Raw genomic sequence first — 284,487 nt, 5'->3', positions numbered from 1 at the left:
ATTTTGGGGAAAAAAACAATATTTCACCATCTTACATAAACTGTGTATAGTAGGAGTATACTGAGCTTTTCAATGGTTTAACCTTGCCTAATGTCATGATCCGGAGTTTGTGACTCCGTGTTTATGTTTTAGTAGTTATTATTATTCTGGGTTTTGTTTTCATGTTCCTATGTGTTCCCCAGTCTGCGTGAAGTTTTTGTGTTGTGTCATTGCGTGTATGTGTTTCCTGTTTTATTTTGAAGGTCTGCGTCTTATGTGAGTGTTTTCAGTTTGCCTCCCTAGTTAACCACTCCCAGCTGTGTCCCCCACCTGTGTGTGATCTCCCTGTGCTCTCTGAGTGTTTTTAAGTCTTGTCTTCTTAGTCGTTGCTGGTTCGTCTGTGTTGTTTCCCCTCGGTCTCCCTGCGTCTCTCCGTATGTATTTCCCCGGACCTCCCTGCATCTTCATTTCTGGTTTGTTTTGTTAGTTTTACCCAGTTTAGGTTTCCGGTTTTATGTTCACCCACCATTGCTGTTTGTACCCACTCCTGTAAATAAATACTCACCTGCACCAGAGCTGCCACCTTTTGGGTCCTTTCTACAACTCCACATGTCTGCCACACCGGACGTGACACCTAAATTCCAGATATTTTACTGCTTTCCTGTACACTCATATTTGTACGGTGATTGTGAAATTTTAAAATACATAAACAATTAAGTTGGACTTGGCTCTATCATTATAAGGCCACATAAGCCTGCAAACGTTGATTATATTGATTTTTTCTTGTAAGTTGGTAAGGGACAACAGTGCTAATCACATTTACATAGCAATATAAAAGCACAGTTGAATAACAGAATATCCAACATGCACATCAACATACTGAATATTAAATAGAGATGTAAAAAGGCAGGATTAATCCACTTCAGACTGCAGCCCATGCCCTGAAAAATAAAGGAAAATGTTTGTTTTTCTGTAAAGTTACCATGAAGCTGTTGATAACCGAAAAGTTTATATTTTCCACAATTTACAATATCATTTTCATTTTCTTACACAGTAAAAATGGCATTTTGTTTAATTTACTGATAATTTCTGTTTATTTAAGTCATAAAGTAAATTAGTGAATCAGTGAAGCCAACAGTGTCACTGCTCATGCCGACAGACTTCATCATGGAGATGAAAGCTTTAATTATTCTCCCACCAAAACTGATAATTTTGTTTAGATGTTTTGGAGGAATGATGTGCTCACTTCCTGAAGTGAAGCTTGTTTTGGTGTCAGCAGACTGTGCAGATTGAACACTCAGCACAACCTCAGTAAACAGCTGCTCTGAGTTTTCAGTGCTATCCTTGTGGCCCTGATCATCTGTTTTCAAAGTTTCTGCCAATGGCTCTGGAAGTATGGTACCCATGTTGTCCAAAACAGTCTCCTCCGACACGTCAATGTTGGCATTCTGGGCGATCATTTGAAAGTGTTTCGACGCAGTTTCAATGATCTCTATAATGGCCTCTGGCAGAAGAGTCTTAGTGGCTATGTCGGGGTTTCCTGATTTAATGGAACGCCACTGTTCGGCTGTCATGTTTTCAAAAAAAGATTTGATGACAGGACAAACACGAGCTGCTGTCAGTTCCTTAATGTTCTCTGTATTTAGGAATTCTTTTTCAATTTATAATATTTGTATATTAGGCTGGGTTAAATGATTATTTGTTAGGTTTTGAGTTGAACGTGTCTTAAATGGACTTTCACGTTGAAAGCGTGAAAAATGTAAGTTCCAAGTTTGCTATTTCAAACACAGTTCCTGTCCTATTTATGGGTTTTGGGGCTGTAAGTTTTTTTTAGCCTGGAGTTCGCCTCATACTTCTTTCAGAAGCCAATTTTGGATGTTCTGTGAGCATACACAAATGCACTTCATGTTTAATTTCTTAGCTATGCGGCTAAATAATTTGTGAATGGTTATTTGAATGTAAGCTTTACGTACCGGATCTTCTAGTGCAAAAGGGTCCGGCTTTGAATGGGAAGATGCAACTGGGATGCTGTTGTCTGTGGTTCTGTTGTTGTCTGTGTGCCAAGTATTGCAAGCATTACGCTCAGACCGTGTCTCTCAGCCTGGGTTTATAACCACCATCTCATGAGTGCCAAGAAAACTTTGGTCTTTCTTTTTATGTATGTTCTTCTGAAAAGATCAGGTAGAGTTTCAGATGCCATGCCCTGAGAAGCATATTTGTTGAGCATGTCTGTGAGCACCTGGGTATCATTAACAAGCTGCTCGAGCAATTCACTGCTTTCAACTTTACCCTTTCTCAGAAATTTAGCCCTGGTGTTTTTGGCAATGCGAAGAATTGTTGCTTTTCCAAATTGCTTCACAAAGAATATTTTGATCTTACCCGAGTTGTTTTCTAACGACTGCTTAAAATTTCTCTTGAAATGATGTAGGAGTGATAACTTTGCCACTCTCTGCAGCATTTTCAATCTCTGCCTCAACTGAATGAGTGAGCTGCTTTGCAAGAGCTCACTTTCTTCAGTTGTTTCTGATTGCACCTTGTTATACTGAGGATCCTTAGGTTGATCCAAAATTGGTAAAAACTCTTCAACAGCCTTTTTGATGGCAAATTCCACAGTTTTCAAATTTGCAGTATTTAAGCTATCCTGGGAGCCTATCATGGGTCTTTCATGTCCTTGATCCAGTTGATCTTTTGGACACTTTGACTATCTAAAGTTTTAGTGTCCTCCTCTGAATCAGTGAAGCAACGGGTATCAGTGCTCATGTTGAAAGAATTCATCTTGGAGATGAAAGTTCTAATCATTCTCCCAGCAAAACTGAGCATTTTGTTCTAGTGATGGGAATTCCAGCTCTTTTTAGTGAGCCGAGCCGAACCAGCTCTTTTGGCTCCCAACCGGCTTTTTAGGTTGTTTTCTTGCTTAATTTTAAATCATGCTTTTTATTTGTTTTTGTTTCTAATGTCTCTGTAAAGCCCTTTGAATCACCTTGTTGTTGAATTGTGCTATATAAATAAACTTGCCTTGCCTTCAGTTAATTTATTATCACCAACAATATAAAATTATAGAATTACTAATGTAAAAAAATGTGGTTTTATTTGTATATTTTTATATATAAACATATACAGTGGCCCCTAGAGACAAAGCAGAGAGTGAAAGAGAGCCAAGGACAACAATAAGAGACAACATCATCACATTAGAAAGGCATAGTAATCATCCACAATTATTTTCAGTTCCAGATGATAAAGGATTCAGAAAGTTTATTCATGCAGTCAATCCTATGTATGCAATTCCAAGCAAGAAAACACTCTACCCCAAAATCATCCCTGGCCTATATGACAGAGAATGTGCATATTCTTTTTGTTTTGCACATTTCAATTTATATTTTATTGTATTGTGGTTTGCAGTGTTTTGTGTTGTTTCACTTTAAATTTCTTTAAAAGGAAAAAGTTGAAAATTTAAATAGTTAAAAGTTGAATTGTAAATAGTTGGTTTTTGTATTTTATAATTTATTTATTACATTTTATGTAGTGTGAATAAATAAAAGTATGTTTACGGCGGCCCCTAGAGAAAAAAGCACGTACAAATTCCAAAACACATTGCTAGCATTAACTGAACTTCCAAAACAGAGCTACCTAGATCACTTAAATTACACAATTGAAAGCATATGTGTATGGTTTGTGTATTTATACACAAACACTCATATATATTCAAATAATTAAAAAAAAAAAAAGTTCATTTACCTGTTACTGCCACACACCAAATCTGGTCCTTGGTACTTCCTGGCTTGTGTAGCCACTAGGATCCTAGAGCACTTCCGTTGTGTTTTGCAGGTTTCACGTGCTTTGGAGTTTGTACGTGCTTTGTATCTAGTATACTTTTATTTATTCACTCCACATAAAATCTAATAAATAGATTATAAAATACATAAACCAACTATTTACATTTGAACTTTTAACTATTTACATATACAGTTTTTTGTTTTAAACAAATTTAAAGTGAAACAACACAAAACACTGCAAACCACAACACCGTAATATATAAAGTACGTTTTTTGTCTCTAGGGGCCACAGTAAGTATACTTTTATTTATTCACTCCACATAAAATCTAATAAATAAATTATAAAATACATAAACCAACTATTTACATTTGAACTTTTAACTATTTAAATTTTCACCTTTTTTGTTTTAAACAAATGTAAAGTGAAACAACACAAAACACTGCAAACCACAACACAATAATATATAAAGTACGTGTTTTGGAGTTTGTACGTGCTTCAGAGTTTGTACATGTTTTGGAGTTTGTATGTGCTTTGTCTCTAGGGGCCACCATAAATATACTTTTATTTATTCACTCCACATAAAATCTAATAACTAAATTATATAATACAAACAGCAACTATTTAAATTTTCAGCTTACATACATAGGATTCACTACATGAATAAACTTTCTTTTTTTTTTTCTTTTCTTTTTTTTTTTTTTTGGCCTGTCCCGTTTGGCTCTTTTGCCATCAGAATTGTTGTCTAAAGGCAAAGAAAGATGCCCAACAGATTTACTTTACCAAATTGACCATCCCAGCCTTGCCGTAATGGTCCATTTGATTCACCTTTTATTGTTTATTTTATTTTCACTTACTGAATACGGGACAGACTTGACTGGGGGAAAGAAGGGGAGAAAGAAAGAGGGAAAGAGAAACAGCTGAGAAGAGGGACGGGGGAGAAGGGCAAAAGACAAAAACCAACAGAACGGGCAGAGAAAAAAAAATGCATATATCAATCACCTGGATCACCTGCTGAGAAAGAAAAAAGAAAACAAGCAGAAGAGAACAAGAGTAATAGAATAAACAGCATCACAATGATATATGGGAATATGACAGTAAATACTAAATATTAAACATTATTGTGCAGCACATAAGATCAACAGAACACAGTGTGCTTTGAGGTAGGAGCCAAAAAGGGTGTAGTTTGTGGGTGTGATCACCCGTGTGTACACCTGTGTGCATGGACGCGCTTGTTTTTTTTGTTTTTTTTAAAAGGTTCCTTCATGTAATGATCTGCTAGAGGGTGTGGGGGGGCCACAGCCCCGTCCTCCAGGGCATGAAGCAGGTATGGAGGAGATCAAAACTCCAGACATCCAGAGGCCCCCAGAACACAAGAGACCAAGGAAGACCAACAGAGGGGCAGCCGCGCCACTGTCCCAGAAAGAGCTGAGGAGAGTCCCAGATGAGGGCTCACTCAGCAGCCGCGGAGCAGAAGCCAGGGGGAGTTGCAGTGACGCGCCCGTGAGCTCCGCCGGCAGCCAGCCGTGCCTGAGTGACCGAGCCCCAGGCCGAGAGGCCGGGGGCACCCCACCTCCGAAGTGGCCCGAGCGAGCCCCAGGCTCCAGGCCCCGATAAGCGGCCACCAAGGAGTGAGCCGGTGTGTACCTGGACGCCCATCCCTGGACACAAAGAACCACCAACGCACCGATGTCTGAGGGGGTCCGCCACCGGCAGGGGAAGTGGTGGTAGGGGGAGATAGGCCTCCAAACCTTGGAGGGCCTGAGATGTCCCCAGAGAGGTGGCGCCTGACACCCAACCTGACATATAGACACAGACATACAGGCACACACAGATACAAACATCCATTCCCACCCTCATGCTCTCATATGCACTTACTCCACACTCAACCAACGTGGAGACAGACATAAAGAGACGCTGTACACACGATCACACTCCCCAAGCGTACTCTACAAACCGGGTCTAGGTACCCTTGCCCCTGGAGGGGGGAACTGCACCCAGACCCAGGTGGTGTTACCCATGAATAAACTTTCTGAATCCTTTATCATCCGCAACGGAAAATAGTTGTGGATGATTACTATACCTTTCTAATGTGATGATGTTGTCTCTTGTTGTACTCCCTGGCTCTCTTTCCCTCCCACTCTGTTACTGTGCTACTGCGAGTTTAACTACCGGCCCTCTATGGCGTTATTTTTGTGCCACTATTCTGAGCGCACGTAAAAACAAAATTGAGCGCACGTAAAAAAAATTGCAGGTGCAAGTGTTGCATTTTGAGGAGAAATTGATTTTGAGTGAAGAAAAGCTAAATTTGAGTGAACAAAATTCATTGCTGCGTGCAAAAAATGTATTTCAGTGTTTGCGATTATCCATACACACACACAATAGCAGCCCCTCTCACTCAGTTTTTGCATTTGCGTTGGTATACATATATACCGACAAGACAGTACATCACTGTCACAACAGCGTTTGTTTTAGTTCAAAGGCTTTATGGTTTTTCCTATAATACTTGGTAGTGCAGTCGGCCGATTTTTTTGTCAGTTCAGCCTTATATATTACGTTTAACCCGAGTGACCACCCCGTCAGCTGGTGGGTAACAGGCATCTCCGAAAACGTTAGAGCACTTATGCAAATATGTGATGTCTTGATAAATCGAGCAGATCTTTGAAGTTTACACAGCACCATTCTCGCATGAAAATATCTTAAAAGTTTATTTTGTGACCCAGAAAGAGTAATATTTCAAACTCCGCCACTCTGTGCTCCTCCGCCACTGCCTCGTTTGAGTTTTGGACGAAATGGATTCTGGGATATTGCATTTCGTCATTTCAAATCAAATCAAATCAAATCACTTTTATTGTCACATCACATGTGCAGGTGCATTGGTACAGCACATGTGAGTGAAATTCTTGTGTGCGAGCTTCACAAGCAACAGAGTTGTGCAAATACAATAATGTAAACAAGCAAAATACAAGAATGGCTACATCTGAAACTAATAAATATATGTACAATATATAATAGTATATGCATTTCTGGATGTGTATACTAAATATTTTTCTACGTGTGTGTGTGTGTGTGTACACATATTTTACAAATTAAATAGAGTAAACAATAAATAAAATATATAAAATAAAATATACAGAGTGAGACATGTGCAAAACAGTGGCGTTACTGTACAGTATGGAGTGCATAATGTTAAAGTTCCAGTAGTGAAACTGAGGTGTCTATGAAGTGTTCAGCAGTCTGATGGCCTGATGGAAAAAGCTGTCTCTCAGTCTGCTGGTACGGGACCGGATGCTGCAGAACCTCCTTCCTGATGGAAGTAGTCTGAACAGTTTATGGCTGGGGTGACTGGAGTCCTTGATTGAAGACTCCCCGATTGAAGACGAAAACAGCCAATCAGATTTTTTTGCATCCAAGTCTGTGATTGGCTGGTTTTGTGGCACAAATATAAGGGTGTACAGAAAGAGTTGAGCGCGCACAGGCAGAAATGTTAAGAATAGTGATGGGATTTCTGGCTCTTTTTAGAGAACCGGCTCTTTCGGTTCGGCTCACTAAAAAGAGCCAGCTCTTTCGGCTCCAAACCGGCTCTTCTGGTTGTTTTTTTGCTTTAATTAATTTATTATTAACAATAACATTAAATTATGCACAAAAGGAATTACTAATGTAAAAAAAAAAGTGGTTTTATTTATATATGTTTATATATAAATATATGCGGTGGCCCCTAGAGACAAAACGCGTACAAACTCCAAAACACATTTCTAGCATGAACTGAACTTCCAAAACAGAGCTACCTAGATCACTTAAATTACACAATTGAAAGCATGAAAGCATATGTGTATTGTTTGTGTATTTATACATAAGCATTCATATATAGTCAAATAATTAAAAAAAAAAAAAAAGTTCATTTACCTGTTATTACCACACACCAAATCCGGTTGATGGTACTTGCTGGCTTTTGTAGCCACTAGATAACAAAAGCTCAACACTGCCCCTAGCATCCTGGAGCACTTCTGTTGTCTTTTGTACGTGTTTTGAGTTTTTATGTGCTTCTGAGTTTTTGCATGTTTTGGAGTTTGTACGTGCTTCAGGGTTTGTACGTGTTTTGGAGTTTGTACGTGTTTTGTCTCTAGGGGCCACCGTAAATATACTTTTATTTATTCACTCCACATAATATATAATAAATAAATCATATAATACAAAAATCAACTATTCACATTTCAACTTTTAACTATTTAAATTTTCTGCTTTTTCCTTTTACAAATTTAAAGTGAAACAACACAAAACACTGCAAACCACAACACAATTAAATATAAATTATAATATGAAAACAAAAAGAACATGCATATTCTCTGTCATATGGACCTGCATGAATAAACTTTCTCAATCCTTTATCATCTGCAACTCTGCAAATTACTATACCTTTCTAATGTGATGTTGTTGTCCCTGGCTCTTTCTCTGTCTCTCCCTCCTGCTCTGTTCCTTTGCTACTGAGTGCAACTACCGCCCCCCATCCCAGCATAAAGCACAAGGCTGGCATGCTGAGTGAAGCGGAAAAAAAGTGCGAGCGAGAGAGGGTGAGAGAAAGAAAAAAACAACAACAACAACCCACGGCTCGCGATAAGGAGCCGGCTCTAAGAGCCATTTCGTTCGTGACCGACACATCACTAGATGAGAGCGCAAGCAACACATTGCGAGCAAGTGCAAAAACTGAGCGAGAGGGGCTGCTACTGTGTGTGTGTATGGATAATAGCAAACACTGAAATACATTTTTTGCACGCAGCAATGATTTTTGTTCACTCAAATTTAGCTTTTCTTCGCTCAAAATAAATTTCTCCTCAAAATGCAACACTTGCACCTGCAATTTTTTTTTACGTGCGCTCATAATAGTGGCACAAAAATAACGCCATTCCCCTCCCCCTTCTGCTCAGCGCAAGCACAAGGCTCACATGTGGAGTGAAGCGGGAAAAAGTGCAAGAGAGAGCGAGAGGGTGAGAGAAAGGGAAAAAAAAAAAAACAGCTCCCAAAAACTAGCCGGTGTTCTGGGAATCCATCCTGCCTGAAAAAACATCCTACCCAATGCTTCTGCACAGACGTGGCGCATGCGCACAACACCAAAGCCAAATTAACTTCTTTTTCTCTCACCCATCCGGAATACTTCTTAAGGTTATGGTTAGGGTTAGGTTTAGTCGCAAGTCACCGTCAAATTATAATACGGGTAGTAGGGCTGGGCCATATTATACCGTTCACGGTAATACCGGTATAATGTTAGGCAACGATAGGAAAATGAAATATCGCGATAGGATATGAGTAAAACGCGCATGCGCAGTGGCTTTGTTTTCATACGCACATGGCTGATTGTTGAGTGAAACAAATGAACCAGAATTGGTTTGTAAAAATGGTGCAACTTCAGTGATGTGGAACTGGTTTGGTGTTTGTCCATCAGATACATGACAAAGCACATTTTTTTGCAGAACATGCAAGCGGCCGTCGTTATTGTCGGACTAAGATGCTCTTAAATCTGGGAGTAATCTGGGTCCTAAACTCCGTATGCTTCAGGTCAAACGAACACTGCAGCATCACTGAGAGTTAAAAACTGTCTAAATTCTTTCATCTTTAATAAAACGATCAGCATTGCTGCTTTACCAGGTGTAACTATGAAGTTTAACTTCCAGGCATCCATGAAAACAAAATTTATTACATTTAACGGAGTTAGAAGTTAGCAGGAAGCTAGCGGAAGTTAGCTCGCTAGTTTCGCTAGCATGTTCTGACTAGGGTTGCCAACTCCCTGAAAAATAAATAAGGGACACCTCGTGGCCAGGGCCAGGCGACCCAATTGTCTTCACCCTTCCCAGTGTGGTGAATTTTCTAGCTCTTTTTTTGTGTGTGAAATTATTTTTTTAACCATTTGACTTGAATTTGATTTAAGTAGATGTGTATTCTTTGTGATATGAACACATGTGAAACAAATGATCATTTAGCCATTTATTTTTAGCTCAAAATGACAACATTAACACAGTAAAACAGGTCTCCTTCTTAAACAGAAGCCTGTCATGCTTAACTTTTGAGAATATAAGTAAATCTTTCTTTAAAAGAACTCTGTCCTGCTTAACTTAAAATAATAGAAAACAATAGAAAGAAAAACATTCTTGTAACAGTGCACATTTAGTGCATTTAGTACAATTGGCTTCAGTTGAGGTATTATTTCAGCTTTTCTAATGCTAAACAGCTGCTCCTGTTTGTAAACCCGCTTGTTCCCATGATTACGCATCTTAACTCATCATCATTATTCATCTATGTATTACTTTTATGTATTAGTCATCTATTTGTTGTAATCATCTATTCTTGCAGTTGTTTATTACACAAAATAAATTATATTATCACACTTCTGGCCACATAGCGCTGATATTCACTGCACATGCCCATATTAACTTTTTCCAGCCAGGTGTTTTCCTTTTCCCATTCTTCCCTTTGTCTGAGGGGAACAAACATTGCTGCTCTAATGCTGGGCTTACACCGTGCGGTTTTAGGCCCATTTTGAGCCGATTTTTGAGTGATCGGACCGATTTTGGCCTTCATCGTGCATCGTGTAGTATACGTGGGGTAACGAGAAGTGATTAACACCTCACGACCAGCTCCCGATCATCAATTGCTCGTGAGGGTCTCACCACAGCTGCTCACACTGCTCGCGCGCAAACACGTAAACGTTGGTGTAAAAGATGGAGCAGCACGGCTGTGCAGCGTGTGATCTGGACACAAGCGATGGAGGCACAACTTGTAGAACTTTGGAAAGCTCATCCGAGCCTTTTCGATGTGGCATCACAAAATTATCACGACCACAACAACCGTGAAAATAGTTGGATTTACACTGCTGCTCAATCACAGCTGCCTGATCAATGTTTTTCATTAGCAATTTAGCAAAGTTGATGGTGGTGGTGTGTGTGTCTGTGTGAGTGTAAGACGGAGAGAGAGAGCGCGACAGATTTTCTGTTATAACCTTCATTTTATGGAGGCACAGTGTGAGCACTCAGGTCGCATCAGAGCATCGGGCGGTATAGTGTGAGACCTGCATCGTGACCTACCAACTGCGAGTCAATCGTGCAGTTTGAGCAGGAGCTGAATAACGTGACTGAAAAAAATTGCACAGTGTCTGCCCAGCTTTAGGTTTACTGTCGTCCGAGACTTGCACCGCAGTGTCTGCGTTTGTTTCCCTGTTGGCCATGCTTCTTGTTGTGGTCATTTGTTGTCTTCCGGTATTTTCTCCGTAAGCGACCTTTCCTCGACCAATGAGATGAGTGGTAATCTGAATTGTCATACTCGTAAGTGTGCTGTCAGCTCATTGGTCACAAAGCAGGAGAGGGGCTGGGAATTATGTTTTCAAACAAAGCGTTAATTCCATTAAAAGTTATAGACTACTTTTGATTCTCACTGTATTACGGGACAAAGTGCGTCCCTTATTAGCTCAATACGGGACGTGTACTTTTGTTTCTAAATACGGGACGATTCCGTATTTTAAGGGACGGTTGGCAACCCTAGTTCTGACTGAGAGATTTCTGAAAAAAATCAAACGTACAGCTCTGCTATCACTTCCAACATAAATGAAGACAGGAAACTAAACAGCAGTGACGTTTATAGGGTTACTGAAGTTGGGCTAGCTGGTATTTAACAATGATGTGCTACGCTATGCAAACTTTGAATCACCTTGTTGTTGTTGAATTGTGCTATACAAATTAATTTGCCTTGCCTTGCCTACGTGATCGCTAGCGACACAGCTATGTTAGCATAATATAAACAGTGAAGCTGGAGGACGAACACTAACACTTTTCCACTTAAAAAAGTTAACGTTAAGGTTTCTGATAGTTAGAGACAAATGCAATCGCATGGCAGGATGCTGTAAACGGACCAAACTTCAGTCAGAAGAACAACTGAGATAATCCATCCACAATACGAGGTTAGTCATTAATATACTGCAACAACATGGGAATAGAGCAGCTGCCAGAGAATTCAACATTAATGAATCAATGGTACAGAAGTGGAGGAAGCAAGAAGAATGAGTTTAATAAAGTTTGATTTATCTGACTGCTTTGTTTCGCTTAATGTGCCTTATAATCCCGTGCACCTTATGGTCCGAAAAATACGTACTGCACACTGCAGTTTAATGTTGCAAAGCACCTCTTTTTAACTTCAGTGGATATTATACATGGTTATGCTCAGGATATGTCAGCCCATTTCTACTGGAAATGCCTTTTGGTTAAACTTTCAGCAAGGAATTTGCATTTGCACTGTTACAGTTTTATAAAGCTTTAATGTACATAAAAACCAGCTTCTTGTTTAAGTGAAAATAAATGGAAGGTTGTCTTTTTGCGCTAGTAATGTTGTGGAGTTGTATTTTGTCTCGCATCAATTATATCGTCAGTTATATCGTTATCGCAAATTTTCAAATATATATCGTGATAAATATTTTTGGCCATATCGCCCTGCTCTAACGGGTAGGACGTTTTGTCAGAGTAGGGTATGATGGTTTCTCAGAACACCAGCTCGTGTCACCGGTGCATAAGGTACACGGGATTATAAGGCACATTAAGCAAAACAATGCAGTCAGATAAGTCAAACTTTATTCAACTCATTCTTCTTGCTTCCCCCAGCACAGAGTGCTTGCTAGCGCTGTGCTTACGTGATGAAACAATTGAGGAAAAAACGCCGCGTATATATTGTTTATCATGACTCTGGTTTTACGTGGCCTATCAACACAATTTAAAAACTGTCTTTAAGTGGTCATGTGATTGGCTTACTGTTACACCCCGGCCTAGGCAACCGGGGTGCAACGCAGGAAAATAAAAATAAGGAAAATAAAACCACGAAGGCCCTCCACCAAAATCCCAAAACGAAGGTGTCTCAAACGAAAATATTAACAAACCCATTCACAACTATTTACAACAGACTATTTATTTACAACAAAAACACCAAACTATTTACAACACGGGGGAGATCGCGACCATGACATACTGAAACACAAGGCTTAAATACATAGAAGGAGCAATCAGGGAATGGACCACAGGAGGGAAACACAGCTGGGGCAAATTAGAACTGACGAGACAGGGAAAATGTAAACTGAACACACTAAGATAACACAGACTTTCAAAGTAAAGCAGGAAATACATAACAGTCACGCAAAAACAAAACACTGACACACCGAAACGTAACATTTCCCCCTACCCAAAAATCAAACATGTAACCCCAAGTGAAATGTTTGATCAAAACCGGATGAAGGCTGGTGGAGGCTGGAGCGGTCCCACGGACCCTCCAGCGAAGACGGATGAAGTCTGGAGCGGTCCCACGGACCCTCCAGCGAAGGCAGACGAAGGCTGAAGCGGTGCCTCGGACCCTCCAGCGAAGACAAACGAAGACTGAAGCGGTGCCTCGGACCCTCCAGCAAAGGCAGACGAAGGCCGGAGCGGTGCCTCGGACCCTCCAGCGAAGGCGGACGAAGGCTGAAGCGGTCCCTCCAACGGACCCTCCAGCGAAGACGGACGAAGGCTGATGAAGGCTGGAGCGGTCCCACTGACCCTCCAGCAGACGACGAAGGCTGGAGCGGTCCCTCGGACCCTCCAGCGAAGACAAACGAAGGCTGACGAAGGCTGGAGCGGTCCCACTGACCCTCCAGCAGACGAAGGCCGGAGCGGTCCCTCGGACTCTCCAGCGAAGGCAGATGAAGTGTGGAGCGGTCCCACGGACCCTCCAGCGAAGACAGACGGAGGCTGGAGCGGTCCCTCGGACCCTCCAGCGAAGGCGGACGAAGGCTGGAGCGTTCCCGCGGACCCTCCAGCGAAGACAGACGGAGGCTGGAGCGGTCCCTCGGACCCTCCAGCGAAGGCGGATGAAGGCTGGAGCGTTCCCGCGGACCCTCCAGCGAAGACAGACGGCTGAAGCGGTCCCTCCCTCGGACCCTCCAGCGACGGCGGACGGCTGAAGCGGTCCCCGGGCCCTCCAGCGAAGACAGACGGAGGCTGAAGCGGCCCTCGGACACTCCAGCGATTGGACGAGCCCCCATATGTTACACCCCGGCCTAGGCAACCGGGGTGCAACGCAGGAAAATAAAAATAAGGAAAATAAAACCACGAAGGCCCTCCACCAAAATCCCAAAACGAAGGTGTCTCAAACGAAAATATTAACAAACCCATTCACAACTATTTACAACAGACTATTTATTTACAACAAAAACACCAAACTATTTACAACACGGGGGAGATCGCGACCATGACATACTGAAACACAAGGCTTAAATACATAGAAGGAGCAATCAGGGAATGGACCACAGGAGGGAAACACAGCTGGGGCAAATTAGAACTGACGAGACAGGGAAAATGTAAACTGAACACACTAAGATAACACAGACTTTCAAAGTAAAGCAGGAAATACATAACAGTCACGCAAAAACAAAACACTGACACACCGAAACGTAACACTTACCAAGAATACTTTATTCTTCCTCAGTCAAACAGCAGCACTCATGTGATTGTTTTGCCCCCTTAGCTCCAGGTGTTGTGCTAGACAGTGATCGTGATTATCGTCTGCGGGAGCGCGCAGCTGCTTAAAGCTGTAGCGTCCAGATTACTTACGTAGTCAGCTACTTCCGTGCAACTGCTTACCGCATTTGTTGAAATGCGGTAAGCATTTGTTTGTTGAAAAATAGTAACGGACCGCGTTTCCTTGTTAGTAACTGTAACGGCGTTGTAACAATAGGAATAGTAATTAGTTAGATTAGTCGTTACTGAAAAAAAGTAACACCGTTAGTATCGCCGTTGCTTGTAACGCTGTTATTCCCGTCACTGATAATAACGACAGCCCACTTGCATGTTCTACAAAAAAACTGTGCTTTGGTGGGTATCTGACCGACAAACACCAAACCAGTTCTACATCACTGAAGTTGCACCATTTTTACAAACCAATTCTGGTTCATCTGTTTCACTCAACAATTCACTTTCCCCCCCCCCTTCTCATTTTCCATTGCCACCATGCTTTTTCAGCCATGTGCGTATGAAAGCAAAGGCACTGCGCATGCGCGTTTGACCCATATTTTATCGCGATATTTTATTTTCTTATCGTTGCGTAACATTGTACCAGTATTACCGTGAATGGTATAATATGGCCCAGCTCTAGTACCAAGTCTTATTATTATATATATTTGTCTTATTATTTTCTTATTTGTTGCAATTCAGGTTCTGTGCACACAAGCAGAGGTTTTTGCTTGGGAAGTAACTGTGACCTCGTTTTCAGAGCCTTGTCCAACATTTAATGGTCTTTGTGACCAAAATATGTGTTGTATGCACTTGACCAACAATGGCTTCTGATACCGTCTAGTTGTAGACCCCTCATTATGCACCTAGCACATACCCTTCCCTTGCGCAGGTCATCTGGGTTGCCAAAAAACCTATATCCAAGTTAGCTCACGTTTCTTTTGGCCGTCAATGTACACAGACATAAAAAAATATTGCCATACATGCCCTACCTGTCAGAAAACTTCTCCAGCCCGCAAGTCTGACAGGGCCCTGCTACAGCCACTTTCTGTCATCTCCACCCCGATTTGTTCCCCGGTTCAGATCACAGACAAACAGTATCCTACAGCTGTTTATGTTTTTTAACCCATTTTGCACAGAGAGGCATTTTTTGAAAAATGTATTGATAGCAATGTTGAATATTATTACACAGGGAAAAAAACAACTACAGTAAAATAATTACACTGTGAGGCCTCTGCCTTTCTAAATGGAGGGACTGTAACTGCATGTAAAACCTGAGGATAGTCAGATTAACAGTATTTCGTCTCTATCTGCCATTCGGCAATTCATCTCAGGTAAACAATAACGTGGCGCACAGCGTGACGTGAAAAAAGGCACATACCTTTGACGTTGTGTGACGAACTCTGTATTCCTCGTCCACATATAAAGGCAAAAAAAGGGTTTTAAAAAATCTCTGTTTTCAGTGATTCGAAACGCCTTTTACGTGTGGACGAAACAGCTACGTTTTCAAAAATACTGTGTAGGTGTGGACGTAGCATAAAATAGTTAGTAGTTTATTTTAATACTACCTGTAATTTATTGCAGATTACTTGTATTTGCTTAATTGTTTACTAACTGTTTGAGGTGTGAAATAAACCGCAATGGAGCAAAATATGGGTGTGTGTGTGTAACCGGTGTGATTCTGCGTTGTGTCTGATAAAAAAGGTAAAAGAAAGAAAGACCTCCAAGTAAATAATTTGCCCACTCCAGCTCCTCTCCCACAGGGGAATTGTAGAAAAAGGGGCTGGCATTTATTTTTTACATTAAACATAAAATATGCATTTACACGTAACATATTTGACATAAGATAAAACAAAAACAACAACATGAAATCCGACATACCTGATAAAAAAGGTAAAAGAAAGAAAGACCTCCAAGTAAATAATTTGCCCACTCCAGCTCCTAGACCAAATACAAACAGTGGGGAAGAGGGTTAGCTCAACCCATCACAGCTCCCAAGCTAGCAAGGAGTATATATTCATTTATGGCGCCTAAAACACATTTATGATACACACATACTACACACTTATAACATCTTACAAAAACAGGCTTAATAATGACAATAACTGAACTAACATCGCAATCATAAACATCAGGGTGGCTAAATATGAATTATGTGTGTTTTAAGGTGTTGGAAGAAATGACACCCACCTCTCCCACAGGGGAATTGTAGAAAAAGGGGAGAGGCAAAAGGGGTACACTGTATTTATAGTATTGCACCAAAGAAGAAGAAGAAAAGAATGAGGAGGGGCTCTAACTGATAATGAACACAACTACAGGCTTGGAGGTCCTGAAAGTCAGGTATAAAAGGAGCAGTTTGGGGGTTTAGAACACATTTTGTGTAATTATAACAATGTGATTTATGACCCTGTTACATGTGGTTGGAGGATGTGTTAGTGCGTGCACGCGGGGGGGGGGGGCATTTTTCATGTAAAACAAAGGGGGGCCCAGCAAAAAAAGTTTGGGAACCACTGGTCTAGTAAATGACTTCATTGTGTATGCCAAATTTTTGGTCATGAGTTATTTAAAAATGAATTTGTTCTGTCACACACAAAGAAATTACTTGATCAACAGCTTATAATAATAATAATAATGGATTGGATTTATATAGCGCTTTTCAAGGAACCCAAAGCGCTTTACAATTCCATTATTCATTCACTCTCACATTCACACACTGGTGGAGGCAAGCTACAGTTGTAGCCACAGCTGCCCTGGGGCAGACTGACAGAAGCGAGGCTGCCATATTGCGCCATTGGCCCCTCTGGCCAACACCAGTAGGCGGTAGGGTAAAGTGTCTTGCCCAAGGTTTGTTGATATCCTTGAGTTTGAGGATTGGGCAATCCTTCCCTTAAAAAGATTCTGAACAAAGTATTAAAAATTATTTTTAAAAAGTTTGTGGGGTTTTTTTTTAAGTCTAGTTCCTCAGTATTTACATAGTAATTGTAGCTTGTTGCTATGTAGAAAGACTAGTGGGAACAAAACGGGAAGGTGGAACATGCAGGAAGTTGACGCTTGAATGAGAAAACTGAAAGCAAACAAGCTGAAGTGCAGCCTGCTCGGAATCAGGGAGACAGCAGAGAGATAAACACATCGAGTTAACTGCAGGGTTTGTTTTATAGATGAAGATGAAGCTACTTTTTGTTCTCAGTCTGATGGTTTTCATGCCAACGATGGTTGAACCAGCTCCTACTGAAGAGCGACCCACGTGGCCAAGAACAACAGGTAAACGTACAAAAGAATCTTAAAGGCATTTCTAGTAATTGCAAATACATGACAAAAAAGTGTGAAATTACTCAACATATTTTAGGCTACGTTCACACTGCAGGCGAAAGCGCATCAAATCCGATTTTTTTTTACCCTATGCGACCCATATCCGATCATGGTATGACAGTGTGAACGGGACAAATCCGATATTTTCAAATCCGATCTGGGTCACTTTCGTATGTGGTACTGAATCCAATACATATCCGATGTTTTAGTAAGCGACTACTTATTATGCATCTCAGGTCATCCCCCTGCTGCAATGGTGTAACCCGAATTTGAAAGCTAAGTGGAAATCCATAGAATTCAATACAACCCCAAAATTTCAACTACAAGCTTCAATTGCGGATAAAAAATTGGCAGACCGTTTAGAAGATAAAGGACCATGGATAAGCCACACTTTAAAAATATGGAATAAAGTGACTAAAATATGTGGTAGTGAACGAATACTAAAAGTATTTAGATGGTGTGCTTATGACACAGATTTTAAACCAAATGAAAGTGATAATAGATTTCAGTCCTGGATAGAGAGTGGACTAACAACATTCCATTCCTTCACACATAAAGGGACACTACAGAGTTTCCAGTCTTTACAAATAAGAAATGGCTTAAGACAAGTAGATTTCTTCAGGTTTCTTCAAATGAGGGATTACTTTAACAAACACTACAATATCCCAAACCCAAATATGGTTGAGTTAGAAATTTTTAAGATAGTTAAATTAGCATATGATAGTTCTCTGAGAAAGGCAATCTCCAAACTATATGATGTGCTCCTTCAAGCAAGGAAGGATACTACTCAAAATGTTAAGATTAAATGGGAATTGGAATCGGGGATGGGTATAACAAACGAGAACTGGGAGAGGATTTGTAATTTTCATTGGTACTCAACAAGTTCTTTATCTTGGAGAGACCACTGTTGGAAGAACATTATTAGATTTTTCAAAACCCCTCATCAAACTAAATATAAAAATGGGACAGCAGAATGCTGGAGAAGATGTGGATCAGAAGAGGCACATCATTATCATATCTTTTGGGACTGCCCTAACTTAAAAAATTACTGGCTGGGAATTCATACAACTTTGTGTGAGGTTTTTAAGATAAAATTTGACATCAATTTTGTAAATTTGTACTTGGGCTCGGTTGCTGGCTCGGTCCGGGGAGGGGACACAAAACTCTTACAAGCGCTATTAGCGGCCAGCAAAAAATCAATAACCAGAAAGTGGTTAAATCCAACTCCGCCAACACTTGAGGATTGGTTTAATGTGGTTTTCGAAATATTTAAAATGGAAAAATTGACATTCTTTTTTAAAATTCGAAAAGACAAATTCTACAAAATATGGAATAAATGGATTAGCTTTGTGTCCCCCATCCACCCTGAATTTAGGTAAGACCAGCCCTGAATTGGTGTATCTCCCATGTATCGTACAATGTCAGGTTGACCATCAACTTCATAATATGTACCTAATGTAGCCTTTGTAAATAAGTTAAACATGCTGCATTATGTAACACACTGTCAAGCAAACGAGTTCATTTTATTTTTTTTTTGCTATCAGAATGTAAAACAAAAGGACTAAGAAAAAGATTTTTTTTCTTTTTTTGACTAAATAATGTCAATGCACTTTATTGTAACAAATCCCTTTTTTTTCTTCAATAAAAATATAATTAAAAAAAAAAAAAGCGACTGCTGTTTGAACGGTCATGTCGAGACAGACCGTTGGGAAACGTAAAGTCCGAAGTCTTTATATTAAGGGCCATCAGTCAAACAATACTGTTTACTCTGGGTCTAAACTGAGCGCGTTGTGTGTGACGTCTTCTTTTGCGCTTTAAGCGTTCACACTAGAGCGTGTTTGCTGTCGTATTTTATTTGCAGTGTGAACAAGCAGGCAAAAAAATCGGATTTGATCAAAAAATCAGAATTGAGCATCAAGACCTGCAGTGTGAACGTATCCTTAGATGCTTTGATTACTGCTTTGCGCACTCTTGGCATTCTCTCGATTAGCCTGATGAGGTCGTCACCTGAAATGGTTTTCCAACAGTTTATAAGGAGTTCCCAGAAATGCTGAACACTTGTTGGCCCTTTTGCCTTCACTTTGCGATCCATTTCATCCCAAACCATCTCATTTGGGTTTATGGTAAGGTGACTGTGGAGGCCAGGCCATCTGGCACAGAAATTTAATTGCATTCTACAGACGCAAAGAGTTATAAAAAGAACAAAGAACTAATTTGATTCCAATGTGAGGATGAAACATTACAGATATTCTTCTGTCACCAGAAAGGAAATAAAGGAGCTGGATTTTAGTGTTTTTAAAGGTGTAAACTTTTGCAGAGGATTGGGGTGTGTGCTGTTTAGTTTTTACTAAACCTGCTTTTGGGAGCAAAACCCCGGAAGTCAACATAAAAACACATATAATGAAGGAAGAAGGAAGGAAGGAAAACGTTATAACGGCTTTTTTGTTGTCTTTTTGTCTGCAGGAAGTTCTGAAATAAATCTAGACGGGAGGATGTTCACTTTGTCTCGTAATTATGGAGGAGTAATCTTCTATCACCCCAATTATCATTTCCAAACTCCCTACCCAACCAGAAGCTACAAAGTCGGAGCTCCAAACACCACCACCACCACCACCACCAAATCTCCAAACACCACCACCACCACCACCAAATCTCCAAAGACCACCACCACCAAAGCTACAACCACACAGAGTCCAACCAGAAGTGAGTATGTACATTCAAAGAGGTGGTGTGGACGCAGTCAGCGGTTTATTCTACTGGCATTAGATTTACTGGTTGTACAGAGAAGGATTAAACAGCTACTTTGATCTGAAGCAGGACTGGAAAAGTCCTCTTTTTTGCCCGTTTAACTACACGGTTAATCCCAGAGATATTTGAATATATGAAAAAGAAGTGTCTGTGAAGGTTCTCAGTCATCCAGGTCATTGTAGTCTAAGGAGCTTTGAAAGAAAAGCGTCTGGACTTCTTTAAGGTGCTTGAAGACGTTTCACCTCTCATCCGAGAAGCTTCTTCAGGGTCCTTTTGTCCCTCTTGGGGTGACACTCCCACAGGGCTTAAATCTGGGACTCTCCACCATTTGACCCTAGAACTAAAGAAGCTTCTCAGATGAGAGGGGAAACATCCAGACGCTTTTCTTTCCAAGCTCCTTAGACCATGAAAAAAAAGTTTCAAGAATTCATCTCAGGTTTTCGGCATGATAAAAAATTGCTGCTTGGGGCTTGAATTGCGAGAAATAAATTTGAAAAATTACATGAAATATTTCTGTTAGCTCAGCGAGCTAATTATAACATGAAAAATTTTGTTAATTGACAGAATATTTTTAATGCAAACCCACTGTAATCTTTCCATGTTCTGTGCAATATTTTTGGCTCATGTGCAATTATTTTGGTCCCAGTCTGTTTCAATGTTTCCTACACATACACCATGTATATAGTTCCACTCACATATGTATACATATACACTGTTTTTTATTTTATTTTTATTCTATTTATTTAATTATTTATTTATTTTCCGCCTTCGTTGTATATTGGTTCCTCTTCTTCTTACTTTAGCACCTTTGTGGTTCAGCTACCCAATTTCGCTGTGCAAGAAACTGCACAATGACAATAAAAAGCTCTAAGTCTCTAAGTCTAAGTCTCTAATAATATAGTTAAAATATAATATTTTCATATAATATTTTCATTCATATTTTCATAATAGATGGTGAAAAAACAGGAACTTTCTGTTAATAGTTTTTCTTTTGCTTATTTATGTTGGTGAAGTGTAAATGGCCATAGAGGAGGTCTTTATCAGTAGGAAAAGCTGTAAAACTCATGGAAACACAGTGAAAAGCATGAAATTTACGTCCTCCTCTACACTGTACAGACTGCCAGATTGTAGTCTTTTGCAGGCCAATTCCAGCACCCGGGCCTTATGCTTGACACCCCTTGGTTTAGTCTGTTTGAAGCCAGACAACAAAATTGGCAAAAGTGCTGACTCTGTAAGTGTATAATCTTATAGACTGTAATTCCATTAAACTAATAAAATAAAAATAAAAAACACAAACAAACAGTAGTGTAGCATTACCTTATTATCCAGAAGTCCAGCCTGTGCAGCTGAATGACTGTGTGCACTGCAGATCAATGAAATTGATCCGCTGAAATTGGTACAGTTTATATTCACATTGATCCTGAGCAGGTAAAATATCTTGCAAACCAACTAAAGGAAAGAAAACATTCGTCAAAGCCCGATGCAATCATTTTAAGGAAATGTGTTGTCCAACCTGTTTTTGTTACATCTCTTGCAGGTGTGTCAGTGTGTCTGCGTTACATGACTGACGCTGTGCAGCCAACCTTCCCACTCTTCACTCTCAGTCCAGACACATCCTCTCTGAGTCTGCAGCGTAGCTTTGACACGTTCATGCTGTCCTATTATGATTCCTTCAGTGTGGACCTGCAGCCCATTGTGCACTTATGGCCAGACATTAAGCAGGACATCTGGACCAGTGTCTGCCTCACTGTGGACACCAGTAAGAGTGTGGTCCAGATGTTCAGTGGCGGGTATATGAGCCCCAGGAAGGTGATGCCTTATCAGGTGAGAATGTCGACAAAGTTAGAATCAGCATGTTAAAAACTGTGTGGATGCACAGACAGAAAGACAAATTCACTAAACAGAGCAAAGTAGTGTGCGAGTCCAGGTGTGCAGGAAGCATTCTGGTCAGATTAATGAACCACCTCAGGTATTTATTTATTTGAGTATTTTTAATTGAAATGTCTCTCCAATGAGCGGAACCCAGACACCTTTCAGAGGAAGTTCATTTTCCTCACTTGTATCCATGATTTTCTCACAGCTCGTGGTCACAGGGAAAAATAGATCCACTGGTAAACTTAGAGCTTTACCTTAATATTCAGCCATCTCTTAGTCACATTACAGTCTGTCTCTCAAGAAACAAGACCCTGAGATAGCTGGACTCCACCAGCTGGAACAGTAACTCCTTTCCACCCTTTTTGTGCCTGAGACTTCAACAGAAGACATAATAATGACAACATAGAATCTATTTTTGTTTTGTTTTGTTTATATCTAAGTGAAGAAAACACTCAAATGACTCCTTCATTGTAATCCAGATTTCTGAAAGGCTTTAAAAAGTAGACAATATTATTCTCAAAATCAATTAATCATCTTTAATTTTGATCTTCTCTTTTTTCTGTGTGTTCAGTATGTGTGGTCAGGCGAGCCTGTGATTAGTTTCCCAGGTTTTGATGGTCAGCTGACAGACGTCCAGGTGTGGGACTATCCTCTGCGATATAAAGACATCTTCTACTACATGAGCAGAAGTTATTACGGGTAAGATCTCTATGCTGAACTCACACACCGACCGTTTAATCATAACCACAGTATAAATGACAATATTAAAGATATAAATAAAGTAAAAAATTCATTTAAAACAGGCCTTGTCTTAAATTTGCTTTTTAATGTTTAAGCTTTGTTTTAAAAGCTTGTTAAAAGCGTGTGTTTTGTTGTGGTTTTAGGTCTTACAGCGGCTCTGTCATCTCCTGGTCCTACATCAGATACGATAACAGAGGAAGGGCAGTCTTGGAGGACAACTTTGACATGCGAGCAAAAGTTGAGCAAGAGAGTAGACGGAAGGAAAAGAAGATGAGATTCTTCAGTGTGGAGGAAAACAAGCTGCTGCTTTAATGACAGAAGATGAAACTGTCCTGTGAAGCTGAGATGTCTCTTTTCCCAGTGGCTAAAAACTGGAGGGTGGTCCCCTTCTTCCCCTTCTTCTTTTGTATTAATGTATATATCAGAGTTCACTTCATGCAGCTGTACAGTGTAATCCATTATCTTTTATCTTTTGTTTCATCAGCCTTTTTTGTTTTTGTTTGTTTTTTCGATCATAATCACTTGAAATCGGTGGAAATGTCGGTGGAAGTTTTCACAGAGGTGAAGGCTGAGGTTAATTTTCCCTTTGACTTCTAAAGGACAGTCTTTTTGAAGCTACGGGAGTTGCCATATGAAAAATTAAAATTTAATGCACTGGCAAAAGTCCCGACTGTGAATATTTAATCTCTTATTTTACTTGGAAGTTTTACTTTTAAAATATGAAACACCATAAGAAAAAACAACAATGCAGCTCAAATTTATAAAGGAATTCTGCTGTAGTCAGAGAAACCTGTCAGCAAGACTTACTGGGCTTACCCTGTAAAGGAAATGAAGAAATAATTTACTTTATGACTTAAATATCTATCTATCTATGAATTTTTAAAAAATGCTGTTTTCACTGTGTAAGAAAATGAAAATTATATTGTAAATTGTGAAAAAATTATTATCAAAAATGATTTACACATTACTTAAAATTACTTGCAGTACTTAATTTGCTTGCAGTATAACTATTTCTTTGCTTCCAGTAAAGTTGACTGTCACTCCCTTACTCTAGTGTGCCTAGCTTTAATTATTTCTGGAGCTCTGCATGAAAGTTTGGGCGACAAGTTTAAGGAAGTGAAAGATGAAATTTACAGACACAGCAAGCTGTTAATATGAGATAAAGTTCAACACTGGTTTGAGTAGAGGAAGTAAAAGCTCACATACAGATTTAATAAAAGCTAAAGTAACTTAAGAATTTCCATATAGTATTGGTTCTTGTGTCAGCTTTACCTCTTGTTAAATGATGTGGAAAAGCTGTTGTGGTGAGCAGAGCTACTCAATCTTTTAGTGTTACTTTAGTCTAAATAGACTGGAATCAGCCTTTATGGACTGTATTCATACCGCACAGCAGTCATGACCTCTGAGTTGAACTTGCAGACAGGTTGAGGTGTGTTTGCTGATAGTCCAGGAACCAAACAAAGTCCAAAATGCCCAAAACACAGGAATAATATCAGAGTCCAAACACCAGAAATCACAAGGGATACAAATACAGGACGCACAGAGCGAGGAAACAAAGAGCTGCAACAACAACACGACCCCAACCCAAAGGACAAAACAGGACTGAGAAAATATATACAAGAGATACAAGAAAACACAATCAACATAAGAAAAAGAAGAAGTTTATTTGTGTAGCAGTTTTTAAAGCACACAGTTACAAAGTGAACAAAGTGATTTTGAATAAAATCACATTACAATAAGTGTACTTGTTATACTTCTTCTTTTATAAACATGTGTCTTGTTTCATTTATTTATTTAGTTTTTAATAAACAGTTTAGTTTTTCGTAACATGAACGCTAACATTTCAGATTCAGAATCACAACATCCTATTTAGTTGTTTGTGCACTTCTGCTTAATACCAGCTGATTGCTGGAGGTAACCTTGTGTGCCTTTGCTTTGTTGGTAGCAGTTGAGTGGAGGCATTGGTTCAACATCAGTGACCGCATAAAGGAGTTGGGCACTTTGATACCCGAGTCATCAGACCTGTAGGTCGTACTGGCGCTTTCATTTTCCACTGCTCACATAAAGTTACACTGTTTGAATTTTAAATGCCAGGGGGCCACGCATTAGGCGTATAAATCATGATCTTGTCCTCTGCCTCTGTTGTCCTTCTTATCTTTACTGACATCGCAACAATGACAGAGAGATGCGCTGGAATAAAGGCACCATTCTCAAGGCTTCTGTAGACTACATCAGGAAACTGCAGAAGGATCAGCAGAGTGCCAAGGATGCTGAGATGAGGCAGAAGGAGTTGGAGCAAGCGAACCACTCCTTATTAATGTTACATGTCCGGGTCAGTTGAGTTTTATTTATGTAGAGCTGTTTCACAGGAATGGTCATCTCAAAGTGCGTTTTATTATAAGCTAAAGACATTAGTGAGAGGATCCTGACAATCAAATGAGGCTGTATGAGCAAACACTTGGTGGCAGGGAGGAAGAAAGAACTTCATTTTGACAGCAAGAGATCTCTAACAGAACTATTTAGGTCGTTGGTTTGTTACGTTGATTTGGTGGGTTTGCAGTGATATCATGATATGACTTGATCATCAAGGGTTTGCCAACTGTGGATTTTACAGCCATTAAAAAGAATATCTACTGTGGACATATATGATCTCTTGATTTTCATCAGCTGAAGGCTTTTCAGGGAGCTTTTAGAACAGCCTTATAATAAGTAATTCCAATCAATAGTGCATCCTAGAAGCTTCAGTATGTCTCTGATTTACTTGGCAGAGGAAAGAGGGCATTCTTAGTTTGCTTGTTAAAGAAAATGTTCCTGGTCAAGAATAATCGATTCTTATAGCTGTCAAGGTAATGCCATCCAGACTCTCTCTCTATATATATTAATATTAGTGGTACTATTATACTGCCATAGTGCCTAATTTTTCTATTAATAAGCAAATCTTAACAAGAAATCATAAAGCAATGTTATTGTATCAGCCTATCAGTGACTAAATGGTGCGTCAACCAACGACTGAATACGTATATATCTCAAATGAAAGAACAAAAACTCAAAGTTTAACACTATTGCTTGATGGGAAAACACAGACTGCTGGAACATGTTAGCATTAGCAGGGATCGTGTTAAAGAATGCAAAGCAAGAGAAAGAAGCTGAGGTATGCCAAGTTACTCATGACCTGGACTGCAAATCAGGTGCAAAAGGTTTGATGGACTGATGACTCCAAATTTAGTCATAATCATCATCATCATATGCAGAGGAGGTCAGGAGAGCGCTACAGCAGTGAGTGTCTATAGCTGTCTATAAAACACGGTGGAGGCAGCAAGTTTGCTAGTCTGCAGCATTCAGATCCACCCCAAAGACTGTTCAGTGCTCAGAGAAACTGCACTATATCCAAGAGCTGCATCTGAGCCTCTACAGGCCTCAGACAGCATGTTAAATGTTAACATTCATGACAGTATAATTAGAAAAAGACCAAAGAAGTATGGCTTGTTTGGAGGGGCTGCCAGGAGAAAGCTTCTTCTCTTAAAAGAACACAACAACTCGGCTGCAAATTTGCCCTTGAAGAAGACTTCTGCAGCAACGTCTTTTTAACAGATGAGACCAAAGCGGAGGTTTGGCCATCATGCACAGCAGTACCTTCAGCAAAAATCAAACACAGCATAAACACCTCAATCCAGCTGTCAAGCATGCTGATTTGAGGGTGGTGATTTGAGCTTGTTCTCCAGCCACAAGAGATAGGCACCTTGCAGTCAACAAACTCCTCTGTATGCCAAAGTTTTCTAGAGTCAAATGTCAGGCCATCTGTCTGACAGATAAAGCGTCTCCTAAATCAGGTCATGCAACAGGATAATGACCCCAGGTACAGCAGCAAATCTACAGCATGGAAGCCCAGACCTCAACCTGACAGAAATGCTGTGTATAAAGGTAGGCTTGCAAATGTCAATGAATTGAAGCAGCTGAAGTTATTGCTGCTAACTGCTGGTTCTGTAAACTACTCAATCGCAGAATGATTGCGATGTTGAACTAAAACAAATGTCTGTATCCTAAATTGTGGATATCCTATTGTGGTGCTCTAAACTGTAACACTAAATGTGATTCAGAATGTTTTCTTTTGTATATATTATTTTACATCCAGTGGTTAATATATACCAAAGAGTATATATTTTCATTATGGGCAACAAAATTTGGGACTAAAATCTGGATTTAGATACATGAAAGCTTCTTGTTCATTTTGTGCCACGTACTGTCACATACGCTAAGTCTAATTACACAATGATTGCCTGAGCCTATTCTTGTTAAATGATGAAAAACCCAAAGGCACGTTTCAGCAGTGGATCTGTGTGAAATCAGCAACATGCAAAACGAAATCAAAATGTGGGCTATTGAGTCGAAAAACAAAAATCGCAATTCAATCATCTGAGCAGCTTTACTCATGAAATGATAACAGTTAGCTGAATTTACAGTGGCTTGCAAAAGTATTCGCCCCCCTTGAACTTTTCCACATTTTGTCACATTACAGCCACAAACATGAATCAATTTTATTGAAATTCCACGTGAAAGACCAGCACAAAGTGGTGTACACGTGAGAAGTGGAACGAAAATCATACATGATTCCAAATATTTTTTACAAATAAATAACTGCAAAGTGGGGTGTGCGTAATTATTCAGCCCCCTTTGGTCTGAGTGAAGTCAGTTGCCCATAGACATTGCCTGATGAGTGCTAATGACTAAATAAAGTGCACCTGTGTGTAATCTAATGTCAGTACAAATACAGCAGCTCTGTGACTTGTGTATGGTCACATAACATCCACAACTGACTCCTGGAAGAAGTATGGAGCGAACTCCAGGATAAAAAAAAAAAAAAAAACTTACTATAGCTCCACAAAATTTGGGTTCGGGAGAAAATTCAGGGGGAAGTAGAATGGGAGGGAGAGCCTTCAGTTTTCAGGCCCCTCTTCTGTGGAATCAGCTTCCAGTCAGGAGACAGACACTGTCTCTACTTTTAAGATTAGGCTTAAAACTTTCCTTTTTGCTAAAGCATATAGTCAGGGCTGGTTAAGGTGACCCTGAATCCTGTACATTGCTGGAGAGTATTTCCTTTTTGGTCACCTTTCTCACTCAACATGTGTTAATAGACTTCTCTGCTGAATCACACTTGTTATTAATCTCTGGATCTCGTCCACAGCATGTCTTTCATCCTGTCTTCCTTCTCTCTCCCCATCAGAGGGAGCATTCAAAGAGCTGTGCGACGGACGCCTGATGTCGGAGTTTTGTCACTTCCACAAGTTGTAAAATGTTTTGCAGATCCATTGCAGACCCCCTGCACTAGCCTGTCCCGCCGCCTGCTCACCTGCCTGTTCTTTTGGAGATTTACAGTATGTTTACCCCCTTGGCTTGTGGCGCAATTTCCTAACTCTGTTTTGTCCCTCATCCTCAGGTCACTCCAGTGCGCCACCCATCCTCCTGCATGCATCGGCTCTGTTTCATTCCCTCTCGGTCCTCGCATGTTTACCCGATCGCTGTAAATAGCCCCGTCCTTTGTAAGTATCCCCTATAAGATAGATAAGATAACCTTTATTAGTCCCACACGTGGGAAATTTGTTTTGTCACAGCAGGAAGTGGACAGTGCAAAAGTTATGAGGCAAAAATTAGAATACAATAAGAATAAATACAGTACACAACTGTACAGAATAGAATAAAATAAAATACTATATACAGTAGAATAAAATAAAATAAATATACAATAAGATAAAAATAGAATACAAATACAAATACTATATACAACTGAGTAAAAATACAACGATGACAGAAAGGATTATTGCACTTAGTATTATTTTTCTGGTTTTTTTTTTTTTTTTTTTAAGATAAGTGTCACTGTAAATAAAACAGCATTTACTGCAACCGCCGAGCCTGTGTGTGTTTCTGCTACTGAGTCCAGCCGTTATAGTCAGTCACCTAACATAAAGTAGGGAAACTGTCACGGTTCTGCTGTGTGGCAGGCAGGTTTAGGACTCAAATGCAGGACTCAGACCACAAGAGTTAAACTGAGAGAGGCAGCTTTTATTGAACATCCAAACACGATGAGAAAGAACATATAACCAAAAACTGGAAACTAGAAACTAAGGCCTGAGGGAAAAAAAGAAACAACAGGAAACTAGGAAGCTACTAAACTTGGAACACACTCTGAAATAACTGGGGACACGAGGAGCACGGAGAAATACACACAGCACAAAGGAGTGGTAGAAGTACGATGACGAGCACTGGAGGACACACACTGTAAATACACAGGAACAAGAGGGAATGAGGAATTGACCTCACGAGACAGGGGAAGCGAAACTAGAAATGCTGACATGAAGCAGACTTTCAAAGCTAAACAGGAAACAGCCAACAGACACAGACCTGACACTGAGCCAAAAGGGACACATGAACCAAACCTAAAAACTAGAAATCACAGAACAAAGAACTAGAGCACTAGAAATACAGAGAAAGAAACCTGGACACTAATTGTGATAACAATGAGGAAAATCAAACATCAAATCAGAACACAAGAAGTCATTTACAGCGAAGAAATCCTTAACAAAATAACACAGGGTCACCGACCCAGGACCGTGACAGAAACACAGAGCAGGCGGACACACAATCATGAGGGACGAGGCAAAACTGAACCAAGACAAACTGAAAAAATAAAAATAAATGTAAAGCATAAAAGATCAGGAAGTAACTGAAGACAGGGAAGTACAGAAATACAGACGTGACTCAGAAATCACAGGAGTGCAGGAAAAACAAACTCAGGGGCATAAATATGATTACAAATTCTCAAAGGAAACTGAGAATAAAATCATGAAGAGAAATAAAATAGAACTTGAGCTGAAGTGACACTCTGTGCTACTTTAAAAAGTATTGTCACTTTTTCTTATTTCCACTGTTTTGATTCCCTCTCTAGTCCCTGTTTGATTCTTAGTTGTGGATTAAGCATGAATGTGTGCTGCACTTAGGTTTTCAACAAATCTGACACCTCCAGAATCAAGCAAGGCCATTTCACAAAACACCGAACTGCTCCTTTAAAGCACAATATAGCACCTTAACAGATATCATTCATTACTCTCTCCCCACCACCTCTGTATTGTTATTTTCCATAATAAACACACAAAAACAACCACAACACATAAAAAATGAATAATTAGCTTCAGATTTTAATTTTTTGTCCAAATCTGTGTCTCAAATTTTTACTTAATCTTATTTCTGGTGCATTCACAGCCACATGCAGAGACATCTGAAGTGCACCTTGGCTAATCAGTGTAAATTCACACTGGTGATAAAGCTGAGTGTGGAAGGGTGGAAAAGAAGCACTTTTTGACACTTTACCTTCATTTTTTTATCAATCAAGGTTGCTGTTTGGATAAGATGTGGCAGTTTTCAGCTACGTGCACAACACAAAGTCATGCACAGCCTGAGGGAGCATGGACGTGTCCAAAGTGAGAGAGTGTAAGATTTGTTTCCCATCTTGCTTCATAAACAAAACCACACACTGAAATCAAATCAAACATTTAATTTCAAAACACAATTAATCACTGTCAAGTCTTTTATGACTGGATTATTTTCTACTAATTACCCTACTCCGTCCCTACTCCGTCATCATTAAAACAACTGTTGTCTTTTTTCCTCCTCCACGCTGAAAAATCTCAGCTTCTCTTCCTTCACGCCACGGTCTTGCTCAGCTTCCCCGATTGGCTGTTTTGCCTGCATGTCATAGGAGTCCTCCATGACTGCCCTTCCTCTGTTAGAATAGCTGATGTAGGACCAGGAGATGACAGAGCCGTTGTAAGACCTAAAAACACAAGGCCGATTATAAATAAAAATAATTTTGTTTAAAAATAGATTATGGATGTTAGATATAGGGACAGCTTTTGGTGGCAGTGTAATGCAAACTCATCAGCACACAATTATAATTGCAAAGGACACATTTGGGCAAAATATGGTGGTCCTAAAGAAACAATTCACTCAAAAAACAGTAAAAGATAAATTGTCTGATTCTTATACAGCACATTTCTACTCTGAGCACTAAAAGTAGCACTTTCTCTACATAAGTGCTTTCTATTCAACATTCATACACATTCACTGGATGTATCAGAGAGTATAGTGGAGTTAGTGTCTTGCCCAAAGATATTTGGCACACAGACTGGAGCAGCCAGGGATCAAACTACCTTCCCTTCGATGACCTCCTCTACCTCCTGAGCTGCAGCCACTGAACCAGGTACCAACCAGGCACCACGCTCACATAGATGACTTCAGTTCTGCACTGTTATTTAACTTGATTCCAAAAGAGGGCGCTCCATGCCCAGATAAACTTTTTCGGTGCTTCGGTTGAACATTTCTACTTTGTGCTACATATTTTAACATGAGATGTCATGCAGAGAGATGACAGAAAGATAACTATTGTTCTCATTAACAAATGAAGCAGAATTCTCACACCCATTGTGTAACATTATGATGAGTTTATTTCTTCATGTATTAGACAATTTTTTTTTAACTATTGGGAATAAAACACACTTAAAATCAGTCTTAATGCAGTGATGATGGTCTGTGCTGCAGTGAGGTTTAAGTTAGCTGTACATGTAAAACTGGAACACACACACATAAACACACACACACACACACAGGATCTTACCCATAGTAGCCTTTAGTGATGTAGTAGAAAACTTCTTTATAGTTCAGAGGATAATCCCACACGTGGACGTCTGTCAGCTGACCATCAAAACCCGGGAAGTCAATGACAGGCTCACCTGCCCACACATACTGAACACACACACACAAACGCACACACAGTGAAGGTTTTATTGGCTAACAGGGGTGTTTGCTTGTGTGTTTTTTTTAGGAGGAAATGCTAACTGCTGTAGACCTGAAATATGATTGATCTGTATATTTTGTTACCCATATTTCCATAGTTTGCATTCTGAGTGAAAAAAAAAAGGCTTTTAAGCTTTTAGAAAGGTTACAGCTTCCTCACCGTGTCATCATTTATTAGATGTTATGGATGCAGTAACTTTTCCATTTGCCTCAAGTCTGAAAGATGTTAATAAATAAAAGTGTTTCCTTTTCTATGCTACGTATTTAAACTAAACATGTGGGTGTATGTGGGTGTCTACACACTAATTCTAATAATTCTCACCTGAGTGGGCAGCACCTTCCTGACGCTCATGTACACACCATTGAACAGCTGGACCACACCTTTACTGGTGTCCACAGTGAGGCAGACACTGGTCCAGATGTCCTGTTTAATGTCCGGCCATGAATACACAATGGGTTCCAGGCCCACGCTGTTGTGATCCTGATATGATAGCGTGAATACGTCAGCGCTACCCTGCAGCTTTAGAGTGGATTTCTTTGGACTGACAGTGAAGAGCGGGAAGGTTTGATACATATAGTCAGTCATGTAACGCAGACACACAGACACACCTGTGAAAAGGTGAGTAAAAATGTAGACGTTACTTAACATGATTATTGACTTTACATGCAGTTTAAACAGGTTAAATTGGTTCCTGGAAATGGTCAGGAACAGTGTGTAACAGGCTTTGAGGTATGTTCCCCTTTCTGCAGTTAATAATCTCTATATCTGGGTGCTTAACCCACCACTGTTTCCATTATTTATGTAACAGATTAGCCTTTATGCTCCACCTTACTGATGTCTTCTTTATCTCTTGTCATCGTAGGTTTGCCTTTTAGTGCCATTTGTGTTGCTATGTCTTTTTCTGGACTTCCTTATCAGCTTCAATAAATCTAAATAATAAAGGAACTGACACCTGCACACCTATTTCCATCACCATGGTAACTTGTGCCGCAGACCTAGCTTCTGCTTAAACATTTTATGTTCATGAGATCAACAGGTATGAACTCGTCACCTACTGACCAGTTTCTGGAAAATACGTCACCTTTCCCTCAGACCTATTAAAAAGAGCCTGTAGAGTTTTTGTCTTTTTTGGATGAGTATCATGAAGAAATAGTGACTCTTAGAAGCATCTTTATTGCTTGCCTTTCCCCAGCTGTCCACATACAACTCTTAAATATTTTTATAATTCTTTAAGCTTTAATACAGTGGTATGACCCTAAAATGAGGCACCTATACCTTGTAGAACTTGCTTTTAGTTTGTATTTCAGTCTGTTTAACATCTCTGAGTTTTTCCAACATTATAATTTGAGCATCTTTATGAAATATGGGCCTCTGCAGTCTTCATATGCTGCCAACACCGCCTCTTTCATAGTTAGAATGGTTAACCCTAGATTTACCTTGCGTCCACTTTTGTGTGACCTCTTAGCATGGGGATGTAAAACATAAGGCCTGGGGTCAGATTTGGCCCAGTAAAGAGAGTTAATTGCAAGTAATAAAGGTTTTTAAAAACTATTAAATGACAGGGTTTTTTTTTTCCACAATCTGCCTTAGAAATTTCAATTTGGGATTTTTTTAAAAACATTTTGTTTGTGTTGTTGTTGTTGTTTTACAATTCGAAGACAGTCTGGGCAATCAGCTACCAAAATGTTTTATGCAATTTTACTCATTTGAGTTTTGTTTTTTTTGTTTGTTTTTTTTTACAATTTGAGCCCAAAGAGTTCTGTTAAGATTTCTTAAATTTACCACAACAGAATTTTTGTATATTGTAGAAAAATTACAGGTAAGATTACACTTATTTAAAAATTATGGTAAGATACCTCAGAGATAAATGTGTAGAAAAGATTGAATTCAATAAAATAAAATTGAATTAAAGTGGTGCGGCCCTCTTAAGATCAAAGTTGGTTATATGTGCATTGTAATATGAGTTTGTCATCCCTGGCTTAGTAGGACTCCTGATGTTGCAGTAAGGGAAAGCCAGATTTAAAAAGCTATGTCCAAATTGTTTTGTGTGTATGTAGGTTTTTAAAATTTTTTCATGGATTTCTGAACTACCGAACTTCCTAGCTGGAATCCTGGGATCTCCCAGGATTGGGGACGATATTTTCCAGAGAACTGATTTGTCATCAGGGAGGTCATTCTGTTTATGTTGATCTCTTCTTTCCACAGTCTGCTCTGGGGCAGGTTATCTTCACAGCTTTAGCTCGTCGATAAGAAGTTAACTGTTTTTGTAACCCTGAAAACCTGCTTAGTAAAAAAGGCATCTGCTACCTTTTTAATACACACAAAATTATGTCATGATATTACATCAGGTTTTGATACAGAAATGAACTGTAACAAAGATTGTGTTGCTCTTGGTTTTCTTTTGTTTAAAAACCTTTCTATAAGAGACCAGACCAACGAAGAAACATAAAAGTCAGTGTTTGAATAATGAGTACAAAAAATTGAATGCCCTGCTCACCTGTAGTTGGACTCACTGCAGTTGGGGCTCTGGTTGTAGCTGCGGTGGTCATGGGAGCTCTGTCTTTATGTCTTCTGGTTTGGTAGGGAGTGGGGAAATGATAACTGGGGGGATAGAAGGTTACTCCTCCATTATTAGAAGACAGAGTGAACATCTTCCCATTTAGATTTAGTCCAGCACGTCCTGAAGAAAGAAACAGAAAGCCTGAACTAATATAAAAATGATCCTTTCACTCTTTGTGTGTCTGTCAGTTTTCTGTTATGATACTTATATAATTCTACTCTACCTGAACACATAACGCACTACAAGCCTCATTCATGCAATCAAACACACATTTAAGAAAAAGAATACCTCCTACATCACAAGTTTAGATTTGGTGTGTGTGTGTGTGTGTGTGTGTGTGTGTGTGTGTGTGTGTGTGTGTGTGTGTGTGTGTGTGTGTGTGTACACCTGTTGTTGTTAGCCATGCATCTGGTTGTCCAGGTGGGGCTGGTCCAACACCAATGTCCTCCATCGCTGGTAGAATAATCATCAGGATGGCAACAAGAAGCAGTTTCATCTTCTTCATCCCTGACACTGTAGTGAAGCGTCTGAGCATCTGTGCTGTGTGGATGTGTTTTTCTCTCTGCTCCCTCTCTGAATCTGAGCAGGCTTCACTTCAGCTCATTTAGTTATGTTCCTGTTTGAGATGATATCAGCAGCTTTGAGTCCAACACTCTACTATTGTTGCCACTTCTGACAACAAAAAATGGAGTCAAGCAAGCGTTCCTATTTCCTTCTGTCTTCGCTGTACCGTCAGGTGATTGAGTTCAATTTAAAGATTCCTTGACTGCACATTTGCCTTTATGTTTGCTTTTGTGAACAGACACAACATTGTATCTGCCATGGCCATAAAAAGGAATAAATATAGCATTCACATTACAAAATATCAGGTAACAAACAAAACACTTCTTGCCTTCAGAATCTGTTGTGCAGCTTTCACAGTATGTTTTGAACCTTTGTACTGTGAAGAGTCTCCAATCAGTTTTGCTGTATCTGGCTCAAAGCAAAACTCTTTGCTCTCTCATTTGTTCTCCCACATTGAAAAAGTGCTCTATTGGATTGAGATATGGTGACTGTGGACTGACAACAGTTAAAATCTACTTCCAACTATGTTTCCTCCTATTGTGGCTCTGTAGTAAAATCTCTCTATAACTTCTTCTTTTGAAACAAACTGGACACAAAAAACAAAATGCCACAGCTGCTGCACAAGAAGTTTGATAGATAAGAAGACGCACTTCTGCTTATGGTGATTTTTTAATGTACCTGTTTGATGCATCAATTCAGGTATAAATGACTTTATAGCCTAAATGTAAATACAGATACTGGAGTGTGTTAAACTGTTTTAACTGTTTCCTACCCCACACTTTGAGAGAGCAGCACCAGCCATTACTTACAAATGGTCATGCAAAATCAAACTTAATACAAATACCTGAATCCCAAGCATCTATTAGGATAGTCTTAAATATAACACTAAATGTGATTGAGAACATTTTTGCTTTTGGTTGCATAATTCTACATAGTTGTTTTACATAGTTTTACATGTTGCCCAGAGGAAACCCACACAGGCACGGGGAGAACATGCAAACTTCACACAGAAAGGCCTGGAGACAAGATGCGTTCACAGCGCCTAACAGCTGATGTGATTAAACTTACTTTTAAGCAATGTTCCCTCTAAGCTGCGCGCGTGCCCAATTGCGCACTGCTGGCACGGTCTCTGCGCACACAAAATCTGCGTTGCGCACACACACAAAAAAAAATCTAACCTGAATTGAAATTAAAATAAAAACTTTAACAGTTCTGTTTTGCAGTGTTAGTCAGTAAGTGACTGTCTGCTCCCGTATGGGATTAGAACGATGCCACCTAATCCCATAGTCCAGCCAATGATGCGATTCACATTTGTATATACACAGCTAATCAATGTCGTTGACAGGCTATGACAGCGTCCTTATGTGCCGAGACCGGTGTTTTAGCTAGCAAAGCAGCGTGGCTGATGTGGAGTGAAGCCACGTTAATGACAACGTGTACAACCATTGGATATGTGAGCAGGACAGACGGAACAACTGACGGGGAAAGTGTGGACTTTATACCAGTTTTTAAATTGTGTTGATAGGCCACAGGAGAGAAAAATCCCAAACTCTGCTGCTTCAGGCTGCTGATGCTCCACCCACTGAACGTGAGTTTGACCACAAACACGGCTTAAAGGAAGTTTCGGTGAAGGTAGGAGAGGAATGAGGAGTCCACCTTGCCTCAGATCAACTTTTATTAACTTTTTAAAGTTTTATAAACAGTTAATAAACTCTTTGCTTCATAATTAGCTCCCACAGTTTTTGTAAACACTCACAAGTCCAGTTTATCCTGTGTTCCTGAACATTTCCCAGCATTTTTTTTCGTGTACTTGCCATGCATGAAAATACTTACTTCAAGTTATTCCTCCTAAAGGTGGTTCTAAAAACTACTGAATCGTGCAGTGTGATGGTGCAATAGGTCATGTGTTGTTCATCTGAGGTTGTATTTAACTAATTTTAAAACCTGGATCACTTAATTTTTTATTATGTCCTGACAAATAAAAGCATAGAACTAAAAGAGGGTGTGCTTTCTTTTTACCATGCTGTACTGTTGTTATGTATCCTGGCATCCTTTCACCTGTCTCATTCACTTTCTGTCTAAATGTAATTTAATTGTCATAAACCTGCTTTTGTAGATGTTTGTTGAGGATATTTTCATTTTCGCTTTTGGATATACGTGGATAGGCCTGCAGGCCTGTCTGGCCCACAGACTATATTTTGCCCAAGCGTGACAAAATTACATCAGCAAACATGCAACATGTGTTTACTGATGCACATCTTACATAACAGCACTGCCTTTTACGTAGCTGTACGACAGGACAGGACAACAGGAGGGTTCATTAAAGATGATAAATTATTTTGTTAATACTAAGATAAATAATTATATTGATAATAATAACTGAATAATTGTTTTGTTTTTGCTGACGTGAAGAATAGTGCAGTTGGCCCTTGAAGTTGCTTTTTTTTGTTGGAGAGGATTTGTTTGTTGTTGCAATGTTAAAATAAGTTGTTTAAAAAGCAAATAATTAATTGATATGAAGGCAATATGAGCAGAGTACATACATGCTGAGGGATTGGCTGTGTTAGTTCAGTGAGAGAGTTTTTGTAAAGAAAACAATCTTCACTAGCAGTCAAAAACGAATGTGAACGCTTATGTCTGCATTTTTATTTTGTTAAACACAAACAAAATTATAGCAGAAGTGCTGCCAGAAAGAGGGTACCAATTTGTTTATTTGGTAGTTTAATGAATTCCATTTTTTGTCTTGTTATACAATATTTGAAATTTAAAAAAAAAAAACACTACATTTTTAAAATATTTGTGGGTGTTGTCCTATTTGTTTGTTTGTACTACTTAAACAATAAAGTGGCCCTCCAGATGACGGTGCCAACAGTGGCCCACAGCTCGTTTAAGTTTGAGACTCCTGATCTACATCGTCACTTTACAGACTGGTGGATGAATACACGTTCTGTTCATTTTTTTCTTTGTTAATAAATTCTGACATTTTAGTTACCATATCTTATTGTATCCCTTTATTTGTCACAGTCTTTATCCCAGGCTGCGGAAAAACACATATTATTCTTACAAAGATCAGCTCATTGTTTCCACTGCTTTTCCAACGACTGAACAACCCCGATTCCAAAAAAGTTGGTGAACTGTGTAAAATGTAAATAAAACAGAATTTACGACGATTCATAAACGTGTATTTTACTCACAATAGAACATGGAAAACATGTCAAGTGTTTCAACTGAGTGAATTTAACATTTTAAGAAAAGTATTAGCTCCTTTTGAATTTGAAGGCAGTAATAAGAGGCTGTGCTGTTATGTGAGATTTGCATCAGTAAATAACTGTCCTGATGCAGCACCTTCCCTTAAATCATGTGGATGGGATGTTACGTTGGTCTAAGACCTGCATGTACCTTTCATAGATACTGATGCACCATCTGAGACACTAGATTTTAACCAGTGCTCCTACTATGGTTAGAATTTGGCTGACATCCACCAAGGTCTTCAAGGTCAAGGTTTATTGGTTGAAAATTGACAAAAATCCTTGTAACCAAGTGTGATGTAGATTGTCAACATAATAGAAAATACCATATAAAGGTTTAAAACATGATGTCACATTTGACCTCTGACCTCACATTTACATTTCGCATCTGCCTTTTTTCAAGCAAGTATTGTCAAGAGAAACAGAATGAGCTCCCTAGTTAGTTAGAAATATACAGTCATTTACAAATCAGTACCTATTGTCCATCATCTACTTCTGCATAATGTTTGTGTAATCAGAGTAAACACTTTTCAAGTTACCCTTATGTGATTTTTACTGCACTGCAAAAACAACTTTTTTAGATTTGGGGTTTTACAGTTTTGAGGTTCTTTACATTTAGCAGCAGTTCGAGTCAAACTTTATTAAAACATATCGAGATATTATGCTAATAGTTCATTATTAATGATTCATTAATTGGAGTATACAGAATTTTACATCAATTAATTTTGTGCTTTTCTTTTCTAAAAGACCCCAAACTGCTGAGCAGAAGAGTATTAACTAAATGTGGTATTAAAAAACAATTCCTTGAAAACATCTTAAAATGTCATCTTATATTTTTATAGAAGACAACTGATTGTTTTTATGTCCTTCATGAATTATTTGAATTGTGGTTTAAACCTGATTGTTCTTTTAATTAAACACTGACAGAAATTCTGCTAACAACGAATATTTAACCTTTAGAAAAGGACAGGTAGTTAGATCCTTACCAAAATATCACAGACTGTGATGGTGTTTTTTTTTTTCTTGGCCACTGTCTTAAATGATTTTACGTGACTCTTTTGCATGCTATAAACTGCTCTCCTGTTTACTTCCTGTTTTGTCCCCTCGTTTATCTTTCTGCCTGTATTTGATCTGTGGCCATCGTACAATGTTTTTAATGTCCTACTGTAATCCTAACTATTCCCCCATTTAGCGCATGTTTCTTTTATTTTACTGTGAATTTTATTTTATTGTTTTATTCAAACAGTAATTTCCATATTATCAAAGAGCAGAGCGAGTAAAAGCCCAGTAACACAAAGATACACAACCTCTCCACCATGACAACTTTATTATACAATAAATACAATCAAAGGGACTCTGAAAAGATAAACAAGGTAAGAAAGATTTATGTAATACATGTGAAAAATAACAATAGTCACAATGCTACAGAAACACCTTAACAGAAACATTCACCCAACAAAACCAGCAGCATATTACCTCCTCTTTAATTTTACCTCATACACCAAGTTTCAACATCAGTCATGTTTCATAAATAACCACTAAATCATGTGTTTCTACTACAATGACAAACGACTCCAACAGTTCATTTGTGAAGTAAATAAAATCAGTTAGAAGAAATAACCTCAAATAAAAATGATGAAGATAAAAAGTGGAGTTAAATTTTGATTTTACGAAAATGAAGGTTATAAGGAAGCCGAGAGGGAGTGCAAAGTGCACGATTTTGAATTTTCTTTAGCTTTTAAAATTTTACATTTTTAAAGTTCTGATTAATTTCACCTCCTTGTGCCTTTAAATCATTTAAATAAAACACTCAGAGGTGGAAAATCCTTCTTCAATTAAACTAAAGGCAACTCGTGTCTACATTAAGGCCACAGCTTGTAAATGGCGAACAAATCACAAATGAGGTCTGTTCACAGTTAAAATCATTATAACTGATTGAATTTAACCACTTTTTACATGGTCTGGTTTGGTAGTCTTTTCTAAAATTTCCTATTAGTATTCTGAATGTCTTTTGTCCTCCTCATGCCAACCCATTTAAAAAAAAATGGAGACATTTCAGCTGACTCAAAACACTAAATGTCTGCTGTAGGAACATGGGCAATATGAAAGACAAATATAGTTTTTGGGTCTGAACAGTGAAGTCCTCACAGTTTGTAAGTGCATTGTAATGGCCACCAGGGGCGATACCTGTGGCTGCAAAAAGACTGCTTGTCCTACAGATTCTATGCAAAAACATCCCTCTGCCCTGACCCCACTAAACACTCAGGTCATATTGAATAAAACCGTCAGTCCATTTAGTTCATTATGGTCATTTTAAGAGCCCGGCTATCCTTGTGATTGACAAGACATTATCCAATGAGCTGATTGTTTCAAAACAATCAGCTCATTGGTGATGGTGAAAAAAAGAAAAAAAACTGAACTGAACTCGAGGCTTCACAGCAGTAGTTCATTAACCAACGCGTGACGTCCATCTTATGGTGTCTCTATCAGAGATATAACAGCAGATATAAAATACTCCATCTTTGGTCCCTCCTGCTGAGGATTTAACCACAATCATGTCTCAAATCTCATTCGTCCATATTTACAAGTGCACAGCTGGGTTCACATGACAGCTGCATGAAGCGCTACATTTGCTGTCAAATGTCTTTGTGATGAGGCAGATTTAACAGTTGCAAAGGATCCTACACGCTCCTTCTGGATTCACTGTTCGCTCATAGAAAGTAAAGCAGAACTCCTCGTCACCCCAACATCTGCTACTGTTTCAGGATCTCATTAGAGACCTTCAACCAGACCGGTGCCGCTGACGGCGCAGGACGGCTGGACCGACCACTGCACAGACACAGAAGGATAAAAATATTAACAAGACACAGAAACAATAGGGCTACAAACAGCATTCATCAACGTCTTCAACTTGTAATGAATCGTTTTAGCTAATTACTCTTTCATAATAACTGCATGTGGGTTCAGTTTGGGGCATGGCTGCTTTGACTGACAGGTGTGCCAACACAGATAATACCTGTCTTGTTCTTCTTGTATGTTATTAATCTGTTTCTCAGCACTAATCAGCAAGTCTGTGTGTTGCCCCCTGCACAGTTTATGCAAACCAAGTCACTTTAATCACACTGCTAACCACATGTGGAAGACAGAAAACTCTGGAGCCAAACTTCTCCCATGCTCAGCAGAAGCTGGGGACACCTACCGGCTGTGACACTCCTTTTAAACTCAGGGCCTCGATGATGTCACTGACCGACATGGCTCTGGGTAAATCCTGCTTGTTAGCAAAGACCAGCACGGCCACGCCCTTCAGCTCATCCTCCTGCAACTGCAACAGGACAGTAAAACTAACTTTAACACGAGTCTGATGATGGTCTATTTCAAACTCAGACCTCTGACTGGTACTGTGTGGATTAAAAGCTGAATGAAGCAGTGTCGAAGTACCAAAGTCGTTAAAAGTTAACTAAAACGAAACTAAACTACAAGTAAAAATAAAAACATTCTAGTTAACTAAAGTAAAAGCTAAATTAATGAAAACTGATGAAAAACAAAACTATGGATACGTTTAAATCTTTTTACCAGTGTGTGCAGCTCCTCAGATGCCTCTTTGATCCTCTCCGGGTCGTTGCTGTCGACCACAAATATCAAACCCTGAAGACAAACAGACAATATTTAAAAGCTACTCACTGCAGCTGCTTCATAAAACACAAACACAGACTCCTGGGTTAAACGCCTGTGTTTACAGCAGCAGTCTCACCTGTGTGTTAACGTAGTAATGTCTCCACAGCGGCCTGATGATCGTCTGACCACCAACATCCCAAACTGTGAAGCTGATGTTCTTATACTCCACAGTCTCCACATTAAACCCTGCACACGCACACACACACGGAAACATGTTTATTATTATTTAACTCTTTTATATTTCTCTCTCATAACAAGATGGAGGTTAAAAATGCTGACCAATAGTTGGGATCGTGGTCACGACCTCGCCCAGCTTCAGTTTGTACAGCAGGGTGGTTTTACCTGCAGCATCCAGACCCACTGCAGAAACACAAACAGACACACACAAGTGTTACTGTTGAAAATACAACACATATTCAGCTGTCAAATATGAGTTTGGAGGCAAAGGATGCAGACATGTTACTTAAGTAAAGGCAATACATAAAATATCCACTTAGAACAACTTTCATTTGAGAACCCCTAGTTTCTGAGGGGCAGCCAATAAGATAAGATAAGATAAGATAAGATAAGATAAGATAAGATAAGATAAGATAAGATAAGATAAGATAAGATAAGATAACCTTTATTAGTCCCACACTTGGGAAATTTGTTTTGTCACAGCAGGAAGTGGACAGTGCAAAAGTTATGAGGCAAAAATTAGAATACAATAAGAATAAATACAGTACACAACTGTACAGAATAGAATAAAATAATATACTATATACAGTAGAATAAAATAAAATAAATATACAATAAGATAAAAATAGAATACAAATACAAATACTATATACAACTGAGTAAAAATACAACGATGACAGAAAGGATTATTGCACTTAGTATTATTGCATATGTATGGATGTGTGTGCTTGATCAGTTAAAGTCTTTATTATGGAGTCTGACAGCAGTGGGGAGGAAAGACCTGCGAAATCTCTCCGTCCCACACCGTGGGTGCCGCAGTCTCCCACTGAAGGAGCTGCTCAGTGCTGTCACAGTCTGCTGCATGGGGTGGGAGATGTTGTCCATCAGGGATGACAGCTTAGCCGCCGTTCTCCTGTCACTCACCACCTCCACTGGGTCCAGAGGGCATCCTAGAACAGAGCTAGAACAGGAAGAAGACGGGGAGGAACTACAACATCTTGCCTCAGACAGAGGATGAACCTGGCTGCACCAAGGCCCAGTATTAAACAAATAAGGATTATTTGGAACTGTCAATCATGCAAAGCTGCTCTAGCAGAGTCTAAGAACAAAAACAAGAACATTCCCTTGTGTATTGTTATGCTACACATCAGTAATATCAATTATATTCTATGGCTGCTGATGCATTAACGTAAAGTAGTATTTTAGTTATATAGCTTGCAGCTGATTACCATCACTTAACATAACAAGTCATATTTTATAAGATGAACACAGGTTCTGTATGTAATCCATCATCAGTTAAGTACCTGTAATACAAATAAAAGTATGTAATACTTATACCTAGCCACACATACTGTAGTACTTATTATTCTTCACATTCCAGTGTATTCAGTGTATTATGTAATATGGCAACAGCAAATAAGGGCAGGCTATGTAAAAATATTCATTTGCAATGCAAACTGTGGGCATCATAGAGTCCCAGAAAGATTTTTTCATTAGAAGAAATTTGAATGAATCAAAGCTGAGGCTCAAGTTTGCAAAAACTGCACAACAGCTTTCTTCTGAAGTTGCTCAGTATAAGAAAAAGTTTCTTTACGTTGTTAATGACATGTTGTTGTTTTTTGTTTGCTTGCGCTTGATTGTCATAGTAATATTTTTTTAATAAGTAAAGAAAAATATAAGTCTGAAACGATTAATTAATAATTAAAAGTCAAATATATTCAAGGTCAACCTTAACTATCTAATAAAGCTTATCCTAAACTGAGATAAGATAAAATGACTTTATAGTCTCCTTTGAGTGAAAATCGTTTGAATCAGTCACCACAAAGAAACCCCTCAAACAGATGCACTATACAGATAATTACAGATGTTATAGATATATACTGTAGGTGATAAAGATAAGAACCATAACTTTTAAACTTATTTGCTCTTTGTAAGTAGAAAACAACCAAAAAGTGAGGAGAAAACTTAACAAAACTGCAGACTTTGCTTGTACGGGACTACAACTACAGCGATATCAGTAAGAACTCGGCATACTGGAAGCTCTGATAATTAAGCTAACAAGTATTAACTCACCCATCAAAATCCTGACGGGATGCTTGGAGAAGAGTCTGGAGAAAATGTGTGAGATGATGACGCCCATGGTTCAGGTAAGCCTCAGGTAGAAAGTGTCTCTCAGGTAGAAAGCGTCTCCGCTGTGCCTCTGTGTGTCTTTGCATGTGTGTGTCGGTGTTTTATAGCGCTGCATTGTGTTGTTTTGCTCTGTGTATGTGTTACCCATGGTGTCATCAAGACTCCTGTCAAATCTGGACACGGTGGAACTAGTAACACCACCGGAAAACACTGGAAAACTCAACTTCCGCTAATCCAGCTTTCAAACTAAGAACGCTTTCGAGCCGTTGGAATTGTTTCGTTTTCTTCTTCTTCTTCTTATCATTATTATTATTTGGAACCAACTAAGCAATAAAATGACTTTTGAAACCTGACTGGAGATCATAACTAACACATACAATCTACTCACATTAAGAAAATAAACACTTGCTTATCAAAAAGTGGTAACTGAGGATCAAGAGCACAATTTTTCATTTCACATATAGTTGCCTTTACAAAACTTTAGAGTTTTAACTTTAGCAAACAAGGTAAAAATGGAAGATGTATTACAGTGTTTTTGTTCCTCTGTTCCCATTTTGTTAAAGAAATGTTTTGCAATTTAATGCGCAGAACAATTAAATTTGTTTTGCATATGAATAAAACAATCTTTAAATTGTTCAATCAGGTTTTGTTGCATTTCCATGACATAATTTAAGTAAAAATGTTGCGGTGCTGTGTAACAGTAATCTTGTTCCTGAGTTTATTGTTCTAACTTCTGATATCTCTGATTCTGTTTTCCAACAATTCCAACGGCTCGAAAGCGCTCTTAAATTGAAAGCTGGATTAGCGGAAGTTGAGTTTTCCAGTGTTTTCCGGTGTTGTTGCTAGTTCCACCGTGTCCAGATTTGACAGCAGTCTTGATGACACCATGGATAACACATACACAGAGCAAAACAACACAATGCAGCGCTATAAAACACCGACACACACATGCAAAGACACAAAGAGGCACAGCGAGCGGAGAGGCTTTCTACCTGAGAGACACTTTCTACCTGAGAGACACTTTCTACCTGAGGCTTACCTGAATCATGGGCGTCATCATCTCACACATTTTCTCCAGGCTCTTCTCCAAGCATCCCGTCAGGATTTTGATGGGTGAGTTAATACTTGTTATGACAACAACATGCAATTTTATTCTTTCTGACACATTGTGATGTAATTTAAACTGACATGAGTCTCGTGTAGTTTAATTATCTAAGCTTTCAGGATTATTGGTTCTTATTGTCTCTGCAGTTTTTGCCATTTTTCGCCTCAGTTTTTGCTTACTTCTTATTTACAAAGTGAAAATAACATTAACAGTAATGATCAGTGGCAGAGAAAAGGACATTAAAGAAACTGATGGACATTATGGACAATGCTGGGCATCCTCTGCACACGGCCATAAACAACCAGAAGAGTCTGTTCAGTGACAGGTTGCTTCTCCCCAAGACAAGAACTAACAGACTTAAAAACTCCTTTGTCCCACACGCCATCAGACTGTTTAACTCCTCTCTGGAGGGGAGAGGGAGGGGAAACAGGAGGACAAAGGAGGGGGGAACAACTAAGCTGTAGTGCCTCTGCACCTCACTGTACAATACCTTGTGCAATACTTTTTGTAAATAGTCAACAGTGCAATAGACTCAATACTTGAAATGTGCAATTCACTTGTATTTTTATTTTTTATTCCTATTTATTCTATTTATCCCCTTTGTATATTTTATTTATATTTGTCTCTGTATTTATATATGTGTGTGTGTGTGTGTGTGTGTGTGTGTGTATATGTCATAATGGCAATATAAGGAGACGGATGCTTCAGTTGACGAAAGGATTCGATTGCAAATTGTCTTTCCCACACTTAGTGCACAAAGTGTGTAATAAAGGTCACTATTTTTGACACCTACTTCGGCTTGGGCTTGCTTTCTTCTCTTCCCTAAATCGAACGAACCATAACAATTCCCCGCCTATCACAAAGTTTTCCCTTATATAGACATCAACTGCTACTCTTAAGAGAAAAACAAGTGTGTATTACATTGTGCATTTTGTGAAAGTGTATCTATCAGAGAAACTGTCCTCAGACGACCCTCCTATTATTACTAAGTGTGTAGGTGAACGTGCGTGTGTGTTACATAAGTGCGTGCATGTGGTTACAGGCCGGCGTACGTGCAGAACTGAACATAGAACTAAGGCAGGGTCCAGCAGGACCCACAGGCTTCTGAGTGGTTACAGAACTGTGAAACAGCTTTAAGCAAATAACATGAATAGTACAGAACAACAATAGACTGATTAAAGTACTGATAATCTGTGTAGATTAATGTTAACATAGATGTGGTTCAAAGATTACTCTGTCAACTGGTTCAACAATGGTAAATGATTAATCAATGATAACTGATTATGAGAATACAAAATAAAATATCTCCTGATCACAATATATATAACAGTTCTGTAACTGTAACTTTGGTCGTTGCTGTGCTTTTTTTGGAAGTCGAATTTCCCAGAGGAACCCACCCGAGGGATTAATAAAGTTCTATCTTATCTTATCTCTCTTATCTTATCTTATCTTTATATTTATAATTCACCTATAGTATGTAAAATATGTGAGAACTTCCTCTGCAGTGTGAAGACATTTTCTTTACATATTCTAAGTGTTATTATTACTAATTACTATTTGTGTGGCCTGAACAAAGAAAGAAAAATCAATCCATTAATTAAATTAAAAAAAAACCCATTAAGAACAAAAAAGCAAGCTAAAAACAAAAAAACTGAGCAATATTAAGATCGTATGTGGTTTTTGTCAACTTTGTTTAGTTGTTCTAAGTGGATATTTTATGTATTGCCCTCACTTAAGTAAAATGTCTGCATCCTTTGCCCCTAAACTCATACTTGACAGCTGAATATGTGTTGTGTTTTCAACAGTAACATGTGTGTGTGTTTGTGTTTCTGCAGTGGGTCTGGATGCTGCAGGTAAAACCACCCTGCTGTACAAACTGAAGCTGGGCGAGGTCGTGACCACGATCCCAACTATTGGTCAGCATTTTTAACCTCCATCTTGTTATGAGAGAGAAATATAAAAGAGTTAAATAATAATAAACATGTTTCCGTGTGTGTGTGCGTGTGCAGGGTTTAATGTGGAGACTGTGGAGTATAAGAACATCAGCTTCACAGTTTGGGATGTTGGTGGTCAGACGATGTCTTGATGACACCATGGGTAACACAGAGCAAAACAACACAATGCAGCGCTATAAAACACCGACACACACATGCAAAGACACACAGAGGCACAGCGGAGACGCTTTCTACCTGAGAGACGCTTTCTACCTGAGGCTTACCTGAACCATGGGCGTCATCATCTCACACATTTTCTCCAGGCTCTTCTCCAAGCATCCCGTCAGGATTTTGATGGGTGAGTTAATACTTGTTAGCTTAATTATCAGAGCTTCCAGTATGCCGAGTTCTTACTGATATCGCTGTAGTTGTAGTCCCGTACAAGCAAAGTCTGCAGTTTTGTTACGTTTTCTCCTCACTTTTTGGTTGTTTTCTACTTACAAAGAGCAAATAAGTTTAAAAGTTATGGTTCTTATCTTTATCACCTACAGTATATATCTATAACATCTGTAATTATCTGTATAGTGCATCTGTTTGAGGGGTTTCTTTGTGGTGACTGATTCAAACGATTTTCACTCAAAGGAGACTATAAAGTCATTTTATCTTATCTCAGTTTAGGATAAGCTTTATTAGATAGTTAAGGTTGACCTTGAATATATTTGACTTTTAATTATTAATTAATCGTTTCAGACTTATATTTTTCTTTACTTATTAAAAAAATATTACTATGACAATCAAGCGCAAGCAAACAAAAAACAACAACATGTCATTAACAACGTAAAGAAACTTTTTCTTATACTGAGCAACTTCAGAAGAAAGCTGTTGTGCAGTTTTTGCAAACTTGAGCCTCAGCTTTGATTCATTCAAATTTCTTCTAATGAAAAAATCTTTCTGGGACTCTATGATGCCCACAGTTTGCATTGCAAATGAATATTTTTACATAGCCTTATTTGCTGTTGCCATATTACATAATACACTGAATACACTGGAATGTGAAGAATAATAAGTACTACAGTATGTGTGGCTAGGTATAAGTATTACATACTTTTATTTGTATTACAGGTACTTAACTGATGATGGATTACATACAGAACCTGTGTTCATCTTATAAAATATGACTTGTTATGTTAAGTGATGGTAATCAGCTGCAAGCTATATAACTAAAATACTACTTTACGTTAATGCATCAGCAGCCATAGAATATAATTGATATTACTGATGTGTAGCATAACAATACACAAGGGAATGTTCTTGTTTTTGTTCTTAGACTCTGCTAGAGCAGCTTTGCATGATTGACAGTTCCAAATAATCCTTATTTGTTTAATACTGGGCCTTGGTGCAGCCAGGTTCATCCTCTGTCTGAGGCAAGATGTTGTAGTTCCTCCCCGTCTTCTTCCTGTTCTAGCTCTGTTCTAGGATGCCCTCTGGACCCAGTGGAGGTGGTGAGTGACAGGAGAACGGCGGCTAAGCTGTCATCCCTGTTGGACAACATCTCCCACCCCATGCAGCAGACTGTGACAGCACTGAGCAGCTCCTTCAGTGGGAGACTGCGGCACCCACGGTGTGGGACGGAGAGATTTCGCAGGTCTTTCCTCCCCACTGCTGTCAGACTCCATAATAAAGACTTTAACTGATCAAGCACACACATCCATACATATGCAATAATACTAAGTGCAATAATCCTTTCTGTCATCGTTGTATTTTTACTCAGTTGTATATAGTATTTGTATTTGTATTCTATTTTTATCTTATTGTATATTTATTTTATTTTATTCTACTGTATATAGTATTTTATTTTATTCTATTCTGTACAGCTGTGTACTGTATTTATTCTTATTGTATTCTAATTTTTGCCTCATAACTTTTGCACTGTCCACTTCCTGCTGTGACAAAACAAATTTCCCAAGTGTGGGACTAATAAAGGTTATCTTATCTTATCTTATCTTATCTTATCTTATCTTATCTTATCTTATCTTATCTTATCTTATCTTATCTTATCTTATCTTATTGGCTGCCCCTCAGAAACTAGGGGTTCTCAAATGAAAGTTGTTCTAAGTGGATATTTTATGTATTGCCTTTACTTAAGTAACATGTCTGCATCCTTTGCCTCCAAACTCATACTTGACAGCTGAATATGTGTTGTGTTTTCAACAGTAACATGTGTGTGTGTTTGTGTTTCTGCAGTGGGTCTGGATGCTGCAGGTAAAACCACCCTGCTGTACAAACTGAAGCTGGGCGAGGTCGGGACCACGATCCCAACTATTGGTCAGCATTTTTAACCTCCATCTTGTTATGAGAGAGAAATATAAAAGAGTTAAATAATAATAAACATGTTTCCGTGTGTGTGTGCGTGTGCAGGGTTTAATGTGGAGACTGTGGAGTATAAGAACATCAGCTTCACAGTTTGGGATGTTGGTGGTCAGACGATCATCAGGCCGCTGTGGAGACATTACTACGTTAACACACAGGTGAGACTGCTGCTGTAAACACAGGCGTTTAACCCAGGAGTCTGTGTTTGTGTTTTATGAAGCAGCTGCAGTGAGGAGCTTTTAAATATTGTCTGTTTGTCTTCAGGGTTTGATATTTGTGGTCGACAGCAACGACCCGGAGAGGATCAAAGAGGCATCTGAGGAGCTGCACACACTGGTAAAAAGATTTAAACGTATCCATAGTTTTGTTTTTCATCAGTTTTCATTAATTTAGCTTTTACTTTAGTTAACTAGAATGTTTTTATTTTTACTTGTAGTTTAGTTTCGTTTTAGTTAACTTTTAACGACTTTGGTACTTCGACACTGCTTCATTCAGCTTTTAATCCACACAGTACCAGTCAGAGGTCTGAGTTTGAAATAGACCATCATCAGACTCGTGTTAAAGTTAGTTTTACTGTCCTGTTGCAGTTGCAGGAGGATGAGCTGAAGGGCGTGGCCGTGCTGGTCTTTGCTAACAAGCAGGATTTACCCAGAGCCATGTCGGTCAGTGACATCATCGAGGCCCTGAGTTTAAAAGGAGTGTCACAGCCGGTAGGTGTCCCCAGCTTCTGCTGAGCATGGGAGAAGTTTGGCTCCAGAGTTTTCTGTCTTCCACATGTGGTTAGCAGTGTGATTAAAGTGACTTGGTTTGTTAGCTGCAGTCATAAACGGTTTCGGCTGTGTTCTGTGTCTTGTTAATATTTTCATCCTTCTGTGTCTGTGCAGTGGTCGGTCCAGCCGTCCTGCGCCGTCAGCGGCACCGGTCTGGTTGAAGGTCTGGACTGGCTCTCTAATGAGATCCTGAAACGGTAGCAGATGTTGGGGTGACGAGGAGTTCTGCTTTACTTTGTTTGTTGAGTCTTCTGTCTTCTATGAACTGAGGTGAGAGGTGAATTCAGAAGCAGCGACTTTGCAACTGTTAAATCAGCCTCATCACAAGGACATTTGACGGGAAATGCTGTCACTCAGAGTTCTAGAAGAGACTCAAAAACAGGAGATAAAAGTCTAAACGGGGCTAATTTCCATGAATTTTTATTAACTTTTCATTTTTTTAATCACTTTTGTTCAAACTTTCTGAGACAACACAAGCTGCTTTAAAACTGCCTCCACAGGACACACCAGAACGGTGTTTTAATTTTTCTCATCTATCAGACTTACTTTACTTACTAATGTAGTACGTAAGTTATCGAAGGTTAGCATTGTCTCAAGTGGACCACGATGAGTTTTATCCTTACCACAAATGACGTTTGAAATGTTTAAACCACATTTTATGAACAGCTGCCAGAAGTTGTGCCTTTGATCGTTAAATTCACTACACGTGCCAAATAACGCCCTAACATGTGTTATGTTGTTTTTACCTGCAAAAAAAACCTCAGTGGTGCTCTTTCTTAGCTAGCTGGCACCATCATCACAATGAAAGTTGTTTAGCAGTCCCTCTGATGCAGCCAGTCATGTGAACCCAGCTGCGCACTCCAAATAGTGATTGTAAATATGGACGAATGAGACCAAAGATATAAAAGAATTGTATATCTACTGTTATATCTCTGATAGACACAGCATAGATGGACATCACCCACTGCTTAATGAAATATTACTGTAAAGCCTCAAGATTTGTTTGTTTTTTGTTTTTTTTCACCATCACCAAATTGTTGTTTTGAAACAATCAGCTCATTGGATAATATCTTGTCAATCACAATGATAGCCTGGCTCTTAAAATGACCATAATTAAGTAAATTAATGACTGTCTTATTGAGTATGACCCGAAACCAGACATCATGAAAGTGTTTAGTGGGGTCAGGGCAGAGGGATGTTTTTGCATAGATTTTTAGGACAATCAGTCTTTTTGCAGCCACAGGTTTCGCCCCCTGGTGGCTTTTACATTTACTTAAAAACTGAGGGCGTCACTGTTCAGTGAAGCCACCATTTTTCATAAGGGTTGGCACGTGGAGGACAAAAGACATTCAAAATGCTGATGGGAAATTTTAGAAAAGACCACCAAACCAAACCATGTAAAACGTGGTTAAATTCACTCAGTTATAATGATTTTAACTGTGAACAGACCTCATTTGTGATTTGTTCCCCATTTACAAGCTATGGCCTTAATGTAGACATGACTTGCCTTTAGTTTAATTGAAGAAGGATTTTCTATCTCTGAGTGTTTTCTTTAAAAAAATTAAAGGCACAAGGAGGTGAAATTAATCAGAAGTTTAGGATTTTTTTTAAAGAAAATTCTAAATCGTGCACTTTATTTGATCAACAGAAGACTCTGATGGTCCCTCTCAGCTTCCTTATAACTTTCATTATTGTAAAAAAAAAAAACAATTAACTGCACTTTTTATCTCAGGTTATTTCTTCTAATTGATTTCATTTATTTCACCAAAGAACTGTTGGAGTCGTTTGTCATTGTAGCAGAAACACATGATTTAGTGGTTATTTATGAAACATGACTGTGATGTTTAAACTTGGTGTATGAGGTAAAATTCTGGGTGAATGTTTCTATTAAGATGTTTCTGTAGCATTGTGGCTATTGTTATTTTTCACATGAATTACGTAAATCTTTCTAAACATGTTTATTTTTCCAGATTCACTTTGTCATTATTGTATAATAAAGTTGTCATGGTGGAGAGGTTGTGTATCTTTGTGTTATTTTAATACACACTGTTGGAATTTCCAGAGGGAGTTCACAATAAAATAAAGTAACATGCACTAAATGTTCACTGCCATGATATAGATAAAGTAAAGTAGGTCGACCTTTGCAAAAGTGTTTCCTTCTCACCTTCACCTACTCCACTATGCCTGAACTCTATTCTTCAACTCTCTTTTGTCTCTGTTTTGCTTTTTTAATGGACACATGGACACATCATTGCTGCACCTTGGGCCCATCTGCCACACATCTCTCCCACTTTCAACTTTCTCATGCAGTACCACAGCTCCTTTCTTGATACCCTATCGTATGTAGTTTCCACAAAGAGAAAGAACTTCTCAAAAACACTCTTAAACAAAGCATCTGTGATGTTCTTTCTTGTGAAACCACAGTGCTGCTCATTGATTGTTGTCTCTTTCCCACAGTCCAGCCTCACATATAACTCACTGTAAGCCTTTTCCTTTGTGTATGCTTGCCTCCCAATTCTACTGTCTATTTTCTTCATCTCCCTGACTAGCCCACATTTTCCTTGCTAAACTCTTTCTTTAATCAGAATCAGAAAGGGTTTTATTGCCAAATGTTGAGCAGGTTTACAACATTAGGAAATTGCTGCGGTGCTTCAGTGCAAACATACTGTCATAAATTACGCTTAAATAGACATGAAAATAAAAATAAGAATAAGAATTAAAAGTAAATACTTTCCTGTCCTCCTTCATTTCACCATCAAGTCTCCTTGTCCTCTTGACTCTGTTCAGTGGATACACCAAACAGCTAGTGCTGTACTTTTCCTAGTGAAATGTCTTCTCTACTACGCAGTGCCTGTCTTAACCCCTTGCTGAACTTTGTGCAACATTCCTCCTTCTTCACCTTCCACCACTTAATCCTTGCCTCTGCCTTCATTTACTTCCTCTTCTTAACATTCTCCCCTAACAACACCTTAGGTCTTCTATCCTTTCCAGATTGCTTCCTCTGTGTAAGATGTAGTCCACCTCTGTGCACCTCTGTTTTCTTGAACCAGTCCGAGTAGTGCACTTGGTGGCTCCACCGTGGCTTGTTCTGCCAGGTAAAGGTAAAAAAATAAAAAAAGATGTTAAAGCTTCACTTTCAGAGATGGAAAAGATGTGATTTGGTGCTGTATAAATAAAACGGAATTGAATTAAACTAAGATTAGATTCAAAATGTAAAGTTTGATAACTAATTTTCCAAAACATGAGGAAAAATATTAAATGATTTCTAAGCTGCTACATGTCACAGCATGTCATGCTTGCATGCAAAGCATAATCTGCATCTCATAACAGCTTTTTGTAGCTCTATCGCGATATTTCTATGGCACTTCCTCTTTACTGATCTCTATTTTTAAGGATGGATTTAAACGACATGCTGCCAAGAGCAGTTGCAGTTCAGCCTCATTTCCTGTGGGAGGTGGTTGAGAGCAGAGATCTGTTCCCTTCAGAGAACAGAGTTTGTTTCTGTTCAGACAAAGCGAAACTAAACGAGAGTCACTGAGAGAGTGAAATGGCGCAGCACAAAAATCTAATGGACAAGGAAAAATTCTGCTGTTCAATCTGCTTGGATTTACTGACGGATCCGGTGACCATTCCCTGTGGACACAGCTACTGCATGAACTGTATTAAAACTCAATGGGATTCGGAGGATACAAAGCAAATCCACAGCTGCCCCCAGTGTAGGCAGACTTTCACACCAAGGCCTTCGCTGGTGAAGAGCACCATGTTAGCAGATTTAGTGGCTGAGCTGAAGAAGATTGGGCTCCAAGCTGCTCCTTCTGATCACAGTTATGCTGAACCTGAAGATGTGGCCTGTGATTTCTGCACTGGAGTAAAACTGAAAGCCATGAAGTCTTGTTTAATCTGTCTGGCGTCTTACTGTGAGAAACACCTCCAGCCACACTATGATTCGCTTACATTCAAGAAACACAAGCTGGTGGAGCCGTCCAAGAAGCTCCAGGACAACATCTGCTCTCGTCATGATGAGGTGATGAAGATTTATTGCCGTACTGATCATCAGAGCATCTGTTATCTCTGCTCAATGGATGAACATAAAGGCCACAACACGATCTCAGCTGCAGCAGAAAGGACTGAGAGGCAGAAGGAGCTCGAGGTGAGTCAAGAAAATATCCAGCAGAGAATCCAGGACAGAGAAAAAGATGTGAAACTCCTTCAACACGAGGTGGAGGCCATCAGTCAGTCTGCTGATAAAGCAGTGGAGGACAGTGAGAAGCTCTTCACTGAGCTGATCTGCCTCATCCAGAAAAGCTGCTCTGATGTGAAGCAGCAGATCAGATCCCAGCAGGAAACTGAAGTGAGTCGAGTCAAAGAGCTTCAGGAGAAGCTGGAGGTGGAGATCACTGAGCTGAAGAGGAAAGACACTGAGCTGAAAGCGCTCTTAAACACAGAGGATCACAACCAATTTCTACAAAATTATCTCTCACTGTCAGCACTCACTGAGTCAACAGAATCATCCAGTATCAATATCCGTCCTCTGGGGTACTTTGAAGTGGTGACAACAGCTGTGTCAGAGGTCAGAGATAGTCTGCAGCACATTCTGAGAGAGAAATGCACAGACATCTCACTGATAGTCACTGAAGTGGATGTTTTACTCTCAGATCCACAAGCAGAGCCAAAGAGGAGAGCTGGATTCTTAAAATTATCACATGAAATCACACTGGATCCAAACACAGCGAACACATGGCTGCTATTATCAGAGAGGAACAGAAAAACGACAGCAATGAATAATCAACAGCCCTATTCTGATCATCCAGACAGATTCACTGATTACTGGCAGGTTCTGAGCACCGATAGACTGACTGGACGTTGTTACTGGGAAGTTGAATGGAGAGGAGGAGTTCATGTAGCAGTTGCATACAAGAATATCAACAGAGCGGGGATGGGGAATGAATGTGGATTTGGAGGAAATGCAAGATCTTGGGCATTGAAATGTTCCCAAAACAGTTATACATTTTGGCACAACAACATCCAAACCCCCATCTCAGGTCCTCAGTCCTCCAGAATAGGAGTGTACCTGGACCACTGTGCAGGTATTCTGTCTTTCTACAGCATCTCTGAAACCATGACCCTCCTCCACAGAGTGCAGACCACATTCACTCAGCCGCTCCATGCTGGACTTCGACTTAATGATTGGTGTGTTTTTGGAGCCTATGCCAAGTTCTGTGAACTCAAACATTTATAGTCTTTCATATTCAAGTGGGTTTAAATCTGGATTCGAAATACATTGATAACAATTCATATTCGTATTGATGCCTTTATATGTTTTTGTCTTCCAGTTTATGATGTTAACTTAATGAAGACATCAGCAGAGCTGCCTCATTACAGATGTTGCTCTCGTTAATTTGTACATGTGTGAAGAAATCTATGATACATTTGCATGTATCTGTAGGGCAAACTGAGTGTTTTTGTTGTTTTCTAAATTGACAAACAAAATATAAAACTTATCATTATTGAATAGATCATTTGTTGTATGTAATGTGTGAAAATAAATGTTTTTCATACATAACAAATAATTTATTTATTTATTTATTTATTTTTTAAAAAGGTGTTTTTGATCATTTTTAATTATGGTGAAAACATACTGCATATGTGGATCATCCCTATGCAAGAAGCTGTTTTAAGTTGATGATGAGGTGACTCATCTAGTGATGCTGTGTGATATTGCAAACTTTGGTATCAGTCCAATACCAAGTAAATACACGGCCGTGATTGCCGATACCAATACAGATACTTTAAACCTATAAAGTAGGTTAAAATCAGTGGATTTTTATCCACTGATCAGTTTGCAAATCATCATCACTTTCCTAAATAAAACACATTTTAATGATCATAAAATGTCTGTGATTTTTACTTTTGTTCATAGGACAAAAGTAAAAATCACAGTAAAAAAAACAAACAGTAAAAACATACCTTCCAGCTTTTCTTGTATTTGTTTCTTTTTAGACGAGGAAAATAAATTTCCTCGTCTTTAAAGCACTTTAGCTATTGTTGGTTTGAATGTGCAACGTGGTGTATATGCCCACAGTTTCAACTTTTTAGTTCAGGTTATTATAGCAATTAAGCAGTACACACTTTGTCAAACAATAAGTCTGACTTAATCAAATCACCTGAATCCTATTATTTACAAAGATACTTCTGTCCTTTATCAATCATTATATGACATTTTAATTAAGAATTAAAAAAAAATCATCTGTCCACTTTCCACTGCTCTTTTATTTTAATTTGCATTTCACATAATTTTATTTTACTGTGCTCCAACCCATTTCAGAGTGTGATATTTTCATTTAACACAGCTACTTTTTTCCAAATTGGAAAAAAGTAGCTTTATTTATATATTAAGCTTTTTTACACTGCAGTATTACATAAAGTATCATTTTCTACAATAATATGTAAATCATGTGACAGAAAACTATCATCATTAAATATCATCACTAGTATAAAACTATTTTTTCATATGAAAATGCAAAACAATTTGCAGATCCACCTTACGTAGAGATAATGGTTTTGTTTTGTTAAAAAGGTATACCAATATAATGACTAAAATTTACTAAATGAGCTTCATGTTTTATTAACTAGGACTTGAATGAAGTTATTGAGCCCATAATTCTTCAGGAAACTGCCAATAAGCCAGCTCATAGACCTGTAGAACAGCTGCCCCCTGCTGGCCATTACACAAATAAAATACAGATTAAATACATTTGGTCTAGCGGTATAGCTCACCGCACCACCACTGTGTCATAGCCGGCACAAACATAAATAAAACTGACAAATCCTTTTAATCTTTGTCTAAATGTTCCTTTCACTCTATGTTTGTCTGAAGCTCGTGCTGCTGGTGAAGTTTTGCTTGAAGTGAAAAACAAGAGCAGACTGAGTCAGGCGGATGGAGTTAGTGCTTTATTATCACCGTAAAGCCTTTTTTAATCATGACATGGGAACATCAATCACTGAAACATATTTACAGCTCAACATCAGCGATCCTGTCGTGTTTACTTCGTCTGTAAAGTGCAGCTCTGTCAACACGAGCCTTTCACTTGGTTACAGCAAAAACAAGAAAGCAACATCTCACCCCCACGTGTCCCAAAAAACTAAAATAAAAATAAAATCATCTTCAGTAACTGTTGATTTCGGCTTTTTAGAAACATCTCCACTACTTTAACCTCCCACAAACGGAGAGGTGTGTCTGTGGCCTCTTTCATCCCTACATGAAGAACATGAAACTTAAAACCCCCCACAAATAATCATCGTGAATCACTCTGGAAATGAAATGCAAGTTAATGAATAAATGTGCGATGAACATAAAAGGCCCCAAACAACGACCCACGTATGCATGCCTGGTAAATATTAAGACATTAGAAGAAACGGACTCAGCAGGCAATGTGAAAGAAGATGGAGTCTGTTTTTTATGACACACAGGTGGTTATTGGTTTTTCAACACTGTATCAGAGGAGCTTAAAGTCTAGTGTTTTTCTTTTATGAACACAGAAAGCCATGTTCTCCTTTCAGTTTGAGGGAACTTGAGGGAAATTTGTGCTTTTCTCCCTTTTATTTATTTATTTATTTATTTATTTTAACAGACCTCCAACTTTGCAAATGTCAGACCAGCAATTCACACCCGGAACAGCCCCGAGAGAGGAGAGAAAAGCATCTTTGGCTCACTGACGTGGCCTTAAATCTTCACGGTTAATTGGTACGAGAGCTCATTAACAAGTGTTACTGTCATGCAAACTCTGCTTTCATTTACATGGGCTCCGACCCTTACAGCACGCTAACACACACATACAAACACTGCATACGAACAGCTTGAAATGCTGGAATACTGGACTGATTATGGCATGATTATGGCTTCACTAATAAATACCCAAGAAAAAAAAAAATCTAAATTCAGAATTTTTCCAAGTCTTTTTTAAATAGAATTTTTTTTTCTGGTTTAAATCAAATTTTCATATTTATGTTCATACTGGTTGTGTTTTTGCTGTAAAATCTGTACAAAAGTACACTCCAATATTTAACACGAGCAAATACGAGGCTCCTGCATGTTAAGATTCAAATGGGCATCCTCCAAAGATGAAGTCTTTTTAGTGCACAAAACAAATTTATTCATGCTGTTGAGGACTGTGGGCACTTCCTCTATCTTAAGCAGATACCTTTAGTAACCAGTACGATGAGTTCATGTGGCCGTGTTAACGTCATCACGAGTCACCATGTAAACTTAGCTCCCAGCTGACTTCCTCACACTCAGCTGATTTTTTTTTTAAGTTAAAATAACTTCTTCATATTTAATGAAGCCATGAAAATTTTTACCTTCGTTCTACAGACCCTTACAGAATCTTACAGACTCTTTAAGTAAACTGAAATTTGTGGCTTCTTTAATTAGTCCAAGACCAAGACTTGAAAATAAAAATAAAGGTGGATTTTTCCTTTAATATTGGCACCTGAAAGTCGATGAAGTGGACCTTAGATCCATCTGGAGCTCAGCTTTGAACCAAAAGGAACAAAAGTTAAGTTGTATTCATGATAAGTAAAACGACAGGTGTAATTTAAGTGGTCTAAATTTTCTCAGCAGGTAACAATCACAACATAGGTCTCTAATGTCAGGGAGTCAAATCCAAAGGTGTCTGAATACAAAAACTAAAAAAGCAAAACAAATCAAACAAAACCCACCATCCTTCAAACTTTCAACCATCAAATATAAGCACAAAGTGAGTGCAGGTAGTTGAACGTATGCTGACTTTTTATCTTTAAAGGCAGTGGTCAAGTCAAACGTACACGTTTTTCTTCTATCCTGTAGTGCCATTTATCAAATAGATCATTTTGGTGTATAATCCGTCATTTCTTGACTATAATGTAACTAATGTGAACTCACTTTGTGGTGCTCAAAGCAGCAATCTTCACTGTCAGCGAGCAAAGACCAAATCATGCAAAGACAAGAAAGTCTGAAAACTTACAGGATGAATTTTTCCCTTTGAACCTTTCATTCAGCTGCTGCTTTCAGGTACTATCAGTAAAAGCTCAAGCACACTTAAGGCCAAATATTTTTCATTTTTGCATTTGGTCTATACCAGGGGTGTCAAACATATAATCTAAGGGGCTGAATCGGCCCACTGGATGGCTTACGAAATTTGAATTTTTAATCGGGAGGTTTTGAGTTCCGCATCTCTAAAGTTAATCTATTATAATTATTATCTATTATCTGCTATTCAAACTTTCTGTTTCCAAAGTGCAGCCAATCAGAAGAAAGCTGGCTTTTGTTAATGGTTTCTGAAAGAGTGAGGCAGGCCCTGTCAGTGGAGGATTAAACCACTGTAGGAGGAATATGCAAGGTAACTAAGTAAGATTAAAGTGATATTTGTGGGAAAAATACACCAAAAAACCCCAAAACAGACCAAAACTGACCATTATTCTCATTAAAGTGTAGCTTTGAATATATCTATAGGTGAGGCATGCCAGAAAAAGAAACCAATAGCTACAGTGAAACGCTTAATCCAGGTCCAGCATAAGAGAAATAAAGATGATTCTGAACCGTGAATCACAACTCAAGTCCAAGATTAAAAACATGGAGCTGCAGTGGACTGTAAGATGTCCCTTTAGTGGGTTGATTTAAACTTTACTTAACAGTTATATTAACATTACTGTCAATTGATTAGCATTAAGGGTCTAACTGTTGTTTACATATGTCTGTTTCCATAAAAAGAAAAATATACTTAACGTTATAAAGAATATACGTTTTCCACCCCTGGTCTAAACAGTGTCTGAACAATCGAGCCACATTTTTCTGCAGCTAAATAACATCTAACAATATTAATAAATTGAACACGGTGTTGGAAAAACAGCTGGTTAGCAGTTACTAAAAATTAATTTTCTATTTATCAATTAATTGACTAATCAGTGAAGACCTACTGTGATGTGCTGAAATGAAGCCAGTGGAAGGAAGGAAGGAAGGAAGGAAGGAAGGAATCCTTAAATGACCTTTTCAAAATAAGACTCAGGCTCTCTTTCTATCTTCTGTTTGTGTTTCAGATCATCAGCTGACCTCTTTCTTTTTTTCTTTTCTTTTTTTTTAAATCAACAACACTGATGGAGAAAGTGGATGAGGTGTCCTGTTGCCCTCTGGGACCTTCATCACGGGTAAAAAAACCATCACTTCCTCTCAAAGTGCACTCATGCAAGAGCCGGTACCGACAGACCCAGGTTCAATATTCTTCTCACATTTTGTTTTACGTCTTCCATATTTTTGTTAGCTCTTCTTATAAAATAAACATAAAAACAGAAACTTAGAGGTTAATCTATATTCATGTCTCTTCTTGAAAGTGGAGCCGGTATAAAAGCAGCATTTTTTTTTCCTTTGTTTGTTTTTGTTTTTTTAAACACAGAATAAAACACGAGTCCTGGATGAGGCGTTTCCTCACCTACTTCCCTCCCTTTTACAGTGAGGGTGCGTTAGATATATCCTCCATTTTAGAGTGACAGGCCTCCATCACAAGCTTCAGAGTCCTGCACAGAGGAAGCACATGTTTTTCAGTTCCAGGCAGTCCGGGCGGGCGGATAGGTGGGCGAGTGGTGTTCCCCTCCTCTGATTCCTGAGCTGTGGTCTCGATTTTACCAGCTGGGACTCGCCTGGGAGGTAAAACATGCATCCTCTGAGTGTCGTTAAGCTTCAGACTCACCCTTCTTCTTCCCCTCCTCTCCAGCGTCACTGTCCTCTGACTGGCTGTTGCTAAGCACTAGGAACTGTCCGTCAGAGCCAGGCGGGTTGGCCGGGCGACTTGATGCAGCGATCAAGCGGCTCTGCTCCTCCAGATCCTGAAAGTCAGTCAAGAGAAGAAGAGTGAACTTTTTCTTGCGCGTGGTGTTGTTTTCAGCATTTGGTGGCAGATGGAGCTTTTAATGGGGCGAGTGTAAGACCTGGACTAAGAATGTGTGGAAAAAGACTTGAAAGACCTTCAAAAAAAGCACAGTGAACTATAAAGATGACATCTGACAACCGCCACAGTACCCTTAATGACAAATTTATGTGGTTTGACGACCAATACAAAAGAACCACTTGAAGGGTAACACCGAGGGGTAAAGAGTTAAAATTGGCTCCATGGATGCAAACTACAAAAGAAAAAAAATGGTGGCTGAGATTTTTGCACAGCAGTGTAAAACATAATGTTTTCATTCATTTAAGTCAGACAAAGCAAAAATGTCTTTAAGTGATGAACCCCAAAGTCCAACAAACTCACAGACTATTCAATTAAAGTGGTGATGATGGGGTCATAGGCCATGTTTACATTGTATTACAGACTAAAAACACCCCCTGGCTGCTCGGCATACTCTGCACATTCGTTATAACACGGGAATAGTGCAAGGTTTGTGTTGAAAGGTAAAAAAAATCACCTTCTCGATCTGTCTTTGCTTGCTCAGTTCCTCCTTCTGTTTCTCTTTGGCCTTATCCTCCTCCTTTTTCTTCTCCACCGCTTTACGGTCCTGCATCACAAGAGCAACAATAAGAAAACAAGCGTAAACATCCACAGCAACACATGAATGACCCCCGGTTACAGTCTTTACCATCTCCGAGTGCAAGGCGATCTGCTTGGCCAGACCGATGCTGTCACAGATCTGAAAAGCATGAAGAAGACAGACGATCAGACAGTAAGAAGGATGTGTTACACCGCCAGCCAAACAGATAAACGGACACACAACCTTCTCTCCATCGTTGTTGGATTCAAAGATGTAGCACATGGCTCGGCTGTCGCTCCGCCCGCTTGCCGACTGCAGAACAAAACCAAACAGCCTCTTGTTGTCCTGATGGGACAAACACTGCACCACAGTGGAGAGAGGGAACTGCAGCGAGACACAGCAGGATGCCAGTTAGCAAAGACAAAAGTGACACAACTCAAATCTTAGAAACAAGACAAAACTGGAGAAACTGCGGTCACCGTACCCTGAGTCGCGTCACTTGTGTCTGAGGATCAATTAGCCTGAAAAATAAAAGACCTATTTTAATATAAGAGGATAATTGCAATTTTTTTCAAGCTGGCATTTTATTTTATCTTTTCTTGAATGTGGTTCCCGTGGCTCATGCTTGCTTTGCAAAAAGAAGTTAGTCACACAACAAACATCGGCTTCATCCAACACGCTCATAATGATCACTGCAGTTCCTACTTGAGGCAGTCGCAGGTGACCAGCAGGTGGGACTCGGTCATCCTGAAGATGTTGTGGATGGCTCTGGCAGCCAGGATCTGCCTCATGGTCTCAGAGATGACATCCACTGACTCGGCAGTCTTCACCTCCATGGAGCCCAGGAAGCGAATGATAAAGAGCTGGTGGAGGATCGAGTCTACGCAGCACAAAAACCAGAAAAAACAAAACATACTTCATGTATGGCTGTGGTTCCACTCGAGTTGTGTAAAAGCTGATTCTTTGGTGGTTTAAATGTACTTTTTTAATAATTAAATCACTTTAAATTATTTTAAACTGGTTGTAATTATGGATAATAATGGAAATAATAAAACCCATTATAATCTAAATAAATACGCAGTTTAAACCTTTTTTCTACATGAGTTATTATCCAGAATCCCAGTTATAACATTAACATGACCTCTGCATAGTCATAAATGTCATTTAGAAGATAAAGACGTACGTAAATAAATAAATAAACATTGATAAAATAGTCGAGACAGACAGACACGAGTACCTTCACTGTCTTCTGCTGTGCTCTCTCCTGACTCCCCAAATGGATTACTTCTCCTGCAGAGAAGCACATAAACACACAAAACAGTCATATTTTCATAGCTTCAGATATATCTGTCTTCACATTATTAGTTTAGTTAGCTTGCTTTTTGTTCTGTCATTGCATGCTTCACAGACCATGTAAACAGTAGATATAGGCAGAGCTGCTTGAACTCTAATGTTCACAAGCACTGTCTGCAGCACATGCAGCACAGAACCTTCAAATCTGAGCAGATGGTGCTGCGCAGTCAGGCGGTATCGCCTCGTTATGATGCCGGCTAGTTTGTGAAACACATGCTGGAAATTTAAACAGTGATTCATCATTTTCCCTGACAGACACGTACCTGCTGGACTGCGGTGCTGTTTTGCTTTGTCCTGAGTTCTCCTCACTGACGGGGGAAATTATGTCAAACTGGATGGGTGTTTCTGGGGCAACCAGTGCATCCAGTGAGAGCACAGAAAGAGCGGGCGATGGCTCGGAGCCCACAGAGCTGATGCTGCTCGCTCGACCCGTTCGCCCCTTACTGGATGGGAGACAAAGAGAGAGAGAGCGAGAGAGGGAGAGAAAGAGGATGATGACAGGGCTCCATAATGAAATCTGGACCACCTGCGGCCCTACTTCAATAAATAATGGAAGCCGACAGCAGGTTGTGAGGGTGTTGGTAATCATTACTCTCACCTAAACCTAATTTTGAAAAAATCGGAACCCCCAAACAGAGAGGACAGGTAGAAATACCCAGTCTAAAACTCAAACTAGTTTGACAACCCACTCACCCACACACACTCCTACCTGGTTGGTCTCATGCTCTCGTGTCTCTGCTGAAAGGACGGTGATGGTGTCACGGCTTCAAGAGCGGATTGGTTCACTCTGGCTGCAAGCTCCTGCCAACAAGAAGTAACTAGGAATTACTGAGATCATCTGGTTTCTAATAGAGAGGTTTTTGCTTCTGTACGTGCCAAGCTGCTGTGATTTATTACTGAAGCCTGCTTGAAGTCTAGAAATTGTGCACTGGCGTACTGTCGCACAATTACAAAAACCTTGTGGGAAGACAGATATTAGATCAGATCTTCATTACCAGTACCTTGTGCCAAATAGTCAAATCAAAGTAGTTTCCTCAGAAAATCTATAATTTCCCATGCAAAGAGTTTAAGGTCTTCTGCACCATCTCACAATATTGATGCTGATATTTTACAACACATACTTCCCTGGCTAGACTACAACTAAAATAGCTGCCAAAGGTATACAACAGTGAACGGTAAGCAACATGAAGGTCGATAGAAGAAGGAAGCAGACACAAACCTCTGCATTTTCACTCAGGTAGATCCTCCTTGAGATGTTGTTGATGGTGGAGATCCACTAGTGGAGAGAGACAACATCAGAAAACAGCAGCAAACTCAAAGGAGGCTTCATAAAGTTAGAGTATTTTACCTCCTCGCATTCCTTCCTGCTCTCCGCCTGCAGCGTCACCACTCTGACATAATAAAGAGAAGAAAATGATTTTTATTTTGACCTAAGAATTACAAAAAAAGGGGCGGGGCGGAGCACATATGAGAAGAGAACTATAAAAAAGGACCTCTCACTTTTTCCCATCAAAGGAAGTGACCTGAAAGCAGAATCGGCGGTCATCACAGTCAACTGCCATGACGGAGGAGTTGTCAAGGTCTGTGACCAGCCCGCCCGCCACCTCTCCCCGGCCCTGTTGCATCAGGTTTCCACCCTGTGTAAAGAAGTACTGTCGCTCCCAGGATGATGACACTAGCCCAGTCTTACTGTGAGACAGCAAAGACACAAAAAGGATTTCACAGTGTTTACAGTCAGGGATCAAACCACCAACCTTCCAATTAGCAGATGACCCCCTCTACCTCCTGAGCTACAGTCACCCCAATAAGAGATGCACAATGTAAAAACTGTTCTGGGTCTGTGGGTGAAACAGGATTAAAGCTCACTAAGAAATAAAACACTGAAGTCGTCCTGTGGCTTACTTCCGGATGTACAGGTAGCCCTGCTTCCTGGTCAGGTTGCGACTCACAGGTGAGTGGGCGGGGTCGGGGTCACATGGTGCATAAAGGGCGTCACAAGCCCTCTCCATCTCCTGGATGGTCTGTTGCATCTGCCCCACCTCCTCCTCCATTTCCCGGCGTACACTATACATACATTCACATGTTCATTGTCACTCATTGCTAAAATCTTCCTGTCTCCACAATTAATTAACAGTTTGGGGATGAAGGAGTTCTTACTTCTGGACACTGGTTCCTATAGTTCCCAGGAACTCTTCCCACTGCTGGGTGAGATTTTCTGACCCCAGCTTAAAGAAACTGATCTGAGGAGAACAAAAACAGGTTGGTCACTTCAGAGCTGACTTCAAATAAATGTGATTTCACACTGTTTTGGTATTAAATCTCCTTTGCAGAAACTCTGTCTCCCCCTTCTGGCAGTAAAGGCAAACCATGTTTGTTCTTGCCCTCATTCACTGGCTGTGGATGACATCAGTTTTCAGAATTCCTAACTGAGTGAAGTTACCTGGAAGTGTGTGTGTGGTCGTCACAATAAGAGCTCACTCCTTAGTGCTTCCTTTGTTACCTCCTTTAGCAAAGGATACACTGAACCATTCTTCGTGAAAGTTAAGGAAACAAAATGAGTACCTATACCACACGTAAAATGCACTTTCTTTTAGTCCATATTTGGGGCATTTTAGTTTAAGACCCACATCAACAACATCCACCATCAGATTAAAAAGTCTGACTCTAAGAGCACCACAATCTTTTCCTTTTCTTTAAATTTTCCTTCATATCCTTCTCTGAGCTCACAGCGTTTTCCATCGAGTTTCTTTCTTGTTATAAACTATTCTTGGATGCTTCCCACGTGTCTTAGACTACTTGACCTTTGTTGCTACAGGTCCTCCCCTATTCAAGCCTGATTACAATGTGTCACCACTAATGCGCATGTGTGTGTGAATATCACCTGACATGAAACTGTGTGCCTGCACTGATAGTGCAAAAACTTCAATGAAATCAAACTTCATTTCTTCACATAAAAGTTCAGCAGTCAGGCTTAAAATGTCTGTCAGAATTGTTTTGCAGGATTACCAAAGAATTTCAAAGCTGTTTCCAAAATTCCCAGAATCAAGCAGGGGGATTAACATTTTGCCAAGTTAAAGATTTGATGTGTATTTCACACTGTTCTGGCTTTTCGTGGGGGAAAAGAATTTCGGACCTGAGTCAGATATGGAATCCAGTTAACGTTTGGTTAAGACCTAATGTTGGATTTTTGAGGTGCACTAGTCCCATCTCTCTCTCATCACCCCCAACTGGTTGCAGCAGATGGCTGCCCCTTCCTGAGCCTGATTTTCCTGAAGTTTATATATGTGAACTGAATTACTCTGCAGTAAAGGCGTGCACACCTGTGCCTGCATGTATCCCAGCAGTGGCTCCAGCAGAGCTGTCTTCTTCTTGTACTGCAGAGTGTTCAGTGAGCAGAAGTAGTGCATCATTGTCTGGTGTTGTTTCTTGCGGGAGGTGTAGACATCCTCCACCACCTCCGCCCGTAACTGCAACACACGAGACTCTTATTTCAGTAAAAAGCCAGATAACATTATCCACTCGCATAATATCATTTGGTCTTGATAATCATCTAGGAAGCTGCTGCTTTGAGGAATGTGAAACTTGATGAGAGACTTTTTAAAACAACCCAACCCCATCTATCATTGCAGCTGCATTTCCACACAGTCATCACTTCCTGTAACTTTAATTAAAAAAATACTACTGAGGAGTTTTTGCTGTTATTTTTTTAAATATAGCAGATTCTGTAAAATTATTTTTATAGAAACCAAAATAGAGACCAAAAATGACAGATTTGCTGGTATGACCAAAAATTACTAATTTAATGAATAAACTTCAGTGATTTGGAAGTTTGAGGGAAAACAGAGGAAGCATTTAGGTCTTTCAGTTCCAAGTTCATACTAATATGTCTTTTTGACAAAGCACAATGAGTGTGCTGAACATGCAAAATATGAAAATTATCCACAGACTCCTGCAGCTGTATTTAAATCATAAAAGCAGCTTCTTCTTATCAGCTCAGCCAACCAATCTAAACAAAGCTGCTAAGCTTCTATCCATCTAACTGTGGATGTTTTTACAGTTAAATAGAAAACTTTCCAGACTATGATTTACCATTTACGGACATGTAAAATAAAACCATTACCACGAAAGTCAATGTATAGTTTGAGGTATGAAGTCATGAATGGTAAACCTAAAAGCTGTTACCTTGTCGTTCTCCCTCCTTTTGGATAAGCGACTGTATCTGTTAATCGCCACGTCATGATCTGCACACAGAGACACAGAAAAGATTTTTAATAGTAAAATATATCTTGCCCTCTTAATAGTTAGAAAACTTGAAACTGCCTGAAATGCACACTAAAAATACCTAAACAAACTAAATTTCACAATTGCAAGTAATTTAGCTTCTATTTCTACCATTTCAATAATTTTTCTTTTATATATGGGCCTAAAATTTAAGATCTAAAGTTAAGTATTTACTAGATCACAAAAGATTTAAATGAAAGCTGAGATGAAAGCACTGTGATATACAGAGTTCAACTTTTTTCCCCTCCAGAGGGCCATGCTGCCAAGATCAAATGGAAACATGGTTAAAGGTTAAATGAAAGTACTAAATGTTAAATGAACATTTATATAAGTCTTGTTAACTGTATGATATGAACTGCTGCATTGCCTGAATTAAACAGCAGTAAAGTCTCACTACAGTGACTGCCCAAGAATTATACTGCCTCTTACGCTAATTTTCAAACACCGCGGGTCAGAAACAGATGGCTTTATATTGCACATGTGTGATTTATCTAGACATAAAGTATATGTAGTATAAAAGTACTGAACCACACCTCTAAATGTTTGAATTCAGGAATTTTCTGTCCAATTTCCACAGATGTATAAAATCAAACTGTCTTTATAAACATTCGTGAAAGAATGGGTCATTCTAAAGAGCTCACTGCATTTGAGCATAGCAGTTTAATAGGAGCCATCTTGGCAACAAGTCAATTTATGAAATTTCTTCCGTCCTAGATATGCTATTATCAGCTGTAAGTGGTATTATTACAAACAGGAAGTGTTTAAACCACAGCAAATTCGTCACAATGTGGCAGACCACATAAAGTTACAGAGCGAGGTCGGCATGTGCTAAAAGGTAGAGCACGTAAAAGTCCCCATCACTCTGCAGAGATCCCAAACGTCTTTGTTATTAATATCAGCACAAAAACTGCCAGAGGCTTCATGGGAAGGGCTTTCATGACTGGAGGTGCAATGCAAGCGTAATGTGTAGGCAATAAAGTGCACTGACTGTAGTTTATGAGGTACAGCTTACCATCACTGGCTATTTGGAAGACTTCTTTAAGAGTAAGGATCTCTGGAGAGACAAAAAAAACTCACATTAGAGAGCAAAGTGCATCTGTTTATGTAGCAAGAGCTGCTGCTTCAGATTAATTCTACTACCATAAATATTAAATATTAATATTGAAAGTAAACAACTAACATAGCAATGCAGAAAATAATTTACATTATGTGTCACTGTTGATGGCAAACTAGTAAACTGAAAATTGTCATTATACATTATTAACGTCTCTAAAACAGTTTCAAAACTGGGTGAAAGAGCTTAAAGTGTTTTCTACCCTTCAGGTCTCGCTCTTTAAACTGAGTGATGGGGAACATCATGGCATCAGCAAGTTGTGTGGACAAGACAGCATGACAGGAGCTGAGCTAGAAAGAGGAAGAGAAGGAGGAAGTTAAAATCCTAACCATGAATCAGATGAACAAACACAAATATAACACAAGTTTTTCTTATTCTTTTTATTTTGCACCAAATTTGCCTGTTTGGGACATCAAAACATGCAAACCTAACTCACTTCATCTATGACTTTTGCAAACTGTTGCAGAGTAGAACTCATCACCTCATCATCACCCCCGAGAGGAAAACGCTGCAAACAACAGCAACAATAAGGAAACATTACACAGCTGAGATTAACACATAGATTTCTGGATGTTATTAAAACCGCTAATATTTTCTATTATGGTAAAGAAAAAATCTGAATAATGCTGATCCAAAGCTGTTTCTAGAAGACAGGAATGGCCAGACTAAATTTCACAGAGGTGTGGTAAAGGCAGATGTGTGTGAAGTAACAAATAAGAGGCTCGTTGTTACAGTATTACGGTTAGGGTGATAAGTATAATGGATGGTATTACAAGGCTGACATTTAGTATTTTATTGCCCTTTTTTAAGGGTCTATTGGTATAACGAAGATAGGCTGTTATAACAGCAAGGCCTGTGGCTTGTGTGATAAGACTGGGAAGCCACACCAAGCAGTGCCAAAACCTGCAGTTCTCCCAATTGACCACTTAAAGCTGGCTCCAAAAATGTTTTTCAGAACAGTGACTTCCAAAAAAGCAGAGCATTCTTAGGGAAATGGGGGTAGCTTAAAAGAAATCTCACAAGTGAAACTATGGCAGAATTAAGAAAACTTTTAGAAAACTCAACTCAACTCAAGAGACGAGATTCTGAGACCGCCCAAGTGGAAGCCTTTCGCCACTTGCCTACAACCTAGAAATTCTGTCCATAAAAATTATGAAAAGAATCAGTGACAAAGGGTAGCCCTGGCAGAGTCCAACGCCCACCAGGAATGAGTCTGACTTATTGCTGGCTATGCGGACCAAGCTCTTGCAACGGTTGTATAAGGATCGAATGGCCTGTAGCAGTGGGCCAGACAGCTTCTGGAGTATTTTGAATTGCATGAATCCTCCTTAATTTCCAAAAATCAGTCAAATAGTGAGGCACCGCTGGGAACTAAAAACAGTCCAAATTCTTTCAACTCCCAAACGATTCTCCAGAGAAGTGACTCCAATTAGGGCTGTGCAATATGACCAAAATCTCATATCCCGAAATAAGAATTCTATCGTCCCGATAACGATATAAATCACAAAAATGTAACATTTTCTGTAAATTCTGTGAATCTCGGGCAGCTCGTCTTGCGGGAAGTGTTTCCAGCTGCGCATCATGTAGCTGGAGTCGAGTGTTTTAACCGATGCATGAAACGATACATTTTTAGACATAAGTTGTAAAGGCCGACGTTTTCTTTGTGAGTATTTATTACACGGCGTGCTGCGGGGAAAAGCCTGTTCTGACGTTTGAGTCTAAGGTTTATTTTTTAGCACCTGGTGGCTCTTTTTTACTTCTCATCCGTAAATAATCTGCTCTTTCACGTGATTCAGTTTATTTTGAAAAGTCTCAACAGGATCTTGAGCTTTATTGTGAAAGGTTTATGTGGAACATAAACAAGCGGACACGCGATGCTGTTACCGTCGTTGTTGCTAACGACAACGCATAAAAACAGGCGCTTGTCCGTCCGTAGTGTGGTTATATTAAATATAAGAGAAAGAGAGAACTTTAAGAAATTAATATAGCCACTACAGTGACCATCAAAACAATGAAAAAATATTGCCTTAAACAGTTTATTTTGTGACACCACGAAATGAAACGATAGACGTTTTTTTATCGTCATCCGATGTATATCGTTATATCGAACAGCCCTAACTCCAATTATTGTCTAATGCTGATTTTTATCCTTACTACCAGTTGTCTTCTATGCTTTGTATGGTGAGTTTGGGTTTTAAAAAGGCGCTCACAAATAAAATGTATTATTATAAAACAGGATTGATGAAGTTTAGCCAAGTTAGAAGTTAATAGTGAGGTATCTCAGCCAAGTCAAACTTCCCCCAAGGGAATGTGTGAAACAATCCATGCACAACACAAAGTTAGTCATTTATATATTGCCGGCTGGCTATGAAAAAATCCTGATCCTAAGCTTAATGTCCACAGAGAGATCTCAGTTGGTTCAAGGGTGATTCATTTGTGAAGCTTTCAGATATTTAGTGTCCAGCACTTCTTTGTAATAATAATAAAAATAATAAAATAATCTAGTGTTTGAGTGTGTACACTTGTGCTGTGGTTGGGACAAATATGGCATTTCCTACCTGTTTGTCATATTCTTTCAGCAGTCTGGAGGTCAGGTGTGTTGCAGCACTCAGCTCATTCTGGAAGACAAATCCACAGCACTAAGAGCTGGACACACACTATCCAAACAGCAGCACATTATTGATTTTGTGTTTTTGTGAGTGAGTGTATGTGTGTGTACCTGTGCATCATAAATCCTCTGCATGGCCTGATACAGTTGTGTGCAGTAGTTGGAGATGGCTGCAGTGTCCTCCTCAAAAACTCCCAGCAGAGACCGTGTCTGCAAACAAAAACCATCAAAAACAAACAAACAAACATCATGCAGCTGATTTAACTACATGATCCGTTTGTGAAACCATACTCAGCTTACTTGCCCCCAGAAAATTTCCTATGCGAGTGCCAAAAACTTCACCCGCATACATTTCTACATTTCTGCAAATCAAACACCTACTGCTGCTCTCAAGGTGTGTCTTAACATCCTGCTGGTCCCTGTCTTTTTCAAGGCATTACTCACTGTGAGAAATAAATCACACTCTCAGGCTGTTTTCCTGAAAGCTGAATGGTTGCAACCTGTTGTGTGATTATCCTGAATGTATTTCACCTTGCTGTAAATCAGATTTTACTGCTGCGGTAACCTGGTTTCTCTCCAGCTCCCACTGTTAAATTACAAATATAACAGAGCTGACGCCTAATGTACACCGAGAGAGTTAATAAGAGACTGGAGTGGATGAAGCATAAATCATTAGTTATATAGACTAAAAGATTTTGCAAAGACTCCAGAGTCATACCAGCTTGAAAAGTTCCCACCCGACCCTGATAGAGTCAGCTGATTTTTTTCTACTCTATAACTTTAACATATCTAATAAGGTCATGCAAAACTTTATCTTCGTATTATGAATATGTCTGAGTTTCAGTCCATCAGAGTACAGGCATTTGTCAAAATTAGTTTCCCTTATTTTAATGCTCTTATAATTTCTTAGAAACATGAGATAGCCACATTACATTTTCAGGGTTGAAAAAACGGTTATGCAAATTCTTTTCGCTCTTGCAAATGATTTTTGTGCTTGAGAGCAGCAAGAATGTCCCTGTGCTTTGAGAGCTGATACCCAGATTATTCTGACAGTTAACGTAAGTAAATCCTGGGTATGTGCAGCTTCAAACCAAGTAAGTTTATACACTTTGACCACACCTCAATCCGTGATGTCACAGCAGGTGTTATTCCTAAAATTTTCAGGAAACAACATCACTGCTCGAGTTGTTTTTCTGTCCATCTGCAGCAGTGCGGTTGAAGCTTTGGGCACGGTGTGACACCAACAGAAATACAACACTGGTGTTTGACCAGATAACCATTACTGGGGAAGAGGGAGGAATGATTAGCTTAGTGGCTACGGAAGTTGCAGGTTAACCGTTAATTTATGTGCAAACCAGCACTAACTCTGACATTTTAGGATCTGGCAGCTTGGCGAAAGCTTCCATCACCTGATCCATAAAGCAGTCAGTTTATGATCCCACTGCATAGCTGAAGTATCCCGCTTGAGAAGCTGTGGTTAGCTGTGCCGTTAGCGATTAGCACCATTCCGATGGATGTTGGCAAACAGTCTACAAAGACAGTTAGCCTAGCTATAGACGTGGCTAGAATTAGCTTTTAGCTGAAGCCCTCGGGGAGTAGAGCTGTTACCTGCGGGCTGTCCTCCAGCGTCTCCTCTATCGGTAGCTTCTCTATCCCGGGCATAGCTGCTGCAGGCGTGTTGATAATCTCTGAGAAACGCAAGACAAACACACAACAAATCGGTCCGACAACTCCCACTCAGGATTTCTGGGCTACACGGATTCACAACACCCCAAAACAGCTCCTCCCGGTTCCACATGCCACGCCCTCTACGGGGTTTTGGATTGGATAGAAGAAAATGAAGCCAATGTGATTGGCTTATTTTTTAAAGGAATATTCGCCATTTTGGCTCTAACCATCAGTTCAGTGATACAGGGATAGCGCGTACACGTTAGAGCCGTAATGGCAACTACTTCGGCGAGTTTCCTGTTGAAATATTTTTTAATCTTATTCAGAAATTTACTGACGCCACATTTTGTACAATATTTTAAAAACGCGTTTTTTACGAATAGTATTTTTGTAACAGATATTTAAATTTTGAAATGTTCAACTTTCCAAAATTATTACCACAAACCATATAAAATGACCATGTTTACAAATATAATTGTTTGTTGAGAAATGATGATGATGATGATGATGATGATAATGATGATGAGCAGAATAATAAATCTTCTTTTAGCTGCTTTTTTTTAGCGGTTGCTACTGTGGATCATCTGCCTCCATCTGATCCTATCCTGGACATCTTCAACCTTCTGCAGGTCCTCCATAACTACATCCATGAATCTTCTCTGTGCTCCTTCTCCTTTCCTCCAGCCTGGCACCTCTGTATTCAACATCCTTTGTCCAATATATCCACTGTCCCTCCGCTGCACATATCAAAACTCTCTTAGCCTTGCATCTCTAACTTTGTTTCCAAAACACTCTGCGTTGTCCCTCTCATACAATACTCATTCCTAAGCATGTCCATCCTGTTCACCCCCAATGAAAATCTTAACACCTGCAGGTCCTCCTCCTGTTTTTTTGTCAGTGCCACCATCTCCAAACCGTACATCATCGCAGGTCTTATTACCTTCAAACCATTCACTTTTGATGCTATCTTTCTGCCACAAATCACCCCAGACACTTGTCTCCACCTACTCCATGCTTGTCTTCTTCACCTCTTATGTGCAGTCTCCGTACTATGGACAGTTGACCCCAGATATTTAGACTTATCCAACTTCACTACTTCTGGTTCTTGTGGCCTCACTGTTAAACCTTTCTCCCTCTCATTCATACTCATGTAGTCTGTCTTGTTTCTGCCGACTTTAATTTTTACACCTCCACTGCTCCAGGCTCTCTTCCAACCTCTCCATACTCTCAGAATGACATCTGCAAACCTCATAGTCCAGGGAGACTCCTACCTACATCTTCTGTTGACCACTGTGATCACCATTGCAAACATCAGTGGCCTCAGAGCTAGACATCACGCTACCTCAGCAGTCATCTGGACCAATCTTTGCACTCTTCATTCTCTTCATAGCTCCTCACCTCCTCACTAATCCTCTGCAATTCCCGATCCACTAACTTTCAGCCAACACGTCCTCTCCTCCCTCTCGTTTTCTTCATTTATCAGGTCCTCAGAGTACTCCTTCCATCCTCTCAACACATTCTCTTCACTTGTAGTACATTTCCATTCTATTCTTGATTAATCCTTTCCAGCTTGATTTCACTTCCTAGCCAATCAATACAAGTTATTTCTCCTTCCTCAGTGTCCAGCCTCAGATTTCACTTACTATAAACCTTTAGAGCAGGGGTGTCACCACTTGTGTCCCACGTCACCTCTATTTGCAGCCCATATATTGAAGTGAAGAAATATAATGCAGTTTGGCCCTTGAAGTAACTTTTTTGTTAGGGAGGATTTGTTTTAGTGTTTTGATTGGCATGTTAAAATAAGTTATTTAGAAAGCAAATAATTATTTAATATAAAGGCAATATGAGCAGAGAGTACAAACATGTTGAGGGATTGGCTGTGTTAGTTCAGTGAGAGAGTTAAACAATTTTAACTAGTAGCCAAAAACTAATTTGTACACTTATGTCTGCATTTTTATTTTGTTATATGCAAACAAAATTATAGCAAAGAGGAAAGAGAGTAGCAATTTGTTTATTTGGTAGTTCAATGAAAGGCTTCAGTTAGTTAAGAGTGAGGAAAAAAAATTTTTGCTCATGTTTGTATTTTTGTCTTGTTATACAATATTTGAAATATAAAACAAACAAACAAAACACTACATTTTTGGAAATATTTGTGGGTATTTTCTTGTTTGTTTCTTTTGTACTAAAGTGGCCCTCCAATGAGATGACAGTGCCAGCATTGGCCCACAGCTCATTTAAGTTTGAGACCCCTGCTTTAGAGGTAGAGGTGCATTTGCTATTTCTCTTTTTGCTGTATAACCAGCCTCCCAGTAGTCCTGCCTACTTTCTTCAGCTCCCTCACTATCCCACTTTCTCCTTATATATATACTGTATGTATGTATACTTATCCATGATATTAATATAAATCTGACCAAAATCATACTATAATACAATACACATAAAACATAAAAATATAGAGATAAAGTAATAATAATGAAAAAAAAACTTTTATTATTAATTAATTAAAATGCTACTATGATAACAGGCAAGCTGAAGTCAGAAGGTTCCACCTTCCTCATCCACATTAGGCAGCATTAGGGGACCACGAGGGAACAAATTCTCCACCAAGCTGTAGAATCCATGTAGCACGCAGCAGCTCAGGCCACTGCGGGACTCCGCAAAGTCCGAGGTCCTGTACCACCAACCAGCCTCCCCATCGTAGCGCTCCACAGAACACGTAGGGTGATAGCCATTATATCCTCCGACCACAAAGAGCTGGTCATTCACAACTTCAATTCCAAAGTGGCTGCGAGGGTGATGCATAAATGGCAGGACGCGCCATCTGTTGGTGATAGTGTTGTAGGCCTCAACAATACGCAGTGGGGTGTACCCATTAATGGTGCCACCAACCTGGGAGTGGGAGAGTGGCATGAGTTCATAGTTTCAGAAGAAAGAAGTACCACTGAATAAAAAAAAACTATGAAATACAACTCTTTCGGACATTTTTTTCCTCACTGCAATGCTGCTAGTGGCCACTAGGAAAAATTTGTTAGTAAGTCTGAATGACTTCTCTGTATTCACGTTCTAACCTTCAGCACTTTAAATGACATAACCCCAGTGACCAGAGTCTAAATGAAGCTCCTGAGAAAGGAACATGAAGTAAAGGAAGAAGAAGACATGCAACAGACAACAAAGCACCAGGATAGTTTTTAGATTTGACAACTACCGTGGGGGGACTGTGGATGATTTATGTCATGCAATCTATGCCCTATAATGCTAAAGTCGGATTCATGGTGGTATGTTTCTTTCAGCTTGTGTAAGTGTTTGGCTATGCACAGTTCATGATTTTATGTATGCAATCTACATTAACTACTAAGCAATGCACTGGGAGCTGTGCCGAGGCTCAGTTTAAGAGAAATAACAATTATTTTAAACTGTGAATCTTGCAAAGTTACTCTAGAGTACAATAAAATTACTGTGGTACACTTACTGCATATATCTGGTTTTTGTAAGCAATAACTCCTAGGCCTCTTCGGCTGCACATCATGGGAGCAATTGTGGTCCACACGTTGGTGTCTGGATTGTAGCATTCAGCTGTAGGGAGGCTATAAGTTTGATAGAAACCCCCACAGATATAAACCTGTAGAAAGGATTAAGAGAAATTAACCTGCGGTAAAAGGAAGCATCTGAAAGGGAAAGTAGCTAATTATCCATGAAGAGCTAGTCAGAGTTTGGTACGCAGGTTCAGGAATAAAGATATATTATCTAATAGTGGAAAACGAAATGGAATATCAACAATTACTGCATTTTTACAGGACATACAGAGAGAGGTTACAAATTCAAGGAAAAATAATTGGAAAACAGTTTAAGGGCGTATGTTATCTCTTTAATAGTGGCTTTGTTTGGGTCCACCTTGGAGAGACGTGTCAAATCAATAGAATGGTGCTCTAAATGAAAGAAAAATCTCTATTCTGATGGGAGTGGTTGCTTCTGGGATGATATTACACCATTCACTGAGCCTGAAAAGTCATTAAATTGTTCCTATAGTCTGGCTTAAAGAAACATGTTGTTAGACTGAACAATGAAGTGAAAACAACATAGTTTGGTCACTGCTTTCAGTCATGTCTCCTTGCACCTACCTTTCCATGCAGAACTGCGGCACTGGCTGCAGCTCGCTTTGCATTCATTCTTGCCACGAAGGTCCACTGGTCAGTCTCAGGCTTGTAGCACTCAACACTGCTCAGGGAAATTTGTCCGTTGAAGCCTCCCATGGCGTAAATGCATCCATTCAGCACAACAACGCTGACATAGCACCGGGCATTGTACATGGGTGTCACAAGTTGCCATGTAGAGCTGCTGAGATCAAGTCTTTGCACAGTTTTCAAGTTAGTTTCACGGTTGCAGCCACCAATTAAGTAGACAAAGCCGTCCAGCGTAACGGCTCCGTGGTGAGCACGATGAATGTCACAGGCCACAGTGGCCCAGCTGTTGGTTCGGTAATCATATGCCTCATAGCTGCATCGTGCAGTGGAGCGATTTTTGCCTCCAGTGACCAATAAGATGGAAGAAGGCAGACGTGGCCGGCTCAGCAAGCTACTGTAAATGAATTGTGGACGTCTGTTGAGACCACGAGCTTGAAACACCTCCACTACTTCATTGATGATGGACATGCATTTAGCATTGTTCTTTATCATGGCATTGTTCATGACGCTGTTTTGGAAGTATTCAGAGGTCATCAAGGTGAGACGTACCTGGATAAATAAAGAATGAGGGGTTAAGGCAAAGGTGTCAGGCTAATTTTTAACTAAGTCACATGTAGCCTAATGTGATCTCATAATGACCTCAATGAAAAAAAGTCACTCCTCTAAAAAAAAATTTCCTTTAAGTGTAAAAAAAAATACAAGTGCGTTGTGGAATCACACTGATTTTCACACAAAATGATCCAATTGCTGACTAAACAGATTGTAATTCAAATTAAACCACTAGTGGGGAGCAATTTAACATATGTGTTGATATGTTTTCAGATATAATATTCTGCTGTTATAACATTTGACATTTCTTTTTAACTGTAACCCCATTTTATGCTGACTTACTTTACAATCATGTGGTACTATCTGGTATTACATGAAGTCACCAGGCCAGTTATGGTGCCTGGACTACATGTTTTATTAAGCTGACTACAGCTACAGTTGATTTGTGGTTAAGTTACCTTGGGCAGCAGCACAGAGATACTTCCTTGTCTTTGGTCAGGCATATGGTCAATCCACAAGAGGATGACTTCAAATGCTCTGTTTTCACATTTCACGTTGAGGTGATCGCTCTCAAGTACAGCGGCTAGCTGCTGCTCAGAGAAATCAAGCAGCTCCTCTGTGGTCCCGATGATTTCTTCAAAGTGATGCAGGATGTAGAAGAAGGCCTTTTTCCTCAGTTCAGGGCAGTAGTAGAAGTTCACCAACTTCCAGATGCCAATGCAGTTCTCCGGAGACAGCTGTTCCTCCAGAAAGAAGCAGCAGGCCTGAATTATCCCCGGGACCAAGAACTGGTCTGCAGCTGCTAAAATGGGCACCACGTTATCCTCTGTCAGAGGAACAGATTTGGTGTAGGCGTAATTGATGATGACGGCCATCATCTCAGATGACACGCCGGGGATGGTGTACATCCACTTCTCCGGAGTGGCCCAGGCTCCAGTGAAGAGAGTGCTGTGGGATTTAGAGGACATCAGGTTTTCAGGAAGTATATTTTATAAAATTAGTTTAGTACTAGATTATGCTTTAGTATTAAAAATAAAGCTTACATTTAAGTAAATAACATTTTCTCCAGCTGAAATATTAATGTACACATTAATGAATTAGTAACTGCAATCTAATATAATGTCTTGATGCATGCATCATGCAAGTAAGAAAATCCCAAAAAAGTTGATTCTGTTCATCTGGACGTAACGTTTTCCATCACTCATCCAAGGGACAAATTCAGTGTAATAATAAAATGTTTATGTTTGTGCAATATGAGAACCTTCACATTAGGTACCTTAAGTATATCTGAACACAAAAACTTTTGTTTCTCTTCTTTACTCAGTGGAATTATCACTTACTTAAATATGTGAAGATATCCTGTAGTCAGAGTAAAAGCAGATTTAGAAATGTGATGGAATTCAAGTGCCCACAGATATATTAATGGTCATTTATTGTTCTGACCAAACTCCATTTCTAGCTGGTTCTTCAATGATACACAGATTTGCAACCCTACCAACAGGAGAAGGTGCAAAAGGTCACGACAGGTCCTGCCAGTTAAAAATGTACCAATCCTGGGAACTATTAGGGTATTGCACTCTGATGCATCTGCACACAATTAACCTCCAGTGAGTGTGTCGCCACTTCCAGGGTGGTTCTTCTTGTAGGTGTGGTTACATCAAAGTGGTGCACAAATAAAAAAGGTGGCTGCACAAAAGACTTTTTACACGTATATGTGACTGTGGGGTTTTTTTGTTTTGTTTTTTGGGGGGTTTTTTAATCTCAAAGGACCCCTAGATATTCACAAATGAAAAACCGAGTTTGTTTGGTTTTAGTTTGTTTTGGGGGTTAAAAGCAAATAAACAGGAAAAAGTGCCCTTTGGCTTTGCATGAGTAAAATTTCAGGTGCTCCTTGATACATATTCAAAAAAAAAAAAATATATATATATATATATATATATATATATATATATATATATATATATATATATATATATATATATATATGTATATATATATATATATACTGGCCACCAGGTGGTGGCTAACCAACCGGACATAGTGGTGGTAGACAAACAGAAGAAGACGGCCGTAGTGATCGATGTAGCGGTTCCGAATGACAGCAATATCAGGAAGAAGGAACACGAGAAGCTGGAGAAATACCAAGGGCTCAGAGAAGAGCTCGAGAGGATGTGGAGGGTGAAGGTAACGGTGGTCCCCGTGGTAATCGGAGCATCTCTGTCCAGAAGAGCGCAGTCCTGGGAACAGCTAAGATACTGCGCAGGACCCTCAAGCTCCCAGGTAGAGGACCCGAGCTTGAAGGATAAACCGCCCGCAGGGGCGTGCTGGGTGTTTTATATATATATATATATATATATATATGCTTTGAATAAATACTTTTTTCTTGATAAAATGGAAATTTAATTTGGTTAAAAAGATATTACAAGGACATTTAACACTTCTATGATCATGCAAATTTTTGTAGAAGTTTTGCTGCAAGACAAAAGTTGTCTCCATCATGGTTTTAAGGTAGACTTTTTGCAGTGCTGACTTCAAGTTTCAACATGCCATACTGTGTAATCTGTTGGACCAGGATTCTTTCCCATACCACATGTTGTAATACCACAACAAATACTCCCATTAATCGTAAGCCTTGAGGAACTTATGTTGTCACACATACCACAGTCGGTATAGTGAAGGTCAAACAACCAAGAAAGGCTGACCAAAACAAATTTCTAAATCAGGGGTCTCAACCTCGTGGCCTGCGGGCCACTTGCGGCCTACGTCACCCCTACTTGTGGTTCGTATATTGATGTGAAGAAATATAATGCAGTTTGGCCCTTGAAGTTACTTTTTTTGTTAGGGAGGATTTGTTTGTTGTTGAGTGCAATGTTAAAATAAGTTCTTTAAAAAGCAAATCATTATTTAATATGAAGGCAATATGAGCAGAGAATAGATACATGTTGAGGGATTGGCTGTGTTAGTTCAGTGAGAGAGTTTTTGTAAAGAAAACAATCTTCACTAGCAGTTAAAAGCTAATGTGAATGCTTATGTCTGCATTTTTATTTTGTTAAACACGAACAAAACTATTGCAGAAGTCCTGCCACATGTCTGGCCAGAAAGAGAGTACCAATTTGTTTATTTGGTAGTTTAATGAAAGACTTTAGTTAATTAAGAGTGAGAGAAAAACATTTCAGTTCACGTTTTTAGGTGTTTTTTTTGTTACACAACATTTCAAATTTAAAAAAACAAACAAAACACTACATTTTTGGAAATATTTGTGGGTTTTTTCTTGTTTGTTTTTTTGCACTACTTTTTGCACTACGGAAGCAGCCATCCAGGGAGGTGACAGTGCCCACAGCTCATTTAAGTTTGAGACCCCTCTTCTAAATAGAAAGAAGGACTTGAAAATTATGACTTAAACTGTATTTTGTATTAGTTTTCACAATCAGAGACATTATGTACCTTTGAATTTGGTTACTCACGGAGTTTCTTGCTGATACTTTGTTCCTGCTGAGATAACCTACTCACCAAAAGTATGAGCTGCAGCTACTGAGGATGATCTTGTGGGCGTCAAACATAACATTGTCCACTACGAGCACCACATCACACAGTTTTCCATCCAGATGGAATTTGTTCAGGGCTGTGCATACCGAGTCGCTCATCTTTTTCTCCATTTCTCTTCTGTGAAAATTTAAGTCTGTGCAAGTTTTTCCCTGTTCTGTCTTCTTCGACATGTCTATTGGTAACCAGGTCAGCTTAGTAAAGTAAATCTATGAAGAGTTTTTTTTTCAGTTGGAAGTGTGAGCCTGTGAGTTTTAGAATGTTACAATATGAGATCACAGAAAATCATCAAAATGTGTTACATCACTAACTAATTTACATCCATTTAAAAAATAATAATTAAAAAAAACCTAGAAGAATGATGAGGACTAACTGAAACAAAACAGTGTACTTTTCAAACTAAACTACATTCCATTTAAAGTAAACAGGAAAACATTTTTAAGGGAAGTAAGGGGAAAAAAACTTCAGAAAAAACATTTTGTTCTAGTGAATTTTTACTGATACTGAGGTGTCTGTGTTGCTAGTTTAATCCTGTCTGCAGTCTCCTACATTTGACACTTTTTGCCTGTCACACAGCCAATCTTTAAAAGTAATACCTATTCTGAACTTTGAAAATCTTTTCACTCACAAATACTGACCTAACTAACAGAAATGTAAAAGAAAAATTATCTATTTTAAGTGTTAGACTAGTGCTGTTACTTCGTTTGGCCACAAGATGAAGCTGTCTCATACAATACAAGATACATATTGAGAGTCCAAGTAAGAACATACACAGCAGGGTACCACTTTTCTCTTTTTTATTTATTTGTTTTTCTTTTCTGGACTTCCTTGTCTTCTCTGCCGTCCATCCTCTTGCCTGTGGTGTCTCAGCTAGGACATAACAGGAGTGTACAGATATACACAGGCAGACAGCCATTGTTCCCCGGATTTGGAATATTTGACTGTGAAGTGCAGACCCGTCTACATACCTCGCGAGTTTACTGTTGTCATGGTAACGGCCGTGTATGTACCACCCGATGCTAATGCTAACTCGGCCATGGAGGAGCTGCACAAGACAATAAGCAATCAGCAGAATTCCCATCCAAACGCAGTGCACTTTATAGCTGGGGACTTCAACCATGCTGATTTAAGGTCAGTATTCCCCAGATTTGAACAGCATATTAAATGTGCAACGAGGGGGAAAAACACATTGGATAAAGCCTGCAGCAACATCCAAAAAGGTTAAAGAGCAACCCCTCTACCAGATCTAGGTTTGTCAGACCACATGTCCATGCTACTGATCCCTGCATGCACTCCCGTTAGGAGAAGAGCCCCCCCAGTCACAAAAACTGTGAAAACCTGGCCAGAAGGTGCATCACATCAGATGCAGGACTGTTTTGAAAACACGGACTGGAGCGTGTTCGAACATCAGGACCTTGAAGAGCACACAACATCAGTGCTCTCATATATTAACTTCTGTGTCAACAGTGTCACTGTGGACAAACGTCTCTGGGTGTATTCCAACCAGAAATCCTGGATGACTAAAGAGGTCCAGGTCCTGCTGAAGCAACGTGACGCTGCTTTTAGATCCGGTGATGGTATGCAGTACAGTGCAGCCAGATCTGAGTTGAAAAGAGGCAATCAGAGAAGCCAAGGCAGCGTACAAGAGAAGGATCGAAGACCACTTCAACACCAACAACTCACGACAGATATGGCAGGGAGTTCAGCACTTAACCAACTACAAACCTTGCAATACCACGTTGACTGAGGGTAACGCTGCGCTTGCGGAGGAGCTGAACCACTTCTTCGCACGCTTTGAGGTGAAGGGACCAGAGGCAGCAGCAGCCCAAGCCTCATAGTGCAGGAATATGAGGTGAGGCGCACACTGAGGGCAGTGAACCCCAGGAAGGCCGCCGGACCAGATGGGGTAACCGCAAGGGTCCTTAAAGAGTGTGCAGACCAGCTGGCTGGGGTCTTCACTAAGATCTTCAACACTTCACTGTCCCAGTCCTGCATCCCGCCGTGCCTAAAGTCAGCCACAATTGTCCCACTGCCAAAGCGTACTAACATTAGCAGCCTCAACGACTACCGACCAGTTGCTCTAACACCTGTTATAATGAAGTGCTTTGAGAAACTGGTCCGACGTCACATCATGTCCTGCTTGCCACCCAACCTCGACCCAGATCAACTGAAGATGCCATTGCTACAACGCTCCACACCACCATCTCTCACCTGGAAGTGCAGGGCCGTTACGCCAGGCTGCTCTTTGTTGACTTTAGCTCTGCTTTCAATACGATACTCCCGGACAGACTAATAGACTTAAAAACTCCTTTGTCCCACACGCCATCAGACTGTTTAACTCCTCTCTGGAGGGGAGAGGGAGGGGAAACAGGAGGACAAAGGAGGGAACAACTAAGCTGTAGTGCCTCTTCACCTCACTGTGCAATACCTTTTGTGCAATACTTTTGTAAATAGTCAACGGTGCAATAGACTCAATACTTGAAATGTGCAATTCACTTGTATTTTTATTTTTATTCCTATTTATTCTATTTATCCCCTTCGTATATTTTATTTATATTGTCTCTGTATTTATATATATGTGTGTGTGTATAACTCTGTAACTTCTGTCGGTGCTGTGCTTTTTTGGAAATCGAATTTCCCAGAGGAACCCACCCGAGGGATTAATAAAGTTCTATCTTATCTTATCTTATCTTATCTTATCTTATCTTATCTTAGTTAAACTGCTGGAAATTGGACTTTCTTCTACCACCTGCCGCTGGATCAGAGACTTCCTCTCAGACTGTGTACAGAGAGTTAGAGTGGGGCCTCATCTTTCCTCAGCCCTCAGCCTTAACACCGGCTCTCCACAAGGCTGTGTACTGAGTCCCCTACTGTACACTCTGTACACACATGACTGTGTTAGTTCCCACCCAGACAGTCATCACGTTTGCAGATGATACCACCGTGGTGGGGCTCATCTCTGGGGGAGATGAGACGGCGTACAGAGCTGAAGTTCAGAGGCTGTCAGATTGGTGTGTAGCTAACAACCTGGACCTCAATACCACCAAGACAAAAGAACTGGTAGTTGATTTCAGAAGGAGGAAGTCTGAGCTGCAGCCTGTCAGCATCAACGGGGAGTGTGTGGAAAGGGTCTCCAGTTTCAAGTTTCTGGGTGTGCACATAGACACAGACCTCCAATGGAGCTCTAACACCTCTGCGGTTTTGAAGAAGGCCCAACCGCGTGTCCACTTTCTGAGAATCCTCAGAAAAATGGACCTGAAGAAGGAGCTGCTGACGTCTTCTACCGCTGCTCCATTGAAAGTGTGCTGACATATTGCATCGGTGTTTGGTTCTCCAGCTGCACCACAGCACACAGAAAGGCACACCAGAGGGTCATCAATATGGCCCAAAAAATCATTGGACATCCTCTTCCCTCCCTGAAGGACCTGTACATCACTCGCTGTCTCAAGAGGGCACGCAGCATCCTACGGGACTGCACACACCCAGGACACGGGGTGTTTAAGCTGCTGCCATCTGGCAGGAGGTTCAGGCTGCTGAGGTCCCGAACAAATAGACTCAAGGACAGCTTTTACAACAGGGCAATAGCCCTGATCAATGCAAATAGCTGACCTGACTGGCTACCTGGGGGGGGGGGTTAACAATGGTAAAAATAGTAATAATAATAATATTTATATTTATAACAAGGTGCAATAATAATTAATGTGCAATAATAACAGTGTGCAATACAAATACACTTATTCTTTTTTATTACTAAGTTATTATACTGTGTTGTGTTGTTTGTGTTGTGTTGTTTGTGTTGTGTTGTGTTGTGATGTGTTGTGATGTGTCGTATCGTGTCGTGTTGTGTTACATGTAGTGCCGACGAAGGACAGTTTTCCAGTTTAATTGTACTACTGTACTATGTATGACTGTGCAATGACAATAAAGAGTTATCTTATCTTATCTTATCTTATCTTATACTTTACAGAATCTTTAAGGTTCACTTATTTTATTTACCCAGACTGTATGAAAGAGGTGTGGCACACACAGTTTTGAAGAAAGATGTGTACATATTTAAGTTGTCACACTGTCATAATAATCACACATCGCTGAACGAATAAAATGGACAGAAAGCAGTGTCAGTTAAATATGATTAGTGCCACTCTTCATATTTAATTCACACTGCTTTTAATTCGCTCCAACCCAAAGATCTCGCCTTCCCCCTGTATTATTTCTGTTTGTACATCCTTGAATCCTCTTTTTACCTCCATTCCACACATTCACCAGAGATTGAGGCAGAGGAGGCAAGACACACGCAGAGAGGAGCTGAGACAGTAGGCATTTAATGACACATCTTTGCTTTAATACATCTTCTTACACTTATCTTTATCAGGGCCACTGGAACCTATCCCAACTACCACACGATGAGAGACAAGGTCACCAGTCTGACGCAGGGCTAACACAGAGCATTGTTCTGTTAGAGCTCAACTACAGCTGTATTTTATAATCTCAGCCAGACAACCATTCACATCTATCGGCAATTTAGAAGTACCAGTTAACCATGTCTTTGTCAGCAATGTCTGCATGTCCAAAGACAATGTCAGAATGTCTTTGGACTGTAGGAGGAAGCTGGAGTACCCGGGCAGAACCCACTCAAACACAGGTTAGAGTTAAGCATGTTCTCTCCATGTTAGGGGGGAAAGCTCACACAGAAAGGCCCCAGCCACATGGTGGAATTGATCTCAAGATCTGTTTGCAATATCAGTTAAATATGAGTTGGTACAGTTTCAGACTGCATTGTTCTGTTAAAGCTCAACTACTGTCGTATTTTATAATCTCCGGTGTAAAACTAACTTTAAACCATGACATTTCTTTTTCATACAAGGCAACTTTGAATGAAATTTACAACTAGCATAAAGTGACAAGATGATGCACCTTTTTCTGTCACATACATAAACCGTTTTGGATTGCACAGTTTATCATTTGCAATGAGTGAAGCAGCTTATGAATACATAGGAATAATTGTTTGTAGAGTCCTCCACCCTCCTTGGGTTGTATTTTCCAGCTGCATGCCACACCTCTTTTGTACACTGAAGTCAATTACACTTCCACAAAGGATACAGCTGTGCATCCTCGGATATACCTGAGTCTGTCTTAGACATGCATTTCAGAATTCGAGATATCCTTCAGTATGTTGTAATAAGATTGATGTCTGGGTTGCAGGCAGAAACATGGTGGACACAGAACACAAAGATGGACAAATGAGGTAAATGAGAACTGCATATTTGGTGGGAGGGACTAAGGCACAAGCAGAAAAGAAAAGGGAAAAGAATTGAGGATGTAAAATCTGATGAAGGGGGAAGTGGGGAAAGTAAGCCTGCAGTGGCATAGTTGGTATTGCTTTCATTATGTGTGCATCATGGCAAGTGTGGTTCTGGAGACCCCTTACTAAAGCAGGAACAACCACACTGGTGGCTCTGAGGTTTTTGACAGGGGTTTATATGCCACAACTATGCAAGATTCAGTCACGAAGCTTAACAGGTGTGCAAATAAAGGCTCATTTTGAAGATGGGTGTGGTTCAACCAGCTGTTAAATGAAGCAAACAGATGTTAAAGGAAGTATATGTAGTGTGCAGGTGGGATTTATATGAGAGTCTCCTCCAATAAATCATATCTTTATCCAGTGTGTAAACAGATAATGTTCTTACCTGCAGAGGGCATTGTTTGAGTCTTTGTGTCTGTGTGTGTGAGTGTCAGGATGCCAAAATGACTTCATGCAGACACCAACTGAAGCAAGAACTACCACAAAGGTTGCTTTGAGTGCTTTGGCAGGTGTTTTTCTGTGGTCATACAGTCAAAAACGATGCAGGTGAGATCAAACTGAACTTTGAGTATAGGTGTGGTCTGAAAACTCATCTGTGATATGGCTGGTATCATCTCATCCCAATCCCATCTCATGGATGGGTTGTCATTTTTTGATTGCGTTTACTTTGTTTTTTGATTGATAGCCACTCCAGACACACATGTGAATTTCTGAAAGAACCAAGAAAAAGTAAGCAAATACCACAACCTTCCACCCTATTCAAGTCATGCATCGCTCCAACATGTAGTTACATTCCTCAGGGCATGCATGCCAGGTTACATAGAAGGTTATGACGCAGAGTTAAACTGGTGTAAGCTATGACCTAGATCTGACGCAGAAATACAATTCACATGGTAGGACATCTTGAGCACCAGCCAAGATGTCCTCACCCCACAAATTATAATTCACACAATGCAAATTTGTCTTTTTAATTATTAATGGATTTCCCAACCTTTTACCCGATCTAAATCTGATTGTAATCTGAACCCCTCAACAACCATCTAAAAATTGGCCTGAAAGTGAAAACTGGCCAAAGAGCTTAACCCCCAAAAGTACAAAGCTCACAACCACATAAGACTAGTTGTAAGTTATGAATACCTGTTTATTTTCCAGTCTTTTACTTAAATCTGAATCCTAAAACCAAGTTTGCAGTCTTGCCAGCCTGTGAATGTATGTCTCAAAATGAGCACTGGCTAAGATGTCCTCAATCCCCAAAGTACTAATCACACAAACACAGATCAGTACTGCAACAACATTTCCCAGCCTTTTCTTCCTAATCCAAGGGTGGAACCTAAAAACACAGGGGGGAATCCCTTTGAATATCACTTCAAGAAGGTGAGTACTGGCCAAACTGTCCCTGTAGGTCCCCCCACAAAGATATGCGTGCGCAGTACACGCATGCACGCGCGCTCACCTCCTCCGTCCTCTCCTCCTCGCTCTCAGAGTTGTTCAGACTTGAGGGAGGAATGGCGGCCCCTCGGAGTTTCTTCATCTCTCTCTGCGGTTTATACCTGCTTTTATATTTCCCATGTGGATCTACGACATCGGGCACCAGAAGAGCGAATCAGGATCGATGCGGGTTTAAGGTAAAGCACAGAATTAAACATTATCCCTGGTGTTCAGCGACTTTTCGTTAAAGCTGTCGCTGCGACGTCTCAAGTGTCCAAAAAGTTCCGTTTTAGGGGACGGTCGTGTTTTTATGTCACTTCTGTAGTATATGCAGTCAGGTTCTTGATGAATAAGCCGCCAGTTTAACACATTCACGTGTGAAGTTAGAGTTATGCTCGCTTTTTATTTAATTTGCTGTGTTTTTAATCTCAGGGTGCGTTACCTTTACCTGTCTGTCTGCGGGGTTCTAGCTGCAGGTCTTTTGCGTAAGGCTGCGAGCCAAACTCCGTTGGAACAAGAATTAATTTATCTTTTTCTCCTTTTATTGGAAATTTGCAGCCCCTCATAAGCAACTTCAGACAAATGTCGGCATATAATAAAATAAAAATGATTTTAGTTGCTTGACACCATTATCCTTTACCTAATCTCCAGTCTGGTTGGAAGCGTAATTCAAAGAGATAGCAAGGGGGGTGTTTAAAAGTTTATAAACAAAAAAACCTTATTGATGATATTTATGTGTTGTGTTTGCCGAGTTGAACGCATATTTTTCTGCTTTTAACCAAAACGCTTTAAACATATTGTCGATATAAGTTTTGTCGCTTTGTGGCAAGTCTTAATATCCTTAATTATTAGTCATCAGTGTTTGGTGTTCCCTTGTCCTGTTCGGCATTTATGTAATGCTACAAAGTGCACATCACTTGGTTAAAACTCTAACCCCAACAGCCAAAGTCGAGGCGATATTTGCAGGCCCTGTAAATTATCGTAGGTCGTAAAGCTGATTTCCTGCCTTTTGTGTAATCTTTTAAAAGCAATTGATGTGGAAAACAGGAATATGTGAGCTGACCCACCGCCTCCAAACGCCTGTCCTGCTTTTGTACTTCACGGCAGCCTTGCTTTTGGCCATGAATGAACCAGTGTTTGGTCTGTGCCAGTTCAGAATAAGTCTCTAGATTCCGTAAAGGCCAGTGTGCATGAATTTCACTGCAATGTGAAAAGAACAAGTCTCAGAGATTTTTCATTTGTGGGAATTTCTATAGTTTCTATCCTCAGCCTTGTTTTCTCCTCCTCTCTGTAATGAATTTAAACATCATAAATGTTAGTTTATTTCAAAGGTCCCAAGGACCTCATGTTTGTGTTGGGTTTTCTTTATTACTGAAAAAGGTAGATTTTTTTGGCCATTAGACTTAAGCTCCTGCAGTTGATAATTCAACATTGAACGTTTGTTGTTTTTGGCCAAGTAAAATTGTATCATGTGCTTAGGCTGCACAATTAAATAATTAAACAACTAAATATAGAAAAATTGATAAAGGCAGGGGAGAGTTGTCAATAGTTATTTCTTTCAAATATTGATTTTTATTTTCTTTCTCTGAATCACACCAACAGGTCAGGGAGCACAGACTAAGCTAAGATTAACTGATGAGTTTCAATCATTGCCAGTTAATCTGTAAACCCATCTCAATTATTCAGTCATTTATTTTAAATTTGGCTCATTAAAGTTGCCAAGAGTGCCAAATGTGACGTCTTCAGGTTTTTTAGTGTTGACTATTATTTACACTGATCATATACTCTGGTTACTGTCATATATGACAAAAAAGATAAGCAACCTCTCACAATGGAGAAATTGAAGTTAGAATATACTTGTCAGTTTATCTTCCATAAAATAATAACTCTATTATGAAGTGTTAAGAAACTGTTTTTTGTTTCCATGTTTTTTTTTAAGTGAAATAAAAGTTTCTCTGGTTGCATGTGTGTCCACTCCGCAGGTTTTAATTTTCCTATGTTGATAGATGAGTCCTACATGCCTTTGATATGCTCACTCTCCTTGTGTGTGTGTGTGTGTGTGTTATCCTGGTTTCCTCTTTGGCTTTGAAGTGTTTTCTACAGGAAGCTTCACACTGTTTACTCTGCTGAAACATTCCTTCCTGCAATATACCCCCCCCCCCTCACTCACCCCCCCTCCCCAGACACACACACACACACACACACACACACACACACACACACACACACACACACAGTCTGCCACCTCCCCCTCTCTTCTTCTGCTTCCTCTCCTTTCACACACACTTCAAAGGCTGCTGGATGGGGGTGTGAGGGCCTGCTATTCTACAGGTGTGAGGTTATTAGAGCTGTGTGTGTGTGTGTGTGTGTGTGTGTGTGTGTGTGTGTGTGTGTGTGCTAGTTTTACGTGTCAGCATCATGCAGGAAAAGGCTCCTGATTCAGGATAGATATTAAGTGTCATTTTAATAACCTCTTGGTTTCAAACACTCCATCTTCTTCCCACAGTCCAGTGACATGGATGATGTAAGGATGCGCTTGTCCAACATTTTCCACTTCCAGTAGAATATTGATACCTTTGTGTTGTGCTAAGTTATTAAGCTATATGAAGAAGAGACTGGGAATCATTCCTTTGTTAGGGACGTGGCTGCTTTGACTGTCGTGTGTCCAGGTACAGGCTGTGAATGCCAGACCTCACCTAGTGTCACTGAGCTGTATATCTACTCTGTGTTCAAGCTGTTGGTGCCTTGTAGAGTATTTTCATCAGACTAATATTCTGGCTTACTTAATGGTACAGAGCATGCAATAAGTCTGAGATTCAGTTTTTGTGAGTAAAATCTTAGTATTTCAGCTAGCTAACCCAATTTGCTAGTGCTAGCTGATCCATTAGGACTGAAGCTTTTTGATCAAATCTGGTAACTTCTGAAAGCAGAAAAGCACCAGAAAAACCCAAACTTTGAGGCGTCAAAACACAGTCTTAAGCCAATGGGTGATGTCACTATAGCTACCTAAATCTTTTATACCCAGTCTCTGGTCCTGAAACATTTGCAGATGGTACTCGTTCTTTTTTTTTTGTTTTTTGTTTTTGTTAGGGTTATCAGACTCAGAATAAGAGTCAGCATACTTTATTAATCCCTAAGGAAATTATGTGGGTTACAGTTGCACCATTATAAATACCAGTAACAGAAACAGACTATTTAACAATACAATATGTTAGAGATTTAAGAAATTTAGGAAATATGAACAATATATATAAAAATCGCTCAATAATAAATATCACGGATTGACAGAGGTGATTATTAATCACTCGGTACAGATATCCCGGAAAATACTCAATACCATTTTCAGTGGTATCAGTTGCTGCTTAAATAGTTGGGGGGTTTTTTGTTTTGTTTTTTTTTTAAGCAGGATGCTGCTGTCCTTTTTTGCTGGTAGACTTTACAGACATTAAACATTACAGATGGGCACGACTTTAAGGCTCCTTATCATTTTATTATTAGCTGCTAGCTGCTAACTTAACAGATGGCTAATGTGGCTGTCAGACTAACGGTTGCATTTACGATGTGTCTTTAATACTTTACGGACCTCCCGAAATTGCTCATGACATTTGTTCTGTGGCGTCAAGATCAACTGCTTCAGCTGCTAGTGAGGGGAGGGGCTGTGTGCCTGCCTATCTGTAGCAATTGTGTGTGATGTTGTGCATTAATACTCCTGCAAATAAGTATCTCATCTGTTTATTAGTATCGATTAATATCAGATTTTTTTGATAAACCTACTCAACATTCCTGCTTTGAAGAGCTACATGTTGGTCAAACTCAGTGAAACCTTTGTAATCCAGATGTTGGCTGCAGTGCCTCTAATGATGCTATGAAGTTTATTTAATTTAATTAGCTAATGTAGCCTGTAAGCTCCAAGCCTCTACATTTATTTTAACGGTCTTTAAATTGCTTGCTCAGATTTCTTCAGCTCCCTCTGGAGCCTTGCAAGACTATTGCAGTTTTTACAAAGATGGTGTAGTATTCATCAAAACAATTAAACAAGCTTTTATGTGTGAAAACAATTGTGTTTGTCTACATGGATAAATAGTAGGGTTTGTTTTTTTAAATTGCAAATGTGTTAAAAGGAGGTTTGATATTAATCCTGAAACTCATGGAGGAAACCTCCTTTTTTCCCTACATCATCCAGAAACCCGGTTACTGCAGAGAAAGCTAGAATGATAGACGATTTAAGTCAACGTAAAATCTCTTTTTGTAGTGAAACACATCTGCTGAAGCCATCACATCTGTCTCAGCGGAGGAAGTAACTCATTCGGCTTCCTCCTCTCTGTATCCCTCTCTGGATTCTTCATCCTCCCGTCTCTCTACCCTGCCATCATTTTTCAAATAAGGTTTCCCCTGTGAAACCATGTCACATATCTAGGGCGTCGGTGTGGTTTTGGCATCAGGGAGCCTCAGAGGACATCATGGCTGGGTAGGCGTCGGATGGGAAACGTGTGTTTTCTGATTTCTGGCGGCTGAAACAGGCAGAAGGTGAAGCGTGAGTGCTGGAGCTCCACCTCTATCATAAAACAGCTCAGGGAAATATTTTTCATCGCTGTCCTCTGAGGCTTTCTGAGGAAAAACTGAGTTTTACAACTTGAACTTTACTTACGTATGCGCTGGAAATGTCCTAAACAGCCCTGAGCAGAAGTACGAGGTAATAAAAGGAAAGCGAGGATGCTTTAAAAACTTATGCAACGAACAGTTTTGATTTATTGAGTTAATATTTTGTTCTTAAACCTTTGGAAAACTTGCCACAGTTCTTCTGTGGATTCACGCTGCCTCAGTGTGATTCCATCTCTTCATGTCTTCATGAGTGAATGATGTTAAGCTCCGGTCTGCATGCCAAAGTCTCCCTGGTACCTCCAGTTGATCTATGTTGCGTTTTTCAGAATGTGAAAGCACTTAGGTAAAGAAAAAAGTGCATGTGTGGATGGTGAGTGCTCCAGTACAGAAGAAAAGTGCTATATAACAACTAGTCCATTTAGGATTCTAAGTATCTGCTATTCTTCTGGGTGAAGATGTTTTTTTTTTAAATAACCATTTCAACACATGTACTGCAAATCTTAATTTTTTTAGACACCTTAACAGAAATATAAATGATCTTCGGTGGATCTTCCTACTTCCATCGTCTAAAGTCTGTCGTGGTTTGACTAATCCTGTGAGAATTGGAGCAGGTAATTGGTCAAATCACTGCAAGCTAATGGAGTCTCTACTTGGGAAGTAGTGTACTTTGAGAAGTGAGAACGTGTTGGGCGTGCAGTTTCTCCTGCTGTGTGGCTACACGTGTGAAAGGGAAACATCAGACAATGTCCCGACCTGATTCCTGTGACATTGTCAGGAGCTCATGTGTAAAAGTGGGCCACAGCTCTTCCTTCAGAGTCAGTTTTGTTGCAAAGAGATGGCCCCCTGACGGTGGTGGTGGTGGAGAATTTGTGTATTTTTATGTCCTTCAAACAAAGAAGAACTTTGTAGTGAAAGGAAGATGTTGGATGTTAAAATCCTAAATGAAATTAAAATGGAGTTTTCTCAGGTAACAAATGAGCGTCACATGACCTCGTTCTATAGATTTGGACCGTCACTCACTACACATGTATAGTGTTGTCTAGGTCGTGTATTTTCAAAGGAAGTCAGGATTTGGCCTGCTCAGAGTCTCTTAAAGGACAAACCGTCACAGCGGGAGTGAAGCAGCTCCTCCTGGGTTAGGAGGAGGAGTCCTGATGAAGAGGGGTGGGAGGGGTTGGGGGACATTGAGGAGCAGTCATGCAGGAGGAGGAAGCCGCAGGTTTTGTTCTTGCGGTGGGAAATCTCTGGTTGGCTGCTCCCGAGCTCACACTCACACAGAGTTTGTATTGTTGGACCTCACTTTTGTTTCCAGCTTTTTCTTTCTGGATTTGGTGCTGAACCGAGATCATACATGATTTCATGTTCCTGTTCAGCAGTTTGTCATGTGACAACAGATGCGTGCGTTCCTGCTCTCCATGTTTAGCCATTAATAAAACATTTTGACTGGACTGCACTCACTGATTGGCAGTTCCAGAGTCGTTGATGATGCACGGTTTAGGTCATTTCTAGTTACATTGTACAGTTATTTCATTTTTAACCTTAATTTATATTTTATTCCTTCCTAGTTAAATTTACCCTTTTAAATTTTTCATATTTATTTCCTATCTTATTCATAGCCTTTTCCTTTTTTGTTTTCTTTAGGTCACGAGCAGTTGTCCAAGCATTTCACTACATATCGTACTGTGTATGACTGTGTACGTGACAAATAAAATTTGAATTTGAATTTGAATTCTAAAGATGATTCACCAAAGTCAGCCTGTTTGCGAAATACTTTGTGTCTCCAATTTTCATCTAGCATGTCTGACCATCTTTATCAACAAGTACATGCTCCTCACTTTCGATGCACCCTCTCCTCTATGTTCTTTCTCCGGATGGATGCACACTTCCTCACTTAATCTATGATCCCACAGGGTTTCCTATCAAACTGCGAGCCTGTTAACTTGAAAAAGGAGCAGGTCTGCTGTTAGTAAATTTTACTAAAAGAAAAACTATAATAGAATGAGAAAATCAGCTAAAAGGTGTAAATTAATGTGGCAACAACCCCATCTTTAGGACACGGGGACAACTGACTGCATTTGTAATTAAGTGCTCTATTGGGCAAGCATTGGGGAGCAACTTGGGTTAACTGTCTTGTCCAAAGATAGTTTGACATACAGACAAGAGAAGTTGGGGATCAAACCACCAACCTTCTGATTAGTAGATGAGCAACTCTACCCCTGAGCTATAGCCATCTTTCCTCAGTCTTAGGCTTTTACTATCTTGTATATTTAATAAGTAGCAGAATATTTTGCTGCCTTTTCATCTTTACTGGTTAACTTATACACTAAATGCGTGAAATGATTCAATTCAGTGCCATGTGGAGGCAACAATCTAGCTGCACTTTTAAGGTGGAACACTTTCATCCATCCTACTCACGCTGACTGAACAGAATCTATGAACAGATCTCAACATAACAGTTTTAACCGTGTTTTTACTGGCTGCCTTGTATTAAATATGCTTTAGTGGGGATTGAAATGTAACTGTACTATGCAAGAATCAGTTTGAGTTATTAAAAAACACTCATAGTGTGTTGGATTGGTGTGTTTTATGCATTGCATGTTGAATATCTGTTCCGTGTCTCAACAGTATCTGGTTCTTTCATCAGTATCACTCTCCCGTGATTTATGAGGATGAAGTTAAACTATTTCTCAGTCCATGCTGAAACTCCCAAAGCCCTAAAAATAAATCCTTTAACTTTTCTTCTGATAGAAGAATAAAATAAAACATGACTCCATTACATCAGAAAGATTTAATCTTTTGCAACACAGTTCATGTGTCCTGACATGATTTTAAAAAACAAAGTTCACCAGGTGATCATAATAATTATAAAGTGCATAATTTTCTCTTGTGTAAAATACCAGTTTACAGGGAAGGATAGAAGGAAAGTACATTATCAGTGTTGATTAAAGGTCTCCGTCCGCCTCAAAAACAGCCTTTTTCCCCTGTGATGATGATCACGATGATGATGCAGCGATTCGTCAGAACTGACAGTCTGCATCTGCTCCAAAACGGTATTTGACACACAGTGAACAAGATCCTACAAGACCAGCACAGACTGAATCCAACTCCGACTCAGGCGCTTTGTTATCAGCGGCCTTGTTGTGCCATATGGAAGTGTTTGGAGGTGTGTGTTTGTCTGTAAAAGGCAGGAAGACATTAAGAGGGCTGAGTTTTTAGCCTCGAGGCTTTTGCATGAACAAGGACCTCATCAGCTTCACACGGTCTCGCTGTTCTTTGTGTGCAATGAAATCCTCAGTGAAGTTTCAATGAAGATAAAAAGGTTCAGGTGGCTTTTTTGAAGTAGTTGCCATAAAGGAGCATTTTCTTTGGTGGGGTAGTCTCTGGAAGTTCGCAGAATTGCTAAAAAGTGGTCGTATTGTGTCTTATCTCATCTGCGTGCAGAAAACAAGTTCTCTAGAAGCAAATACTCAGAGACGGACTCAGGAGGGGAGATGAGTAAAAATATATCAATTATAGCTTAATAATATTGACATGATTAACATGATAGGAGTAATCGAACTCAACTTTTCACTTAAAGAAAAGCAATCAGATGTCCCCGACCACATGTAAGCACACTTCATTTTTATCATAGCAGTCCCAATCATTCCTTGGGATCAATCTAAACAAATATTTATTGATTAGACTGAATGAACTGAAATAACAGCTGGAGCTCTCTGAATGTTGATTGATCGTGCCTAGCAGTTTTGAAAGAAATAAAACAGGGGAACCAGCTCCATCTTCATCCCTCAGGTTCTTTCAGTTGGGCATGAATGTAGGATGGCTGGTTTAAGGTACAGCCTACTGGACCATCACACAAGCAGCTGTGATTACTGTGGCATATTAACATCCAGGCCTGGCAGTGGGCTGGTAGCCTCCGGGTGCTGCTCAGAGCTTTGGAGATCCACATCTGCATGTTGTAGTTACCTGAGGGCAGTGTCAAAGACATGTAGAGGCTTTTCACATTTCCTGTAAGCTACTGCTGTTTATGTTTGTGGTTTTGCTGCTCCCTTAGCATTGACTTAGAAGTTATAATAGACAAAGAACTTTATTTTATTTTATTTTCAGTGAAGTGAAACCAAGTGTTGAAGATAAATACAGCTTTAACAATGTGCTGAAGAGCTTAGTCTCATGTTTTATTTGTATTTATTTATTTTTAATTACCACGAGCCTGGAAAAACTCTCGGCCTCCTCAGCTTTTTATTAGCACTGTCCATGTGTAGCATATCTAATGTGTATATTAGCCTAACCATTAGTTAGCCCATCATTACATGTGAAGTTCAAAGTTACAGTTGTGCTGTATGATTTTTAGAAATACTTCACTTAGTACATGGTAAGTCAGCTTTTTATGGAGACTTCCTGCCTGCAATTCAGCTGAAAGCTTTACGTCTTCTTTTTTCATTGATGGAAGGATGTTAAACTTTATTGTAGCACCTGGAAGAACAGCAACACTGAAAGAGTTTGGACTGTTTTTAACTCTGTGGTGATTGCTTTTGCCCAGTGTTTGTTTGCTTTTGGGAATTCAAGGACCATTTTAATACGGAAATACCCAATGACGGCAGAGTTAGCAAGCAGATAAAGATAAGATAACATAAATGACTCTATGAAGACTGATTGCTAACCAGGTTTTAACCCCCCTTTTGTTGAGCATGTTACACCCTAGTAAAGCATATGGACAAAACTGGAGAGAAGTCTGAACATTAGGACCTGAGCTGCCTGAACTGCAGCTTGATGGACATTTATGAATTCTGGAAGAAGTGGAAAAAATGTTGTCTAAACCCAAGTAGCTGCACATGAGCTTAAATGGAACTGCGTTTTGAAATCTGTGATTTAAATCTGAAAATATCTGAGAAACAAGTGAGCAGCATCATAAGTGATGGTGCCTGACAGACGCTCTGCTCTGCAGGCACTTCAGCTCATCGTGCAGCTCTAATCTTCCTCCCCTGAACGGAACTTTTGTTTATGCTTCAGCCCAGGAGGAGTATGTTGATTAGAGGTCAGCTGGGAGTTTGTCCCCACATCTGGAACTGGTCTGGCTGGCCCAAACAAAACGAAGCAGAGGAGAAGTCTGCTAAGTGAACCTTAAAAGCTGTAATTGAAGAAGTTCCTGTTTAATCAGATCCCTCCTTCTCTTCTTTCCTCCTTCCTTCCTTCCCTTTTTCCTTCCCTGCAGGCTCGGTCATTACTTCTCCCATCATCCTTTACTCCCCCATTCCTCTCCTGAGTCCTTAGATCCTTTCCTCCCTTGTGTGCGCTGATTAATTACTGTTTCAACTAACTGAGCCTGCAATTAGCTGTCTGATTACCACAGGAACTGATTTTGTGTGTGTGTGTGTGAGTGATGTTTGGGGATTCCCAAGGGAAATTCAGTGTTTCTTCAAAAGTTTTTATGTTGTTTAAAGAGTTTTGTTCTTCTTGTCTGAAAAAGTGAATTTTTTTTTTTTTTTTTTTTTTGGACTGGTTTGTTTATGTGTCTGCGGACAGGATGTCAAACAGCTGCTCATCCGGTCATTTATTGTGAGTGATAATGAACTACTTGTATTTTCAGTTGTTTACTGATGTGGATTCATGTCTGCTCGGGCCTCAGGGGATGTGCGTATTTTTGTGTGTGTGGATATTTGCAGGGGAGAAGCATAATGATTATTACTAGTGAGAAACACCTGGCAACAGGAAAAAAAAGCTTTTTGTGTGTGTGTCTGCTGTAAAGTATTAAAGTTTGACTCACAGCGGTGGGCGGTTTAACTGGTGGTGAAGAGGGGTAGAAATAGTTCGTTAATTCTGAATTATCTAAATATGCAAGTTAGTAAAAACTCCAGGTGTTTTTACACAGCTGGGTAACTTTAGGATAGCTTAGAGTTGCCATTAGTTGGAGTGTGAAATGAACAAGACACCTTTTACTAAACGCTGAGATTTAGCCCCTTAGAATCAGGGCTGGGTGGGTAAAGCACTTAATGAATGTATGGTTAAATCTACCTTGTAGTCTCAAGTAAGTTGAGTCTTCAGTAAGACTAGAAAAGTGCTACACAAATACCAGTGAATTTCCAATTCTTGTTTTATAAATTAGGTGCACCCCTTTCCTTTCCGGTGTGCCTTTGTCTCTTGCTGTTTTGTTCACCTTGACCCAAAAAGACTAAAAAAAAGGAGCCTTTATTTGACAGGATCTCAGTAAATGTCACAACATTTTTTTTCTGTAGGTGAACCAGTCGATGCTTTTTACCTTCAGATCAACAGAGGTCTGCTAGCTGTTCAGCTTTGAATGGTACGCAGTCGAGGTGTAGGTTGGATGCCTGCTTTGGCCCTTCGTTGCTCTTCCTGTAGCTAAGCTTGTCGCATGGGCCTCACTTTTCTCTTAGTGCCACTGCAGATTTTCTGCCCTTGCACGATGGCCAATATAGTCAGTCTGGGCCTGACCCCCAATTGGATGGCTTTTACTTATTTGTTAATTATTGAAGACACAATGTTTATACCATGTTAAATGATCAACCTTAAATTTGCTTACCAAAATAACATTTGCTTTGGATTGGAAACAAATAAATTCATAATGGACTGTCAGACAGTGAAGATCAGAGCCAAGTCAAGTGTTTCTGTCCTGTAAGATGCTGGAGTGTTTGAAGAGATACAGGAAATGTTGTAATGCAAAACCCATAACAGAGTAGGAGTGGATCAAAAGTACTGTCTTAATTATAATTTATGTATTAAGACATCACTATTAAATAGACTATTACTTAGAAAAAAATATAAAAAAATTAGAATGACTGAAGTCTGATATCTTGAATAGTCAAGTTAAGTAAACATTGGTGACTTTAAGAAGTGCCAGCAGCGGCGTCACGGCACATTTATTTTTTTGCATTTTAGAATATTACGTTTGTTTATTTGATTAAAAAAACTATTTTTCCCTTTTCTTAGACAACGTGTGATTCTCATGAGTTATTTTATTTAATCATAATAAAACCACTGATGCTTGTCAGTTTGTCCACTGCAGCACAGCAAAATAATAACTGTTGACAAGTGAATTCAGCAACAAACACCGTGCACCGTGCATTGTAAACAAACACCGTAAACAGTGCTTACTGCTACGGTGTGACACGGAAAACTCAACCTGTCAGTCACAGAGGCTGTGGTGACACTGCTGTTAAAACTTGACAAACTTGTAACGTCTAACTGATTCATACCAGAGTGAATTTGAGGAATTTAAATGTGTGTTCGCAATGAGTACTTGACCTGTGATGTAAAATTATTTACTTGTTATTATGCTTTATCTCGTACGTTTTTAGCAAAAATGTAGTTCCATGCAAAACCAGGTTTTTGTGGGTCAGTGCAAGAAACCAGGAAGTCCCTTTTTTTTTTTTCCTCCCTCTGTGCTGTTGGTGGAAAAAACGTCCCCCTTGATTTTTAATTAGCCTTTTAGTTCATGCTGCCAGCGGGACACGTGCACACACTGCAGCATATAAACTTCTAAAGGTCAAAGTTCATACAGCAGAGGCCAACTTAAAGCACAGCGTATGATTAATGCAAACATGATTAGATGAAACGTTGTGTGTGTCTGTGCGGACTATTTTATTTATTTATTTTTATCATTGTTGTGTTGCCTTTAGGTGTTTTGCGATCTGGACAATGAGGGACTTCACAAGTATGTCATTAAAAGTGTGTGTGTCTTTTTGTATGGATGGGTTGTATTTGTGAGGTACAGTGGCTGCTAATAAACAGCACACCGTCAGTAACACTCGCACACACTCAGCTGGGTGTCTCTTTGATTGGTTTCAGGTGTGTGAGACCAGTCTGACACCTCTGTAATAAACCTGAGGGGTGGGTGTGTGTGTGTGTGTGTGTGTGTGTGAGAACATAAAAAAGGGTCAAAGCCGTAAAACTGCTGAAACAGTCGAGGCTGAAACATGCGTAAAGAAAGTCCTCATCTTTGTGTGGGAACATGGAGAATGGGCTTCTGGGTAATTGTAGCTCACAAGGGAGCTGATGTCTCGTCTTATCTTGCTGCTCATCATGTGTTACTGTATCTGCTGTTCTTTGTATTAAATAGACCTCATGGGTGAGGTTGCAAGGATAGCCCAGTCCCGTCTATTAAATGGAGATTTGGTGACCTTTCTCAGGCGCCAGCTTTTATCTTACAAAAATGTAATTATTGCTAAGATTTCCACTGCTGACACCATCTTAAGACCAAGTCATGGCTTTTACATCTGCATGGCTAGAAAGCAAGTAGACTTAATGTCTGTTCACCGTTATTGTCATTTTGTTAAAAAGAAGTGAAACAGCCATGCTAGGTGACTGGTTTGCATAATCTTCTGCTAAAAGTTTAAGCTTTTTCACGCCTGTCACCAGGAGTGGTTACTTTCATATGTCTCATATATCTCTGTTTTCTCCCTCAGGTACCTTCAGGTGCAGATGGAGGCCGCAGGCTGGCCGTTACCTTCAGAGCCGACAGTGAGTTTCTCTTAAACATCGTAAATCTGCACAAAGTGGCTGACTAAATGTAGCAAAAATTGTAGCACACATGGTACATTTCCTCTGGTTTGCACATTGCATTGTCTGCATCAGGTGTACTCTCTTAAATCTTTACCCATTAAAAGCATACTAGGAGTAAGGAAGCATCGAAGCTCTGCTGGTGTCCGTCATATTTCAGGCCTGCTTACAGAACAAAATAATTGTGTGTTCATCAGAAGTTTGCAAGAAGATGATCTGTAAACTATTCTAATGGTCATGAAACCACTTTTATTGATACATACTTAGGTGTCGAAACTTGTCACTATGGGTACAAGAAAGGTCATCAGATGTTGTCTGAAAGGGGGGGGGGGGGGGGGTTGAGGTAGACTCCATGTGTTGCTGTTCAATTATAATCCTTGTTTATCTTACATTGGGTCGTAGCAAGTCCATGTATAAAAGAAGCTGCTTCATCTCTTCACCCCTCAAAGTCAGCTTCTTTCTGATTGGCTTCCCCTTGTAAACATGAGCTTTGAACTTAATGAGCTGAGCTGTGTGAGACTGAGATGGCAAAAAACAGTCCAAAGTGTTAAGACCAGTTAAATTTGCAGACCTCATTACTGGACTCTGGCCATGTTTAACATCAGCCTCTAGAATATATAACAAAAAATAATCTAATCTAGTTCTGATTATGTTTGCTCTACCTAACTTGAATTTCAAGGTATTTATTAGTTAATCCAAATAAAATCACATTATAATATCAAATTTGAAGTGTTACAGACTAGAAGAGAGCTTTCATGCAGGCATTTTATGGAGATCGTTTTGTATTTGACACTTAAAATCCTCCACAGGTGTGACTCGTTCCTCTGAGGGTAAACCTAAAATCTTTCACAAAGATCAATTTGATCATAAAATAGTTTATTTTCTGTCATATTTGATATGAAAATCTGCAAGCCCTCCTTACCCTCGCCCACATCATCTCCTCTGTCCTCCTCCTCCACCTTTTCCACCACCACCCTGCGCCTCCTCTTCTTCTTTTGTTCTTTTCTCTGTAAAAGTCAAGTTCCTGAACCGTGGCCGATCCCTCCCTCCCTTCTTTGTCTGTGACCATGAGCGAGGAAACGCTTTCAGATCCCTCAGAAAGTGTGTGTGTGTTGTCTGCAGTGTTATTGCAACCCCTGCAGCTAACAACTACATGCGGTTTAACTATTTTATGGAGTTTGCTCGTGTTGATTGAGGAGTTTGAAAAAAAAAATTGTTATATTTGTGCGATAGAGAAAAATATTGTCATAAATACAGATTAAATTTAAATAAGAAAACCTGTATTTGGATCTAGGGACTTGATACATGGATGGAGTGGACAACAACTTCAACCTTGGTGGAGATTATTCCGTGTTTCATCTAATAAATGTAAAAAGTCCTCCTTCCTCCTTCTGTAAGGTCCAAGATGTTAGTTAGTTTAAAATTGTGCATGAGGGAAAAGTGCAGCAGCAGCTTTAATTTATTAACTGTTTGTGCCGTAACTGCAGTTCCTGTGTTCAGTGATTCTGAGTTGATTCACAGGTTCAGTTTTTTAAAAATTAGAGTGAGTCTGATTTCTTAAAGATTTCCTCCCCTGTGTTTGGACACAGTCAGGTCAGCTCTTTCCTTGTGTCTCCAGCACTTATGCTACGCTAACATTATGTAGGTTTGTATTTGCTGACATTTATCTGCAGATTAAACCAAATCACCCCGTATTACCCAAAATGTCAAACTGCATTATTAACAGAATGTGATTCTTTTGTCTGAGGGTCGTCTTGGGAGTTTCTTCCATTTCTCTGATTTTCATTTAATCTAGCTTTAACACATATTATGTAAGCAATGACGTGTGGGTCAGAGGTCAGAAGATCATGTGAATTCTGAAGATCAGATGAAATGAAAACACGCTTGGAGCTAAAGTGAAGCGCTCAAGTGTTTTAGCATGACAATCAGAGTGTGTGTGTGTGTGTGTGTGTGTGTGTGTGTGTGTGTGTGTCACACCTCAGTAGTTTGAGGATCAAGGAGAGCCAGAGGCTTCCTCTCTCACACCCTCTCTTTGCTGGAAGTGATGTCATGGGAATTATAAAGCAGGGTGACCTTTGACCTCCAGTAGGTTCCCTAGAAAGGATTGTAGGATCAGCAATACGTTGAGGATAGTTTATTTATTTATTTATTTATTTATTTATGTATTTGGTGATGGGTTTATCATCTTTGCTGCAAACACACCATCCTGCTGTGGGAAATTCTCACCAGTGATCAAAATGTTTTTTTTAATCCACACATTCAAACAAATGCACATTTAAAAACTGTGATGTCCGGGATTTTTAAAAACTCCTGGATATTTTGTCAAATTAAAACCGTACATTTGTAAGCTCTGTCAGATACCTGTCCAGTGTCGTGTTTGGGATATTTTCTGTAGCTCTAACTTACAGACGCACCCATAAACTGCTCACGTCCCAGCCGTCATTAATCGTGAAAACATTTTTGCCACAATATTAGACCTCCTCTTTCAGATGATTTCAAACCTGACATCACACTTCCTTGTGTAACCGAGGCTGACATATGAAGATAGCGAGCTTCATATAGAAGTGAACAGGTGCCTTATACCTGTACAAATCCATGTCTCCTCTGGTCATGATAAGAAAGAAGTGTGACTGCATCGAAGTCCATCCTTCAGCTCCTTCGATAACCTTAGGAAACACTTTCCTGATGAGAGGAAAGATTTAAGGTCTTTGTTGCTGGTTTCAGCACTTACTTAATACACCAGTTTCAGGGGGCCGAAACTGGAGCCTAGTTTTAAAAAGCAAAGCTAGTCAAAACATTTATTTGAGTTTTATTCTCCATGGATGATCTCAACATAGCTATGTCCACGGATTTTGCTCCAGCTGGGATAGGTTCCAGCCCTCCCTAGCTGACAAAAGTGTTCAGAAAATTAACTGAATGGTAACTAATTGTTGGCTTTGGTCTTCGTTTGCTGACAGTATGTCCAGGATTTGAGCATCCAGTCGGAGTGCCTCAAACCGCGTGACATGCTCCAGAGGATTTAACCAAAACTAAAGATTATGCATTTTAGAAATCTGACAGTGCCTCACTGTCATTGAATAATTCTAATTTTTTTACTCAGACTGAAATCTGCTTCAGAAGAACGTCAGCTGAAGCTGATACTTTAAAAACAGTAGGTTCAAGTTGTCATAATTCTACTTTGAAGGATGAAGCATTGAAAGAAGATGAGGATGCACAAATAAATGGAGCAACTGTGATGGTCTCCTTCAGCCTCCTCTTCTTTCTGTGCTTTGTGTGAGCGCCTCCTCCTATGCTTCTTAAATTGGAAAGCGAACAGGAAGAAAAAAGGGGACAGCTAAAGAAAACGTTTGCAGTGAACTTTAGCCCTCTTTTCGTTCTTCTGTCTTTACACTGCTTTGTTTTATAAATGCTGAAACCAAAGATTAGGGAAGGAGGAAGAAGAGTAAAAAGAACTGCAGCCTTCCTCTCCTCCATACATCCTACGGAAGATGGAGGAAGAGGAGCAACCAGCTGTGACCTTCTCCTTTAGCCCTGAACATGACCCTGCTTTGAGGAGGATGAAGAGGCGAGAGCAAGAGGAGCAGTGACTCGTGTCTAACGTTCTCTCATCCGTCTCCATCTTTTATAAGCTCTTCTCTCCCAGCTTCTTCCTCCTCTTCCTCACTTCTGTCAATCGATGGTTAGCAGGAGGAAAGGGGAGCAGTCAGTCGTGTCTGAGTTCACGCCTCTTTTCTTTCTACATCCTAAGTCCATCTTTTTTCCTCCGATCCCTCTCGGTTCATGGCTGGCTGCTCCTCCTCCTCCGCCCCTCCAACTTCGTGTCTCTCAAGATAAAACAAGAGAAATGTTGGAGACGAGAGGAGGTGAATGACAAACAACCCAGAGCGACTGAATTAATGAAGGTGCGGTTAATAAAATATGGATGACAGATCGGACAGCTGTGGAATCTGCTAATAATGCATTTCTTAATTTAACTCAAAGTATCTCCTTAGAGGGTTATCTAAAGATAATGACACACACACACACACAAAAGATGTCAATCATATGACTTTTAAAAAAGTAGAGCTGTTATGTTCAGTCATTCTGGACTCTCATTAAAGTAGCTTTAAACAACTCACAGTTCAAATTAAGCCTTCTTTAACTTAGTTCAAACAAGCTGTTTTAGCTCCGCCCTTTAAGTCTAACTTTCTCCTGATTGGCTGCAGAAACTTTAACCAGGAGGTTTATGGAGCTGTTGAAATGAAAAGACGACATATGGACCTAAGAATAGAAATAAATGTCTGAGTTTAAGCCTGACCATTAAGGAAAGGTCAGTAGCGCAGAGCATCTCCCACCAGAGCTCTGGACCATAAACTTTCTTATATTTTAAATTCAGAATTACATATCCTTCATTTTAGCATGATCTTGGTCTATTGTACCTATAGTTTGTATAGTTTTGTGGTTTTATTTGTTTATTTTCCCATTTTTGAGACATACATTAGTACAGTAATTTTTAATTACTGTACTAATGTATGTCTCAAATTTCAAGTTATTCTCTCAATTTTGTGTTGTTTTCTCAGATGTTTTAGCTGCTAAGTAGAAATTTCAAGATACTTAATTTTAGATTTTAACTTATGGATGGTAACAAGCTGGAAACTATAATAAAAGAATCGGCAGAGTTGACAAAAGTCCATAACCTTCCTGCAAGAATCTGGAATTGAGCCTGAATGGTCCTTAAATGGCTGTGAAGATGTTAACTGCAGTCTTTAATCTTTACTCTGTCCATCAGGCTCAGATTTCTGTTTCAAGAACCATTAAATCTTTTGTTAAAGTGCGGCTCTCTGTGCTGTTGTTAATCTCTTCATATCTCTCTGTTTCTCTCTGCAGACTGCTCATTAAACTACCCACTGGGGAAGCACATGATCCGTGAGGTCACCAACGTCTCCTTCAGTCATCTAGCCTGCGACGATCAGGCCGCCGTGGTTGTCCACTGGTCTGCGAGCCCACTAGGTCTGTTTACCTGTCGGCCTGCCTGTTTGCACGATCATCCGGAGAGACAGTTTTAGAGAGAGAACAGGGAAAGTTGAGGGAAGAGCAAGAAAGTTCAAAGTGCTCAAATCGTAAGATTACCCAGCTCTGTGCGTGTGTGTCCCTTTGATCGGGGCCGGAAAGAGAGGGAAAGAGGATCGCATCTCACACAACAATGCCGCGATTTGACCGTGAAGGAATGTGTGTGCGCACAGTGTAAGGTGAACCTCTGCTGCCTCTCCCTCTCTGTGACAAAACGGCCCGTTGTTTTCTCACACAGAGAGGGAGAGGCAGAAATCTCCCTGAAATTCTCCATGTCATACTCACATGTTGCCAGATTTCCTCTTTGAGATCTGCACAGCTTAAGGTTACTGCTGTAAGACAGCCAAGACTTTACCGACAAACCCAGAATTTATCTGAAACAAGGCTGAAGGCTGTGGCGCACCAGATGAGTAAAATTAGGGAGTTGGGCAGGAAGACTTTTTTCTTTTTTTGGTCACCCGAATTAAGGTCTGTGACTAATTGTTGTTAACTGCAGTGAGAGCTTGTTTTGCATTGCCAGCATTAAGTTGGACTCATTCTAGGTTGAAGTTGGTTCACGGATCCCATTCAGAACTTTCATGGACAGAATTCTTAAAGGGGTGGAGGTTGTCGGATTCGGAGGTCTCAGGATCTTGTGTGAGTCTGTCAGCTTCCTTGAGCCATGACCTCCACCGTGTGCTGAGTCACAAGTCTGAGGCCATAGTTCCTAGCCAGCAAAGAGTGGATTGCCCACTCTGGTTTGGGAACAAGCTGCTTCCCCCGGGTAGGAGTAGTAGGAGTCTTGCGGTCTTGGTCACGAGTGATTGGTGTGGTGTCTGCAGTGATGCTGTACAGGTTTGTTGTGGTGAAGAGAGAACTAAGCATGAAAGCAAAGCTGTCAACTGGTCGATCTACATTCCCACCCCCAGCTGTGGTCACGAGCTGTAGGAAGGGTGGCTGGACTCAGCCTTAGAGACCCTTGGGGTGAGCAGCTCTGTCACTGGGGGCAGGCCATGGACAATCTGGAGAGATTATCGCTCTCTGGCTTGGGGACATCCAGAAGAGCTGGAGGAGGGTCTGGGTATCTCTGCTTAAGCTGCTGCCCAAACGACACAGGATAAGTGGCAAATAACAGATGAATGGATAGCTGGTTAGATATTTCCACTGTGTTTTTCCCAGAGAAGGCAAAGCTTCTACATGTTACGTACCAGGGATAAATAAGACTAGTTGTTGGAGACATTTAGCATCATCACATTAAACTGAGCCTAGTCTTAGCGTTTAAATTCTTGCAGCTGCATTTAATCTTCAAAAATAATGTCAGGGAACATGAGAGAGAGATGCAGTAGAGCATCTACTGCTGATCACTTAAAGCAACTCAACTACAAGCTACTTTTACTTGTACTTTCACTCTTTTTTTTCTATAGATTTTATTCCCTTGCTCACATGCGGAGCCCATATAGAATCACAGATTAACTTTAACTTGTATTTGGGGGGTGGGAGGAAACCGGAGTACCTGTAGGAAATCCTCACAGAAAGGCCCCGGGTGACGCAAGAAACTCTTTCCTGTGAGGCAACATAACCATTCATGCCACAATTCAGACTACTCGATCGACTTACAAAAAATACCGTCCACCACAAACAATAAACTCTTTACATGTGTCCGATCTTATAAAAGAGGTGAAAAGGGGTCTTTTTAGATTTGTATTTGTGATAAACAGATACTCGTGGTTCTTGTTTGATTGCTATTGAGTTTGAATAAAGATTGTCCAAATTTATACTGAAGAGAAGGAGAGAAAGAAAAACAGATCAATTGTGACCTCAGGCTGCTTCTGCTGTTAAAATGCAAAACATCCACGACTCACAAAGAGGGAGCGAGAGAGGTGTTCAGAAATATGCCTCAGGACAGAAAAACCTGTTCTGCTGCATCTCTCTCTCATGTTCCCTGTCTTTCTCCTGGAGAGCTAATATGAAAAACATGTCCGGTCGATGTATAGGTATAATTAAAAGACAGGTGTGCTTTCAAAGAGGAGTGACGGGGGTTTAAGGAGTGGAGGATTGTAGGAGAAGTGAAGAGGACTGAAAATAAGGAGGGTGGAGACGAGAGGAGATGCATGCAAATGAAGGAACAGAGTGGAGGGGGGAGAAAAATGAGAACTGGGGGATAGGCGGAGATATAAGGAGGCACAGGAAAGAAGGAAACAAGGGTAGGTTTGAGGCCTTGTTATCACTGTGTGAATTAGCTCTACACACTATTTGGTTTTTAATTGTAGCTATCTGCCGTGACTGGTTGCTGTTTAGCTGGGATGATTCCCAGCTACACTGACTGGTTACTATCTGTAATGTAAAATAAGCTGTAGAAAAGTACCAGGTATCAAAACCAGTTAGACCTTTCATGGTCTGAAAAGAAGAGTTGAGGAAAGGGCACAAAAAGATTAGCTGAAGGAAGCATCCTGAAAGAGTTGGCAAGACTGTAAAGAAGAAAATTAGGCTATTAGCTGCTATGTGCCCATTCATAATCACTGATTAAGGTATCGTCTTTGCCCTACTGCTTATTAGTGCTACTTTCCTTTCTCTACATCAAATATAATTTTTCATAACTAAATGCAAGATTTTATAGTACTGTTTAGAGTTAATGTTGACACTGCAAATCGCAAGATGTTTAGTGGTCTTTAATCTCCCAGCTCCTTAGTACAAAGTGAGAATACCACAAGTAATAGTCCACTGAGTTCACAGTAAGCAACGATTGACCTGTGGCCTCGATTCAGGCAACACTTGCACCAAAAACAACATGTGTTTCTGGCAGTGAGAATACGTCTGCAGATGACTCATGCTTCGGAGTCTCCTGCTGTGTGTTACGTATCAGAAAGGATAACAGAAGAAAGTCCACAAACTGTATTATCCCCATGATGTCCGGAGTTCATGCACAAAAGTGGCACAACACATCAGATTCCCACCTTTTCAGTCTTTTGCCTTTTTCTGACAGTAAGTTTGTCGATTAGCTGTGACAAGCATGCACTGGCAAGGTATTACGTTAAACCTATTTCTCCTGTGTTTATATCAAGGTATGTTCATGCAACTCTACCATGACCACCTAAAAATCCCACCTCAAATCAAAGGGCTACTAATACAGTAGAACATTTACTTAACTGTGCAATAGAAATGAGTGCAGCAGAGAAAAGGGGAAAGATGGATGAAGAGGAGGGAACAAGGAAAGGCAGAAAGAAGAGTAAGAAGAAGGTAGGAATGAAACTAGATCTGGTTAGGAGTGTAGTGTAGAGAGTGAATAAGGATATGGATGTGTTGGTAAAAGGCAAGGAGAAAAGACTGGTGAGGAAGAGAAAAGATGGATGCAGACGTGGTGAGACTGAACTTGCTGTTGCGTCTCTGCAGGGATTGAACACATTAAAGGCTTCAGAGTTTACCTGGAGGACAAGAATCCAGAAGGGAAACAGTGTCAACACCTCATCCTCAAAGACCCACGACAGCTCAACTTCTCCTACAAGAACACGGTAGGGCCATTTCCACAAAAACACTTTGAACTGCTGGCTTTTCACATTTCCCGCAGTAGCACATCGCTCAAAGGATAAGATGCTTCTTCCAAATGTAAGCATGTTAGAGGCGGCTATCGAGGGTGCTGGAACAGGGGGACAAGGAGCCCTGAAGAAAATGTTGTTTTGAGGGATAAGCATGTTAATCCCTGCACACTTTTTGTAAAATGAAGCAGACATGCATAAACAAGTCAAACACTCCTAATTCTTTCTATTTTCAAAATAGGGATTTGTAATTGACACCATTCTGGGTTTGCTTGGGAGTGGACAGAGAGCCTGGGTCTCAATAAGGCATACCTCTGGATCTGCATCTGCAGTTTCTTGGGTTGTTAATGCATATTAGGCTTAACATCAGCAGTTTGAATCATTGTGCAGACCTCTCAGAATATAGTTATGTGTATTTGTTTTACTTCATTCTTTTGTTTTTTGTTGCTTTTTGGCCCTCGATCGATATGAAATTACTTCAGCTCCCTTGGTGGTTTCAGTCAATCCTTTCCGCTGCAGGCTGGCTGTGTAATAATCTCCTCCTAAGCTGATGGTAATGTGCTGTAAGAGATCAGGAACACAATCTGCAGTCTTCATTCTTCCAAAATATCGTCATTATAGGACACTGACAATAAACTCGCACATGACTGCCTGGACAAAGATAAACACTTGAATCCTTGAAACATCTGTGGCCCTGAAGCCTTGAAATAATTACCACACAGTGTAAGCTGGCTCACTGAGTCACTCTTCTGTTGAGATGTTGTATTTAATAAGTCCACATACATGCTCATTAGAGTCTGCTTTTATCTTTTTTACTGCTTTTAATCAATTCATGCCTGCAGCCCACAGATAAAAAATGTTGGCACAATGACCTCAATTAATGTGCACTGTTCCCGATGAATGGATGAAGCAAACATGTTTGTGCTTTATTAACTCGGAGATTTACCATTGCTGCTAAACTGTATTATTTCGATTTACTTCATTTCCTCTGAAGACTGTCGCTCATCATTTCCTTCTAATTTCACCGTTGAACGTTTGTGTTTGTTAATGTTTTCATGTACAGAAGCTGAGCAGTCAGCCGTTCAGCGGTTTGAACTTTGACACCGACTACATGGTTCGTGTGGTTCCCTTTCCATCTCAGATGAACGAGAGCTTCTTCCCTCCGTCTTTCCTCAAAACTAACTGTGAGTCCTACACGTCTCACAAATGTATGGGACTGAGTTTTTAGCCGATCAGCTGATTCACTGATTGTTTAGAAAAGCCTTTTCAGGCGCCTCTTACATCATCTTACTGTTCCAAATCCCAAAAAGCCACCTCGAGGCACTTTACACTTTAAGGTAAAGACTTAACCAGACTCAGGGAGGGGCAGCCATCTGCCACGACTGGTTAGAGGTGAGCATAGTTTTACGTTTTCTTTGTTATAATATAATTGTCCCATTTAGGCTTCCAAGGCACGATAAAACAGAGTATGATTTAGGGCGTGGCTACCTCAGGATGCACAAGCCTCTACCATGTGAGTGTTTATATATACAGCTGGTATGTAATACATGTGACGACATAAACAAAAACAAGATACAAGATGCTTTGTTTTTATGTTTTCTTTTTCTATTTAAATCAGTTCAATTCAGTTTTATTTATAAAGTTAAAGTATAAAGACTTAATCACAACAACAGTTGCCTTAAGGCGTTTTATATTGAAAGGTGAAGACCCTACAATAATGCAGATAAGCAATCAGATAAGCAAGCACTTTGCAACAGTCGGAAGGAAAAACTCCTTTTTAACAGGAAGAAACCTCCGTCAGAACTGCAGTGACTGGTTGGGGCTGAGGGGAGGGAGACAGGATAAAAAAGGCCAGGAGATTAATAATAACTCGTGATTAAATGCAGAGAGGTGTAAACATGCAGTGAGTGAAAACAGATGTGAAAAGAAACGCTCAGTGGATCATGGGAAGCCCCAGCAGTCTAGACCTATTGCAGCATAACTTAAGGGAGGACTCAAGGTCATCTGATTCAGCTAAAACTGTAAGCTTTATCAAAGAGGAATCTTTTAAGCTTGTGTTAAAAGTAGAGGGGGTGTCTGTCTCCTGAATCCAAACTGGGAGCTGGTTCCACAGAAGAGGGGCCTGGAGAGACTGCCTCCCATTCTACTTTTAAATACTCTAGGAACCACAAGTAAGCCTGCAGTCTGAGACCAAAGTGCTCTAATGGGGTGATATGGTACTATCAGGTCATTAAGATAACATGGGGACTGATTATCAAGGCCTTGTATATGAGAAGAATTTTAAGTTTGATCCTGGATTTAACAGGGAGCCAATGAAGAGACGTGACGTCAGTGTCCTCACCTCTTGAGACACCTAAAAATTACCGTCCTGAAGAAAACAGTGTTTACTTTCATGTGGAGTCAGATGGAAACGTGTTCATTAAATACTGGAAGCAGAATAAAAACAAAAATGCTGCTAGACTGACAGATTTACTGCACTGCTCCGAGATGCATGCACCACCTTGGAAGTGAGTTTAAATGGATCACAAGACAGAACATGCATAAAGCTTAGGAGTTGCTGTGAGGTTGTGTGTTTCACTATGTGCCAAGCCAGACTAGTTTTCCCAAAACATCCCCTTTTTTTAATAAGCTGAGACAAAACTGAGGCTGTACAATGAGAACAATAAAACAAACTTTGTAACCATCTCTCTGTGTGTTTTGTTTTTTTGTTGTTTCCTTACAGCGTGTGAAATGCTCCTCGGATCAGACAACCTGGTCTGCAAACCATGTAAGTTCCTCAGTGTCGTCGTCATAACCAGAGCCACATGTAGGCCGACTTAGTCGGGAGCTGGTTACACTACCAAAGCTGGACCCAGCCCCGCCTCGCTCTTAGATCAGTTTATTGTGAATTCGTTTTTGCACAAACGATTCAAGTTTTTCTGTGTAGGTGAAATGATGAGAAATAGGGGAGGCTACGGTGACCTTAAGCAGATAAAGACAACAATGTGGTCCTACATTTCTGAAATGTTGCTGTATTTTTTGAAAGGTTCTTCTTGTACTTGTTTTATTGCAATATCTAAGAGGTCGTGGGAGTTTAGAGTTCTTATTTCTTGTGTTTGCAGTCTGGACACCAAAGACGCTGAACGTGTCTCAGCTCGGATCGAGCCTTCATGTGGCCTTTGATCAGGCTCCGCCCTCCTTTGGTTTCCATTTCTACTACCTGTACTACAAACTGCGACCGGACGGACCCTCCAAACTGCAGCGCTGCAAACCGGTAAGATCAGCTGTGTTTAATACATTTTGACATCAGTAAAGTTCAGATTTATAAAAGTTTTCTAAAACCCGCCATGTTCGAGCAGGTTTTCGGTGACCTCTAATGAGAAACGTGACAGTTGTTGTAATAAATACTCTAATAAATCTCCGTAAACAGATTCAAATTCAAAGGACTGTGTAGGCGAATGAAAATATACTGGGTAGCAGGAGATGACAGAACCTGAGGAACTGGTATCATATTTAACCCTTTGTAATCACCATTTCCATATCTAGACCAAATAAATTATAGCAATAAGTCTTTCTGCATGCAACCGAACTTAAATATCACGAGATCAGCTGTCCCAGAGCGCTGTTTCCTTTGGTACTCTATCAATCTGACCAGCTGTTAACAACACTTGGAATATACGTTGTCACCGTGAACTACCACGTGGTTTTCAGCAACAGCGGAGAAATGATGTCATTTCCCGAGCAGCTGTAGTATTTATTTATTTTTTTTCTCCAAGGCCTATCGCAGATCCACTGCGGCTGCTGAAAACTGTTTAACTTTGTGCCTTTGCGCATATAAGCTGAACGCGTAGAACTTTGAGTGCACTACTGGAAATAGTTAATTTTGCTGTACATGCTGTGTTTCTTCAAAGTGCATATGCATTTTATTTTTAATACAGTTTATAAAAATGAGTGCATTACAAACATTTATGAACACACTCAAGCTAAATTTCCTGTTTACAGTTTTGAGGGACACACCCATGACAACTGTGTATCTAGAAAAATGTGTAAAAAAATTCACTTTTAGTAATGTATTTGGTTACTATGGACTTATTACATACACGTTATTAAAATTTGGGCTCTATCAATAAACAGTAAGTTGAATTTCTCAAAAAACAAAGGCAGTACAGCATGTAAAAATATGAAGACAAGCTTGGGTGGACTCTTTCTGTGATAGTTAAACTGGAAGAGGTTATATTGGTGCCTATTGAGTACCTGTAGACCACCAGAGATTTTCTCATGAAAGCTCTTAAGTTTTGTTTGGAAAAAAGGGTTTAATCGTTTGAGGGAAAAAGCTGAATTAAACTGTATGGAAAATTACCAAAGAATGTTTTTTCTTCTTTGTTTTGGAAAGCAGATCAGCTTGTGGGTAAAAAGTGAATGCTATTGTTTCCAGAGATGTATTTATTTAGATTACAGAAGAGGGTTTACTGTCCTTTTTTTTTTTTTTTTTTTTTTTTTTTTTTTTTGCCACCACAAAAAGAACTGAAATGCTTTTGTTGGTCGCTGCTGAGACCCTGTAAAGACGTGTTTTTATTGAATTCTTTCCTTTCAATAAATACATTTGTTTGGACTTGCCTGAAAAGAACATTTGAGATTGCTGGCCATTGGAGTCCTATCTGAATCTAATAGACATAGGCATCATTGGACCTTATTTTGCTTCACTTGGTGCTTTACAGTTGAGGGGTTCGCGGTAGAGTGTGTGATGCTCTAAAACATGGGCTCTTGTGGCAGATTCACCCTGAAATAGCAAGTTAGCAGTCTGTTACAAACATGTGATTTCTCTGATTCTCCAAACTATTCTCATAGTTTCTTCTAGTATTTTCTGTGAAAATGTGTGTTGTCCCTCCCCCTTCCCGGCTCTATATAATGGTCATATTTTCACTTCGCCTTCACGTGTGGCCAATGTGGAGCAGCTGTAAACACATTTTATTTGCGATGAATTTGATGTGGAAGCCTATAATTTGCCCCTAAATCTCATCCAACCACATCCAGAGTTTCTACCCGATCATGTCCGGACTGGAAGGTGGCATGAAAAGCTTTTGTTCCAGCCTCGTCCTAACTGCATCCTCCTTGATCTCGCTCCAGCAGCTCTTTTCTTTTGTCTGTCTTCGCAGTATCAACACCATCAGGAGACACACACACACACACACACACACACACACACACACACACACACACACACACGGCACACACACACACACACACACGGCACACACACACACACACACACACACACAAACGGCACGCACACATACACACACAAACGGCACGCACACACACACACACACACACACACACACACACACACAGTAACACAGCAACTCCTAAGCAATTTTGTGAAGAATGAAAAAAGGCACACCTGTCCCGTCACTATATCAGGGTTGATATTAAGGCGGCACCAACTCCCCACTGATACTGAAACCACTGTTTAATACTTGTACAATAAACTGATGAATATACTGTTCCCATGTGCTTTGAAAACATTTTTAAAACTTCTTTGGCCTTCAGTTGTACCTCCTCTCCTCCTGAGCAGGCTTTTGTTTAAGTGTGTGCGTTGTCAGAAGGAGTTTGGGATTTAATCTGGAAGCTAAAATTTAATTGCAGATGTTAGTCTTTATTGAAAACTAAAGTGTCGTGTTTTACCATTTCCAGGATGTGAATCAGCCCAGAACGACATGTATCCTCCAGGACGTCACTCCAGGGACCTACACTATAGAGGTACATGAATGTAGCACAGAGCTGAGCTCCATTTAGAGCATTCACAGCTGGTTAAACTGGTTTCTGCTGGAGCCTAGTCCTCACCGAAGATGATTTATAGACCAAAAATGATCAGTTTTAAACAGTACTCTCTTCTCTTCTCTTCCTCAGTTGAAAGATGACAGCAACACCACCAGGATGCACACTCAGCACCACGTCAGCCAGGGTGAGATGCACACAACCACACAGTACGCTGTATATAAAAGACGGCCACAGACACCTTGACATCCCACCATTTCATCTTTAGTATTGTTGGGTCTTTAGTTTGATTTAAAAATACACCATTAAGTAAATATTCCTACGATGACTGCACTAAAAATAATTGAGCTGAATCCACTGTGAATAGCCCACCTGTGCAACACTGCTGTTCCTGATTTACTGACAGTCTTAATCCATTTTTTTAAAGCCACTGAGGGGCTGTCATAGTCAGACATTAATGACATGTTTTCAGTGAATGCTCTGGTCTGTCCATGACTCTGTATATCATCTTACCACATGCTGAGCACAGGGCATTGTCCACATTGAGGAAATAGACTACAATAAAATACAATGACATGTTGGCAGCCAGAAAGGAGTTTGCCTCTTCACTAATTTGTCAGCTCATTAAGGATCTCTGACTTTTCTGATTTCTTTAACTTATAATAAAAAATTAGCACCACCTAGTGGCTGGAGGTGTAACTACAAACCAAAATTGATTCTACACAACAAAGGGGTCCAAGGTGAATTTTAGGAAAATAAAGTTCAGCATCCTGCTTCCCCCCCAGTTTAAAAAAGTCTGTTGGACATTAGGATGCCTCCCGGTAGCCTCCCTGTAGAAGTTTTCCTGGCACGCTCAACTAAGATAAGACGAAACCCCGACATAGATCCAGAACCCACTGGAGAGATTATGTATCCACTGGATCTAGAAACGAGTCAGGATTACTCCAGGAATCAGTTCTCATTGTGTGCACACAATGAAACATCAACTTCAGTTCAGACCTATTGACTCTGCCCTGCCCAGCCCACTACTATCATTTTTTTGTGGCAAAGAAATACTGAAATAACAGTCTGATCTAATTGCCTCACAAATGGGTATGTTTGTTTCCATCCTCCAGTCCACTCCCCCTGGGCGGGACCTATCCGTGCCATGGCCATCACGGTGCCGCTGGTTGTCATGTCAGCATTTGCAACCCTCTTCACAGTCATGTGTCGCAAGAAGCAGCAAGGTGAGGGGAACCATGATTCATATTTTAAGGGGCTCAGTTTCTTCCCATTTTAACATTGTTAGTAATGATTAGTGATAGTGATCATCTGCTGTGTAAATGACTTTCTTTCCTTTAGACAGCAACTCGCCCCAGATTTACTATCTTGAGAGGTGTACACAGTATAAAGCAATTACCCTTGTAAACCTTTGCATTACAAAAGGGTGAGAATATATAAGTGTTACTTCTTTCCACTCCTTTTCAAGCACTTGTACTAGAAGACAGTATTAGCTGTATTCATGCTCGGAATAAATAATCAGTCAATCAATCAATGTGACTGCACGACATCCCCGTTATCTTAATGTTTTTGTCATTTGTCATTCAAATGCAGTTGCCGAATTTCGGTCACCATACTTTAAATTTATGGCTGCATTTTAAAACAATCCTCTCTTCCCTCCTTTAGAAAACATCTACAGTCAGCTGGATGAGGAGAGCAGCGAGTCGTCCAATCACAGCGCAGCACTGACCACTGAGCGGCCGTGGCCCCGCCCCAAAGTCTTCATCTGCTACTCGAACAGAGACTGTCCCAAACACACCAGTGTCATCCAGAGCTTCGCCTTCTTCCTGCAGGACTTCTGCTGCTGTGAGGTGAGACGATCATGAAGAAGAAACTGAGGACCACTAAAAGACTTGGAGGAAAAAAATATAGAAAACATGAAAAAAATCAATCTGATTATTTTCACTCATGTTCAGGTTGTGTTGGACCTGTGGGAACACCTGGAGATGTGCAAAGAGGGTCAGATGTCATGGCTCAGCAGACAGCTGGATGAAGCAAACTTCATCATCACCGTCTGTTCCAAAGGCCTGCGGTACTCACCTTACCCTCCTGTTTCTATAGAAAAATAAGCAGACAATCACATTTATTAGAATTTAGATTTCATTAGTTTGATTTGTTTTTATTTATTTTTTATGCTTAATTTTTATGAGTGTACAGTATAATTTTAATTAGTCTTTGTTTCTGAAGTCTCATTCTTCTTTTTTAAATTTAGCCAGGGAGACTTCTCCTCCCTGGCTCAGAGTGAATGTTTTCTTCATATTTAATTGTATTTTTTTGTGAATATTACAGTTGAGGCGCTGAAAGTGCCTTCAGCTGCAGTTCCTCAAATGGCCACTAGATGCCTCTAACACTTATCAAAAGTAAACATCAGAATTTGAACTAACAAATAAGTCAGGGGTTCAGTAGTTACTTTATAGTAAAATCTTTTAAAATTGTTGAATTAAAACACAAAATGTGTTGAAGATGCTGATGCATATATGATTTAATTTATGGTAGGCTCACAGGTTTCTAAACCTAATTGACGAGTGTGTCACCCCTCTGTCCCACCTCTTTTTACAGGTGTCATGTTTTCTTCATTGTGTGTTCACTTGTTTCCGTCTTTCCTTTGGTCTCTCTTGTCTTCTTGCCATACCCATGTGCCTTTTCCTCTTCAAGAACATTTCAGGTTTCTAAAATACAAAAAATGTTAAGTAAGGAGTCAACTAAAAATGTACCTTTATTCTTTTCCTTACCATATTTTTTTCAACCCCTTTTGTCATAACTGTTGTTTTTTTGCAGCTATTATGTGGAAAAGAAGAGCCGTCGAGGGAAGACGCCAGTGAGCCGCCGTAGTAATGGCAGCAGCTCTTCGATTACTGCGGTTGGTGGGGACCTGTTCATTGTGGCGGTTGCCATGATTGCTGAGAAGCTGCGGCAGGCGAAGCAAAGCGAAGACAGCGGGGCACAGGAGATGAACCGATACATGGCAGTTTACTTTGACTATTCTACAGAAAGCGACATCCCCACCATGCTGAGTCTGGCTACCAGGTAAAGACGGGAACAATGAATACAAACTTTAATGAAAATGATAAATACTTGCAGCCTGATAAATAATTTCATTTCCTGTTTAGGTTCAAGCTGATGGACCAGCTGCCTCAGCTCTTCAGTCGGTTCCATTCGAGTCATTCCAGTCTGACTGATCGTGAGCAGCAGCCTCTTAACATTTCCCGCAGGAACTATTTCAGAAGCAAGTCCGGGCGCTCGCTCTACGTTTCCATCTGCAACATGCACCAGCACATCAGCCAGAACCCCGACTGGTTCGAAAAGCAGCTTGCTCCTGCTGGAGCATCCTCTACCTCTCCTGACTCTTCCTCCAAACATCCGTCTCTCGCTGCTGTCCAGGCTCCGAGCCTTCCGCCCAAACCTTCCTGCTCCTTGTCATCTCAGGCTGAGCAGAGGTTTGACTCTGGCTTGGTGCTGAATGAGGTGGTGGTGCGAATGCCATCGCTGGAGAGTGGGGAGGGCGTGATGGGGAGGAACGTACTCCAGCTGGCCCATGGTTCCAGCCCTGATCCCAACCTTTGCCCGAGTCCCAGTTCCACCCCTGACCCCTGTCCCAGTCCTGGTGTCTGTCCCAGTCCAGACCTACCACACTCTTCTCTGTTCATGCTAGATCCCAATTCAAGGTAAAGGAAAGTGTGTTACACCTCATTTTTGTTTTCTTTTAATTTCACTGATATAACAGCAGGTAACATATAACTATTATTATTATTATTCTGACTGCAGATGCTTTTTCTGTTACAGATCTGCTTCTGGAATATCTGGACTGTTATCCGAAGACTCTTCCTCCTCCTTGTCCTCCTCTGGTCCTTCCATCCTCCAGGATGGCATTTCCCCTGGTCAGGGACAGGCTGATGAAGGCCGCCCCACTGTTCCAGAGATCCCCCCACCTCGTGATTCAGGCATCTATGATTCATCTGTTCCTTCATCAGAGCTTTCTATTCCCTTAATGGACGGACTGTCACATGACCAGGCAGACTCCTCCTCCCTGGCTGAGAGTGAATCATCTTTCTATGGTTTGAGTAAGGCCTCAACCTCAACAGATGTTTTATAAAATCGAACTTTGCTGTTTGTTCTGTAGAAAAAGCAACATTTTCAATAACATGCATGTGCCAAATTTCCCTGACTTATGTCCTCATGTGACTTTTGCACAAAGGTAAATGATTCTTAAAGACTGAAGGTGATCATGGTGCTCACACTTGGCTATGTGTCTTTCAGGTGATGAAGAGGCACCCGCTGCCACATCGCTCAGCTGCAGCGCTGCCACGGTGTGCAAAGCTGAGCTGCACCACCATCATCACCTCGAGCAAAATGACGCTGTTCTCACACCTGTGGCATCGTTGTAGGGGTATGCCTTCAGCCAATCAAAAGAAGGCTAGCCTGGTGATGTCATCTTGTAAATCAATGTGGCAACTTGGACCAAAAAGTTGCCTTTGTGAAGAAGGCGAAGCTGGAAGAACCGGAGTGGGAAGCAGAAACTGAGTTCTGGAATGCTGATCTGTCATAACTATGTTAATCACTGAGTTCTAGAACACTATTCCATGGTAACTATGGTAGCCACTATGTTGTAAAACACTTGACCATAGTGACCATGGTAACCTTTGAATTCTAGAATGTTGATAAATAGCTATGAAAACTATGGAACCACTGAATTCTATAACAGTATTCTTTTGTAACTGTGGTACCACTGTGTTCTAGAACAGTAATGACTGTGATTGCTATAGTAGCCACTGTGTTCTAGAGCAGTATTTCCTGGTAATTGTGCTAATCACTGATTACGAGAAAACTTTGGTAATTGCAGTTCTTTTTTCTTTTTTTTTTTTGTCCACTGGAGGATTTTTGAAGGACTGGAACTCCAGATGTTGGCAGAGGTGACCGTTTCAAACCAAAGATGGCTTCAGGCCACAGTGTCCTGATTGGCAGACAGAAATGTATGACTTGATGTCAGGTACCAAAACGTGATGCTGTAACAAACCAGCTGTTCCAGTACTGTTTTGATGTGAAAATGCAAGATAAAGCAGAACCTGATCAAAGAGTTTACTTGCTGCCCAGGACTGTCAAAGCAGTTCTTACTTAAAGCTGCTGAATGTATAAACACCTTAAATCACCATCAGTCAGCACTTTTGGACCAAACACTTCTGGGAAACTCCCTCAGAGTAACTGCTCCACAGAAGTGCATACCATCAAGGACACTTTTTTTTCCTTTTTCTGTTTGCATTCACACCTTCGGTAAAAATGCTAGCATGAAGTTTGACCCACCTGGCTGCTGTCATAGCAACAGCTATCACAATTACATAATGGAGAACACGGTGGTTGGAGCTGTATGTTTGTTGTGTGACTTTTTTCATAACAGCGATGGCATTAGAAAGGGGACAGATATAGACTTTCTAGAGGGAAGCACCAATTCTGGGCTTTTCCAGTGACCACAGCTGTTATTGCTGCAGATAACCAAACAAATCTTCCCTATTCTCTGACCAAACATGTTATCAAGTAAACCAAAACAGTTCAGATCTGCTTTGGTTGTGGTGATTCTTGTAACTCAGTTTCAGTCTCTTTGTTTTCTCTCTGTTTTGCTTATCGGTGTATCAAGTCGAGAGGAAAATCTAGTAAAGATTTCACATTTCTTCTGCCACATACAGGCTGGACTTAACAGATGCTTTATTTGTCTACTGTCTTTCATTTTTAGTAATCTCTGGCTTACATAGGTAATGTTTACTATTCCTATTTTATCATGGCGATTGCATTACTGAAAAGGTTCCTCTTGTGCTTTACTTAAGAGTGAAAAAAGGTCCTTTGCCCTTTTAGTTCTTGCATTATGCAAAAATACAAAAAAAGGGGGACTGCTTTGATGTAATATTATTTTGTATTATCATGATTTAAGACCAAATACTGAAAGAACTTATACTATAAGATAAAGAATCAGATGAAGCTTGTTTAAGAGGTGCCTTTTTTATTTAAATGTGCCCACTTGTTTCTTGAAAGACATTTGCATCATAAAGAGAAACCTTCTTCAAAAGCACATCTTGTTTTGAAATACTTCCAACATACTCATGCCTTATATTTGTTGACAAAGATTTATTGTTGGTGTAACAAAGTAACATGACCACTATTATCGGATCATAAAATCGAATATTTTGTTTAAAGAAGTGACATAAATGTTAGTACACCTTGCTAACGTTATGTACAATGATGGAAGACTATCATTTACGTGAACAAAGTATTTTGCTTTTTGAGTTTTTCTTTTTAAAAATTGTTTTCTAGCTCAAGAGAGTGAGTTGCTGCTGAATGCGTGAGTGAGGATTTCTGGTTCATCTGCAGGTTTGAGTTGGCTGGAAGGGACGATGTAACATTTCCTACTTGTAAATATAACTTTTATTTTTCTCTGGAAATGTTTGATATGATTTTGTATAGTTAGACTTTTATTTTAGTAAGCTACTTGTTTTTAGAAATTGTACTGTTTTATAGTACCTTTTATATAGAAAATAAAAAATCCTTATTAAAAAAAGTTATTTCTATTTTCTTTCTTTTCATGACTTTCTGCTGGGGATGATTTGGATATGAGCAAGCTTTTATTGTAGCAAAATATAATTTGGATCAAAATATCCTTTATGGCTGATCGTACTCTGACATGCTTCAAGCTGACTAACAGGTTTTAGTTTCTTGTGGTGAAACAAACACTCTTCCCTGATATAAAGGCCACTGGACAGCTCTATAGTTTGTGAGCTGTGAGGCATCCAGGCTTAAATAAACAGAAGCTACTAAAACTCAGATGTTCTACAAACAGCCTGCTTTTATTTTCAGAATAAAAGCTTAAACCCTGGCATGGTTTAGAGATGATTAACAATTAATTTAAAAAAGATTTGAGAATTCAGTAGGCTACATACTGAAAGCTTGGAGGAAACAAAAGTATCAATTCTATTGCACTAATATCAGTCCGATAACAATACCAACTTTGCTATTGATAATATAAACATTTGGATTATTCTGCCCACCTCTAGTTTGAACTTTTGGATATGTATGAGGTCATAGAGAGCAGATATAATATGGTCATCTTTGGCATAGAAGCTCCACCCACCTGCTGCTCAAACCTCTGTTTTTATGAGTGAGTATCATCCAGTCAGGAGAAAATTGGTGTAAAGGTGGAAGAACTAATACAGCTTGTTTGAGAGGATTTGTGGTGCTGCAACCAAGGAGCAGAGTCTTTTTTTTTTTTTGACTGAATCATGCAAAGCTACTGTAGAATAAAAATAAGCCTGATCTGGAAATGCATAATACTACTTTGCATTACAACAAATGTTAAACTATTTGTTCTTGACAGTCTCTGTTTTTCAATTTTTCCTCAATGCATTCTAAAACACATTTAATATGTTAATGTTAAATGTGAGTAAGATCTTGAGTAATATCTCATTTTATCTTCAAAGTCAACCCATGCTTTTATTTTGAAGGCGAGGTTCGAAGGAAGGCGCTGCTCAGACTCGGCTGTACAGAAAAAGGAAGGATTTATCGCTCTCAGGTTGTTATCCGGCACAAATCTTCGCACTGAAGCTGGACTTTCATTTATTTTAAGAAGAAACTTTTGTTTTCACTCACTGGAAGAGCTAAACTCACTGAAGCAGCTGATCCGACTGCTGTTTTTGTTTAATCAGGGGTTTTTTTGTTGGTTTTTTTTTTTTTTAAAGAGGGTTTGTTTTCGGCTCGTTGGGAGGAGCTGCAGTCCGATGCAGGCAGGTGATGGATGTCAGCGGGGTTCGAGGTGAGGGGAAGCTCCTCTGTGAAGCTTGAGATGTTTTTTCTGAAGTTTTTTGGTAAAGAAAATGTATTAAAAGTTTCGGGGAAAGACATGCAATTCTATGATTAACCCTATCACTGCCGGTGTGTGTTTAATTATAAGGTGTTATTATACATGTGGAAGATTTAAAGTCAAGAGACTCTGAAGAGGCAGTCAGTCTACCAAAGAGAGAAAAAACTGAAAGAAAGAGGTTTTTATTGCTGCTTCATGAGTCACAAGTTTGCATGAGGGTGACTTATAGCTTGTGCAAACACACACACACAACACACACAAGACTCAAAGTCTATCTCTGTGAGGACCCCGAGCTTTACCCCTGAACTTAACCTGCATGGACCTCATTCACCTCATTCAATTCTGAGCCATAAAAGAAAGCTTTCAAGCACCAAAAGACAGGATCTCTGTTTTCCCAAGCTGTAAAACTCAAGCTAGTGCTAGCAAAAAGGAATACACACACACACACACACACACACACACACACACACACACACACACACACACACACACACACACACACTGGCTTCTGTCCTTGAGGCCCTTGCTATGATTTTAACCTGTACCACACAGTACATTTCAGATAAACAGCCTTCTGCAGACAGTTTGACTCTCTGACAGTTTGGTGTGAGCTGATGTTTGTTTGCTGTTTAAGTCACAGTTTTCTGATACTGTTGAATTAGCAGCTGAAGCTCTGGAGTGATGTGATGTTATGCTAGTTCGTGTTAGTTTTGGTTACTTAAATGCAAAATAGCATTTGTTGAAGCTGGTGTTTACCCACGCTGCTCCAGGATGATCTCATAAAGAACTTCCTCGGTCTTCATAAATGTTCAGTGAGGTTGAGATCATGTGATTGCAGGGAAATTCATGTTTGCTGGGACGCCTACTTTGGTTTTTAAGTAGTTCTTCAAGGCTTTGATGTGTGTTTGGGCCTCATTATCCCGCTGCTGTGCGAATCCCACTCCACAAATATCAAACCAGAAGGTGGAGCGAGTCTCTGAAGGATGGAGAGCTGCTTCTCTTCGGATTCAGTGTGGCGGTGTGGATTCATAGTCCTTCTAGAAGCAAGCCTCTCTATTTGGACAGTTATTTTTTTTATAAGTATCAGCTGAACTAACTTCTAATTTAGCTGTTCATTGGGAGCTCAAATCAGAAGTTGCTCTAAAACAAGCTTTTAAAAAAAATCTTCTGCTCACAAAATTATACTTCCATAACCATATTTGGTGCAGGTGTCCTACTCTGTGAGGCAGGCAGTAAACACAGCGTAGAAGTCAGTGTCTGAGTTTTAACATTAGCCGCCCTGTGCCCTCATACAGATGTGTTATATTTGGAATTTGGTGCTTCATAAAGACTTTAAACATTTGAAATGGTAGAAGTATTTACGTCATATATGTAAAGTACAAACATTATATATAAATTAAAATGATTGAGTATGAGGATCGTAGCATAATCACTGAAAAAAAAGTCACTTTATTGCTGCAGTGAGAGATTATTTGAATATCCTGGATGCTACTTCATCCATATAAATACAGGATAATTTATCACCTTTCAGTAACTTCAAAATTATAACTAGCTAAAGGTTTTAGATAAGTTATAGAGTACAAACTAAAATATTAGTGTAGCATAGAAATATTTAAATAAACAAAAAGTACTTGAGATATGTTCCACCACGGTCATTTTCATGCTCTCATCCATTGGGAATTTTAAAATTAAGACAGTATAGCATTGAAAAATTTTACCCACTGGTGATCTCTAACTGGCATTCATCATAGACTGTAGTTTTTCTTCTTCTGCTGTGACTAAAGGTAGTCCCACCTTATCCCTAGCATCCCCTTCTTCACTACATCCATGAGTCTTCTCTTGGTCTTCCTCTTCTTCCTCTGACTGGTAGCTCTGTCTTCAACATTGCTTGAGTAGTATATCCACTATCCCTCCTCAAAACTCATTTCACTCACTCGGTTCACCCTGAGTGGTGCCTCTGATGTTCTCATTTCTAACCTTGTCCAATCTAGTCACTGCCAGTGAAGATCTTAACATGTTCAGCTCGGCGTCCTATCTTTTGGTCATTGTCACTGTGTCCAAACCATACGTCATAGCAGGCCTCACTCACTTGTCTTGTAAACCTTCCCTTTCTTTCTTGCTGCCATCATTCTGTCACAGCTGCTCCACACTGCCTCCACTCTCTTCTACAGCTCTCTTGTGCTCTGTCCATTGCTTTGGATGGTTGATCTCAGGTGTTTATTCCTCACAGCTTCACTGTTACTTCACTGTTTCATCTGCCTCCCACTCACTTGTACACATGTATTATGCTTTATTTCTGCTGAATTTCAGTCCCTTTCTTATTTCCAGAGCAAGCCTCTGTCCAGAGGATACATCAGATACCTTTCTGGAAGTTTCTCTCAGCACTACAGCTGTACTTTCACACTCTTCTTGTAACTCTTAACTACAACTTTCAGCCTCTGTCTTCACTCACTTCCTCTTTTTGATTTCCAAAGTAATCCTACAGACTGTTATCCAGTGCTGTTTTGCTACAGTCTCCCCTGACACCATCTCACAGTCTCCTGTGTCTTTAAATGGCACCTTCTGCATAAGCTGTTGTCCACCTGCCCGCACCTTCCTCCATTCTTTTATGTCACTCGATGTTCCTCCCTCTTCTTGAAGCGGATATTTGCCACAGCCATTTCCATCCTTTTTCAAAATCCACCACCATTTGTGTTTTTCTGCCTTTCTCTATTTGACGCCATACCTAACCTACCTTCTCATCACCTCCTCATCACCTATGGTCCCTTTGCTTTTATGTCAATTGAAGTCTACTTTAATCAACAGTCTTTCTCTGCTGACATCCAGCCTGTGGCTCATATTCACTGACAGCATTCAACATCACCCCTTCTATTTAAAAGGGAGTTTTCCCTTCCCACTGTCGCCAAAGTGCTTGCACATAGGGGGTAATATGATTGTTGGGTTTTTCTCTGTATGTGTTATTGTAGGGTCTACCTTACAATATAAAGTGCCTTGAGGAGACTGTTGTTGTGATTTGGCGCTGTATAAATAAAATTGAATTGAAATGGAACTGAATATTTCAAGCCTCACACTTGTGATCCTGTCTGGCATTCTCTTCACCCCCACAGCACCGTCATATACATTTCCTACAAGATTGCCTCTGCTCCATTCCTCTTCCTATCTACACCATAATAGAACAGCTTAAATCTTCCTTCAGTGCTTCTGACCTTGCTTCCCTTCCACCTAGTCTCCTGTACACACAATATATCCATATATATCAGCCTACTCTCATCTCCACACTCATTCCTTACCTTCTCTCTCACGGTCTCCTATCATGCCTTCCCCCTCTCCTGTTGCTTTGTCTTCAGCCATCAGTACCACAGTTTCCACAAGCTCCTTGTTGGCGAACAGCACCAGAGGCAGTTATTGTTAACCCGACTAATCCAATATGGAAATGCCATTTTTTTATGAGCCACATGTTCAATTTGGCAACGATTTTGGGCCGGATGCCTTTCCTGATGCAACCCTTTCCATTTATCTGAGCTTGGGACCGGCAGTAGGGGTACACAGGCTTGTGGCCCCCTCGTGGTTGGGTTCATCATATACTGTATTTAAAAGATGGATGTAGCTTCCATGATCATTTGTAAATAACAAACATCACACCTGGAAGTCTCGTCCTGCTTAATAAAAAGACACCGAAAGACCTTCCATACACAAGTTTTTAGATGTAACACCTACACACACAAAGTTTTAGTAACAAAGCATGCAGTAAATACAACCTGCATTTCTTCTGTGGGATAGGCAGATCTTTCTTGTATGCAGGAATTCTGCCTTTGGGGCTTCAGCAATATTATGAATCATACGCAAATGTGTTCTGTAGTTACTTGTACGTGTAGTAACTCAAGTTTCTCCACATTTCAGGGGTCCATAAAAGGCTGACTGTCAAATGATTAACTGCTGCTTTGATACTTGTTTTCGCCACATTGGTGATTGTTATGTGATAATAGTCACAGTTCTCCTGTGTGGTTTGAATACCACTAACTTCTACTGCTCGCGTGGAACTTTCAATGATTTCTCCGAAGCTCATAGAGACCGAAAACTTTCTGTCCGTACACAAAGACACATGCAATGCTGCTGCATTTGTATTGCGAAAGCTGAACATTTAGACAATGACTGATTACTCCCATTAAGCTGCTAATTATGCAGCTCATGGGATGTACCTCTGTTGATATAATTTAGAAATAAATTCTGTAGATAGAATTAACATTTAATAATGATACAACGGGCACCTGGGCACCCGTGAGAGCCTTCCCATTCCAGAAGTTGGACTCGCAAATCAAAAGAGATGTTAAAGAGAATGTGTACATGTGGTTTATGTGCGTTTGCAGTTTGCATTTTTTCTTTTTAGTGCTTGAAATTCTGATAATTTTTCATCTTTTCTTTAAAACATTTTTTCCTAGCTTTTCCTTGTAATGGTCTATTTGTTCATTTCTGTATTCATGGTTTCCATACAATAAGATTTTACTTTTAGGTAGGTAAAAGCTAAATTTGGTCAACTTTTTAAAATTCATTTAATCATTTATTTATTTATTTAAGATTGTTTGTACTTTTTCTAAGTAATGAAAAAGGGATGAATGATATGAACTCAGTACAGTCCTATTTGTGCAGTACTTTCAGCTCTGGTTCAGTCCAACAGAGAGAAATTTCTCACTCGTTATATAGAAATATAGAAAAGTTTGGCAGATTGGTGTTGGCGGGTACTTTACAATGAGTTTATCAGCTGTCTAACTAAAACAGGCTGACACTGTGTAATGTATTTTAACCACTTTTGCTATGTCTGAAATGCTTCTCAAGAGTCATAAAACAGATGATGAACTGGGTGTGGGGAGTTAATCTCTGGAGAAATGTGGTTCTGCTGCTTTCAAGGGACAATGCAAGATGTTGTTCAGGTGACATTTTTTGTCTGTCATTTAGACATAATTGTTCCTACCCACACTGCACGCCGCTCTGCTGGTTTCATGAGACGTTTTTGTGCCTGAGCTGTGTGTTGTGATTATAGTGCTGACGGAAGTGGAAGCAGCACAAAGAATGAAAGATTTGGTTTGACATTTGAGATTGATACCACTTCATGGACCTCTCCTAAATAGTCCACTGATTTGCAGATAGTTTCATATCTGCATGTTTATTAATGATGACAACAACAGAACAGAACAATGTAAAACTCCAAAATGACTCCCACAGTTAGTCTCACTACAGCTAGCCTCCCCTTGAGCATAGTGCCCTGTTTTAGTCTGAAAACTGAATGTTTGCTGAGAAAGTGATATTAAAAACAGATGAGTGGATAAAAGATTTACCAGGAGAACAGGCAGGGAAAGACTGGAGGTGCGTGTAGCCAAACACACCTCTGATCTCCTCAGCAGGAGAGTTCAACCACGTCACCTCCCTCTTGGGAAAAAAAATGAGTTTAAAACATTTTAAGGTTTAAGGTTAGATTAAGGGTTATAGTACATGTATTCAAGTCGGCATAATGTCCTCTGAAGTGATGGAAACAGAACTCTGTGTGCAAGTGTGCGTGCGTGTGCATGTGTGTGAGTTCATCCAGGGTGGGATGGTTTGCACTATTGGAAAAAGCCCTGCAACTCCCAGGAATGAATGAGTCACACACATAAAGGCAAACACACACACACACACACACACACACACACACACACACACACACACACACACACACACACACACTTTAGAGCCATGATGAGACAGAAATTGTTTTTTGGTCTATTGATTAAAAAAACAAAACAAATACTGATGCCTGGTAGCGTCTGTAACTTCAGATCCATCCATGTCATTGTTAGAAAATTGTCATAAAACACAATGAAGAAGCAACAGAAAGCTGAGAAAAAGCAGCAATCGCTGAACAATCTGCCACCATACACTGTGTGTAAACACATTTGCATCTTATTGTTTTACAGCTGCTCACTGTTTTCCAATTCAGACCTGTTTCATCCTCTAAAACACCATCCAATCACCATCTAAAACAGTGAATGAGGTTTTAATTTATGATATCAATATTTTGTAGGCTTTGTGGCAGATGCCAGATGGTGGGAATTATTACAGAGTTACACATCAAAGTCTCTGTTAGAGAAGGGGATCACTTCTGAGGTGGGGGAATGATCACTTTTTTTCTGTGAATCAAATCACAATGAACCACCAGCACAAATGGTCTACCATCTAAAGAAAAAAGAGGGGAAAAAACTGCGCGTCCCTCAGCCCGAGTGCGTCATCTGTTGGGAGAAGTTGGCACTGGGTTATGGCATAATGAGACAAAGATGTCATTCCCAGCTAGTCATTGTTCAACACAAAGGGTTACTGGTGAGTGGGATGTATTTAAACCCAAACAAGGATCTTCTCCTAACAGCTTTAGTACTTAAATCTAGACAGCGAGTGAAAATCAAAGTAGAAAAAGCAGGTCAAACCAAGTGCAAAAACATTAATGTCCAAGCAGGCTCATAAACCTGATATTTACGCCACCGGCACCCTCCAAAACTTCCTAATGTGGACATTGTGTGAGACACGGTCAGCATCTGACAAGACAGGATTATATGAGACACCCCGATGAAGTTATTTTTCAATAATAAAGTGGACCTGTTATGCTTTTCTTTAGTTTTTCTTTAGGAGTTTCACAGTGATGGATGTTCATACATACATACATGGCCAAAGTTTCTCATAGTGAGGTCAGCATAACCGAAGTAATTTTTGCGTTTACAAAGTTAGTTTACAGCAGCTTATTTCAGATAAAAGCCTTTTAAGAATGATTATTGTACTGATCTGAGAGTCATACAAAGCTGCTCTTGTTTTATCAAACCAGTCTGTATTTTTTAGTGTGAAACAAGAACTTCTGGAGCAACTTTGTTTGGATGTAACTTCATTTATTGTCATAGTTGTTTATCAGAGAGCCACACAGGCCTTACATAAGCCTCATTCTTAAGGTAGAACTGACTAAAAGTGAGTTCTACCTTAAGTAAGAAACATCCAATCAGAGAACTCCTCAGCAGTTACCGTGCCACTGACAGCAGAGGGAAGGTAGATACTGAAGTCACAGACACAGTTAGGAGCTTCCTGGGGTGAGAGGCCAGGAAACAGAGCAGGACTGCTGTCACTCTCTGTGTCACACAGACAGAAGAGGGAGAGGCTCTAATGATGTAACATGTTTGTCTCTGGCTGTCTGTGTCCTCTCTGTCTGCTCGTTCTTCTGCAGCTTCACCAGCGTTCATAAGCCTTTTGTTCAGATTAGAAATGATGAATGTGCTATTAACAGTAAATAAAAGTGGATGGCTCTGGGAGATGCTGAAGTTGGCCTTTGCTACAATTTCTGTTACTTTGTTGAATCTCTAATTTTTGCACAGTCAGTTGCAGGACTTGCAGAAGCTCAGGTTGGAGGGAAGCTGTCAGGTTATAAGGACAGGAAACACACTTGCAGTTTCACACCAGTTATTTCCACATACCTTATGCCAATATACACCATATTTCACTTTGTCAGTTTAGCGGAGCTGCTTTATAGTTTAGTCTACAAACTAAATGTGACACAAAGAGTTTGTGTGGGTTATATTTGTTACTGTTGCTGAAAGTCTGACTACTTAAACAAATAATCTGCTTACCTTAAAAGTTTGATATCCATAATAAAAACAAATGAAGTACAAATATCCTGTATTTTCTTTAAAAGCAGTGATGTCCGGCCTCATACACATAAATGGAAGCCAAGCTTTGTTAACTCTGATGGAGGCTAAGCCATGCCAGAGCGCCTTCATTCCTTTATCTGTTCAAAATTCATAAGATTTAACGGTCAGTAAAGAATTTAACCGAACTTACACAAAATTATCACCTAAAAGATCTTCACACAAATTTTGCACTGGGTAAAAGGTCGTGGGTGTAGTGACTTTGAGAAACCACCTGGTGGAGCTCTGCCCACTTCATATTTTACACACCTTTGAAGGCTTGCCTCCTTTACTCTTCGTGACAATCTGCATAGTTAAAAAGCCAAACCTTAAAAAAAATTAACTTAATTTTCATCAAGTATGAAGATTAGTTTTCACTTAATCTTCTGTTGCTAACTGTGCAATGAAATAACTCAGCTTTCAATACTGCTCACTTTTTAATTTCTGTATTTTTTAAAAAGTTTTTAAATCCTAGTTAAGTTATTAAAATAAATAAATAAATAAATAAAACAGTAATTGAAAAGCAAATTGAAAATCTTTTTTTCTTCTTTTAGTTATTGTTTGAGGTAACAGCATGCTATCATGTTCCTTTCATCCTTTATTGCTTCTCTCCTCTCCTCATCGGTCTGTCTTCCTTCCTCCTTTTCTTCCTTCAGGTCGAAGCGGCAGAGGAAAACATCCTCCTTCTCTCTCCTCTCTCCTGATGGCTGGACCCTCAGAGGGGTAAGAACAATTCCCACACATGAACTTAGTCATGTTATTCCCTGCGTTACAGTAACTGTGCTGTGACTCCATTATTATATAACACAGGATTTGCCAAAGTCCATAATGAAAAAACAAAACAAATGCAGCAAAAAAACAAAACAAGACAAAAAAAAGCAGCAAGCTGTGTCTCACCTAAGTTATGTGATTTTACCTTTTCTTTATTTGATTTTTATGTTTTGAGGTTTGGAGATAAGGACATTATTTTAAACATCACACAAAAGTCCCGTTTTGAAGCCCCACATTTGCACATTTAGGCTATTTGGTTCAGTTCAGCTTAATTCAGTAATTTGTTATTGTCCCTACTGGGAAACAATACACAAGAACCACAATCCTCTAGTAATAATCACTAAATTAATTTAAAAAAAAAACACAAAAACAAGTCACTTTGCCTTGGGAGACACGACCAGCTTCAGATTCATTGTGTGTGTCTGGGTTTAGCTTTGGACATTTCGCCACATTAAGGTTACTGAGGCATCTGACCCAGATGGCTCCTGGAGGCTTCCTAGATAAGAAGTTTCAAGCATGTCCAACTGGTAGGACACCCACGAGCCATGAGCTCGTGGGTGCCTTATTTTGTCTTCCTAGACAAGGTGGAGGAGGTCTGGGTCTCTCTGCCTAGACTGCTGACTCCTGCATGAGGCAGAAAACGGGTGATTACGTTTTTAATGTTAAAGGAGATCTATTATGGTCATTTCCAGCTTTATATTTTTGCTCTCTGGCTCTACTAGAGTGGCTTTGCATGACTCACAGTTCAAGCTGGTCTGTAGAAGTGTTTGTGTGTTAGTGCCAGCAACATGAATGCCAGGACCCAGGGTTTCCCAGCGGAACACAATGCACTGTTATGCGATGATTAATGTGATTCACTTAAAGCCATCAGGGGTTTATTGGTAATATTGTAGCTGAATTCTCATTAAAAATATGTATGTTGTAATAAACACAAGAACTGTGCAGAATGTGTAACCAGTGAAATTAGAGCTGTTTCACCTTTAATAATTAGGCAAAACATTGCTGATCAGCACAGCTGGAAGCGAATTTCTCTCTGTCAGTTCATCAGTTAATAGTTTTAGCCCCACTCTGCTTGATTTTTTTTTTGTGATTCACACTTTTTAAGTCGTTTACTCTCAATTATATGCTTTAAGAAAAAAATATCTGTGTTGCAAAATGAAGAATTTCCTTTAACATAATTTGAAAAGGCAAGAAAGAAAGAAAATTCATAATTACTTTTTAATTTTTTTGTGTGAAAATAATGTGTGATAGATGTAAGTGATCAGTCTTTGTAAGTGTTTGTCCTGCTGCTGTCACCGTGCTCCTTCAGCTCCTAATTATAGACGTCTTGTTTCCCCCCCAACATCCGTCATTTCCTGTTTGTCCTGTGGGAACCGAGGGGACAGACAAACACACACACACACACACACACACACACACACACACACACACATACATTGTAAAGGGTTCCTGTTCCTGAGGGTCTGTAGATCCACTCAGGAAGGTGGTGAGGCTGAGGAGGCTCAGACTGTGGCTGAGGTGGTGAAGCAGGAGTACGCAGGCGGAGAGAAGCAGCGGGCAAAAGAAGGTCAGAAAAGAGAAGAGGAGGTGCAGAATAAGAGGCTTTTGGATCAAGAACCTGGAGAACTTTAACAGAATTAAAAGAGGTGAAATAAAATGTGACTGTGAAGGAGGTGATTCACAGGAGGTGGGACGAACAAAGGAGAAATTATTTCGAGTGCTGTCCAGCACCAGCATGTAAAGAGGAGAAAAGAAAAGAGGGCGAATGTGACTTTGGGGTTAAAAGAAAGGGACCTGGAGGAAGAGGAGAGGAAGAAAGAGGAGGATAAGGAGCTGCAGAGTTGATTACAAGTGTGTTTGAGGAGCTGATCCTGATGATGGGCTGCTGTTTGTTTGTTTACTATCGGGTGAGTGTGAAGAATCAGAACCGCTTTGATAAAAACCTGCAGTACCGACGTCGTCCTGAAGGGGGACATGTTTCTGGATTTGTTTTTTGTGTGCATGTTTCTATATTTATTAAGTACAAGTTTGAGATATGTTTATTTCACTGGGTTTGTTCCCTTTCTACTTCCAGCACTTTTGGGAAAAACAAAGTGGGGGCTCGCTGTCAGAATGGGTGGAGCTGGACCTGCCCCCCACCTAGTCCAGCTGATAGGAGCTTGTAGTAGACTGTATATAGAAGATGGTGTCAGGTTTTAGGCCTAAAAATTGAAGCCCGTGCAGAAGTGCGTGCATTTCTAATTACCATTCTTTTGAATAACCATCGGGTGGGGCACTGTTGTGGCTGCAAAAAGAATTCTGGTTCTAAACTTCCTTGATCACTAAATGCTTTTTATGATGAGTTTAACATATCTATTTATGTTTCTTATTCGATATGACAAGATGCTCAAGCATGGTGTGCTTTTCTTTGTTATAAACAAGTCAGGTTCACAGTCAGGTCCCCATCACGTGTGGGGGATTTTGTGATTTACAAAGTCAAAGCCCACGTTCACACTGCAGGTCTTAATGTTCAATTCTGATTTTTTTGATCAAATCCGATTTTTTTTGTCTGCTTGTTCACACTACAAATAAAATGTGACAGGAAACGCGCTCTAGTGTGAACCCTCAAAGCGGCCCGCATGCACAAGAGAAGACGTCACACACAACGCGCTCTGTTTAGACACAGACCAAACAATATTGTTTGACTGATGGCTCTTAATATAAAGACTTGTTTCGGACTTTACGTTTCCCAATTTTGCTTTAAGTTGTAAAGTTATTTTGTTATTTAGATATGGCCTAATAATTATCCTTGTTGCTGTTTTAGAGGAGCGGTGCTTCAAAGGATAGTTGCAGATTTCTGTCACAATCTGCAGATTATACAGTACAAATAAAATGTTCACGTTTCTCCAACGTTGTCTTCCCAACAGTTTCACTAATATCTACACTGGATGACCAGGAAGCGTTCGCGATGTCTTCTCGGGCGCTTCTCCGGCGCTATTTGGGGTCTGTCTTGTGTCAGTGACGTAAAAGATGGATTTAATGCGACATGACCGTTCAAAGAGCAGTCACTTTCTAAAACATTAGATATGTGTTGGATTCAGTACCACATACGAAAGTGACCCAGATCAGATCTGTGCTGTTCACACTGTCGTACCATGATCGGATATGGGTCGTTTAGGGTCAAAAAAGTCGGATTTTATGCGCTTTCGCCTGCAGTGTGACGTAGCCTAAGAGGTCAAAAGTGCTTATCTCGAGATGTTACTGGACCTTACAAGCCATTGGTAGACCACGTCCATCTTTGTAGGCCTCTTTCATGACACACATTAAGGCTTCCTGTCCCACTTTTTAAGGAGTCTAACTCCATCTGGAATCATTTTTCCATCACCTGGAAAATCTATGGATTTACTGGACATGCTCTCCTTTCTCCAACAGAAGCAGGAACTCCCAATCAGGATCCACAGAGATTTGAGTTAAGATTGTGTCCATTGTTTAATAGAAAAAGCATCTATTCCATTTAAATCTCATTCAGACTAAACTACTCTCAAAGGAAAGGAAACAAGGGACTTCTTGTTATATTGTTCACCTCTTAACACCACTTAAACTGCTTAGCTTTGAAATTAGAGCACAGTTCCCTCCTCTTGTCTGGTGACCCCCCCATGACTGAGCCTTAACCTGTACAAATGCGGAAAAAAGATATAACACAATATTTTGTTAAGGGTTGAAATGTTTTTGCATGTTATTTTCATTCATTATAATCTGGGTAAATTAAACTCAGAGTTTATCTGATGGGTAACAACTTACTGAAATGTTGATATCTGAGCGGACTTGAGCAGAGAAATTTCTTATTATTATTATTCTTGCTCATTTGCTGTAAGTTTTTCCTCTCAGGATACTTACAGGTTACTATTCGACTCTGTGTTGAGTTAGAGGTTAGCCAGAGAAGTTCTTCAGACACTATTTAATGATGAAAAATGCTAAAATCTCCTCTCCAGATTGATCGAAATAAGACAAAAACAATTTGAACAATTAAACTGAACAGATTTTTTTTTCCTGCTTGCTTTTTTTGTATTAAAATATTTTAATTTATAGTAATTTATTGAAAAATAAGTCACAAATGATTGCAAGCTGCAACCAGAACAGTGAGCTAAAAAGTTGCGGTTGGGATCCATCACAAAAACTCGACTTTCACATTTCTGAATGTAATCTGATTTAATAAAAATATAAACAAATTTGAAGCGTACTTCTTAAAATCAACACCTGCTCTCTCTCGCTGATGTTTTTTATTCTGTTTGTGTTTTGCAGAAGAAGAGGAAACAGGCCAACAGAGATGCCGACTCCCTCAGTCTCTGCAGTCTGGAAATCAATGTGAGTTCAGCTCCTCTTCAAGCGTGTGTCAAACTCTACTCTTGTTTAAATAATAATGATGTGTTTGTGAAAAGCTCTGCCTTCCTCATTGTGTGGGCAGCGTTTTCACACATTTAAAATATGACCTAAAAAACCTAAAAAAAAAACCCTTAAGCTAACAAAATGATGATGTCCTACCACTCAGGAAGTGTTCGGCTGTATTTGTCTCCATTATCCTCTTATGCAGAACACAAAGGAGGCGGTACATGTGACCTTCTAATCAGGAAGCTGTTGCATGGCCTGTACATGAGAGACCTAACTTTCGTCATTTGATTTAAAATGCCAACTGATTTCAGTTTCTAAATTGAGGACAGAAAACTTAACACAAGGCATTTTAATGGTTTTATCCACAGAATCAGATAAAAAAATGTCCATATTTTCCTACAATTGTCAGATTTTTCTCTGATGTTAAACTGATTTCTTTGCTTTTATGCCGTCATGCACTTGTGCACAATCAAAAACGGAGACATTGTTCTTCCTTAAGGGTTGAACCTTAATTAAAACAAGACTATCTGTAGTGAAACTGTGACAAGTGTGACACAGACCAGAAACTGGGAATGTTTGCATTCAAAGTATAAGCTGTGCCTTTTGAAATATGTTGACTGCAGAGATGACCTTTTTTGAGTTTCACTGCCACTTGGCCTGGAGTTGCTCGTGTTTGTAGAAAAACATCAGCATCTTCCATGAAAACTATATACCAGCAGCAATCTGCTAGCGACTGAAGTATTCACAAGAAAGTTTTTGATGCAGCACCATCTTTGTAGCTGATTTCAGTGGCTGCCAGAAACCACTAGCCACCGGTTGGTGAGTAGTTTTTGGCAGTCACTGAAATCAGCCGCAGTCTCTGAGACAAAGAGTACCTCATACATTTAATCTCACATTCTACCAGAGTAGCTTGGCTTGTTTACGGTTTGAAAATAATCCTCATTTATCTTATTTGGGCTCAATTCATTAACTGTCTGCAACAGTGACAGTTTAGCTCCTCCTCTTTACACTAACTTTCTTCTTATTGGTCACTCCTTGCAAACTGATTACTTAATTAAAATAGAACGTTTAATGCCTCTGTAAAATTATAGGAGTTCTATGACATGCATCCCTATATAAGAGAATAAAAGAATACAGCTGGAAATCTGTATCTGTAAATATTATACCACAAAACCTTCAGTATACACTGTGGGAAAGTAATTATATCTATAAAAAAGTAATATTGAATTAAGTTTCTTAAAAGTATTTGACCAAATCACAACAGCAGTCACCTCAAGGCCCTTAAGATTGTGAGTTAGAGACCCAACAATTATATAGAGAAAACTCAAACAATCAAATGACCACCGTTGAGCACGCACTTGGCGACAGTGGGAAGGAAAAACTCCCTTTTAATAGGACGAAACCTCAGGCTTTCTGCCACAACGAGTTAGAGATGATATGGTGATACAGTGTTTATTCCAGAGATCACAGAAAAACAGAAATTAAAAGTATTTTCCTGCTTTTAACAGATATTTTTCTCATCAGAAATTTGATTGCACGTATAAACTCTGAAAAGAAAAATGTTCCTCTTAGAGCATCCCCTCTGTCCAATTCAGGTTTGCTGGGGGGCTGATAGGTAACCTAAAAACTAAATTCATTTAGAGAGGAGAAGACAAATTAACGGCCCCCGGCCCTTATGTTGGGCCCCTCCTCCTGTATTTTTAGCCTTCTGCCAGGAGCCTGTTCCTTCCTGGGCGTTTCCTCCTCTGCTCGGTCTAACACAGGATGTCCAGCCTGTTCAGCACACTCCAGCGGCTCCAGGGGGACAAACAGACCCAAACACACCATCAGTCTTACTTTGTTCAAACCGGCGCTGGCAGATACTGAAGCTGGAATGAATTACACTCTATTGTTTCTGTGCTGTCGCTCAGTGAATCACACACACTTGTATTGTTTTCTTACTCAAACTCCAGGACCCAGAGACCACTTTATCTGATTTAAAAGACACGTGTAAGGACCACCGGGAAACGTGCTTTACATCAATAATTTAACCCTCCTGAGCAACTGTCTGTTTTCAGAGTGGAGATCAGTAAAGATTCATTCACTGGGAATTATTATATTTTATCAGTTCATCTGTTTAGGAAACATTTACTGCAGATTAATAACTTTATAACATCTATTTATTTTAGGACAGTTTTCAAATATTTTTACCTGAATTGATTGGCACAGCCCACATACTCACAAATGCATTTAAAACTTTTAAGATTTAATAAAATGTGACTACTTCTGACTACATAATTACAAAATAAAATAAAAACAATATGCAGACCTTTTTTTTAAATACAAAAGGTAAGTGCTGTGAAAAATTCACAAAAAGTAAAAAAAATTTTTTTAAAAACCCCAAACAGGATTAAAAGCACTGAAGTGTAATCGATGTAAACAGACATTAAAGTAAAGATTTATTCCTTTATTAATAATTAATGTGGCACTATATTTTGATTAACAATAATAATATTAATAATAATAATAATGATAAATAACAATTTAACCATGACTAATCAGATTTTCCCTCTCAGAGACATTGAATATCTTTGTTCAAACCTAAAACATTCAACTGGAATTATTTGCTATAGCCATTAATTTTATTTTATTTGTGAAAAATGCTGCTCTAGATGTAAATTAGTTGTTAAAGGGGTGATGCTGTCATTTATAATTATAATACATTTACTGTGGAAGTTTCTGTTTGGCATTGGATGTTTGTTTGTTTTTACTTGTTAATTAAAACAGGCATTCACTATTGAGCAGTTACTGATGTGGTTTAGTAACCGTGGATTAAAGATGTGAGTAGCATTCTCTTCCACCAGTGGGCAGTACAATTACCTTCTCTAATTAAATGGGTTGCCAACTGCCAGTAAAACAGAAGAAGACAAAGAAAACAAATACATAATAGTCATGCTGTGAGACGACGCAGTGCGTAATAGCAATAGATAAATGTTTGAAAAGAAAAAGTAGGGTCCTGGAGAACATTCTGACCCAGATGAAGGCCCTAGCATGAGTAGTGCTAGTAGTGCATGGGTAGTGGTCAGAAGCAAGCAACAAAGGTATACTAGGGACAAACTGAGCCAAACTCCACTATGCCATGTGCACAGGGGAAAATTATCAATTTGCTTTTTGTGACATTTTTGTTTGGTGGTGTGCCGTGTGATTTTTCTAATGTGAAATATGTGCCGTGGCTCCAAAAGGTTGGGAAACACTGGTTTAGATATACGTGCTTCACCACTTAAATTCTTGTACAGCCACTTTTCAGGTAATAGGTTTCAGGAACTGGACAATGGAAAAATCTGTGGAAATCTGGGTTTTTTTTAACATTATATTTCCTACTTTAAATCACTACATTGTAAGGTTTGTGATAAACAGAACCAGGACTGTTAAAATTCCCCAGTCTGTCACTTATCTTGGAGGCTTGAGGGTTAAATCTGATGGGTTTCTACTGCAGAAACAGGAAAGAAAGTTGCACAAGATTGTAATGTTTCCTTGTCCAAATGTGCACGTTGATTGAAATATGCACATATGTGGAGTACCATTTACTGTATTCTTCATGTTTTTTTATTAGTTTTAGGAGATGTTAATAATTGATCGATGTTTTCAAATCTTTACCATTCAAAAAGAGTGTTCCCATCTGTAAATGCTTCACCACATCCCTGTAAGGTTTAAAGACGCAGTCGCTGTGTCACAGTACAGATCGAACGAGGCTGATTTGAGTTCCTCCCTAGGCGTCTACGAACGAAGCCTCCCAATATCAGACAATAGAGCTTAGTCACAGGGAGCAGCTTCTGTTAGCAGACTGTGAGGTGTTGGAGGCCAACGCTGATGCTCTGACTCTGATACCGGTCATAGCTTTTAAAGGAAACAATGAAAACACTTCTGTGAATGATGCAATCTTTTTCTGATGTCTTGTTGCTTTCAGCTGAGACGGGACGTCTGTGTTTATTTAAAGCTACTTTTCTTGGAACTTCGATGTACCGTGGTCCGTGATTATAACAAGGGTCCTAATGTACCCAAATCAGATCAGCCAAGCTGATGTATAAACATATATAGCTCATTAACATGCTTTAGTAAACGATGGATGTCCCAGCTCTTTGTTAAGCACTGGAAAAGCTTGATGAAGATCCTCTCTGTAACATCAAGTGAAGCAGTACAATTAAAAGAAACTTTTTCATAAAAGTGAGAGTGGAGTAGAGGAGGAGATGGACCGATGTGTTGACCCCAGTGCAGTGTCTTCATCTGCAGTGATGAAGACACTGCACTGATCTGTTGTAGTGACGAAAGAGCTGATTGTGAAGGTTAAGCTGTTGATTTACTGGATGATTTACTATATTCCTATCCGCATGTATGGTATGGTGATGAGATGTAGGTAGAGACTAAAAGAATAATGTCACAGACACAAGCGTCAGAAAGAATAAGCTTCCTCTGAACAGAGTTCAGCCTTAGAGACAGGAGGTGTTAGCTCTTTGTTTTAGGAGGGGCTCAGAGTAGAGCTGCTACTCCTCCACATTAAAAAGAGCCAGATATGGTGGTTTGAGAATCAGATGGATTCTTTCAGGATAAATCCTCAGTGAGTTGTTTTAGGCATGTCCACACAGGACACTCTGGAGAGATTATGTCTCTGCTCAGTACCCATCTGAAAGAGCTGGAGTAGATGGCTCGGGAGAAGGTCTGGGTGTCTGTGCTTAGACTGGACATGGATACGTGACAGAAGAAAAGATGGATGGATGTCCCTGAAAGTCTTCTCATTACTCATTATGTGGTTTCAATATGGCAAAGCAAATTATATTATTTGTAAAACACAGTAATCTTGTGGTGAATGGATGGACGGGCCTCACCTGTCCCCTCTGTTTGGACTCTGGAACAACTAAAACCTTACTGTGAACCCGTATGACTCATTAAACCGACTGGATAGAAACTAGTGGAAGGCTGGATCTGACCGTGACTTATGATGAAAAACAAGGAAAAAGCAAAAGCGAAATCTCCACATTTAAAAAGGTTGGAAGGACAAATTGATTTGAGTTACTGATTTAAAATAAAATTCAGTAAATAAAAAAAATACTTAAAATCTTGCTTTAACAAATAAAAAAAGTGTTTCTTTGTCCCCACAGTGGGGCTGAATAAACACATTGACTCATTGAATTTAAAACCAGGACACAGCTTTGGCTGCAGGCCTCTGTTTATTAATTATACTTCGGACTGGCATTGACTGATGAGGACTTCCCACAACCACTAGCAGTTCCAGTCAGGGATTTCATAATTTACGTTTGTCCAGATTATCGAAATACATAATAATAAACTGAGTAAAGATAATGTGAGTAATAATATACATATTAACCTTATACAATTTACATTATCATTTCTTTCACATTAAAGGTAGATTTACTTTTTCTGGCATAAAACATTTTCAGGGAATGACACATTTTAAATACACACAAGAAAAACAATATACATTTCCTTAAGTGCATTTACAAAATGTCTTATCTGTAGGATTCATATTATCTTTTCATATTTTTAAATCTTCTACCAGCTCTTTTGACACAATGTGTCTGTGGCACTGAGACAATTGGTTCAATATCCGAATATCTAGAGTTTAATTTTTTAGGAGGAAATGGGGTATTAGTTTGGGTTTTTCTTTAAATAACTGTGTACAAATGTGGCTTATTAATTTGTTTTAATTTCTAGGCCACAGTAGAGCTCTATGAGATATATATATATATATATATATTATACTGGAAAGGGACAGGCAGAGAAATGAAAAAGTACAGAATAAAGAAAGGAAGGAAGTTTTAAGTGACTGGGTGAGAGCGCCACTGAATAAGTGAGCCAGTGACAGAGAGAGAGGGAGAGAGAGCATTAGCTGCTGAGAGAGTGCGAAGGCGGACGAGTGAACAGCTACCGCTGAGAGGATTACACGATTCAGAGCTCTACACGGTCTAAACTGCAGACTAAACTTTTCCTGTATGATTTTCTGGGAACAGAACTAAATCCAGCCTCTTTTTGAACTCTTTTGTTTGGGGTCTGATGGTTCGGCTCTCAACCTCAAGCCCTCCCGGAGCGGTGTGTTTAAAAGCTCTGGTCAAAGCCAACTTGTCTTTATGAACACTGCCAGCACTGAGTCTGACTGGATATTTTGCCTCTGGCAGTACTCTTGTGGCACCAGGCCTTTTTAGAGCTGTTACGTCAACTCTTTGAAGCTACTTTACAGCTATTAGGCTTTTAGTTGAACGGCTACCATTACCAGGGGTTTTAAGGGGACTATCCTCTTTCTGTACCTGTGCCAACACCAGAATTGTGCTTGGAACTCCACTGATAGCACTTTCTTTCTGGTTTACCAGCTTGTATCAGTCATCGCTTCAGTGCTAGAACAGCGAGCTGAATTGTTCCTGGACTTTGTGTCTATACTAGAAAACAGTACCAAACTCTCTTTAGTGTCACTCTGGACCCTCTGCTGTTTTCAGTCTCTCTCTGGACATTAGACTTTCATACTCCCTTCCTCTCTGCGTTTTCTACCAGTCTGAAAATATTTATGGACGCTCTCTTGGTACTGGGAATAGTTCAGATTGTGTGCTTGGCTTTGGGGTGAGCAGTATGGTGGCGGGGCAGGGACCCTTCAGCCTGCTGGTACAGCGGTTTAACTCTGGATGCTCAGTGGCAAACAGCAGCATGGGAAAAGAGGTTAAGGTAAGATGAAACATTTACTCTTCTGTTCAGCCTGGTTGGATTCAGTTGTGTTAATTTTGTGAGATAAATTGGATTCTTTTGTTTGTGTGTGTTTTCATCAGTCAAATGTATTCATTTTTTCTTGATTTGGTAGCATTTAACATTTGTAATTTTCACAAATGAAAAAAATCTTGGCAATGAAGCTGGTGACAAAACTGAAGTTCCTCTATTGGCCACTTGAGGCTGACTTCAAACTGAGTCAATCCCCATAGACTGTCATATTAGAGTCCCAACGTTACAGCAGAAATAAACAAAGAAAATAAGCCCAGCATAAAAGACATTGTACGTCATTTCCACCTTCATGCACTACACAGGGGGTTAATTTTTTAAACTAGACCATTTATGTTTTTCTAATGGTATTAAGTTACCATAGCTCGCTGTTAGGCCTCATCTCTTCTAACCGAAGTCAATGAACTGGGCGCTTTAACCTTGTTTGAGCTGTTGCTTATTTGAGTGCATTGAATATCTGATGGTACAATAATGATAAAATAATAGGGCTTGATGTGGAGTTGATTGCATTAACACAGTGTTTTATTCATGTGTTACTTTGCAGTAGTTACCAGGTGTCTGTGTTTTTGAAACACCTTCACTTTCATACTAACCAGTCTAATTTATTACCAGACATGCTCACATATAGTGCCCCCCCCCCCAACCAATCGGTGACATCAGTTTTCTTATCAACACAGTATATGTTAAATATGATGTATTTATCACTTTGTTTATATTCACATATGTACTTATCTGTACAGTGATTAATTAGAAATATACAGAATCTGATCTGATCTAGTAACTTGTATTCTGGTTTTATATGATGTAATCTGATTGGGCCTACTTTACTCTATTACACGACTGATGTGAATCAATCAAATGTGATCTAATCTGATGTAATATGGTCTAATTCAACAAACTAATATCAAAACCAGCACTAGTTACATTTAATGTCATTTACTTTAAACTAAAAAGACTGAACAAGAAACGAGAAGTGAAACTATGATGAACACACCTCAAAAATGTTCTTTATAGTAATTTTCATTTCCTGAAAGTCTGGGGTCATGCCTAGGTATCACTAAAGACCTATAAAAATGCAGTTTGAATCCCTGAACTGCAACGTTTGTTCAGTTGTTTAATTTACAATGAACTTTATATCAAACGACTGAACAAACGTTGCAGTTCAATGACTCAAACTGCAGACCAGAGTCAACCTGCTGTGAACTTGCTGTAATTAAATAACCAGCCAGCTGCTGACGAGCTGTGTTGAATTGATTGCTGTCAGTTCGAATCAGCTGAAGCACCATCATCCACAGAAAACCCATTACAGTTTGTCCAATGGAAAGTTCTTGAGCATGAAGCAAATAAGCAGATAGTTTATGATCCAAACTGAACCTGAAATCTGTAACAAAACAAACAAACCAAAAAAAACCACACGAAACAGCTGCAATGCATCTAAGCTCATAACTTTCACCAGGAAATGACACTGACTTTATTTCCATGTGATTCATGAGTATTTTAGAGACTCATCACTGACTCATCATTTTTTGAGAAGTTGTTGAAAACTGTGGAAATTCTATTTCCAGATTTGGGGGGCGAACTTAAATCGAAAGGTGAAGGAAAAAAGAAAATTATCTCAGAGGTTGATTTATTTTTAGGCAGCTGGTTCCTGACTGTGAGAGCTGATGGTTCCTGTGTTCCAGTAGGTCAGCTGACAGTGAGCTGCCGGGCAGAGCTGCACACACACAGACACACAAACACGCTGATTTACTGTAAGTCTCCATTCAGTGCAGATAACCCAGAGGCAGTTTCACACTAAGAGATGTACCCTTTCCACTGCAGAAACTCCAGGTGCACACCAGGTGTCCCTATTGTTTACAAGATGCCGTCCTAATCAGGGCTTTGAGTCTGTCTGTTTACAGCCTCAGATCCATCACACTCACTACTACGACTACAAATAACCAAGTGAAAAAGTACCTAGTCTTTAACAAGCCTTTTTAAGCTTAAATGAATTTTTAATTAAACAATCAGCTACCACTTGCAACATATTAAATCTTATTTTCGAGATCCAGCTTGGGTCAAGCTGCTGCTTCTGATAAAAACTGAAAATGGAGCGGTTGCATCTCAATGCATGTGCCATAGAAAAATATTTTTGGGAGATTTAACATGTTGAAATACCTTAAATCTGATATTTTCCACACTTAAAACATTAAGCATAAAGTATGAATGCTGGGGTGACATCCCTATGTAGACACCTTTGCTTATTATTATTAACTGTGTGCATTGTTATTAAACGAGCTGTGATGCTGATTCTGCTTTACACTCAACCTTCAGTAGTTTGTTGTAACAAAATGCAGCCATAAAGATGTCTTTTTCCAGTTAATTTGCAGTAAATATAAACATTAAATAACCATTATGTTCATCAAAACTTAAAATTGAGCAAAAACATTTTGACCGTAAAGTTTATTCTGAACATATAAAACACTGTTTGCGATGAATGAGACTTAAAAACTCTCCAACAATTGAAGGACTCGACATGGTTGTTGTTTGTTTTGTGTCCCTGTATCACAGATATTGCATTGCTGATTTGGATTGGTGTTTTTTTGTCAGCATCTAGCCCTCTCCAGCAGTTTTCCAATGCATTTAAGTACCTGTAGGAGTACTTTTTCAGCCAAGAAAAAGAACAAATGCAGTTGAATTTTAAATAATTTCACTCCCCGTGGTGTTGATATTTGGAGGCATCATGACAAGAAAAGCAGCCCATCATATTTTATTTTAAATCATTCTAATTACATTTTTTACCACCTCGAAAGACGTTGAGTTGGGTTTTGAAGAGAAAGGGAAGAGATGGATAAAGGGGAAAAAGATAATGATAACATTTAAACACAAGGAGTCAAAAGAGGAAGGTAGAGGAGAAAAGGTCAGTGAATCATGGGAACTTCCCCAGAAATCTGAGCCAATAACCTAATAAAGGGATGGTTATGCGGTTTTTGGTAGTCCTGCATAGGGCTGTGCGATATGACCAAAATCTCATATCCTGATATCGTCCGATAACGATATAAATCACAAAAATTTAACATCTTCTGTAAATTCTGTGAATCTCCGGCGGCTCGATTTGCGTGAAGTGTTTCCAGCTGAGAGTCATGTACCTGGAGTTGAGTGTTTTAACCGATGCATGAAACTATATATTTTTAGACATAATTTGTAACTTAACGTTTGAATCTAAGGTTTATTTTTTAGCACCTGACGGCTCTTTTTTGCTTCTTATCCGTAAATATTTTGCATACTCTTTCACATGATGCGGTTTATTTTGAAAAGTCTCAACAGGATCTTGAGCTTTATTGTGAAAGGTTTACGTTGTTGTTGCTAAAGACAACGCATAAAAACAGGCGCTTGTCCGTCTATAGTGTGGTTATATTAAATATAAGAGAAAGAGAGAACTTTAAGAAATTAATATAGCCACTACAGTGACCATCAAAACGATGAAAAAATATTGCCGTAAACGTTTATTTTGCGACACCACGAAACAAACAATAGCGTAAAATGAAACAGACGTTTTTATATCGTCATCCGATATATCGTTATATCAACAGCCCTAGTCCTGCAGCGCTTTTAACTTTGCTCACATATGAAAATACATACATGTTTGTTCATTTATCATTATGAAATGATAATTTTACTCTTTTTATCTTCATTATGTCACTGCATATAACGAGATAGCAAAAACGGCTGTTTATCAACACCAAATAATTGAATAATAAATATATATTCTTCGTCTTTGCAAGCTGTATATTCATTGATTCAGACAAAGTAATCAATGACAGGCACTATTAGTGTCATTCTTTGATGAAAATTTATTTAAAGATATGTTTGAAAACTTATTCCATTGACTCCAAAGTGTCACTGCACTAAAAATTGTTTTTATTTTTTTTTATTTACAAACAACAATCTACATGTAATCTCAATAATATAGAACTAACATGGATGTCCACATTCGCTTTGAGATCAGCTGCTACACGTAATACATGAATTTGTAGGGATTTCAGTGTTATAAAAATAATTGGCTAAAGCAAAATCCATGTTAAATTTAAGCTTTACATGAAACCACAACAGCCTCTTGTCTCCATGATCATCCAGTCTCACACAGTGACCATAACAACCGTCCTGTTTAGTGTGTGCGTGACATAAGTTAGTGAAACATGACTGCGTGTGTGATAAAGTCTGGTACTGAGGGAAAGACTTTTGAGTCATGCTATTGTATAATATGTCAACAAACCAGAGTCGGCTTTCCCACAATCAACTAGAACATTTGCACACACAGAAACCTCTGACTGGCTGATATAAAACAAGAAAAATGTCTGCTGGTATTGATGTTTGGTTGATTAATTGGTGTCCTTGTTAACCCTTTGGGTCGTTTGTATCCCAGGTGTGTTGATTTTGTGAGATAATGTAACCATGTGGCTCTGTTCACCCCTTCCAGGAGCCCAGCACCAAGCGCAGTAAGCCTGTATCCCGGGTAGCATCTCTGGCCAGCCTGCTGCCCCCCGTCAAGACAACGCCGCTGAAGAGGATTGGCCAGACACTGCAGGTAAACCAACAATCACATGTCTTCAGTTTTTTTAGTAGTAGGTTATTTAAGATGGGAAATGAGAGTGGCTCTTATCCTGCTTCCCATTTTAAGTATTAGGTTTGATGAAATTAGATCAGAGATCTCGTGCAGGGGCAGCTATGAATCCTACAGTTTAGAGTAGAAAATAGCAGTGAAGTGAGTGTGGAAGTGCCTTAAAACGACATTCTTTCTAATGGCAAAAAGACGACTGGTTACACAGAAATCTCTGAAGATATCGCCGCCTTATGAATGTGCAGCCAGATCCTGTCCGATTTCAAAACACAAAAATGGCAACACCCAAAACACTCAGCTTGACTTCAATAGCAGGTGACATTACAGTATACTGGCACCTATGCTGAGGGAGTGGAGGGAGGTCATAATTCAAAAAACAGTTTTATAGTCAAGTTATATTATTTAATAATATCATTTATGGGGAAAATTGATGATTGATGAGTTTTTACTTCCAGAATCAGGGATGGCAACAAAAGTTTTAGGCTACAGAATAGTACAATTTAACAAACAGAAATAAGTTCTAATATATATTTAAACCATCTTCTGTTTCTGCAGCGTACCATCAGTCTTCGTAATGAGGCAGAGAGAGCTGCTCCTCCTTCCTCCTCGACAAAGACACGTGTTATCTCAGCGACACTCTCAAACCCTTCGTCCTCCATGACTGCCCCGAGGGTTTCAACCGCAGCTGCTCCGGCCTCCAAGCGTCGGGACAGCAAGCTGTGGAGCGAGACATTTGACGTCCGACTGGGAGCGGCACAACCTCTGAGCCCCAAAGAGATAAAACGACAAGAGGTGAAAATCAGTGAATTTTTAGCAGTTTATTTCTTATTTCAATTCATTATTCTAATTTAAATACTAGAATATAGTCTCAAGAATGATCAGTAGAATAGAATAGCTCCTTTTTGTCACTGTACATGTACAACGAAATTTGAAACACTGCCAAACAACAATGATGAATTAACTTTTTGGCCTGAATCATAGACTGTATGTATAAAAAAAAATGGAAGTAGCCAATGTTGCCACCCATTTGTTTTTGGACTCCACATTTAATCACCCCCTGACACAGAGAGCTGCTAATTAGTGATAAAAGTAGAAAAAGAAAAAAAGAGAACGTCCCCCATCAAAATGAAGCACAGCGTCGTGGACCAGCTGTACAGGCACCAACACCAGAAATGAGTCCAGTCCAGTTAAAGGGCCTCATACCTAACTTCACCATAGAGCCGTTATAAAGGGGGAAATATCCATAGATTCTAAAGCTGTTTATATACCACACTGTAAACATGTTTGTTTCTGCTGTAAAGTTGGGCATTTTAACATGGGAGTCAATGGGGCTGACTCACTTTGTAAGTCAGCCTCAAGTGGCCACTCCAGATACTGCATGTTCATTTTTCAGCCACTGAACCAAACTAACACTAACGTCAATCTGTAGCATTGAGTTCTCAAAGTAATTGTTCTTCCTTTGCAGGCTATATTTGAGCTGGCTCAGGGCGAGCAGGATTTGGTGGAGGATCTGAAGTTGGCCAAGAAGGTGAAGTAACTTGTTTATTTATATTTCAATGAAGAACTTGCCTTCAGTGTCAGTATAGTCACCTGTGTTTCTTTATGCGTGTGCTGTAGGCCTACCACGACCCAATGCTCAAGCTATCCATCATGACCGAGCAAGAACTGAACCAGATCTTTGGTACTCTGGAATCACTTATACCTCTGCATGAAGGTAGGAAAATATTTTAATTACCACCATTTACAGCATCTTTTCACAGGAATCTTTAGTCATTTGCATGATCTTTATGTAGACATACAGATGAATGACATATGTAACAACCTTAATGCTCTTTGTATAAAAACAATCTGTAATGGATGTTTGATAATTCATTGCTTTCTTAACTAAAATTAAACCGAGCCTCATTAGCATTCAGGTGGAGGAGTCATGGCAGTTAAAGTAAAACAATTAGTTCTTTTTTTTTTTTCTTTTTTTTTCTTTTTTTTTGGTCGATATTTTTATACATTTTTATATACACTTACATATTATCATGTTAGGCTGTGTGCAGGCAGGCAGTAAAAAGGACCCAAAATGCAGGACTCTCAAAGACGGGACTGGAACTCAAAACGCAGCTTTATTGCTAGAAAAAACTCTTAATAAATTAAAGTCACCAAAACTCTGAACGGCGAAACTAAGGACTGACATGTATCAGGCGCTTGAGACAAAACAAACAGCTTACAGGGCTTAAATACACAGTGGAGTAATCAGGAAATGGAAAACAGGAGAAAGGCACAGCTGGGAGAAATTAAGGCTAACGAGACAGGGGGAAGTAAAAGTGAATACACTGACATAGGATGGGGACTATCAAAATAAAATAGGAAAAAAGAAATAATTTACAAAGACGCGGACTTGAGACAGACTGAAAGAATATAACCCTTAATACAAACCAAAACATAACTCAAAGAGCTGTGTCAAAATGACCCAGAACCATGACACATATTTGCACTTCTATTGTATAAAATATTAGAGTTTAGGTGTAAATTTCATTTTGTGGAGTTTTCCTTTCTCTGTATTACTTGATGCCCTTAAAGCATCCATTATTCTCACTCTGACGTCTCTTTTTATAAATTTTAACTTTTCTGTCTTACCTCAGATTTGCTGAGTCGCCTCCGAGATGCCAGAAAACCTGACGGGTCCACAGATCATGTAGGACATATTTTAACTGACTGGGTGAGCGTTTTTCTAATCAACAGACAGCAGAATCCAGATATTAGCTCTTCACCAAGTATTTATCAGAGTGTTTGTCTTTGTATCGCTCTAGCTGCCCTGCCTCTCTGCCTACACGCCGTACTGCAGTAACCAGGTCAAAGCCAAGGCTTTGTTGGACCAGAAGAAGCAAGATCGGCGAGTCCAGGACTTCTTGCAGCGTTGTCTCCAGTCACCTTTTAGCAGGAAGCTGGACCTATGGAACTTCCTGGACATCCCCCGCAGCCGGCTGGTGAAATACCCACTGCTGCTCAGAGAGATCCTCAAGCACACAGCCAACGACCACCCAGATCGACAGCACCTGGACGAAGCGGTGAGGAAAACTAAGATTGCAATACTTCATCAGTTTGGGTCACCAGATAAAGCCTTTAAAAAGACTAATACTCATGACTGTTACATAAACTTGCTTAGTGCAGACATGTCTCAAGACGCACCTTCATCCCAAAGACAGTCGAGGGACAGTAAGGCAATAGACAAAGATGCAGACAGAGAAAATCCTGGCTGCCTCTTCAGTGTGGGCAGAAGATTGAGAGCTGTAGAAGTCCATGACTGTCCAACCATCCATCAACTCAGCTGACCACAAATGTCAGATGAGATAACAGTGTGTTTGTGTGTCTGTCCCACAGATGCTGATGGTTCAAAGCGTGGTAGCGGACATCAACAGGCAGACAGGAGAGTCGGAGTGTCAATATTACAAGGATCGTCTGGTGTACACAGAGGACGGACAAAGGGACGAACTCATCGACCGCTCAAAGACCCTCAGTTGCCATGGAGAGCTGAAGAACAACAGAGGACTCGTCAGTACAATTCTACAACTTTATCGTCCTCCCTTCCCCATTTATCCATTCTTTAATATATCCAAAGGTCAAAATGGACCTCAAAGTTTTAGATATTTAAATCGTTGTATGTAAAAGTAATCCTTATGAATGGGAAGCTCAGGCTTCAGGCTGCTCTGCTGTTTAATTGCACCTGATGAGGTGTTGCTGAAGAAATGCCTGAAGCCTATTGTAGTCCCACTGCAAGGTATACAGCAGGGGGTTCAGAGGGGCGTAACATAGTTTCACATGGGTTTTTTAGTCTTGGGTATTTATGATGTCATAGAGAGGATTGTTGCCATGGCTAAAATATTTACAACAACACTGATTAAATCCAATCAATAAAACATGTTTATTTTCAACTCACTCTTGAAATCAGTGATATGCATTATATGAATTTTCATGACATACGTGAGCTTTTTAAAGGTGATTCCTTAATTTGGTTGATTTTAATGCTACACAGAAATGCTTCTAATACTTTCATAACATTACCATTTTATGACCAAAATCACTCATAAATATCATCCATATATTTTATTGGTATCTCTAGAGGAAGAAATTAAAACCTGTACTCTGTCTGATTCTCTCTTTCTAGAAGCTCCACGTGTTCCTTTTCCAGGACGTCCTGGTCATCACCAGATCCATGTCGTCAAACGACCAGCCAGTCGGCTATCAGCTCTGCCGCCAGCCAATCCCCATTCGTCAGCTGGACCTGGAAGACCTATCAGATGGCGAGATAAGAGTGGGCGGATCCATCAGAGGGGCCTTCAGCAACAATGAACGAAGTCAGTACTGGACACAGCTATTTAAATCAGTGTCAGGTGTGCTGCATGCTGAGGATGTCTTTGTGACCAAAGTTAAGGTTACAAAAGTGTTTTTGTAGTTCTGCGTGGTAGAAACTAAATGTGTCATATTCTGCACTCACCACATGAACTAGTATGCTGATTGTAAGCTAGTATTTAATGTTGGACCTCAATGATCTTGTCCTGAACGCAGTGGACGTCCGTGTAGCCAAAAGATTGAATGTCTAGTGTCTGTGACTGAAACCAGAGGAACCTGTTGTAGCACAAAATTTACATGAGTGATTCCAGGATTTTTTTAAACTGCCCATTCTGGGAAGGTAGCTACACTTTATGGGTGTCCCTGAATGTGCCACATGAAAACAATCGTGAAGTTACAATTTTGATAAGAGGTGTGTCATTTGTCAAATGACTCCAGAGACAGAAAAATGCATTAAATTATATTAAAACATGCTGGTAGAGCTGTCCATGTGATAATCAGTGGGTGTATGAAATCAGAGGGATTAAAGTTTGTATTATGTTGGATTTTATGACCTGCGTTATCATTTCGCCTGCCTTTAAAGGGCTGTTTTAAGGGTTAAATCCATTTTTTAGGTTTAAAGTTATTGTTAGGGTTCTGAACTTAGTAGTGACAATAAAAATGATAGATGTATTGATGTACCATCAAACCATAATGTTCAGGTTGTGATCTAGTGAAATGGTATATCAAGGAAAACTAAGAGACTTTGTGCTGTGCTATAAAACTTGTGCACAGCTCACTTTTGCTTTAGTAAATATACACCTTTATTGGTCATTTGTTTGTTTTTGTTTTTATTTCTGATAATAATTTGGCAACAATGTTTACATATCAGTTTATTCTGTTTATTATAGGATTTTTATCAAATTCCAGCTTATGTTCACCACCTCTGTCTCCTGTTTCTTCTTCCTCATTTTCTCCTCCACACAGCAAAGAACTTCTTCCGGGTTTCATACCGTACTGGAGGCCAACTGCAGAGCCACTGCTTTCAGGCTAGTGACGCCTTCAACAAACAACAGTGGATCAACTGCATTAGACAAGCCAAAGAAGCTGCAGCACTGACTGGAGACCAGCTGCCACAGACGGGACATTGTCCAGAGACGGGGGTCAATGAACAACCAGGGCCACCTGTTGAAACAGTGGGGCTGTGGGGTGTGAAAGGACAGGGCTTGGAGGGAGAGGCAGGTCTGCATGGACAGCAAGAGCTTGGACTGAGGGATGGAGATGGGCTGGGTTTAACTCAAGAGACAATGACGGGGAAGGAGATGGAGGCAGATTTGGGTTTGCATGGTAAGTCAGAGATGGACGGAGCACTACAGCTTGTGATCAGTGAAGCAAAGACAGGTGTGGAGATGGAGGGAAATCGGGGTGTTGGTGTGGAGATGGGAGCTGAACCAGGAGCCACTGTAGACTTTAAGGTGGATGAAGCGGGACAGACTCTCACCAGATGTGAAGATGCAGTTTCCATTTCCCTCCTCTCCTCTTCAATTCCCAAACAAGTGGAGGATGAAGTGATGGAGGAGTGGAGCAGTGCTGCAGAAGAAAGAGAGGATGGTATGGACACTGGCGAGATGGACTCACTGCAGTGCCACAGGTGCTGATAGGACAGCATGAATCAGGACTGGAACTAAACTCAACCAACTTTGGTATTTAGTAATGATGTAACTAACAAAAAGCCAAATGAAACGTATATGAACAAACTTCTTGGGAGAAGTCACGAGACCAACCGGTGCTCACTGCTCACAGACATACTGCTCAGAATTAAGCTGAAGGTGGTAAATGCTTATACTGTGATATGTATGTAAGATGTTAAGTCCAGGAGATATGGTGAAGTAACAAAAATGTGCTCCAGGTGAAATAAAGACTCAGAAAAGGCCAAATTCAAACAACATTAGATCAAAAACATTAAATAAAGAAGACAACTGACCACTGTATCTGATGAGAACAGAGATAAGATGACAGCAAACATTACACATTTAGAAATAAGTATATCTCAAGGAGATGAGTCAGGAGGATACACACTTATTCTCCACATCGGAGTAAACAGTCACTCCCTAGCAATGTAAAAACATTGTTAGGCAGGCAGTGAGACACTCCTCTCCCTTAGGTTAAATACTCCCAGGACAGTCTCACTGCTGCACCCACTCTGGTTGACCAACGGATGCAAAAATAAAAGTCCCTATAAAAACCTTGGTGAATTTAGAGTTTTGACTGTTTAAGGAGAATTGAAAAAGTGAAATAGAGGAAATGATGTTAGCAGTTGCTAAATGGTGTGTGCAAAGGTTGGTCATAAGACTGAGGATTGGAAGTAATCGTCTCCCGTGCTGCTATCTGCTGTGTTCTAACTGCAGTTAGCCATGGATGTTGTTAAGAGGACTGGATACCACACCCTGTGGAAGTTGCTCACCAGGCACACACTGCTGAAAGACTGCTCAAAGGCCCTCCCTCACAGGTTTCCTTTCCAGCTCCCCCCTGGCTCCATCATAGCTAACATTAACTCACATTTTGTACTGGACCCGCCTTTGAAGAAATAAATCCTGTTCCAACCACCCCTTACCAGCAGCAGAGCTCAACAGTCTTTATAGTGGTGACCAGGCTGAGAACACTACTTTCACCGAATGATAACAAAACGTATGTCTCCATTTACTGTAGAAATCATCAGTTATTTGGTTACTCTTATGTTTGGGGTTATGAACACAGAAGTATGGGGGTTGCTCCTGGACAGGCTTCTCCTGGACAGGCTTCTCCTGGATAGGCTACTGCTCACCTCACTGGTCCTGTGAGGTGAGCAGTAGTGGAAAACAGAAAACTGGGAAATGTGAAAACACATTTTTGCTCATTGGTATATTTTACATACCAATTCTGTTGTATAGATTGGTGGAGACACAGACTGTATGTAAAACGTGGACTCTTCTGGTTGGAAAAATAAGTCTGCAGAAAGCCATAATTTCAGTCTCCAAAACTAAAGAAGAGATGTGTTGGATGGTTTGTACCAAACAGGAAATTACAGTATTCTTAGATAATTCCTTTAAAAGCAAAGCAACAAATCCCCTACTTTGAGCCCAAAAGCCCCCCCCCCCCCCCCCCCCCGTTCAGTTGTTATGGAGGGAAAGAAACTATTCAATGAAGCCAAAACATTAATTGTACCAGGCTGTAAATATGTGGTTGTTGGGCATCTTTGCATGGGGAGACTATGGGGATTGATTTCCTTTTGGAGCTAGCCCCAAGCGGCCATGAGAGGAACTGCAGTTATTGGCATTTGTACATTGGCTTCATTTTTCAGCTCTGGCGGACGTCACTTGGTTTTCATCTCCTGTTTTAGTTTTCTTGTCAGATGTGGGATCGCTTCCTCCTCTGCTGCTATGTTTCAAAAACTTTTTAAAGCATGTCTGAAAACACTGGAGAGAACTCAGCTGTACATTCCCTTTTAATAGCAGACTTTATTTATCTTCTGTGTTCTGTAGATTTACAGTTTTTATCATGTATCCCAACAATATTTTGTTAAACTGAAGTAGCCTGCAGCAGCTGAAGCTGCTGCTAAGTGAAATGCTCTGTGTTCAACTCTGCATTAAAGAAGGAGCCTGTTGTACATGTACTGTATGTATATAAAGAATGTACATGAAGTATTTGTGTAATATGAATAAAGGGGGGGAAAAAACAAGCGCTACTGTTTGTTATATTCGTGCTTACATATTACACACAGAATGATTCCTGTCATCAATGTTAGCAAGGCTGAAGATGCTAATAATGACATTTACACTTAATTAAGGCTGCCATTTTTTTTTAATGAATTACACTACTGTGTAAAAGCTTTGAACCACCCCTTCATTTTTCTATATATCTTGCTAGGGAAACGGGAAATAGGTGCAGCACTTTATTCAAACATGTAGAAGAGTACATGGAAATAGTGTTTATAGGGCAAAAAAAAAAACAAAACCCTGGAAAGTCAGTATTTGGTATGAACACCTTTTCTTAGGCAAGTTTTCTAATAATTTCTTTATGCAGTCTTTGGGAATAGTTTTCCATTCCTATTGAATGAAATTCAAAGCTCTTCTTTGGATGTTGGCTGCTTTTTGCTCCATTCTCATATTTTTGTAGATTAAACCAAAAGAAATGGGACCAAATGGTGTATTTCTGCTTACTTGTTATATGTAGACAACACTGCTACATCCATTGAGTTAGATGCATTTTTAGTGCTTGAATGTTTCATAGGTCAATGCGAAGTGGTTAAATAAACAGAGAAAAACATTCTTCTGAAAATGTTCAGGTACAAGGACTGGACTGAAAATTAGTGAAATAGCAGCAATTTTCCAAAAAGACTAATTTTTCACTTATTGGGAGCACAATGTAAAGAAATGAGAGGTGGCTCAAAACTTTTGCAAAGTCCTTATAAGAGGAGATTTGGACATCTCTGCTCAGAGAACACTAACTATTGTGCAAAAACGAACAAGGTGATTATAAGTTGAAGTATTATTGTCTGGAACAAAGCATTAATAAATTGTTTTAATAGAAAGCCTTTCATTGGATGAATGGTTACTGTTAGTTTAAAAAAAATTCCTATCGCCTTGCACACACAGAAATGCAATCACTCAAATGCACAAAAGCTACAGTTACAACAAGCTATTCTGATTGCCTTCAAATCTTCCAAACCAGGGCTAAGTCAAACAACAACAAAAAAAAGACAGATCACGACGGATGTCATTTTCATGGCATTGTTGTGCACCAACAGGAACCACTGCACACGCTGGTGCATTTCATCTTAATACCTAACGGCAGTCAAAATACAAGTGACCTCCACCTGTAAAACCATTCCTGTTTTGGGGGTTGTCTCATTGTTGCACTTCTATTGGTGTCTGTGAAGGTTCTCAGTCATCCAGGTCATCGTAGTCAAAGGAGCTTGCAAAGAAAAGTGTCTGGACTTCTTTAAGTTGCTTGAAGACATTTCACCTCTCATCCGAGAAGCTTCTTCAGTTCTAAGGTCAAATGGTGGAGAGTCCCAGATATAAACCTAGTGGGAGTGACCCCCCACAGAGGGACAAAAGGACCCCCTGATGATCCTCTAATCGCCTGAGCCAAGGTGGGAAACTGGGCGTGGGTCCCAATCAGCCAGAGTTTCGGGTGTGTTCATTGTGAAACCTGGCTTCTATTGGTGTTAAACTTCTATTGGTGTTAATGAAATTACCAATAGGTAATTTCATTAACACCAAAGCAGCTGAAACTGATGAACAACCCCTCTGCTACTTAAATTATCAGATCAATGTCCAAGAAGTTATATTGACTTGTCACTATACTATGAATAAAAAGTGTTCCTGTCATGTTTTTGAGCAGTGTACATCAAGGAACCCAAACAAGTTCCTCATCAGGTCAAGGCTCCACAGTCTATTTACACCTACAGTCCACTGACCACCCTTTCAGTGATGAGAATGTACACATCCTGGACAGAGAGGACCACCGGAGTAAAGAAAGCCATCGATGTAAAAAGTAAAAACCCATCTCTGAACCAGTGAGGGGGATTTGTACATCTTCCACCACAATGCTGTAATTGCAGCCATTCCCCGGCTTTCTGTGAATGACTGCTCATGGACATTGATCCATAGTCATGTAAATTTGCATATTAACGATCATGAAACTGAGCTCATAGCCTATTGTTAGTCAATGGCCATTATGCAAAAATTCTTTTCAAAGGTATAGGAAAGCTACAGTCAGCTGAGACTGAAAAAGTCACTTAGACGGGAAATATTTCTCTCACAGATGTTAGAACATTGTGTGATTTCCTTACAGAGCACGCATTAAGACACTCCAGCTTAGTCCACTACTGCGAATTAATGTTAACCGTGCAGTGCTCATTACAACCTCAGAATAGCATGACATCATTTTCGTTCACTTGCTGTAAAGAAATATTCTCAGTATGAAATAATCAGATCATGTACAGATAAACTGACTGCTCAAATAACAATGACGCATTGGAAATATTTCAAAACGAATCTCACGTTTTTCCTCTCAGTTCTTTTTCACTATAAAATACGTTTATTATAAATATCCATTTATTTCCAACTGGAAAATACAGAAACTGCATCTTTAGAAAGCAAGAGACACCATGTGCTAAACTACATTTGATGTGTCTGTTTGTATTACTTGAACCAGCCAAACCAGAAACAGTAGTGCCGTTTATGGTCGCCCCCCTGCTGCAGAGCTGCCTCGATGGCTGGAGTATTTGACAGTCTGTCCATATCAAAGCATGAACAAGCAGGATGTGCAGGAATAAAGGGTACATTGTGTGCAGGCGGGATCTCACTGCTGGACGATTGGACATTGTGAATGAAGGCGGTCAAGGCATTATCTACCTGCACCAGGCACGTGCAGGGGGGGGGGGGCTGGAGGGGCTTGAGCACCCCCCCTTTCCTGATGGGTGCCCAAAGTGCCCTTTTGTTGAGGCAACTTTTCAAAAAATATATATATATTTTTTGTGTGGGCGTGCGGAGTCTTGTCTGTGCCCCTCAACAATAATGTATACTATTAATCACAGTTTTACTGAATAAAAGGATCTGGCTTGCATCAGTCACATGATCACATTTAACCAATGATCGCTCTTGACGGCAGAACGCGCTGGTTACGAGCCGGGAACGAGCTCACAGAGAGCACGCGCATTTTTTGCAGTCCGGAGCTGTAGAAGAAACACAAATTAACTCAGAGACACAGACTTACTATATTTCTTCCATACAGACTGATGCGACAAAACCAGTAAGTAGGTGTACAGCGTACACTATAGTCTATAGCACACAGGAGTATTGGCTTATTACGTACACGTTGATAAGTTGTCTTGTGGCAACTGACAAACTGAAACAAATGAGCGTACTGTGCAACAGCGCGACAAACATTACCTGTCCTTTTATTAACTGCACATGTAGTGCTGGTCATAGCTGCTAGCTCACTGGTTAAGGCTGTCATGGGTCTGTAGCTCTGTCCACCGTTTTAGGGAACATATTTAGTTTTAAAGTAAGTTTCCGGGCTTTTCCTGCCTTTCTGGAGGGCTTATATTTCACTAAAAAACGATCTAATATGCATGTCCACATAATTATGCATTATTATAATATTTAAAAAAAACACACGCTGTATTTTAAAGAACATACATTAAGAAGCAGATTATATTAGATTTGTATTTTAAATAAGACAAAATTTGGATTTTACAGCAGTAAAATGATTGTATCTCTACAGTTTAAAAATGTAATAAGCTTTGCCCCTGCACAGAGTGGATAGTGAAACAAATGGAATCATCATAATGACATTATTTCATATTTATTACTTCCCCCTCCTCATTGCTTTATTATTGTAGCTCTAGTAATAAATAATAATGTAAGGATTCTGGATAGCATATACAGTATTCTGAAGAAGGTCTAAAATGTCACTGTGTGTGCGTGCATGTGTTTGTTTTATGTATATGGATTTTTTTAAATTATTACTCTCATGATATAACATTGTCCAGACATGCCTGGTAAGGACATGAGGAGGAAACAGTAGGAGCTGTGTGAGGCTACTAAAGGCAGTGCTATAACATTTTTCTGTCATTTTATTATAGATTAAGTGCAAGAGTTGTTAGGTGTGGATAATTAGATTATAGTTTATTGCAATAGCAAGTTGTGCCTTGTTCTCAGATAGACAGCAAGTGGAGAGTGATATATGAAATGATGGGATGGAAGGAAGAAGAGAAGCAAAGAGTGATTCACAGGCAGAGCCTAATTTATTTCTCACAGTTTTTTGTTGCCTTATGGTTCCAAGCGCTGTCACCAATCTTTGCATTTTGTTATTATGTCATGATACTTGTTTAATCAGCTACCATCTCTCCTATGGACTTTTTAATGTCTACAGTCTCAGATCAACACAGCCCTGCCCTCCAGCACTATCAGCAGCAGGAGCAGCAGAAACCCCTCAACAGCAACATTGTACCCATCAGGTAAAACATAGGCTACGTTTGCTTTGCATTGTCGCCACCTCACAACAGTGATATAGTATGATGCGATCCCATATTAGATTCTTGATGAATGAATGTGTGTTGTTGTTATTCAGTCTGGTTCAATGTGCCCCTTTTTAACTTTGAGCACCCGCCCCTTTAAACGTCTCTGCACGGCCCTGCTGCTCGGCTTCTTATTTTCCCTTTCAGTGGCCCTTTATACCACCATTTTGTGCTACACCGTGGAAAAACATCGTGGGAACTGTCGCAGTTTTAGGCTCGGGGCTTTGTCCTCCCTGAACCCTGACATGCTTTATTTTACAGTTTATTTACCCATCGCTGTTCTGCGTCCACTGAAACCGTAATGAAACTGTGGGGATGGGGTTCGTTTTCCAGAAGATGGCAGCATTGAGATAACCAGGTGCAGCTAAATCTCAGTGAAGAAGATCTGCGCCCACAGGAAGCATGGTGCGGGTTGAGTGCTGCTCCGACTCCCTCCGCTGCGGGATTAGGAGGTAACAGCGGTGTCATCGCGGGACTGTAGCAGAGACGAGGTGCCGGAGTGACGGTTGAGGAGAGACTATTCCGTTACGTCCAAAATACATACAATGGACGACAGCAGCCTGCCCCGGAGGGAAGCAGGTCGTTCGAGGAGGGTGTCTGCTGCTGCGGAGCTTGGAGCTAATGTTAGCCTGCAAGATGGCGAGGTGATCGACCTAACCCCTTCCAGAGAAAGTCAGCCTGGAGCGGACAGACCGGGCGCTGCTGGCGGGAGGATGGAGAGGAGGAACTCGGCACCTCACATAGTCCATAAGAGGCATATGCCCAAGGAGCCCTACAAGTTCCACATACCGAAGAAAACTGAGGAAAAGAAAGGTGGGCCATTGTGTCTGTATATTAGTAAAATTACACCATAGCATTCAGGACTTCTCTGTGCTAATTTGTTTAGATTTGTTTTTTACACCTGAAACACTGCCCTGAACCTGAGTTAGCAACGGGGAAGTTCCATTATCGGACGTGCGAGTATCAATTCGAAAACGTTGTTTTCTCTTCTTAAATCGCACAACATGACGGTTGTGTCCACAAATGTGTATTTCATATGTCCAGCCCTACTGTCACCATCAGTTTTACGTGTATCAAACTCCGTACAAGCTCCAGTGTGTTTGAGTACACGGTTAGGCTTAGTGAGGGATGCTAGGAGTTAGCGTCACCAGCCAGTTAACATTAATTACATGCTTGTAAGTGCAACAGGTGTTTATTTTTCACTTTATAGATGATTTTAGGCTGTTTGTGAGTGAAAGTAAATATCCACGCATTCATGTACGAAATTATAAGCTGCATTTTCCCCTTTATGTTGACATTAGCTTCTGCTAACGAGGGTTAGCTAAAGCGAGGTAACCGCCTCCTTGTTTACATTCCAGTTATAAGTGTCCAAGTGCTCACATGTACTTTGCGCTTTCTGCTCTTGTGTTTATGGCTACTGTCATCGTGTCGACCCTAAAATGGGATCTTGAGGACATTTTTTGGCGCTTTTTACAGAGTCTACTATAAGATTAAGGCTAAAAGTTAAATGAGCTTTGAGATAAGGTTTGGTGTTGTGCTTTTTAGGGATTGTTGGTAGGTCAGAAAGATGTAAGCCTGAGACCATGGTAATTTATTTTTGCCTTGATTAGCACCAAACCAACACAATAATTTTGGCCCGGGAGCCAGTTTTAAAGGATGTCATTGCATATATATCCCCCATGTACTCCATGCAACTCCCTATCCTATCCTATCCTGTCCTACTCAAACTGTTATGTTCCTTGGTACCTTCCAAGCAGTCTTTCCAAGCCTAATAGACCACTCCTACTGAAAAAGCCTCCTTTAGTTCAAGAGAAATCTTAGTTATTTTCTTTTTCCTCCTTTGAATGCATCATTTAACAAACATAGTTAATAACCACCATGCTGATGATTATAGGGTTTTTTGAAGCAGTAAATTCAAAGATAGTCAGGCTATGCTGACATCTTCTTTATGTATTATAGCTGTCTGAGACCACAATTTGAAACTACCACCACATCTTTTTGGCTTGTGTTTGAATATTTTGTCTCAACCCCGGTGTTGTAGCTGTGGAACGGACAAATATGTTGTGGGTTACTGGGGGCATTAGCTCTTTTTGTTAAATCACACATTAGTGTTTGATGCTCCAGCTGAGCCCTCTCCACTCCGAGGGAGGCAGCTGCTACAGGTTTTTCCTGTTCTCCTGAGAATCTGGCTAAAAAAAGAAAAAAAACCAGCACCTGTCCTGTTGTAATTAAGCCAGTCTGTCAAATATTTCTGTGGGCCTCCTTATGAGGAGCCTTTGTGCTCAAAGCGACATAAAGGGTGGGGCATATTGGTGGCTTTATTTCAAATTTTACAATTTTGTCTGATATACGTGAACAGCAGGGTTACTGACAAGAGCAGTAATATTCTGTACAAGCTCAAGTTAAAGTCCTGTTATTTGACTTGAGTTTATGGTCCTTCTAGAGGCAAGTGTGTTAAAGTCAGTGATGACCAGGACTGACCAGGGAAACTGAAGATACGGTTGAAAGAGCTCCCCCTCAGCTCGTTATATGCCTGTTACACATACACAAAGCAAGGCATCAAGTTCAGTTACCTGCAAACTAGGGGTGTCATGATATCAGCTTTTCATGGAATTAATATTGTGGCCCATTGCTTACTAAATCTGGCCCCTTATCTCTTCCTCTGTGGACACCCCAAAAGAAGTTACATCATCAATTACTTGTCCAGTGGAAGAAAATGTTATGTTGAACAGAGAACACTGCAAACAGCCAAACACACCTGTTTCTTGCTATGAAATAATGAAGACAGTGTAAAGGTATATATGTAAATTATAAAGGTAAAATGGATTCATCATTCTGAGGGATTATTTGTGAAAGTGGTTTTTATTGGCTCTAATCTCTCCGGTCTTTCTTGCAGCTCTGTTCCAGTATGTCTCCACTGAGTCCAGAGAGTATGAAGACATGATGACTATCCTGACCTCCAGCTACATCGACACTAACTCTGCTGGATGCTTTACGTACTCCATACCTCGGCTTGTCTACAGTGAGCTGCTGGAGAAAGAGGTGAGAGATAAACAAGTCAGAGTCGTGAATTCATTAAACAACTAAATGGGAGGGAGGGGGAAATCAAGATCACCGTGGGTTACGTGCAGGGACTACTTTACTTGCAGGTTGTGACCACACGTCTTTGCTTGGATGGTCTGGTCAAGTGGTTTTGTAACAGTTTACTTTGTGGGCAACACAGATGATAGTACTAAAAACAAAGAAAAAAATTGTCTCACCTTTCTTTCCATATAAAGAAGTTTAACTACGCGTTTAATGCTTGATATATCTTAAGACAAATAACCGCAATGTAAATCTTACTTTTATAATGCAGAAAAACTGCCTGGAATATAAAATAAAAACCAGAAATCTTTTTAGTCAAAGAAAATGTCTTTTTTAATGCAAACCGCCTCTTAAAAAAATCAAATTCTGTAGTAAATATAAAAAAAAAAAAAGGGAATTTGTATGTTATTTTAAGGAATGCTGACAGTAGACAGCAGCTCATTTTATGCCCCTTAATGGTTCATCATTTACTTACAGGCTGTAGTTGATGTCTTTGTCAGTAAGAACATTATAAAACAAACACAAGATTTAACATTCTCCAAAGCTGTGCTGTGGGTTGGATTGGACGATTTGGTGTGTTGATTTTGGTTTCAGGGCCTTATGTTGAAACCGCTGGTGTACTCTGACTATTCATTTTCTAGATCAAAGTATCACAAAACCACTCTGCTGTCTTTTTTTTTTTTTTTAACACCTTGCTTGGGTAGATAACTTCCTTTCCATGAGAGAGTAAAGAGCAGTCATAAGCAAGCCTCAGCTGGTAGTTGGTGACGTAACTTCTTATGGGGCGTCCACACAGGAAGAGAACAGGGGCCAGATTTAGTAAGCAATGCAAATTAATGTGATGCCACAAAAATTATGCCAGTATTACTTAGCTGTAGATCCTGTTAACACATCTGTCAGTTAGGGAGGTGAATGAACAGACATTGTCACAGTACAGTAAGCAGTATAACTGATTCGATTTTAGGAAGAAAAAAAAAGTAATTTTAATCCTGAATTCTGAAATCATATATTTCAATATTAAAGGAAGTAAAAGGAGATGTTAAAGGAGATTTAACCTCGACAAGCTAATATAGTTAGCTTAGTTAAAACAGAATCAGTTCTTATTTAGTGTATTCTGCTCTGTGTATTTGTCTTGCACGATCACGCAAAATAGATTGTTCATCTTTTAAAAAAAAAAATTAATTCCTGGTTAAATAAATAAAAGAAATTAAATAGAAATATCGGGATTGGGGTACCATGGACATGTGCAAGTGTCAGTGCAGTGCTCAGGAAATGAACAAATCAATATTTCACTCAATAAAAACTACTGTTTATTTACACTGAAATGAGCTGAACACATGTGAATGTATTGCCTGTATTTGCATGGTAGAGCAGCTATTTCAGAGGCCACGTTTGTGTTGTGAGAAAATTTAGGTCTTGGAGTAAGAATTATGAATTGGATAGGTTTGTCATTAGGAAAAGCTGTTTAGAGAGATGATATTGTTTGTTTAGTGATCATTGTACTGATCGTTTTTGTGTGTGTTTGTGTTTATGATTGATCACATTATTTGTGTGTGTGTGTGTTTTTAAGTTTGTGGAAAAAAGGAAGGAGATGAAGGCAGAGGGGAGGACCGATAAGGAGCTGGAGGAGTGCTACTGTTTCCTGTTGACAGACACTCAAAAGGTAGGAGTGACACCGAGCTATTGGTTCAGTTAACAGTGGTTTTGTTTGTTTTGGCCTTTATCCAGAGACATAGTCAATTTACATAGTTGATTTACTTAAGGGAAGTATGTATTTCTTAGAAGATTTCTTCTTAAGAAATTAAGTTTACAGGGAAAAGACACTGCTTGTAGTTGTTCCTAGAAAACTGAATGACTGTGTTTTCTCTGTAAAATAACTGGGATCACGCCAATAAACCATGTCCTTTAAGACTGAGCTTTCATTATATCTGTGATCTAACTTGTGTTTTGTTTATTGTTTTAGCTTCCCCTGCTCTGTGAGAAGGGACTGTTTGTGGGTCAAAGCTGGATCACAGTGTTGGGAAACCCCAGTAAAGGTAATAGTGCACAAATGATCTACATATTGAGTTATTGTATGCTAAAAGGAGAAGTCACAACAAGCTGATATTGAATTTATTTTTTTGAATCAGCTTTCCAGTAAATATACAGTTGTGCCTTGACTTATGAGTTTAATTCATTCTGTGACGGAGCTTAAAACTCAAACTACTCGTATGCCAAATCAATTTTCTCCATTGAGATAAATGAAATGCCATTAATCCGTTCCAGGCCCTCAAAAACGCCGCCTCCGGATGGTTGGAAAAGCAAAGTTTTGCAAAATAAATGTAAGAACAACACTGATAACCGCATAAGGTGAACGAGTGAAACACGACATGCTCGGCAGATGTTGCTCTAAATTTCAGCTCTAAACTCAAAATTGTACAAGAGACTGGGCGTATCTCGAAAAACTTGTTAGTTGGGGCACTCTTAAGTCAAGGTACCACTTTAAAAAAAATTCTATAAGTAGTAATTTTATCACTTTGTGTGTGTGTGTGTGACATATGTGTCTGCATATGTTCTTAGGAGTGTATCTGTCAAGGTACTCAGACCTGCTGCAGATGAGTTCCTTAACACCAGGAACTACGGGGGAGATTGTCATCTTCAAAGTGATGAAGGTAAGTTACAGGGTTCATATGTGCGTGGAAAAGCTGAGAATGGTCAAGGAATTTTACAAACCTCTAAAAATGTTGGAAAGTTCAATAAATCTACAAAGTCTAGGAAAAGTCATGGACTTATGTTTCACAAGTACTTCTGTAATAGAGTATTTGGGATTCAGGTAAAAAAAAAAATCTGTATTGGTCAAATAATTGTATTTTATGAAAAATCTATCACTTTACTCAGCTCCATGTTATTCTCTGTTTAGACCCCAGCACGAGCTGAAGCCTGCACTTTGAGGACAATTGCACAAATACTAAAATAATGCTTCATTAATGTCTTGCTGCATTTATAAAAGCACAAAGTAAGAGCAGAGAAAAGCAAGGACATGAGACATGCAAATTGTTGATTTTGTAGAAGGGATAGTCATCGTCATTAGTCATCATTTGAATATTCAAAATATTTAAAAAAAAACCCTCAAGCAATTCTAGCTGCTATTTTTAAAGTACATAGTTTTTCTTTCATTGACCAACACTTAGTAGGATATAATAGAAAAGTGCAGTATTGAGTCACTGATGTAAGTCAAGAACAGAGTTTGTGAGGCAAGCTTTCTTGTAATTATCGATTTGATTGCTTATTTTATGTTTCTTTGTGTTTTATTTATTGCTGAGTTGTTGTGACTGTGGATATGTCATTTGTTAGATGGCTCACTCTGTAGATATTTAAATTATATATAGGTTAAACATCACAAAACTATTTTGACAACCACCAAACAGCTAAAACAGCAAATGAAAGCAGGTAAACGGAATCCGCAAAAAGACGTAAATACAAAGCGCAGATCCGACGCATTAGAATCTGTGAGCCCTGACGGCGTGTACGTGTCGTTGGGTGAGAAAGCCGGCAGCACACTGATTCTGATAAATCTTTGTTGTTAAACTCAATACGTAGTGGTAGAAATGATTGTAATCTGCAGTGGAATTCTTTGTTTGGCGTTTTAGGGAAAAGTCAAGAGCATCTATGAAAACATGAAAAACCTTCTAGATCCAACGCCTCGCTTTGACAGCCATATCTCCAAGAACGCCAGCAAAGTCACCTCGCTGAACTCATACCGCGCATTTGAACTCACACAGGTAAATACACTCAAACACAGAGGGGAAAAAAAAAACTGAGAAATGGACAACTTACTCTGGGACAAACATAATGTCCCACACATTTTACACACATTTTATCTGTTCAACACAGAAAATTGTTTCAGTGCTTTGAGATGTTTTATAGTCAACAGGAGTCTTTCAGTTGGTTCTGGCGGTGTTATTGGGGTCCGGTTTGTGTTTGGCAGGAATTGAATGTCTGAATTTAACTTTAAAAACAATATCCAGAGAGGATTGTGTGGAAATGACTCAGCTGTTGAAAAAGCAGACCTAAAATTACACGTCTGTCAATATGTATTTTTTGTTTTAAATTGAACAAAATGACATGAAAAATATCTTTCAGCTTCAGATGGTTTATTCGCTAAAACAGGTTTTCTAGTTAAAATGTTTTTGTTTGATGATCAAATTTTTAGTTTCCATATTTGTACTAGGACTGACCTGAAAAATAAATTTTCCATGGTTGGGTTAGGGCTCATATTTAATGTGTGTGTGAATTTCATTTCATGGGTCAGTGTTGTCTGAAATGGAACAGGCTGGCTGTACACTCACACAAATAACAGTTGCAGCATTTGACTCTGATTGTTGTGATTGCCACCTCATTTTGTCAAAAACTTGTCCCATCCATGCACCCATCCATCTGTTTTGGGTGGATCATTGCCAACATGTCTGCACTACCTCTGGATACCTAAGCCCTTTGCACACTGATATAAATGTGCTACCAAAATCTCACTCAAGACGCTGAAGCCACCTCAACTTGCTCCTTTCATCATGGAGAAGCAGCCACAGTATGCTGAGCAGCTACCGAAGGAGCATAGAGAGGTGCTCCGTTTGGAGAAGGAGGCTCATCTGGTGTGTCTGTGATCCCATTTTGGCCCTCTTTCGAATTTTGTCTTTCTTTGTCTTTGCCTGGAAAATAAAAATCAGTTCTATCTGCTGATGAGGATATGTTGTCAGCGCTAATGGTGACACCGTGATCAGTGCATATGACTTATCCTACTTTTACTAGCTGGAATTAATTTGACAGCACCTCTTTTTCTACTCTGAGCCAAGATGGTGACCACTAATCATTATCATTCAAATTATTTTTCAGGTGTTTGTAGTGAGATTAATTTAGTTTGTTCATACTTGTTGTGAATCTACTTGTAGGCAGTGCAAGTATAGACACAGCATGTGTAAATGTGAAAAAGTACTGACATATGCAATCACGTCTGGTTATTGAAGAGGAAAATAAGCGTTTGGGAACCTTGTGAGTCTTTTAAAGAAGCAATGACTGCTTTAAACAAAACCGTTTTCTTGATTATTCCAGCAATACTTCTACGAGTATTCATTCGACGAGCTGCGACAGCGACCTCGCCAGGTGTGCCCGTATGCTGTGGTCTCCTTCCAGCTTAAAGGAAAAGACTCTCCTCTTCCCAGTGCACCTGTAGCACCCATCAGGTATGTGAAACATGTAAATTGATGCTATTCTAGCGAGATGACACCTAAAGAGAGTGTTCGCAGGTTTCCAGGAAAAAGCAGCCAGAGCAGCTTCAGTAATTAACTTTAGAAATGGAGTCTTTTAATGAATGTGCTCTTGTTTTGTTTTTTTTATATTTTATTCCATAAAAGTCTGACGGACATTTTAGACATGGAGGAATCAACAATGGTTCTGAGTTTTAACCTCTATCTCTGTGCCAAAACTGACATGAAGTTTGTAATTTGTGTTTGGTGGGCAGGTCGAACAGTCAGTCAGCAGAGGGGAGTAAAGGTGAGCACTGGTCCCTGTTTTTTGTCGATGTAATCACACCTGAATGTGAAAGGTCACCTACACTGCTTGGATATAAAATAAAATAGGAAGCTCTGTGTTTTTTGTTTTTTTTTTCTTTTCAGTCTTGCTCTGGTGCTGATGAGGTTTTATTTTTCTCCCACAGAGCATGCTCAGTTCACAGTGTGGACTGGAGACCTGGTGAAAGGCGACCGAGTGCTCTTTCAGATCTCGCTCTGTTCCCTGTCTCCTCCCTTCCTACCCCACAAACTGTGAGTACTGAGCTGACCTTTAGGCTGTTTAAAGCAGTGGTTCTCAAACTGTGGGTTATGGAGTTCCTGTAGGTGGGGTGTGGATGACCAGAAAAGACATTAGTTTGCTGACTTACTGACCAACATTTGTGACTCCTCTTTATCTTTAAAGATGGATTGAAATCTAAAGTGGGTTTTAGATAGACTTGAATGATATAATCAGCTACTTGTGATGTGAGTCTTCCATCCTGCACGTGAACTCCACCATCTTGGACCACAGCTAGCGAGAGTTGAGTTTGGTCTAGTGAAACATAAAATGTTAGCGTGGCTATGTCAGTGCGCCCCAGGGTGGCTGAGGCTACATTGTAGCTTGCCATCACCAGTGTGTGAATGTGTGTGTGAATGGGTGGATGACAGGTTGTGTAAAGCGCTTTGGGGTCCTTAGGGACTAGAAAAGCGCTATACAAATACAGGCCATTTATGTTGCAGATAGGCACGCTAACATTTAGGAGTATATTCGATTCCATAGATCCTCTATCTAAGCTGAATGAGAACCACCACATCAGCACCCTGGCTTACAAGCCCAGAGGTAGGGCAAAACAAAAAAGGAAGGGCTGGGAATAGCCGGTTAGTTGTTACTGAATTTAAAAATACGATTGAGGATATTGGCCACTGCTAAAGTGCTTATGACGTTTTTCTCTCAGACAGATGGAAAAAATAAAAAGCGAGTCACTGAAAAATAATTAGTATATCTCAGCAGTCTGACTGGGTAAAGTGTAAGCATGGGAAACACTGGATGGGGGTGTTTCTTAGAGTGGGGGAAAAATAAAAAAAATTTGAGAAAAGGTTTCAACTAAAATGAAAACACACACAGACATATTCCATCAACACCTCGAAAGCTTACCTGGCTTAGCTGACTAAATTCCATTGTTGGTGTCCATGTTTTCTGTGATGCATTGCGCTCAACTCTTTAGCTTAGCCTTATAAAATAGCTTACCAGCCTGCCTTTAATGATCTGTAATCCCTCGCAGTATAATTTTTACTTTTACTTACTTCGAAAAAACTGCATGCACATTTAAACAAATGCATCCTTACCATTTTAAAATAATTCGCTCTGTGTCCGTCTCACCATGATCCTCCCTCAGACCAGAGAAGCTGGAAATTGGTCATTTGATGAGGCTCGACCAGGTGACCAACCTCCTCCCTGCCAGCCTGTTCTCCTATAACCTCTACAACAGCAGACAGGAGGGTAAGATCACATTAATCCTCTTAGTGATGCCACGTTACACACCAGAACTACAGTCACTTTAATGTTACATAAGATTCTAGTAATCACCCTTTCTGTAACAGCATTTTCACCCTCAGATATTGCCAAAAATCCTTTCTTAGTTATATTTTCAAAATGCATGTGCATTGAGCTTGAAAGAGGAAGTGGATGGGACTTATTTTATATTTTCTTTTTGGTAGTTGTGAAGAACGGCTATTACTGCAGTCTTCTGGAAGTGATGGACAGAAATCGGTCTAAAACCAGCGTGACGAGACTGCTGCATGAGCTGGAGATAAAGCGAGTGGTGGGTTCTGCTTGCTTTAATATCACAGAGGACTAGCAGATTCTCATGTACAGTGCATGGAAGCTATATATGGAAACTATATATCTGCCAGAGTCTTTATTTACCTACAGAGAAAAGCAGGTTGCCTTTATTTGAAACGGCCTCACATCAAAGGCAGCTATTTCACTTTGATATTGCAGGTGAATAGATTGTGAAGTTCTGAGCCATTATCAGCTGAAACTCTGTGATACAGTGATTTTTACTCTATTTTTGAAACTTTACTTGGTGTAAAATGTATGTTAGACAGCAGTTGAATATTCTTGAGTTATCTTGTTATGCTGGTAGGACAATGGTTTGTAATTAAGTGTCCCAGTAACTCATTTTGACTTTCATTGTGATAAAACTACAAAAAGATTATAAGCAATGCAAAATGATAAGTGGATTTGTGGAAACATTATTTTATCTTAAGAAGTTGTTTGTTGTTGTGTTTTTTAGTTGTTTGGAGAATTATTTTCATGCTTTGCATCACTATTGGAGTCTCAGAGATACTAAAAATTGTAAATATGTCCCACAGACAGCAGCAGTTTGAACTAAGTGTAGCAAGGAAGACAAAAATAAAATGTGAAGAATGACAGGAAGTGTTGAGTACAAGTTGTCTGCTCTCTTTACAGGTTATAGTGACTCCGCTTATAGATAAAGGCTTTCTGTTCCTGTTGTCCAGTGTTCAGATGGCCACGCCCACAGGTAAGGCATGGGACTATGAGTTATACTGGTAAATTGTATGCAGGATAATATTTGGATAAAAATCAAGAGTAAAAATAAATAAATACGCATTTCTCACTATTCAGCGTTATCTTCTCATTCAAATCCAGGCAGTATCTAGCGCTAGAGAAGTCAGATCACTTCTCTGTCAGTCCCGTATTGACCCATTTCATGTTTGCTTCTGTAAATTGTTTTCTTTGCTAATTTCAAACTTGGGCAGATATCAGTTTTTATGTAAGACCGTTCCAGTCTTCATGTTTAGAGTTATTGCCAGCATGGGGTTTGAAGCACAAGCAGAAACATGCTCATTAATGTGTTTGATCCATCCCTCAGGCTGAGCATTCAACTTACTGTAACATCCTCTGATGGAGTGTGAATGAAATGTGTCTTGAGGCCATCTCACCTCTTCTAAATTGATAGTAAAATACTGGAGAATAACTTTGAAGGGGAGGGTGACCAAATATAAATCCTCTTTATTGGTGCTTTCAGCCCATTTCAGTGCCTTAAAGGCAGATTTGGCACAATCCAACCCATAGTAATTTTATTCTTGTTTGAAGTAGTTAACCTTAATTTTATCACTGCTGTGAGTTTTCTCTGCAAAGAAAATATTGGTAGATGTCAGTGAAATGTTCATGTACTATGTTTTTGCTGGTTGTATAATTAATTATGAATTTTCTATAATGAAAGTAATAGAGTGAGCTAATGTGTTTTCAGAGAGAGGAGAGAACTGGAAGAGGTGTCTTCAGGCATTGTTTGTTTTCCCAGAGACCAGAGATGTGTCCAAAACTGGTGAGTATCGCCGTAAATGAGGGGCATTCATTTATTGTAGTTGCCTTTTGGTACAAAGTAAAGTTTTATATTGAAAAGAAAATAACAGGAGCATTAATGGTGTCCCTGAAAACCAATTTTTGATGAGCTAAATTAAATTGAGTCATCATACAAGCATTTTTAGTGTAACCACAGTTCACAGGACACTGAGCCTAAGTGTTAATACTGATCATTGACTCTGCTGACAGGGTTAAACAGCTGAATCAACATTATTTTCAACCTAATGATGTTTTCCTTGTTTGTTTGTTTTTTTTTTCCCATGTAGCACCGCACTCTGGCTTCTCTTCCCATGATGCCTCTGAGTCTCAGACATCTGGTGCTGCAGTAATGTCACGGCTAAGTCAGTTTATCCCAGCAATGCATCATGCCCTGCTCAAAGTTCGTGCCAACCCCCCTCCTGAGCTGTCTGCTGGTGTGGAGCGCCAGGCACGGGAATACCTCATTGGCCTGAAAGACGGCAAGGTACGACCCAAATCTCTTGAAACTGGCTCCTTCAAATATCCACTTCCCCTGGGGACTGTAACGTTTCTGTGTTTGCTCCCAAGGTTCGACAGTACCCAATGGGTGAGTACGATTCCCAGATGGATGACAAGGAAAAGTCAGTTGCTGCTCCCATACACCATCGGGTGAACTTGGAGGGTTACCTGCGCTCCTACCTGTACAGCCCCGCCTTCTACCTTCTATCAGCAGCTCGGGCCAGGCTGTTATTAGAGGCGCACTGTGGAATTGAGCAGCCGCATCAGGAAGCAAGAGCCAGGAAAAGAGACGCAACAGAGAAGGAAGCGACAGGAAATACTAGGCACGGGCAGACCAACACACAAAAGGTGAACAGTCACACAAAAAAACATAACGCAGCTTAGTAAGTCCACTTGTACTGGTCATGTCCATAAGTATTTGGACAGTGATACAGCTCTGTGCACCAATATTATTTATCTGAAAATTAAAGACTCAAGATGTTATTTTAATGGTATTGAAATTATTATATTGTAATTCAAGATGTTATTGAATTACGGACTTTCAGCCTTAATTCAAGGGGTTTAATAGAAATATTATTCAGTTTGCTTAAAAGTAATTCAGTTGTTTTTTGGGTTAAATGGCTACATTTGGTAGCAGTTTATGGGTGCTCTCAATATCCCCCTCCGGGCCAGAAAGCTCTGGGGAGAACTCTGGGTTAGATCAGTGTTGGAGACCTTCAGCAAGAACAACTTAAATGATCACAGTCTTTTATTTTAATGAAATCCTGTTTCAGCCTCTTCATTTTCCCTCTTCATTCTCTCTCTGCTTCCCTTTGTGGTGGATGCCCGGTAACAAGTTGATGGAAAATTATGGCAAATATATTTTTTTAAATATATATTTTTATATACTCATTGGTTTATTTCTCCTTGTTTCGTTCAGTTTCTTGAAGCAAACAAATAGGCATGTTGATTACATTGCGAATATTTACAAATATTACACTTTTCAAAATTCTACATGAAATCTTTAACTGTTTACCCCTTGAAATCCTGGAGTAACCCTTGAAGCTCTTTTCTGAGCTGAGTGGTTTCTGTTTATATTTCAGCCTGCTTATGGAACCAACTGACTGTGTTTGCATCAGAAGTTAGTGAGGGTGGTCTCTGCCTATGCTGCTACCCCTGGAAAAACCCAGAAACTATTCTAATGGTAGTCAAACCAAATCTTTATTGATCTATACTAAGAATACAGGCGAGGCATTGTTGTTAGAATGTATATTCCTAATATGCTCTGGCTATGAGTAGAGGCTCTAATTCACCTGCTGTTCAAATATCATATCAGGTAGCTTCAGATAGCAGCAGGCTCAGAGGGATAGGGAAGAATCAGAAATATGAATGAGGATTATTTAGATTTGTGAGTCATGTAAAGCTACTTCAGTAGAGTCCGGAAATAAAAATGCGGAGATTGAAATGTGCAAAATAATCCTGCGAAGCAAAATAGATTTCCTTGAGTCATTCACCTAAACTTAGACAAACAGAGCATACTTTTCACTTACTAGTGGTGAAACTGAGGGCTGAAAGATCCACAAACAAGCAGCAACTTATAGTAGTAAAGACCTGACAGGAAATCTCAAGGGAGGAAACTCAACTTGGTGGATTCAGATTTAAGGCAGTTAAGTTGAAAGTCTGGTCAACACATTATGATGTCACATTTTCAGTTTCACAGTTGCATCTGAAATGAGAGCGAGAGACCCACAGTGGGTGGTTTACTGAGGTAAAGTGACAGAAATTGTTTTTGTCCTATGGGGTTGATGAACTCATACCAGTGATGCTTGTTGCTCAGATGCAGCAGCTGATCGACCTTGTTTTGACCTGCAAGAGGAATGCAGAAAATGAGGTGAAGAGGGAGGAAGGAGGGGGGCTCCAGGCTCCAGGGAGGAAGAGGAAGATGGAGCAGCAGGCGGCAGAGAGGGCTCTTAAATACCTGAAAGCATCCCAGGAACCCATAAGGCACAGCAAGATCCCAGGTGAGGAGATGGGAAAAGCATGTCTGCGTTTTTTGATATGACCTGATCCCAGGCTTCATGAAAATCAGCTTTCAGGTCCTCAAATGTAACCTCTAAAGTCATGAATGAACTTAGGTTTGACAGCAAATCCTCATGAGTGAGTCATATTTGTATATTCATGCAACATCAGGGGAAGCTCTTTTTCTTTCGATGATTCTTTTTTGTCAAATTTCCCTCTAAATTTTCTTAAGAACACCAAAGATTGTTTGCTTTTTTCATTTTGTTAACAAGCTCACAATCATTGACTGATGACATGTTTTCTCTTTGGATTTGCCTTCTAAGTTGAAGGAAACCAAGTGTCCTTGTCTCCTGTCTCCTTCACGTCTGTGATTGGCTCATTGGGTTTGAAGGATACTGATTTGAGAGAAGACGGATCTGAACTTGCCACCAAACTTCTGAGCCTGCTAACAAGTGAGCGGATACTCGGACAACATGCTGAAACTTTCCATTCTTCCTGCTCTTCTTTTGGCTCCTTTGTTTAACCAGAATCTTTTAACTCTGTTTCCTTCTGTTATGGAGCAGCTTGCTGCTTACATCTTATTTCAGTTGATTTTTCTGCTCATTTCCAGGCCTCGACCAGGCTGCCAGAGGAACGGCTAATCAGAGCCTTTATGAGGCACAAGAAGATGGGCTGAGGGGGTCGTATCCGTTTGATAAGCTGGCTACAAAACTAGGCCTGCCCACCAACTGTGACATTGATCTGAGAAAGCAGGATGAGCTGGAGGTATTTGATGTTTATGGTGTCTGTTCACAAAATTACTGTCTAGATCAGCGATGTCAAACATGCAGTCAGGCAGCCAGAACCTGTCTGCTGAAGGGTTCAATTCAGCCTACTGGACTACTTTGCAAAGTGCAATTCTCATTAAAGTGCACTTGTTAGTTTGTGGGTACCAGTGTTACACACATTTTTTACCTTCTGTTTCCTGGTAAATTTTTAGAGATGCATTGCAAGGGTTTTCTTTTACTTGTTTTGTTGTTGTTTTTTAGTTTACAGTGAATAAAGCGAATACTGGACTGCAGAACAAAAAGCCTATTAAAACCTGAAGCATATCACAGCTGTGATACTGTTGTGGTTTCCTGTCAAGAGCTTTTAAGGGTCGTTTATAAAATGATCTCAGTGGTTTTTAGAGTGTTCTTAGCATCTTAAGACCAACAAGAGATAAGGAAGATGATACCAGTGCAATCACATAGGTTGTTATGTATTATTTCAATGTATTAGTCATCTTCTTGCCTGCTTTCTACCGGGTGTCCTTCAGAACAGCTTAATTCTTCATGGAATCGATTCAACAAGGTGCTGGAAACATTCCTCAGCGATTTTGTCCACATTGACATCCACAAAGTGAATTTCCTATTCCAACACTTTACAAAAATGGTCCATTGAATCTGGTGACTATGGAGGCCATTTGAATAGAGATGTCATGTTCAGGAAAGGAGTTTTAGATGATTTGAGCTTTATGACATGGTGTGTTATCCTGCTGGAACCAGCCATCAGCAGATTGGTTGTCTGAGGTCATACAGGGATGGACATGGTCAGCAGCAATACTCAGGAAGGCGGTTACCAACGTTTAAACAATGCTCAGTCACTCCTGAGAGTCACAAAGTGTGCCAAGAGCTATCCTCCATGCAGTTACACCAGTGATCCTTTCATGTTGTTTACACCAAATGTTGCAGCAGAAATCAAGAATTACTGGTTGGAAAATTGTTGTTATAAGGCTTCTCATCAGCAGCTCCCAACACTGATCTGTTGTTTTAGGCACCCAGGTGGAAAAAGTCTGACTCACCGAACCTAACAGACGGCTTTATCAAAGTTATTTAATGTTTACACTTAAATAATGAAAGTAAGCAGCTGGAAATTAGCATTACCTATCCCTCTTATGAATATTAGTATAATTATCTTTTAATATTTTATCCCCAAACCAATGTTGTATTATTGTCTTATAAATATATAAGTACTTGCATATTTACCTGCTACAAAGCTGCTTCTATTTGTATTACTTCTAAATAAAGCTCCCACTCTGGATAAGCTTCTTCCGGAAAGTGTCATAAAACAAAACCATTTGAAATCGAGCAGGTGAGATTACAAATTTTCCTGTGTTTGTAGGAGCAGACGGCAGGTAGCGTCAGTAGTTTGGAGGGATTCAGTCCCAGCTCGCACAGCGGGGAGATGAATCACCACGGAGCAGCAGCTCGAGGAGGAAGAAGAGAGTTGGGGAAAAAAATGGAGTTTGATGAAGATGACGATGAGGAATATGAGATCCCGTGGGTCCTCATCCCCATAACAGGTGTGTCTGTCTGCTCAGTCAGACATCTGTACTCTAAAACAGACCGTGTGCATTTTACAATAATTAAAAAAAACAATCAGCAGTCATACCACACATTTAAATACTGTAGATTTTAATATGAAGAGTAAATTAAAGTCAGAATAAAACTCAAAAAACGAAAAAATGTATGAACAATAAAAAGATAAGGGGCCACGTTGTTTACTAACATCCATCATAGGAATAAAGGTTTTTGTGCTAAAACCGTGTCCAGGTACAGTTAGGATGAATACAGCAGCCTGTAGTTTAGATTGCAGATCACAGAGTTGGAGAACTAATCAGACTGAAAACTAAATGTTGGTGTTTTCCGTCTGCAGGTCTGAATTCAGAGAGGTACGCCCTGGGAGACAGGAACATCCCTCACGATCCTCGTTTCCTGCACCTCACCATGGCTACAAGCATCACCACAACAACCAACCCTCCCAGGCAGAGCCCCACCTTGTCTCCTGAGCCCAGATCTCCTCCCTCCCCCTCCCTGTGCCCATCCCCTGAGGCCAGCCTGCCTCCATCCCCCTCCCAGTGCCCCTCACCTGACCCCAGTCCTCCTCCTTCACCCTCGCAATGTCCTTCTCCAGATCCCAGTCCCCCACCTTCCCCGTCTCAGTGCCCATCTCCAGAGCCCAGCCCTCCCCAATCTCCCACACAGTGCCCATCTCCTCAGCCCAGTTCCCCACCTTCTCCTTCCCTGGAGGCCAGCCCTCCGCCCCACACATTCTCCCAGCCTAATGAGCTCAGCCTACTTAATAAGAACCACAAAAGTGCTAACGAGGAGTTGTTAACCTCCATGGCCTCCAGGGAGTTTGCAGGTAACATCACGCAACCTGAGAGCATCTTGCTTAATGTATCAGTGAATTCTGGACTTTAATGCCACCTGCAGTTTTGATCGCCAACTGCAAATTTAAAAATTAATCCAAGTTTATTTTTCCATTTTATGTTGCACCTTTAAATTCTGGGTTATCGGTTGTGTAAATCATTGTGACTGATTTATTTATTTATTTAACAGCTTTAATATATTTGAGGAAGCTATGAAAAATTTACTATTTTTGCAGTATGAAGTACGATTTTATTTTTACCCGTGTTTCTGAGCACTTCTGACATTTAAAATTCCAGATCTGAACAGGAACCTGAGCATTTCAGATGTGTTAAAGGCTTCAGATACCTACTGCAAACTAAAGACAAAGTCCCTCTCACAGTCTGCGATCCATACCGTTCATTTAAAATATGACTATTATAGGCTACTGATGCGCCTGCTCTCAAAAGGTATTAAGACAGAAAAAAGGATATTGTATCTAGAATAGTGTGTAATTACATCCTCCATCAAACTGATGCATTCTTAACTCTAAACTTATATTTAATATATCAGAAATACATAGGAGCGGGCGCCAGTTTGTGGAAGCTGCCATGTTCCCCTGCCCCTGAACTTATGGCTAACTGCGTTTTACATATGTGGCTAAGTGTGCAGGAGATGAGCCTTGTTAGTAGAGACCTATTCCCTGAGTATTTCCATGTATTTATTTATTTATTTTCATTTATTAATTCAAACATTGATATTTAGTGTTCCTGTATTGATTTTAACGACTTGTAACGCAGAAAAATTTCATAGTATGAAGATCACAGTTTGTAAGTGTAAGGTGAGACTTTTTTTTTTTAAACTTTATTATATTTTACATCAGCAGTCGACTGATGTATAGTGCCAGTGCAATCACACGATCCTCATTGGTTCTACTCCTGTAATCCTTCCCTCTTGTAATATATGCTTGTTTTTAAATGGGCTGACCTTCGTGTACAGTTAATAGAATTTGTCTCCAGTCTAACACTGTCTTCTCCTGCAGCAGCATCCAGTGACAAAGGGGAGAAACCTCAGGGTAAAGAAAAGAAGACTGAAGAGCCATGTGTTTCTGCAGCCATCCGTCCATCTATTCCTCCATCTCCAGAGAGAAGGATCTCGTCACCATCCACTGAGCGAGTGAAGGAAGCAACAGAAAGAGGAATGGTTAAAGTGAAAGAAGAAGCGGTAGAAGCTTTGGTGAAGGAAAAAGAAAGTCAGGCAGGTGAAAAGGTGCAGAAACGAGAGATAAAAGCGACTGATGATCATGAACAAGATTTGGAGATCCAAGAGATGGATTGTAAAAAGGGAAATGTGAAGGAGCTGGTAGGTGGTTCTCCCTCCTCAGCCTCTGCTTGCACAGATATTAACAGCATTGTGGACAGACATCTTGGTGACTTCTCCTCTGAGATTCAGCTGCTCCTGCAGGAGGAGAGCACCCACTATAACTTACCTCAGTATCCTCACTCGACTTTAATCACAGCAACACCTACACCACAACACACAATGTCCTACGCCTCCGTGTCTCAGTTTTCACAGTATGTGTCCTTCTACAACCCCTGCCCTTCCGTGCAGGACTACGTGGACTCACTAAAGGACGGCATTAACAGCATGATAACAGAGTTTGATGATGGCTGGCGAGAGCGCAAGCCCGAACTCAGTGGGACTAACCCTGACTCCACTTTAGCGAATACAGTCAGTGCTTTTGTGGCCAGCGTTCGAGCAGCTAATACTACAGGCAGAGATAACGAGGGGTCTGCTTCCTGTGATGAGTGGACAGCTGCTGACTCTGGCACCACAGTCAGTCAAAGCCTAGCGCTCTCCAGAGGAAATGAAGCGTGGCTGCCAGACAGCACAACCTACAGGAATCCCACAAGTTCTCATGTTTCTTTATCAATTCCTACCCCCTCATCTGGTTTGATCTATGAGCCTGCAAACACTTCTGTCCTCTGCCCTCCACCTAGCACATCACCACATTCCCAGTGGACACCGCAGCAGAATGAAACTGTAGAAATCAGCAGGACAATCACTCAAGATGTCAGCCAAACACAGGAAAACGGCACCACGAGGACTGTGCTATGTACTGCTGCTGCTGACAGTGGGGGTGTTCTTCCAGCTAAAAACATTGTTGTGACTCTGCCGGGGCTAGGCGGCACTTCTGACCCTTTGGGAGAAGCTTCCAATCCCTCTAAACCGGCATCCAGCCCGAGCTCTGTACCTGTCGCCAAGCCCAGTGTGGGGACCGCACCCCCTGCCACAGACCTGAGCTCCCTGATCAGCCAGTTGCAGCCAGATGTGTTCAACAGCCTGGTGGAGATCATCAAAGAAGTCAAGAAAAACTCGCTGCAGTTCTACATCCACTGCACTGAACCAGGAGACAAGGTCACCAAAGATATAAAGGTAGCCTCATGGGCAGCTCAGTTCACACTACACGAAGAGCCAAAGGAAAGTCCCCAGAATGTTTTTTTATTTTTATTTTTTAACTGTTTTTAAATTTGGATTTCCTTTACTTATTTATAAATAAACAGCTTGACTACTTTGACAAGATGATCTCAAGAAAATCGCAAATAGAGACTGTTTAACATGTCAAATATGAAAGAGGTAGTGCCAGTTATATTAATGCTAAAGGAGCTAAACACAAAGCTGTTGCTGCTGCTGCGTACGATGAGTTGACCAATTTTCTTTGTTGGTATAAATGTGTATAATCTCTGGTTAAAGTGAAGAGTTATTTTATTTGTGTTTATGTTTTGTGTGTGACGTTATGTTGTAGGAACTCCTGCTGAAGCAGGGTAACGTGGAGCAGAATCCGATCACCTTCCTGAGCCAAGAAGACCCTGACAACAGGCTCCTGGTCATCATTAAGAACAAGGACATAGCTGGACATGTACACAAGGTAGTTAACAGCTGTAAAGTCTTGACGGACTCTGCTTTAATCCACACGTTTTGTCTGATGATGACTGCGCCGGTTGTGGTTAAGTGGAGCTTACTGTAGTGTACTGTAGACATCAGCTGTTTTCACTCAAGCTCTCCAGGCCTCGTTTTTTTTAAGACACCAGGCACTGCTGCATGTGAGTGAACCTGCAGCTTCTTAGTACAGTGCAAATAAAGGGTCTAGTAGTCCCGTGCAGTAAGAAGTCTCATGTGTCCTACCTCCTACGCAGAATATTTCCAGCAGTGTCAACATGTTTGAAGCGCAAGTGGTTTGGGCTGTGAGTTTACCTTTAAGGGAATGGGATTATATTTTATGTACTGATTTTGTCATCTTTGTTCTTTCTAAATGTACTTTAAGAAGTACACTGCTGTGAGGAATTGAGTTTTTCATGCTTGACCGATGTTTTGCTGTAGATATTGAGTCATGAGAAGCCCACATTGAAAACACACATACAGCAGCTTTGTTTATGTGTTTGTGTTGCTGTCAGATCCCAGGGCTGGTGTCTCTGAAGCGACACTCCGCTGTGGTGTTTGTGGGAATCGATACGCTGGATGACATCAGGAACAACAGCTACAATGAGCTGTTTGTAGCCGGAGGCTGCATCGTATCAGACGAGCTGGTCCTCAGTCCAGACTGCATCACTCACGGTAGGTCAGAGAATCAGAAAGCAGCCATGTAAATGTATGTATGTAAATGTAGTGGGAAAAAATCACATCTACACATGGAGAAAATTTTGTTTTTCACAAAGATAAAAACAGATTTTATCTTTTCTGTCAATCAAAACAAATGCATTACTTATATAACTGGAGTGTTAATTAATGAAATGCTTTTCTACAGAACGACTGGCGGCACTGCTGATGTTCCTGGAACAGCACAGTTCTCTAGAGAATGTTTGGAGGTGGAAGATTCACTGCAAAACGCACAAAAAATTAAAAGAACAAGCCAGGTAGTAGATCTGCTTCTCACTGTGTAATGAACAGCCTTTAGCCATTTTAGAAACTATAGGTGTCACATTTCAAAACAAGTTTATTTTAAATTAGTTTAGGCTTTACAGATTAACTGCTATATAATTCTAGCAGGATATATAAACTTTTACTTTAAAAACTTTAAAGGAATTAAAAGAATACATGTGAAACTAACCTTAACTGTAAACAGGTCATTGGTGACCTTGTGGATAAAATGTCACACTATTCAGTATTCCAAGCTGGAATACATTCTGACTGGAGAGGTGTGGTTGAATGGTAACAAAATACATAGTATAACGAGATTAAAACAGCTTTATAAAAGTGCACATGTGCTTTAACACATTATAAGAACTATACAATAATTTAACTATACACTTAATTTAAATATATAAATATAAATACACAGTACAGTACTGGTACAGTATAGTACAGAGACAGACAGGCAGAGAATTGATGAGTTGCGTATGGTGATAGCTTTGGGGAAGAAGCTATTCCTGAGTCTGTTTGTTCTGGCCCGTATGGATCTGAAGCGCCTGCCAGAGGGCAGTAGGTTGAAAAGATGGTAGCCGGGGTGGGTAGTGTCCTTCAAGATGTTTCTGGCCCTGCTGAGACAACGGGAGTGTTAGATGGCAGACGAGGGCAGGGGACAGCCGATGATTTTTTTGTGCTGTATCTACCACCCTCTGCAGTCCCTTCTTGTCTTCCTCCGTGCAGCTGGTGTGCCACACTGTCACTGCATAGGTCAGCAGGCTGTCGATGGTGGATCTGTAGAAGGTCACCAGCAGCAGGGCGTTTAGTTGCTTCTTCCTGAGCACCCTTAGGAAGTGTAGCTACTGTTGGGTCTTCTTGATTAGGGGCGTGGTGTTAGCTGACCAGGAGAGGTCTGCAGAGTTTTGGACGTCAAGGAATTTGAAGGACTCCACTCGCTCTACACGTTCTCCGTTTATGTGCAGGGGGGCAGCTCTGTTCCAACAGTAAGATGTTTGAAGAAGCATCTACATCCTCCTGCTGGCTGAACGTGGATGATTTGTGTATGTTTGATCATCAGATTCAGGAGAGAAGCAGCCAGCCTGCTGGATTTGCTGTCAGCTTATCAGAAGCGGCAGATCGTGGAGTTCCTCCCTTATCATCACTGCGACATGATGAACCGTCAGTCGCCTGACCTGGACTGTCTAATCGAACTGCAGGGACGATACACGCAGTACCGACACACGATCTTCCTCACAGGTACGTATATGTGAGCAGGCGTGACTCTCAGGGCACCTGATTAATACTGGTGACTGGTTACCTGATTGCAAACTAAACCCAACTGAACTGCATAAGCTTTTACTTTTTGCCTTTCCTATTTCACTTGACTTAAAACCATAGGAGCGGTGTGCCTGAAGTGCATTTATAGGATGATAAATTCCACCAATAAACATTTGATCATTTGATTGGTCGGGTGGTTAATCAAATTTTCATGTTGTTCATGATTTTGGCTTCAATTAGTTATGAATGACAAATCTTCATGTTCTGTGCACAGTATGACTGCATGTGCAGCGGCTCAGCTGACTGTTAAGTTAAGATGTCATGTGATTAACATGAGAAAATAATCTCATCATTCTTTTTTTAAATTTTTTTTTTATTCAGAGCATCATAATGAGAAGTTCACGGCCTACTCCAGCGGGGGCATCATTGTTGCCAATATCGATGAAATTCTGCACAACTTCTCCCAAATAGTTGGTTGTCATGACATCAAGGCAAAGCAGCCAATCATAGATGACATGTTGTCTCCCAAAGGTGCCAAAGGTTTGAAATGTCTGCTCTACCATCTCTCCATCTTTTCTGTTTCTCCTACTTTACTCCTATACTGACACTCCTTCTCTCCTTCCGTCTCCTTCTCTTCAGAGTCATGTTTTAAAGTCATGTTTTAGAGATAACATGCATTCATTTAACTTTAAATGCAGCCCTGTCATCCATTCTGATGGGAGTACTCCTCTCTCCTCAGGTGTCGGGGGTCAGCTGAGTCATAGTGACTGTGTCTCGGGTCCTGAATGCTCCCTGTCCATCTTTCCAGAGCACAACCACTCGCTCTCCTCTATCACCCAACCACAGCAGCTTCCACAGCCCAGCTCCGGCTTCCCAACCTCTGTCCCTCACCCCTCTGACCAGCTCGTCCCTGACGCCTCCTGTAAGGACGGGGTCCCTCGCCACTCGGACGCTGACTGTGAGGTTCTTCGACAGGCCATCTTACAACTGCGGGCAGAGCGTCAGGCGCAGCTGCAACAGCTTCAGCAGCAGCAGCAGCAGTTGGAGTCCCAGGCAGAGTTGAGCATTAACCCTGTGAAAGGCTTCCTACACAGTCCCTCCTCTCCTTTGGGTCAGGGAGGTCCTCCTGACGCAGTACAGCTTACTCCAGGCAGGAAAGCCGTGGCAGCCACACTGGACTCAATTCACTCGGTACTGCAGCCAGAGCTGAGCAGCAGGAGAGAGGACAAGGTGGAGCCTGGTACAGAGGGATGGAGGAGAGGAGGAAGTGCAGGGAGAGAGGCTGAAGATCAGAGAGGCAGCACTCCAGTGCGAGTGGTGGGCTCACAGGCAGGAAACCAGGCTACTGGCAATAATGGCACGCCAGCCTTTCCGAGCAATCAGAACGCAGCTGTAGTGACAGCGTTGAGCAATCAGACACACAGCGAAGCAGATCAACATGGAGAGCCTGCGTTTTCCAAAGCAGACGAAAGTAGTGCACCGCCCTGCACCACCTGTCCAGCAGAGGGCGAGGACAGAACAAGGTAACATAACACGCTGGTTTGAGTCCTGCTCTTTTTTTACAGGCCAGTTTGTAATATGACTGCAATATTAACACTGTTCGAGTATTCATATAAAATACAAACAGAATTTTTCGACTTACCTTTAGAGCCGCAAGTGGCCCTTAGTGCAACTGCACTTTCTGGCACTTCTGTGTACACTTCATTTTGTGGCCCAGAGGTTTCCATGTGATGCTGACATGCATCCATAAAAGCTGTGCTGATTTCAGTTTTCAACCTCTGACAGTCCGGTTCCTGCTCAGTCTCTTCTTCTGCTTCTCTTTCTGTAGTGAAACAAAAGCCAGCTATGAACAGCCAATAACAGAAGAGGCAGCACCACCGGGCAACAGTGAGGTACCTGGAAACATCACCTCGGTCACAAACCACGAGAGTGTCTCACATCCTGCTCTGCCCCAACTACAAATCCAGCACCCTCAGCAACATGTGAGCGAGCAGCAGCAGGGTGCTACACACCTGCAGTACCAACCGCCCAGCCAGCGGGGCATTGGTCTCCTTCACCCCCACCTACCTCGAGTCCACGGACAGCCTTTTCACCGGGCCCCCATGCTGGGGCCCCTGAATGCCCTGGGAGGAATCAGGGGCCTCCTGGGGCAGGCACCCCTGTGGCCTGGAGGTTTAGGCCCTGTAGGTGCTGTCCCGCTGGTCTGGGGTTTCCAGCAGGCAGCTATGGACTTCACGGGTCCTTCACTGCTGGGAGGGTACCACAGCCCTGCAGGTCCGGGCGGCTTCAGGTACAGAGGGGGGCAGCGAGGAGGCTTTAATGGGACGTAGACAACCAGCAGATTAAACTATGACCCCAGAAAACTAACAGCCTGGAGTCTGAACAGGCCAAACTCTGACAGGTGTCCACGCTCTGTTTCCAACAACAAAACAAAAAAGATCATCGTTTTAGCCAGGTTATTGCACCACAAAAAAAGTTCATGTTGTTTGTGGTTCAAAAGTGGAGTAGAGTAGAGTCTTAAAGTATGCAAGCTTCAGATGGTTTGTATAGTCTGCTTCTGATCCTGAATCATCCCAGGAGGTCAAAGAATCTGCATGTTTCTGTCAGTCAGGGCTCATCACCTCTTTTTATGTGCAAGACCGTGTCTTGAAAATGCCGCACACTAATTTTATATCAGTGCTGCAGGTCTTTGTACAGTATTCAAACTTATAAACACAAACTTTTTCAACCTGTACTCCTGCAGGGCTGTTCTTAAACCCCAGGAGATATGTGAATGTGTGAATCAGCAATAAGTTGTTTTCTTTTAAATCAAGTTTCTGATGTTTTTCATTTAAAACATCAAAAATGTGAAAATGTTATTTCTCACATAAAAATATTGACTGTCAAGCCCTCCTGTAGTTGTTTTATGCACCTAAGAGTGACTGAAATGTCTGGACATTTGTCTCTGATGGCTGGCAGTCTGAGATCAGATCAAAAAATGTTGTCCTCAACTATTTTCTGTCTCTTACTGAAGTTCTGCAGCCTCCAAAAACCTCAAAGCACCAAATATGTATGTCTGTTTGAAAAACACTGAAAGATGAAGCCCTTTCTCAGTTTTTGGACATGATCGAGAGATAAAAACAAGCACAGCAATTGGTGTACCTCAGTCACAGAAGAATTCAGTACTGATGTGGATACAGGGCAGGTTCTGACTGAATGAAGGGTCTCATTTAAATCAGTATCATCTGGACCTTAAGTGTGACTCTTATTACTCTGAGTGGTAGTCCCATTTTCCCAGATTCCCTGAATGCACCAGTTTCACACTCTGGGAACGTTTAATAAGTAAAGTTTTTGTTTTGTTGTGAAGATGTTTTGTTTTTGTGGAAAATGGCACTGCAGAGTAACCTGTACCGGAGGCTGACAAACAGACTGCCTCATACCTGTGGACGATGTTTATATCCTGTAAAAAAGTTTAGTTTGTACAGAGTGTTTTGGTTGTTACACTCTGAGCTGTTTGTGTTAAATTTTATGTAGGGAGAGACTCTGGAATGGACCGGTTTTAACTTAAAGCATTTTTTATGTTTTCTTTTTTATATCAGATTTTTTTGTATTAAAATAATAAACGTTATATAAAACTTTGTTCTCTGAATGCAGTTCTAACAGTCGGCATTAATGTTGAGGTTTTCCAAAGTTTCTGACTGATATCTTTTTCCCTTTCCTCTTGCACGGTGCTGCTGTGGCGCTCTTTCTGCCTGCGAAAATCACGCAGTAGCTGCTCCGAGTCACTGGTGTCAGTAATTCCAAACATAGTGTAACAGGTGGATGAAGCCACAGTGATGTTGATATTATTTATCATGAAGACATCAAGCTGCCAAAGTCCTGAATGCTTCATGTGTTTACACACTGTTTAAATACGTTAACCAAGACTCACAGACAACTCTTCTGGCGCAGTGTCAGTCAGTTTGGATTCAACTAGAAGAAGGGCTGTGTGTTGGAGATGACCCATATTATTAGAGATATCCCCTCACTGTTACTGCCTGAAACTCTTCACAGTGCTCTCCCTCCTGAGCTTCTGGCTCACAGGGATTACTGTACATACACTTACCTCATGTAAAACTGTCTCAGAACCAGGGAACCAAACCAGAACAAAAATGAATCTGACCAGAATGAACTGGTGTCAGCATGTTTTAACTAACTATGCATAAAAGAAATGAAAGTCAGTATAAACCACAGGTTTCCAAACATTTAATTACATTTAAAATAAATTAAAAAATACATCAGCACAATGAAAATCACACAGAAACACAGCTTCTTAGGCAGCAGAAAATAAAGAAACATTTGTTCCTCACTTCTCTGCAGGAAAAAATGGAAAAACTCAACAGTTGTCAGATACCATGTCATTCTTATAAAAAAAAAAGTGCATTTAAAAATAAAATACGTTCCTCATGTAACGCAATTCACCAAGAAACTCAGCCAGTGAGCAGCAGGAGAAAGACTTCCCGTTTGGAGGAGGCGTTTCAGTGCTGTCTGTTTGAATTAACTTTTGCGTCTCTTAGAGAAAACCTCATATTTGAAGTTTTAGCCATTAAAATTTGATAAATTTTCCCATCAGGCTGTGAACTCTAACAGCCTCCCTCAGAGAAAAGGGACAGATTTTTTACTTGAACTCAGGGACTTGTGAGGAACGAACGAAAAACACAGCAAAAATAAACTGAGGCCACAGGATGATATACGTCACCTCATTCTGCCGTCTTGTTCCAAAAACAGCTCCCAACGTAACCCACAATGAAACTCAACCACCAACCTCAGCAGAGATGAGTTGTATGTAAAAGATGGACATCCGGGTCTGAGAGGTGAAACTAACACAATTGATCAATACAGAAGCTGGCATTGCTACAGCTCGGGTTTTGATTATTGCAGATAACAGGCTCTGTGGGAAAGACTAGTAAAATTCACTAATTTTACTGTTAAACTCAAAACAGACTACACTACAGTTACATGACTTTAGGGGTGTGGCCACTGAGCTCCTGTGTTTGGCTCGATTAGACTTAATGTTCCCCGACAGCTTCTGTCGTCTTGTTAGCAACCTGTTAATAAAGAATCTTCTTTAGGGCAAGTAAAAGCTTCAAGTATTTTAAGTAGAACTAAATGTAAAAATGTCTAAAAGTCCTGTTGAGCACCAACCATAAGTAATTAAAAACATAATTGAAACTGAAGACTGCATGTTTATGGTCACCAGTCAAAAAAAAAAAAAGGATAAAATTTTTTAAGGCGGGTGTGACATGTCACTATCCTACGAGCATTTTAGTTACATCCACACCTCATCTGCAATGCCTAGTTTCAAAAGCATCAACTAACAAATGGGTGATGTCACAGTGGCTATGTCCATCTTTTATATACAGTCTAAGGCCACCCCTTGTTGGTGGTCTGTAGGTGGGGCCTCAATACTACAAAGGATTTCATCTTTAGCTATGATGATTATCATCAGGCTTTCATATCTGCTCAGTGCCCACGTCCACATCACTGGTTCACTGTCACATTCAAGTACACCTGCAGAGCGCTGGACGTTGCGTTCAAGTACACCTGCAGAGCGCTGGATGGTCAGTTTCCCGTCAGAGTCTTTAGCTCTGAGCTTCAGCCACCACGGCGTCCGACTCGTGGACCACTCCCCTCTGCAGCTCTGAGGGATGAGTTTACTCTGACATATTCACACCAGTTCAGCTTTTATGCAGCATGAACCTTTTTTTAAAGGCTTTTTTTTTTAAAGGACGATTATAAACCAGGAAAAAAAAAAAAAAAAAAAATTCCCTGGTTTAGAATGACCCCCAAGAAAAGGGCAAACTTTGTATGCCTATCCAACCAGAACATTTTCAAGAATCCTGCTAGTAGACAAGCAACATTGCAATTTCAGCTTTCAGCTTTAACAGAATTTAAACTTCGCTGTGTCCCCAATGTTAAATAAATGTAATATTAAGAAAAATAATGATTTAATTTGGGTTTTTTTATAAAAGAGCAGCTCATGAGAGCTATAACCATCTCTGGAATATTTACTCTTCCTTTTTGTGCAGTGGGAAGAAGAGTTTATGGAGAATTACACTCAGTGACTCATTCAGGGGTTATTCTGCTTGAACTCATTGTTAGATTGTTACTGTTTCACTGTTAAACTAAACTGTGTATCTCCTGGTCATAGGTGCAGGGGAGTCAACTACTGATTTGTGACATTTTAGTACGCTGATCATCTGTCCCCTCAAGGGTTGGACCTCCTGAGGTCATCAAGTCTGAAGGACGCTGTAGTATCAAAATAAATGCACTCACATGAGAGTGCTGAGGTTTTATTTGACACAGGTCGGAGGTCACGTGCGGTGTGATGTCGAGGGAATCCGGTGCTTGTCGTGATGCTTCCGGGAAGGATTCAGATCTGACTCTAGCTCCCGCTGCTTCAGTAACAAACCCTGAGAGCACACAAACACAGTTTGTACAGGTGAGGATGCTCATCACTCATCGTCTTCATGTGGATCAACACAGGCGTGACGGGGAAACTATTCTGCTCATTTTGAGGCAACTGAATTTACTGAGAAGAGGAGAGCGGCAGACTGCTGGGTTTGTAATACACTGGCGGAAACACTGTAACAGACTCTGTAACAAGACTTCAGGAGAATCAGCAGATAAAGACAGCAGACTTTATCTGCTAACCCTGGTTTCAGGGTCATCATACATTATTAGTGAGTAATAATGAATGATGACCCTGACAAAACTAAGTCGGAGAATGATTACTTCCTGGCTCTCTTTCACAGTGTGTCTTTTGTCCCGTCTCCCTCCCCCAACCCCCTACCAGCAGATGGCTGGCCCCTCCCTGAGCTTGGTTCTTTAGGTTTAATCCTGCTAAAAGGGAGTTTTTACTTCCCATTGTTGCCAAGCGCTTGCTCACAGCAGGTTGTTTGATTGTTGGGGTTTTCTCTGTAAAGACACCTTGTGTGTGGGGTTTTTTGAGTGTGTTACCTGGCGGAGCTGAGCCAGGCCTCTGAGGATCTCCTGCTGTCGGTGTATGTGGGTGTTACGAAGCAGCTCTGGGTGGAGGAGGGGGTCTCGATGTGATGGAGGAGGCGCTCCTATAACAGGAGAGAACATTTATTTAGATGCAAACTGATGCACAGTAACATGCTCAGAGGTTTTTCTCTGCATTTATGTGCCGCTGTTTCCAAGTTTGCTACCTGACAAAAGGTTTTAAGTTACTCCCAGAGGAGTGGATTGTTTTATCCAACTAAAGATCAGGCAGTTATCATGATTGTCTAACAAAAAGAAATAAAGATTTATCTGTTTCTGTGCAAAGACTTTCAAAGTGACATTAGATGAAAGTTATGGAAGTTATGGGAATACAAAATGGACCCAGCTTCCAGGGTCAGAATAATCCTGAATATTTTTTTTAATGGCCACCAGAGGTGATACCTTTGGTTATATAAAGATTATGTAGAAGTCTGTGGCGAAATGACCCTCAGTTTTGACCTCAGTAAACACTTTCCTGATGCGTTCACGAGCTCATTCACTATTTTCAGGTCACACTGATAGAAACATTGAGCCTATTTTGTAAAGTCTGGTGATTCTAAGAGTGAGAAAGGAGAATTATGCAAAATATTTCTTTTGTCAGGCAATTAATTGATTGGTTTTCAACGTTTTGGGGACTTGTGGGATAAAACTCTGAACAAGCAGATACAATTATGTTACTCCATCGTGTAACAATACTGTACTTACATGAAGGCTTAAACTTGAATAAGCATCTAGTTTTTGTTGTGACTTTCAAACCCAAATCATTTCCTCTACTGTATCGTAGAATTTGTGTCAATGGCGAGGCTGGAACTTGAAAATTTTGGGGATCATTACATCTAGTTTGGTGTGTCTAACCTGAGTGTGTGAGGGGTGGAGGAGTGTCAGCGGGCTCCAGAGGGTCCAGGTTGAAGACTTCATTAGTCCTGACATAAGGAATGAACTCCGAGACAAGAGGAAGAGTATTGGAGGCATGCTGACTCTGCGCTCTGTGTTTGACTGCAGGGACAGGAGGAGAGCGCCCTCTGGAGGACAAAAAACAAAACAAAACATGAAAAAGCCCTTTACATTTCTTATGTTTTAGTCTAGAATAAAATGCACAACCAAACTACCTGAAAACTGGCTGAAAATACAATCTTATAACGATTTTAATTGTGGGCTGACCAAATTTAATACAGTTTTCCATTTGTTCTATTAGTTTATTCAATTTAGTTAGTCTTATTTTTCAGTTTATGTTAGTTTAAAGAGTGAGTTTGCAGGTAAGTTTTTATCATTTTGTGTATTAAAATACACAGAACACTGACATCCAAGTCTCAATAAACATCTACAACATTCACCACACAGACTAAAACTAAGCACATAGTTGTAGTGGCACACAGTTTTGAAGAGGGAGTCCCAACCCCGCCATGCACAGCTGCTGGACTAATTACTAAAAATTAGGCTTTCTGGTTACAAACTGCACAAACTTTTTTTTCTGAAATTTTTAATCCTCCTAAAAAAAAAATTTTAAAAAAAACTTTCAGAATCTGTTCAAATATTAAAACCTTCTGATTGGAGTCTACTGTCCGCTGCTCACCTTTCAGCGTTTAAGCCTGTGGAAATGATGTGCCCTCTGGAGTTGGCTTCCACCTGAAACAGCAGCAGTCATCAACACACACATCCACCTGCAGCTGGGAGGGTTACAAATGACCTCCAGCCAGCAGAGAAAACTAGAAGTAACAAAAGTCTTTTTAAGAAGCTGGTATTGGGGGGGGGGGGGCGCTACCTTCCTGGTGGGACTGGTTCTGGTTTGCATGATGTCAGGGCACAGGCAAAGCTCCTGGGGTGGAGGAGGAAGAGGAGGGTCGGTCCTCGGCAGACAGGTCCTCTCCTGCAGAGCGAGGAGCTCAGCTTGCCTCTTTAGTCGACTCTCCTGTCTGTTCCTCTGCAGAGCAGCTGGGTAGCGCTCTGAGGCTGGAACGAATTGACGGTTTGGCCTGAAGCAGAGCATGTGTAGGGAGAGATTTTTAAAATATTATCAATACAATCCCTGTTTCAGATGTACTAGAGTGTGATGGTCTAGGAGTTTCTACCTCTGAGTGTTCCACTCAGGTCTCCTCTTGTCCCTCCTGCTCTTCTCTGTCCTGGCAAACGGCTCATATGGGTCTCCTCCTGCTGGCAGACAAATGTTCTCCTTCCCTGTTCTCAACGCTCTGCTCCTGCTGTTTGGAGGAGAAGCAGCAGTGGGCAGAGATGGAGGAGGCTGCGCTGAGACATCTGGAGTCTGAGCTCTGAGCGGCAGAGAAGGAGCAGCTTCTGCACAGAGACAGGGATAAATAAAAACATACAGATATGAAGCCTTTCAGCAAATATTAAATAGGGCTGAACCAAAAAAAAGATTTGTACTGTACAGGAAATAATGAGCAGCTTTCTAGAAATATTGCTCCTTCACACAAGGAAAAAAAACCCCCCAAGAATCATTTAAACAAATTTTGAGTCTGCCTGTTCAAGTTTGTAGGACCTAAGAGGTAAAGATGACACCGCTACAACTTTATCAATATATTGACAGAGAGCCTCTTTACTCATTTATCTTGTAGAAAAACAGAAAATATAAAATACTGCAAAGGTATTAGATACCCATAGAAAGAGAGGGCAAAAGAGCGAGAGAGACAATCGTGGATATTCATATTAAACATGGACACATTTTCCAACAATGACATCACCTCCAGCAGAATTCAGACAGTTCTGTTTTCCTACACTTAGATATGAATGACGTCAGAGTGGATGTCCCTAATACGGTCATATTAGACACACAGCTCCGACTGTGACCACAGAAGCCAAATTTGCTTGCTGTTCATGCAAAGCTTCTTTAAAGAGAAAAATCTGAAAATGGGCAGAATGGGTCAACTTTAATTAAATCTTGCTAATTTAGTCATAAACTAGAAGGTAAACTGGTAGTTACAGTGCATTCTCTGCTCTAATTGAGGACTCAAAGCTCTTTTTACTCCACCTTGATGCTGCACTGAAACATTTCAATCTCACAAACATGGAAACAGATTTTTTTTAGTGGCTCAGTGCAGATAGACGCAGACATACGGCCTCCCACAGCAGCAGTGTAAGTGGGTGTAGTAGCATTAGATGCGTTACCTGTCTGTACAGCAGCGTCTTTGTAAGAGGAACCCGAAGTGCTGGTGTCCTCCAAATCTTCAGCCTGCCTGGTAACTGCTGAAAACAAAAACAGACACACACAGAGCTGATTATTACAAACATGTTTACTTCAACATCTTCTGCACCTCAATTTATTTTAAATCAGCTGTCACCAGTGCTACACAGGAGGGAGCAAATCCTGGAGCAGGTGTGTTTAATAAACAGTTTGGGAGTGAAACGCTCTCTTCTGTCAGAAACCAGAAAACATTAAACATAAATGAGCACAATGAGTTGGTTCCTTGGTAGGATACTAATGAAACTAATTCCTTTGGGTGGAAATCACTTTCATTGCTGTTTATCAGTCTCTCAGCAACAGTTTTGGTTCATGGCAGAAGTGGATTACATTTCAAGTTTTTAGAAAATGACTCCCTCCATAATCCTCACAGTGGTTCGATCTACTGTTTGGCATTGGGGCAGGGATAGCTCAGTAGGTAAAGTGGTCGCCCCATGATCGGAAGGTCGGCGGTTCGAATCCACTTAACGGCTACCCTGAGGTACCCCTGAGCAAGGTACCGTCCCTACACACTGCTCCCCGGGCGCCTGCTTAGTGAGCTGCCCACTGCTTCACAGAGTGAATGGGTCAAATGCAGAGAAAAACAAGTAATTTCCCCATGGGGATCAATAAAGTATCCATTATTATTATTATTATTATTATTATTAACTCTGCAAACTATTTCTGAGGCCACGTTCTGTACTTCTGCCACTCAGTAGAATAAAAGATATGTATATTTGGACCCAGACTCTATATTTTTAGCAGCATTACCATGTGGTTGAATCCTGTGCTTCAAAGCATTGATTCATTACTGAGCAGGCAGAGTAAAAATATACTTTTGGTGCATATTTTCAGATCCAAAGTGCAAAGACACTGCAAAAGTCTTACTGACCGTTGGACTCCAGTTCCTGATGCAATCTGCCATCATGGCTGCTTTTTTTTAGCTGCTCCTCCTGATTGATCGATTGCTCCTAAAGATGAAGAACACAATGAAACAGTTTCAGATAAGTACAGTTAGCTTCATCCTCAGCAGAAAATGTTTAACAGAAAATATGAGAAATAAAGGAGTGCAGAGAGTTTACGTAAATGTTTCTGTATAATAGTCTGTCTCTGACCTTTTCCCTCTCCTTCAGTGTGTCCATCTCATACTGTCTCTGCAGCATTTCCCTTTCCAGCACCACCCTCCTCTCTTCTTCCTCCTCCTCCTGTCTCCTCTTCGCCTCCTCTCGTTCCCTTTGCAGACGACGCTCCTCCACTTGGGCTTCGATAGCTCGCTGGTAGGAAAAGATAAAATTTAGGGAATCTTGGTGAGAAAAACATTCACTGATCTCTTCTCTGTGCCTCCTCCTACCTGCTGTTCAAGCTGTTTTAGCCTCCTCCGCTCTCTCTCCTCTATCTGGGCAGGATCCAACAGGGAGGTCATGGTCCTCAGATAGCTGTACATACCACAGGAAAACAAACAAACTAAATATATACACTTATACATCTGCAGCTCATCACAAATAAGTCACCATGGATCGTGTACAAAGAGTCTTTTAAATATTTGACGAGACGTTCCTTCCCACCTGGCCCTGGTTGGGTACCCACGGGTTGTATCCACACTGTTTCCTGCGACACTGTCTGCTCCACAGCTGCTCGTAGCATCCCAGATGAGGGAAAGGCTTGACAAGGGCTCCCACTCTCCCCGATCAGAGCTGCTGAACTGAGCCGGTGGCAGCGCTGATGGAACTGCAGGCTGGACAGGCGGCCTCCTCTGCAGCGAGTCAAAATGTGTAGCCCAGAGCTCGTGGTCCTCCGCCTGCAGACACAACAACACCAGACTCAGGGGGACAACTTTGACCTCTCAAACCTGCCTGGTCTGTGCCGTGTCCCCGCTGTACCTGACTCTGCAGCACTTTCTCTCGTCTCCTGCGCTCAGTCATCTCCTCTCTCTGACGGTCCAGCTCTTCCAACCAGCACCTCTTCTGCTCTTCTCTCCTCTCCACACTTAGCATCTCCTCCTCCATCGGAGTGACCTCCTACAGAGATGCAAGAACTTAATTTTAATTCATATTTTTTGTTGCCTAAACACATCCTTAAGATCACAGTTAAGTTTTGTTGTGAATAAATCTTAAACGCACACAGACACATACACACAAAAAAATATGCTCGAATTCAGTCAGCAGCAGTTCTGAAATGAATAACCCTGAACTGTATAGATAAACAACACTTGAGAGAAATATCAGATTCAATAAATCTTTTCTCGTTTCACTCTCTCAGTGTCATATAAAAAAAAACAAAATACAAAAAAAACTGCAATGAAAGCGACATTTTTTTGTACTATAAGTTAGAGAGGGATTAAAAGGCAAATAACAAGTTAGGGAAAGTTATGTTACTGAAAATCTTCAACTGCACTTTACTCTTTTACTTTACTCTTAAACAGTAAGGTATAAGAAAAAAAAGCAGATAAATGCTTCGTTTGATTTAATTAGTATTTAAGGTGAGATGAACATGTTTGGTCTATCCCAAAAGTTCTTGTTCCGGCGTTCAAAACAGGAAACAACCAGTAATGAAATAAAACAGCTATTATTGAAGCAAAATGACAAAAAAAAAAAAAAAAAAAAACAACTGAAGAAGAGCTGAACTAAATACAATAAAATAAGAACCAAAATCTGTGTAATACACATTCACTTACTAAGTAATAAAAAAACTAAATATACAATTAAAAGACTTCAGTAAAATAAACCAACAGAATATATTTTCATTTTCATTTTTAGTGTTTTTTGTAATTGTTTAGTCACCAGGGTCTGATTTAGACTGCAGGTAATCGTATTCACGTTTTAACCTGAAATGGACAAGTACCAGCATAATTACCCGTGTGGTTGTATTCTGGTGTTTTACATCACATTAATATCATCTCCAGAGATAAGATATCTAACTATAAACCACCACATGCAACAAGTACTAAAACACATTTTGTAAGATGCATAGGATGATAAGACAAAGAATCCAATAAGACCAATCAACCCAATCCAATATAAATAAAAAAAATTACTGATAATTGATTAAATATACTTTTTCTGCTTGTTACAAATTTAACTGATGTTTAGTCTTGCTGAGGACAGAATGGAAAGTTGGTGTTCTTACATCAGTTAAAGTGTGATGGTGTGAAGAAATGAAGAAAAAAAAAAGAAAGAAAAAAAAGCATGGCTGCTCCAACCTCAGTGTTGATTTTATCTGTGAAAAGTACTTTTATTACCCCGAGTCTGAGGCTGGATCTGATGGCTGGCGGCTGCTGTTTGTGGCTGATCGAGCTCTGCACTGGTAACACACTCTGTGTGTCCTCCTCAGCCTGAAAAACACACACATAGACATACACAAAAGGCTTTTACACATGCTACAAATAAAATAAAATAAAATATATCAACCCAGAGTCCAATCACAAGTCCTGCATAAGCCTGTATTCTTCTTAACTGACAGTAGAGGGCGACAGCTTCATACTGAACAAAGTATGACGCAAATAAGTCAATTTTGCACATTTTGGCTATTCTAAGAGTCGAGCCCACTTTCCTAAATCAATTCATCCATTCCAACTAATTCTTGAGCATTACTTAACACAATTCAGCTTGTAGTTCTAGTTGTAAAAGTTCTAGTTTTAATATTTTTGGAACAGTTGGTAAAATTTTAAATCAGCAGTTTAATTATTCAAAAAAAAAAAAAAAAAAAAAAAGAAGAGAATTAAAAAACAAAATGAGCACAGGAACTCAGAGGTGACTGTACCTGCAGTCTGCTGGGTGCTGAATGTTGCTGCTGCTTTAGGGCCACCTGTTCATCTAACACACACACACACACACACACACACACACACACACACACACACACACACACACTTTGACTCTTTGATAACAGGAGTCATTGCCAGTGTTGACCTATCAGTATGTCATTTCAGGTTACCTATACATTAAAATAAACGTCACAAGGTTAAACGCTGATTTTGGAAAACAAAACAAAACCAAAAAAAAAAAAAAAAGGGGTTTTCAAAAGTGTTGAAAAGTAGTACTCAGAGTCAAAGTCAAAATCTTACTTAAATAACACTACAAAGGTTTTAACATCGAGTACTCATTATGCACACTCTGGTGTAATTGTGCTCTTGGAGCCATTCAATTGTGACCATATAAAGAAATGGTCATCAACAACAGTCAGAGAGCCTGTGGTGTTCACATCATGAGCAGTTGGCATTAATGGACTCAAAGTGTGCCAAGGAAACATTCCCCTGAACATTACACCACCAGCAGAAGCTAGGACTGTTGACATAAGGCTCCATGGAGTCAGGTTGTTGTTTCTGACTGAGCATCTGCAGACTTGGTACTACAAACTACATTTTGCACTTTGGTTTGTGTTACCAGTAGGTTGGAGCAGATTCTCTGTTCAGCAAAAAAGGGACTGAGTAAATGAAATCTATCCTGTCTGGCTTCTGACCTCTCGCTGGATGTTTTCCCCTCATAGTTCAGTACATTTGTGCTGAAAATCCAGATGGTCTAACTAATAAGTAATAATCATACATTAGTGAGGTGTGTAAACACTAAATTTACTTTTTTTTCAGGCTATGAAAGTGGCTTTCTTTTTACCTGATAAGACCAGAGTAACTTATGTTGAATATATAACACAATCCAATTTAAAATAAACTTCCTTTAATGACAGCATGCTCAAAATGCATTTTACATTCTCTACAGACAGAATATATTTTATACATGCAACCTGTGGAGCCATATTTTACTGACACCACTGAAGCAAGCCTTGCTGCAAAGTTACTGCAGGACAAACTGTTCATATTATATTTTCTCAAGAATTCAGTTTCTAAAGCAGAAAATGCATAAATATAATTTCATACTTTAATCTGCTGCCAATTCTTTTTTCCCCCCACACTTCTCACATCATAGCAAATACAACAAAGAGTCATGTGTCCACAAACTAAAGGCACATTTGTAAATAGGCTGTGGCACAGAGTCTGAAGCTACTGATTATAAAACGGCATGTAAATGGATCAAGTTTAAAGTCTCAGAGCTCTAATGTGCACACAAGAAGTACACGTAATGATTTTCTGCAGCATTGCTCACTTGGCTTACATGCAGCACCTGTGTTGTCCTTTGCTGTGTCATTATTTTACATTCCTTATGTTTGTCTATTGTCCATTCCTCTGATTAGGATTCCTAAGTAAGCAGAACGATCAATTACGTGCAGAAGGAAAGTGACATGACAAGCAAAACACCCCCGTTAATGTGCAGCAGAAAGTGATAACCATCATCATATTAATGGTCATCTCTTAACTTTGGTTTTAAGCTTTGTCAAGACAGCTACCCAAAAGAAATTACAGCTGTGTCTAATTGCTTCGTAGTACGCCTCTCTGCTGTTTCATAAATAGCAAAACCAATGCAAAGTGACTGACATTTTTCCTCATTCTGATTTTTTAACATCAACTGAGGCTTGATTTCAGGTTGAGGTGAGTAAAGACAATATAAGATAAAACAATAATTAAACTCTTACTGTGTTTGCTCTTTGCTGTTCAGCAGGTTTATCAGAGCCATACAATGATGCTCAAACTCTCTGGTATAACTGTCACCATTCTTAATATACATGAGGATTACTGGTTTAAAATGCCTGCGTGTGTGTAACTGTACGTACCGAGTTCTTTCTTCCACTGAGCCTTCTTAGCTTCGATGGCTGCCTTGCTGTCTGACTGTCGCTCTTCCAGCCAGCTGAACATACCTCCAGACAACCTGAGGAACAACAGCATCATCACAACATCTTAAAAACTTGATTTTTTTTTGGATCTGCTGTAACAATGATGTGACATTTGTGTTGTCTAATTATATTCATGCTTGAATTAAAGAGTCAGCTAAATTTCCAGAGTCCTATACACTGACTGCCATCTACAGTAGGTATGCATCAAGAGGAATTTGATTTTGCTACAAGAACTGTGACAAGCTCCTCACTTGTTGTCTTTCTGTTGTGAGGTTCCCATTGAATCTGTTCCTTCTCCATCTCCTTTCTTTATTCCCTCCCCTCCTCCTCCTCTGTCTTCCTCCCTCATATTGCCTCCTCCTCCTTCATTCTGTGAGTAGCCAGATTTTGAGCTTGTTTGATTTCCTGAAAGGGTGAAAAAAAAAAGAAGAACTTTTTAAATTGCTCTTCACTCTGTGCTTCAGTCCTTCTCAGTGCACCACTCTACCATTGCTTCCTTGAGTCTTGTCATCCTCTGGTGGGTGCTGCATATTGTTGGAGGTCTGGACAGTGCTGAGGATGTGCTGCAGCTGCTCACTGGTCAGACACACCATGCTGTCCTTCAGTGCTGCATCCCTACTGGCTGCTGGGTCTTTAAATCCTGCCTTTCCAGCTCCTCGAGTCCTAGTGTTTCCCGCTTGTCCCGTTTTCTCACCGGCTCTCAGGGGCCCAAGAGTAATACTGTGTTTCTGCCTGTCTGACTTTACCTTCAGCAGAAAGACAGAAAATCAATGGTTGAGGGGAGACAGTTACAGAGTTATTTTAAATTTAAGGCAACTTACAATACCCTATTTTATAAATAGTGCACAGTATGGACAGTCTGTTGTGGTGAAGAGAAAGCCAAGTGTTAAGGTTAAACTGTTAAATTACCGGTGTACCTGTAGGTCTTTTGACGATGACCTACAGATAGTGCCTGAATGAAAAAGATCGCAGATACAAGCAGTACAAATTAATTTTTGCACAAATGTGTCTATGTTCAGTCATTCAGGAAGAGCTCAGAGTAGACCTGCTGCTCTTTCACATCAAAAGAACCCATGGTTAAGGAATATAATGGGAACAACACTTGCAACTGGTGTTTTAGGCATTTTCTACTAAGAGATGACCCCACAACATGCTGGGGAGATTGTGGGCCTCAGCAGGCTTAGAAAGGCCTTTGTTTCCCCACCCAGAGGAGCTGGATGAAGTAGGTAGGAGACGAATATCTAGGAATCTCTGCTTAGGCTGCTTCCCCCATTGCCTGCATCCAAATAAGTGATAGAATCCAAAGAACCCCAAAATATTTGAACTAGACAGTAATAACTCTAAACCAGTAGTGCATCAACAGAACAAAAATACAAAACATGAAAAACACGTACATACTTCTTATATACATATGCACATGAGAATTTATAAGAAATAGTCCCATTTTCTCTGCTATAATGCATCTCCTCCAGTATGTCAAAGCAATGATCCTTGAAATTTATTTTAATTTTTTTTATGAAGTAAACAAAGTCACAGGAAAATATATGTGGAAAGTGAGACAGTTGGTGAGCAAAGATTGTGTTGGTGTGGCAAAAACCCCTCCCAAAACTGCTGTGTTTTTAATGTGCTGTGTGCCAGCATATGATGGCACCACAGTTCAAACCCTTTCAACCAAATGCTCTCTGTCAGATGCCTCAGGACACCTGACAGAGCATTCAGCGGAAATCTCTGTTGACAATCTCACCCTAGGAGACAAATTCAGTGAATCATGGAAAAAAAAAAAAAATGTAATGAGCATGCTCCTAGTCTTGCTTTTCACTCGATGGGCTGCCTTCTGGCTTGGAAACTGTGGAGTCTTGTCACCAGCAATGATCCCTCACACGAAATTTGTGCAAGGTTGAAATAGAAGTTGATGTTTGCTCTCTGTGCATGTTTGAGGTCTATGATTAAAGTATAGAAGAAAAGTGGCACAAGTGGTCATAACTGGTCTTCCAGAGAGTTCTGAAAGTGGTCTTTAGATGCACAAGAAGAAAAGAAGGTCGATCACATTTAGATCACAAAAAAGAAGAAAATTATCTTCAGAACAACTGAAGTGAAAAAAGTAAAGCAAGAAATTACAATATTAACAAAAACAAAGGAAAATGTAGTAGGAAACTGAATAAAAAAAGCAATACAAATTGGGAAAAATGTCTATAAATAGAACAGCCAGTTAAGAAAAACAGTAAAAAAATGTGAACAAAAACCATTGAAGAACTTCAGATTCAACAGAAAGCAAGTGAGACTAACAATATCCTGCTCACTCACCTTTGGATTTTATGTGTGAGTGGGACCAAGTCGGAGAGGAACAAATAAAAAATGTTATGTTATCATTTTATTATTTCATAGAAGCTTTTTTGAAAATGTGTCCAAACCTTTACAGGTATGCTAAACCAGATCCTTACCTTGGCCACAGCTTTGACGATGCCAACTTTGTGATGATCATGTGTTTTCATTGAAGTCAAGCTGGCACTCTTCCCTTCAGTATTGGAGGTGACAGATGCACCTGCTCCTCCTGCCTTACTCCTGGCCCCTCTGTGCCTCATTGCCAGCTGTCGGGGTGGACGCTCCTCCCCCTGTACATCTGACACACAGGAGGTCTGCCGGCAGCTGAGGATGTTTGCTGCTCCAGGCCTGAAGGACAGCTGTGAGGAAACACACCAGATCAGACAAAACTATAACAGTCATAAAGCCGACAGACCATCATGCAATTGTTACTGATCATTAGAAACATAAACAATATGTCACCAAAGGTATTTGGATAAACACATTTTCATGAGAATATAATAGCCCAACTTTAAATTGGAGTCCTACCTTTGCTGGATTTTTATCAACACCTGCAGTGGAACAGGCATGGGAGTAGTAAGTATAATTTTGAAAAATAGGAATTTTACATAAAGTAATCTTCACAGTGTCAAAACACAGCTTTACCAGGAAGGTTAACTGACTGTTAACTGTGCGTTTGTTAACAGGATTACTCAAAGAGCTATGGATAGATTTGGATGGAAAACATTATTTTTCTGCACATCCAAAATGAAGATTAAAATGTAGATTATAAAAGCTTAAAGGTCTCACCATGACTTAGCAAAATCAACTTGGGTTTTCCATTTTCAAGTTCAAAAAGCAGGCCGTCCCTGTTCACAAACACAACATCGATTAGGGCACAGAAAAAACACAATAAACACCAAAAATTATACTGTAGCTGTACTGCACCTACAGAACCAACTGTTTCTACTTTCATTTTTCAAAGTGTGTTTTGTCCAAGTCCAAATATGGGATCAGGATCACTGAAACAGCACTCAAATAACAACAGTCCAACCACAGGAGGGTCATGGTTTTTCTTCGCTTAAATGTCCCATTTATGAAACGTCACACAATCACATCTTATGAGTCAGTACAGGGCAAAGATCGATACTGTATTTAAGTCTCATTATCTAGTCTAAGTGGTTGGTGTATGCTCAATTTCCACTCCATATTTTTTATTATTGTACTACAGAAGCTTTACATATTCACAGTTCAAAATAATCCTTATTTATCTTATAGTGATGATGTGAGAGCTGACAGAAGTAGTAGGATTAATTCTGAAGTGTACCAAGCTTTACTCTGCTGACTCAGACAAATGCTGCAGAACTGATCACACTGTGCTCCACAGTACAAATGAATAATGACCCAAAGCATACCAAAAAAGTATTCCAAGAGTTTATCAAGGCACAGAAATAGGATATTGTACAATGCCCAAGTCAGTCACCTGATCTCACTCCAATAGAGCAAGCTTTTCAGCTACTGAAGACCAGACTGAAGGCTTAGAAATCCACAAACTAGCAGAAACTGAAGGTGGCTGCAGTAAGTCTGCAGAGCATCTCAATTGACGAAAAGGATTGTCATCCAAGTATTTAAAATTGTGTTAGTTTGCCAAATTTATTTTGCGCACATACAAATGTGTCTAAAAACAGCTGCAATTCCCAAACAGTTAATGCAAAACCTGGAAAACTCAATTAAACGCTGAAAACTGATGTACAGAACCAAACTTCTAACTGTTCGACTATACTTACGCCTCCAAACCTTGTGCCCGTAAATCAATACAATGTTAAGATGTTTTGATGCACACCAGTCTCACGGTGAAATTTTCTGAGTTGTTTGTAAGAGCTGTAGTCAGGTTCATGGGGACCCTTGCAGGTTGACCTCCCCTCTTTTATTGCTGCAATGTAGTGTTTTTAAAATGGGTCATGTTATGTATTGATTCTCTTCGGTTTTAAGCTAAAATAATCCCCTTCATTTCACTGCGACACATTCGACCCGTGTTAGCCTAAGCTAACTCCCCTTACCGTTATAAGGAAGACTCACCCGAGATTCATGCCGACAGAAGACGGCTACGCGTCTACCTAGGGCCGTATAAAACCAGATGTGGAAACTCAGCACATGACGTACAGCTTTATAAAATCGCTTTTGTCAGGCTCTGACTGGCCAAACTGCTGGTTCCTCTATGTACAAACAGTGTATGTTCGTTGCTGGCGACGACCAAGAAAAGTGTCACTGATTGGCTAATTCTTTATCATGTTTAAAATTAACAGCCAATCACATGTCTTCATTAGAAAGATTTAAACGATGTTGCATTTAAAGTAACTCGGAATTAGGCAAACGATTAAGCCTTTTCCCATCAGCTTGCTACCTCTATTAGCTAGGTATAAATGGTCCACCACCTACCAGGAGGCAGTATAAATGTTGTGTGAATGAGGGTCACAGTGATCACCGTGATCGACTTGATTTTTTTTTAACTTTTCAAAGGGTTTCTGAAGGTAGCCTCCAATTATTAATGCGTTGTTTACAGTGAGACGAATTTATGTAGTCATCCTTTTAAGTCACTCATATTTATATATATTGTGGTTTGTTCTTTATATTGGGACAGCTTTTTTGTTTGCTTTTTTATGTCCCCACCTCGCTTACAGTATCATAACATAACTACTGAACATAACTACTGTAACAAAAATAATTTCCCAAATATGGGATAAACAAAGTATTCATCACATCAAAGAATAATCATCTCATCATAACCACCCCATATCATGATTTATTTTCAAAATCTTAGCTTCTTTTATCCACTTTAATTGCAGTTTTATCAACACTGTTAGTGTAGCATCTGCAGTCAGTTAGTTCTTTAAGTGTTTATGTTTAAATAATATCAGTATTTATGACCTTAATTAATCATTAATGAATTTAAGTCATATTGTATTATTGTACTGTTATTGTTGTTGTTGCTCTTGTTGTTGTTGCCAGAGGCGTTCGAAAGGTTCAGACAACAGTTTACATAACTGTAAAGCAGTCATGTAAACGTCCCAATTTAATAAACAATGTCTACTCATTATTTTTTGTTTTGGAAACTGAAACCAATTGAGATCAAAACTAAAGACATTTCAAGGTTTTTGTAAGAACTCACTATTCGTATTTCTTTTCTTCTTCTTTTTTTAAAGTTTAAGTTATTTCTTGAATGAGATTTCTTGATTAATATGTGTTTTTTACAAGTTGTCTTTAACCTTGTGTATACCAAATATATTCAAATAACAGTTACATAACACAAAAATGTAAAGTACAAAAAACAGGAAACAAAGATAATTTGTCATGATTCTCAAGATCACCCCAGTAAAATCCCAAATATTAAAATATAAATAAATGTACTTATGATTAAATAATATAATGCATATGATTTGCATATTAAGTAAGTAAGGTAAGAACGCGAATGCCATCTAAACAAGTTCCACATCAATTATCTGCACTGTATTTATTTCTGAATAACTATTCATATATGCCTCCCTAACCCACCTCCTGTATGCCACTCCATTTGAAAATTCATGTAACTTCAGACTAGTGGTGACGTTTGGCTTGCAGCAGTTATAAAATGATTATTCCTCGTGTTTCTTCCCCAGATAAAGCTTTAAGTTTATTTTTGGTTAACAATCCTGGTAAACGAAAAAAAGTCTGCAGCTTGCGAGTAGGGTCGTAAGAAACTGTAATTCCTGTTGTGACCTGAAGATGGCACTAAGCCGCCATTGTCACGCAGATGAACCGTAAAATCCAAACAGGCTGACGTTAGCCTCCTCCTGGATGTTTTTCTTCGCCGTTAAAGAGTTTGGCTACAGTAGAGCGACATTAATCAACCTCTCCAGTCTCTGAAGCACCTCCAGCGACATCTCTGCGGAGTCTGCTCCCCGTCCACTCGATGCTCCTGAAGGTGAGTAGCTATCGTGACAGCTCGGTGCCTCTCTAACCGGAGAGACTGCGTAATGTTAGCCGCTAGTGTTAGCATGCACCGCTGCTCAAACGGCAGAGTCAGACCAGTGTTTACCGTCAGAGTCCGACACTCGGAGCATTAGTTGAAGAAGAGAGGTTTTCCACTGACATGAAAATGAAACAACGGGAAGATTTATTTTAACTCTAAGCCGTTTGAAAACGAGTCTGGCTGACTTAGCTAGCTAGCATGTTGTCAGGCTAAGGTCAAGAAGCTGTCCAATCTGACAGCTAACGCTAACTAACATGGTACCGATTCTACAAACGGGATATGTAGGAGACAGCCACGCCAATAGCAGGTAACATCAGCTCCGGTTCTGACCGCTGGAAACGGGGCTGTGTCGCTCACAAGATTTCCAACAAGAGGTGGGTTCCTGAAAGTTTGGCTGGGGTAAATATGGTTTTAAGGGAGGCTGATGGAGTCAGATGGGCTGCCCAGTGTGGCATACTGGGATGGGTTGGTGGTGGTATTGCTACCTGGCATTTTATGAAGGTTTGCCCGGGTTTAATCGTAGCTTTTCTGGGTGTGATGCTGCTGCTCCACAAATGGCGACAGTGTTAGTAAATAAACCGACTCATCCGCTTTACTTCTGCTCTGTGGCGTTTCTGCAGAGGATGCGGTGGTTTCTGTGGCTCCTATGTATTTCTATATAACCAGCAGCTAACAGCCTCTTCTCAGGCATCAGTCAGCTAAGCTCAGTGATGACTGACGAGGATTCCAGGTCTTAATATAAATTTCTGATCATTACATTTCTGGTATGTAACAGTGCTGTGCAAAAGGTTTGAATGTGTCCTCATTTCTTTATATTTTGGCTTCCAAGGAGCCAGACTTTCTTGTAAATTTTTTGAAGTGATCTTGAGCAATAATAGTTCTGCTCGCTTTCTGGATTTTTTCCCCCCACTCGTTTTCAGTCCTTGTACCTGATCATTTTCAGAATATTTTTTTTGTTTCTTCAGCAACTTAAGATTGACCTATGAATCATTCAAGCATAAAAAGGCTTCTAACTCAAAGGATGAATCAGTGTTGTGTCTACGCAAAACTGTCAGCTTGGTAAAAAACCAGCAACAAAGTATATCCTTAGACAAGTGGTTAGTGGCAGCCTGTTGCATAACACATAATTTGCTCCCATTCATTTAGTCAAATCTGTGAAAATATCTAAAGATAACACAGTTTGATAGACATAAAATTGTATTTTTGCACCAACAAGGTGATTCTCGAAGCGCTATTGGCCCAAAACTATAAGACTAGTTTGTGTGAGTTTGAGTGTGTGGGTAAGCTAGAAAAATGCCCTTTTTGGAATTATTAAAGTTTCCCAATCGGAATCTGAAAAAATAACTATATTTTGGCGTGGAGAAACAATCCTACAAAGACCTGACACAAGACCTGAGAGTTCCATCTGGCGCTTCAGTTGATTCAGCTACTGTTCACTGAAGCCATGTCACAAATGGCTTTAGTGGAAGGGTGGCTGTATAAAGTATCTTAAAGCATTTTGGAGATCTTGTCAAAACTGGTATAACTGTAAATGCAGGAAAGTACCATGAAATTTTTTAAACACCATGCAGCACCAACCGGAAAGCATTTGATTGGGAACAGTTTCATTTTTAAAATTTTTTTTTTTTTTAGCATAACAATGATCTCAAACACACACACCATTGCAGTAAAAGCATACCTGGATAGAAAAACACACAAAGGAACACTATCAATCATGGACTGGGGTCCGTTCTTCGTACCTCGCTTACTACATCCAAGATCAAATGACATATCCAAGATCAAATCATCGCGCTAACTTTGAGCTCGCTATTCCGGTTCTCCGAACGCAGCTGTTGTTGACGATTAGTATAGCTGGATGAAGTAATGTGAGATCACTGGGTGGCTTAACAGGGGCTACGCATGGATAGTAGAAACATTGATCGGCAACCCTTTGATTGGTCGACGAAAATGTCGAAGGAGCGCGCTCGGTATTTTTCGGCAGCAGAGCAAGAACTCTTGATTGAGGGATTTCAGGAGTTTCAGAGTTTAATTAAAACGCAAGGGAACACTGCAAAGGCTGCAAAAGCAAGGAGAGAGGGCTGGCAGAAAGTTGCTGACAAATTATACTCGTAAGTAATTTAATAATAATAATAATAATGGATTGGATTTATATAGCGCTTTTCAAGGCACCCAAAGCGCTTTACAATGCCACTATTCATTCACTCTCACATTCACACACTGGTGGAGGCAAGCTACGGTTGTAGCCACAGCTGTCCTGGGGCAGACTGACAGAAGCGAGGCTGCCATATCGCGCCATCGGCCCCTCTGGCCAACACCAGTAGGCGGTAGGGTAAATTTATTATATTATATTGCATTATATCATATTATATTATATTACATTATATCCTCTTTCACATTAGAGCCACAACAGGACCCACTAGAACATGGGAACAAGTAAAAGTGAAATATAAGAATATTCTACAGAATGGTAATATTTATCACTTATATTGCTTTTAGTCTCTTGAAAAGAGACCCTGAAATAATCTGTTTGTGTGTTTATAACAGCAACCAAGAAAAGGGCAGAGCAAAAAAAGACAGGTGGTGGTCCTGCACCCCCTCGTCAACAAGTTGGTTAAGTAAATAATACCCTCACGGGAAAATCGATATCTCTCTATGAGCACACTGTCGCGCTGAGCTAAAGGATCCTGTCTATCCCGCAATATACGCTGAATTCTGAACCCCCTCCAAAGGTCGGGGGTTCGATTCCCCTGAACAGCTACCCTGAGGTACCCCTGAGCAAGGTACCATCCCTACACACTGCTCCCCGGGCGCCCAATGGCTGCCCACTGCTTCACTGAGTGAATGGGTTAAATGCAGAGAGGAATTTCCCCACGGGGATCAATAAAGTACACTTTCTTTCTTCTTAAAGGACCAGGAATTCATAAAATCTTAAGGTATTTAAATTTAAGAAATAATGCATAAAATATGACAATACAAAAAAAGAACAACTCAAAATAAATAATCTACACTTTGACACAGGGAGTTAGTCCTTAACAGGACGCTTATGTTATGTTTCAGTTTGATTTAATGTAGCAGTGAGTGCTAAAATGATAATTGTCAAAAATAACTTTCTTCAATAAAAAATGTTCAATATTAATTTGATAGAACTCATTCCATCAATAGCTTGATAGACAGCAAAGAAAGTCTAATTATGATGAGAATACCGCTAAGTTGAACTATTCATGTGACTGGAAGAGAGTTAAAACTACAGCATGTTAGGTTGACGCACCCGCAGCACTTAATCTATGGGTCTCTGCAGCCATACAAACTGAAAGACTGATCGATGGTCTGTATGGCTTATGTAGTGAGTCATAAACACAGAACAGTGGCAGTACAGATGAAATGTTTTACAGTTGTTTAGAACCAAACTATTGTCATCTTGGGTTGTTAAGTCAGGGTAAGTGATTTGGTGGAGGTTGTCAAAGTAGCTCCTTTTCTAAATCCATGCACTGCTCTCGCTCTCTGACATGCCCTTGTTTCATCTTTTGTCATCATTGTGCACTAGGAATGTAAAAGCAACCTGTTGCCTTAGCAATGATATCCCAATATTAAACATCTAGATCACAAAAACAATTATACAGGTGTTTTTGCTAATTCTATGCTATTGCACAACCCTAGTTACTAACGCCATGGCCTTAAACATTTCTATTAGACCGCACTTCCCCAGCTATGTGTAGAAAGTTGAACATTTCTGTCTTCCTTCACTGTTACATCAAGTGTGGTCAAATTGGGCATCTGATCCAAATCTGAAATTGTCAGAATTAAGGTTTTAGTTTATAATAGATGCTTATGTTACTTCATTGAAATACATGTCGTACATGTGTCATGTTCAGTTCCTGACAGAAAATGAATAATAAACAAACCAAAATTAACCATTGTATGTTCACATCTCACTTTTAACCTTTAACAGAAGTACTGATTTGGTTTATATCATGATGAATATCAATATCAACTGATGACATAGTAATTAATTGTGGCACCAAACAGATTTGGTGTACCACCAGTCACTATCCAGGCTCATTAGGTTTTCTTGAGATGTTTAAATTTAATCAAACATCAATGCCAGATGCAGACCTTTCATATAATGTACAGTCCAAATTAAGATAATTACAAAAGACCAGTCAACAAAGAGTCAAGAAAAAGGCTTCATTGACTTCAGGATGTCAGCTCAATATGTGCAGAAAGTTTCATAATGAGAGAGTGACAGATCTTTGATCTTGTGGTACAGCTGTAACATATAACCCAGCCTTCTGCCATAAAATTCATAACACATCAAAATGAAACTTCCTTTTACAGCCTTCTGAGATTTGTCTTAGAAACATAATTTGCTGTAGCTGAATGGCTTTTTAGTTCAATGACTTTCTGAACCCTCAGTTCTCTGTGACTTCATGTGACTACTTATTTGTGGAATAAATTCTTTGTATTTATTACACGGCGTGCTGCGGGGAAAAGTCTGTTCTAACGTTTGAGTCTAAGGTTTATTTTTTAGCACCTGGCGGCTCTTTTTTACTTCTCATTCGTAAATAATCTGCTCTTTCACGTGATTCAGTTTATTTTGAAAAGTCTCAACAGGATCTTGAGCTTTATTGTGAATGGTTTATGTGGTACATAAACAAGTGGACATGCGATGGTGTTACCGTCGTTGTTGCTAACCACAACGCATAAAAACAGGCGCTTGTCCTTCCGTAGTGTGGTTATATTAAATATAAGAGAAAGAGAGAACTTTAAGAAATTAATATAGCCACCACAGTGACCATCAAAACGGTGAAAAAATATTGCCTTAAACAGTTTATTTTCCGACACCACGAAACAAACGATAGCGTAAAATGAAACGATAGACGTTTTTATATCGTCATCCAATATATATCGTTATATCGAACAGCCCTATGTTGAATGGAGTCCCAGGTGTCTCTTAATAGGCAGTAAACAAGCATTCATTCTCTGACCTCAGTTGTCTGCCTTCAGTATCAATTTTGTTTTGTCTGCATCCAGTTAAACTGTGCGGGCCTAAATTTCATTTAAATAAAAATACTAAATAATTTAAGAAATTTGAGCGCTGCATTAAAATACTGAATATAAAAGCTCCAGAGTAGAAACTTAGTTCAACAAAAGTGATTACTGACACACTAATTGGATAACTAAGGATAATTGGAACAAAATGGACTACACCTGTGATTTCTGATGAGCCTAATTGCGTGCATATGGATATGAAATTACCCGTGAACAAGGACAACATCCAAGAAAATAAACCATTCCTTCTTTTTCAGCGTGAATAAACTTTGGTAACAAACATGAAAAGATGCCTGATGAGTACTGGGGGCACATCTTTAGTCTGATGAGACCAGAATACAATAGTTTGGTTCTAACCTCACCAGGACCACCTCGGTGAAGTGCAAAGTAAAGAATGAAGGAGGGACTATAATGATATCGAGCTGCAAAAGGTGATGGGGAGATGACATTTCTAAATGGCACCATGAATATTTCTGGACCAAAATACAAGCTGACAAGGTGGCTTCCAGTCACCTGATGCCCTGTAGAAGATGCCAGAGAGAAGAGTCAAAGCAACATTGCCAAAAGAATCTGAAAGAATAAATGAATTTTTGCAACTCTGTAAGCATCTAAGAGGAGATTATCAGGGGGAAAAGTAAATAAAAGTGAAAATAAGAAGAGGGAGGAGGCAAATGGATGCAGAAAGATTCAAATCTTTGTAATAAAAGATGGACTATTTGTTTGTTGCATTGAATTCCAACTATAGGGTCTGTATTCTTAATGAAAATAAATTCTGATAAGTTTAATACATTCTTTTGTGAACTTTTTATAAAGATAGTTTTAATATCTCAATAATAAAAATAAACATTTTTAATAGATTTTTAATGCTATCAAAAACTTTTTTGACATACCCAGGCAAATAATTTTAACTAACTCTGCATTCACACAGGAAGTGACTAGAATTGATCATAGAAGGTCAATGACATTTAGCAACTTTATGCAAAAACAAGTGAGAGCGACCACCAATTACTGTAAAGAAGAAGTCATTTGACATTTCAGGTGGGGTGGGTAGGCAACTGGAGCCTGGAATGTTCATTAGTGACCAATCACTGATGAGTGAAATGCTTCATATGAGGATAAAATTAAAGGTTTAACTCATAGATGTTATGAGTAGTTTAGTTAAACTCATAGAGTTAAACCTATGAGTTTAACTAAAGAGTTAAACCTTTAGTACAAATCATGTGAATTATACCCTGGATTTTAGATACACTTTAACTCTTTGAACCTGATACTGTCTTTGGCTCTTCCAAAGATAATTTAGATGCACTCCCTCCAAAACCAACCCCCCCAAAACCTTTAGGTATTTATACTTAAGATATGTCTAGTTACCCTTAAAAGATTGTCCAGATGAACAGAATCAACTTTTGTGGGATACCCTTAAAAGCCTTTAAACACTGTTCAACACTTATACCTGTTAACTGTCTGCACCTGGCTCACAGAATTTTCCAGGAATGGTGACGCTATTTTCCAGAGAATCACTTGGTGATGATTTTGCACAATTTGATCTTTTATCTCAAAACACAATGTGTTCGAGAGCATTTTGGACATGCAAAATAAGTTATTGTTGTGGTGCTAAGAAGTAACCCTGAAAAGTTAATCCTGAAGTAACTTCGCAAATCCTGCTAAACCTGCTAAACCTGCTTCATAAATTTCAGTCCTCTGCTCTGTTTTACACAGAACTAGTTCACAAACATCAGAGTATGAGAAACCAATTTTTACCAATGCCACAAGTTTAACCATGAACTTGACATGACAGGCGTTTCAGCTGACAGACTGACATGTTGAGTTTTGGTTGCCATGTTGACACTACCATCTTGAGTTTGTGGTGAAAAAGGAGCCCATATGGTAGACGTGTGTGGTCTTGGTGGTTGTTTTGACCGATGCAAACTGACATTTCTCTGACGTCATACCCAGCCCATTTTGTGTGTGTGTGTGTGTGTGTGTGTGTGTGTGTGTGTGTTTCTCAGCAGCTGTTTGGTTGTGTTAGAGGACCCTGGAAGCAGCTGTGTGTGTATTTGTGTTTCTTCCATGTTGTAGTTTGTGATTTTTGACAATGACAGATGTGTTTTGGTTTTTTTTGGGTGGGGGAGGGTTCTTCCCATGGGACTGCATGATACTGCAAAACAGCTGGATCTACTTCCTCTGTTCTTTCCGAGCCTCCTCGTGGCATCATTATTATATCATGAACCGTTGTTCATCCTTGCCTTCTCCTTTTTTCTGGGATTGCTATTGAGAACATAGTTATGTATATGGATTGATTAATTATCTGTTACACTTAAACTGGCGTCTCTCATTTAGAAACCTGAACACTACTGGAAACCTTTTCCTGTTTGTGTGTCAGCAGTACCAGCCTCCAGCCTTTATTTAGCATCGTTTAACCTAGTCATGCTACACTGCACTGATACAACCATTCAGCAGTGAAACACAAGCTGCTGACATATGCTGAGGATGTTGATGGTGTCTTTTGGGGATTTTTCTAGAATGTTTCTCCTCATGGAACTGCACTAAAGAGGTAAGGGGTGAGAGATGGGATCCTGACAGTTGTAAATGGTATAGTTAATTGTTTGTGGTGGTAAAAAAGACAACAAAACGTTTTAAAATGTTTTTATGGTTTTATATTATCCAGTGTGATGTCATCAAACGTCTTTCTGGAACACACAACTAATGATGACATACGGGGGGAGATCTCCCTGTCATCTCCCTGTGTGAAACTGCCTGATTCAGTTTAAGCGTTGTTTTCAATAGATTGCATAGTCAAAAAACTCACTCCCATTTTTTCTTGTTGCATGTTGAAGCTGTACTTGGAATCTTGTTAAGATCCAACCATGCAAAATCAGATTTATTTATTTTTTGCCGTTTTTAAGTGGTCTTAAACCTTTGCTTGGGACTCTTGTAGAGGACATAAAGTCAGAGATAGAAACAACAAGGAGCAGGTGCATCTAGTACAGGTAGAGCTGCTGCAAAAACCCACAGAGCTCAGCAGCCTGTTCTCTGATTGGATAGTTAAATTTGTGATTGACATGACATTGGCCAATCAGATGAAAGGAAGAATAACAGGGTCAAAATTCGTACTTGTAACTTGAAGCTTGAGTGCAGAGTTTCACACGTATTTTTTAAGTAAAAGATCAAGTAAAAGATTTGTGTGTGGACGTAAGTCCACACACAAATCTTTTTTACGCACACACAAATTCTTTTTACACATACAAATCTGTTTTACACACACAAATTCTTTTTACACATACAAAACTGATTTACAAGTACAAAATATTTATGACCACAATTTGAGCCCATACAGGGGCCCTTACAGTGTTTTAATCAAAGACTAATTGTTGATTTTGTTGCATAAAGCTACTTCAAAGAGTCAGCTACTGTTCTGCCTGCATCATGGGAAGCTTACTTGTGTAAACAAGGGCAAAGAGAGGCGTGCGCTGTCACAAACTGGACCAAAGAAAGGAGCCAGGAGGCAGCTATAGGCAATTCACTGCCATTTAACGTATGATTTTATTGTCAAATTATGTTATTATTATTATTATTATTATTATTATTATTATTATTATTTTAAATTTTGTTAAATGTCTCTTAAGCATTTATTTTAGTTTTCAATTTTGGGGTGTAGGTTATCCTTTATTGTGATAGGACCGTGGAGAGAAGACGGGAAGGATGGAAGAGATACACCTTGGTGAAGACACACAACATAGGGCCTGGTGGATTCAAACTTAGGCCCTATAATAGTCTTACAGCATATGGGTCACCTGCTCAAACCAGTGAGTTATATTGGCGACCTAGTTTTCAAGTTTGACTGTTGCTTGAGTGGTCTCATTTTCAACTCCTGCCGTTTAATAATTGGACCAATAGGTAAAGGAGCTTACAAAGAAAAGCGTCTGGACTTCTTTGCAAGCTCCTTTGACTACGATGACCTGGATGACTGAGAACCTTCACAGACAATTGGACCAATAATTGAGTTGCCAACAACATGCCTAGTACATGCTACAGGACATACTGTGTGGAAATAGCTGCGTGACCTGTGTGGATAGTGTGTAGCAGGGAGCATCCATCTTTGTAGTTGTAAAAACAGTCTGCACATTGGCACAGTCTTTAGATAGAAGTCCTTCCTGTATTGTGTCAGAAGTGTGTATTCTCATGTTCATGTCCGTTGGATAAAATGTAGAAAGTTCAGAGATGCAGCACGTGTGTCCTTATAGCTAAACAGTAAGAAGTCCACTGACAGGAAACACTTGTTGGTTTTCTCCTCTTGGTTGGCCATTAATCTGTTTTTTGTTGTGAGGTGATTGCTTTGTAGTGGGTTATGAATTGTGAATAATTGTTTTTCTCACATTGTATTTATTAAAATTGTGGAATGATATTTCTTTAATGATATATTATTTTTATTATCAATGGGAAAGTGGGCAAAAATGTCAGTTGGCATGTTTTGGCCTTTGAAACAGACAGGGTATAAGGTAGGGCTGCACGATTCATCGTTAGAAAATCGCGATCTCAATTCATACTTATGTGCGATCTCATTTCCAAATGACAACGATTTATAAAAATTTTTTAAAAAAAGACGACGACGACGATTGTACTGCATTTTGATCCGGGACATAATCTGCATGAAAACAAGCGCTCACTCTTCCTGCTCAACAAATGACAAGGGCGGAGCCTTGTACCACGTGATACAGAAGCTGTGCCGTGTGATGCTAAAATTAGCAGGGAAAAAACAACGGAGAGCACGTCAGGGATGACGAGAAAGTGACAGGAGAAAATCCGTCCCGGTCAACCACCCAAACATCAATAACGGGAACCTTATACAGCGCTTTCCCATACCCGTCGAACTTCCGCAGGCACAAAGAAATTACGGAGGCCATCACTTATCACCTGACCAAAGATATGGCTCCCATCAACACTGCAAAACGAGGGATTTAGGAAAATGATCAACACCCTAGACAAACGCTACACAGTGCCGTCCCGCAACTATTTTTCTATTGTTGCACTACCTGCTCTATATACGCAGCGTCGAGCAACGGTGGAGACGGAATTTCAAGCAGTACAACATTTTGCGGCAACAACAAAACGTGAGACATTTGTTGTTTTTATGTTCAGTCTCAACTGTTACGAAGTTGATGTGCAGTTAATAAGTGCAATAAATATTTATATTGGAAAAGAAAATCGTGAGAGAATCGTGATCTAAATTCTAAGCAAAAAAAATCGTGATTCTCATTTTATGCAAAATCGTGCAGCCCTAGTATAAGGCTTTGCTTGAAACTTTGATTCCCACTTGTGTTTGTGCAAATGAGTCATTAAAAGCAGTTAATTTTACTAATAAAAAAAGCAGATAGTAGTCAAATAGCTTTTAAAAAAAGACCTTTCGATTTAGGTTCGACTAAAGCCACAGATTTGCATACATACTGGTAAGCCATCAGCACTGGCAAAGGAACCAGATTTGTTCATGCATGGTTAATTCTGTATTTTCCACAGTGACTTTTACTTTTTCGATTTGGAGTATAGCTAGGGGGCCTCGTGGCTGTTTTGTTTTTTGTTTTGTTTTTTCATTGGAGGTGTCTGTGTGTGTGGTTTTTTTTTTTTTTATGAATATAATGGTTAAATCGTGTAGTGGATCAGACAAAATCAACCTCCCGATAAAGGAAATGATGAGGACATCTGACGAGCTGACTTTCTGTTCTGACATTTTGACTTTGTTGGTTTCCTTCTTCAGTGTCAGAGAAGCTGCAGCAGTGATCGGTAGGTGTACTTAGTGTTTGTCATGTCAGCTGTACAAATATGTTGAGTTAAAGAGCCAATTTAGCAGCAGCCTCTACATCTACATTTACATTTGTCAGTGTTCTTGGCTGTTTGTCTGTCGCCATTAGCCTCGTTCCAGATGAATGGCGCCTTGCCTGGAACGCAGACAAGTGCAGGCAGCGGCTGTAATCAAGATGTACAGTTCACAAGGAAGTCGAAGAAACTTACTTCTGGTTCTGCTCCAGATTTAAATGAAGTTATCGGCTTGGTCGTTTCAGCTTGTATTCAGCCTCCAGTAGCGCCATACTTTAGTAAAATGGCATACAGGCTGTGTTCATGGTTAGACATCCCCATTACTCAACTATTTCAAATTAGATTTGCCAGAACTAATATAAGGCAGCCCCATATGGAACAGAAATATATGTATAAAGGAAATCTATTATACCCTGCAGTGTCATGCTAAGACTTACTGCTGAAAGTAGCCACTTGTTTCAGTGTTCTTACTATATATCTAACATTTGGAATTAAAAGACAGATCTCACATTTCTTTTAGGTTAGATGGTTATCAGTTTGTTGCTGTCCTTCTCAAATCATAAAGTTTTAAAGTAATTCAAAAATCTACCAGTACAGTGTAGAATCTCTAAAATTAAATTAGTACTATACAGCTTCTCTTAACTCTCATTATGCTGCGATCTAACTGAACTATCTAAACCAATCAGGTCCTCATTTACATTAGAGGCCAGGCATTTTTTTTATCATGCACTTGGTAAAGAACAAGTAGCAACATCTGCAATTTCTCTAGAAGCCACTTGAGGTTATTTCCAAAAATGAGTCATAGACCCCCATGTTAAAATGCCCAAATTTAGAGCATCAAAAAATTTGTTTACAGCCTGTTTAAAAACAGTGTTTTAGGTCTTCAAAATGTGGTGTCCAGAATATTTGACTGAATGATAAAATGTTTTTCAGCAACAGAAATGACAATAAATATGCCAGTAAACTGTTGGTTGCAAGATGTTAAGCCACCCACCACAAACCGGCACTGCATTGCTTACAGGCGGCATGGTCTCTTCATCTCTATCTGTGATGTCAACAAACAAGGCAGAGAGAAGTTAAATGCCGCATAAATTACATTACTGGGCAGGAACATCCCAAGTCTAGAAACCAATGGGTGATGTCACAATGTCCTTTTTATACACAGTGTTTGGTAGAGTAGCTGCAGTGCCTGGCTCCAAATACTCCAGGTGGCTTGATCTCCTTTAAGTTGTTGTTTTGTGTAAGTTTGAATGACATCAGACATGCGTCTAACTAAAATAACCTTTTTGTCATGTGACCACTATTAATCCCACCGGTAAAGCTCTGACTGGCTGGCTTCCTAGAACATGGTTGTGAATATGTGGTTGAATTTCCAATATGTGGTGGCGATGATAGATTAATGACTCCCTGACCTTTGCTGCATCTTGGGAATGTTTCCACCAGTATGATTATAATCTGATTGCCTCAGGCAGTTTAATGCAGGTACAATAGATATGTTTGCTTTCTAAACTTTTTCAGTCAACTCTGCTGAAATAAAGGGTTTTATAAGGTGAGAGAGACCTTGGAAAACCTGAATAGGACTAAAGCTAGTTGTGGAATTGACTACATTTATTTAGGTGGGTATTGATTAATCTTCCCAATAAGGATTAGCTGGTTACCCCTTGTCTCTCTTCTTTTTGGTGCTTTTTGAATCAGCAAATGCAGTTTCAGGAGATAACATGTTTTAAACGTCTCTGAGTAGATTAGATCGAGAAGTTCCTTCGTTATGTAATTTGCATCTCAGACAGTTTAGCTGTGTCTCCTATTATTCTTTCTGGGTGTTTTTACAGCACCGTGCCAAACCTTTCTGTGTCCAGGCTGAAGACGGGTCCAGGAAAAATAATTCTTCCCTTTAACCCTGCTGGATGTGCTGTGTGTCCAAACCACAGCAAGCACCCACCGCTCTTTGCTGAACCACGTCACAGCATTAAACTGACTAAAATAGAGGACGGCAGCAGTAAATGCAGCAGTTTTAAGAACTGATCTATGTTCAAGAAAAGATTGGTTAAAGAAATCTCTTTAAATAATCTCTTCTTTCTATGTTATAATCATAGATCCTTTGGTTATAACCTGGAAGATGCAGATGCAGATCCTAAGTTGATGCTAAAATGCTTGTTTAATAAGCTGCATCTATAAAAAAATTTTGGACAAACCTGCTAATTAGTGCTACATAACAAATTAATTAAATCCTTATACTTCAATAACCAAAACAGAAGCATCAAAATCTTTTGGAGGTTTTTACCACAAGGCAGGCCATATTATTTCAGATAATTATATGAAAAATGATTCAGAAGCAACCAGCGGCACAGAAGGGGTCTAGTCCAACAGATGTCCCATTCAGATTGATGGAAGTGAAGCATATCAGACACCTTCCAGCTCAAACAAAACTACTCTCCTAACTCCAGTATCCATATTTTCGAAGAATAGAAAAATAAATAATGAAATCCCCTGTACAGTTGTTATGAAGGGTGAAACTATCCACAGAAGCCTAAACTGTTTTTTGTACCACTCTATAAACATGTTTACTTCAGTTGTTTTAACATGGCAGTCTGTAGAGAATCGTTCTCTTTTGAAGCCAGCCTCAAATGGTCATTATAGGAATTGCACTTTTTGGTTACCCAGTGGTAACCAGTAACACACCTGTGTAGACCAGAGCTCATCTTTTTAAACAAACTTACACCTATTATCTAAAAAATAACACAGCTAGAGTTGAAAGCCGATTAAGTAAAAATATCAGCGAGTCCAGTTCTGATCACAAATGTTGGTGGTTTAGCTCATTTACCATTATTGATTAGTGCTAGAAACTCTTTTAACTCTTTGTTAAAGCTTGAGTTAAATTAATTGTTGATCTAAATTTAAAAAAAGTTCATTCATGATGTGCTCAGCCTTTTATTGGATCACCAGTGTTTGTATTTATTTATATAACTAGAATAATTCACTTAAAAAGACAAAACCTTCTAATCTATGCATAAAAACAGACAAAAAAAGAACTAAAAATGTAAACAGCAAAGTTGTTGTTGTTGTTTTTTCTTTTTAAAATTGGTTTTGATTCTGCATGAGCAGTTTTATGTCAAGGTAAATGACTAAATAAAGTTCATTTAGATAAATTTTCAAAACTAACTGCCCAAATATGTGCTGAGTTTGGTACAGCTGTCTTTTCACTGGACTTGCACAACCGTTTAAATCCAACAACAAGGTGCCGAGTTGTGTCCATCTACTCTTAGGTATTCCTGGAAGTCCTTAATTGGCTCTCTCATCTCTAACTTCATGAAGGACACGAGGATTCCCACACACACAAACACACCGTCACTCAGTCAGAAATAGCAGTTTAATCAGCGTTCGAAATAGCAGCTTAACCAATCAACGTTGCTGAGTCGTAGTGAGCCTGCAGCGTTGTCACATTAATGGCTGGTGATGTAGGCTATACTCACAGAGATCCTCTAAGCTGATTGGCTGTCTGCTGGAGTTATTCACCACACCTGGCATGACACAGGGGGCTGATTAGAGATGGAGTTATTTGTTTGGACTGTGGAAAAAATTCAGCACCTCCTCCTGGAGTTTGCTACAGTGACAGATGATAGACAGAGCACCAACGACACACAGCAGACAATTATTTCTGAAAATCCTCCAGACTGTCACATATCTTTTCTGTCTAATCAGAGCCACATGTAGAAAGTATACATAGATACACAAAACCATATGAAAACAACACACAGCCTTGATACGTCCATCAGAGCATTCGCCCTCTTTCCTCCTGTCTTGGATTCCCACCCAACCTCTCTTCCTCCAAGCTAACATCCCTCCCTCCCCGACTTTCTACCCACACCTCTTCCTTCCCAATCTCCTTCATTCCTTCGTGCATTCCCTACCGTTGCGCCCTTCCTTTTCACAGAATGACACAGCAAATCACTAATCCAAGTTGTACTAAAGCTGTAGAAACTTCTGCATTATATTTTACTGTGCAGATCTCAGACAGATGAGGGCTGAAATAGGGAAGGAGACAAAAATGGGGGATTTGAAGGGAAGGAGAATGATAAGAAAGAGGAGCGGGAGTTGACCTTGATTTTGTCCCCCACCCAGCTCAAACTGCTTACAAGACACTGCTCGGTGGACGTACACCTATTGTTTTTCTGCTGGGGATTCACCTTGGATGCATATAGAGCTACTAACAGAGAGCAGACCACCAACCAGAAGGGTCAACAAACAAGGGGTATAGAGACACTGTCTTTCATTGTTGATATAACAGTCTCCTTTTAATCAATTCAAGAGTTTAAATTACATGATAAGACATTTGTTAGAGGTGTGTTTGCAGCTGTATTTTGAATGGATCCATCTGTTTCAGCGTATTCATCACTCTAAAGTACAAAGATGCACAGTTGAAATGGTGTAAAGCTGCCAAAAATACAGCAGCACTAGTCCTATTAATAATAAAATTACAATATTATAATTATAAGAACATTTTTCAAAAAAAAAACCCATTTTTCATTTTTCAAAAGTCATCCAGTCTTGGTTAAAAAAATGACACTGCAATTTCTGGTTCAAAGGGATAGGTTTTAACAGTAATTAACATTCAGGATGTACGTTACTTTTGCATGCTAAAGTAATGTAGCGATTTAGTTATGATATTAAAAAAGTAGTCACATTTTTTGGACCAAATAAATCTAACGCATCTTGAATGACAATTTTGGAAAATTCAAAGTTAGGATTATTTAATGTTTTCTTTTCAAACTGTTGGATTGTAGCAGTGGAAAGTTAGATTTGAATCATCAGGACGAGTTCACCAATCCCAGGACAGAACAGATGTAGCCTGATGTTTGTGTTTTGCTTCTAATGTTAGAATTCATTGCTCATGGGGAATACTGTTTACACTCTGTGTGTGTAAGGTTTTGTGTGAGGGTTTCTGTGTGTGTGGCTGTGCACTCCAGCCTGTATCTGAAGCTCACGCTTGGTCGAGGTTGGATCGTGACTTGAGAACAGGCTGTCCCATCGTGGTTAAATTTGTGCGCTGTGTGGTGAGCAGTTGTGATCCACTCCTGTGATGTGGGCCCAATGCGAGTGCGTTTTAAGCTGAAGGTATTTCTTACCTTGATGACATGTTAGATGTTTGAGGTTTTCAGGATTTTTGGTAATCGCCGGGTGTCTGTAGCTTCTTACTCAAACATCTCGCTTGTAGGTTTTCCCTCTTCTGTTTTGTTAAATTACAGAAGAATTGAAGTTATGATAAAGTCACAATAAATGCCTCTCAGACTGACGCTGGATCCTGAACAGTAGTTTAACCTCTGACATGTTTATGAACAGGACTTTTATCATGGTGGTTAAAAACAAAGTCTGGTTTTGTACTGTTAAAGCTGTGTTTATGCTGTAATTGCATAAATCCAAACTGGTGTTTATCGTTACTGGCAGCATCCACATTTCTCTCACAGGCTCTCATGTATTGAGCTGAATGTCTGCACAGGGCTGCAAGCGGCAGTTTAAAAAAATTTTTTTTAAATTGATTATTCTGCTGATTTTATTATAGACACCATCATTATGTGCAATGACTATACACCGCGTTTTCAGTCTCCTGGTGCTATAGAACATGTGGTATAGCGCAAAAAAAGTCTGAGGGGCAGAACTGGCCTGCAGATCATCCCAATCTGGCCTCTAACATCCTAAGAATAAAATTAAACCGTATCAGCATTAATCATTTAAATCTGAAACAAAAGTTCCCCCTGATTCCGCTACCCTCAGAATCAACTGGGTTGTTTTGTTTTTTGTTTTGTTTTAAATGGCCTTAACAGGAAAATGTATTGATCTCTGTTAAAACTAGATAACACAGACTATTTTACTGTAATTTTTTTGAGCCAGGACAGACATTTGGTTTTGTTTGTTTGTTTGTTTGTTTGTTTTTGTTTTTTGGTCTTTTTGCTTTGCTTCACATAACAGAAAAAAAATGAGAGCTACATTTTAAAGTACTAACGGTCACATCTTGTCACGTCATGGATTTAACAGTCTTTGTTTAGAAAAACAAGCCTTTGATTTTATTTTATTCTACTGAGCAATGTTTTTGTGAATGAGAAAATAATCCTCAATCATAATGTACATAATGTATTAGTGTGGAGCACTTAAGGAAAATCAGTACGGTATCTTTAAACAGAGATGTTCTTTTTGGGGATGATCCTTCAGTAAATGGACTTCATCGTGTCAATACTTAAACTTCCTGACAGAAAAGGTTCAGAAGTGAAGAAATAATTATGGAAAATGCCACAGGAGTTGCCCATTATATATTTGTATTTATTATACTTTAAAAAAAATTATGAGAGAGACATCAAAGCATTCACACTGACCAAAAGAGCTAGTCTCTTGTTCTCCTGTAAAATTGACTTAATCTCCCCCCATCATAACCAATTCTGATAATTTCATCTGCTTTTGTAGATTATTTCAGGATTATTCCGTTGTGACTCTGGAGACAAACATTCATATAACAATATGAGAGTGTAGGCTATACTAGTTGTTGTGGTGTTTACACATATAGAAACAGATAAGAAATAACCCAGCCAAGCAGAGATTTATAGATTAAAACACAACAAAAAACAACTGACTGGAAGGTCTCCAGATATATGAGATGACCACTTAGCAGTATGATGTACACGGTTTCTATAGCCAGTAATAAAACTTAAAGTACAATGTTATTAACAGGATTTTTCTTATCCCACTCATTGAGACATAAAACGCGTGCGTGCATGTGTGTGACAGTTTGGTGGAAGCTGATGTGCTGAAGCATTTGATGTCAACTGTTTGTGGCAGCTTGTCCAGGAAATGCTGTTTTATAAGGCGAGTTCAGATTCACTTGATTGGAGTTGTTGTAAATGAGAACATTGGGGGGGTTTTTTTCCTCAAGAACAATCTAATACATTGTTTATGGGATTTTTTTTTTTCTTTTTTCGTCTTCCTAGAAGGATACTCCCAGTCCTCCACTTCCAATGAACTCCACGTTTAAAGATATAAAAGCTATTCATAGGGTGTGACAAAAGCTGATGAGCCGAGGCCAGTGAAAAAGTATATTGTGCAAGTTGACAGCCCAGCTTCTGACCCATTAGAGCTGATGTCATGTTTTTATCAGTCACAGAAATGATGTGAAGAAGTGAAATATTTGAAGAGAACTGTCACTAACAATAGTCGTTGTTTTTTTGTTTTTGTTTGTTTTTGAGTCATCACATTAAAGAAAGCCAATTCTCCCCACACAAAATAACACTGTACACCTTAAATGAATGCTTAACTATTACAACTGACATTGTGTCATTTCCTATCTTTTCAGGAAGTGGTGACCCTGCCTAACTGACACCCTGCTTTCCCTGCCGTCCCCCCATCTCTGCCCCCCAGCCCCGTGTCCTGATTGGATCTCCGTGGTGCCGGCGGTGGATTGGAGCACTCTGATTGGGGGCTTTGCGAGGTGGTTTTTCGGTCTGGCGCCGCCTCCCCCCGGGGCCGGCGTGCGCTCCCAGCAGCCCGTGGTGCCCTGCGCCCCCCCGTCCCCGTCACTGCACACCCGAGCCCATGCCCAGGGTACGATCAAAGGATGAGTTTTTAGCATTCACACCTGTAGTTCAGTTTCCTCTCTGTGCATCAAAGCAGACATCTCATCAAAACCACTTCCTTGTTTTTGCCCCTATTAGCCTGAGAGTTGTGAAGATGAATTCACCAGTGTAGACTGAAAAATTCACAACGAAGAAAATGTGAACCATTTAAAAATACAAAGCACAAACGTATACCGCAGTAGAAATGACTAAAACGTTTTAGCCCATTCAGACGGTTTCAGTATAAATGTGGCCCCTGATGTTCATGTAAACAGCAAGGACAAGAGGTGGGTGTCTCTCTTGGCTATTTGCCACGGCTGTCTGAGTTAATGAAGGTTGATTAAACCTTTTTTCCAGTGTTATGGTTCACTGTGTTACCCTAGCAACCAGTTAAACCACACCAATGTAATCACCGAAGGATCTAATTACTGAATTATCCGCCTATTACTCGGCTCTTTCTGCAAAAACTCCCTCTATTAGGAGCTCATCAGTCTCAAAGTTTGATATCAGAGCCGATGTATTACCCAATATTTTAACCAAACCTGCTGCTTATATGGTGTCATGTTCTTAACATTTTATATTTAACTTTGTTACATGTTTATAATAAATTTATGGAGACTGGGTCCTTCTCTAGATTGATTTGAGGTAGCTGTTGCTCAGACAGTAGACCATCTCCTTCAGTCCTCTTGGCAAAGTTATATACACATACACACACACACACACACACACGCCATCAAGTGCGGGATCTACCAAGGAGATGCTCCGTCCCCACTGCTGTTCTGCATAGGCCTGAACCCCCTCAGTGAGATCATTGACAAGACTGGCTACGGATACCGACTACGGAACGGAGCAGTTGTCAGCCACCTCCTGTACATGGATGACATCAAGCTGTATGCCAAGAGTGAACGAGACATCGATTCACTGATCCACACTACCAGGATATACAGCAATGACATCGGGATGTCATTCGGGCTGGAGAAGTGTAGTCAGATGATAACAAAGAGAGGGAAGGTAGTCAGAACTGAGGGGATCGAGCTACCAGAAGGCAACATTGCAGACATAGAGGACAGTTACAAGTACCTGGGGATCCCGCAGGCGAATGGGAACCATGAAGAGGCAGCTAGGAAAGCTGCAACCACCAAGTACCTACAGAGGGTCAGGCAAGTCCTGAGGAGTCAGCTGAACGGTAAGAACAAGATCTGGGCTATCAACACCTACGCCCTGCCCGTGATCAGGTAGCCAGCTGGTATAATAAGTTGGCCAAAAGAGGAGATAGAAGCCACTGACATCAATACAAGAAAGCTCCTTACCATGCATGGAGGGTTTCACCCCAAGTCCAGCACCCTGAGGCTGTACGCTAAGCAGAAGGAAGGGGGGCCGGGGACTGGTGAGTGTCAGCACCACAGTCCAGGATGAGACAACGAACATCCAAGTATACATCACGAAGATGGCCCCAACTGACCCGAGTGCTCAGTGAATACCTCAGGCAGCAGAAACCCAAGAAAGAGGAGGGAGACGAGGAACCATCATGGAAGGACAGGCCCCTGCACGGTATGTACCACCGGCAGATAGAGGAGGTGGCTGATATCCAGAAATCCTACCAGTGGCTGGACAAAGCTGGACTGAAAGACAGCACAGAGGCACTAATCATGGCAGCACAAGAACAAGCTCTGAGTACAAGATCCATAGAGGCTGGGGTCTATCACACCAGGCAAGACCCCAGGTGCAGGCTGTGTAAAGATGCCCCTGAGACAATCCAGCACATAACAGCATGGTGCAAGATGCTAGCAGGCAGGGCATACATGGAACGCCATAACCAAGTGGCCAATACCATAGGTCCATTTACTACAAATCTCGGACATTCAAATCTCAGAGACCTTGGCCTCAAGGTCAGAGGAAACGAGGAAGGTGTTCTTAAAATCTTGTGACTGCAATAACTGGAGAATAAAGGTGGCTTAGGATTTTCAAATTGATACCATAGGTGTATCTACTAGAACGCTGAGGGGTAGCACTGGCAAAGATGTAAAGGAATGTGAATTTGTTGCTTATCTTTATTTGAGTATTGGAGTTATGGGCTCTTCCCAATAAATCTTAACACTTTTAAACAATAACTGCAGCACAAGCCCAACTCCAACTCTAGTCAGTCCTCTCCACCCTTTTCCTAACTGCTGAAGAAAAATACAGCAGCAAGCTTTGGGATATCCTCATCTTTCTCCAACTCGTCAGCGTGTGTAGCTATTTTTTTTTTTTTTTTTTATAAATGGTGTAAGAGGGACGTATTAGAAAAATTTGCTCATTCATTCAGGTCATTACAATGACATTTCTAAACTCCTCCCACCTGTCTTAAATCTCGTCTTGTTTCTTGTTCTTTGCCCTTTATTATCAGTTCTTTAATATTTATGGACTGTTTTTACATTTTGGCACCCTTCAAATCAATTTAAATACTACTACTACTGCTGCTACTGATGATGATAATTTAACCCCCCCCCCTCCCCCCAAGGGGGAAAAAAAAAAAAAAAACTTCAGCCACTCCACAGATGTTTTCTAGCTTCTAGCAGCCAGCTCTCCTCCCATCCACAGCCAGTGTGTTTTGCACAGGTGCTGGATCAGCTGCAGTGTTCTGGTATTTGACTTTTATTCTGATTACAATTTTTTTTTTTGTTCTTTTTTACTTGTAGTTTTAATGCATAGTTGTCAACATTCTCTTGTGTGTGACACATCTTTATATTTCAGGATCAGTGCCGGTCTATATCGTGCACACTTTAATTTCCAATAACAGTGTCCCCATAACAATGAGGAAACTGGTTTGTGTTTAGTTTATGAGTGGTATGTAGCAAACATTAAATAGGTTTGTGTCTGTCCTGCTTTATGCCCTCTATTCGATGGTGTTTTAATGCAGCCAAATTGACAATAAATCTAAAGTAAATCAGTTTTTACCTTCAAGTCATTTTGACCCCCTATGAGCAAGCACTTTGGCGACAGTGGGAAGGAAAAACTCCCTTTTAACAGGAAGAAACCTCCGGCAGAACCAGGCTCAGGGAGGGGCGGCCATCTGCTGCGACCGGTTGGGGTGAGAGAAGGAAGACAGGATAAAGGACATGCTGTGGAAGAGAGGCAGAGATTAATAACAGATATGATTCAATGCAGAGAGGTCTGTTAACACATAGTGAATGAGAAAGGTGACTGGAAAGGAAAAACTCAATGCATCATGGGAATCCCCCGGCAGCCTACGTCTATTGCAGCATAACTAAGGGAGGATTCAGGGTCACCTGGTCCAGCCCTAATAATATGCTTTAGCAAAAAGGAAAGTTTTAAGCCTAATCTTAAAAGAAGAGATAGTGTCTGTCTCCTGAATCCAAACTGGAAGCTGGTTCCACAGAAGAGGGGCCTGAAAACTGAAGGCTCTCCCTCCCATTCTACTTTTAAATACTCTGGGAACAGCAAGTAGGCCTGCAGAGTGAGAGCGAAGTGCTCTAATAGGGTGATATGGTACTACAAGGTCATTAAGGTAAGATGGGGCCTGATTATTTAAGACCTTGTATGTGAGGAGCAGGATTTTGAATTCAATTCTGGATTTAACAGGAAGCCAATGAAGGGAAGCCAAAACAGGAGAAATATGCTCTCTCTTTCTAGTCCCTGTCAGGACTCTTGCTGCAGCATTTTGGATTAGCTGAAGGCTTTTCAGTGAGTTTTTTGGACATCCTGATAATAATGAATTACAGTAGTCCAGCCTGGAAGTAATAAATGCATGAACTACTTTTTCAGCGTCACTCTGAGACAGGATATTTCTAATTTTAGAGATGTTGCGCAAATGTAAGAACGCAGTCTTACATATTTGTTTAATATGTGCGTTGAAGGACATGTCCTGGTCAAAAATGACTCCAAGGTTCCTCACAGCGTTACTGGAGGCCAAGGTAATGCCATCCAGAGTAAGAATCTGGTTAGATACCATATTTCTAGGCTTTTCAGGGCCGAGTACAATAACCTCAGTTTTATCTGAATTAAGAAGCAGAAAGTTAGCGGCCATCCAGGTCTTTATGTCTTTAAGACATTCCTTCAGTTTAACTAATTGGTGTGTGTTATCTGGCTTCATGGACAGATAACACACAGATTTTATAACAAAGAGGTTGTCTGACTGAAATTTCCTGTCACTTCAAGTCTTGGCTATATTCACGTGTAAACTCACAGCCCAGAGACAGCTGAGGCTAAAGTGTGTTGTTCAGAGTTAAACTAATGGTTCATAGTCAGCTCTTTAGAGGTTTGCGCTTGTTATGTAATTAACTAATGTTACCTCACTTTCGATCTGTCAGCTTTCTAAGAGGGGAGACAGGCTTCCCACAGAGGGTGAAAGGACATGCTGTAACAATGCACACTATAAGAGAATGTTTTTGTTTGTTTTTTTGTTGATGTTGTTCTGGTCACCCCACAAAATAAAATTAATAAGCTCATAAACGGCCAGTTTGCCAGATGCCAGATATTAAAAGGCCCATCCAGGTGAGAAAATTATGAAAGGTTTTGGCTGACAAGAATGACTCTAAAACTTAACTTTGTAATTTTAAATGCAACTATGCAGATGTATATTTTTACCCTATTACTTGTGTAAAATACTGGTAGTGAAACATCTTCCCTGCCAAAGAAAACTGCATGAGTTTTATCATGTAGGATGTTTGTTTTGTAAGTCACCAATTACAAAGCTTCTATCAAATAACACAGTTGCATTTACTGTTATGTGGAGTCACCTCTGAAGGCTAATTCTGAGTCAGGAATTCCTCGGTATACCAAAAGCAGTAGACTTAATGGAACATGTAAAAACTTGTACAAACTGATGGACATGAAGTACAGATTTTCCACAAAGCAGTTTCATTTTAGGTTTTACTGAGACAGTACTGAAAAAATCACAAGGAACTCATTTTTATATGCAAAATATGACGTTTTTTAAAATGTGGAGTTCAGTATTCAATATAGTGCAATATTGAACTTTATTACTCCAAAGATAAATTAATTAGCTTTATCAGTATTGAAACTACAGCAGGAGTTCAGGACTTTTCGGCTGTTTCCTCATGGTTAAATCTCCCTCTTATCTACAGGAGGAGGCGCGGTGCGTCCGCCAGGAGCCATGTGCCTCCCTCACACCAACAACATGGACAGCAAGCTGCAGGGGGCGGGCACAGGGGGAGGGGCTTCACTACGACCACGAGCAGGAGGCGTTCCACTGGAGCCTTTTATACACCAGGTGAGTGCTAACAGTGGGTGAAAAGTCTTTATCTAAAAAAGGAATGTTTGCATTAGGAAAACTGCCAAACATTCAGAAACAAAAATATTAAGAGGTTGTTCATACTACATGTAAATTTAAAGCACTTACTGGTATAATTGTGGTGTAACATTTTTTTTAATATTCTTGTAAAGAGGCAGCAGTTGTAAATATCGTCTCTTTGTTAAGACATTTAGCTTTTTGTTTTGCCTGTTAGCTCTTTTTATGTATGTGTTCTGCATGTGTTTGTGTTTTCAGGTGGGCGGTCACACCAGTATGATGCGTTATGATGACCACACGGTGTGTAAGCCTCTCATCAGCAGAGAGCAGCGCTTCTACGAGTCCCTGCCTCCTGAGATGAAAGAGTTCACTCCAGAGTATAAAGGTCGGTGACTGCTCACTGATGTCAGGTACCAGAGCAGCAGGCGGGAGATAGCTGTTGGTTTATAGTCAGATGTACTTCTACAGCTCCATTATGGGATGTGCTTAAATGCAGGCAATAACTGACATAAACAATGGCCAGTTTAAAAAAAATAAATAAATAAAATGAGTAAATTAATTGTCTGGCTGTTTGCCTATTCAGCGAGCAATCAGTTTTGTTAAGCAAACTGACTCAAGAGAGTGCTTATGTGCAAATAACTGGTTGATAACATAGCAGCTGTCGTATCTCATTTCTCTTTGGGTCTTAGTCCTCTCCTGTCGGAGATGGCGAGGACTTTATGATATCAGACAGTGTGCCTGACATGTTTATATTTAGGGCCACATTTAATTAAATTCATAACAATTTCCAATGTAACACAATAATAAACCTCACACAGAAACAGTGAAGGGCAGATCATCTGTGTCTTTTCAATTTTTTTTTTTTCCTTCAACCGGCCTCCCCTGCTTTTAGGAATTAGGACATCCGTCATCATGGTGTATTGTGTTCTGGTTGTAGGCTGTAGGTTGGAGCACATGAGGAGGAACAATTTACAGAAATGAGAAAAGCCTGTAGTTTATGGGAATGGTGGAGCCTCTTTTCTCTGACACACCCAGCAAATTCAAGGCTGCTACCTCACAACCCGGGGTAAAAAAACAAAACAAAAAAAAAACATTTTTCTCGGAGCAACAATAACAGTGCTTGCTGCTGTAAATGTTATTATCGCTTTACCTCTTGACAGTAATGAAGAGTAACCTTTGAACCTCTTTTATGAAGTGGGAGGTTTTTGTCATATTTCAGGCCTGCTTATAAAACAAAATGACTGGGTGTGCATCAAACGTTAGTGAGGTTAGTCTGTGCCTTTGTACCTTTGGAAAAACCCAGAAACTGTTCCCATGGTCGGCACATCTTTATTGATATATACTGATGTGTCAAAACTCATCATTAAAGGTAAAGTGATGTTGTCATGGAAGAAAGAGTTAAAAACTTAAAGGATTAAAAGCTGGTTAGAGGCCTCTCTCCAGTAACCTGATCAGCAAGTATAAATATAAAAACTCTTTTTCCAGCTGCTCTGATCCACAGCAACAAAGCTATAAAGAAAAAACTTAAACTAGTTGTGTTCAGTTACACTGCTCTCTCTTGCTCTCTCTCTGTTATAGTGATACCTGCACAACACAAAAGCAAATTTAGAAGGGGGACTTATAGTGTTCTCCACTACATTTATTTTACAGCTTTAGTTTCGACTAATTTAAATTAGTTTGCCTATCTTTTGTGGGCCAATAAAACTCTAATCTTGAAAACATCTTAGAACGTTATTGGATTGTTTTTAGCTGTTCAGCACTTTGGCCTACATTGTTTTTTTTGTGTCATATCTATAAACGAATCATGGAAAACCTGCTTGATATTCGATCCCAAAGGCAAGCAGGCGTAGCCACATCCCACCGAATGCTAATTGTACAGGATCCAAAATACAGTGGACCTGAACATAGAGAGAGAAGCGAACAATGACAGCAGCATGGGGGTATCAGTTAATGAGATCAGTTAACAAGCTGCTGTGGTGAAAGAAAATGAAAGCACTGTATTATTAAATGGAGTGAATGTAAAATCACATTAACTATGGCAGATTGTTTATAGGTTTCAAAGACAAGCGTGTAGAAACACAAAATCTCGTTGAAAGTTCCCGCACCACTACACCACTAGCTGTAAGGTTTTGGGTAAGGCACTGCTGTTTGTAGTTGGGAAATCTAAAATAAGTCCCTGTATTAGCAGTCAGTACCCTGCAAAACTGTGTGCACTCTTAAAACTCATCAAAGAGGTCTGAAAAGGTCTTTTAATGTCTTTGTGACATTTCCCAAACCTCCTGTTAGCCTGAATAAGCCAGTAGTAAAAGACAGTTGAATTTTATTGATTTCACAGCAGTGAGGTCTCTTTTAAGGGAGCTAAACCCTCAATGGTTCAGCATCAAACACTCATGCTCTATATTCCTTATTTTCTAATGTTTGGTGGTGAATGGAGAGGCAGACTGACAGGAAAGAAGGAAGGAAGTACGGATGTTTAATGGAAGAGGAGAGCTTTAGCTGCTCTGCTCATCGTCACCCGGCATAGAGTCTGACTGTTTCTACTTGATTTTGCTGTAGTAACAGACCCAAGCAAATGTCAAAGACCACTAAAACGCAAATGAAACGCAGGCTTCATTATGAAGCATTAGTTTCATTTCTGTGATATCAAAATGTCTGCCAAAAGGAAGGCAGACGAGACTAAACAGCAGCGTCTCAGTTGAGCACTGCTTACTGACTCTTAGCAGGTTTGAGCTCATAGTCAGGTCAGATTATATACTATTCTCTTATTAATTGAGACATCATCCAAGCATTTCCTGCTTTGGAAAAGGTGTTCTTTTAAACTGCAGTGATTTGTCTTTTTTTGTTTTAACAGACATAAGCCCCTAAAACTATTAAGTTGCATCTGTAGCCTTTGGTTTTTTTTGTGTGTGTTTTGTGTTTTTTGGCACTAGTTGCGTGCAGTTTTTAGAAACTTTTTAGACTGCAGGCCATGCACTCACACTCTCTTAGACACCAAATATTTGAATGCCTTAGAAAAGACTTACTCTCAGGCCAACACTAAGGCACCAACATTATAAAGAGAATGTTCCACTCTTCACTCCTGTGGCATTTAGTCTTTTTAAATTGAGCTCAGGTTTGTTCTCCCTCTTGATGTGGTCTGCTTGTGCAGGTGTGAACATGGTAGTCGGACTCATGTACAGACCAGAACGGGCCTTTGGAGAAGGTGGTCACTGTCCAGTGTCAAACAATCTTCATAGACATTTGTTTATGGTGTGAACGTAATCCGGTCAGTTGGCTTGTGACTTGTGATTGACTACTCATTAGCCACTGAGCATGTGGTTTCACATTCAGACTCGCCCCTCACTTGTCACATCTGGTTTGAAAACACTAAAACGGCATCAGTGAAAATGCTTATCTCAATGCTTGAAAATGAGATTTACCAAACCAGTGTGTGATTTCATGATGGCTCTGACGGTGTTTGTCTCTGGCCATCATGGACTGAACACATTCCTGCTTCATCTGCTGCTGATTGGCTCTGTGGGCGGAGTGGCAGGACAACCATGCCACAGATTTCTGCAAAGTTTTCTTGTTGCGGTTATCCACGTCTCTGCCACACTCGGCTCCTTTACAAGAGATACGATGGCCGTATTCCAAGGGTTCTGTACTGCAGTTGATCGGAGGCTTGTACTCCCACTAGTCCACCCTGCTGGTGTTCTGGCTCCCAGTGCCATGACAAGTGTGCTCCATAAGGAGTCTAAATTTATCTCTGGATGTCTGCCCACTACCCATTGTCCTGCTGATTAAATAACAGCAGACAGACGGACAGCTGCCCAGGCACGACTTTCTGTATCTGTCAAGGATGTTTCATCTGCCGCAGCTTGGCACCGTCAAATCAAATTACTTCTTATGATGCGGGTAAGGAGGAGGTGAAGTTTTCTGAGGATGGAGAACTCGCTCTGTGCTGTTGAGGGAAGTTTGAAATTCATATTTGGGGTTTGCTTCTCCACTGATGAGCAAACTGACAGGTAAATTAAATTAGGACTAAGATGGATGATGTTGAGTGTCTGGCTTGGCAGGGATGACATGCTCTGGTCTGTTTATAAAGCTAAATATAACAGATGTTCAAACGTACATCTGTTATACAAAAAAACATTACTGTCTGCTTATTTTATCCATAAATCGTTGTTTAATCAAATTTTAGAAGCACTCTGTACATCTTGATGCATATGGTTTTTTTTGATAGATGGATAGATAGATATTGACATTAAACTTTACCAATGTTTCAAATACTGACATTAGTGTATGTACAATAAATCCCTGTGAGCCAAAAGTTCAGGTTTTAGACTGCTCTAAATGCTCCTGAGGACGTTTTCTACTCCTGGGTTTTTATGACATCATGGAGAGGGTATACCTCTGACAGATTAATAAAAACAAAAATACATACAAAATAATAAAACTGGATCTGTGTTGGACTCAGCCTGACTCTTCTGTGGGTCGCTGGTACGAAAAATACTGACCTTTAAAAATGCAATGTTTCTGCTTTGGCATTTCAGAGTATTTCAGTAGTCTGTTTTTTCTCTTCTGCTCTGAAATGTTTTTAATAATTCCCAACATCCTTTCTGTGTTTGGCTCCGTCCTCTCAGGTGTGGTGCTGGTGTGCTTTGAAGGTGACTCTGACGGTTACATCAACCTGGTGGCCTACCCCTATGTGGAGAGCAACATGGAGGGAGGAGCCGGCGAGCATGAGGAGCGTGACCCCCCAGAGAGGGAGCAGCCGAGGAGGAAACACTCCCGCCGCAGCCTGCATCGCTCCTCATCCACCTCTGAACACAAGGAGGAGCGGCCCGATCGGAGGGAGGCGCACGACACAGAGACCTCGGATAAGTAAGATATACTCGAGGAGACAATGAACTCGTGGACTGATTTCACTTGATGTAGGACGGTTCGTGTGAAAATATTTTATTGATCTATGTCATAAATTTGACGACAAAGGAGAGAAGCTGAAGGCAGATAACAAGAGAACTTGTAGTTTATATTTATATTGGGTCATTTGGCATCAAACAGTCCAGTGGTCACATTTATAACATACCCTTGAAACCCACAGTAGATGCAGCAGTCAGAGCAGAGGGTCACCTGCAGTGCTTTTAACGATCCCCTCTCCTCCTCTCTGCAGTCTGGCAGAGCTGAAGAGCCCGAGACTCGACCCAAAGGTCCTCTCAGATGTTCCCTTTCAGATGCTGGACTGGAACAGCGGTTTGACGTCAGAGAAGATCAGCCACAATCCCTGGAGCCTTCGCTGCCACAAACAGCAGCTCAGCCGCATGAGATCTGAGTCCAAGGACAGAAAGCTCTTCAGTATCCTTCCCCAAAAATGTTGACGTCCATTTACACCATGTAACCAAGGGTCCTGCTGTTTATCCTGCTGATCTGTGTATTAAGACATTATATTAAATTGTAATTGGCCCTAGTTTTCAAAGATGATCATAGGAAATAGGAATAAACCAGTGTACAAAAATTACAAAAAATTATATTAAGATAAAATACCGTATGTTAGTTTTTCATATGATTGATGCCTGCATAGTTTATTTTTAAGTTGGATGTATGAAATGTCTCATTCTACATCTCATCATTACTAACTCAAACATACTCTTTGGATATGATAGCTTTTGCAGTTTTATCAGTTATTTGTGATCCACAATAGGTTTTATTGAAGCAGAGGTCAGGTATGAAAACTGAAAACTGATGTTCATGTTCATTCAACTTCATTCAAGTTTCATTTCATGTCGTATTTTCTCCCAGTGACCCAAACTCTTCTAGTGTTGTTTTTTTTGGCCATCCAGGGTGGTCAAACCAACAGGTGGGAAGCACTACTTGACATTTAAGTGGTGATAAAAAAGCTAATGAATGTACCTTAAGGTACATTTAACCAATCACAGCATATTAAAAACACTGATTGGTGAAGTGAATAACATTGTCACGCTTTTAAAGGCACCTTTCTCGTGATTTAGAGATCTGCCAGAGGAAGTACTTCCTAGCATCCCTGAAAATTACCCAGATGGGTCTTGATGGTGATTGGTTAAACATGGAGAACGTGACCTATTCATTCTACACAAATACCTTTTTTGCCTGTTACCTATTGTTTTGTTTTTATTTTTAAAATGCTGATTTACTTTTGTTTTTTTACATCTTCATGTATCAGAGACATTGTAGAAAAGAAGAAAAGGGACAATGACACACAACAAATGACCAGCTGTGGGCCATCAGATAATGGGAAGCGCCGAATGTAAATGTGAGAGAGAGTCTGTGCAGACCAGAGTGGGAATAAAGAGGAGGGCTGGAGGTTATCAGGTTAGAGGTCATGTTTTGATCTGCAGCTTCAAAGAGAGCAGCCTGCAGCTGTCTGGATATTAGCGCTGAGGGGAGTGAATGAGCAGCACACACTTTGTCCTCAACAAGCTCCATCTGTCTTCTGTCAAAGCAGATTCAGCACGCTGCTGTCACCTCAGAGGTTCTCCATATTTACTGTACAGACACAAACAGCACTCGCATAACCAAAATGATCAGCGCCCAGGCCTGTCATCTTTGAGTGTGACAGGCTTTTCTTTTGTTAAGAGTGAGGTTTTCAGAAGGCCTTTGTTTTAGTTTTAATCATTAATGGCGCTGTTGGGGAGAAGAAAAATCAAGATTGAAAGGAGAGGAGATCTCTCCCTTCCTGGGTGGGTTCTTAATGTCAGTCATATCCCACTGACGTTAACTTTCAGTTGAGTTTGTGCACAGTATTTTGTTTGCATACATTTAGGTTTTTTTAGATTTAGTAGTTGTTTGATCTTTTTGCACAAGAGATCAAACATAAAAAAGGGTGGAGGTCAAGGACAGTTGGCTCCTTAACTGCAGCTTTTTAACCAGAGTTCCTGTTGTTAGAGAACGTGGTGCACCACTTCTCTTACCCCTGCATCCTGGACCTGAAGATGGGCACCCGGCAGCACGGAGATGACGCCTCGGAGGAGAAGGCAGCCAGGCAGATAAGGAAATGCGAACAAAGCACCTCAGCGACGCTGGGAGTCAGAGTATGTGGCATGCAGGTACAAAGGACGACTTGCACCGCTGAACACATGAGAACAGTGGTCCATCAGGGGCCTGAACAAAAAGATAAACACACACTAGTTTATTGTTTGATCCCGCAACAAACCGAATGCTGCAGGAGAAGCGGGTGCAATATCATTGCAATCTGCTACCACCTCTGCAAGATAAGCTCACGTGTCTGCTGTTATTAGGACAACAAAGAGCACTAGTTCTCATTGTCCTACTGATAATAATCATGATATTAACAATTTCACGAATTAGTGGAAATATTTAGAGGGAAAGGAATAAATATGTAAATAAACATTATAAATGGTTGTATGCATATTTTTCCAGCTATAATGATTAAATTGAATCAGAGGGAACATCTGTTAATATCTAATCCAGACTCACGTTGTACTGAGCTGTTGCCCACCTGTCCCTGCAGGTGTACCAGCTGAACACCGGTCACTACCTGTGCAGGAACAAGTACTACGGCCGCGGCCTGTCGATCGAAGGCTTCCGCCAGGCCCTCTACCAGTACCTGCACAACGGAAAGGGCTTGAGGCGGGACCTCTTTGAGCCAATCCTGGATAAGCTTCGCACCCTGAAAGCGGTGCTGGAGAGGCAGGCATCCTATCGCTTCTACTCTTCCTCGCTGCTCATCATCTATGAGGGAAAGGTGCGCCTGATGTTGAAATAACTATTTTTATACTTCTAAATTTTTTTTGATTTTGGAAGTGTTCTGATTCCAACTGATTCCCTTTGTTTGACCTGATTTTTTTTTTTTTTCGTCTGTAGGAACCCGAGAGCCCCTCTGTCTGGCAACCGAAGACCTCCGTGTCACCCGCAGAGTCCCACTGTGGCCCGGCCCCCGATGCACCCTGTGAAACGGACATGAGCCAGAAGCCAGACACAGGATCCCTGCCCTCTCAGGGGTCTGGACTGATGGCTCCGGCCTCCCCATCACCTTCCCCTCATCCTCCCACACAAGCCCCGCCCCCTAAGTCAGACTGCCACTCCTTCCTCCCACGCCCCCCATCGCCTCATCCAGAATCCACCTCCTCGGCTCCCAGTTTAGGTTCCTTCCCCTCTCCCGCTCCCCTGCCCCAGCAGCCCCCCTTGGTGGACGTTCGCATGATCGACTTCGCCCACTCCACCTTCAAGGGTTTCCGCGGCGACACAGCCGTACATGATGGGCCAGACAGGGGCTACATGTTTGGACTGGAGAGCCTTGTCCAGATCCTGGAAAGCCTGCGGGACGACAACCTGTAGCTCCATCACTCACTTCTGTATCTTTGTGAGGACCTGAGAAGGTTTGTCTCACAGTGCGGACCAGCCTCACACCCAAAGTATAACTGGTCCTCACAAAGATAGACACACACACATAGACAGACACGCACGCACGCACACACACACATATACGCACACACACAGCTGGTTGTGAGATAGTTCAGGTTGTGCTGTCAGTGCAGTTTGTCTAGCCGTGTTTCCAGCAACAATCGGCTGTAAATATGGAACATGATTCTCCAGGACATTGCCGTGCAACTGCAGGGAAGTGGGACATTGGAGCCAAAATGGCTGCCAATTAAAGATGATACGGAGAACCAACAGATACACTCACAGCTTGTGCTTCTATTCTTGTGAGGACCTTTGACATAATGCATTCCCTGAACGTAACCACAGCTAAATGACAACCCTGTAGTCGCCATGCTCATCTTTAAAGTAACTTTTGTCTTTCTGGGCACCATTTTAATCATTCTGAAATTACAGGATGTGGTGGAGCACCTCCTGAGCTTTCTCCTGATGGAGAGATTTAAGACATTCACAAGTTTCTGTCAGCAGGAACATGTCTCTCATTTCAGTCATTCAGGAGGCTAAAAATAAGTTAAAAGGAATGAAGTTGTGGATGAGATCCACTTTAAAATACAGGAACGTCTTTCTGGGAAAGATTCAAATTACAGAACAGTCCAGTCTGAATAGAGCTTTGTTTATTTTACCATCACTTTCAGAATGATGAGTGTGCATAGTTGGAAGAGGACGGTTTCTCTGTGTTCGCCTAAAATCTGTAAGTGAACTAGTTTGAAAAACAAAAAAGGGGCAACAGGTAAAACCAGATCAGAGCGGAGTACTTAATGTCCTTTGGTACAAATCTGGAAACTAGAGCAGGGGTGTCAAACTCATTTTAGTTCGCACAACCCAGTTTGATCTCACATTTTTCAAAGCGTGCATTTACAGCTAAACAATAAGTCCAATTTAAACAGTGTGTATCAGTTTTTCGTCTTTCTTGACATTACATTTGCATTACAGTTTAACAGTATTTTTTTAAACACACAACCTTCATATGTAGAGGATTTTGGAGCTAAACGGCAGTCCATCCTCTGTGTGGAACAGATGTTTGACACCCCTGAACACGAGAAACGTTCCTCTTTCCTCCTTTCAGTTTTGAAACTGCCTTCTCACACGTTCTGCACAGTGAAATAATAAACCAAAGTTGCTCTTTAACCATAACAAAATGTGAAGGATGTCCTCACAAAGATAGAGGGACACACACGCTCACAGACACACATCCTGGGAACAGTTGTCTTTGGAGCTGTTTGACAGCGTCCCAGGACACAGCGTCCTGTCTGATTGGTCAATCAGCTGAATCCCACAGACCTCCCACTGAACACATTTTTCCCTCACTCCCTGACCTCCCATCACCTTTTTGTCCTCAATCTTTCTCTACAGAAACCAAATCTAGACAGGTGAACAGAACTCATGCTCAGAAAAACACCCAAGAATCTGTGAAAGCAATAGATGGCAAACTCCCCCCCCAAATAAAAGAGACATAGAAGTAGGCTTCAGGGAGAGAGCATAGATGCATTTCAAAATGTTGTATGGCCATTTTTTTGTTTTTCTTTTAATTTTTGTTTTGTTTTTGTATTATTTTTTTGTTTCGTTTTTGTTTTTTTGGAGATTGAATCAGGAAAAACACGAGTAGTCGGTGTTCTGTGAAATCATCCTCGGGGTTATTGGAAGCATAAGTGTCACTTTTCCAAATCTGGTGTTGGTGATGCTTGAGCCCCTTTCAGACACGTGTCGCTTTAACATGAGTGTTCCTCACGGTTTCTTTACAACACTCCCACTAGAATGATGGCGAGAGCTAAAAGTACAACACAATGTTTACTGCATCATAGAAAAACCCAGTATTGTGAGCAGTGTAATCGCACTTTGAACTGCCGTCTTCCATAAGAGCAGCGTCTCTGTGCATCTGTGAGCACTGCTGAGAAAGCTGTTCCTGGCCCTCTTTAACCTTACTACATTATATAAACTGAGACCTCTACATGTCAGAGCTGTTTAAGTTATTCTGTTGAGCGCTAAGAAAGTCACATACAGGACTTTCGCTCCGTCTGTGAGTGTCTGAAAGGGTGCTTCAGATCTGTATTCTTAATTTATTATTGTCAACAAATGTCATGAAAAAAATACCCAAAACACTGAGACATACCTTCCTTATCCTGTAGATACTCACAACAGCAGGTGTGTCAAACTCATTTTAGTTCATGGGTCACAAAATGCCCAGTTTGATCTCAACTGGGGCCAGACTGTTTAGACCATACATCTAAGACACTTCTGCAGCCCCCCCCCCCCCCCTTTTTTTTTTTTAAGTGCAAAAGAAGTCAATTCTGACAACAGATGAGATGTTTTAGTGATTTTTGGTTTTAAAATTTGATTTCTTTACACAAAAAAGTTTTAGAGATTTTATTTTTTTGTAAACAAAACAACATATTTTTCACTTTCCAGACATCATGTCATCAGAACTCCAGGAGTAGATGATTTATTTATCGTTTCAATGGAAAAACAGTAAAATCGGGGTAGATTGCGCCTTCTGGCGGGCTTGTTCTGGCCTCTGGGCTGCATGTTTGACACCCTTGCAGCTACAGCTAGAAATGAGTCGTCCCCAGCAAGAGCGCTGTTTACACCAGTTACATTAATAACATTTAGAAGAAACTCAAGTGTCTGCACGCTTCCCCTTAAAAACATAGTAAATGTGGGAATAGTAGTAGTTTAGTGGCTATTCTTGAGCTTCCTCAGATGATGGGGTTGCTGATTCCTTATTTTAAGAACTTTTCATTGATGTTTTAAATACGAACCTACGACCTTTTGATTGCCTAAAATGATGTCCCCACAGGGTCAAGTCTTGTGTGTAAGGGGTCAAGACTTGGACTTCTACTCATAACACATAACACTTAAGATGGCCTGAACATGCTAAAGCAAAATAAAAAACTAATGCTCATGGGCTTGGTTGCTCTAAAAAGAGAAACTTCACAAATCTCGCTAATTTGTTGACAATAATGAAAAATAAAGAATAACAACAGCCTAATTCTTTAAGTTAGGGCTGGGTGATGTGGCTGAATAACCATATTCAGCATATATTATACACAGATGAGTGACAGATAAAAGGAAAAATATGCACACCTACAAGATCTGGTGAGTGAGATTTGGTGAGGTTGTCCTTTAATTTGTCACCCTTCTGTATTTCATAACACAGAAAACAGGCAAAATCACACAGAAGTATTAAATTCATGTTCATTGAGCTCTTTTTTTTTTCAACTTTTATTTTTGAAGCTTTTATTCTATAAAAAATATTTTTATAGATGAAAACACTGAATTATCACCCAGCTCTGTCTCAAAAATAATATTAAATATATATATATATTTATTCCCTCTGATTGGGCTACCAATAGCCAATTGTATTTGTCCATTTATGTCTCTCCAACTGGTACCTGAGGCTGGGCTTGATGCAGCACTGCCCCCTGCTGGACAGCCACAGGAACTTAACCCCAGGAGCTGGAAAGAGAGAGAGAGAGAGAGAGCAAATATGAATATTGTATTTTTGGTTTATGAAGGTGATAATTTATTTTTTTATCCTGCCTTTACCTAAAATCTGTGGGTACATGTTCTTGTCTTTTACATGGCTCCCCCACCCCCTCTCAATGTATAAAAGTTTAAAGAAATTTAGTGACTCTGAGACATGGTGTGTGTGTGTGTGTGTGTGAGAGACGTTGGGAGCATTGTTAACAGTGTTTTTGGAGCCAGCTGAAGTCTGATTTATTTACCAGATTTCAGACTTGAGTCGGCTCGCTGAGCTCCTGAGCTGTTTGTGGGACACTCAGGTGTGTGTGTGTGTGTGAGCGTCAGAGCCATCTTCCGTTTCTTTCACTTCATGTTAAGGGAGCTGGTGAAGAACTGCATGCACATTAACGCCCTCCTGTTTGAGTCTGTTTTCACCACCACATCAGACCGCCCTCGTTCCAGTCGTCTCTGAGTCTCAAGGGGCGATGGGTCCACGCGTCCTCTCAGATCATGAGATTTCATCATGGATATTAGCCTCAGTGATTGATCGGACTTGTTTAGCAGCATTCTCTGCCTCTGCCATCGTCCTGACTGTTTGTTTAGAACAGTGAAACTAAGTGAGATTAAATCTTTCCAGAAGCTTTTGGGCTTGTGTTGTGATTCTTGAAAGCACAGTCGGGGAGGGGTGGGGGGCGGTGTGACAGAATTAAAAGACTCAGTAAAGTAAAGACTCACTCATGTCATCCAGTGTCTGAGTTCAGAGTGAACAATCAAGGAAAAAATTCACCTCTGGGCATTTGGGACCAGGATCCAACTAAACAAACACACTTTAATGCCCTCCAGTCACAGTTTATCCACAATTCATCCTCTCAAATCTTATTTCCTCCGCCTGGACTTGAAAGCAGGGGAGGAAGAGTAAAAAGAAAACAGGGGTTGAGGCAACAGGTGCTTTAAATAAATGAGACCCAAAAAAGAAAAACAATCAAAAGTGGGGATTTAATGAAAAGCTTTAGTGGCTGAGTCTGTTGATAGTCATGGAAAATAGAGAATTGGGCAGGCTGACGTGGCTGAAAAGCAATATTCTGTCTGTCTTACACACAAAATTGACAAAGGAAAAATCTCCACAACTACAGTAAGGCCTAACACCTTGCTACAACACTTGGAGTTTCCTTTAATTGTCCTAGTGAAGCGAATTCCTTACTTTGAAGCTCTTTTTAAAATTATGTCAAATAATGGTGTTTAGTGCAGCCCAACTACAGTGTGTGAGTGCAACAATGTTCCTATATAACTCTTATATTTAGCCCTGCTTTTAATTAAATTTGTAAGTAGAATAAAATGCAGGGTAAGAGTCCTCCTTTCATCATGCTTTGTACATTCCAACTGTGCCACTGCTCTTGTAAACATGGAGGGTAAAAACACTCCAGCAAAAGATGCACCTGTGCGTCTTCTGTTGGTGCACTTTAGAAGCTAAAACTTGCTTTAAAATCATGTACTTGAGATAGATTTTCAGGTCACAGGCAGAAGGGCAGAGCGGGTAAGAAGGCATGAAATGGAGAAACGACAGAAACCTTCAAATTCTCTGCAAACATCAGAGACCCTCTCCCCGAAAAAACAAATGTACCACAACTGAAAGCAAGATTTCTACATTTACATACTTAATTAGGTACACCTGTTTAGCCGCTAACCAGCCAGAGGCATGTAGACATGCTCCAGACTACCCACTGAAGGTGATGTAAATGATTTTGAACATGGTATAGTTATTGATGCTAGACAGTATTTCAGAAACTTCTGATCTGCAGGGTTTACAGAGAATGGGCCAAAAAATTTATCCCGCTTTAAGGCAATTTTACTCCGGATGATACCATTATTTATTCAATAAACATCATTTTGTGTTAATCAAGTTTTAAACTTGAAACTTACACTGATTGCTGGAAAGTCTGCTGGCCATTAAACATAATACAGCTTTAGTTTTAGGGTACTTTGTCTTCACTTCTCAGGTCCAGAAGCTGTGCAGCCAAACTTCTACAGTTAAACCTGTGTTGATGCTTCAAACTCAGGAGCAGTCTTTAGATGAGACTTTTTTTCTTTTTTTTCCTGGTGTGACATAGAATTTCCAAAAAAAGCGGGGAAAAAAATCTCTTAACTGAAGTGAGAGACTTTTTTCACCAAAGCACCCCAGCAGGGGTTATCCCAGGTGCTGGTCTCTGTGACCTCTGAGACATCCTGTCACCTCTACTCCACATCTGCTGTTACATAAGGTCCTTCAGCCGACCTCAGACCGCTTATGGAAAGTTTTTATCAAGTCGTTTTCTCAAACCTTTCAAAATATAATCTCTGACTCAGTTTATTTCACCAGATTTTCAAATTACAGCATTATTATGTTTATTTTTGCTGTCATTGTCATAAATCACCATGTTAAATACTGACATCAATTTTATACTCTTACATCACATTTTATACATTTACACTTAGCAATTTAAAGCAATATGTGTATAAAACATGTAATCTTATATTGACGGGCTATTATAACGTAAATATCCAGGACATGTGGTAATGTGTTTGTACAGTCCCGCACATTATTTGGACATGCAAAAATATTAAAACTAATTAAAAACACTGTGGAAACTGCTGTTTTATCAATACAATAGCCTACAGATCTCTAACCTTACTGTACACCTGTGTAGCATCAGTAAAGACAATGGGGACCTGCATCACACCTTTCTTTAGCAGATACCACGTGTTGTTTTCCAAAATAAATAACCTTACAAAAACCAGATGGTGCTTGATTTTTTCTAACGTAAACTTAAATACAATAATTATAAAATGACTTAATAATACATTATAGTTTCTTTGATGTAGAAAACATTAATTTTTTTATTTGTATTTTTAAACCTGCAAATGTTTTGTTTTATTTTAAAAATATGCATGTGTACAATAACATATTCGCACAGTTGGCTCTCGGGGCAGTATTTACTTTTAAGGGAATAGTATAGTATGTTCTACATCTTCAGTTTGTTTGTTGTTTTTAAATGTAAATGATTAAACAAAACATTATGCATCAGTTGGTAATGGATGATTGTATTGATTTGTAAATGACTTGTCATGAACAACTCGAGCTTATTATATAATATTATTCTGCATTATATTTGTAACTAACTAGACTCACTTTTTCTCTTAAAACACATTTTAGAGTCAAGGTGAAAAAAAGGCAGATGTGAAATGTAAGAGTGAGGTCAGAGGTCAAAGGTGACACGTCATATTAAGAATACACCAGCATCATTTCCTAATTGTTGCCTTTGACCTTCAATCAATCCATCTTTTCGAGCTGTCGTGTTTGCGAACGCTACCAAAAACACATGTTTTGCATGCTCCTTAATTTCCCCCCATTTTCTTTGTGAAATAAAAATATGCACATTTGTATGTCAGCCTAACACGCTCCTCTTTTAGCCTCTAAATTATCAGCCCGGATTGCCGCCCCACCGGCCCCGCAGCAGGTTGTACTCCCGGTACAGGATGTAGTCCTTCAGCCGCTCCGGCAGCGGCACGAAGCTCATGAAGACCTGGGACCGGAGACGGAGGCGGCCGAGGCTCCGGCGGATTCGCAGGCGGCAGAGATGCTGCAGGCAGCGGGTGTTTTCTGAGAGAGCAGCGGAGGAAGTGAAGGCCATCGGTGAGTTCAGGATTTTCCCTCTGAGCTAAGAGACAACATCTAATTTCAGTCACCTTGCAGTCTGCAGATGTCCGGCCACTGCTTCTGCTCCATCAGAACCGCCTTCAGTTTGGAGCACATGGTCACGTGATCCACGTAGTCCAGCAGGACACGAACCACGTGGCCCGACAGGTGTTTCAGCCAGGAAACTGTGATCACCTCGCAGAACTGCGCTGACGGACAAACGGAAGAGCTTTTATTTTATCACTGAAAACAAACAGAGAAGGTTTGCCGTCTGAGTCATGATTACCTTAAACCTGTGATCTGGAGAAAGGAAAATTTGGCTTTTTGTGGAAAGTACCATGTTCCTGATCGTTTTATGTGTCCTTGGAGAACAATTAAACAAAAAAAAGAAAAGAAAAAATCTACATATAGACCTAGTAGTTGCTTGGGGTTGGAGTTTTCACTGATGATAAAGAGGCTGAAGTTCCAGCAGCTTGTAGTATAAAGAACAACTTTATTGATTGACATGCGTTTTAGCCTATTGCATTAGGTCATCAGCAATATATTGCAGACAGCACTTAAAAACGACATGTGTGGGGTATACTTTAAAATATACCTTAAAATGTCTGTCCTTTTAGAGAAAAGTGTCACGTCTCTTTTATTTAGTCTAGAGCTCATTTAACAAAACTTGACCAAAGTAGCTTAGAGACAGGCACATTTACATTCCAGGTCTCTTAAAAAAAACAGTTTTAAAATACATGAAAAGCTCAAAGACTTGTTTTATTGTGTTAACTAACTACTGTAGATTGTAAAAATCATGGTCATTTAAATAGTCATCATTAAATGTGTTCATGATTTTCAAATTGATGATTCATCTCATAAGTCATGGTACACTGCTCTCCCCTACGCAAACTGCCCACCTGGGCTCAAGACTGCCATGAACTGAAAACTGCTAGAACATTAGCGTGACTGACCACAGTGAAGTGAGTTTTAAATAATTATGGGCTGACAGGTTGTCAACCAAGAAAGAAACCCCTGCGCCAAAATTGACACTTTCAAGCTCAACTGAAATTTGTATCTACCCACATGGACAAGCTAAATACCTTGTGGAGAAAAGTTTTATGGTTTGGGACTGTTGGACAGAATAATAAAGAGGGAAAAATACTTTCACACTCTTCAACTCCATCTCTAATACAGAGCGAGATGGTTGAAACTTGGACATAATTGAGTCTTCCAAAAGGACAGTAATGGTTTTGGGATGGATGAAGTGGGTTAACATTAAGTTTCAAATCTGTATGTGCACTTCGACCCTGTGTGGATAAGAGAAAATCCAAAATGAATTCAAACTTGTGCAAGTCATTAAAGACTTATGCCGTACAATCATTCCACCCTGGAAAAACAACAGTTCAAAGAAATCATGAAAAGCTTGAAATTACCATGGCATTCATTCCCATGATGTGTGCATAAACTTCTCACAACTAGTAGGTGAAGTTGTGTCAGAAACCTTTATCTCATTTAACACTGGTGATGACTTCGACTGATCATAGGACTATTTTGGTGGTGAGATTTTTAAATATCTTGGCTCACCTAGAGAAACATGCAGGTTTTACTTCCATCTTTTATGTACAGCCTACATGTCACCTTTTATATTACCATGGTGTCTTTGATCACACTGTCACTCCATCCCTCATAGTCTTCAGGGATGTGGGGTTTGTTTCCATAGGGACAGTCAAAGCAGCGCTCCACATTGTAACCATAGTTACACAGCATCCTGAGAATCACCTGACACACATGACATGAAAACACGATAACATGAGTGAAGCTGTTGAATCTGCAGTAGAGATGTACTGAATAAAGACGGCGGCTCACCTCGTCTTTGAAAGCGTACTGCAGCGCTGACGGGAAGTGAGTCGTGTTTATCCTGGCGTAATAGTTGACGTTGGCTCCGAACCGCAGCAACAGGTCCATCAACTCATAGTTGCCCATGCGCAGTGCAACCTAAAAAAACCAGAACGCTGAATCATAAACAGTGGTATTATTTTCTTTCCTGATGAACAGACCCAGATTCAACCACCCAGCTCAGGACATTGTACCAAACCTTTAAGGAAGCCACGCCCACATCCACAAATTGAGGTTTTGCTTGCATATTAGGGAAGAACATTAGGTGAGATATCTGGGTGTCATCCCAGGAGGAAATTTTAATCCTCAGATAGTCAGTGTCATAAATTTCTGGCAAATTTGTTCATTTTCTGCATACATTTATGATGAAAATGCCTTTTCTAATGTAAAGAAACCACATGATAAACACACGCTGGTATTCTGCTGCTTCTTTGATGTTTTAATTTGAGAAAAAAAGCATGTGGAGGGCACATGCCCCCCACCCCACCCCTGAGATCAGCACCTGTGCTTGCATTTGTACCTGCAGACATTTGACCGGGTCCTGGTTGGTCATGGCTCCGGCCTCCAGCAGCAATTTTGCTGACGGCATATCATTATTAGAGACGGCAAAGAAGAGAGCTGACTTCCTCTCATCATCGTAGCTGCGGCGAACCCAGGGGTGGAGCATGTAGTTGGGGTCGTACCCTGCGTCCAGCAATACCTGATAGGAGTTTGAAGATGAGGGAACATCCAAACTGGGAACTTTTGCACGAGTAATAAAAAGAAGTCATTCTAACATGATGATTTAGCCCCAACAGACCCAGACATTTCACACTATGAAATGAAGTTGCTTTGTTATATTGTCACCAACAATCCCTCATTTAGGAGAAATCTCTCTATATAAATGGTAGAGCAACAAACACATGCTGTTTACACCTACTTTTATTGATTATAGAAACACCCATAAACACACACACACACACCTTGATGCAGTTTGTGTGTCCTCCTGCAGCAGCTGAGTGAAGGGGACTCATCCCACTGTCATTTATGTCCCTCATAGAGGTGACAGGAAGCAGTAGTTGCAGAGCTCTGACAGCAAACACACAAAGATACACATTTTTCATGCTTTTTGATTTATTTGCCGAGTTCAAATAGTGTGCAAAAGACTTGAGCCACCGCTCACTTCTTTACCATAACCTGCTAAAATGGGAAACAGGTGCAGCGATTTACTGAAACATGTCTAAACACACATGCAAATATGGTAAAACACTCTGTTCGTACAACTCCAATGAGCTTGAAAGTCAGAATTTGATATGAAGAAGAGTTCTTCTTTAGATGTTGGATGCCTTTTGTTCTGTTCTCTGACCGTTGCTGATGACTGCATTAACCTTCAGTCTGAGTAAAATAAGACTACCACCTTGGGTCTTGGACCCATGGTTTATGAGTTTTGGGGATGTTTATGGATTGTCTTGTTTTGTATTTTTCATAATCTTGTATTTTGGTTCTGTATCCTGTGTTATTTAGTCTTCTGTTTATGGTGTTCTGTTTACATTCCTGGGGTTTGTGTTGATCCCGTTTCTGTTCCTTTAGCTGCCTGATTGCTTCAGTTGATAATACGTTTTTGATAACCCCCTTAGGTGTTCCCATTCTGTCCCTCCAGTCTTGTCTCTGTGTTATTTCCTGTCTTATTTTGATAGTCTTTTGTCTCATGTGAGTTTGGTTCTACTTTCCTGTGTTTCTTGTTTTTGTTTTTCTGTGAATTAATAATTATTTTAGTTTTTTCAATTATGAGACAATGAGGTGACAGTGCTTTTTCTATAGTTTTAAGGATTTATATCTTAGGTGTGGTTTCTATGATAATTTATAGCAGCATTTCTTTGTAATGTGGAAACCCTGAGATGTTTTTTGCTTACATAATCATAAATGCATGCTTTATTAAATTTTTTCAGAAGACATTTGAACACTTACTCCAGGTGTCCTCGGTGAGCGACACGGTGGATTGGCATGTGTCCCGTGTGTTTGGCAACGTTGGCATCGGCACCATATTCCAGCAGGAGGCTGATGACGGCTGGATTACCAGACGCTGATGCTTCATACATGATGGATGCCTCGTCCTGTGCCTGAGAGAAGACGTCAGCACCTGCAGGACAAGCAACATGCTTTTAAAGCCATGGTGTGTTTTCTTCTCATTAACCCAAGATTAGTTTCTTTCTCAGCTGAATCTAACTCTGACAGTGACTTTCCAGCATCTAATGGACCATTATCTAGTTGAAGCTTCTATCACCTTTCTTCAGCAGAATCTGCACCACCTCTAGGTGACCTTCCTGAGCTGCTAGAGCCAGCGGCGTGAGGCCATAGTGGCTGCGGGGGTCGGGCCTCGCTCCGGCCTCCAGCAGCACCTTTACCATCTCCATTCTGCCCAACCGTGAGGCCTCGTGGAGGGGCCGACGGCCATGGCAACCCTCCTGGTGCACGTTGGAGCCACGCAGGAGCAGCAGCTTCACCAAGTCAAGGCGGTCTAAGCGGATCGCTGCAGACAGGCAGAATCGGACAACAACAAACATCACAGAAAAAGCTGTGAGTTAGTGTCTGAATCGGTGTTAGATCTTAGTATTGAAGTCTGGAAATGCCATGCATCTTACCCACAAATAGCGGCGAGTCCTGGTTGTCATCCTGGATGTCTGGGCTGGCTCCATGTTTGAGGAGGAAGGAGGCATTTTCTATAAGACCATGTTCTACTGCGAGGAAGAGTGGAGTCTGACCTCGCAGCGTGCAACACTTCACTGAGTCTGGGCCTGAAGCTGGAAAACAGGTGACAGATTAGTTTAAATAAAGGCCATCATCACTTACCACACATCTGCACAGATACACTGAAGCCGACACAAACCTTTGTACGTGAGCTCCAGGATGCTCTGGTTGCTCTGAGATGCTGCTTCGTGAAGAGGCGTCCAGCCTCTGCTGTCTGCCAGTGAAAAGCTCTCTTTCTGTCTGACACACAGATCCTTCAGGAGCTTCTCATTACCTGCAAGGATGGACATTCATACAGAGTCTCAGTCTGCAGCATGTAAACATCAGAACCACTTTTTGTTGTTTTATGTGAAGTATACTGTGGTTCAACAAATATATGTCCTCATAGAAAGAAAAATGAAGAAGAAGAACAAAACAACAATGCTGGTGCCTTTAAAGCACTCAAAGTCATCTGCAGCACCAAATTAACAGCAAGGACAGTATTAAAACAGGTTTAAAATACAGGAGAAATGATTAAAAACAGATGGTAAGTGGTAATAAGTAATAAGTGGTAATAAGTCCTAAAGACAATGCGCAGAAGGTTGTGTTGGGTCTGAAGCAAGAAGGAGGAGTCAGGAGAAGAGCTCAAGCTGAGCGTAAGAAACAGAAAGATGAAGATATGCAGGAACCAAATCACTGAAAGGTGGATACTTGGTATGTTGGGGAATGGGGAGTCCATGAAGCTGGATAGGATGGTTAGGTGTAAAATGATCAGCAGACAAGATGATTCAGAGACTTTTAACATTATGGGAAATATGGACCTGACAACAATCCATACAGACAACAAAAGGGTGTATGTTGGAAAGTGAAACCTCAGAGCTAATGAGAATAACTTGACTTTTATTGTGACTGGGCTGATTGAGCGTCATCCAAGTGGTGATGGCCTGTAGGCAGGAGGTGAGGAGAGGAGGTGGCACATGTTTTTTTTTATGTGCCAGGGAAGAAGATGCAAATTCTTAGCATAAGAACTAAGCTCACTGATGTTGTTCAAGCAGTCACATGCTAGACTGCATTATGTCAAATTCTTTTTCTTATTCCAGTTCTGAAAAAGAAAACAAAGCTTTAGCTTATTTTTTTTATTATTTAACAATAAAATCAGAAGTGTTCATCTTGTCTCACCTTGTCTAATAGCAGTGAAGATCTTACTGATGTCTGCAGATTCTGAGCTGCTGGAAAGAAAAAACAGAACAAAACAAAACAAAAACCCCACCACACTCAGTTTCCATCTGTTTTTTCTTTTACTGGCGCTATGTGATGTCAAAGAGAGCAGATCTTGAAAACGGCCACATATCAATCACAAGAATGCTGCTTAAACAAATTTGTTTCAAACAGAAAGCAAACTGAGTGGTTCAGTATTATTTTAAAGAGTGAATCATGCATATTAAGGATTCCAAAAATAAAAAACTGAAGCTGAATATGAGCACAACAAGTTCCTTAAAACATGGCAAACATCTGATTTTTCCAGGTATCTGCTGGACTGACCTCCTGTCCTCCCGCGTTGTGGCGTTTCTGTGCATCTCCTTCTGCTTGTTGCTCTCCAGCAGACTCTGTTCAATCATGTACTGAGTGGCTGCATCATCTTCATCATCCTCATCGTGAATGCCGAACCGATCAAGCTCCATGATGCCAGAATAAATGATCGCGGTCAGACCAGGTGAATCCTGCGTATTTAAATCGGGTCAGAATTTAGTCAATTTCTACTTCCTGATGTTGAAACCGGGCTGCTGAATTAAAGAGGTCATATGTTCATATTAATGGAAAGAAACCTACACAGGTCATTCCAGACACCAAAGACGAGCCTTTGGCCATGGCTCTAAGGAGACCTTGGATCTAGCTTACTTTTCTGAGAACTTAATCAGATTACTTAATCTGTGAAACCAGTGCAAGAAATTTAGAAGCAAACACTTTGCTCTTTGATTTTGTAAAATAATAAAAAATAAATAAATAAATCATCATTTACATTTAAAACATGCAAGATTCGACTCAAGCTGTGGACCTTTTATTGAAGGTCATCCATCTGTCTACTGTCAAACTAAAGCTTTTTCACAGTGTTAACCTTTCACATACACTCACCTTTCTGTTTATTAGCAACAGCTGTATGCTTGCTTATTCATGCAGCATGTGGCAGCACAAGGAGAAACTGATAAATCTCAGTGATTTTATGGTACGACTGCTGTGGCTGATCTGGAGTTTTTCTCCACAAAAAGTTGTTTTAACTCAGCTTTCCCTTACATTTTTCTTGTTTTGTTTGGCCTCAATGTTCAGTTTAATTATTGATTTTGTCTTCTGAGAATCCTGCTTTTGTCTGTCTGTGAGCTAAATGGAATTTATGGTATTTATATAGTACCTTTCTACTCAGCGGAGCACTCAATGCACTTTTTACTGGAGCGCTCATTCATCCGATCATACAGCACTTTTATCTATGCCTGAGTGCTTTCTAATTGTCTGATTAATGCATCAGGGCAACTTAGGGTTCAGCATCTTATACAGGGACACTTTGGTACACAGCTGGAGGAACCACTGAACCACTGACCTTCCAATTGGTAGATGACCCACTCTACCACCTGAGGCACAGCTAAATGTCTTATATTTTATTATTGTCTTCACCCTGCATTAGTCCCAGTTTTTTGTTTTTTGTTTGTAAAAGGCAAAAATATGCCTGAGCCCAGGAGCACTGACATTCAATGACGTTATACAATGGAATCTTTTGGAGGTCATTGCAAAAGAAAATAATATTGGAGCTGTGGAGGCTAATATTCCAAGAAAAAATATTCAGAGTTTCAGTGACTAAAGTGTTAAAATATGGGAGAAAAAACATTATAGTCATAAACTGATGTGGTCTAAAATTAAAGGTTCTTATCTAAGAAAAATACTCAGAACAAAAAGCAGCAGGAAGTGCTGTGGAATGATTGTTCCAGGTCTGTGTTTTTATTCCTGGAAGTTCTTGAAAGTTCAAAATAATCTTCTGTGTCCTCAGGAACACAGATTTCCTTCCTTTTTATTTGTTTGTTTCTGAGTCACCTGAGAGCTGAAAATTGGTGCTACTCAACACATTATGCTCATTTTCAGACACATTGTTATTTCTGGACTCCACTCACAGATCAAAATAATCTTTGTTTAGCCTTTTCTTGGCCTTAGTGCATCCCCTCCAGTCATCACCTGACCGAAACAAGTTGTTTTAGCTCTTCCCACTTTTAAGCCAAGTTTCTACTGATTGGCTGCCCCTCATTAATGTTACGTTTAAAAGCCACAGCAGGTGAAGTGTCTGCGATGAGCATATTAAGGATGCCCGCTCTTTGTGACATCATAGAGAGCCAAGAGTTGAAACAACAGCCTGGAACTGAGTGTGTACTACAGCGTGAAGCAAGATGCTCAGGAGACAGGAGGCCTGAGTTCACCAGACCAGTTTAAAACTTTAAAGTAAAACCATCATCTCATTGTAGGTTTGTGAGCTGACAGATCAGATGTCACCTGTTTCCTTTACCTTGTGGTTTGGTGTTGGGTTGGCTGAGTCCCTGCAGATTCAAAGTTGTTGTTGCTGAAAGCTGGCAGAAGGAGAAGGAGGAGGTCTGTGAAACCAGAGCTTTATGTCCACACGGGTTCTCTTGATAAAGCTCAACAGCTTCTGTGTCCTTCAACAATATATGTTCATACAGCATGACTCCAAATACACACATGCGATTTACTCACCAGATTAACACATCTGCATCAGAGGCGTCTCACGTGTGTGACAATCCTGCAAAGCTCAGGCTCAGGGCCTGTCATGTTTCCTCTGTGCAGCTACAACACTCTGGCTGAGAGGACGGGGATCTGACACCAGTTACTATATTTACCTGCTGTAGACAGACAGCGTGACACTGCAGGGTGGTTAGAGCTGTTTACCCTGACACACCTCCACCCTCCAGTCTGTTTGGTGTCTGCTTCTCATTGTCAGCTCGTCTGCCTGATTTTGTTGACAATTTAGAATTAAAAAAGAAACTGTTGACACAATCATCAGTTTGCCTGAATTTTGTTATCAAATTATCCCAGTTTAAAAAAGCCCAACACACACCTCAGATTTGCCTTTTTTATTTTTTTTAAAGAAAACGTTCTAAGCTGTGTTCTTCAAATTGTTTAGAGCAAATATCTGGTACTGTGGCAGGACTCCAGCTGTGGACCTGCCTGGCGAGCTTCACGACGCTGAGCTGTGAGCACAGACCTCACTAAAGGTTGTCAGCTGGAGGTCAGTTTGTAGGGCTCTGGCAGTGCTCCTGCTTTCGGACCTGGCACAAAGGAGCAGATACCGGTCCCACTGCTGGGCTGATGACCTTCTATGGCCCTGTCCGGCTCTCCTTGTAACTCCTCCACACTCTTAAAACTCAGCTGGAAGACAGAGTAAACCTTCTGATGGCACTGGAGGAGCTGGACTAGCCTGCAGGCACCACCTCACACTATTAGTGCCAAGGACGCAAGCATAAAGCAAAACTAGACAAAGCAGTCAGGAGGGACAAGGAGAGAGCGGTGGTCATGGATTCAAAATGGTTTCTGGATCCAACTTGTTATCCATGAAGTTTAAACGACTTGGTGTCATGATGTGACTTTTATTTATTTTAATCAGTGCAAAATGTAATTCAAACTTTTTCCACCAGAGGGCAGCGTTTCACCGTGTTTACTGAGACGTTATGAGCTGTTACCGTTAGGCATTTCTTTTCAAAAAAATTTGTTTTAGCTTGAAGCTCGTTCTCTCAAGAGGTATTTCATTTCTCCAGGGCACCACCATCAATGAACGGGTTTTTAATGACCTCCTTAAATAAAAATGACAGACTCACTGCAGCATCTGCTGTTACAAAGTGGTATCAGACTAAAACCACAGACAGCACAGATACAGCTTTAGTTTATCTCCTTGGAAATTAAGTCATAGAAACAGCTTTTATACCATTTTTAAAAGAATAAGTACCTTTAAGTGTAGTTTTTATTTTTAAATTCACTTCTTAAAATATCTTTGATTTGTTTGTATTAATTGTGTAACACTCGTAGTACCAAAGTAACTGGAAACCTGTTTTTTTAAAACTTAAAAATAATAATAACACAGGTTGGGCCACAAAATGCCATCATTTTGTGAAACGTGCAGCACTTTTAGATTTTTTCTTCTTCTGCTGAACTCAAAAGCTCCTTTTGGGGGATAAACCACTGGAAGACTTTGCTCAGTATAACCCAAAAACATGTTCTTTTTACATTAAGGGGAGGTCTGTATGTCTTCACTTATTTTTGATCCACAGTATTATGACCCAGCTTTCTGATCTGAGATCAGGTATAACTGTGTCTACATTCAAAATCAGTGTCAGAACCTTTATATTATCCCAGCCCTGTATTTAATGACTGTATGTGTGTTGAGTCGCCCACATATTTTAAATTATTTACGTCACATGAAAGGGTGAGTGCAAAATGACGACCAAACCGCAAAAATATGTTCATGTGAAACTTGTTTTTGCTACTGTTCCCATTAATGAGATCTTACAAAATTACTTGAAGTCCTTATTTTGAGGATATATACAGAAAAGACTGACATTATTGGCCTGAATTAAATGTTAAACGTAAGCCAGTTTCTGGTAATATTGATGTAGTTTAACCTGAAATTCAAGCAAAAACTGTTTGCATGATTCACTGCTTAACAGTAACAAAAACATCAGTTTAACTCACTGTGCCTTAAAAACACAGTGAAATGAAAACACAAAGCAAACAGGCTGTAATTGAAAATGTGTTTATTTTATTTTATTCGTTGACTGTTTATGATCTTGGTCTCTCCTTCTTGCCTTTGTAGAGTGCCAGCAGAGACACGTTGGCCACTTTGACCACCTTGAAACGAACTCCGGGAATGTCACCGACGGCGTGACCCTTACGTCCGAAACCTGCCACCAGAACCTCGTCGTTCTCCTGCAGGTCAAGAAATAGAAACAAGAGGTTAGAAGAGCGAAAATTGAGAACAGAGCTAAATTATACATTTAAGAACTTTTAAGGGCCCAAAAGAAAATTACAATGAGTTAAAATCCGTAGTTTACTGCAACTTAGACATTTCATAGACACAGACACTTAAGTCCACATAAACTGGACTATTGCGGACACGGTGGCTCGATGTTTCTGTTGTAGAATCTACATAAACAATCCTCTAAAGAATAAACTCGCCACTGCCGTTTACCTCGATGAAGTTGAGGCAACCGTCATTGGGGACGAAGGCGGTGATCTTCTTGCCGTTCTTGATGAGCTGAACTCTCACACACTTCCTAATGGCAGAGTTGGGCTGCTTGGCCTCCACACCACTACAGAGAGGAAAAGTACAAAGCTCTTTAACTTAAACCCAAACACCCTTGATTATGGATTTAATAAAGAGGAACTCAAAAGACCAAAAACTACTTTATATCTTCCTAAATTACAAGTGTTAGCTGCTGTTGTGATACTTACACTTTCTCAAGTACGATCCCCTTGGCGTGAGAGGCTCCTCCGAAGGGGTTAGCCTTCAGGGCAGTGCCCAGGTGGGCCTTCTTGTACTGTTTGTCGTGCCATTTCTGCTCACGCCGGTGATTGCGGAGCTTTCTGGCAGTACGCAGACCACGACACTTTCCTGAAAGAGGGCAAAAAAAGAAGAAAAAAGCCAAAGTCAGCACACTCGGGTACGACCATTAAGATGGTACTTCAGACCTTCCCGAGTCATGCTTAACTCTTTCCCCCTTGGACACCTACTAGGGGTAACTTAAGAACATCCCCATTTGTGCATCAGTTAATGAGGATGAGCCTATACAGCAGGCACGTCCAAAGTCTGGCCCAGGGACAGATTGCAGCCAAAGTCTAGACACCCCTTCATCACAACTTACTAGGGCCACCGTTGTAAACCCAGAAAGCTGTTCTAATAAACATCAAACCACCTCTTTAATATACAACAAGTGTCTTTGTGGGGAAAAAAAGAGAAACATCAAACACAGTGATGCTGTAGATCAATTAAACGGACTCCTTAACGAGAAAGACAAAAAGGAACACGGATGCTTCTCTTCGGTGGGTACATAAAAAACTGTTCAGCCCGCTGTTCGCAGGGCAGAAACATTTCACTATCAGTCCCTATTCAACAGAAATCTGATTTGTCAGGCATCCTTCCCATGAGTGTGAGGACAGGGCTTCAGTTAAGTTTTACTTAACAGAATTTTGCCAACATATCAAAATTAGTGAGAGCTGGATAAGCGCTGGGCTAAAACTGCAGAGAACGGCTAAAGCTCGGTGCTCTCACAAAGACAACCACCGGCTTTCAAAATGACACTTAACCCCCACCGGGTATCACTTTAACGGCATTTGCAAATCTTCGATTCAAGTACAAAACAAAAATAAGGGACAGGTAGCTTAAACTGTAACGGGAACCTTTGGTGTGCTGAGCTAATGCCGCTAACACGCCGCTAGCAGCTCAGACATGTTATGGCCGCTCCACGTTGCGGTTTCAAAGCAGCATAAAAACTGATTTTTTTTAAATAATCTGCAGAGTTTTACCGACACAAACGAGTTTAAATCTGTTCGTAAGACCTTTATACGCGGCACTGTTGTGAAAACCCCCCACAGAAGTCACATTTTTGGGGTATTTGAGATTAACTTTCAGACGTACCCATGATTGCTGAGCGAGCCTGGGATGGAAAGGAAGGAACCAGGATGCACCGCGGCGATGTCTACACCGAGGCCCCCGGTTGGGCGTTGCCACGATATATGCCTGATTAAAATTATGCCATTTCACGCCAATGTTTTCACATTTAATTGTTGCAAAACAAAGAATTTGGACTCATTTTAGAATTTGGTAATTATACGTAAAACCAGTGTAGTTTTATTATTGAGAGCTGCTAATTTCCTTCTCTTATTTTTGTCTTCACTTTTTTTTTTATCTCCCTTTCAGTCAGTCGCACTATTATTATTCATCATATTCATCACTCCCGACCCTCCCGTTTTCTCAGTTTCTGAGTAATTTACTATATTGTTTTTATTTAAAAACTGAAATTAGAGCGAAACCAAATAATTGGATATCTAAACCTGCAATTAACGGCTAATGGGTGTCTTGTTAGTGCCCTCTAGCGGACAGAGCATGTAGTTCACACATGTGACAAATTAAAGCAAAACCTGAATCTTCACTGTGGTCTTTCTTTTCCCACTTTTGTCCAATATACCCACTACCCCTCCTCTAAATGTCCATCTGAGGTATCCCTCTGATAAACTTATTTCTAATCCGGATTATTCAAGTAACTTGCAGCAAAAATCTTAGCACCTTCACCTTCAAAGCATACATAATATCAGGCCTCTTATCATCCTATAAACCTCCCCTTTCAATCTTTCTGTCGCACTCTCTTCTTCCACTCTTTTCTGCACAGTTCATTGCTTTGGATGGTTGACACCAGGTATTTAAACTCTTCTACTGTCACTACCTCTGATCCTTGCATCTCTGGTGCACTGATGACAAGACCTTCACTCACAATGTCTGCTCAGCAGCAAAATTTAGCTCTATGTGAACAGTTAGGACAATGATGTGTCTGTATTACTGAGATAAGCAGGTGACCGAGAAGGTCAGTGCAGGACACGATCAGGCTGTTGATTAAAACCAAGAATGCTGTGTGTGAGATTTACCAGGAAAAGCTGGAAATGTCCTTAGAGAGGTTAGTCTGATTTAAAAAACGATGCATGAAGATAATCACCAGGCAATAACACAAAAGTATGAACATCTTGACCTTGTTAGTCCCGTTTGGGGGATTATATGCCGTTATCTGACAAATAAAATCACTTGCTGTGAGGTAAAGATTTTGGTGAGTGAAATTCTAGCATTTTATTAGCACCAATTCACTGATATCCGATTTTTTCTGATTCCTTCATAGAATGTGTGAATATTCTTGTATCAGCTGCCCCATTTAGTCATCACCACCACACATCGTCTTCCTGCATCTCTTCCTATCTCTTGCATCCTCTTCTGCCACACAAACCCTGTGCATGTACCTGCCTTAATCCTAAACACTAGACCACCAGTGAAACTCATCCACTTATTATTAATACTGTATAAACTGTAGATACAGATATACTGTAGATACTTTGGTAAATGGTGTAGTGAAGTAAAGACAGAATTAAGTTTAAGCTTCTATGCTTTAAATAAATAAATAATGTTGAATCTTAAAAATACAGATAAAATGCATCTGCAACAAATGAGTCGAACACAAAACCTATTTTTTGTTTATTTATAAGAGGCTTAAACTTCATTCTGTCTTTATTTTACTACACTGTTTACTAAAGTACTGTTGATATAAAACTAAATCTGGTACATACAGCAACAAATCCAATAAAATCAGAAAGGCCAGATGTGATCCACAAGCCACTGTTTCCCTGCCGGTAATGCATTGTTATTGTAACTGTATTGTGTACATTTCATTCACTGGTATCCCTGTAACAGTGCATCTGAACACCTTTCATACACGACAAACATATTTACAGACAGGGGCAGGGATAGCTCAGTAGGTAGAGCGGTTGCCCCATGATCGGAAGGTCAGGGGTTCGAATTCCCTGAACGGCTACCCTGAGGTACCCTTGAGCAAGGTACCATCCCTACACGCTGCTCCCCGGGCGCTGCACTGGTGGCTGCCCACTGCTTCACTGAGTGAATGGGTCAAATGCAGAGAAGAATTTCCCCACGGGGATCAATAAAAGTGTACATTATTATTATTATTAGACGGACAGCTGACCAGTGCTTTGTTTTATGTAATCATCATTTTGCTGCCTTTAATCTCCAGACATTAAATATATTTTGACTGAGCTGACCTGAAAATGATAAATTGAGGGAACAACAGTGTGTTTGACCTGTGGGCGGGGCTCCTGGCACTGCTCGCCACTGCTGTGTCCTGTGATTGGCTAATTCTGCCATCTGTCAGGGGGGTTTAAAGGCATGGGGCAGATTAAAGTAGATTAGGATGGGCAGGGAGGGAGAGAGAGCGCATGCTGGGATCAGACTCTGGTCACCACGGCGATGGCTTCACCAGGGAAACATTGCTGCATCCTCCTCTTCTTCCTCCATCTGCAGGCGTCTGCCTGCCTCCACCAACAACCTGCAGACAGGTATGTGGACAAACACAAACAGAGCAGGTGTAGTAGCTTTATGTTTGTTTTTGACCTCTCCTAACTGTCTAATCTCTGATTTGTGCTATGCTCACCCACAACCTTCTACTCACTACACCTCATGTGGTGCTATGGTACAGCATTTATTTATTTATTTTTAATTTGAGCTCAGAGGAACAAGCTCGGCAACTTTTCCTGTAAACAGATACCTACTTTCACATCTAGCACACACAGAGTAACATTATCATCCTTTTGTACTAATGTGTGTGTGTGTGCGTGTGTCCATGTGATTAAACTAAGCCCCACTTTTAGCTCCACCAAAGCCTGAGAATGAGATACCTGCTTAATCTGGAGACAATGAGCCTTGAGCAAAGAGTTAGCATGCCATTATCAAACCAAAATCAGGACCTAAAACAGGCTGGAACACTTTGGTGATGTGCAGAGCTTGCAAGAGTTCTTTGTGGCCAAATAAAGTCCCCAATTACTACAATAAAGCATGATGACACTGTCTAATGACATATAATGTTTCTTTGAGATGCCATCAGCAGTAAGACAGGAGTCATTTTCAGCAGAATCATTTTATTCACATTTAAAAGCCCCTGGTTTCTTTAAAGTGGGAACAGTTTTTTTCAGCTCCATTAATTAAAATACACAGATTTTTATTTGATAATAAGTATGGAAGTTGTTTAAGTACTGATCTAGCAAAAGTAATGCTGATTGAATGGACCACATTTAATCCTGGCGCTCTCTCTATTACTTGAATTTCCAAACCGATGGTCATGCTTTGTTTATTTTCAGTTTCTATTACTCTTTTTCTTTGCCGTTGATGGTAACAGACTCTTTTTTTTCTGCATCAAATACAAGTGGTAAAAATGAAGGCAATGCACAAGTGCTAAAAACTGAGCATTTGGCGCATTTTTAATGAAATTATATGACAAATAATACAGTGCCACTGTGTGCCACAGTCTGTCCAACACTGATTAACAGGTATTAGTGTCACAAATGTATAGTTTTATTGATGCCTGTCTCTAAATAAACCTGTTAACATGTATGTCATGCTGGTCACTTCTGGCTACCAAAATAAAGCATGGTGACAACCAAAACCAAAGTGGTTTCTAGAGCCAATGAGTGACATCACGGTGTGTGACATCACGGTGTGCATGTCCATCTTTTCTATACAGTCTGTGGTCACATGGAGTGAAATGAATACATTTTCACCAGTTATTTAAAAAAAAAAAATTCAGTATGTTATACGTGTCTGTTTTCTGTTTTTTAAACTGTAATCTGTCCTTTTGTTCAGATTTAGCAAACAGAATCATGTTCTGAATGCTTTGTTGTGACAAACATAAGAGGAGCACTGCAGACTCTCTGTAGGCTCCTCTTGTTCATCATTTTTATTTTATTTACTTACTTTATTGTATTATTTAGATTATTATCCGAGTGGGTATTATGTCGGGTGAACAGGGGTTGAAGCTCACGTTATACACATTTGTTCAACCTTCCTTCCTGCACATCCTAAATATTTCATTATTTATATCCTGTTTTTATTTCGGCTTATTTAATCTTTCATCCCTTTCAGTCTATACCATAGACTGTATATGAAAGATGGCCACAGTCACTGTTACCCTGTTTTGCTGCCAGTCTGCTCACTGATGGGGCCAGTAATGTAAAAAATTAACATCATGTTGTATCAAGAGACTTGAATCAAGTGACTGGGACAAAAAATTTATCTGGAACATGATCACAGGATAATAAATTAAAGTGAGCAGAAGGTCTGTTTTTCCCTTCATACCCTTTTGCAGCCAGAGTCGACCATTAAAAGAACAAAATGTTTAAGACACCTCCACTAATGCTTTAATTCAAGTCTATCAGTCGATGGTCAGCAGTCACCCACCTCACTTGCTTCCAGTGACCTCACAACACCTCTTAATACAAACCAGCAATCATGCCTTTGTTTTCTGCCTCTTGCTCACAGAGATTTTATCCTGACTCTTGTTTGTTTAATCCTCTTTGTTCCTTCTACCTGCCAGCTTACTTATTATATCTCTGACACACTAACGAGCTCCAGCTCATCCAGCAGAAGTCTGTTAGTAATTCCTAGTTGAGGCTAAAAGCCAGAGGAGACTCAGGCACCTCCGTTTCATCTATTTCAGATTGTTTCTTTGTTTTTAATCTGTGTTTTAGTACAACTAATGTGTAGAATCACGCCAGCCGTATGTGGTGATTTAACTGTTATTTTCTCTCCAGTAAGCCATTAAACATATGGCAGATGTTTACAAAATCATTCAGTGTCTGCTTTCGCCTGGTGATACTTGCCTTAAACTCGACCCCAATAGGATGATTACGTTGCCCCGTGTCTTTTGAGTGTGTGCATCAGCAGCTGTTTATTGCATTTCACAGTGTGCAGCTGTTGATGGTAAAGGATTGAGAAGCTGTAAAGTCTTCTCTGGCTGCAAGCCACCCCATCCTTCATCCTCGGGGTCTGTGTGCTTGTGATTGTATGATTATGCAAACAGTGCAATCCCACAATCCACAGCCCAGTGCCCTGACCCAGCACAAGAGAGCAGCTAAACCTTGTTTTTGGCTGAAGAGGCTCTTTGAGTGAAGGGGATTTGATCGCTCTATTGTCTGATTCTCTGACCTGATGTACATTTAAATACATTCAGTATGTGCTGCATTTTATTTTCCATTCTCTGAGAGGATTTTGATCTTGAGAGTGCCCATACAGAAATCCACGTGCTCTTGGCTCATTTAGATTAGATTATCCATAGCTGGACAATTTTAGCAGATTATTCAGAAATCAGGCTGCAGCTTTAAAGAAACAAAGTCACTGCCCAGAGTAAATGCATGCTTGTATTGTACATACCGGCTGTTAAATAATGTGAAATGACTACTAAACATACACATATTTTTACCAAAAGAGAAACTAAAATTACAAAATCATTGAGCAGAAAATTTGTGCAGATTTATTAGCCTGTGTACAGTGATGGCAAACAGACCGAGAAGTTAAACATACTCATGGGTAGAAGCAGCACATGTATGTATTTTACTTAAGTACTGGTACCACACTAATATAGTAGAATTTTTTAGCAGAGGTCCTGACTGTAGGACACTTAAGAGCGCTTAATGTAGAGCAGCAATGTTCTATCCTCTTGTGCATGAAATATCTCATCAGTACCTGTAATAGTCAAACAAATCATGTTAAGCAGTACAAGCCTGTGAAACTGTAAATCTACAGAAAATGTAAAGAATCTAAATGCAACTTCAAAACTTTAATTTGTTGGTAGCTGTCTTGTACTTTCTGCTCATATATTCTGACCACTGCTTTACAGCATCAGTAAGGAATAAGATTTAAAGATTAAAGGCTCGTGGCTGAGCTGTAAAACCTTAATCTGAGAGCTTTTGACTATTAATCATTAATCTTCAAATATATATATTCTTACATATTGCATATTTAGACGTGTTATTTAAAACTAATCAATAAATCATGGAAGGTCTACATAGATAACAGCTATTGATCGGCTAACTAAAATAGTTAGCATTAAGCAAGACTGATTAACCTGGTATTTTACTTTTTTAAATCATGAATGAGGAAGCAACTACACTCACCAGGCACTTTATTAGGTATACCTGTTCTGCTGCTCCTTAAAGCAAATATCTAATTAGCCAATCACATGGTAGCAACTCAACACAACCAGGCATCACAGTGAGAAAGAAAGGTGCTTTACATGACTTTGAACCTGGAATGGCAACCATATCTCGAGTTTGCGGAGAATGATCTGAAAAAGAGAAAATGTTCAGTGGGAAATAGTTTTCTATGCTTTGCTGATGTTAAAAGGGAATGAATGGACTGCTTCGTTCTGATAGGAAGCCAACAGCAACTCAAATAACCATTTATTACAACCGAGGCATGCAGCAGCGCATCTGTGACTGAAGAACACATCAAACCTTAAAGCAGATGGGCCATCAGAGGAAAAGCACACTGGGTGCCACTCCTCTCAGAAAAGAAAAGAAAACTGAGGCTAGAATTCACAAAAACTGGAGAACGGCAGCCTGGAAAAACATTGAGGCCTTGATATAGAAAAGTTCAATCTGGGCCTTTTTTTTGGCCTCATGTGTTTTTTAATTATTCATCAAAATGTAAAACAGTTTTTCTAAAATGGTTTCTTTGTTATTTTTTCCACCTGTGCTCCTTTCATTGTTTAAAACAGGCTGTGGTCAGCCTGCAGGGTCACACCTCTCTGCTGCTCTTAACAGCATCTCAGGATTTCTTTATACAGGTGGAGTTGCTCAGTTGTCCTTTGACAGGTGGCACAGCAGGTGGTTGTATATGTGGTTCAAGACAATGTTTGACATCTCTCCTGCTGTCCACTAAACCCTGGCTGATGACCTTTGTGTAGTTTTCTCAGTGGTCATTATTAGGCAACAAATGAATCATTAACATCAATCGGATTGGTTCCACTCCCTCTTTATTATTTTAAGTTTTTATTGTAACGATACATATTTTCTGTAATTCCAGATTAAAAAGAGGATGAGCTGTAGCTTTAACCTTGTTGTTGTTTCCTGATCCAGCACATCGATCTGAACCAGCTCTGGAGTCATCATATAAAACCTTCAATTTTTACAAAGAAAACCGTCAATCAGACTTGATGCCAATTTGATTCTAGCATTAGATCTCAGTCCATTATTGTTTCTGCTACAAGACTCTGTGTGTAATCTGGGTCAGAGTGTATCCTCGCAACAACTACCCACCTCTGTGCCAGACTGATCACTGCTATTTTAACTAATCCAGCAGGTCAGCAGCCGGGTCACTCAGGTGTACTCTGAGCACTTACACAGGTTCCTCCCTTCTTTAGCTTTGATTTCTATTGGGTGATTTGGAATGATGTCATTCTTGCATTATGCACAAATCTGAGAAATGAAGGTGAATAACACCAATCATCAGTTTGCTTTTAAAGTTGATGTTTTACAAGAAGGAGCAAGAGCCGTCTGATAAGTCCCTCCACACTCTCTGCGTGAATAGAGTCAGATGCAAAACAATCGGCAGCTAGATCAGTTTGTGAAATCAAGACTATTTTATCTTGAATGTGTCACATCTGTATTTGTGACTTCTTTCAAACTTTTTGAATCCAGTTCAACTGCAAAATGTAAGCACACCTAAGCTGGAGCCGAACCGGTTCTGCCAGGGTGCCTTTTGAGAACCAGGCCACATTTTGACGGGCCTGAAAATGTATTATGATGCAATGTTCCCAGCAGAAGTCTGAGAAACTCAAACAGAATTCACTGGTTACATCTATCGGTCACTGATGAATTTAATGAGGTAGCCCAACAGTTTTCTAGTGTCACACTGGTGCAAATCTTTAAAACTGGTTTTCGATTAGGCACTGGCATCATATCAGCAAAAAGGGGCAAAAAGGTGCCTGCAGGTGTTAGGCTACCAAAGTGGGCAGAGAAGGACAGCTGGTGGTTTAGATGTGGCTGATGGTCCACATTAGACACATGAATTAAGCTTTTATGACGGTCCAGTACCTTTGTGAGCACAAACTAGTTTAATGTCAGTGTCATGTGTATATTTTATTTGGTGTATAATTGTTAAAAGGTTAAAAGGATTCAAAGTTGTAAAAGTTGCTAATGGTTGCTTAAGTATCTCAACCAGTTAAATATGAGTGAATCAGACTCTTTTAAACATACTTTCACTTTCTTTGATTGTTTTTTGTTCAGAATAAACACAATTCGTATGAGACAGTAAATTATTTAATATTTCACAATCATGTTATAGAGATTAATTTTTTCCCCATAAGATGATTAATTGATTTCACGTATTTCATTACATAAAAATAAAGTTACAGAAGAAAAATAACTAGTGGAAAAAAAACTGTGCTGATGACAAATATGAAGAAATGACAACGATAAATATTTTACTGATTCTCCTTTCAATTCTTTTTGCAGTGCTGCCGTTTCTCTGGAACACGGTGAGATCTATTTATCAATCTGCTAAGACTTCCTTTACTTCTTCCTCCTTATCTCAGTTATAACAATATATGTAATAATGATGATGCCTAACGGAGGAGGGAACAGGGGTGTAAACTATTTCCTACACCTCTGTGTACGGAGTGGTCATTGTGGAAAAGGGGTGTAGGAAGATCTGAAAAGCTACCCTCTAGTGCAGCATTGTGTTTGGAAATCTGTTTTGATTTGTTTATATTTCTCATGTTTTAGTATAAAAGGTTAAAGGTATAACATGTGTATTCTTATGGCTTATTTTGTTAAACAAATCCTGTTGTCTCTGCAGACATTGGGAGCAATGGGAGGGTGAAGGCAGAGCAATATTTGATACCAGCAGAGAGAGGACTTGGACAACTGCAGGTAAAATATGAGTGGGGAGGGAAAAATGTAACGCCACAACTTTCTATTAAAGTTTTACTGATTTTTAACCATTTAGGTGCTGAGAATGTTAATAAATGAAAGACATGTCACAATTTAATCCTAATCTAAAAATGTGCAGCCACAATGTCACATATGTCAACTGTACCATCTTGAAACATGACTTAAATTTTTGTGTTAGGTTCATCGTGTATATATCGGCAGATTAACTTTCTTTTCCAACAAATAAAAAAAATTAAATCTTTGTTTAAATTTAACAAACCTCACAGTTTTTTGGAAACAAGGTTGTAAGAGTGGGAGAAAAATCATGTCCTCTCTGAGAAAATGATGATTCCTGTTTTCAGAAGCATACCAGGAAAATGCTGGAATTTATGAACCACAAAATTCTCATTAAAACACGTTTTATTAAAACAAACAAACAAACAAACAAAAAACCAAACAGACATGAAACTGCAAAAACAGTTAATGCCTTTACATAAAAATTGAAAGTTTGGCTTTAAGAAGTTGTTTCATGGAAGGTTGCTTCTTCCTGCCTCCAGTCTTCAGATGCATCACGCAGGAAATTACTTCAGACACCAGGAGCTGCAGTTCCCCTCCCTCCTCTAAAGGTTCAGTGAGCATGAGTAACATTTTCTCCAACACAATCAGTTGGAGAAAATATATATTATAATAAATAATATATTATACCGTATATTCAATTTCGAAAGAAGGTTTTTAAATTTACTCTTTTCTAACCGGTTGTACCTGCCCACCAGGTGTTGTCTGATGGGCAGCCGTGCCTCTTGTTCCAGGCCAGGAAACTGTCTCTCCGCTATGACAAGCAGAAACACCTGGACCTCACAGAGCGAGCCTTTTCTCCTCAGAAACCTGTCGACACCAGTCAGTCTGTCTGTCGCAAGGACAAAGCCACGTAAGTGCACCTCCTACTTGTCTGTCTACTTGTATGAGAAATGTCAGAGGGTCTAACACGAAGATTTTAATCCCAATTAAAAGACAAGAACAATGCAGTGTGTCCTGTAAGGAAAGGTCCAGTTGTGCTGTACATCTGAGAGTCTTACTTGTCTCTTTGTTCCTCTGTAGGCTGGTCATGAGGTTTGGAGATGTGGAGGATTTGAAAGGCCTGTCCATCAGGTTAGCTATGCCACCAAATATGATCACACTAAGCAGTTTGTACACAATACATGAACATTTGCCCTGACTGTCTCCTCTCGCCTCTCTTTCATCAGACTGCAGCTGTCCAACACCTTTTATGAGTCTTCGGGGCAGTGGTGGTTCTCGGTGGACAGCGTCTCGCTGCTCTACAACATTTCTGAAGAGGCTGCGTTCAATGCCAGCGAGGTGTACGCTCCAGCTTCCTCCTCCTACCGCTGCATCCACGTCAGCAGCCTGGAGCGATACAGTGCCCTGCTGCTACCTGGCACTGACCAAGCCCGCCGCTGGTCCATCACTTTTACAGACTTCCAGGTACCCGTCTCTTTACCCTGTCTTTGACTGATTCTTCAAAGAGGATGTTTCATTTCTTGTGTGGTGTCTGGAAGACATAACAAAGTCTTGTTAGAACATTTATTAATTTTTCAGTGTTTTTTGTGGTTAAGGGTCATTTTCTCTCTAGTTCAATACTTTGTTAACACATCTTGAACTTGAATGTCGAAATGAGCAAACACAAAGCTGGGAAAACAGCAGTGTACTGTCAGCTCACAGACCCAGAGACTGGCAGAGTACAAGATTTACACAGGTGAGCGGGTAGAGGGCACAATACAGTTTAAAAATGACCAGTTTCTAATTGGACAAATACAAAAATAGAAACAAACAAAATTTAATGAAAAATGCAAGTTTTAAAGGGTTTTGAAACGGTTTTCCAATATTTAAATCACCACAGCGAAAAAAGCAATCACCCCCTCCTGAGGTTATAGCTAGTTGTATCACGTTAATGAGTGCATAATAAATTCTAGCTCTGGGTTTTTATGCTCAGACTACTTGGGCTGCTAGAATAGCTTTGCATGATTCACAGTTCAGAATAGGTTTATTTGATTTATCCTGGACCACAGTGCAGCCCCTCAGCTCCTCTCGGTTTAAGGCAAATTTCGTGCCTCTCATAAAGATAAAGTTAGACCAGCAGGAGGTTCTGAGATGACTGTATTAAGGGTACCTGCTCTCTGTGATGTGATATAAAGCCAGAAGCATATTGAGAACATTACTTGTTTGTTTGTTTTTTTATAATGTTTCTATGCTCTCCTCAGATTCAGGCCTTCAGCGTCACCTCAGGAAAGTTTTCTCCTGCGAGCGACTGTACCACCTTCTTGACGCCAGCCATCCTGATGGGCCTCGTCACCTCCCTCATCCTGCTGCTGGTGCTGGCCTATGCCCTGCACATGCTCATCCACTTGAAACACATTGAGCATGACGAGGAGCACAAAGCCGACGTCTACTTCCCAAAAAGCCCTGAACACCTGGAACAGTACTGCGTGGAAAACCTCACTGAGAAAAATGTTATGTAGGTTAGGCAGTGAGGTGATGGACAGACTTTTAAAAGTTACAGTTTTGAAAAAGTGAAATGCAGCTGACCTGATAGCTGGCACCAAACCTGGTGTGACATACTCTCAGCCCAGGATGAAATTTTTTTTTTAAACTGACATTTCTAAACTTTTGTAATTTACCCATGAGAGGATTTCTGTTTTTGTCTTAATAAAAATATAAAATAAAAACTCTGGTTTCTTTTATATTTGTAGTGTTTGATTAAATTTTTTGCTTTTGAAGACATAGCATAATAATTGTTTATAAAGCTAGGTGTATGTCAGCTATATGTACTAGTCTCTTCAGTGAAATACAAAAAGAAAATAACAATTTGGTTAGAGGAACTACTTTTTCAGCGTCACTCTGAGACGGAATATTTCTAATTTTAGAGATGTTGCACAAATGGAAGAAAGCAGTCTTACATATTTGTTTAATATGTGCGTTGAAGCACATGTCTTGGTCAAAAATGACTCCAAGGTTCCTCACAGTGTTACTGGAGGCCAAGGTAATGCCATCCAGAGTAAGAATCTGGTTAGATACCATATTTCTAAGATTTTCAGGGCCGAGTACAATAACCTCAGTTTTATCTGAATTAAGAAGCAGAAAGTTAGTTAGAAAGTTATATGACCTTAAAAATATATAGCTTATGTTTCTTATAGGTGTAGCAGGAGTATCACAATCACAGTAAAGTAAACGAGTCTCTGCACTGAAGTAATTCTGATTCTGTCCAGTGGGGGCGCTCTGAAGCCTGTGAGACGAAACATCCAGCCAAAGAAGAAGAATCTCACGCTCAGATGAGGAAAGTGCTGCCTGTTACTGAACTTACAGATGAATTGTAAATATTGAAACTCGTATCTGAACCAGCAGCTTTATCTAAAAACCACGTGTCATGTTTAGTTTTAATCTACAGAGCCGGACCTGAATAAACACGTAATTTTAACGGTTTCCTGTTGGGGTTGGTTTCCAGCTGATTAGCATCGGGCTAACCGGTGCAGTTACTGACAGCTCTACCTGCTGGTAACCGTTAACGTTACCTGTCCAGGTACTCTCCCGTTCAGCCCTGCTCTCCTGTTCTTGCCGACGGGGCCTTCATGTTGAACCACCTCTCCACTGCTCTAACGCTCTTCACCCGCCGACTACCCGCTTTCTCCCCACGGACTTTCTCCGGAGCCCTCCGCCGCCTCTGCAGGATGGAAGCGGCCGTGGTGAGGTGCCTCCCCGGGGAGCCCAAGCTGACCATCTCCTTCTGTCTGCAGGGCAGCCACAAGCACATGCTCCGGGACCAGGACGAGCCGCTGGGCAAGGTCCTGGCCCGCATCTCCAACGGGATAGCCAAGAACCAATCAAAAGCAAAGAAATCCAAGAAGAACCGGGGTCAGGAGCAGCCGGATGAAGCTGCGGAGCCCACCGTGGTGAAGCTGTTCTACGATGGGGAAGAGGTGCCGGAGACGGTGCTGAACGCGGAGGCTTGGCAGGACGGCTCCGTGCTGCAGGTGGGAGATGTTAAATATTCAGTGCAGAGGAACGCGCCCACCTTCACCACCGCGGAGCTACCGGTGTCCTTGTTGGCCGGCTTCCCCGTCTGCCCCAAACTGGAGGTGGAGTTTGGGAACGTCCAGGACTGCGAGTTCACCTGGTTCAGAGAAAACTGCCCACACACGAGGTAAATACCCAGAAAAGAAGGTGTAAATGTGAAGCAGAGATTGTGTGGTGCAATCCAGCTGTTTCAAGAACTGCATGCCTTACACGGTCTTATCAGGCGAGTGTTGGGTCTGAGGAAGGTCTGCTCATCTCTACCAAGCTGTTTTATTGACACAAAAACATCGATAAGTTTGCCAAAGGGTAAACAAACCTTTAAACTGAAGTATTTTTAACACCCTGGGTGTAGAACTGTACAGCTGCCTTTTCTGATTTTGTTATAAATCAGGTGATTGTTTGGGCACATTAATAATCAAATTGATTTGACATCCTGCAATCTACTTCTCTTTGCTCTTGTTCCAGGTCTGAAGCTCCTGGTAAAGCTTCAGATCAGGACAGTGGTTGGACTCAGGTTGGATGTGAGAGAGTTTACATCCCATCCAATCAGGACATCAGCTTCAGGCTCAAACTGAGCTGCACACCCAAAGATGGAAGCCGTGGTGGCCTGGCCAAGGAGCTGGTTTCTGTGGGAGCTGTGGAGGCTGGACCAGGTGTGTGCTTGTTTGACAACCGTCATGCTTTCACAGCCAAAGTCACGGACTGGCCGACTGTGAGAGTGGTGTCGTACAACATCCTCGCCGACATCTACGCCCAAACGGACCTTTCCAAGACGGTGCTGTACCCGTACTGCGCCCCCTACGCCCTGCAGCTGGACTACAGACAGAACCTGATCAAAAAGGAGCTTGCTGGGTACAACTGCGACATTATCTGTCTGCAGGAGGTCGATAAAGGTAATCACTGATAAAAACGCAAAAATACTGATGATTTAAAAAAATCTTTGACATTAGTTGTGCTCGCTGACCTCTGCAGGAGTGTATGTGGACAGTCTGACTCCAGCGCTGGATGCCTTTGGTCTGAACGGTGTTTTCAAGGTCAAAGAGAAGCAGCATGAAGGACTCGCTACCTTCTACCGCAGGTTAGGCCAATCACCAGCCAGAAGCTGGATTAACTTTAGCTTGCTTGATAACTTTATCACTGGCAAAATAATATGCAGAGCCACATCTGTGTTTGTTTGGTTGAAGTTAATAATTAGTGGATGTTAGATAGTGTTGCTTACTATTGATGCCTGGAGCAGAAGAGAGAGGCATTAATGCGCTTAGAAGCGAGCATAAGCAGCGCATTTTTTTTAGATTTTTGAGTAAAAAGCCAAACCCAGCTTCACTCCACAGGCTGTTAAAGATAATGAAGAGAGTTGGATAAAGTCTCAGTTTTTTTAAGATACATTACAGTGGGTAAACAGGCAAGAAATAAAAAGTTTTTAGTACATGAAATAAATTTTGTTTAATGCACTTTAGTATATTGTGTGTCTTACACAGTGTGTCAGCGTTGATAGAGTAGCGAGCACCTACAAATAAGTGATTGTGAAGAAAGTATTGAATATCTGAAGTATAACAGAAAGGCCTCTTTATTTATGTGCAGCCCTAATGGCAATATCACATGATTATGAGCCCTGCAACTGGTCAACAGTCCAGACTTTACCCCGCCTCTAGTCCTATGACATCTGGAATAGGCTTCAGCCCCATGTGACCCTGAATTGGATAAGCGGAAAAAGTGGATGGATGATGATTACGATATTGAAGTGAATCCTATTGTGCTGTAGGTCAAAGTTTCGACTCTTGAGCAGTCACGACATCATGCTGAGTGAGGCGTTGTCCTCTGACCCCATGCACGCTGAGCTTCTGGAGAAGGTTTCTGCTAACGGTGCCCTGAAGAATAAGATCCTGCAGAGGTCCACCTCGCTGCAGGTACAGCTGCTCACCATCGAGGCTGATTAACTGTTATATTTTAGCTTTGGGAAGGAGTGATGCGACATTTTGTTATTGCTCCCATCTAAATATCGGGTCAGCAGTCTGGAGGTCTTTCAGACCTACTGCACTCACAACATTTTGACTTTCTTGTCATTTTTAAGTAGTTTTAAGACATTTCAAGCATGAAAAATGCGTCAAAGAAATACATTAAAATACCGTAGCTAATTTTTGTTACCAGCAGACACACCCACTGTCACAAAAAATTAATTTCTTCACAGTTCTTTAGTCAGTGAAATTTGTGACAATAACACTGTTTGACAGACAAAAAATACTATTTTTGCATGAACAAGGTGATTCTGAAAGTGTCCATTAGCTCAAAACTTGGCATGTCTCCATGTGGTGTGCAGTGTGTGGTTCATAAAACTGGACAAGTGGAGTAAAGAAGAAGTGATAGGTCTAAAAATCTGTCTACAGTAAATGAAAGTCACGTATTTAAGAAATGGAAAAAATGTATGGAGGTGTTCAGCAGAGAGGTACAACACAGTATCTACAGCCATTTGTAAAATATGATGGAGACATTTCAGTGTTGGGGATTTTGTAAAAATTCATGGAAACATGCGCACAGAAAAGTACTATCGGATTTGATCCAGCGTTCAATACTGTCTGGAAAGCATTCAATTACTAACAGTTTAATTTTTCAGTTTAATAATGATCCCAAACACACTGCTAATGCAGTAAAAGTACCTTGATAGAAAAATTCCCATTGGAGCATTGTCGCTCATGGATTGGCATCCTCAGATCCTAGACCTCAACATTATTGAAGCAGTGTGGGATCATCTTGACAGAGAACACTAGAAAAGACAGCCAACATCCAAAGAAGCCCTTTGAATGTCCTTCAAGAAGTCTGGAGAGCTATTCCTAAAGAAATTACAGGAATACTTGTTCAGGCTGTTTTGAAGAATACAGGTGGCCATACCAAACGCTGACTTTCAAGATTGTTAAAACTGTACAAACTTTTTTTAAAATTAACTGTATTTCCATGTATCAATACATCACTGCACCAATTTGTCATTTTCCTAGCAAAATATAAAAAATTAAGGAGGTTCAGGACTTCTGCACAATACTATGTTTGCAGATAGAGCAGGGCGATATGGCCAAAAATATTTATCACGATATATATTTGAAAATTTGCGATAACGATATAACCGACGATATAATTGATGCGAGACAAAATACAACTCCACAACATTACTAGCGCAAAAAGACAACCTTCCATTTATTTTCACTTAAACAAGAAGCTGGTTTTTATGTACATTAAAGCTTTATAAAAATGTAACAGTGCAAATGCAAATTCCTTGCTGAAAGTTTAACCAAAAGGCATTTCCAGTAGAAATGGGCTGACATATCCTGATCATAACCATGTATAATATCCACTGAAGTTAAAAAGAGGTGCTTTGCAACATTAAACTGCAGTGTGCAGTACGCATTTTTCGGACCATAAGGTGCACGGGATTATAAGGCACATTAAGCGAAACAAAGCAGTCAGATAAATCAAACTTTATTAAACTCATTCTTCTTGCTTCCTCCACTTCTGTACCATTGATTCATTAATGTTGAATTCTCTGGCAGCTGCTCTATTCCCATGTTGTTGCAGTATATTAATGAGTAACCTCGTATTGTGGATGGATTATCTCAGTTGTTCTCCTGACTGAAGTTTGGTCCGTTTACAGCATCCTGCCATGCGATTGCATTTGTCTCTAACCATGAAGAACCTTCACGTTAACTTTTATAAGTGGAAAAGTGTTAGTGTTCGTCCTCCAGCTTCACTGTTTATGTTATGCTAACATAGCTGTGTCGCTAGCGATCACGTAGCACATCATTATATACCAGCTAGCCCAACTTCAGTAACCCTACAAACGTCACTGCTGTTTAGTTTCCTGTCTTCATTTATGTTGGAAGTGATAGCAGAGCTGTACGTTTGATTTTTTTCAGAAATCTCTCAGTCAGAACATGCAATATCATGCTTAGGTAACTAGCGAAACTAGCGAGCTAACTTCCGCTAGCTTCCTGCTAACTTCTAACTCCGTTAAATGTAATAACTTTTGTTTTCATGGATGCCTGGAAGTTAAACTTTATAGTTACACCTGGTAAAGCAGCAATGCTGATCGTTTTATTAAAGATGAAAGAATTTAGACAGTTTTTAACTCTAAGTGATGCTGCAGTGTTATTTGACCTGAAACATATGGAGTTTAGGACCCAGATTACTCCCAGATTTAAGAGCATCTTAGTCCGACAAATACGACAATAACAACGGCTGCTTGCATGTTCTGCAAAAAAATGTGCTTTGTTGTGTATCTGACGGACAAACACCAAACCAGTTCCACATCACGGAAGTTGCACCATTTTTACAAACCAATTCTGGTTCATCTGTTTCACTCAACAATCGGCCATGTGCGTATGAAAACAAAGGCACTGCGCATGCGCGTTTTACTCCCATTCTACCGCGATATTTCATTTTCCTATCGTTGCCTAACATTATACCGGTATTACCGTGAACGGTATAATATGGCCCAGCCCTATTTGCAGACTTTAAAAAACATTTTAGCACAAACACCGGCTCGTTATGTTCAGTGTAATACATCTTGGAAAACTTTAATTACACTTAGGGTAACATCACATATTGTCATCAACATTTCACCTTACCTGTCTTGTGTATGTGTGTGAAGGTGTACTCAAATCAGCTATATTTACATGTAAAATGATAATTCAGGGAGAGTTACAGACAACAGGAGATCATCTCTGCTCTTAGTCACTCTTGAAGTCGCTGTTTGCTCACACAGCAAACGGAGAGAAAGGAAAGAGAGAGTACAGCTGCTGCAGATGAATCAGAATTTGCTGTCCGTGGATGTTTTGCTAAAGTTTGATTGTTGGCTGTTGTCTGTTTGAGATTTGTCCTGGAATTTGATTCTTAAATATGTGAAAGAAATGCCCACTACAGTTAAAAATCAGCAATTTATTCAGTCATGAAAAGAAATGTTTGTCTAATCACTGAATTGTTTGTTTCCCTGCAGGTCACTTTCCTCGAGGACCTGAATAAACCCGGCAGGAAGGTCTGTGTGGCCAACACTCACCTGTACTGGCACCCGAAAGGTAAAATGTCCTGTTTACTTCCAGGAACACCTGAGTTGCTCATTTTAACCAGCAGAGATTGTCAGTACAGACTTCTGAGAATTGAATTCATTTCCTTTGAAGGGGGGAATGTTCGCTTAGTCCAGATGGGCGTGGCTTTGAAACACCTGAGTCATGTGATCAGCGAGGTCGCACCTGGAGCCCCGCTGGTGTTTTGTGGAGACTTTAACTCCACCCCAAATGCAGGTAACTCCAGAATAGTACCTACAGCTGAATCTGAGACTGTTTACAAAAACATAATGACCCTCAGGTCAAAGTTCAACTTCACCATGTTTGGAGTTCTTTTTTAACACAGTCTTTATCAGGTTGGTTTGTTTCTTGATCTCGTCCCCTCTCAGGTGTGTTTCAGCTGCTCAGTGAGGCTGTGGTTCCTCCGCAGCATGCAGACTGGAGCAGCTCGGGGCCGGAGGAGTCCTGCAGCATGGAGCTGCTCTCTGACATCCCCCCTCTGCTGAGCGCCTGCGGATTGCCGGCCTACACCAACTATGTGAGAGGGTTTCAAGGCTGCCTGGATTACATCTTTATACAGCCAGACTGCATGCAGGTACTGATGGCAGAGGATATAGGAGAGACACATTTTTGTTTTAACAAGCTCTCTTATGGGAATGTTAGTGAATTACTATTTATTTATTTTAAACTATTTTTTATTTCATTGTCTTATTTTGTCTTTTTGTTGGCTGTTATGTTATTTAATTTTCATATTTATTTTACTCTCTTTTGTGCACAGGTTTGTGACTGTCTACAAAAAGCCCTTAATAAATCAGCTTTACTTACTTACTTTACTTAGAACATCTTTTAGCCAAACTATGCGTACCACTCAACCAAATGAAATCTGTCTTTTTAATTATTGAGATCTTGAGCGAGCCACTTGCTAAGTTTGAAGTAAATCAGAAAAGAGTTTGTAAAACGGGTGAAGAATGACAGATTTCTCAGATTTTCACTAAGTCAAAGATGAGGAACAGAAAACAAACTCAATGGAGATTGGTTATTTAAAAAAAAAAAAAGACGATAAGGTAAAAATGGAGTCAGGTGTTCTTTGTGTGAATAACTGATGTAACACATATATGGTGTGTGTGCAGGTGGAGCAGGTGATCCCTCTGCCCAGCCTCGAGGAGGTCACCACCTACGAGGCTCTGCCCAGCGTGGCTCACCCCTCTGACCACATCGCTTTGGTTTGTGACCTCCGGTGGAACCCCTGACCCCTGACCTCCAACCATGATGGACAGAGATGCTTAAAAACACAGAGTGTGAGATTTAAACTGTGTCCCTGCAGGTTTACCAAGAAGAACCAAAGTCAGCAGAAGCTCAAAGGATCAGATAGAAGAACTTGAACCACAAAACCACAACACAGTGAAAGTTCATGTGAAATTATTCACAGTCCTTATTAGACAATAAATTATTTTCATCACTTATATTCAGTGTTGGAATGAGAAAAGTAAGTAATTGCAGATTTTGAGAAGGGATTTAAGAAGGGGATTGATTAAATACTCAAAAAACAAACTCACATTACTGCATCACAACAGTTTGATGATTAATGATCACTCTGAGGTTATTCACTTTATTTCTGGGTTAACAGATAAATATTGACCTTTTAAGATAAGTATTTATTATCATTGTTGCCAAGTGTACTGCTCAGTGGGCCTTTCAGTTTTTAAATAAAGTCTACAGCGCTGACTCTCACTTGTTGGCTTATTGTCATATACTTACAGACATCATTAAAAGGAGGTGAACATCCTGTGATGCTTAAATGATTTGCTCACTATTGTGACAATATCCTCGAAATATAACTTTAATTTAATTTAGTCCAACTTTTACCTTCTTAATTTAACTTACAGCTTTATTTACAAAAACGGGTAAAAATGTGACAATCTTAACAAATTATATTTAGTATCCAATGAACAATATCACATATTCACAGTTCAGATGAGTAAAGTAAGACATATTTAGTTTTACATTTTTTTTTTAGAAGAGCAGGAAAATGATTCTTTTTATATTTCTCTAGGAAGCAGTTTTGAGTTGCCTGGTTTTGGGATGTTCATGCACTTAAAGGCAGCGCTCCATGGAAACAGTAACAAACAATACAAGTCAGCTTTTTGAATCATAGAAGGTGTTACACCTGAATGTAGGTAAAAAGGACAATAACAAATGTTTCTGGCTGAGTTCACCGAACAATGTGATTTCATTTTATTTTAAATTATTTCCATTGTTGTTTTCTGTATTGTCCTCAGCCTCTCTCTGCGCACCTCCACTGCCACTTGATCCAGTTCATTAACTGTCATTATGTCTCATGGATTTAAAAAAAACCCACTTTTTGTCAAAAACAATAAATCTCATACAAAAGCAGAATTCTCTCAAGCAGACAGAACAAAAATCTACAGTTTTAACCATAGTCCCACACAGGACGTCATCAGGAGTATTAAAACCATGAAAGGATCTTTTAGTCCAAAACAAAACACTCTGATGAAACAATAATAAAAATTATATCTGATTATTTTCATTTCACCAAGGTGACAAATGTCAACGGTATAATTTGCATAAACAAATACAGAGCAAAACCACAATATGTACAGCAGCTTCATGTACACTAAACATCTGAGTTTCAGAGAAGTCGCAGCAATGTTGGTTTCAAAATTCACAGCTCAGTTTTCTTCTTTGTGAGTACTTTCCTGTCTTTATGGAAGACGGCTCCATCAGGCTGCTCTCTCCACTTCACAGTGATTCCACTCACTCCTTTCTCCTTCAGTCTGTCCTGGAGCTGAGAGATCCATTACACACATGTTTAAACAGAGACTAAAAACAAACAAAAGCCTGTTTTAGAAAAACAAAACATCAATAAATTTATTTTCTGACATTAATTCATACCTTTGCATTTGAATTGGGCCGATTAATGTATACAGTAAAATCATATTTGTAAAATACATATTTTACATATTAAAATCATATACAGTAAAATCATATTAAACGTTTCAGAGAAAAGTATGGAAATTATTTTTGTCATTTATAAAAGGTTTTTTTTTTTTTTTCATTTTTAGATGTCATAATTTTATGAACATTTCTCAACATTCAAAAATTCAAATTTACAGCCTTAATTTTCACGCAGCAGCTCACTCATAGATGCTGTGAAGAAGAGATGAGGACAGGCAATCACATAAAATTAAAGAGCTGGGTGAAACTCACAGCACCTACACTAAAGTGCAAAGGTGATGAGGTGAAGTTTTAAGGCAGACTTGCCTCTTTCAGGAGTGTTGCTTTGGCAGTGGTGTCATTCAGATTCACAGAGGAGTCCTCCAGCTTCAACCTGATTTTTATTACTGAGACAGAGAGGACAAAAGGTGTCATGGGGAGTTTTCAGTTATTATATTTTTGTGATATCAAAACTGTAACTTTATACCTTTTCTGTAAACAATTTCTTTTTTGGGAGCTTCTGTGGTTTCAGGTTGAGGAGCTGGCAGGTTGTCATAGCAGACAAATGGTCGTTGTGTATAATAGGGCAGTAACCTCCATTTTCCTGATCTCTGCATATCTGCAACCCCACGCATGTCATTTGAAATGCCAAATATTTTTCCTGATTCATCCCAGTATCTGAATGAGGAGTCTCTGCCATCGACCCAGAAAATTTGAGGATGTGCAATGTGGCCGATCCATATTTCAGTCCCATATGACACCAGCCTCTGCGCATCACTGACAGAAAGCGAACTGTCAGCCAGGTCTGTGAAGTTCTCCCTGCAGTACCGGAGAGCTCTGAACCAGTCCATGCTTTTATTCACAAAAACAAATTCAGGACTCTGGTAAGTTCCTGCAATTAGAAATTGTGGTTAAATAAGTCATGTTGATTTTCCTGTGAATAAAAATAATCAAATCAAAACAATCTTAATGAGAAAAGAAAATGCTTTGGTATTTTCTTACCATTGTTACAGATGAATGGGTATTCCAGTGAGCAGTTGATATCATACCGAGACCAGTACCAGTATGGTGAATTCACTAAAGCTTTTGTACAAAAATAGTAAACTGAGAAGGGTTCATTTTTAGTTTGGTTTTCCCATTTCCAGAAATCATCATTGATCTGAGATGCATCACTCCAATAAAAACGTAAGTAAGCACCAATCCAGACCTCAGAGTTGTAACCAGCAGATGAAACTGTTTTGTTAAATTGTTTCATTTCTGTAGCGTTTTCGAAGTTGGCCAGGTTTGTGTAGTTCACTCTACAGTAACTCAGAGCCGCATACCAATCTAAGGACTTATTAACAAAGTAGTACTGACGGCATCTGGAGAAGATGAGACACCCTGTGAGGAAAAATGATTGATCAACATCTCTGAACATGCAACCTGGATGTAACATATCAGAGTGATAAGCACTGCCAAAAATGACTGACCTGAGAGACAGAAGACACCCAGCAGGATCTTTAGAGTCATGATGCTGCTCTGTGAACTGTGAAAGAAAACTCAGCCTTTATAATAATAAAAATGCAGGGAAATCCCACTCCTGCTCCATGTTCCTGTTTCTGAGAAATGTTATGGGTGTGTCACAGAGACTCCTTTATGGAAACAACATTAACCAGGTTTGTTTAAAACTGCTAAAAATTCAAACTTCAGGCTTAAAGTAATAGAAATGATTTTAAATGAGAGTGTTTTATCTTGTGTTTATCTACATTTATTTCCAACTGCAGTGTTTTTTTCTTAAAATTTCAAGAAGTTTTATTTATTTCAGTCATTGTTTTTAATGATACTGCACAAGAGTGAAGCTAATCTGCTTGATTTTAGAAAAATATGCCACCAAACCATGTCACTGAATTACCGAAGTTATATAATTTTTATTTTCATTATTTGATTGAACCAAAGAATGACCTAAAACAAAAGATATGACTGATGAATCAGTTAAAGGAAACATTTAAAAGGCATTAGAGAGCTTAAGTTAAATGTTTTAACATTTTACCATCAGACGCTTCACTGTGTGCATCCTGACCGTCTTATAGAGCAGTTGTGGCTCAGCTGATAGAGCAGGTCATCTGCCAGTTAGAAGGTGGGAGGTTCAGTCCTTGACTTCTGTGAATCTGTCAAAGTATCCTTGGGCAAGAGCCTTAACCTCAAATTACTTGTGATGTATCCACCGTAGCATAAAATAATGTGATTTGTAGTATTTCCAGAACATATTTTGTTTTCACACCAGTGATGAATTCCTCAGTAAAACTCAAACATGTTTCGGTAAGATCTGGGCTCATGTTGAAAACCTTCTGCACCAATATCACGCATCTACAGTGTTTGAAGATAAGTTTCAGTAATCAGCTGAAGTTTGTTCTGGATGCTAAATTCCCCTAAACAATGCCTCTAAACACAGGCATTGTTTGTTTAGTAACCAAACCTTTTCTTTGTCTCTTTGAACAAATAAATAAAAGTCCTAATATTGGAGCTCCTTCTTTTTTCCCCCATTTGTTTCATCATGACAAGAAACCTGTGCCACTGCTGATCACAATACTGGTTTTTGAAGATCAAATTTCATAAATCATTCACTTTTGAATTCAGTCATTTTCAGAGGATCAAAAGTAATTGGACAATTTATGGGTAAAATCATGGCCCAGAGAGGCCTGTTCACTCATTCAATCTCTCGGGGAAGTAGGTATAATTGTCTTCATACAGAAAGTTTACAAGAAGATATAAACGAAAAAACAGGAAGGCTAGATTAAACTTTGCCAGGAAATATCTAAAAGAGCCCCCCAAAAATTCCTCAGATCTTGCACCGATGAAACTAAGAATAATTTGTAACACGATGATGGAAACCAAAATGTGTGGAGATGATGTCACTGTTGATAGATGTAGCAAGATATTCTGGCCTTACATGTTATAGAGCATCTTATCTTTCCATAGATAAAGGCATTGCATTGGATGCAGAAATTATAGAAATTAATGCAAAATTCACCAAATGTTGTTTATGAAGTGTCTGAAGCTCAGAACTGCACGGAGTCCCACTCCCACCCTTCCTCCCACATTCACTTAAAGCATACCAGCTTAACGACAGACTGGTTTAGGACAAGTGGCCACATTAACTTTATAATAAAGATGTGTTCTTCAAGACGAGACACAAATCCCTTTTGGGTTGCGTCGGGAAGTATAAGTTAAATCTGCTAAAGATTGTGTGGAGCTATCTGCTGTGGCAAACAGATGTGAAACAGAGCAGTTCAAAGTACCTTTATCTGAATCTAAACTGCAGTCCCGTGTGTCGGGTTATCAGGAATATGCAATCTTTCTTTCTAACAAAGCGGCAAAGAAATTTTTTGTTGGAAATTTGTTTTTCCTTTTACTGAGGCAGGAACTATTCGCAGCATCATTTGCATGAACAGAAAGTTGAAGCAGAGTCAGACTGCACTAAACAGCAGCTTCATTTACACAAAACATCAAGCCAAAGTGTTTTTATGAACAGAAGCAAAGCTGGCTTTAAATTTAACAGGCCAGTTTTCTTTCTGTCATCATTCCCCCCTTTATGGAAGACTTCTCCATCCGACTGCTCTCCACTTCAGAGTGACTCCACTCACAGCTCTCCCTTTCATATTGTGAAAGCTGCTGAGTGATACAAAAAGCAGGTTAAAAAATAATCTTTCTCAAACATCACATTCACAAGATTGACCGTGAGGTCAAAGTTACTGACATCTCATGTGAGATTTTCAATAGATACACCTACAGTATTAATTCTAGGTGAGATCCCAGCAAACAAGGGAGCGTTCGGGGATTGTTCACTACCCCACTTCAGCTAACGTTTTCTAAACGTTGTGTGTAGAAGGTTTTCCTGATGTTAGGGGAAAGTTCACTTTAGATTAAAAAAATGGTTGGGAGGATGTTTTAAAAACATTCCCCAGATTGTCAAAACCAACAATAACATTGTAAACACAATAACTCGACAAAGTCTATATAGTCTAAATCTATAACCTCGACCTTCACCTTCAGGTTGAGGTTGAGGTAATAGATTTTCAAAATTGTCAGAGACTTTCAGTAGATCCATTTGAAAACCCTACATCTCCTTTTCCTTGAGTCATCGTGTTCACAAAGTTGGGTGTCATCACCACCGTCATAGCTGGACTGGCCATCGGGCATACCGGGTATTTGCCCGCTGGGCCGCTGGCGATTTTTTGTTTTTATGGGCCGATGGATTTATTTATTTATTTTTTTTTTTTTAGGAAGGGTATATATAATGAAAGGTGTTGGATTGGCCAATTGGTCATGATCGACTCTGGGCTGGACCAATTACAGCCGAGGAGGCTGGATGCACCCTCCCCCTTGTTTAGCAATCACGTGATTTTCGCGCATTGCATGCCGGGAACCCGTGGCAAAACAATCCAAGTACCGCATCAAATGCAAACATTTGCAGCACCGCAAAACGTTCATTCTCCGGTTCCAATACCTTCTTTTTTTTTCTTTGCCGCACAAAAAAGGAATGTACAAAACAAAAGGAGAACAATGCCGGTCCGTACAAAGACAGACTCGACGAAAAGACAAAGAAAAGATACGAGGAAAAAATCAAAGGAGTGAAAGAGTGAACAAAAGACGTCAGCGTGCTGCCCAACTTTCACCACGCTCAGATTTATAATTATACGCTTCTTGGAGTGAGTGCATACACTCGTGAAGTTTAGTAACTTCAGGTCACTGCAACAAGCCCAGGTACAGTTTACCGACGGATGGGTACAGGACCTTGAAATGCACCGTGTAGAACGAAAGACCATCGTACGTATCATAAGTTTACCAGTCTCACAAATCGTCTTCATAAATACACATTCATTAACAGTTTATTAATAGGACCTTTGAGCTCAACGGTAATTAATTAGTAGTGGAAATAATTTCTGGTAGTGTAACAGTGTTTATCTGGTATTATTCCACTTGCCACAAATATCAGTGTCATGGGGAAACAGCGCCCCCCCTCTCGGTGTGGCTGGCTGCAGTAATCGCTGCCAGTCTGCCGTAGCCATACGAGAGGTGAGTTGTATTGTTCCGCACACAATATAGCTAAGTAGTACAGACACATAAAACATGTTTGATTAGCTGACGAGCACCGAGTGTAATAAGTGCTTAGTGGACACATGTCCAACACCAGTTTTATGTACTTTTCATTTGTTTATTAATGTGTGAAACTGTATGCTAAAGCGGAATGCTAATGAGATGTTCTGCCGTAGTGTGCTGTGCGGAGTGGTGTGTGGCGAGCCTGTGCACTGATAATACACCGTTGTTTCCATTCAGGTACATCATTTGTTGTTGCTGTTATTTTATTGTATATTAGAAATTGTAATATTGCTGCAGTAATCGCTGCCAGTCTGCCGTAGCCATACGAGAGTGTGCTGTGCGGAGTGGTGTATGGCGAGCCTGTGCACTGATAATACACCGTTGTTTCCATTCAGGAAATAAAGTGGCAACGATCGATCAGAGACTCCTTGTCTTTTTAAAAACACTACACAACGCAGAGTCGAGGAGTCTGTTTGGGCCGAACTGTTGCAGCGGGATGAAGCAGAAACCGGTTACAGTAGCATTACAGAAATGTAGCAGTGACAGTAATATTGTATGTTGTAATCGCAATGGACAATTAGTGATACAAAACAACTGTTTTATCCTGTGAATAAAAGTATATGGTTTTGTCAGTGTACCATGGTTATAACAGAAACGAAACGCAATATTGTGTCAGGACAATTCACTATTTATGCACAATAAACACAATAAATAAAGGAGCATAGCGCGACAATTTCTGTTCAGCGCCAGACTTGCTTGTAACCTATATCACCAATTATGTTAAGAAAAATGACGTATTAACTACTAAAAAACTCTGACCTTTGTGGGAATGCTTGGAGCAGACTAACATGTGAGCTGGAGTGTTCTGGGACATTATATTTGGTATATCCAGACCATCTGTAGGCTCTTACTTCGGAAACATGGCTTAAAAATTTCTCTTCAACGACTTAATCAGATAAAAAAAAAAAAAACGATCTCTTTACCCGTCGGCTTCCCGTGGCTGTCATGCGACCGGCTATTGCAGTTAATAATACAACAGCTTCTTGCCATTTTTTGGGTTTCTTTTTATCGCTGTGTAACTGAGTTCAATTGAAAGCCTGCGTGCGCTAGTACCTCTTGCCACAAGTTCCCAGAATCCTTTGCGGTTTTATCCCTGAATGACGTCACATTTTCAATCTTTATCCTGGTGGGCCGTGCTCTAGTCAAAATGCCCGGGCCGATTTTTTGTCCCAGTCCAGCCTTGACCACCGTTCTGCATGGTGGGGTAATGCTAACACCCCATCAGCCTTTTTCCAGTTGAGGGGTAAAAATGAAATAGATCTTGCAATTCAATCTTTATTGCCAGACTTTATGTCCATAAAAAACAAGACAAAACACAATTTATAAACCTTAATAAAAATATTAAAAAATATTAAACATTTGTAAAAATATAAAACCAAAATATACATAAAATACACAATTACTTAGAAAAAAATCGATAAATACACAAACACTTCAACTAATGCTTAATGCTCTCCGACTGGATGATTAACGGGAACCACTCGCTGTCGGATCTGTGGGTTCTAAAATTATACTGTTACTAGAGCCATCCAGTCGTTCTCTAAAATTGAACATTAACTTTCTTAAACGTGCTCTAAAAAGTCCAAACACCCACAGCTACAAATATCTGACTGGCACTACCCGCTCTAGGTATCGTACAAAGGATTCTCATTGCGCAGCACAGCAGCACAGTGGAAAGGGCTGTGTTTTTATCATCTGCGTGACAGTGCCTTTGCCCAGGGAAATGAGCCCGCCAGCGCCCTCTAGCGGCCGCGATCAGGAAAGGCTGCTCTTCATAGAGGACTCACGCTCGGGGAGACGTTTTCTGGTCGACTCCGGCTCCCAGAAGAGCCTTGGGAACTTTTGTGTCGTCTTTGCATACCCCCACAATGGTATATTATTTAATCTTTAAAAGTACCACCAGTTTGAGAACCGCTGCTTTAAACAAAACCACTTTAACTAGAAGTGCACGAGAGCTGAATTTAGGTGCAATAGTATTTGCCTCCACATAGAGCTTACACTGTCGTCTGTATATGTCATCGTCATCATTTATTTGATCAGTAATAAAGCGACTGAGGTATTTCACCTTTTTATGAACTTCAAGAGTTTTTGGGACAGTTTAAACAGGCAAATTTAGCTGTTTGTCCTGCTTGGTTCTATATATCAAAACACCACTTTTAACAGCATTGTACT

General features: G+C 40.1%; 17 protein-coding genes and 2 long non-coding RNA genes across 43 annotated transcripts; 9 read left to right on the top strand and 10 right to left on the bottom strand.

The window, feature by feature from the left end:
* Positions 1 to 17,356: 17,356 nt before the first annotated feature.
* Positions 17,357 to 24,631, top strand: LOC147330967 (jeltraxin-like). The gene is made up of 5 exons (XM_086294262.1): positions 17,357 to 17,522; positions 20,034 to 20,273; positions 21,856 to 22,142; positions 22,765 to 22,892; positions 23,078 to 24,631. Exons 1-5 carry the CDS (start codon positions 17,420 to 17,422, stop codon positions 23,244 to 23,246), a joined length of 927 nt encoding a protein of 308 aa, XP_086150388.1. The 5' UTR covers positions 17,357 to 17,419; the 3' UTR covers positions 23,247 to 24,631.
* Positions 24,632 to 30,371: 5,740 nt separating this feature from the next.
* Positions 30,372 to 34,894, bottom strand: LOC147330966 (C-reactive protein-like). Its single transcript, XM_086294261.1, has 5 exons — positions 34,727 to 34,894; positions 34,277 to 34,459; positions 32,101 to 32,387; positions 31,600 to 31,727; positions 30,372 to 30,759 (listed from the first exon to the last, which is right to left on the bottom strand). The coding sequence occupies exons 1-5, from the start codon at positions 34,872 to 34,874 to the stop codon at positions 30,570 to 30,572; spliced, it is 936 nt and encodes a 311-aa protein (XP_086150387.1). The 5' UTR covers positions 34,875 to 34,894; the 3' UTR covers positions 30,372 to 30,569.
* A 6,029-nt stretch (positions 34,895 to 40,923) lies between these two features.
* Positions 40,924 to 44,476, bottom strand: LOC147330965 (ADP-ribosylation factor 4-like). The gene is made up of 6 exons (XM_086292967.1): positions 44,077 to 44,476; positions 42,106 to 42,186; positions 41,903 to 42,012; positions 41,725 to 41,796; positions 41,351 to 41,473; positions 40,924 to 40,980 (listed from the first exon to the last, which is right to left on the bottom strand). Exons 1-6 carry the CDS (start codon positions 44,141 to 44,143, stop codon positions 40,924 to 40,926), a joined length of 510 nt encoding a protein of 169 aa, XP_086149093.1. The 5' UTR covers positions 44,144 to 44,476.
* Positions 44,477 to 45,129: 653 nt separating this feature from the next.
* LOC147330964 (ADP-ribosylation factor 4-like) lies at positions 45,130 to 52,308 on the top strand. Of its 2 annotated transcripts, none has more exons than XM_086292966.1 (6): positions 45,130 to 45,246; positions 47,074 to 47,154; positions 49,591 to 49,700; positions 49,807 to 49,878; positions 50,130 to 50,252; positions 50,427 to 52,308. In XM_086292966.1, exons 1-6 carry the CDS (start codon positions 45,180 to 45,182, stop codon positions 50,511 to 50,513), a joined length of 540 nt encoding a protein of 179 aa, XP_086149092.1. In that variant the 5' UTR covers positions 45,130 to 45,179; the 3' UTR covers positions 50,514 to 52,308. The 2 variants fall into 2 exon arrangements, with proteins under 2 accessions (XP_086149092.1, XP_086149091.1); XM_086292965.1 differs by lacking the exons at positions 45,130 to 45,246; positions 47,074 to 47,154 and adding exons at positions 47,410 to 47,530; positions 49,417 to 49,497.
* A 1,532-nt stretch (positions 52,309 to 53,840) lies between these two features.
* LOC147330963 (tripartite motif-containing protein 16-like) lies at positions 53,841 to 55,862 on the top strand. The gene has a single exon (XM_086294260.1). It carries the CDS (start codon positions 53,860 to 53,862, stop codon positions 55,549 to 55,551), a length of 1,692 nt encoding a protein of 563 aa, XP_086150386.1. The 5' UTR covers positions 53,841 to 53,859; the 3' UTR covers positions 55,552 to 55,862.
* Positions 55,863 to 57,248: 1,386 nt separating this feature from the next.
* On the bottom strand, positions 57,249 to 72,984 carry appl1 (adaptor protein, phosphotyrosine interaction, PH domain and leucine zipper containing 1). Of its 2 annotated transcripts, XM_086292964.1 has the most exons (23): positions 72,773 to 72,984; positions 71,276 to 71,374; positions 71,115 to 71,174; positions 68,993 to 69,064; positions 68,759 to 68,846; positions 68,455 to 68,496; positions 67,344 to 67,402; positions 66,482 to 66,628; positions 65,319 to 65,401; positions 65,064 to 65,225; positions 64,662 to 64,850; positions 64,510 to 64,552; positions 64,381 to 64,437; positions 63,871 to 63,962; positions 63,425 to 63,604; positions 63,046 to 63,098; positions 62,514 to 62,688; positions 62,293 to 62,329; positions 62,052 to 62,192; positions 61,917 to 61,967; positions 61,746 to 61,835; positions 61,034 to 61,169; positions 57,249 to 60,860 (listed from the first exon to the last, which is right to left on the bottom strand). In XM_086292964.1, the coding sequence occupies exons 1-23, from the start codon at positions 72,824 to 72,826 to the stop codon at positions 60,853 to 60,855; spliced, it is 2,118 nt and encodes a 705-aa protein (XP_086149090.1). In that variant the 5' UTR covers positions 72,827 to 72,984; the 3' UTR covers positions 57,249 to 60,852. The 2 variants fall into 2 exon arrangements, with proteins under 2 accessions (XP_086149090.1, XP_086149089.1); XM_086292963.1 differs by having other exon boundaries at positions 57,249 to 61,169; positions 72,773 to 72,983.
* Positions 72,985 to 75,296: 2,312 nt separating this feature from the next.
* Positions 75,297 to 81,355, bottom strand: LOC147330961 (kelch-like protein 10). Of its 2 annotated transcripts, none has more exons than XM_086294258.1 (5): positions 81,073 to 81,355; positions 78,021 to 78,510; positions 76,951 to 77,562; positions 76,302 to 76,451; positions 75,297 to 75,721 (listed from the first exon to the last, which is right to left on the bottom strand). In XM_086294258.1, exons 1-5 carry the CDS (start codon positions 81,276 to 81,278, stop codon positions 75,368 to 75,370), a joined length of 1,812 nt encoding a protein of 603 aa, XP_086150384.1. In that variant the 5' UTR covers positions 81,279 to 81,355; the 3' UTR covers positions 75,297 to 75,367. The 2 variants fall into 2 exon arrangements, with proteins under 2 accessions (XP_086150384.1, XP_086150385.1); XM_086294259.1 differs by having other exon boundaries at positions 81,007 to 81,110.
* A 6,470-nt stretch (positions 81,356 to 87,825) lies between these two features.
* il17rd (interleukin 17 receptor D) lies at positions 87,826 to 121,842 on the top strand. The gene is made up of 16 exons (XM_086292962.1): positions 87,826 to 88,032; positions 100,855 to 100,909; positions 105,815 to 105,937; positions 109,367 to 109,485; positions 110,573 to 110,693; positions 112,232 to 112,276; positions 112,611 to 112,762; positions 115,183 to 115,248; positions 115,399 to 115,453; positions 116,382 to 116,492; positions 116,932 to 117,116; positions 117,222 to 117,337; positions 118,084 to 118,332; positions 118,416 to 118,970; positions 119,089 to 119,366; positions 119,563 to 121,842. The coding sequence occupies exons 1-16, from the start codon at positions 87,826 to 87,828 to the stop codon at positions 119,688 to 119,690; spliced, it is 2,565 nt and encodes an 854-aa protein (XP_086149088.1). The 3' UTR covers positions 119,691 to 121,842.
* A 982-nt stretch (positions 121,843 to 122,824) lies between these two features.
* Positions 122,825 to 156,190, top strand: arhgef3 (Rho guanine nucleotide exchange factor (GEF) 3). Of its 5 annotated transcripts, none has more exons than XM_086292949.1 (12): positions 122,825 to 123,097; positions 131,493 to 131,559; positions 135,892 to 135,951; positions 147,191 to 147,298; positions 147,887 to 148,123; positions 148,797 to 148,859; positions 148,949 to 149,045; positions 149,965 to 150,041; positions 150,133 to 150,390; positions 150,704 to 150,874; positions 151,488 to 151,677; positions 152,639 to 156,190. In XM_086292949.1, the coding sequence occupies exons 1-12, from the start codon at positions 123,063 to 123,065 to the stop codon at positions 153,307 to 153,309; spliced, it is 2,034 nt and encodes a 677-aa protein (XP_086149075.1). In that variant the 5' UTR covers positions 122,825 to 123,062; the 3' UTR covers positions 153,310 to 156,190. The 5 variants fall into 5 exon arrangements, with proteins under 5 accessions (XP_086149075.1, XP_086149074.1, XP_086149073.1 ...); XM_086292948.1 differs by having other exon boundaries at positions 135,889 to 135,951; XM_086292947.1 differs by lacking the exon at positions 122,825 to 123,097 and having other exon boundaries at positions 131,419 to 131,559; positions 135,889 to 135,951.
* LOC147330959 (uncharacterized) lies at positions 146,560 to 149,682 on the bottom strand. 2 transcript variants are annotated; one of them, XR_015129131.1, is made up of 4 exons: positions 149,354 to 149,682; positions 148,922 to 149,035; positions 147,892 to 148,093; positions 146,560 to 147,292 (listed from the first exon to the last, which is right to left on the bottom strand). It is a non-coding gene; the product is annotated as an uncharacterized LOC147330959 (long non-coding RNA). The 2 variants fall into 2 exon arrangements; XR_015129130.1 differs by having other exon boundaries at positions 148,901 to 149,035; positions 149,354 to 149,681.
* Positions 156,191 to 158,411: 2,221 nt separating the features above from the next.
* tasora (transcription activation suppressor a) lies at positions 158,412 to 186,230 on the top strand. Of its 3 annotated transcripts, XM_086292934.1 has the most exons (30): positions 158,412 to 158,449; positions 159,575 to 159,659; positions 159,981 to 160,532; positions 162,616 to 162,761; positions 164,374 to 164,466; positions 164,767 to 164,839; positions 165,363 to 165,454; positions 166,433 to 166,564; positions 167,889 to 168,019; positions 168,298 to 168,329; positions 168,493 to 168,598; positions 169,723 to 169,826; positions 170,045 to 170,148; positions 170,799 to 170,871; positions 171,604 to 171,678; positions 171,983 to 172,179; positions 172,263 to 172,541; positions 174,010 to 174,193; positions 174,515 to 174,643; positions 174,802 to 174,956; positions 176,334 to 176,514; positions 176,868 to 177,356; positions 178,383 to 179,776; positions 180,147 to 180,269; positions 180,796 to 180,955; positions 181,146 to 181,254; positions 182,322 to 182,500; positions 182,903 to 183,061; positions 183,261 to 184,044; positions 184,350 to 186,229. In XM_086292934.1, the coding sequence occupies exons 3-30, from the start codon at positions 160,265 to 160,267 to the stop codon at positions 184,849 to 184,851; spliced, it is 6,453 nt and encodes a 2,150-aa protein (XP_086149060.1). In that variant the 5' UTR covers positions 158,412 to 158,449; positions 159,575 to 159,659; positions 159,981 to 160,264; the 3' UTR covers positions 184,852 to 186,229. The 3 variants fall into 3 exon arrangements, with proteins under 3 accessions (XP_086149060.1, XP_086149061.1, XP_086149062.1); XM_086292935.1 differs by lacking the exons at positions 158,412 to 158,449; positions 159,575 to 159,659 and having other exon boundaries at positions 159,889 to 160,532; positions 178,386 to 179,776; positions 184,350 to 186,230; XM_086292936.1 differs by lacking the exons at positions 158,412 to 158,449; positions 159,575 to 159,659 and having other exon boundaries at positions 159,889 to 160,532; positions 182,903 to 183,052.
* Positions 186,231 to 186,723: 493 nt separating this feature from the next.
* ccdc66 (coiled-coil domain containing 66) lies at positions 186,724 to 205,006 on the bottom strand. Of its 9 annotated transcripts, XM_086292943.1 has the most exons (22): positions 202,821 to 203,006; positions 202,529 to 202,674; positions 201,552 to 201,610; positions 201,291 to 201,313; positions 200,882 to 201,121; positions 198,928 to 199,186; positions 198,692 to 198,845; positions 198,381 to 198,475; positions 196,479 to 196,531; positions 195,958 to 196,050; positions 194,600 to 194,737; positions 194,285 to 194,517; positions 194,071 to 194,155; positions 193,835 to 193,993; positions 193,612 to 193,690; positions 192,668 to 192,745; positions 191,614 to 191,836; positions 191,307 to 191,517; positions 191,118 to 191,170; positions 190,400 to 190,566; positions 189,500 to 189,609; positions 186,724 to 188,952 (listed from the first exon to the last, which is right to left on the bottom strand). In XM_086292943.1, the coding sequence occupies exons 5-22, from the start codon at positions 201,020 to 201,022 to the stop codon at positions 188,854 to 188,856; spliced, it is 2,430 nt and encodes an 809-aa protein (XP_086149069.1). In that variant the 5' UTR covers positions 201,023 to 201,121; positions 201,291 to 201,313; positions 201,552 to 201,610; positions 202,529 to 202,674; positions 202,821 to 203,006; the 3' UTR covers positions 186,724 to 188,853. The 9 variants fall into 9 exon arrangements, with proteins under 9 accessions (XP_086149069.1, XP_086149071.1, XP_086149065.1 ...); XM_086292945.1 differs by lacking the exons at positions 202,529 to 202,674; positions 202,821 to 203,006 and adding an exon at positions 204,294 to 205,005; XM_086292939.1 differs by lacking the exon at positions 202,529 to 202,674 and having other exon boundaries at positions 192,668 to 192,742; positions 202,821 to 203,007.
* On the top strand, positions 203,256 to 240,968 carry ip6k1 (inositol hexakisphosphate kinase 1). 3 transcript variants are annotated; one of them, XM_086292958.1, is made up of 10 exons: positions 203,256 to 203,272; positions 204,532 to 204,702; positions 222,944 to 223,191; positions 228,290 to 228,435; positions 228,712 to 228,838; positions 233,076 to 233,316; positions 233,606 to 233,787; positions 235,339 to 235,514; positions 235,940 to 236,173; positions 236,293 to 240,968. In XM_086292958.1, the coding sequence occupies exons 4-10, from the start codon at positions 228,319 to 228,321 to the stop codon at positions 236,764 to 236,766; spliced, it is 1,551 nt and encodes a 516-aa protein (XP_086149084.1). In that variant the 5' UTR covers positions 203,256 to 203,272; positions 204,532 to 204,702; positions 222,944 to 223,191; positions 228,290 to 228,318; the 3' UTR covers positions 236,767 to 240,968. The 3 variants fall into 3 exon arrangements, with proteins under 3 accessions (XP_086149084.1, XP_086149085.1, XP_086149086.1); XM_086292959.1 differs by lacking the exon at positions 203,256 to 203,272 and having other exon boundaries at positions 204,432 to 204,702; positions 236,293 to 236,807; positions 240,774 to 240,968; XM_086292960.1 differs by lacking the exons at positions 203,256 to 203,272; positions 204,532 to 204,702 and adding an exon at positions 204,896 to 205,124.
* Positions 240,969 to 241,057: 89 nt separating this feature from the next.
* Positions 241,058 to 252,452, bottom strand: asb14a (ankyrin repeat and SOCS box containing 14a). 5 transcript variants are annotated; one of them, XM_086292952.1, is made up of 14 exons: positions 252,335 to 252,452; positions 252,129 to 252,189; positions 250,127 to 250,305; positions 249,764 to 249,813; positions 248,745 to 248,879; positions 248,500 to 248,658; positions 248,142 to 248,387; positions 247,826 to 247,997; positions 246,841 to 246,946; positions 246,399 to 246,578; positions 245,849 to 245,977; positions 245,633 to 245,761; positions 244,051 to 244,204; positions 241,058 to 243,964 (listed from the first exon to the last, which is right to left on the bottom strand). In XM_086292952.1, the coding sequence occupies exons 3-14, from the start codon at positions 250,264 to 250,266 to the stop codon at positions 243,786 to 243,788; spliced, it is 1,779 nt and encodes a 592-aa protein (XP_086149078.1). In that variant the 5' UTR covers positions 250,267 to 250,305; positions 252,129 to 252,189; positions 252,335 to 252,452; the 3' UTR covers positions 241,058 to 243,785. The 5 variants fall into 5 exon arrangements, with proteins under 5 accessions (XP_086149078.1, XP_086149080.1, XP_086149082.1 ...); XM_086292954.1 differs by having other exon boundaries at positions 249,764 to 249,810; XM_086292956.1 differs by lacking the exon at positions 241,058 to 243,964 and having other exon boundaries at positions 245,621 to 245,761.
* A 1,916-nt stretch (positions 252,453 to 254,368) lies between these two features.
* rps23 (ribosomal protein S23) lies at positions 254,369 to 256,351 on the bottom strand. Its single transcript, XM_086294257.1, has 4 exons — positions 256,266 to 256,351; positions 255,083 to 255,242; positions 254,820 to 254,940; positions 254,369 to 254,557 (listed from the first exon to the last, which is right to left on the bottom strand). The coding sequence occupies exons 1-4, from the start codon at positions 256,267 to 256,269 to the stop codon at positions 254,411 to 254,413; spliced, it is 432 nt and encodes a 143-aa protein (XP_086150383.1). The 5' UTR covers positions 256,270 to 256,351; the 3' UTR covers positions 254,369 to 254,410.
* Positions 256,352 to 258,605: 2,254 nt separating this feature from the next.
* Positions 258,606 to 267,843, top strand: atp6ap1la (ATPase H+ transporting accessory protein 1 like a). Its single transcript, XM_086292932.1, has 8 exons — positions 258,606 to 258,739; positions 264,689 to 264,711; positions 265,032 to 265,105; positions 265,663 to 265,731; positions 265,879 to 266,033; positions 266,204 to 266,254; positions 266,350 to 266,587; positions 267,364 to 267,843. The coding sequence occupies exons 1-8, from the start codon at positions 258,651 to 258,653 to the stop codon at positions 267,619 to 267,621; spliced, it is 957 nt and encodes a 318-aa protein (XP_086149058.1). The 5' UTR covers positions 258,606 to 258,650; the 3' UTR covers positions 267,622 to 267,843.
* On the bottom strand, positions 266,080 to 269,296 carry LOC147330951 (uncharacterized). Its single transcript, XR_015129129.1, has 2 exons — positions 268,672 to 269,296; positions 266,080 to 266,654 (listed from the first exon to the last, which is right to left on the bottom strand). It is a non-coding gene; the product is annotated as an uncharacterized LOC147330951 (long non-coding RNA).
* Positions 268,375 to 275,952, top strand: pde12 (phosphodiesterase 12). Its single transcript, XM_086292931.1, has 8 exons — positions 268,375 to 269,300; positions 269,639 to 270,066; positions 270,146 to 270,251; positions 270,936 to 271,080; positions 274,155 to 274,233; positions 274,336 to 274,458; positions 274,611 to 274,816; positions 275,352 to 275,952. The coding sequence occupies exons 1-8, from the start codon at positions 268,729 to 268,731 to the stop codon at positions 275,469 to 275,471; spliced, it is 1,779 nt and encodes a 592-aa protein (XP_086149057.1). The 5' UTR covers positions 268,375 to 268,728; the 3' UTR covers positions 275,472 to 275,952.
* Positions 275,953 to 276,904: 952 nt separating this feature from the next.
* On the bottom strand, positions 276,905 to 278,685 carry LOC147330949 (uncharacterized). The gene is made up of 5 exons (XM_086294256.1): positions 278,646 to 278,685; positions 278,179 to 278,556; positions 277,664 to 278,068; positions 277,504 to 277,583; positions 276,905 to 277,027 (listed from the first exon to the last, which is right to left on the bottom strand). Exons 1-5 carry the CDS (start codon positions 278,683 to 278,685, stop codon positions 276,905 to 276,907), a joined length of 1,026 nt encoding a protein of 341 aa, XP_086150382.1.
* Between the last annotated feature and the right edge of the window lie 5,802 nt (positions 278,686 to 284,487).

This window comes from Aulonocara sp. 'chitande type north' Nkhata Bay, linkage group LG5 (genome assembly GCF_057382095.1).
Source record: "Aulonocara sp. 'chitande type north' Nkhata Bay isolate Kocher_YH1m ecotype deep benthic linkage group LG5, A_spYH_male_GT1.1, whole genome shotgun sequence".
NCBI lineage: Eukaryota > Metazoa > Chordata > Actinopteri > Cichliformes > Cichlidae > Aulonocara > Aulonocara sp. 'chitande type north' Nkhata Bay.
The sequence above is the reverse complement of the archived record's forward strand: the minus strand, read 5'-3'. Positions and strand labels throughout refer to the sequence as shown.

Coding starts and splice junctions, on each gene's coding strand:
- LOC147330967 (XM_086294262.1), top strand. CDS start 17,420: ATGAAGATGAAGCTACTTTTTGTTCTCAGTCTGATGGTTTTCATGCCA. Junction 17,523..20,033: donor CACGTGGCCAAGAACAACAG/GTAAACGTACAA, acceptor TTTTGTCTGCAG/GAAGTTCTGAAATAAATCTA. Junction 20,274..21,855: donor CACACAGAGTCCAACCAGAA/GTGAGTATGTAC, acceptor CATCTCTTGCAG/GTGTGTCAGTGTGTCTGCGT.
- LOC147330966 (XM_086294261.1), bottom strand. CDS start 34,874: ATGCTCAGACGCTTCACTACAGTGTCAGGGATGAAGAAGATGAAACTG. Junction 32,388..34,276: donor TGCAGTGAGTCCAACTACAG/GTGAGCAGGGCA, acceptor ACCTTTTCACAG/GTGTGTCTGTGTGTCTGCGT. Junction 31,728..32,100: donor GGAAGGTGCTGCCCACTCAG/GTGAGAATTATT, acceptor GTGTGTGTTCAG/TATGTGTGGGCAGGTGAGCC.
- LOC147330965 (XM_086292967.1), bottom strand. CDS start 44,143: ATGGGCGTCATCATCTCACACATTTTCTCCAGACTCTTCTCCAAGCAT. Junction 41,474..41,724: donor CTGAGGAGCTGCACACACTG/GTAAAAAGATTT, acceptor GTCCTGTTGCAG/TTGCAGGAGGATGAGCTGAA. Junction 40,981..41,350: donor TAAAAGGAGTGTCACAGCCG/GTAGGTGTCCCC, acceptor GTGTCTGTGCAG/TGGTCGGTCCAGCCGTCCTG.
- LOC147330964 (XM_086292966.1), top strand. CDS start 45,180: ATGGGCGTCATCATCTCACACATTTTCTCCAGGCTCTTCTCCAAGCAT. Junction 49,701..49,806: donor ATTACTACGTTAACACACAG/GTGAGACTGCTG, acceptor GTTTGTCTTCAG/GGTTTGATATTTGTGGTCGA. Junction 49,879..50,129: donor CTGAGGAGCTGCACACACTG/GTAAAAAGATTT, acceptor GTCCTGTTGCAG/TTGCAGGAGGATGAGCTGAA.
- LOC147330963 (XM_086294260.1), top strand. CDS start 53,860: ATGGCGCAGCACAAAAATCTAATGGACAAGGAAAAATTCTGCTGTTCA.
- appl1 (XM_086292963.1), bottom strand. CDS start 72,826: ATGCCCGGGATAGAGAAGCTACCGATAGAGGAGACGCTGGAGGACAGC. Junction 64,553..64,661: donor ACTTCCTTTGATGGGAAAAA/GTGAGAGGTCCT, acceptor TTATTATGTCAG/AGTGGTGACGCTGCAGGCGG. Junction 63,963..64,380: donor ACCTGAGTGAAAATGCAGAG/GTTTGTGTCTGC, acceptor TCTTGTTGGCAG/GAGCTTGCAGCCAGAGTGAA.
- LOC147330961 (XM_086294258.1), bottom strand. CDS start 81,278: ATGTCGAAGAAGACAGAACAGGGAAAAACTTGCACAGACTTAAATTTT. Junction 78,511..81,072: donor AGCTGCAGCTCATACTTTTG/GTGAGTAGGTTA, acceptor TAAATCCCACAG/CACTCTCTTCACTGGAGCCT. Junction 75,722..76,301: donor ACAAAAACCAGATATATGCA/GTAAGTGTACCA, acceptor TCCCACTCCCAG/GTTGGTGGCACCATTAATGG.
- il17rd (XM_086292962.1), top strand. CDS start 87,826: ATGCGTGCGCAGTACACGCATGCACGCGCGCTCACCTCCTCCGTCCTC. Junction 100,910..105,814: donor CGTTACCTTCAGAGCCGACA/GTGAGTTTCTCT, acceptor TTCTCTCTGCAG/ACTGCTCATTAAACTACCCA. Junction 112,277..112,610: donor CAACCTGGTCTGCAAACCAT/GTAAGTTCCTCA, acceptor TTGTGTTTGCAG/TCTGGACACCAAAGACGCTG.
- arhgef3 (XM_086292947.1), top strand. CDS start 131,419: ATGTTCCTTTCATCCTTTATTGCTTCTCTCCTCTCCTCATCGGTCTGT. Junction 150,042..150,132: donor GACATATTTTAACTGACTGG/GTGAGCGTTTTT, acceptor GTATCGCTCTAG/CTGCCCTGCCTCTCTGCCTA. Junction 150,391..150,703: donor GACAGCACCTGGACGAAGCG/GTGAGGAAAACT, acceptor TCTGTCCCACAG/ATGCTGATGGTTCAAAGCGT.
- tasora (XM_086292934.1), top strand. CDS start 160,265: ATGGACGACAGCAGCCTGCCCCGGAGGGAAGCAGGTCGTTCGAGGAGG. Junction 170,149..170,798: donor AGCTGGAGATAAAGCGAGTG/GTGGGTTCTGCT, acceptor CTCTCTTTACAG/GTTATAGTGACTCCGCTTAT. Junction 174,957..176,333: donor GAAAGCAGGATGAGCTGGAG/GTATTTGATGTT, acceptor CTGTGTTTGTAG/GAGCAGACGGCAGGTAGCGT.
- ccdc66 (XM_086292937.1), bottom strand. Junction 191,837..192,667: donor AGACGCTGCTGTACAGACAG/GTAACGCATCTA, acceptor GTCTCTGTGCAG/AAGCTGCTCCTTCTCTGCCG. Junction 189,610..190,399: donor TCCACCCCTCACACACTCAG/GTTAGACACACC, acceptor CTCCTGTTATAG/GAGCGCCTCCTCCATCACAT.
- ip6k1 (XM_086292958.1), top strand. CDS start 228,319: ATGTGCCTCCCTCACACCAACAACATGGACAGCAAGCTGCAGGGGGCG. Junction 228,436..228,711: donor TGGAGCCTTTTATACACCAG/GTGAGTGCTAAC, acceptor TTGTGTTTTCAG/GTGGGCGGTCACACCAGTAT. Junction 233,317..233,605: donor GACACAGAGACCTCGGATAA/GTAAGATATACT, acceptor TCCTCTCTGCAG/TCTGGCAGAGCTGAAGAGCC.
- asb14a (XM_086292952.1), bottom strand. CDS start 250,266: ATGGAGCTTGATCGGTTCGGCATTCACGATGAGGATGATGAAGATGAT. Junction 246,579..246,840: donor GACACACAAACTGCATCAAG/GTGTGTGTGTGT, acceptor AACTCCTATCAG/GTATTGCTGGACGCAGGGTA. Junction 243,965..244,050: donor GGACATCTGCAGACTGCAAG/GTGACTGAAATT, acceptor CTGCTCTCTCAG/AAAACACCCGCTGCCTGCAG.
- rps23 (XM_086294257.1), bottom strand. Junction 254,941..255,082: donor GGGATCGTACTTGAGAAAGT/GTAAGTATCACA, acceptor TCCTCTCTGTAG/TGGTGTGGAGGCCAAGCAGC. Junction 254,558..254,819: donor GTTGCCTCAACTTCATCGAG/GTAAACGGCAGT, acceptor CTTGACCTGCAG/GAGAACGACGAGGTTCTGGT.
- atp6ap1la (XM_086292932.1), top strand. CDS start 258,651: ATGGCTTCACCAGGGAAACATTGCTGCATCCTCCTCTTCTTCCTCCAT. Junction 266,034..266,203: donor TGTCGCAAGGACAAAGCCAC/GTAAGTGCACCT, acceptor GTTCCTCTGTAG/GCTGGTCATGAGGTTTGGAG. Junction 266,588..267,363: donor TCACTTTTACAGACTTCCAG/GTACCCGTCTCT, acceptor TGCTCTCCTCAG/ATTCAGGCCTTCAGCGTCAC.
- pde12 (XM_086292931.1), top strand. CDS start 268,729: ATGTTGAACCACCTCTCCACTGCTCTAACGCTCTTCACCCGCCGACTA. Junction 270,067..270,145: donor TCTGCAGGAGGTCGATAAAG/GTAATCACTGAT, acceptor TGACCTCTGCAG/GAGTGTATGTGGACAGTCTG. Junction 274,459..274,610: donor TAACTCCACCCCAAATGCAG/GTAACTCCAGAA, acceptor GTCCCCTCTCAG/GTGTGTTTCAGCTGCTCAGT.
- LOC147330949 (XM_086294256.1), bottom strand. CDS start 278,685: ATGACTCTAAAGATCCTGCTGGGTGTCTTCTGTCTCTCAG. Junction 277,584..277,663: donor AGAAATTGTTTACAGAAAAG/GTATAAAGTTAC, acceptor TCTCTGTCTCAG/TAATAAAAATCAGGTTGAAG. Junction 277,028..277,503: donor AAGCAACACTCCTGAAAGAG/GCAAGTCTGCCT, acceptor TGGATCTCTCAG/CTCCAGGACAGACTGAAGGA.